This window comes from Papio anubis, chromosome 4 (genome assembly GCF_008728515.1).
Source record: "Papio anubis isolate 15944 chromosome 4, Panubis1.0, whole genome shotgun sequence".
NCBI lineage: Eukaryota > Metazoa > Chordata > Mammalia > Primates > Cercopithecidae > Papio > Papio anubis.
In genome coordinates this window covers 8,070,028-8,345,514 of record NC_044979.1, presented here as the reverse complement: position 1 = coordinate 8,345,514, position 275,487 = coordinate 8,070,028, and the positions used below count along the sequence as shown (strand labels likewise).

Genomic DNA, 275,487 nt, shown 5'->3' with positions numbered 1-275,487 from the left:
AGAGCCTAGGCACCGCTTCCCTCCACACAACCTCTCTGCCATCTACCCCTGGGTTCCACCTTCCCAGCGTTTCCTGAATTCATTCCTTCTTTCCTTCCCCATGATGACTTACTGCTCATCACCCTGAGACCCCAGTCTCGCCTCCATCAGACCAACCTCAACGTGGCTTCCAGAGGGGTTGCTCTAAAAACCAAATCAAACCCTGTAACCCTTCTGATTTAAGCCTCCATGGCTCCCAAAATTTTCAACGTGATTTATCAAGACCTTGAGAATCTGACCCATCCCTACATCCTCCACGTATCAGTTAGCGTGGGGTAAGCTACATCCTCCACGTTTCAATTAGCATGGGGTAAGCTACATCCTCCACATATCAGTCAGCATGGGGTAAGCGTTCACCGTGTGCACAAACCAGGCAGTGACTCCCTCCCTCTTCACAGCGCCTCTCTGAGGTGGCGGATGAGAGTCTGGGTTATTACTATTCAGCTAATACTCACCTTCTCCCGTACAGACTTCCTTGCTCATTGATGTTGGACTTGACCACCTGACATGTTTTGGCCCTGGAGATGTTGGAGGATGGAACTAGCAGAAGTACTCCATGCGCTCTCATGGGTTGGCTCCTTGTTTGCACTCCTGAAGTCCAGGGTAAGAAGAGCTTCCTCCAGAGAGCCTCAGCTATGCCCCAGGATGAACTCGGTGCAACCACCTGAACTCGCGTCAAACCCAGGCTACCTACAGCCTAGGGCAGGGCCATCCAGCCACACCTATCCTGGATCAGCCAAATTACAGTCATCTGAGACCTGTGAGTATGAAAGTAATTAACACTGGTTGTCATGATGCACTGAGTTTGAGAGCTGTTTGTTATTATGATTATTATTTTAGAGACAGAGTCTCTCTCTGTCTTCCAGGATGGAGTGCAGTGGTGCAATCACAGTTCACTCCTGCAGCCTTGAACTCCTGGGCTCAAGCAATCCTCCCACCTCAGCCTCCTAAATAGCTGGGACTACAGATGTGCACCACTATGCCTGGCTAATTTTTTTTTTAGAGTATGGGTCTCACTATCTTGCCCAGGCTGGTCTCAAACTCCTGGGCTCAGTGATCCTCCTGCCTCGGCCTCCCAAGGCACTGGGGTGACAGGTGTGAGCCACTGCACCTGGCCTGGGCAACATTACAAAATTATGACATCCCCGTTTCCAGCCACACCAAAACTTGTTTCCACCTCAGGGCCTTGCATCTTCTGATTCCTCTGTGTCTGCCTCTCCTGGCCTTTTACCCAGTGCATCCAGTTCAAATGTCACTTCCCAAAGAGACTTTCTCCACGGGGACCCAGCCCCCATAGCCCTGTCTTCTGCCCTCACTGTCACAGTCGGGAATCACCTCATGCCCTTATGCACTTGCACTTACTCTGTCTCCCTCTCCGGTCAGAACCCAGGCTCTGTGCCATGGAGCACTTGCGGGTACCTGGGGCCTCTTCCTTGTGCTTACCCAGCTGCTCTCACCCCTGGCCTCACTTGCCTCTCTGCTTCGCTGGGTTGAAACCCCCTGGCTCATTTTTACACCTCCAGAACCTGCACCTCTGGGATCTGGAACAGAGCAGGCCCTTGGTAAACCTGGATTTCCAGTTGACTCTGATGTTTCCAGTTGCTGGGGGGAGGGCACCTTCTTTCTGGATGGAGGGGACCCTAGCCTGCTCCTGGACTCTGGGTGGGATGGAGGAGTCTCCTAGTTTAGAGACACGTTTCTAGAGTCCACTCTGGCCTTACTCTGTGATATTGTCCCTGCCCCCAGCTTCAGAGCAGGAAGAACTGGCCCAGGACAAGGTATGTAACTCGGGGATCAAAGGGCTGCTGCTGCAGCCAAGCCTCTGCAGAGCAAACTTGAGCGCCTTCCCTAGCCACACTGCACATGCACTGCATACACCCTTACAGCCCCCGGGGCCCGGCCCAGGCAGCCTCGGCCCATCCCCTTCTTGCTTGGTGAGGCCTGAGTCCCTGTGTATTGAATGTCTGGACTACACTACAAAGAGGTGAAATCAGAGGCCCCACGCCCTCAAGGCCCCTGCTGCTTAGTGGGAAGCACTGATTCGTGAGAAAGTAACTAGAAATCGTGGTGTCAATGCAGAGGTCCTCTCTGGGGTATGGCGAGGGGAGGGTCTGGCAGAGGTCCAATGCATCAGAGTGAGCCAGGCTTGGGGAGCTGTGGAGGGGGCGTTCCGACCAAGGGAGACAGCTTGATCAAGGCACACAGTTGAGAAGCATCACTGCATTCTGTGCCGGGAGCTGTAATAGTCCAGGGTGCCTAGAGTAAAATGTGGCAGGTGGGCAGCTGCCCGGCTGAGCCTGGAGAGGGCCCAACCTTGGGGTTTACTGCACAGCTGGTGGGGCCTTGGCAGGGCTCTCTGCATGGCAATGGCACGAAGAGATCCGTGAGCTTGCCGTGATGACAGCAGGGTGGGGGGGGGGGGGATTAGGGAGGAATAAGAACAGAGAAATCATGCAGGAGACAGAAAATCTTCATACAATAGATGATAGGAGTCTAAATCAGGGCCAAGGTAGGAGGCTTTGAAAGAAGAGGCACATCCAGGAAGGACCCCAGAGGTTAAAGCACCAGAGCTCAGAGAATCCAGGGCACACCTAAGGAAGGAGGGGGCTTCAAGCTTGGGCACAGATATACTGCCACCCTCCAAATTGGGACCCAGGTGGGACAGCTGGACTGCGGGGTGGGGCTGGGAAACGTTACCGAGGGAGTAGGAGTCGAGGGCATGTGTCAAAGCCCAGCTTGTTCCTGAGCCTGCAGGAGTGGTCGTGGATGGACAGGAACAGGTGGGCTGCAGGGTGGGGAGGCTGCTGGGGCAGAGCATATTAGCAGCGGGTCAGCAGCAGACAGTGAAGGAGACAGGGCAAAATAGGGAGCTTGGGAAAGGGGGCCAGCGTCTCCACTCAGCTGAGAAAATGAGACAGAGACAAAAACTCAGAGCGAGAGATACAGAGACTCAGAGAGAGACAGAGAGACAGAGCATGTGCGCACCCAGCACCAGCAGCTGGGGCCCCACCCACCACCCACCCCCACCCCCACCCCCAGGAGCCACACCTTTACAATATCTTTCCCAGGTCACCCTCTCATGGAGCCTCTCCTTCAGGCCCCCCTTTCCCACTGATACCAGTGATTTTGTGTTACTCAGGACCTTTTTGGTTGCGAGTGATAAAACTTCAACTTGAACAAGATCAAGAAAAAGGAGATGATTTTGCCAAGATGCCTGGGAGTCGAGCCCAGTGAAGGAATGTTCAACAACCAGACCCTGGAGAAGGGCAGACACCTGCCTCTGGGAGGAGCTGTCCGGGCGCTCACGCCTGAACTGGTTGATTTCATTCTCACCTTTTTCCACTTGGAGGGCCATGGCCTTTGAGGACACTGCAGGCCCTGCAGCCTGAGAGAGTCTCTATTCCCAGGCCAGTCTGCAGACTCCCCAGAAAGCTATCTCAGGGCCCAGGACCATGGACCATGGGGCAATGGACGGACCTGTAGGAACACTGTGGCGGAGCGGAGAGGGCAGTGCCCAGAATATGCTGGGGCCAGGCACAGGGAAAGTAATAGATGGGCCCTGAGGTCAGACGGCCACAGCAGAAGCCCCTCCTCACACTGGGACTCCCTCCTCCTCCTCCTCCTCCTTCTCCTTCACCTCCTCCTCTCTCTCCATCTCTCTCTCCATCTCTCTCTCCATCTCTCTCTCCATCTCTCTCTCTCTCTCTCTCTCTCTCTTTCTCTGTCTGTCTCTGTCCCTCTTTCTTCTAGCCTCTCTCTGCCACCCCCCTTCCCCTACCAGGCAGGGGGCTCCCTGCTTCTTCCCATCCCACATCACCCCTCCTGGCTTTCTCAGCCCTCTTGTCCTGTAGATTTTGTGGCCTTCGCACACTCGCCACATTCTTGTTCCACCGTGGCACTCAGGGTCTCCATGGCTACCTATGCCCAGAGCTAAACAAACTGCTGGTGTAGCTAGGCTCCAGCCAGGGCCCAGGGCGGCAGGCCCAGGACCTCCAGGTGCGGGCGCTGTTTCCATTGAAGCGGCTGGGCTGCAGCCAGCTCTCTTGGCAGCCTTGGCACTGCTGAGTCACACTGGGCTTTCTGTTTCCATAAAACATGTTTCAGAGATTTATGAGGTAATCATGTGCTCACTATAGAAAAATTTGAAAACACATAAAAATATAAAGGAGACTGTTAAAAATCACCTACCATCCCCCATTTCAATCTATTTCTCCTCAGTCTTTTACTTATGCAAATTTTAAAACAAATGTCGACTTAACTTTTGCTTAACTTCTTATCAAGAAGCTTTTGCTTAACTTCTTATCAAGAGCATTTACCCTGCTTGTAATGTGTTAATGATATTCGTTTATGGATTACTAATACGATAGCGGACACTTACTACTCTGCTAAATACTTTTCGCTGGCTATTTTATTTAACAAACTACCACGTGGCTTCCCCAAGGACAGTTAGATTCCCCATTTTACAAATGTGGAAGCTGAGGTTTAGAGTGGTTGAATGAATTGTTCACAGTCACACAGCTAGTACGTGGCAGGTCCCAACCTTGAGGCCAACTCACCTTGTTTCACAGCCAATGTCGTTTCTCTCAGTGACCCCTCCCGCCTGTGTACCACAGGTCACAGGTGGACATGGGGTGTCTGAGTGTCACAGGAGGGCGTCATCACTCTCCTCCACCTGGGCAGAGCTATCTCCCTCCAGGACAGTGGTGGAGGACGCTTCCCGGGAGGAGTAACATCCTGTTCGTAAGCCACCAGCCTGTAAGTCACGGAGGTGCATGTGCTGGCCCGGCGGAAGCCTGACTGTGCTCTGCGGGCCAAGCGTATGGGCGACAGGCAGCCCTTCGTGGCAAACAGCCAAAGAGTAATTCAGAAAACTGGAATTTGAATAGAATCACCTCAACTTTTAAAGACCACATACCAAAACCCCCAGCAAATATCACATCCAATGGAGAAACTTTAGAAACATCCCCATTTAGATTGTCAAGAAGATAAGGTGCCTGTTAGCATTGCTACTATGTAACGAAGAGCCAGAGTCAGGGCCAATGTTATAAAACAAGAAAAAGAAATGGGAGGTGTAGAAGTTGAAAGGAGGAAAAAGATTAAAATGTTATTTGTGGACTACATGAAAATTTACATAGAAATTTCAACTAATTATTAAAACTAATAACAGGGCTGCTAGATGGATGTAAGGTCAACTTACAAAGATCAATAACACTTTCTCTGCACCACAATAACCACCTATAATATATAGGAGAAAATAAGACATATATACATATAAGAAAACAGGATACCTTTCATAATAGCAACACAAGCTATGAAATGCCTGAAAAAAAAATACACTAGTCCTCTGTAAAGGAAATTTTTACCCTCTAATAAAGGAGATAAAAGAGGATCAAAATAAACAGAATAATCTATGTTGTTGGATTGGACAACTTAATATAAAAGTATCAATTCTACCCAACTATTACCACAATTGTTGTCCTAATCAAATTCCAACTGTCCTTTTTTAGGAATGCAATAAATTTAAAAGGAAGAATAAAAGTTCTGAAATTACTATCGTACTTTTTTAAAAGATGTTACAGGATATCTGGGGTGTCGATTTTCTGACTGAAAACATCTGTGGCCACGGCACCTTTGCCCGAGTTCTTGTCCTGTGTCCAGGAAGAATGAGGTACACAGACAAGTGGTGGGTAAAGAAGAAGAGTTTTATTTAGTGTTAGAACAGCTCAGAGGAGTGGGTAGCTCCTTTCTATAGGCAGGTCCTCCGTTGAGTGTTCAGCTGTCAGCAGAGGAGGCCTGGAGAGGATGGCCCCTGTCTGCAGGCAAGTCATTCAGAGGTCTCTGCAGGTCTCTGAAGCTCTTAGAAGACAGAGTAGCTCCTATCTGCACACTGGTCATCTCTGCAGCTCTCAGCAGACAGGGTATTCCTCTCTGCCCCTTGGTCATCTCTGCAGCTGTCAGCGGAGAGGGTACTCCTCTCTGCAGCTGGTCGTCCTGTCCCATCGTGTCTCTGCCCTCTTCATCTTCTGGCCATCCTCCGTGTCTTAAGTCCAGCAGCCGCGTTAGTCTCTTTTAACTGGCTGTCAGAGGCCCAGTATTTTTCTTTCATTTTGACTACTGTGGAGCTTGGGGACTCCGAAGAAAAGGACAGAAAGATTTGCTTTTACTCACCCTTCCACAGATCCCAGATGAGCCAAGAAGAATGTATCTCACCAGAAGGAAGATAACCCAAAAATCATAGTAATAAGAAGGTAAAGTGCTGGCATCATAAACCAAAATAGAGAACTTGGATACAGACCCATATGTGTACAAAAACTTGGTTTATGGCAGAGAAGTCACCACAAGTCAGTGTAGAAAGAAGAACATGTGTAGCAAATGATTGTTGAGAAAACTAACTTCTTAAAAGGGGGTGGACGGTGTTGGATTCCCACCACACCCATATGCAGAGGTGGGTTCCTGGTGAATTAAAGATCTTACTCCGAAAGATATAATTGTAAAGCCTATAGAAAAAATTACAATCATATATTTAATACCTGGGGTTAGATTCAGGGAAGCTTTCATAAGAAAGACCTAAAAGGCACAAACTATAAGGCAAAACTTGATGTTTTCACTATATAAAAATTAAGAATTTATATTCAAAACTGGATTTCCAAATGCAAATGAATGAAACTGGACCCTTATCTTACACCACACACAAAATTCAACTCAAAATGGATAAAAGATCTTAAGCGTCAGATCTGAAACCATAAAACTCCCAGAAGAAAACAAACGGGAAAAAGTTTTTGACATTGGCCCTGGCGATGACTTTTTGGATACCACACCAAAAACTCAGGCCACAAAAGCAAAAATAAATCAATGGGACTACATCAAACTAAAAAGCTTCTGCGCAGCAAAGCAAACAATCAACAACAACAACAAAAAAAAAAGGCAACCAACAAATTAGGGAAAAATATTCGTAAGCCACATATCTAATAAGGAGTTAATATCCAAAATGCCTTTTAAAAACACATACAACTCAATAGCAAAAACAACAAACAATCCAATTTAAAAATGGGCAAAGAACCTGAATAGACCTTTCTCCAAAGAAGACATAAAAATGGTCAACAGATGTATGAAAAGATGCCCAGCATCACTAATGATCAGGGAAATGCAAATCAAAACCGCTATGAGATACCACCTCACATCTGTTAAGGTGACCATTACCAAAAAGACAAGAGATTACAAGTGTTGGTGTTGGTGTGGAGAAAGGGTAACCTTCCTTGTACACTATTGGTGAGAATATAAGCTCATTTAGCCATTATAATAAACAATATAGAAGTTCCTCAAAAAATTTAAAATAAAATTACCTTATAATCCAGCAATCCCATTACTGGCCATATACCCAAAGAAAATGAAATCATCACCTCATAAAGATATCTGCACTCCCAAGTTCATTGCAGCATCATTCACAATAGCCAAGATACAGAAACAGCCTAGATGTCTGTCAATGGACAAATGGATAAAGAAACTGTGGTATGTATACACAGTGGAATATTAATTAGGCTTTATAAAGGAGATCCTGCCATTTGACACAACGTAGACAGAGCTGGAGGACATTATGCTAACTGAAATAAGCCAGATACAGAAAGACAAATATCATATGATCTCACTTATATGTGGAATCTTAAAAAAGAAAAAAAGAAAGGCAAATATACAGAGATAGAGAATAAAACAGTGGTTACCAGGGGTAAGGTGGGAGGAAGAAATGGGGAGATGTGAGTCAAAGGACACAAAATAGCAGATATGTAGGATGGACAAATCTAAAGATCCAGACCTGAGGACTTTGGTTACTAATAGTGTATCATATTGAGAATTTTTGCTAAATGAGTATATTGTAACTACTCTTGCCAGAAAAAATGAGTGCTGATATAAGATGATGGATATGTTACTCTGCTTCACTACAGTAATTATTTTACCATCTACATAGCTCTCATAACATCTTGTTGTATGCCTTAAATATACACAATAAAATTTATTTTTTAAAAAAATCTAATTAATACAACTCAGCACTCCAAAGGACCTACTGTAGGTAAAAAATTAACTTATTATGGCCATTCAGGGGCAAAAAGAATTTCTATTTAAGGGATACTGTAGACAAGGCCAGGTCAGTGGTTCACACCTGTAACTCCAGCACTTTGTGGGGCCAAGGTGGTTGGATTGTTTGAGCTCAGGAGTTTGAGATGACCTGGGCAACATTGCAAAACCCTGTCTCTACCAAAAATACAAAAATTAGCCTGGCATGGTGGCGCATGCCTGTAGTCCCAACTACTGGAGAGAGTCTGGGAGGATCACTGGAGCCCAGGAAGTTGAGGCTGCAGCGAGCCATGTTCGTGCCACTGTGCTCCAGCCTGGGCGACAGAGCAGGATCCTGTCTCAATCAATCAATCAATAAAGAATACCATAGACAAAACTAACATATGGAAGCCTGATTAGAAAAAGGAATTTGCAATGTCCAAAACTGACTAAGCATTAATGGCCAGGCACTGTGGCTCATGCCTGTAATCCTAGCACTTTGGGAGGTCAAAGAAAGAGAATCACTTGAGCTCAGGAGTTCAAGACCAACCTGGGCAACATAGTGAGACCTCGTCTCTGTTTTTTAAAAAACTGCCTAAGCATTAACAGAACATAAAAGAAAGGAAAGCTAATAGAAAATTAAAATTAGTGACAGAGACATTTAATCCCATCAGAATGGAAAACCTAGGAAAGTATATATAATTGGCATCTGTCATTCATGGCTCCCAAAATCTTTTGTCTTTTTTTTGAGACAGGATCTCTCTCTGTCGCTCAGATTGGAACGCAGTGGTGCAGTCATAGCTCACTGCAGTCTCGACCTCCTGGGCTCAAGCGATCCTCCCACCTCTGCCTCCCAAGTAGCTGGGAGTAGAGGCAGGTGCCACCACACCCAGCTAATTTATTTTTTGTAGAGACAGGGTTTCACTGTGTTTCCCAGACTGGTCTTGAACTCCTGGGCTCAAGTGATCCTCCAGCATCGGCCTCCCAAAGTGCTGGGATTACAGGCATGAGTCACTATGCCCCAGCCTTCCCAAAATCTTTTTTTTTTTTTTGGAGACAGGGTCTCACTCTGTCACGTACCATCTTGGCTCACTACAACCTCTGCCTCCTGGGCTCAAGTGATCCCCCACCTCAGCCTCCTGAGTAGCTGGGACTATGAGTATGCACCACCATACCCGGCTAATTTTTGTGTTTTTCAGTAGAGATGGGGTTTTGCCATGTTGACCAGGCTGGTCTCAAACTCCTGGCCTCAAGTGATCCACCTGCCTCAGCCTCCCAAAGTCCTGGGATTATGGGCGTGAGCTATCACGCCCAGTCCCCAAAATGTTTTGAACACCTCTTCCCCATGTGAACATTGCCTTCCTAACACTGGAGGGTGGGGAGGAGCCCACATTGTCAAGCCTCACTTATTGTTAGGGAATGGACATGATGGACATGGGATTTAGATTCCACTAACCACATATGGCCCCACAACACTTAGATTTAGACCTGAGTTACGTGGGGAAGAGGGAAAGTGCAGAGGTCCCATTGTAGACAGTAGCAGAAGCTGTGCACTGTTGAAGCTGGTGGCTGATGGGGCTTCCTGCTCTAGAAATTCCTCACTGAGGCAGAGGCAAGGGGCTGGTCTGCGGTATCATGCGGGAAGTCATTGTTGGAAGCTCATTCTTGAGTCTGTTTCTTCCACAAGCTCCAAGATCCTATGATCTACCACAAACCCCGAATCAATCCTTTTCTTCCTAAACTGAGAAGAGGGAATTCTGCAGCTAATAACCTTCTCAACAGATTTGCTCCTACCAGGCGTTAATGAGAATTCACTTATTCACAAATATTTGCTGTACGCCTTCCGGGGAGACAAATCTTTTTTCAGTAGGAGCTTCTAAGTTTGTGGAGACAGACAATAAAGAAATAAATTGTGTGTGTGTGTGTGTGTGTGTGTGTGTGTGTGTTTGAAAGAGACGTCAAGTGGTGGTACGGGCTATGGAGAAACATTTTAAAGGTCAGCAGATGAGGTCGCTATTTTATGAGAGTGGGTCAGGAAGTCTTCCACAAGGTGCCCTTGGAGCAGAGACCAGAAGGGATGAGGAGAGAGTCATGGGGACGCCTGGAGAAAGAGCATTTCTGCAGAAAAAGGGGCAGAGGTGACAGAAGGCTCGCCTTGTTTTTGGACCCGTGAGGAGGCCAGTATAGCTGGAACAGAGAGAAAGTTACATCACTCCCACTCATCGGAAAATTCAACACACACACACACATGCACACACACATCCTGTTATGTGCACACACATATGCACATGCACACACAGAGACATGCACAGCCTGCCACACACACGGGCCTGGGAGCTATCCTCCCACAGATGTCTTAGGAAGTTGTGCACGTGCCTGAGCTCTTCAAACTAGATGTAGACAGGAATGAGCTCAAGGCACAGAGGAAACCTTGGGGGGCCATCAGCCCTTTACAGGAGGAGAAACGGTGGCTCAAGTCTCTAATTCCAGCACTTTGGGAGGCCGAGATGGGCGGATCACGAGGTCAGGAGATCGAGACCATCCTGGCTAACACGGTGAAACCCCGTCTCTACTAAAAATACAAAAAACTAGCCGGGCGAGGTGGCAGGCGCCTGTAGTCCCAGCTACTCGGGAGGCTGAGGCAGGAGAATGGCGTAAACCCGGGAGGCGGAGCTTGCAGTCAGCTGAGATCCGGCCACTGTACTCCAGCCGGGGCGGCAGAGCAAGACTCCGTCTCAAAAAAAAAAAAAAAAAAAAGAAGCCAACAAAGGCGACCGGGAAGAATGGTCGGAGCAGAGAAGAGGAAGGGAATGGAAGTCGTCTTGCAAGTCAGGCGGGCACTGACTGCACTCAGGGAGCTGGAGGAGGGGGCAATGGAAGATGTCGAAGGCTGGAGAGAACACAGATTCCAGGTCGAGGGGGGCGGTCAATGGTGTGTTTTCAAGACAGTGCAGGAGCTGAGCCAGGCTGCTCATGAAAGAGCACACATGTGAGAAGCAGAGAGGGTTGTGTGTCAGGAAATTACTGTCAGGAAATCTGGTGAGAATCGGGAGGGAGCCCAGGGCAAGCTTCTCACGGTAAAGGGGACACTCATGGAGGGAGCTTCTTCGTTACTCAGAGAAACTGAATAATTAACATATTTGAAGGGACAAAGTGCCAGGAACCAGAGATTTAGAATCTAATCTCCCTTTCCTCTTATCCAGGAGGAAAGGAAGAAAGGGTTGACCTGCCAGGGACACTTGAAGCACCCTGCAGAAGTGGCAGGCTGGGGGATGGCCCCTGCCTATTTGCTAATTACAACACTTCCTCCACCTGTGCATGTGCTGATTTTGAAAACCATCGCTGCTAAATAGACTGGTACTCCAAGGCCTAGGATAGCCTGATGGCATGATATACTTAGTGCATTTTATTAATATAACAAGTGAATACAATGGGCACAGAATGTTCTTCAGCCTCATGTCTTACATTGTTTCATTAGAAAAGGTTGCGTGCTGGCTACTGTACAATATTTCTGTTACAAGACAGAGGGAGCCAGCTTGCAATTCCCCTAATGAGGACAAGGACACTGAGATCCATTGTGATCACTGTCAGTCAACTTGGGCAAAAAGAAGGGGTGCAGCTCACCTTGGAGGAGGAAAGCGGGACTGGGTTACAGCCACAGAGTCCCTGTGGATGACCAACTTTCCCCTGAGTTGGGAGGAGGAGGATGTGGAGAGCTGGATACAGACGAGCTCACTGTACAGAGAGCACCCTGCAAAAAGGGAGGCTGAACGCACTGGAGGTGGTGTCTCGGCACCCACTCGGTACCCCTTCTATTGGAAAATAAAAGGATTTTGTAAAGAAAATGCATTCTGACTAGTGCTTTTCTTAGAAAGCTAAACCTTTTGCAGAGTGCCTTTTACACTGAGCTCAAATTTAGCCTAATTTGGATCTTCAAAGAAGGAAATCTTCCTGAGATTGGTTCCAGAAAGGTAGGACTGGGGGCTTAAGAAGTGGGACGGGAATTGGAATAGCTGTCACGGGGCATGTGTCAGGGCAATGGCAGTGATTAAACTACTGCTGAGCTGTCTCAGGGTCCTTTTGAACCAGAGAGTGCAGACATATAGAAGAAGTCAGCAAAGCCGGGACCATCTCCAGAAACATCCCACAATGCATGAGCAGGGACCTCACAGCGGGAAGCCGCGCAGGCCAGGGAGTGAGAGACCCTCATGCCTGCAGCCCTCTGAGCCAGCAAACCCACTCCCGGAGATGCTCCCTGAGAGGCGATCAGGAAGTTCTCAAGGACATTCTCTCAAGACCCTGCACAGCAGCTCTACACGTAATACCAGAAATTCAGTACCCACTGAGAATCGATCAGCTAAATTATAGTATAATAGATTAAATAATAGTATTTAAGTATGAAAAGAGCTAACATTAATAATAGAGATATTTTTTCAATCAGACAACATTCAGAATGGATTTTCTTATCAAAATCACGAGAAAGAGGTTCACAATACACTGTTGAGTGAATAGCAAGTTTCAAAATGCAATCCTATTTATGTTTTTTAAAATGCATTATCTATATAGACTAGACCTACAGATATCTCTGAGGACATTCACTACTGTGTAAACAATGGTTATCCCTGTGTGGTAGGCTTAAGGAAATTTGTTTCTTTATTCTTTAAAATTCACTGTTTCATTTGAATTTTCACTAAGTATGTGAATTATATTTATGATCAGAAAAACACTGAGAAGTATCCGAGGGGAAGACCCCCAAGGACCTCGCAGACACGTCACCTTGTGCACTAACTACATTATAGGATCTTGTCTCAGCTTTGCTAGCCCAGAAACTCTGCTTGGTACCTGCATCAGTGAAGACCACCACCAACTCTGGCTTAAACAGACAGGGGCTTATTTTCTACAATGTCCACAGCAAGGCAAGTCAGGGCTGGGGCAGCTTCTCATGGATGTCACCAAGGAGCCAGAGCCCCCCTCTCTCTTCTTTCTCTGACATCCTTGAGTGTGGCTTTTGTCTTCACTGTCACAAAATCGCTGCTGCACTTCCAGGCCTCACAATCATGTTCTAGGTAGAAAGAAATGGGAAGGGCAAAGATGTTTCTTCCAGTAAGGCTCTACCTTTGTTATCCTGAAAAAGGACACACTCTCTATAAACTTCCGCCTACGTGGCATTGGCCAGAACTACGGCAGACAGCTCTCCCCTGAGCTTCAGGAGGGTCTGCAGGGTGAGTATTTTAGCTGGCACATGGATTCTACTAACAGGGAAGAATGGAAAATAGATAACAGTGGTAACTGTCAGTGGTGCAAAGCCCCCGCGGGGAATCATTCTAGCAGAGAATGGTTCCTGCCTGCAATATAGACTGATAGATGAAGCAGGGCCCAGTGGATTTGTTCCCACTCCAACCACCGGAATGACCTTCCCACCAGAACACTCTCCTTCTCAGGATCAGGGAACTAGGATGTAAAATTGTTAAACTAAACATTGCCTGTGAACATGGAATCAGGTTCATGGCAGGTGCTAACATTGGAGGGCATCTCCCCCATGCTATGACGCAGCCTGACAACATTCCCTGCCCGAGAGGTCAGCGCTCCAGCAGCCTGGATGCTCATGACACTCAAATTCCACATCCCCCAGACAGTGCTGGGCAGACACTGTCAACACTCATCTCTCGAACTCCCCATTTTGTGGGGTGTCTATCCCCAAGTCACCCTTCCTCTGCTAGCCTTATTTATTTAGCTTTATTAAAGACACCTCTGATTTACCTTTGCCTTAGAAGGCACTCTGTCTCCTGCCATTTGCTTTAATGCTAGTAACCAAGCTCTCCTGGGGGCCTTTCTTTTGTCCCCACAGGGGCAGCCAAGGGTTAAGCTCTGCAGACTCATGAAGCCAGCGATGTTGGGCCAGTGAGGGCTGTCTTGCTGTGTCTTGCCAGCATCTCAAAATTCTACCCTCCCAGGAGTGGCTGCAGTGTTAAGGGTTGTTTTGCCCAGATAAGAAAAGGTTAAGGGGACCCCAGCATTTGCCTAACATATCTGAGTCATTGTCAGGGGCTGGGCTTATGGAGCAGCTGGAAGGAGAAGCAGGACCAACACATGGAAGGCACTAGAAGACAGATTTTGCCTACAACAGGCACTGTCCAATGAAGTCAAGCATGCTCTGTTCCTGGACTGGGGTCCATCCATCTGGGCTGTGGTACAGGGGATTTTCATTTTGCATGGATTCAAAGGAACATTCCAGCAGGAAGGAAAGTGCATTCACCACCGGTCCAGGTTTATTCCCCCAGAGTTTTAAATTTCTCCCATCTTTTTTTGGTTTCCTTTCTCCTTCTGACAAATTTAGACATCTTTTTTAAAAATGTCGGCCGGGCGCGGTGGCTCAAGCCTGTAATCCCAGCACTTTGGGAGGCGGAGGCGGGCGGATCACGAGGTCAGGAGATCGAGACCATCCTGGCTAACATGGTGAAACCCCGTCTCTACTAAAAATACAAAAAACTAGCCGGGCGTGGTGGCGGGTGCCTGTAGTCCCAGCTACTCGGAGGCTGAGGCAGGAGAATGGCCTGAACCTGGGAGGCGGAGCTTGCAGTGAGCCGAGATCGCGCCACTGCACTCCAGCCTGGGTGACACAGCGCGAGACTCCGTCTCAAAAAAAAAAAAAAAAAAAAAAATGTCCTTACTGCCGGCCTCACCATCACATTCCTGGTCCCAGTCTGGGCCTGAGTGTGAAAGTGTGAACCCCTTTTTCTAATGGGACATCTGAAGCCACCGTGGGATTAGATAAAGGAATTGTTATGGGGTTCTCATTCAAAGGAAAATGGCAAAATGCTGTCATGTTTGTGGAGTAAAGAACTAAGATACGTGAGTCAGCCCATCAGTCGCCCTCGTGTTTCCTGGCCTCCCGTGCATTTCAGTGGGGCCATGAAACTGGCTCCAAGCAAAGCTCCAAGCTGGTGTGTCTCTTCTGTCTCCACATGGCAGCCATTCTCCACGTGGCAGCCACTACAGAGGCGGCCTGCTGAGAGGACAGAGCCACAGGATGTAAGCCACTCGACCCCTGTCACAGCATGGAGGAGCGCTGCCTGGGACCTTGCCCTAATGCGAAATAAACCATGGTTAAGCCTCTGAGGTTTTGGAGTTGGCTTACTACAGCAATGAGCATGGCTTAACCTAACTAAACACTTGCCAAGCTTTTCACATATCCTTTATATTGCATAACCACACATGGGGAGATCCTGTGATTACCACTTTACAGGTGCAATAAATGAGGTCCTTTAAGCAATGGCTCTGAAGTCACACAACCAGCACATGTTGGAACTCACATTTGAACCCAGTTCAGTCCAACTCCAAGGCAAATGTTTCCCCCTCTCTATGCTAACTCCCTTTCTTCAAAGAGGACAGTCCCAAATTGATTCTGTTGGCTGAGGATTCTTTTTCCTCCCCTAAACCCTGTCTAGAGAACTCAACTCAAAAGAACTTCTTTATATGTTCAAAGCTCTCCTCTATACCTCACTCCTGTCCACTCTGCAATCCCATCAGCCAAGAGAGAGCTGAAGGAGCATCCTCCAGCCAGAGAAAACATGACCTCGCACCCAGGCCCAGGCCATGCACGCCCGGGCCCCTTGCTCACCACACAGAAAGCTGGAGGCTGTTTCCCACAAACACAAGTTGACCTAGAGGACATGTAAGTCCCATTTTAAAGTCCAAGTGCTAGAATTTCATGAAGTAGCTGAAAAGTTATGAGGGCTCAAGTGTAGCAACACCAGGGGGATGAACTGGGTCAATCAGGGAGGGAAGGACACCTGAACCTGAGAATGCTGATCAGGGAGGTGAGGGACAGGATCAAGATGCAGGAAGTGCTGACCAGTGGGGAAATGCGAAGTCTGGGGTCTCAGAAGCCTCATGCAGCTAAGGCCAAGACAGGATGGAGTTCAGGTATGTCTACAGCGAGGTGGAGATGGAGGGAGCCTGCAAGTTATGTTCACCATGATGTGTGTGCCCCAAGAATGGAGTGACGAGAAGTCAGGATCATCCAGGAGAGGGGGCAAGTCCCAGAGGGCACCAGCCACATGGATTTTTGGGACTGTGCATTGCAAGGATGGTGTGCCTTTGAAGTGGAGTGGCAGAGGGTGGGGTGCAGGAGAGAGCACAGGTCACAGTGCCTCCTATCCTCCTAGAGAGGAGAGAAGGTGATTCTCCAAGAAGGGGAGAGAGCAGTTTGGATCCTATGGTGTGAGATGGCTTTTGGAAATTGCCCTGGACCCTTACCTTCTTGGAAATTGCCCTGGACCATGGAGCAGAAAGGAAAACCAAAACACAGTGGCCATACTTGACGAAGCTAGGAGACAGATAAGTCTCTGAACAATATCCTCTCTAAATGGAGTGAAGACTGCGCATGCAAGATGAGAGGAGAGAGGTCTTGGCAGTGGCGGCTCAGGAGAATGAGGGTACAACCTGCAGAGAAAACCTGGGACTCCTCACTTCCAACAGTGGAGGCAGACCCCAGGGGGCCTCCTGAAACCAAATCGGATTCTGAGAAGCAGAGGCAGGTGAAGGTGCAGTCACACTGATGAGCCCTCTTCGTAGGAAGCAGTCTGTCCCAGGGAAGGGGACCCACGGAGATGCGCCACTCAAACCCTGCTTTGAGAAAGGACCTGTCCCACCTTCTGCAAGTGCCGTCAGGGACAGCCTTGAGCTGTCAGCCTTGCCAGGGCTTCTTCAGATGAGGACCACTGTTCATCCAGGTCACACCAGCCTGTGTTCAACCCATATCCAAAGACTGATGGAAGCAGAAGTATCAAAGTCCACCACATCTGCCCAACCCAGGACAACTCTCTTGTTCCTTTCGGTCCCGGACCTCCTCATGGGTGAGCAGAGGCTGTCAGGCTGCATCCCAGCCTAACAACTGCCTCTGCCCATTCCTGCTTCCCCTCCTCCCTTCCTCAGGCATTGACCCAAGGACACATATAATAAGCATCCTAATCCAGACTGTGACCCCTGAGGTAGCAGAAGAGTGCCCCTGCCAAGATGTCCTCATTATAACCCCCAAAACCTGTGAACACACGACTTTACTTGCCAAAAGGGACTTCGCAGGTATGATTAAATGAAGGATCTTGAGATGCTGAGATTAGCCTGGATTTTCCAGGTGGGCCCAGTGTAATCACAGGGGTTCTTATGAGAGGCAGGAATGTCCAAGACAGAGAGACCTGGAGATGCTGTGTTTATGCCTTTGAAGATGGAGGGCCAGGCCATAAGCTAAGGGATGCAGGTGACCTCCAGACACTGAAAAAGACAAGGAAGTGGATTCTCCCCCAGAGCCACCAGAAGGAACAGAGCCCTGTAAACATCCTGACACCATTTTATATCTTACAGTTCTGGAACTCCAAAAGGGGTCATAACCCATTTTGCCCACTATAACCCCTTTTGGATCTATAGAACTGTAAGATATAAAATTGTGTTATTTTAAGCCAAATGTAAATTGTTTTAAGTTTGCAGTGTTTGTTACTACAAATATGAAAGTAACACACACCTTATGGCAACAGCAGAGGAAAGACTTTGCATTACAGACAGCTCCTCGCCTTCCTAGCCCTGCCGAGTGGAGAAAAGAGTAAGTTAAATTCTGTTTTTTAAAATAAATATATAATTCACAGGTTCATTTGTGCCAGCCTAGAATGGCTCCGGCCCCTATCTCTTACGAACCTCCTGCAAATATCTGGTCCAAGAAAAACTTGTCTGCCTCAAAGAAGGATAATATTTAGATCTATACACAATCTATACAAAAATATTATAGCCTAAAAATGAGAGAAAAATGGTAGATAAAAAACACTTGTCAAAAATGTGTTGCAATGAACAGATGAAAAGCATATCCAAATATTTTGCCATGAATTTTTTAAACTTAATGAAGCAACAGCTCGAGAAAGAGATGGTGAGAAAACAGAAGGATATGAAAAGAAAGCTGGCAAAACCCAGGAAAGAGTAGAATCAAAATTTAAATCATCACAAAAATGAAGACAAAACTGGAAGCAGCACGAGAAAGTACTTCGGAACCCAGAATGGGGAAACGGATTAGACGGGCAAGAGAAACGAAAGGCAAACAGAGAGAAAGTGACAGCTATGAAGGAAGGCAGAGGAGCTCCAACTCCCACAAAATTGGAATGCGCGAAGAAGAAATGCAGCCACAAAACAAATATTTTTAAAAATAACTCACGCACAGTTCCCTAATGAGACAAGGCACTTTTTCATGTTTCTTGGCCATTTGGCTTTCCTATTCTGCTTGTTCTGTTCTTTTACTCATTTTTCTATTGATTCCAGTGCCTTTTTCATATTGATTTGTAAGGACTCTGTACATTCTGAATAGGAGTCTTTTGTAGGTTATGTGCACTGCACATATCTTCTTCCCCTCTGTGACTCAGCTTTTTTTCTCTTACAGATGTTTTGTTTTGTTTTGTTTTGTTTTGTTTTGTTTTGTTTTGTTTTAGGCAGAGTCTCACTTTGTCGCCCAGGCTAGAGTGCAGCCGTGTGATCTCGGCTCACTGCGACCTCTGCCTCCCGGGTTCAAGTGATTCTCCTGTCTCAGCCTCCGGAGCAGCTGGGATTACAGGCATGAGCCACCTCACCCAGCTAATTTTTGTATTTTTAGTAGAGATGGGGTTTCCCCATGTTGGCCAGGCTGGTCTCAAACTCCTGATCTCAAGTGATCTGCCTGTCTCAGCCTGCAAAGTGCTGGGATTACAGACATGAGCCACCGCGCCTGGTCAGACAGATGTGTTTTTAATAAACTTCTATTTTGGAATAATTTTAGATTTACAGAAAATTTGCAAAGATAATGCAGAGAGTTCCATATAGCCTTCACCCAACTTCCCCTAATGTTAACATCTTAAGTTACCACAGTACCTTTGTCAACATTGAGGAATTAACAGTGGTACAATACTGTTAATTAAACAAAACACCCTTCACTCTACACGACTCTTTCCATTCACGTCCTTTTTCTGTTTCGGAATCCAATCCCGGACACCACATTTCACTTCATTGTCATGTCTCCTTCAATTTCCTCCTCCCAAGTGTGACAGTTTCTTAGTCCTTTTTTAGGATCTTGACACTTGAAGATTAAGTATTTTGTAGAATGTCCCTCATTTTGGGCTTGTCTGGTGTCTTTGGACGATTAGACTGGGCATATGTGTTTAGAGGTGAACCACAGAGGAGAGGCACCTTCTCCTCACTTCATATCTAGGGCACGTGATCTCAGCATGGCTCATCATGACGAATATTAGCTTTGAGCATTTGGTTAAGGCTTTCCCACTGTAATGTGACTCTTCTCGCCTTTCCACATTCCATTCTTTGGAAGCAAGTCCCTAAGTCTAGCTCATGCTGAAACTCATATTTCTGGAGGGAGGAGTGTCTACCTACTTCAGAATTCTTGTGTATGGAAGACTTATCCCTTCTTCCCATTTTATTTACATACTCAATCATGCATTTATATCGGTTTGTACTCATTTATTTTATTCTTTAGTTTGTAATTCAGTACTGTTGTTATTTACTTTGCTGCTCAAATTGTTCCAGCTTTGGCCACTGGAAGCTCGTTCGGGCTGGCTCCTGTATCCTTGTGACATGTCCTCGTCACTGTGGTAATTCGTTTGGGTACTCCCTAAAGATGTCTCTTGATAAACAGTAATTCTTCATTTTAGTGTAGTCATATGAACTAATGTTTTCCTTTAGATTTAGTGCTTCTAGTTTCCTGCTATTACTTTCTAAAGGTATTTTTGTTTTGTCTTTCACAGACAGATTATGATCAGGAAGCATCACACAGGAGCTTCTAGGGGGCAGGTGAGTTCGATTTCTCAACCTAGATGGTGGTTGTCTGAGTGAATCAAGTATGAAAATATGGGTACACTCACCAGCAAGAAATAGGACATGAGCAGCTAGAAGTGCAGGTTCAGGCTAAAGGAAGAAGAGGAAACGCACTTGTGGCATAAATGGCAGGGGCAGGAAACGCAGAATCACAGTGGGCTCTGCTATGTTCCAGCGGCCCAGCTCTCTTTCCTTTTGGAAATTGCCCCTCACACAGCTTCGCATGGTTCAACTACCCCACAAAGGAAGAATCACATGGCACATCCTAGATTAATTCAAGAAGGATGGGCACATGACCCAATCAGGGCCAATTTTCCATTTGATGATGCTGATTTAATTTTATTTCTTTTTCTTTAGAGACAGGGTCTCAGTCTGTCACCCAGGCTAGAGTACAGTGGCACTATCATAGCTCACTGCAGCCTCAAAAACTCCTGGGCTCAAGTGATCCTCTTAACTCAGCCTCCTGAGTAGCTGGGACTATAGGCATATGCCACCACACCCAGCTAATTCTTCTTTTGGGGGGAGTGGGGGTAAAGATGGGGTCTCTTTATGTTGCCTAGGCTGGTCTCAAATGCCTAGGCTCAAGCAATGCTCCCACCTCGGCCTCCCAAAATGTTGGGATTAAAGGTGTGAGCCTCAGCATCCAGTCTGGTTATTTCTATTTAAGAGAGACAGGGCTTTCCTCAAGAGAGCTGCATTTGTAAAGATCACAACCTGGAGCTGCCAGTCGCTTTCTTAAAGCCACAGAAAGATAGTGCCAGAGAATGAACCCAACAAGAGTAAAGCAGAGCCAAAGTTGGAGACAGACTGAGCTCTAAGGGCATCAGTTGAGCATGTAAATCCAGCCAAACCTAAAACTAGTAAGGTCCTGCCCTTTTCTGTTATAGCAGCCAACAGATTCCCTTTTAGCATAAGCTAGTTGGAGTTGGGTTTCTGCAACTTCCAACATAAAGTGTGTTGTCTAATAAAAATGTGTTCAGAAGACAGAGAGCAAGGCTTCAGTTAATACGGAGGTAGAGTGAGGGGAAGAAATGAGTTGACCTTGAACTTTATCACCAGAAGAACAATGGTTCATAGGACACACTGGAGAGTGAAAATTTTAGGGAGCTGGGAAAACAACAGAGGAGAGCGACAGCCTGGGCCTTGTGACATGAGCAGGCCCATGCCCGGAATGCGTCTCCAACAGTCCATTCCCTCCATCAGGCCAGCACTTCAGGTGATCTGAGGACATTGCCAGACAGTGGAATCCTGCAAATGTCCCTCCAGTGTCTCTCTCATGGTCAAGAAGACACTTATTAAGAAGCTGAGGCCAGGTGCAGTGGCTCACGCCTGTAATCCCAGCACTTTGGGAGGCCAAGGTGGGCAGATCACCTGAGGTCAGGAGTTCGAGACCAGCCTGGCCAACATGGTGAAAATCTGTCTCTACTAAAAATACAAAATTAGCCAGGCATAATGGTGCACGCTTGTAGTCCCAGCTACTCGGGAGGCTGAGGCAGGAGAATTGCTTAGAACCCAGGAGGCTGAGGTTGCAGTGAGCCAAGATCATGCCATTGCACTCCCGCCTGGGCAACAGAGGGACACTCCATCTCAAAAAAAAAAAAAAAAAGAAGAAGCTGAGCACTTAGTGCTAGCAGGATGCAGATTCGACGTGGTGAGGGAAAATCCACAGCATTGAGCCCAAATCTGGGCCTCTGTCTCTGCTGCCACAGGCATTTTGTACATGGGCCCATTGAGAGATCACTGGGATGGCTGGGGGAAGCGGAGGGGAGGGGGAAGCAGAGGAGACTGACCAATGTCCAGAGTGGGTTGCGTTTACTGAGAGCCTCTTCTGAAGTGAGTATTCACATGGGACACAAATATCCTCACGTGTTCAGGGTCCACCCACCTCCCTCTTCCTCAGGTTGTTCTACCACCAGTCATCCATCTGTGTCCCTGCCAAGCCTCTGAGTCTCTGGCCAAATATTTTCCATTGCCCATGAATTACTGTTGAGCTTCACTCCAGCCCATCCATTCTTCCAGGTAAAGTGTGCATGCCCATAGACTAGATCTCAAAAACCGAGTTAAGTAGGAAAAGAGGCAGCAGTATGGTAGGCGTCCATTTTCCACCGACAATTGTGACAACATTTTTGCCTGCAGATTGCAATGAATGGTATTGTGTTTGGGGAGGAACAGGCATAGCCATGGCTTCCTGATCCTGGATTGCAGCTAGTGGGTGATTCTGGTGCCCAATTCCTGGTTGATGGGAAAGGGAGCAGTTCCCTTGCCAGTTCCTTGGTGGTGTTCTGAGAGTGGGTCTAGAAACAGTCTTCCAATTTGGCAACAATTTTATAGGCACTTAATTCTCTGTATTAAATCCTTTTCTGACTTAAACAGCTAGAGTTGGTTCTATTGTCTGCAAGTCAAGTCTGCTTGATACCCCTGTTAGAGAAAGGAATAGAAGGATAGTAGACTAGACAGATCTCATTACCAGAGGAAAAGGAGAATTAAAGAGAAGGCCAGCAGGAGAGAAGGACGTATGAAAAGATATGCAGAAATAGAAAGATGCATGCAGGGATAGATGCAAGTGCAAAAATGATTCAAATCGCTATTCATTAAGTCCCAAGAGGATGCTCCACATACAGGTAAAAGGCCTTGCTGAGGACAATGGCCCTCGGTTGAGACATGACCAGTTGGTAATACAAAATTGGGAGGCTGACTCGCGAGGCTGGTGAGAAGTTGGTATGACATTAGTGGAGAATGAATAGAAAGTTGTTGAGAATGGTGGAGGACAGTGTGCAACAGACTGGATAACTGTGATCTTTGGGGAATAAACAGCTAACTCTATCCTACCTTGGGTGTCAATATCACTACCTCAGTGTGTGTCCAGTAGAATTAAAGTTCCTGGAGAAGCTCCTCAAATCTTTTAAAAATGATACAAAAAGACAAAGAGCATATTAATCATGCATAGGACCATGCCAACTAGCTAAGAGACTGTTCCATATTCACTGTGAAGCAGCTAGTAATGTTCTAAAGACGTTAAACACTGTCCAGATATGGTGAGTTGGAATAGGGTTGCTGCTGTTGTTCATTGTCATTGCCGTTGTTGTTGTTGTTGTTGTTAAAATACACTGATGAGATGTAGGCTTGGAGGTAGAACAAGGGTGGCATGTGTAATTATAACAATTCTATTTATAAGTCAGAAAAGTTCCTTTGGGATATTTCTAGACTGCCAAGAATTTGGCAGGCACCCATCAAGAGCTAGGACCCTGAACCATGTACATCCAATTAATTAAATAACCGATGCATCCACCTGGACTGGTAAATGTGACTGATTTGCTTTGAGCTGCCAAGTATGTGCCTGTAGGCAATGGAATAATGACCCCAGACAGAGAAAATTTATAGCTCTTGGCACCTATTCTGACTCGTTTCCTTCTCAGCCTACAGGAGGGTTTCAGGCTTCTAAAAAGAAACTCATTAATAGGCATTCAGTGGTCATCTTGCTGATGCCACAGGTTGGAAGAGCTGGGTCTAGGTCTCCTGAGTCTTTTTCTGGAACATATTTGTTCCTCTTTATCTAGGAAGTCCCCCTACTGTATAATCACCTAACCTAAGACCCCTGTGCTGAGTTAAATCGTGTCTCCCAAAATCCATGTCCACCTGGTCCCTGTGGACGTGGCTTTCTCTAGAAATAAGGCCTTTGCAGATGTCATCAAGATGCCAAGAATTGCTGGCAACCACCAGAAGCTGGGAGAGGCGAGAAGACTCCTCCCTGGACCCTTCAGAGGGAGCACAGCCTGCCAACACTTCCAACTCCTGTCTTCCAGAGCTGCCAGAAGGTCCATTTCTGCCAATTAAAACTACCAGGTTTGCGGCGGTTTGTTATAGCAGCCCTAGAAAACTTAATTCAACTCTGAAATCCTTATTATGTTTGCTCAGTCGGTGCCCTTTGGACACATTGCCCTAAATACAACATTTCCAGCACATAAGATACAGTAGTTAACGAGCATTTCGTTAACATCACCATGTATATATTACACCTAAAATGTCTTAATAATTTCAATTAATAAACAGGACCGGATATGGATATTAATGGCCCACAGCTGCTTATTTGTTTAATATCCTCAAATCAATGCGGGGCATGGTGGCTCACACCTATAGTCCCAGCTACTTTGGAGGCTGAAGCAGGAAGATTGTCTGAGCCCAGGAGTTTGAGGCTGCAGTGAGCTACGATGGCACCACTGCACTCCAGCCTGGGCAACAGAGTGAGACCCTGTCTCTAAAAAGAAAAAGAAAAAAAAGTGTGTGTGTATATATATCCCCACATCGCCACATAAAAGAGAACAGAGCCAGAATAGCAAAACCAGAACCCTTCCTGAAAACTTTTCCTGTTGTAGATCTGTGGAGAATATCCACAACAAATCTGGGTGACAAGGCGTCCCCAAAAACTCACAAACCCAAAATATGAATGTGTCCAGGCAAACTGCTGAGAGCTTCAAGAGCAGCGTGACGTAAACAGTTGTGCAGGAAGGAGGAAAAGCAGGAAAACCAGCTGGGCCTCTGCTGGGCCCGGGGATCATCACAGCACAGCCCATCTGGTGCGTGTCCAGGGACTCCCTGCAGGCCCCGCCAACACCGGGTGGGGGGTGTGTAGGTGCCGAGTCAGAGGTGAGAACAAGGGGACTCAGTAAGATGGAACGGTGCTGGAGTGACCTGGACCCTGGGAAACCGGCACACGGACACACCACAGCTCCCTTCTGAGTCCAAATCCCGCACTGGGGGAAAACTGCCCAGAAAAGAATGTGAATTGATTGGGTTGGGGCCAGTGGGGACGAAGAGAAGACAACGTCCAGTTTAAAGTGAAGGAGGAGATCAGAGGAGAGAGAGTGCTCAGAATGTGGGGTTTGTATCTTCTAACCCCGAGTGAAAGAACAGAAGCCAGACTCTAGAGTCATAAAGTCCAAAAACAGTTATCCTAGCCCAACCTTCTCCCCTAAAAGTACAGAAAATTCATTTTCTTAAGCATGAGCAGTGGGAAATAATTTCACATAAATATCATTCTAAGCTAATTTGAGAAAAAAGGGATGAGGAGACAAATAATATCCTACAGACAATGAAGGCTCACCAACCAGAATGACTCAGCCAAAGCACAAACAAAGACTGGCCCTTCATATTTCAAAATGAACAAAAATACACAAAGTGATGGATGCTATGAAGACCATCATGAGTCAGAAGTAGAAAAGCTCCAAAATAAGGAAATAAAATGATAGTATGAAAAGAGAAAAGAAACTCAGATGTGAAATAAAAATTATTTTAGAGATGAAGTCTAAATTAGAAGAACTGTCGGTGCAAATAGACGTAGTGGATAATGTCTTAAATGAAATAAAGGATGAAAAAGAAAAACGTTTTCGTTAAAATGTATGACTAAAGCAATGAAAAGAATACAAGAGAAAGTAACAGGAGGGGGACTAAGAGGATGAAGTATTCATATAATAAAAATCCCCAAGAAGAAAACAAAAGCCACAGAACAGAATAATATGGAAAACTAAACTTAGAATTTTCCTGAAATAAAGATACTTAAAACTGCATCCTGTATTGGATATGGAAGCATACTGTACAGTTAGGAAAGTCGTCACAGGACCGCCAACTGGGACATATGCTAGTGGGACTCTCACATTTTGAAAAGAGAAAAATCTTTGGATGTCCAGTTTAACAGACCAAGTTACTTATGGAAGGAAGTGGAGGAAAGAATAGATTGCATCTAGATTTTTCAATGGCCATGCCTTATATCAGAAGACAGTGGAGTAAAATATTTTAGGTACTCAAGGAAAGACAATGTGAGCCAAGACAACCTTTAAGTGGAAAGGCTATAGACAGGTCTTAGTTATGTCTGCAAATGTTCAAGAACTCAGGGAGTGTCACTCTCATGCACTTTTACTGAAAAATCCACTGAAGAACAAGCTTCAGACAACACAAATGACTGGAAAGCCATTCATACAAAGACTGGCTGCAAGTTCAGTGCCAAGATGAAACGATAATTATAAGGGCAGTCATGTAGAAGGTGATAGCTGTGTTCTGACATTGTAGATAGATTACAGCAGTCAAAAATCTGGGAGGGAGTCCAGCATGGTGGTGGCACCTGTGGCCCCAGCTACTCAGGAGGCTGAGGCAGGAGGATCACATAAACCCAAGAGTTCGAGGCCACAGTGAGTTCTGATCACACAACTGCACTCCAGCCTGGATGACAGAGAGAGACCTCATCCCTTGAGAAAAAGAAAACAGGGGACAGAGTGGGGAAAGTAGATAAAAAGTAAAACAAGCTTGCTGGTTGCCTTATAGGTAGAAACAGAAAGTCAAAGAGTATTGCTTCAGAATATATGCTGGAGGAGACAAGGGAGGGAGAAGATGTTACTAACCAATTTTAATGTTGCTCGAAGTAGGGAACTAATAGAAAATAACAAAAACTAGGAAGCTAAAAGTGTCATATAAAGGTATTAGAATAAAGGTATTCTTTAGAACAAAAATTCAAACCTTCTAAACACCAAAAGAAAGCTAATAAAATTGATCACATTGATATATCAATATAGATACAGATATGTGTATACAATGATATATATAATAAAACAATGTGACAACTGAGGTCAAACACACAGATCAGATCAATCAATATAATGGGGCTTAACTCAGCTGTTAGAAGAAAAATGTATCCATATTGGCTAAAAGGAAAAATCCAATATTATACTATGTATCAGAGGCAATACTAATACAAAGAGATTGCAAAAGTTTAAAAATGAAAAGGTCTCAAAATGTTCAATATAATCAAAAGATATAATAGGCAAATAAAAATTAAAAGAAATTATGAGTCACCATCTTGATATTCAACAAGGTAGGATTCAGACGAGACAGCATTAAACGAGACACAGAAGGAGGCTACAGAATCCCCAAGTCTGCAATCATGCTGGAGATCTGACAGTAAGTACCACTTAGTGTCTCATGGCAGTGGCTTAGCAACAACTGTCATGAAGCAGAAAATATAAGAGATGACAGGAGAAATATACAGAAACGTGTTGTTTTTAAAAAAAAACAAGAATATTTAACACACCTGTCTCAATCCAAGACAAATCAACTAGATAGATAGATAGATATAGATAGATAGATAGATAGATAGATAGATAGATAGATGAGATGACATAGATAGATGAGAGAGATGACAGAGATAGATGGATGATTGATTGATTGATAGATACAAAGATAATTGCTAGATGATAGATGGATGATTGCTAGATGATAGATAGATAGATACATAGATACATAGATAGATAATAGAGATAGATAGGTGATTGATAGATGATAGGTAGATAATTGATAGATGATAGATAGATAGATACATAGATACATAGATAGATTAAATAGATAGATGATAAATAAATAGATAGATAGATAGCCTGTAGAAAACAAAATCATTAAAGAAGATATTATAGACAAACTAAGCAATGAGGGTGGATGCTGTGATGTGCCCCCCAGATTGTCCTTCTGAAATGAATGTCATAATCCCTGTCTATGGAAAGTGCCACCAGAGGATGGCCCTCTGCTGTCAGCCCTCCCATGGATTTGCCTTGGCAGGAAAAAAACTGCCTCACCAAAGGTCACACCTCCTTCCAGAGCAGCCCACACTCAGTGATGGATTAACACAGGGATAGAACAGCCAGGCCCGTCATTCCTACGCAGCATCTCTGAAGGGCCCTGCCAGTCCTAGAGGTCACTGTGGGCTCAGCTGGGCTCTCTGCTGAGGTTGAGTCACAGCCCGACTTGTCCCTCTACCCAGTCCTCCCTCTTCTCCCTCCTTCCAGTCTCTGTCTCAGAGTCTGCTCCCAGGGAATTCAACCTGTGATGGAAACATACAAATTAAAAAGACACAGATACCATTTCTCATCTATCAAACTGGGCAAAGATCCAAAAGTGTGACAGCATAGTCTGTTGGCGAGGTTAAAGAAAGAAGTAGTCCCACATTGCTGGTGGGAACGTTAGCAATATCTTACAAAATTACATATACATTAACCTTTGACTCAGCAAATTTTGGAATTCCTCCCAAAGATATACTAGCAAAAATATGAAAAGATGTATGCACAAGGCTATGTATTGTAGCGAATTTTGTAATAACAACAAAGAACTGGAAACAAATGGCAACCACCAGGGGACCGTTTGAGTCAGCAATATCCAAATGATGACATACTACACAGCTGTGAGGGAATGAGGCGCATCTCTTCTTACTGATGTGGACTCCTCTCCAGATACTCAGTGGATCAAGCAAGAAAGAAAAAAGTACGTATGGACACTTTCATTCATCTAAAAAACACAAGTAGGGAAACTAGAGGCATACATACATACACTTGCTTATTTTTAAAAATGCTGAAAGGACAAACAAAAATACCTTAACGGTTATCTATGGGAGAGGAGTGGAGTAGACAGGCATAGAAACGAGACTTCTTTGAATATACTTTGCTTTGTAGATTCAACTTTAGAATTAAACTTAAAAAGCAAGTCCTAAAAATGAAAAGGGAAATTACACAAATAAACCATAATTACAGAACATAACCATGCAAGAAGGAATTATTCCAACCAACTTAAACACAGTAATTTCACTATACATCCCTAGTGGGATATATTAAGGACAAAAAGAACTTCAAAAACATCACAGAGAGATTTCCAGTCACCATGGTCTTAGTTGTGGTGGTTGGTATTACTGTTCTGAGACTATTGCAAGTGTGTTTGTTGTGAGATAAAGCCAATGAGTAATGATATTGGTGCCATTAAGAGTCAGGATTTTCAGTGTGGGAAAAAGGGGATAAAGATGTAAGATCAATGAGGTTAAATTAAAACTCTGTCATTGTGAATTAGAATTAGTGATAACAGCATGAACACATATATAATGTCTTAAAAGGAATGCTTATTTCCTAGCTACAGCCATTGAAAGCACCTAGACCAGTCTAGTAGTAATGAGAACTCCTAGCTATAAATATAGTTCCTATTAAAAAGAACCAAGACTCATAGGAGAAATGGCTATTCCCAAGATCAGGACAGGAAATGTACAAAATGATTTGGTTTGGAACATCTTGTAATATCATAAAACAAGGAAGCTATCAAGATCGCATGCTAAGTATTCTTAACACACCCAAGGGCCCACAAGGAAACTCTGGGAGGTTTTGGATCTTTCACCCTGATTGTGGACATGGCATCAGGGGCATTTGCATATGTCCGAGCTCATTAGATTATACACATTAAATATGTGCAATCCTTTGATTGTCAATTACACCTCAATAAAGCTGTGTTTGGAGAAAAAGAAAAACCTACTAGGGTCATGTCAAAATAACTCAGGAAGCAACCTGAATATAAGTTCCCTCTGGCCAAAGATGGAAACATGTGAGATCAATAAGGATAATAACTACGAAGGATTGAAATACATTGTGTTCTTTTTCCAGCCTATGAGTTTATAATGCCGCTAGAGGAAACTCATTCTTCACTTTGGGGAGATGTCAGGGAACCATATCTTGAAAGGTAGCAAATAAAGGGAATGAACTGCTTGTTTATGTTGCCTTTACTCTATGAACTTTACTTCTGGGTAACCAAAGAGTTGCTGAGAGTTCATTTCTCACTATAAGAGAATTCCAGCTAATAAATGAAAAAGGAAGATAGAATTAGAACATCACTATTTTGCAACCTGTAATGAATTAATAGATTTTAAGCAACCATCGTTTATAGCTGCTAAAATCACAAAAAGAGAGGCAGCCAGCTATTTCTGTGTCCCTTGTTGGAATAACACACCACTAACTAGGGTTATCTTGCCAAAAATTGAAGCCTGGGTGTGATAAAGGCTCTAGGTTTAAGTACCAACTTACGAGAAATACAGGTGACAGAGAAAAATGCAGAGTGACCAACCATTCCGGTTTGCTCAGGACTTGCTTGGTTTTAGCAGCGGGTAAAACCAAGACCTGTTGGTCCCCTGTAACGTTGAGCCACATCATGAGGATACAATCAGCAAAATTCAGATTGTAGAAAACTCTAAGGCATGAACAACCTAGATTCTTCAATCAAAACAAAACACAAAGAAAAATATGCAGGAAGGACCCCATAGATTAAAGGTACTTAAGAGTCATATCTACTCGTTACAATGTATGGGTCTTATTTGGTTTCTGGTTCAAATAAAGAAAACTATTTCAAAAATATATGAAACTGGATGCAGTGGTGCATGCCTGTATTCTCAGCTACTTGGGAGGATGAGGCAGGAGGATCACTTGAGCCCACAAGTTCAAGTCCAACCTGGGCAACATAGCAAGGCCCTGTCTCTATAAAATATATGTATATGTGTATATATACGTATACAGAGATATAGATACATGAAACAACTGAAGTTTGATTGCTAACGGGATATTTGATGATATCAGGGAATTACTCTACCTTAGATGTGGTAAACTATTGTGGCTATATATTTTTTGAGTCCTCATCTTTTAGAAAAACTGAAATATTTACAGATGAAATTATATGGTGCTTGGGATTTGCATCAAAATAATCTGGTGTTGGCGAGTGGAGGGTGTGAGGAAACAAGATTGGATATGAATTGATCATTGTTAAAGTTATGTGATAGATACCTAAAGGATTATTAGACTGTTCTTAGTGCTTTTGCATATATTTTAAATTTTCCTCAGTAAAAACACATTTTAATTCAAAAATGAAAAAATGCAAGGGGTGAGGCTCACCTGGAAAGCTGAGCACTTTCCTCCATGAGCCAATTATTGGCCTTTAGCCCTGACACCCGCACTCCTTTCCATACTTCCCTCTGAATTGTAAAAATTACATTTCAGACTCCCTCACCAACTGGCTCTGGCTGAGTTTCACCAATGAGAATCAATGACAGGAGAGGAGAGGAAAGGGGGGGGGGGAGAGAGAGAGAGAGAGAGAGAGGGAGGGGGGGGGGGGGGGGGAGGGAGGAGAGGAGAGAAGAGGAGAGGAGAGAGACAGAGAGAGAGAGAGAAAGGGAGGGAGGGAGGAGAGGAGGGAAGAGGAGAGGAGAGGAGAGAGAGAGAGAGATGGAGAGAGAGACAGAAAGAGAGAGAGAGGGAGGGAGGAGAGGAGAGAAGAGGAGAGGAGAGGAAAGGAGAGGAGAGGAAAGGAGACGAGAGGAAAGGAGAGGAGAGGAGAGAAACAGAGAGAGACAGAGGGAGAGAGAGAGAGAGAGGGAGGGAGGAGGAGAGGAGAGGAGAGAAAAGGAGAGGAGAGGAGCCACTAAGCTTCTGCCACAACTGCAGCAGGCTACTGTGGCTTTTAGCAGCGCTGGTGGTTTCATGGGGACCACAAGAGCGGTCGCATTCGGCAGCTCTCCAGCAGCAGCAGTGTGTGTCGTGGGCTCTCTCCGAAGGGCAGTGGCAGCTTCCTGACCTATTGGCATCACCTTTTCCTCCTGTTCACTGTGACAGCTCTTCTTCCACATGTGTAGCCCATGTTTCCAATAGTCCCTGCACTAAATTCTCTTTGAAATATCTGGAGTAATGTCTGCTTTTATGACTGCACACTGGCTGATACATCATGACACCAGATGACCAGCAGCTGTAACAGGTGTAGAGCTGATAAGAAGCTTATGCAAAGAAAGATTGGTATGGGATTGCCAGAAGCTGAGGGAAGAGGGGCTAATGGCCATGAATTCAGGGCAGAACAGCCATGAATAAGCTCTGGAATTAGTCCCAAGCATCCTATGAATGCCAGTGGCTTGTGATTAATCCACAGACCCAGAAAGAGTCCCTTTTGCCTTCCTCTGCTCAGGGCAGAGAAAAGAGTGCTGGAGAAGGGAGGCAGTGTGGCTGGTCCCATACACCCCTCTTCCTACCTCTCTTGACTGCCTCAGGCCAGCGGGCAGCAGCTGGGCGGTCAGCACAGTATGGAAGCTCTTCCATTGTTAAAGACCTGGGAGCTTTTCTCCATGTGGCTCATCCGTCTTGAGAGTGACACCTCACGCTTCAGTCAGCAGGGAGGAGGAGGAGAGGTGAAGGAGAAACTCTCCTCCCTTAAAGAGCACTTCCCAAAAGTTACATATGGCACTTTCACTCCCATCCTGCTGGCCCAAGCTTAATCACAGGGCAACACCAAGCTGCAAAGGGGGCTGGTGAATGTTCTTTATTCTGGGAAGCCATGGGATGAGCTCAACATTGGAGGTTCCACTACTGAAGAGGAAAAGAATAATGGATATTGGGGCAGGCAATGAGCAGCTGTGGTCACAAAAGTTGTGATGATATACGTAACCCATGTGTCTACTGTGGGGAGGGCCCAGACATATGATATGGAGATTGGCCTGTCTGCCCCACTCCTCGCAGCAAACCCCTTAAAAAGTCACCTTCTGGCCAGGCACCGTGGCTCACGTTTGTAATCCCAGCACCTTCAGAGACTGAGGCAGGTGGATCACCTGAGGTCAGCCGTTCGAGACCAGCCTAACCAAAATGGTGAAACCCCATCTCTACTAAAAATACAAAAGTTGCCCGGGCATGGTGGTGGGCACCTGTAATCCCAGCTACTGAGCAGGCTGAGGCAGGAGAATCGCTTGAACCCGAGAGGCGGAGGTTGCAGTGAGCCGAGATCCTGCCATTGCACTCCAGCTGGGTGACACAGCAAAACTCTGTCTCGGAAAAAAAAAAAAAAAAAAGTCACCTTCCATGGGAGGAGGGTGCAAACCAAAAACTACCTCTCAGGCATTATGCTTATTACCTGGGTAACAAAATAACCTGTACAGCAAACCCCCGTGACATGCAATTTACCCACATTACCAACCTGTACATGTACCCTTGAACCTAAAGTAAGTTTTAAAAAATTAAAATTTAAAAATTTTTGGAGTGGGACTGGGCACAGTGGCTCACATCTATAATCCCAGCACTTTGGGAAGCCAAGGCAGGTGGATTACTTGAGGTCAGACGTTCGGGACCAGCTTGGCCAACATGGTGAAACCCCATCTCTACTAAAAACACAAAAATTAGCTGGGCGTGGTGGCACACACTTATAATCCTGGCTACTCGGGAGGCTGAGGCAGGAGAATCGCTTGAACCCAGGAGGCAGAGGTTGCAATGAGTAAAGATCACGCCACTGCACTCCAGCCTGGGTAACAGAGCAAGACTCCGTCTCAGAAATAAATAATTAAATAAATAAATAATTAAATAAAAAATTTGTAAAGTCACCTTCACTAGCATGTTTGGGGGCCAAGGGAATGTCCTAGCATCACCCATGCTGGGAGCAGACTGCAGCCATGTGGGGGTACGGCCAGCTCCTGCCCACCTCCCTCTATCCTGCCTCTGCTCAGTGTGTAGCTGTGTCCTCCAGGAAATGTCCCCTCCTCTACTGCCCCAAGCACCACTAACACACAACAGTGTGTGTGACAAGCGTTTACTGAAGACTAGGAGGGTAACAGAACCACTGGGGGGAGGCAACCTAACACTAAATATCGAACATCAATTTTCCTAAATATTCACTGGCCATTTCCCACCAAAAAATAATTCCTTGCTGTCTGCACGTCTTCATAGGCCATGGACGTCTCTGGATCCTTCTCCCTCTCACCACTGGGCCTCATCTCTCCCAGGATACCCTTAAAGACTCAAAAGTGTGCCAGGTGGGGTGGCTCATGCCTGTAATCCTAGCACTTTGGGAGGCCGAGGAGAGTGGATCACGTAAGGCCAAGAGTTCAAGACCAGACTGGCCAACATCACCCCTGACTGAAAACCGTGGACTGGAAGAAAGACATGCCCACCTGGACATAAGAGCAGGACAAGACAGCCTGGCCCTGTTCCTTCTGATCTGAGACTGTCCTCGCCCTCCCTTGAGGTTCCGGCCTATGACTGGGAGCCAGAGAAGTGAAGAGATGGGTAGGGCGAGGGCCTGGGAGCTCCAGCCAGATGCTGATTATCCAAATAAATATTGATTGAAGCAGATTCCACTGTTTCCCTCTTCTCAAAGGCATAACACCTTCTGGGGAAATGGATGGGAGCAGCTGAAGGGCTCCACACCATCCCCCTCCAACCCTGGAGAAAGAACCCCACGCACAGGCCGCCCAGCGCATCAGATACCTTTGCACCCAAGAACAGGCCAGGCCAGGCACAGTGGCTCACGCCTGTAATCCCAGTACTTTGGGAGGCTGAGGCAGGTGGATTACTTGAGCCCAGGAGTTCAAGACCAGCCTAGGCAATATGGTGAATCCCTGACTCTACAAAATACAAAAAAAAAAAAAAATTAACCGGGTATGGTGGTGCTCACCTGTAGTTCCAGCAACTCAGGAGGCTGAGTTGCGAGGATCGCTTGAGCCAAGGAAGATTGAGGCTGCAGTGAGCTATGATCATGTCACTGCACTCCAGCCTGGCTGTCAGAGGGAGACCCTAGCTCAAAAAAAAAAGAAAAAGAAAAGAAAAATATGAGTTTTACAAAGCTATGTTCCAAGGGTTGGGAGCATCATAGTTCTGCATTTGTGGAATTGAGGGGCCACAACTGTGTCATAAACCTGGCCCTGCCTCTATTTCTACGGCCTTGGGCAAGCCACTTACTCCCTCCGGAGCTCCATCTCCTGCTCTGCGTGGTAAACAGACGGAGCCCTGTGCTCTCAAGAGCCTCCCAGTCTGCCGTTCTCAGCTCCCCAGCACCTGATCCTGTGCCCCTCCCAGCTTCCAGTGATCTATCGCTTGGTAAGTTTTCTCAAGATATTTTCAGTTAGCCAGTCAGCTTTCACTGAGCTCTGTGACAATGACAAAAATGGACAGAATTAAAACCCCAGGTTTCTATTTCCAATCCTCAGGGACAGGGATGTTCATGAAGACACCTTCGGGCAGTGCCACTCTGCTGCTGGTCCTTCGTGCACACCTCTGGAGACAGACTTCCTCAAACAGACCCTCACTTCATCACCGCAATCTCAGCCCTGGCTGCAAAGAATTTATAGTCGTGTTAGGTAGACAAGACTAACAGCACATTTCTAGTTTATTTCACCAAAGGTGAAACATTCCACCTTCTCCACAACAGCAACCAGGAAAATTTATCCCCAAAATAACTTGGTTTATAGCAGGTCTGTTTCATAATTTTAACCCTTAACCTGTGCTTTTAAATTTCACTTTAAAATACAAAAAGATCTGGCAGGGCATGGTGGCTCACGCCTATAATCCCAACACTTTGGGAGGCAGAGGCAGGAGGATTGCTTGAGGTCAGGAGTTCTAGAGCAGCCTGGCCAACATGGTGAAACCCCATTTCTACTAAAAAATACAAAAATTAGCCGGGCATGGTGGCGGATGCCTATAATCCCAGCTACTCAGGAGGGCTGAAGCAGAGAATCACTTTAACCCAGGAGACGGAGGTTACAATGAGCTGAGATCGCCCCACTGCACTCCAGGCTGGGCAACAGAGTGAGACTCTGTCTCAAAAAATAAAATAAAATAAATATAAAAAGAGCAAATCCATCATTTACATCTGGGCCACAGCACAGTGTCCCTCTGTCTCCCTCTGGCCCAGGAGCACATGGCTATCTGGTTGTGCTGGTTGTGCTGGGTATGGTGACTGGTCTATCCAGAGTCCATCCTGGCCCCTCACACTCCTCCAGGTGCTGGTGTCAAGAAACTGTTATTCCCTCCATATCATTCCCAGAAGCTCTCACGGCTGCATCTCCAAGAACCAAGTCTCTTCCCCATCCTCCAGAGCCAGTTTATAAGGAGCGACCTCCATTCACAACTGCACCATTGCTATCAGGCATCAATGAATGAATGAAGTTGAATTTTCATCAGCCTGGTCCTGAGAACTTAGCAGGCAACTGGGACCCTGCCAGTCTCAGAGTCTCGTTTGTGGATTTCTCCTCTATGTGGGTCAAATGTGTCCCTTCATGATTTCTGAAAATGAAAACAACTCAATAACAGGTTTACTATGATATGAGACTACACTGGTAAGTTCCTCAGACCACAGAGAATACAATATCAAAGTCAGGCTGTGAGCAAAGAGTGGACATCCTTCCAGTCCAGAAAACTCTGCCCCTGCGGCCTTTGCAGTAAGAACTGAAAGTTCAGTCCTTTGGGTTTTTTTGGTTGTTGTTGTTGTTGTTTTGAGATGGAGTCTCCCTCTGTCACCCAGTCTAGAGTGCAGTGGTGTGATCTCAGCCCACTGCAACCTCCACCTCCCAGGTTCAAGCAATTCTCCTGCCTTAGCCTCCTGAGGAGCTGGGACTACCAGCGCCCGCCACCATGCCTGGCTAACTTTTGGATTTTTAGTAGAAATGGGGTTTCACCATGTTTGCCAGGTTGGTCTCAAACTCCTGACCTCGGGTGATCTACCCGCCTCAGCCTCCCAAAGTGCTAGGATTAAAGGCGTGACCTACTGCGCCCAGCCTGAAAGTTCAGTCCTTTGAGAGTCATCCTGGAGCCTACCATCTGGCCATGGGACATAGGTGAGGTCAGAATCTCAGGTAACCAGGTAGCCGCACATAGGTAGCTCTAAGAGGAAACTGCTTCTGAATTGAGTTTACCTAACTCCCAAGCTATAGTTCACACGTGGCCCTGGTCTTACAGGTGGCAGCTTCCAGCTTCCTTATGAGAAGAAAGGAGTGCAAGAAGTGGCACCATCACAGAGAGGTGAGCCCTCCAAGAAAGCGAGCACCCCCAAATAATGAGCTCTCCTTGACTAACACAGGGTGGAGTGAGGAGCAGGACGCTGAGTCTCCTTCCCGCAAGTCAGGTGGCACCCCACAGCCAAGAAGGAAAGCAGGAATTCAGAAAACAAGCCAGGGACAGTGATTTACTTCTGTCATCCCAGCTACTTGGGCGAGGCGGGAGAATCACCTGAGCCCAGGAGTTCGAGGCTGCAGTGAGCTATGATCACGCCACTGCACTCCAGCCTAGATGACAGAGTAAGGCCCTGTCTCAAAAAAGAAAAAAAAGAAAAAGAAAGAAAACTGGGGAAGCTGAATAAGGGAAAACGCAGGCAGTCAGCTCTTTCCCCCACCTTTTAGACAGCTGGCCTCCTAGCCACCTCCATGGAAGCCCCATTGGGAACCCCTCTGTGGATAGGGCTGCAAAAACATGCCTCTGCTCAGACAAGAAGTCAGGCAGTGGGCACATGTTATTATTGAGAAGAGCGTCTTCTCAGCACCATTATCCATATTCAGTATCAGTCCTACTAAAGAGGTGTTCCCAAATCCAGCTCTATTGACAACACATGGTTCTTACAACTAAGAATCATTACCAGGACCAGGCGCGGTGGCCCTTGCCTGTAATCCCAGCACTTTGGAAGGCGGAGGCGGAAGTTTGCTTGAGGTCGAGTTCGAGACCAGCCTGGGCAAGAGAGCAAAACCTGCATCTCTACCAATTTTTGTTTTTCAGCTATCCAGGTGTGGTGGCACACGCCTATGGTCTCAGCTGCTCAGGAAGCTACAGCAGGAGGATCACTTGAGCTCAGGAGGTTGAGGCTGCAGTGAGCCATAGTCGCACCACTGCACTCCAGCCTGGGCAACAGAGGGAGACCTTGTCTCTTAAAAAAAATAAATTAATTTTTAAAAATTATTACAGGGCCGGGCGTGGTGGCTTACACCTGTAGTCCCAGCACTTTGGGAGGCCAAGGCGGGAGTGGATCACCCGAGGTCGGGAGTTCGTGACTAGCCTGGCCAACATGGTGAAACCCCGCCTCTCTATAAAAATACAAAATTATCTGGGCATAGTCCCGCATGCCTGTAATCCCAGCTACTCAGGAGGCTGAGGCAGGAGAATCGCTTGAACCCAGGAGGCAGAGGTTGCAATGAGATCGTGCCATTGCACTCCAGTCTGGGTAAAAAGAGCAAAACTCCATCAAAAAAAAAAAAAGTTACAGGACAGTGGCATTGCATGTCATGCAATGCCACAGAGGGTTGCTGTAGACTGACAAGGGTTCCTGGAGAGGCTTTATGGAGAGGGCTGCAGGGAGCCAGGTCTTAGAGAATGAGGAGGACTTGGATAGGAATAAAAGCAGCTCTGTTGGGCACTTCATAAAAGTGAAGCCATAGTCATTTTCTTTTATTTCTCTTATGTGGTCCCAGCTAAATTATGAGCTGCTGAAGGGTGAGGTTGCATCCCACGCAGCCTGCAGCAGGACAGGAAGTGAGGGGCCGTGCTGCTCTGGACACTCCTGCTTTGAGCAACTTTGAGCCTCATTCTCCTCCACTGAAAAACAATGAAGTGGACTGTGCTCTCTCAGGACTTTTGGTGACTTTCTGTGACTCTAGGTGGGGCTCACGGAAAACATGTTAAGTGAAAGCTCTCCTGCCCTGGGTTGGGGTATAAAGTCTCCACAGGGGATCCCGGGCATGGTGAGCACCCAAAGGCCCAGTTTGCTCTGCTAGAGTGAGGCCACCTGGACAGGAGTCTCACCAGCACCGGATACAGCTGCGGGGCTAACCCAAGGCCAAGGGCCAAGGAGACGCCACTCACCAGGGATGCTGAGGAGAGAGGCGTGTCTGTCCTGCTGCCTCAGTTACATCCAACCCATCAAGCACTTCAGCCAAAGGAGCTGCCTCTTCGCTAAAGTCACTTTCAACTTTTCTGCACTTTTTCCATTTCTGAACCACAAATTTGGCAGTTACCTAGAACATTCAACGTTTACCAGTTGGTGAAAAGTTAGCAGGAAACTTCGAGGAGTTTGTCCTCAGCAAGCAACGCTGTGCCCCAACACCTCCTCAGTCATGTCCAGTGTGACTTGAGTCTCTAATAAGCAATGGCACTTGCTGTCCCCTCCAAACACTGATCCTTCACCTGATGCCTGAGGTTACAAGAGGATAGGCTGGGCTAGAGCTGCAGCAGCTGCCTCGGCAAGTGGGAAGCTAATTGGCTCAGGAAGGGATATTCCTAAGACCTCGGCTTTGTGAGCCCTGAGCCGAACAGCTCAGCCTATGATCACGCACCACTTCCTGTGCCCCTCGGGACTGCCTTTGAGGGCACCATGACAGGAGCCGCTGAGTCGAGCCCAGCCCAACCCTCAGATCTGCAGCATGCTCTGCTCTCCCAGGAGGTTCTGTGCCTCCCGTTCAGCGCGGTTCCTTTGCAGCTTCCTCTCCTCCTCGCCAGCTCCCCATCTCTGCAACGTGATGCCTCATTATGATCGCTAATGATTATTATGGAAAAACTGCTTGCTAACCAAAACAGAAGTCATACTGCAGCCACTCCTCCCTTCCAGGGCCATGTTTTAATTCCTCCCTGGGGTTCATCAGATGCATCTGAATAGCATCCCAATGGCTGTGGGAGGACTAGGAAAAAGGTCACCAGTGAGGATGGCACTGACAGGGTGGCCAAGAACTTAAGGCTTGAAGGTCTGGGATCATCTTTTAAGTTGTTTTCTAGCCTGTATCGTGAGGTAACTTCCCCAGTGCTCACAACGGCCCTCCACTTTTTTTTCTTGTTGGAGACAGGGTATTTTGCTCTGTTGCCCAGGCTGGAGTGCAGTGGGGCAATCATGACTCACTGCAGCCTCAACTTTCTAAGCTCAAGGAATCCTCCTGCCTTCGCCTCCCAAGTAGCTGGGATTACAGGCACATGCCACAATGCCCAGCTAATTTTTAAAATTTTTTTAAGAACCTGTTGCCCAGGCTAGTCTTGAACTCCTGAGCTAAAGCAATCCTCCCAGGCACAGGAACCAGCTGCATGCTTAGGAGCCAGTGCCTGCTGACTCCAATGTCTCAGGTGCCTTAACTCAGAACATAAGCCTCGCCCCTGCCCCTCAGGTATCCCCAGAGGCATGGGGTGGCACTAGGCACATGGGCTCAACCCATTTCTCAGTATCTGAAAGAAAAAGCTCCCCCAGGGCCAGAGGATGGAGGACAGCTGAGTCCCTTCGCTCATTGCCATGTTGCCTAATCCTCATTCCTCCAAGCTCCTTTCTCCAGCCTGAGAATAAGTCTTCCCTAAGGTCACTTAGAGCCCCACAGAAAGCCAAACTTGCCAGCGGAAGAGTCATAATCCCAGGGCACCCAAGGCAACTTGACATTAACTAAAGCCCCTCTGCTAAGACTACCATTCCACCTGGGCTGCTTAAGACCAGGAGACCACCCTGATTTGACCTTCCTGGTGTCCCTAATCAGCAAGTTCCAACTGATTATCTGGCTGCCATCACCTGGTAGAGCAGAAAGGGGAAGCGGAGCTGTCACATATGGTTGTGTTGCTGTGAGAGCCCTCTCCAGACTGTTTCCCTAATGACTGATTTTCTTGCCAGTTAGCATCTAAGTCTTTTGCAGCCAGACCTTATGCTATTGCTAATTTTAAAATAATGGTAAGAGGATCATGCTAAATTCTTCTACTCTGGTTTCTTAGCAATGTCTCTTGCAGACTTCCAACTCACTTATAAGGTGTGATTATTAATATAAAATAATGAAGCTGATTATTTAAACAAATGCCTCAGAATGCATTCTCTTTTTTTTTTTTTTGGAAGACAAAAGTTAACAACCACCGAAAAAAACTTGAATTGTACTTGGATGTTTAGTAATTCAAAGCGATTAAGAAGCACCTTCTTTAAAATGCTACTGTAATAAGAAGATCAAGATAAACCGAATTTTGGGGGTGGGAGGGTTGGGTGTTTTTGAGACAGGTTCTGGCTCTGTTGCCCAGTCTAGAGTGCAGTGGTGCGATCTCAGCTCACTGAAACCTCTGCCTCCGCCTCCCAGGCTCCCACTTCAGCCTCCGAGTAGCTGGGACTACAGGTGCGTGCCATCATGCTGGCTAAATTTTGTATGTTTTTGTAGAGACAGGGTTTTGCCATGTTGCCCAGGTTGGTCTCCAACTCCTAATCTCAAGCAGTGCACCTGCCTCGGGCCCCCAAAAGTGCTGGGATTACAGGCGTTAGCCACCGCATCCAGCCTTAAATTGAGTTTTTATTGCTTAATACCATGTATATATGCAGCTTTAAGAAAATGGTTACTGGCCGGGCGCGGTGGCTCAAGCCTGTAATCCCAGCACTTTGGGAGGCCGAGACGGGCGGATCACGAGGTCAGGAGATCGAGACCATCCTGGCTAACACGGTGAAACCCCGTCTCTACTAAAAAATACAAAAAAAAACTTAGCCGGGCGAGGTGGCAGGCGCCTGTAGTCCCAGCTACTCGGGAGGCTGAGGCAGGAGAATGGCGTGAACCCGGGAGGCGGAGCTTGCAGTGAGCTGAGATCCGGCCACTGCACTCCAGCCTGGGTGACAGAGCGAGACTCCGTCTCAAAAAAAAAAAAAAAAAAAAAAGAAAATGGTTACTATTTAATCTTTTACTAAATCAATTTTCACACTAACCACTCTTAAATGATATACAATTATCTTAAAATATCTCAAAACAGTCACTTTGGAAGGCCCTGCATTTTCCATTTATTTCGACATCATTGAGCACTTGAGAGAAACTAACACACCACATGTGTCCTCTTATGGTCCTTGTGTTGTCAAGCTGCCAGGACTCCTACAAGGAAATACCTCTTCCTACAGCAGTATAAGCTCTCACTGAAAAGCAAGTTCAACCAGGCTTCAGTTTCCAGAAGACTGTCCACCACCAGGGGAAAAGGTAGATCCCACAGACCTGAATCTGGAACTGTAAAGCCCTCAGTGTAACCTCCCTCAGCCTTGACCATCGAAGGACAAATGAACAGCCACCCAGAAGACGGTGAGCTGGAGCCCTCCACTCAGAGGCCACCTGGAAACTGGAAACTGAGAGTAAACCCCCCTGCAAAAAAAGTATCCCCAGCTCCACCTCGGAGGTATCCCAGAGCATGAGAACAGGAGGGGGCCCACAAGCCTCCAGACTGGGGCAGCCACGGACAGGCACCAACATTCATTCTACAAAATGAATGGTCTTGAGGCTGTTGGCCCAAGTCTCTGGTTTGTCCTCCCCACTGCTCCCATCATTCTCTTTCAAATATTTAATATTTACCTTGGTTGTGCTAAAGTGAAAAAAAAAAAAAAAATACAAGCATCTGTAGCCACATTGCCAGTGAAGGAGTGGGGCTTATGCTCCCTGGGGAGGTGGGCAGGGGAGGCAGCCACAATCCGGAGGCCAAGCCTTTGGGAAGAAAACGACCTCCGAGGACAGAAGCAAATTTTGGCCCAGCCAACTCTGTCCAGAAGACATCTCCCTTTTCTGTGCAAAATCTCAAACATGGGGTCTTGTGGGCTTCCTAATGGCCACATCAGGTGCTGGGCACTATGCTAGATGCTGGGTGGGAAGAGACGAAAAGTTGACCAGCATTCAGCCCTTCCCTTTTACAGAGGACAGACAAGCAAGCAGGCAGGATGTGGGGAGCCCCTAACACAGGTGCCAGTGAGTGCCACAACTGGCTGAGAAGCCTGCAGAAGGCCTCAGGATCAGCAACGTCCACGCTAGGACTGGGAAGATAGAAGGGTCTCTCCACACCAAGGATGAAGGAGTCTGTATCACAAGAAGAGGGCAAGATGGACAGATGCAAGAACATGGTTACCAGGACAGAAGCTTGCATGGCTGCGGCACAGGGCACACGGCAGGGAGGGGAGAGGGCAGGTGAGTCTGGAAAGAAAGATGAGAACCTCTGTGCAAAACGGGCACGGAGGGCTTTGTCCTTCAGGCAAGGGGGAGAAGTCCATCTGTCCCTTCAGGACCAGCAGGCGTGTGACTCACACCACCTGGGCTCACATTCCAGCTCCCCTCTGAGCAGCGGGATATGCTTGGGCGAGTCACTCAGTCTCTGGGGCTTTGGTTTCAGGTGGCTGGAATAATGCTTGCCGCAAAGGGCGTGCTCAGGAAATATCCATTGCTGTTATTTGTCAATGAAATGTGAGAGCTGCCACTGCCCGGCTGAGCAGGGATGAGATCTCAGGTAAGGACAGGTGCTGGAGACCAGCTTGCACCTGGACAGGCAGGCTGGGCATCCCTCCACACCTGGAGCTCTGAGCACGGAGGTGGGGGCAAGAGAGGCGGCGCCGCCCTCCCCCTTCCATTCCTGCTCCCAGCCCCTAACCAGACTCCAGCTTGGAACCCTATGCCAGGCTTCCACCAGGTGTTGACAACCGCATAGATCCCTTCCTCTCCTGCCACAGCCCCTCCAGCTCCCATCCCACCCTCTGGCTCTCTTGGTTTGGAAAAACCCTCAGCCCTGGATGACAGACCCTTAACAGCCAGGTGCCCAGCCCTGCAGGAGGGGAGGGACTGCACCACCACAGCTTGCCCTTGTCCTCACCACCAAACTTCCTGTCGCTCTGGGAGCCCAAGTGAGGGGAGGAGCCAGGGAGCAGGGCTGCCTGTGGCTGGACAGTGCAGGCCGGAGGATGGGTAGGGAGAATCTGAAGTCAGACGCACCTGCCACCAACTAGGGATGTGACCTCCAGCCAGTCACTGGACCAGCCAGAAACTGACTGTCCTCATGTGGATGCTAACATACCCTCCGCTAGAGTAGGGATTCAGGACACAAGGGCAGAGCACCCAGCTGCAGACCGGATCCAGGGACCACCTGGCAAATGCAGCCACTGTGACTGCTCCTCACCCACTCTCCAGCCTTGGCAGGGGAGTCCTGGCAGGGACTTGGCAAGGAGCATCTGGGCAGCCTGGCCCATCCAGACTGAACAACTGACTCTGGGTCACCTATGTATTTCTATCAAGGACCAGCATGGACAGGTTGCCCTCTGCTGGGCCCAGACCCCATCCTGAGCACAGGCACATGCACACTCCCACACATGCATTCACTCCTCAGGAGCACCAAAATCCACACCAGATGCCAACGCCCAGGCAGGGCCCTCACCTAGGGGAAGGCAGCTGACCACAGTGCTGGCATGGTGCCGCAAAGAAATAACCAGTGGCACCTCTGCTACAAAGCCAGGAGGGGGCAAGGGCCCTTTCTTCCTCTCCTCTCCGTGCCCCCCAACACCCAGTCCGGCTGCTGGACACGGAGTAGTGGGCGTCAGGCAGACTCCCAGGATGAAGGCACTCTAAGGACAAGGGCAGACCATGACAAGGATGAGACAGCACCAGGGAGCAAGGACTTGGCTCAGCTTACAGTCCAGCACGCGAAGAGCGTTGAGTTTCGTGTGTACCTTCACTGCTCCCCATAAGCCGCTGCCTGGGTCTGTCTCCTGCCCTGGGCTCCAGAGTCCATAAGCAGAGCCACACCCCACTGACACCAAATCTAGGCCACCCCAGCTAGACCGCCACCTGCAGTGACAGTCACATCAACCAACCAGGAAGGCCTGTGTTAAACTTTCAAACCATGAGCAGAAGCAAGCTCACATGTGTGGCACAGATCCTGATGCGCATGTGCATGTGTGTACATGTGTGGCACAGATCCTGATGCGCATGTGTATGTGTGTACATGCGTGGGACAGATGCTGATGCACAAACCTGTCTTTTCTGCCCGGCATGCCTGTCACCCCTCTTCCCCTCTGACCTGTGTGTGGATCTCTTCCTTCTCCCTATCTCTCCCAGGCCCTGGAAACAGGGAGATCCCTTCCTTCTCTCCTGCCTGCTCCGGGCACAGGGAACCTTCCAGGCTGCTCAGAGACCAACACCTGCCCCACCCAGGCATGGGCAGTGAGAATGGCACAGTTATCTTTAAAACAGTCAACAAATCCACCTCCAAGGGTCAGAGGTTTTGAGGACTCAGCGAGAAGCTGCTCTGAGGTCTCTAGAGGCCTTTGGCAGCTCCCCGCCTGCAAACCGGCCCAGCTGGGCTCAGCCTGCCCGCCGCCCATTGGCTCTCCACACCAGCCGCAGTCATTGCACCGCATTCCTCCAGGGGCTGCGTGTCCTCACGAGCCCAGCAGCACATGCACACACACACGTACACACACACAGGCACAAGCAGGCACTTGCGCACACACCCCTCACTGTCCCCAAGATGTCTGCCTTGCCTTGCTCCCCAGTCATGGGAATGAGTCACCCTGAAGGTTGTACCCTCTTCAGGAAGCTCCTCTTGAGATCCAGGATCACAGGGGACCAAGGTGATACAAGTGAGGTCCATCTGCAGCCAGACACCAGGTGAGCTCTGGTCAGGGCTGGGGTCACCCGTGTGGCCAGGGCCCAGTTGTATTGGACAAGATAAGGCTAAGTTGTGGGTGGGGGTGGGGCCAGGACTCAGACCAATTTCAGGTTAGGGTCAACGTGAGCTCAGGAACTGGGTGAGGGAGACAAGTGCGGGGCTGCTTCCACAGTCAGTGTGAAGCCCGCTGTGGGAGCCAGGGTGCCCTGCCCAGCAGAGGCACATGGCCCTCAAGGGCTAGATGCCAGGTTGGTGTCCCATCAGGACTGCCTCTAAATGCATGTGGTCCGGGGGTTGTTATCTTGAATCCAGGGCCCTACAGAGACAAGATTCTGTATCCCTGGAGATGACCTGTGTCAGCCCCCAGGGAGCACCCCCACTGCACACACCCAGACCTAGATGTAGGGGCAGCCCTGTGGGCCTGGGCAATCAGACAGACCCAGATTCCTGTGCAGGCACACCTGTACATGTCCAGACATGAACACAGGATACAGCAAGTAACAGTTACACCCTCCCAGCACCACTGGAGTCTCCTCAGGATAATTATTTATTATTCATAGTCATCAGCATCTTCATTAATTATTCATATGATCCTTAATTATTATCCTTAACAATAAGAGCAGTAAATAGCAGAAAAGTCCTTGAGGTGCCTAAGGCCCAGGGCCGGGTGCCTCCGGGCAGTTAGACCAGCTAATGCCCTCAGGGCAGTGGGGGGACCACAGGCCCCACCTACTGCCGGCCCTGCCCCTGCCCCTCACTGGGGCCCAGGGGACTGCAGGAGAAGATGGTCCCAAGGGCTGGGGGAGGAGCTGTGCCTTCGAGTTCCTCTCCCCTTCCACGGTCAGGGCCTCCTGAGCAGGGCCTCCAAGGGGAGCAGCCCAGCAGTGCCTTGATCCCTGGGTGAGCCATGTGTCCACACTGGGCAGCCCCACTAACTGCCCGGGTCCGAGCCGTGTCTGTGCAGGGGCTGGGAGGTGAGGGCCCCCAGCTGGCCCGGCAGGGAGAGGCGTCGCGTGGGGCCATCTTGGGGGAGCTCTGGGGCCCCCGGGGGCAGCTCCTCACACGCCATGAACTGGGAAACCTGCAATACACACAGCATGGGCAGGCGAAGAGGCCATGGAGAAGGAGGAATGGGAGGGAAAGGGGCAAGAGAAGCTGGGGACAGAGGATGGACAGGAGGATAGGAGGGCCGAGAGGAGAGTCAGGTGGGCAGAGAAGCTGGAGGGGACAAGGAGAAGAGCCAAGGTAGTGAGAGCAGGACAGGGGCCACCAAGGGAAGGCACCAAGGTGGGAAGTAGAGAAAGGCACTCTCCAAGAGCAGGAGCCAAACAAGAGAGCCGGGAGCAGGGAAAACCCTAGGCCCTTGTCTCTTCCTGAGGATAGGTGGCCGCTGAGCCCAGCCCAACCTGGAATAAGCAGTCTCTGTGTTGGGACAGAAGCTGGGACAGAAAAAGAGACAAGATTCTTTCCTGCAATCCAGAAAGAACTTGGAGACCTAGAAACAGAGGCAGGCTGGCGGCCAGGCATCTGAAGGCCAGGGAGAGGGCTGGGGCAGGCGGGAGGGGTTTGTGGGTGCTGAGCGTCTGCTGGTGAGAGCTCTGCGGGGGCGGCTGCGAAGCGAGACTGGCACATTTGCTGACGTGGGCCCTGGTGTCTGCAAACAGGAGCAGGCAGCATATGGGAGGGGGGAGCGGATGCCAAGGGAAGGGGGGAGGGAGCAGATCCCAGGCCGCCTCTGGCAGCCAGAGGAGTCCCCATGGACACAGAGGGTGGCACAGACACCGCCATCCTGCAGAGGCCAGGAACATGCAGGTCCACCCAGGAGAGGACAAGGGGCAACCTAGGCCCATCTCTAACAGAGGGGCAAAGCAGGCCCAGGAAGTCCTCCCCTGGAGGCTTGTCCTCTGCACCCTGGGAAATGCCAGGCACCCTCAAGATGACCCTGTGACAGCCAGTGCCAAAGGCAAAGATGGGCAGGACAGTGAGACCAGGGAGTGTCGCTCACAGAAGCAACCCGGGACCCTGTCCCTAGACATTCTGGCATGCAGCCTCCACCTCCAGGCCTCAGGTTCAGTCAGTTCTCCTTGGAGAGCACCCATGGCCGTGACACAGGCGCTACAGTTGGAGCTGGCTCTTCAGGTGATGCTCAGGGGTCTAGCGGTGGACGCTGTGGACACTAGGGGAATGAAGCTGCGGGCCACTGAGCCTACAGGTTCCCTGCACCCAGCTGTCTAGGGGCTTTGGACGGGGGACTCTCCTGCCCTACTCTGAGCCTGCAGCTCCTGAGGCAGCCTTCCTCCAGGAGAACAGGGATGGGAGGAGGGCAGGCCAAGGTTCAGGGAGGCTGGGCCACAGAGCCCAGTAGAAAGGCAGCAAAGCAGGTTTGGGCTGGAATCGGGGAACAAGTGGGAAGGGGTACATCGAGGAAGCAGGGCTGGAGCTTACCTGAGAAAGCGAGTCCAAGGTGAGGGTGGGGAGGGGGCTGACGGGCAACAGTGGGGATGTGGAAGTGGGGCCAGGCCCCGGGGTGGTCACAGCACTGTAGGCGGGCGGGACCAGCGTCATCTGCCTCTGTAGCAGCTGCAGGACAGTGGCCATGTCTGCACTTAGCCGGGTCTCCAGCCTGGGGCAGGAAGCAGGGGATGCTCAGGGAAGTGGGGACACCAGTGACAGCCTCTGCCAGGAGTGGGGAAGGGGAGAGGGGAGGGGCAGCTGGTCAACCCAGGCCCTCTGTGCTAGAGGTGTGGCAGCCCCCAGCTCGGCTGGGAATGGAAGAAGGGGATCCAGCTGCTGCACACACAGACAGGCCCTCTCCCTCTACCAGACAACACCGCCAGGACCTGGACCAGACTCCAGGGCATGCCCCCACACCCCACCTGCACTCCCTCACCTGTTGAGCTGGCGCTGGAGGGCGTCCAGCCTGCTCTCCACGTCACCCCGGGGCCGCCGACCCGGGCTGGAGAGGGGGATGTTGAGGAGGCTGGGGGTGGGGGCGGGGCATCGAGGGAGCTCCTGGTACTGGCGGCCCCGACTGTCCCCCCAGAAGCTGAAAATGTTGGACACTCCCGAGAAAGCGCCTGCAGCCGGAAAGCAGAGCCGGGTGAGCGGGGTAGATGCCCCGCCGCTGCCCCACCCGGTCCTCCCTCGCCCACCACCCAGGTCCTCCCTTGCCCACGCCTGGAGTACCTGACAGGGGGTTGCAAGTGTCGCTACTCTTCTCGCAGTCGTCCATCAGGGGTTCCCCACCCGGCGGCTCTCCGGGGGGCCTGGGGCTGGAGAAGGGCACCAGGCGGAGGGGGCTGGAGCTGCGGCCTGGGCCCTCATCCTCACTGCTCTCAGGGCTGGAGGGGCCACTGGACGGGCTCTCCCCCCACGGCCCCCCCGGCCGGCCCCGGCTACTCGGCCCTGCCCCCGCCCGGCCCGGCCCCAAGGCCGACACCTCCCCTGGCTGCTCCGTGTCTGTGGGAAACAGAGAATGGGCCTCAGAGAGGGGAGGGGACCAGAGAGGAGGGGGCAAGGGTGGAGGAGGGAACAGGAGCCTGGGAGAGGACTCGGCAGGACGCCCTGGTTCCTCCCCACTTGCTGCTTCTGCTATCTTGCACCCACTGTCAAGCCGACCAAGAACTCCCAGGACCCCCTGACTGCCCAAGCACTGGCAATGGTGCTTTGGGGATTGGGGGATCTCTGGGACTGCGGGGCCTCAGCCCCATTGTTGACTCCCTGGCCCTCCTTTGTCCTATATTCTTTCCTCCTCATCGATTCAGGGCAGCGCTCAGAGACCACAGCCCTGTGAGGTCCAAAAACCCTAGGCTTGCCCTGGAGGGTGGAAGAGGGCTTCCTGGAGGAGGTGACAGCCGCAGGGGCCCTGAAAGATGGGCAGCACCTGGACAGCTGGGGTGTGGAGTGGGCACACTGCAGGAAGGGATGGGAAGGTCTGAGACCTGGGTAAAGCAGACACGGCCCGCCCCGCCTTCCAGCTCCCAGCCTCACCTTGGCCCCGCCCTCCCCTTTCCTCCCCTCCCCCGCCTCACCCTTGTCCGTGCGCCTGCGGAAGGACAGCTTGCGCTTGCGTTGCCGACTGAAGCCACCCTCTAACTCCGCGCTGCCGGGGGAGCCCGGGATCATGTTGGTCTGGAACCAAAATCAGTATCAGGGCTCTTTCGGTGCCAGGGCTCTTTCGGTGCTCTCCTGCCCCACCAGGGTCAGGCCCCAAGCTCCCTCCTTAACATAGAAAAAGTAGGGCTGGGCGCCCCAGCTCTGGGGAAACCCTTCCCTGCCCCCAGTGTGACCTCTGCCCCAGGCAAGGACTGAGTTTGGGGCTGTTATAGCCTGCTCCATGATACCATTTGACAAATAGGGAAACTGAGACAGAGAAGCATCACATTCAATGTCACACAGCAAAGGGGCAGCCACACAGCTGGAAGCAGGAGGATGGGGTCCAGCTCAGGGCAGCCAACTCACATCTCGCAGGTTGAAGGTGATCTCCAGGCTGGACCAGAAGTGGTCGGAGAACTCAGGGTACATGTCCAGCACCTCCAGCAGGTCATCCCGATGGATCTTGTGTAGGTCACAGTAGGTGAGGGCCCGCACGTCCCCGTTCGACTTGCCAGGCCTCGCATACAGGTTCAGAGGCTCCCCAAAGATGTCATTCTTCCCTGGAGGCCATAGAGAGGACAGGGAGCTCAGCCCCGGGGGGCGGCATCCAGGCAGCAGGCACCTTCTCCCGGCATCCCCACCCTGGGCAAAGCATGTCCCCTCAGCTGGGTCACCTGCCAGCTGGCCCCCAACCCACACAACCAGGGAAGCAATTTGCCAGCCCACCCTCCCTCAGCTCCCAGCAGGCAGGACAGTGCCAGAGGGGCCGGCAGAAGGGGCCAGGAGCCCAGGGTCTCCCAGCAAATGAGACCCAGCCAGCAGAACTACCACAAACCCCATGTCCCAAACACCCTCTTAGCCAATCACTGCACCCTTGTAAGCAATGTTCTTCAAACCAAAGATCAGAACACAGTGGTAAATCAAAACCAGCATTTTTTTTTTTTTTTTTTTTTTTTTTTTTTTTACTGAAAGAACATACAGTAGCATAGCTTAGCACAGCACAGAACAGAAATGCTAGAAGGTACCACATGTAATAAGGCCCAGTGTTATGTCGTGAAACTTTGATTTTAGTTGTGTGGGAGTGTGTATTTGTGTTTGTACAGAGCTGAGAAACAAAATCTAAAATGTCCTACCATAAACCATGGTCGAAAGAGTTTGCTCTATCTGCCCTGAGGCACGCAGGGCCCAGGGAAGGACAGGCAGAGGGGAGGAAGTCCTCAGTGTCCAGACACACCAACAACCCACCCACTGTGCACAGGCAGGGTAGAAAGGAAGTGGGGAGAGGGGGCAGGACTCCCTTTGCTTTGGATATGTCATGGGGCCGGGCATGAGGCTGCAGGGAACCACATGGCCCTTAGTGAAACCAAATGCCCAGCTTCCAGGCTAGCATTTCTTCCTCTACTGCCCAGGCTGGAGGATCTAGATTTGATCCTACTTTAGGGAAGCAAAAAGTGTCTGTTTGTGGTGGATCCTGAAGGGAAGAATGTGGGAACCCCAGAGTTCAGCAGCCCCACCCCACGTGGGGCTGCTCTTCATGGTCCCGCTTGGAGGGCCTGAGTTCAGATGAATTAAAGGAGCCCAGTGACCCTGCAGGCAGCCCCAGGTCCACAGCCCTGGTGACTGCATATTCAGCGGGCTCACACCTCTCGAGGCTGCAGATGGCATTTCCAGTCCAGTGCCCGCCCCCCACCCCATACCCAGGATGGCCACGACGACGTCGCCCCGCAGGATCTCGATGGAGCCCCGGGAGATGAAGTACAGGGCGGTGAGCAGGTCCCCAGCATGCACCAGTGTGTCCCCTGGCGGTGCATGTGTGGTCTTGAACTTCATGGCCAGGGCCCGAAGGCAGCCCTTGGTGGCCCCTCGGAAGGGTTTGCAGTGCTGCAGCAGTGAGCGGTTCAGGTGCAGGCAGATGTCAGCCTGCAGGCACTCAGGGAAGCCCTTCAGCACCTGGGGGCAGGGTGGGGGCAGCTCAGCACACCCTCCCTTGGGACCCCCCAATCCACACTCCACTCCACCATCCCACCCCTCTATGTCAGGGAAATCTCATTCTCCAGGCCTGGGAGATCTCAGAAGCATCAGGCGGCCCAGTGTCTTGGGAAGGACCTGAGACCCCACTCCAGCTTCACCACCCCTGGCTGAGCACCCTTGGGCTCCAGACCTCAATGTTCTTATTTATAAGGCATAGAGACTATTCCCGCCCTGGGCTGTTGTAAGGATTTAACCCCATCGCCTGTGTGATATACAGCTCCTACCCCAAAAGGGGAGCTCTCCAGAGAAGGGGTTCCATGGGCTTCCGTTTCCTCACGGACAAAAAGGGGCAGCATGCCTCCAGGGTCCTTCTTACTGCTGACTGTGACCGCCTGAGACTTGCTTGCTGTGCCAAGAGGCTCCCCTCTGCCACCCTACTCTTCCCAGCCTGCCACCCACTGGCCACGCTCTGGTGGCCTCACCGCGTTCATGTCGATGCCGTTGGTGTAGGACCAGGCGTGCTGGAAGTACTCCTCGAGGCGCTGGCGCAGGGGGTTGGGGATCTGGTGGAAGCGGATGAACTCCCGCACCCGCAGCATCTGTGTGTGGTAGCGGGCTGTGCCCGAGTACAGCCGCTGGATGATGGCCGACACGTTGCCGAAGATGCTAGCGTACATGAGGGCTGGGGGCGTGGGCACGTGGGGCTGTCAGCCTCTGCGGGAACCCCACCCACCCACAGGGACCCTGCTCAGGCCCTGCACCAGGTCAGTGTCTCAGTCTCAGCATCGACATGCCCACGAGATGCCCTTGTAAATCTGCGTTCCAGCACACTCCACCCTTCAGTAGTCCCCGCCCTGGTGACCCAGCCCCCAAACCATGTCACGATGGTGGCCCCTGGAGTCTCTAAGTCCCAGGGTCCTCACTCTGGCCCGGCTAGCAGCCTCAGTTTCCTCCATCTTGGGTTCCTCCACCGTGGGCTCTCCCCGCCACCCGCCCCTGGGCACACTCACAGCCAATGAGCATGACGCAGATGGAGAAGATCTTCTCTGAGTTGGTGTTGGGAGAGACGTTGCCAAAGCCCACGCTGGTGAGGCTGCTGAAGGTGAAGTAGAGCGCGGTCACATACTTGTCCTTGATGGAGGGGCCGCCCAGGCCGCTGCTGTTGTAGGGCTTGCCTATCTGGTCGCCCAGGTTGTGCAGCCAGCCAATGCGGGAGTCCATGTGCGGCTGCTCCATGTTGCCGATGGCGTACCAGATGCAGGCCAGCCAGTGCGCAATGAGCGCGAAGGTGCACATGAGCAAGAACAGCACGGCCGCGCCGTACTCTGAGTAGCGGTCCAGCTTCCGCGCCACGCGCACCAGCCGCAGCAGCCGCGCAGTCTTCAGCAGTCCGATCAGCTGAGGGACAGGGAAGGGGCACATTCCGTTGACGGGGCAAGGGAAGAGGGGAGGTGCTGTGGCCCTCAGAGCAGGCATCAGAGGTCAGATCCCCAAAGACATCCTAGGCCCTCCTCCTAAGAGTTGAAGCCCACGCTGGACCCAGCACATGTGTCTCATTAATCTTACTGCTAGCTTTGAGACCGAGGCAGCCCCCATAGTTCGGATGAGGAAACAGGGGCACTGAAAGGTGCAGTGATCACTCTAGGGTGCCTGCCCACTCTCACCAGCTTCTAGGGCACTTTGGTGTAGCTACAAAATAATGGCCCCTTAGGGTGGATGAATTAGGAAAAAGGTGTCTTGTGTGGCCCTCTGCAACCTTCGAGGAGCTTGTATGGAGAGGCGGAGCATAGATTTGCTGGGGTACCCACCATGCCTCTGCAGCTGCCTTGCCACCATGTCTCTCTACCACTGTCTTTCTCTGTTTCTCTCTCTCTCTTTTTATCTGTCCTCCTCGCCACCCCCTCCACCCCACTACCTCCCACCACCTTCCTGGCCTCTCCTCTCCCCGCACCACCTGCCTCCTTGCTAACCCCACCTCCTCAGAGCCAGAGCCAAAGATGAGCAGGTCGAAGGGGATGGCGGCCACCATGTCGATGAGGAACCAGCCCTTGAAGTAGTGGACGGCGATGCGGCCGGGGTGGCTGACCACCTCCTCGTTGGCATTGACGTAGGTGGTGCGGAAGTTGATGAGAATGTCCACGATGAACATGATGTCCACAATGAGGTCCACCACGGCCAGCGGCTGGCAGGCATAGCCACACTCGGTAGCAGGTGGGCCTTCTTCTGTCTCCTTCAGCAGGAAGGCAGCCGAGTAGGGTGTGAAGACGGCCGTGTAGATGACCAGCAGCAGGATGAGCCAGTCCCACACCGCCTTGAAGGGGCTGTAGTGCAGGATGGTCCAGCGGTGGATGCGCGGTGCCTGCAGCTTGTACTCAGGCAGCACATCGGCGCCCAGGGACAGGACCTGCACACGGGGAAGGCGGAAGCATGGGTGAGGCAGGCCATGGGACCTCGGGGGCAGGAGCAATGACATCTCTGCCGGGGCCAAGCAGAGTGAGCAGAAGGCCAAAAAAGTTTCCATCAGAATGCCCACCCCTCAGCCAAGCGACCACAGCAAATAGCCACCCCCAGGTTTGGGCATCATGGTTCCCAAAATGACACACAGCACAGGACTAGCTCCAAACAGTTCCAACAGTTCCCGGCAGACGTTGATTCAGGACACTCAGCAGGAACACCCAGTGCTGCTCCCCACCGGCAATGCAGATGCAGACCTGCCTCTGTGACTGTCCTGAGACACTGGCCCACACCCCCAACCACACACGCCATAGTCTCAGACCAGAACGGGTTCCAAGGACAACAGCTCCCAGCCTAGGCAGCGGCCCCAGGAGCCACAGTCCCAATCCATTGACTGGTAGTCACTGCAGTTCCTACCAGCCTGTCTTCATGCCACAGGCCCGAGGACACCAGGCAACCAGTCTTGGGTCCCTTGCCCTTCCAGGATGAGGAAAGACCAAGACACTCCCCACCTTCACTCGTATACCTCGCTCCCTCAGACCCCTCTCCACACAGGTCAGGGACAGCCCACAGTCCTCATCCTCCCACCCTCTTACAAAGGGACAAAGAAGACCTAGCCCAGCTGGGAGGAGATGGCACCCAACTTACACAGAGAGACGTGCATACAGGGACTGCTCAGCAGTGACACACACAGCTCCTGTACCAGCTCACGCTCACACTCTGCCTCGTCCACACTCACACTCATCAGACAGAGGCAGGCTGGCCATCCAGACCCGGTGACAGCACGCACATCCCTCTTGCTCCCAAGGCAAACTAAGAAGAGCTCCGGCCAGCTTCTCCACAATCCCAGACGCTTCTGGGTCTCCCTAGAATCCTCTCTCAGACATGCAGCTCAACCCAAAAGCCCCCTCCCCAAGCTCTCCCTGCCATCCCTGGGCAGCCAGCTGAACCCAAGGCCTTGCCCAGCCCCCATGAATTCCAGAGGTGCTGGCCCTGCTCCCAGAAGCACCAACTCCCAGGCCCCCACAGTCTCAGGCTTTTGGGTTGGGGAGGCCATAGTGGATGAGTCCCAAAGACTCCTTCATACTCAAGCTGGGCTTGCCCAAGACACCTTCACACATGGTGCTGCTTGGAGAACATCTCCTTAGAGGAAATAACTAGAAGTTAAGATGGGTCGTAGTTAAAGATCTGACCACCCTGGGGTGGACACAGGGCTTCCAGAGGTACCAGATGGGCTAGGCAGGGAGGGAACACATGGACAGGCTCCCAGGCTCCATTTCTGCTCTACCTGCTGAGTACCCAGCTCCTTAAGGCAGAGAGCAGTTGCCTACGGGTGGGCGGCCCTTCAGTGATCAAGTGGGGACTGGAAAAAAAAAACAACTGGCCAGGCCCCTGCTGACAAGGGGGCAGAAGAAGGTAGCTGCCCCTGGATAGGACTCTTCTCTGTGCCTGAGAGGTCAAGCCTCTGGTCGGAGGTATCAGGACCACTCCTAACAGCAGTGACCCTACCCTACCCCTGAGTCTGCACACAGCATGAGCAACATTGCCCCAGGGCACAAACTCACACGTGCACGGGGCACACCTCATCCTGACAGGGGCCAGTCCCAGCTCTTCAGCCACCAGCTCACCTATGGCCTTGGGCCAGGTCTGTCCCCCCAGCCTGTTGTCCTATAGAATACTGAAGCTGGCTTGCTTAAGCCAAACCCTGGCTCCTCAGCTGTGGGTGGGAAGACCTACCTGTACCTGTGCCCCAGCTGGAAAGAGCATATGAGCCAAGGCAGAATGCTCAGGTGTGGGGCGGTGGGGGCAGGGATGGGATTCCCAGACTCAGCCCTGAGCCACCTCCCATTCCTCCTCCACTGTTGGCCCAAGCCCACCCCAGGTTCTGACAAGAGAGCTGCTGGATGGCTCCCAGGAGGTAACAGAGTACTGCATGGCCCAGTCACCACACCTCGGCCGCCCATGAAGAGATGAGCCAGGTGCCTCAGCCCAGCGCACCCTCACCACCCACACAGTGGCTTCCGCATATTCCAGCCTCCTCGACCCCCCAAAACAGCACAAGCCTCCCTTGCCCACTGGGTCCAACCCCAGCACATAGAGCAAGGGAGCCCCAGTGCCTCCATGCCAGGCCCAGCTGCTGCCTGCCGGCTTCTCACAGTCCTGCCCGTGGGCTCCTTCTCCCCACTCTGCCTCCCCACCATCTCTCTGGGCATCTGTCTCATTCCTGTCATCTCCCCACTTTGCATTTTGAGCTCTAGGACTGTGGGCCATGGCAGCCACAGGGGAGGGGAAGTCCCGGCAAGGGAAACTATGTAAGCCCAGTCTGGGAGGGAATGAAAGCAGGAGCCAAGCGCGGGTGAGCAGGGCCAGGCCCCATGGCTCCCAAAGCCTCCTGCTTCCCAGCAGCCCTCTCCCCAGCCTGGAGCCAGAGCCCTCGGGCCAGCCACCTGCCTCAGTGCCCCAGCCCCAGAAAGAAGAGGAAGGACCGGGTGTCACCTACCTCCTGGGCTACGAGGCTGGAGATGCGCACTGCCCGCCTCACCCGGCCTTTCTGGGCCCTGGGCTGCAGAGCCCCTGTCCTGCTCGCCTTCCCAGCTGGCGCCGCCATGGACGACTTGGCGCCCTGCAGCCTGCCTGCCCTGGAGCCTGAGGGCCCGGCCAGTGCCTCACCTGCACCCCAGCAGCAGTCCCAGCCCAGGCTGCACCCCCAAGGCTGGCCGACTGGCAGCCAGGGCAGCCTCTGGCATGAAGCCAGGGTGGTTGGGGCTGGGCCCCGGGGCTGGGGTCACCCTGGCAGTAAGCATGGACAGCAGCCTGCCTGGCTCGAACTGCCCATGGCCCCGTGGTGTGGGCCCTGCTGCCAGGGTGCTGCGCTCTGCCTGCCCGCCAGCCCAGCAGCGGCCGCACTCGGAACCTCGGCTCCTCCAGCCGGCCCCTCCTCCTCCCCACCCCCACCCCGCCACACTGGGCTCCCCCGCCCCGCCGGTGCCCGGCCAGCGGCCCCCTCCCCCGCAGCCCGCCCAGGCTCCTGCAGCGGCGCTCCCGCAGCCTGAGCCCCTCCCCCTCCGCCAGCAGCCGGGCCTGTCACCGCAGATTAATGGTCTCCCTGACACCCCCGCCCAGCCGGTCCAGTGCTGAGCCAGCCAGAGTCAGACAGAGACACCCAGAGATGGAGAGACTGCTGGTGACTGGCAGGAACACACACGCCTGCCGACACATACAGGCGCACATGCACAGACCCACCGCAACTCACGGGCACATGCAGCAGGCACAGGAGCAGAGCAGATGCCAGGGGCTCAGGTGGGAACCAAGAGAGAGGCAAGGGAGGAGGGAGAGAGGGGTAGGTGGCCAGATAAGGGCCTGGGGCAAGGGGGAATGTTCTGGAGTCAAGGCCAATGGGCTGGAGACCTGGCGGGGACCCAGAGAGCCAGGCGATGGGAGCAGGGCCAGGAGGCTGCCAAGGTAGCAGAGCAGCTCCCTCACATGGGCCAACCCAGGCAGCTGCTGTGGAAGCGGCAGAAGAGGACAGCTTGGGACAGGAGTCCCCCACATTATCCCAGGCTTCTCACTCACTGCAGGTATCCACACTCCTAACCCACCCACCCCTAGCCCCCAAAGGCTAAGGTGTGGGGTGGATGAGGCCATGGAGGGGTCGCAGGTCCTCTTGCTGCCAGGAGGACCCCAAACCCAGGAGGGGACAGAAGACTAGGCTGGCTAATGCCCCCAAGGCTGAGGGGTCTTCTCTGGTCCAGGATTCAGGGACCTGACCCTTCCATATCTTTGTACCAACCACCCATCCAATCCCCTCCCCATGAGAAGAAAACTTGCTTCTCCCATGCTTTGGGGACATAGTTGGGCCCTTCGAGGCCATCCTGGCCATCCCCACAGGACTAGGGCCCACCCTCTGCCTGGTGCATCACCTTGGCCTAGAAGAATCAAGAGCCTCCTGTCCTTGACCTCTGTGACCCCTTCTCATTTGAAGCCTCCCAGTTGGCGTGGCCCCTAGTACTCCCTTCACACACCCTGCAGCCAGACGTTTCATGTCCCTCAGGCCACCTTCCCCCTTTGCTACTGGCCCTCTCACGCCCCCAGCCTCAACTGCCCTGTCCTCACCCTGTGCCCTGAAGGCATGCACCCCATCCACCAATCCTCCCCATCAGCTGTCCCCAGCCCTTCCCCAGGCCCCCCCAGTCCCCTCTCCAGAACTTCTCAGACTGTCCCCTCTCCCACAACCCCAGCTCTGGAATAGATCGCCAACCCCAGCCCTCAGGTCTGCCTCCCTCCAAGAGGCCTTCACTGGCTAGCTCCCTCCACCTGGCTCTGGAGCACAGCCCACTCCCACCCCCTCTCCAAGCTCCTCCAAGGTGAGAGGAGAGCCCAGCCACTGGGCACTTACCTGGGTGACCTTCTCGGTGACATTGTGGGTTCGCTCCTTTATCTTGGGTGCTATGATCTCACGGTCACTGGTGGGAGAAGCCAAGAAGGGGTCACCCTTGAGGTCCACAAAGTTGAGGGTGATTTGGGGAATCTTGCTGATGGTGCGGTAGCGCACGAGGTCGGAGTCTGAGGTGGAGTTGAGTAAGCCACTGCGCAGGGGGTGCATGGCCCCTAGGTGGAGAGGCAACATGGTCAGGCCAGCAGGCCAGAGGCCCCAGGCCAGGCAGGCCACCCACAGACCAAGAGTGGAGACCAGGCCCTGCACAATCAGGAGTCCCTGGAAGTCCAGGGGAGTCACAAGAAACAACGGAGGTCAGACCCCCCGCACCACTCTAAAGAAGCAGCCAGGAGACAGCCTGTGACCAGGAAGAGGAAGAGGAAACGGTCTGCCCCAGGACACTGGCAGGCAGAGGGCCAGGTGGTGTTCGGAGGCCGGGCGCGTCTCCTGCCCAGGGCATCCCTGCTCCAGGCCGTCCCGGGACAGCCAGCTCTAAGGGGCCCACCAGGGCTCTGGGAGTGGAAGAATGTAATGGGATGAATGGACATTTAATAGCGCAACACGCCACTTAATGGAATTAAATAAGTGCTTAATGGGATTTCCATCTCCCAGGCACCCAGGACGTAGTGGAAAGGTCGGAAGCTGAGGGCCGAGAATGCAGCAAGCCTGGCAGCCGAGAAAGCGTGGACTGGGGCGGAACGGGTCCCGTGGCGCCCTCACCGGTGCTGGCGTGGCGCGGCGGCGGGGGCAGCGCCCCGGCGCGCATGGCCTCGATGTCGTCGGCCGACGAGGCGCGGCGCACGCTGGCGCAGCTCTCTCGGGAGCGCGTCCGGGCCAGGCTGCAGCTAGAGCCTGAGGCGTCGGGGTTGAGGCTGTGCGCGCGGGGCGATGGGAGCGGGCCAGGCGCGCTGCGGGGCGGAGAGCCGGGACCCACCAGCGCGCGCCGCTCCTCCGCGGGCCCAAGCCCTGCCACATGGTTGTCCATGGCCGTCACTTCGTCCAGGGCCAGGGACTCGCTGCTGGGTGCCGCGGGCGTCAGGTCCACGTCCACCACCACGGCCCCGGGGGCGCCCCCGCCGCCTGCGCCGCCCGACCGCACCGACGACTCCCGGGCCGTCAGCGCCAGCAGCGCGGGCAGCTTCAGGCGGAAGGTCTTGGCGCGGCCTGCGGAAGAGGAGAGGCATGTGGCCGTGAGGACCGCGAGCAGCCCTGGAGTGGGCAAGGCCTGGGAAATAGAGCCCCAGCCGCTGGGTAAGGGAAAGAGGGGAACGGGCAACCCTCCATCCCCGCTCCCATGCACAATATTTTGACCTCGAGTCTCAAAAATCATTCTAGAATCCAGTCATCATAAAAAGCCGTATCTGAAGCGACACTTCAGGGCGGATTCCATAAATCATCCCTGTCTCTCACACCGGCCGCTGGGTGCCAGCGTCCCCATTTTAGACATGAGGAAGTGTGGACACAAAGGCGTCATGTCACTCTCCGGAGGTCACATAGCCAGTGGGTAGGGCCTGTGCCTAAGTGGGTGAAGCAACGCCAGGGGCCCTGCCGTTCGGGGTGGCATCCGATGAATAGGCAGGGCCAGTGTTACTGACACTGTCATTTTAGAGCGTGAGAAACCAAGAGGTGAGCACTTTCGTCATGATGCTGAGAGAAAGATTAAAATTAAGCCAAAGAGGGCGTCCTGACAGAGGAGGGGGCTCAGAGCCTTTGTTGTCAAGGGGATGGTCCAGCCCAGGTGGGCATTCCCTCAAAGCCTCTCCTCAGCTAGCCAGGACCCCCAGGAAACTTGGCCAGTCCATGAACAAGGACCAGATGGCAGAAACTACACAGAGCTGAGTCCATGGGACACAGCTTCCTACTGTGCAAAGGAGCTGCTCCCAGGTGGTCATGTTCCCCGCATGTTCCCCACTCCTGGGCTGCTCAAGTCAGACTAGAGAGGACCACTCCCAGGGAATGCTGGGATTGGAAGCCCAACAGGTGAGGCTAAGGAAACGGTGCTAGCCCATGCCAAGGACCTGTGATTCTGGGCCCTGCCACTCCACCCCCGTATGTCCATCCTGGGCCAGGGTACAGGGTTCACTTCCCACCTCCAAAGGGACCCCCCCACCCAACCACTACATCCTCCCTTCCTGCACAGTGTTGACCTTGGACAGCTCACAGCCCCAGAGAAGTGAGACCACGAACCCCTGAGCCTGCCCTAAAGCAAGTACACTTACCTGAGGCCAGCCAGCTGGTGGGGGGGCCCCGGTGATTGGTGTCATGAGCCGGGGACCCCACCATGTCCTTCTCCATCACCACCTCGAAATTGAGGATGAACATGATGACAGCCCCATCCTCGTTCTTCACGGGCACCACATCCACCAGACATAGGAAGCAGCTCCCTGTGGAGTGGGAGAACATAGTCTCCTTGGCACCCTCTCAGTGGGCAGAGCAGAAAGCCTGGAGCCCAAGCGGACCCTTCCACTTCTGCCTCCCCATATGGCCCTTCCTCTCCAGGATCTCCCATTCTGATCCCCCACCCGGCCATGTGCCTGCCACCCTTATGGCTCCCCTCAATCTGTCTGCCCCAGCTTGTTGCTACTGGACTCCCCTACCCCTCTCTCTGCCTGTGTGATTTATCTAGCTCTTTCCCAGGTGCACCTTCTCTCATGCTGGCTATGATCCTTCTTCCCCTCTTTGATCCCATTTCCTCCCTATCTCATTTCCTCATATCCTCCCAGCACCTCTGCCTTTCCCTCACGTGAGGCGCTGTAGCACAGTGCTTAAGTCCACAGACTTAAGGCCTACGATCTCTGGGTTCATAGCCCAGATCTGCTACTTAATCACTTATGCATTTTTTCCTAAATTATTTAACATCCCTGTGCCTCATTTTTTCTATCTATAAAATGGGAAGAAGAATAATGTTTTTAAAAATTTTTTTTTAACTTTTTAATTGATACAATAATTGTACATATTTATGGGGTACACAATGATGTTGCGATACACATAGTGTATATAATTCTTTTCTCATGAGTTATAAAGATTAACCAAGTCAGCACATGCTGAGTGCTTAGGCAATGCCTGGCGTATGCTGCACACTACAGACGGTTAGCTGTTACTATCTGTCTCTGTCTCTGTTCTCTCTAGATCAGCACCAGCCGTTGTGTCAGCACACAAGATAAGGACAGACGTTGAAAGCAAGAGTTTCAAAAACTTTACAGCAATTTGGCATCGCCATAATATCCACGCATGTGCTCTTGTATTTCACAGATGTACCAGCCTATAACATATTAGCATTAAAGAAAACTGATCCTTCACCAAAGAGTCTAAGAAGCACTGCTTCTATATCTTTCATCTTCACCTCGCCTCACATTTCTCTTGATCTTTGATTTTTTCTTTTCTAGTCTCTCTCTGTCCACCAAAGGACCTGTACCAGATGAGGTCAGTCCCCGAGGCCAAGTGCACCTGGTCTCCCTCAGCTCCCTGTTGAGCACATGGGCCCCACGCCCTCCCGTGCCAATTTCTGAAGGAGCCCCTTTTAGGCCAAGCACTCAGTTCCACCTAAGGCCAAGCTCAGAACCTCCCGCTCGCAGGAAGTCCCTAATGAAACCAGAAGGCAGTTAACATTCCGCTCCAGCTCCTCTATGGCCCCCCAGGGACCCACCAGGCAGGCTCCTCATCTCCCACTCTCCCTAGGGAGCCTCTTCCTTCCTCTCGGCTCCCCCTCTGCTCAGCTGTCTTCTCTGCCTCCCAGTGTCTCCCGTCCCCACCGAAGTGCCTAACGCCTAGAGTCATAGGCCCTGGGGCCAGCACTGACTGGTTGTGTCAGTGACAGGCCATGCTGACAGGGAGGCTGCAGGCATGGGGGAGAGGCGAGGGTGATGAACCATGCAGTCCCGCTCCATCTTAGCAACCCAGCCTCCCTTTCTTTTTTTTTTTTTTTTTTTTTTGAGACAGGGTTTCACTCTGTCGCCCAGGGTGGAGTGCAGCAGCATGATCTTGGCTCACTGCAACCTCTGCCTCCCAGGTTCAAGGGATTCTCCTGCCTCAGCCTCCCAAGTAGCTGGGACTACAGCTGCAGGCTACCATGCCCAGTTGACTTTTGTATATTTTGATAGAGACGGGGTTTTCACTGTGTTGGTCTCGAACTCCTGGCCTCAAGTGATCTGCCCGCCTCAGCCTCCCAAACTGCGAGGATTACAGGTGTGAGCCACCATACCCAGCCTCTCTTCACCTTTCTACCTCCCAGAACCTCCCTGGCTTACCCCTACTCCTGATCTCAAACACACAGCAGGGGCGATGGTGGTGGTGCTATGAGTCAAGGGAGAGGCCAGCAACAGAGGCCGGCAACCTGGAGGCGGCGCCACCCCTGGGACTTGGAGCTGGTGCTTGAAGCCTGTCAGTGAGGCCAAGGGGCTGTGTGCTGGGGAGGCAGGGAGCAGGCCAGGTGGAAAGGGCCTGATGCACAGCAGATGCTGGCCAGGCTCAGGGATTCTAACCAGCTGGGGATTCATCTAGGGAAACGAGGTCCTCTGAAACCAGCTTAAACAGGATGGCACTAGGTGAAGGGGCTCTCTGCCCCACCCCACAGCCCTTCCACTCACCACATCCCAGACCCTCACAGCTCTGCCCAAGGGCCCTGAGCTCCGGGGCTCTGTCTGGGTCTCCCTGCAGCAGCCACTCTTGTCCCCTGACCTCCGGCCTCTGACACACAGCTGTGGTGCTGGAAGCTGCAGGGGGCTGGGCCCAGCTGGAGACCATTTGGCACCCAGACAGCCTGCCTGGAGTTTATGCCCTAATATGGTGATGGCCGGCAGCGGCCTGAACAGGGATGCGCCTCACCAGGACTGAAGAGAGGCCGGAGACCAGGAAGCCTTAGCCCTGGAGACCCAGCACCCACCCCAGGGACCACAGCCAGCCAGGCCCTCGAACCTAAGTCCTCACCAGGGAGCTTGCCTCAGAGAAACCTAGAGTCTGGAGCCAAGATGAACCCAACCTTCAGAATAGGCTGGAGGCTCTGTCCCCAGCACAGGGCCCCGGAAATTCCAACCTTGAGACCTCAGCACCCCGTTCCCTCTTCAGCTCAAGCTGCTCAGCAAGAGAGCCCAGAATGGCATTCTGAAGCCCACCCAGTCCTGGACCCCACATCTCAAAACCCCTCGCCAGGGTCACAGAAACTCTAGGTATATACCACCTTGCAGCACAAGCCTGTGCCTCACACTTAAACACATGAGAGAGAGAGAGAGAGAGAGAGAGAGAGGAGTGTCTGTTGGTCCTCTTCCTTTGTCGAGATTCAAGAAATTTTTCCTTTCAAAATAACCCTGTCAAAGGCCTGGTTATTCCAAAAATGTGAATTGGAGCCCTGCCCGAAGGCAGGGGCCAAGGCGGGGGAGATCTAGCAATCGTCAAGGGGATGTGGAAGGAAGGAAAGTAGGGCCCCAGATAGGCCTGGGCTCTTGGAGGCACTGCCTCTGACCACCCTGCCGGGTCGGCTGGGGCTTCTGTGAACTGCCACATCACCTGCTCCCAGCTCTTCAGCCAGGCCTCCCAGCCAGATGCCATCCCACCACTGGCTGGGTTATGGGGGGGGTGGGAGTGCCTTCACTTGCCCCGGTGCCCACCTACTCCAGACCCCTAGGCCCTCGCTCTGCTCCCTTCTCCCTCCTACTCGCCCTGGCTCCTGCCAGTGGCTCAGCTCCCCAGGACAGAGACGAAGGACCCAGCTGCTGCAGGCTGCAGTTCCGCTGAGAGCCACTCCGTGGCAGGCATAGCCCACGCTCCCGAGGCAGCCAGCACTGGAGCACTCAGGGGGCAGCCAGGACAGACAAGGAGGGTGGAGGGGGTGCAACAGGGGAGAGAGTTCCCAGTCTCAAAGGGAGGGGGCATGGGCTGTGGAGTCAAGTGGCCTCTGCACATTGCGTTAGAATGACTTTGGGCCAGTCACTTACCAGCCCAGAGCCCCCGGGCGCTCATCTGCAACACAGGGTGATCCTGCCCACCCCCCAGGGCTGTGGGGGTGAAACGGCCTAAGATATGTGAAGCTCAGAGCCTGGCTTGAGGTCTCCATAAGCTTGAGACAGAAGAGAGGCAAACAAGGGTGGAAGAAGCTTAGCAATGAGAGGCCCCAGGGCCAGCCTGGCTCATGTGGCTGATGCCAGAATACTCTGCCCTGACCCCATTCCCACCCCAGCCCCAGCCCCAACCCCACTCCCACCCCAGCCCCAGCCCCAACCCCACTCCCACCCCAGCCTCAGCCCCAGAGCTGACTGAAGACACCTCACTTTGGGTGAGAAGGTACCCCCTGCCTGGCCCAGACCTGTTTCCTGGGCCCTCTGAAAGGGGAGGCACCCATGGACGCAACCATCCCTGCACAGGCTCCATGGTTCCTTAGAACCCCCATGCCTTTGGGCCCAATGGCCCGGGTGAGGCAGGCAGGCCAACCACCCAGCAGGCCTCCAGAGGCCATGCAGCTCAGTGCAGAGCAGGAGAGCCAGGCCTGGACACATCCCGGAACGGCAGGTACAGCGCCATCCTGCTGCCACAGAAGGTGACCATCATTTCTCAGAACACAACGCCGACTTGCTTTCATTTGGTGCCAATCCACACCCAGCAATCTACCTGGGGTGGGGGGCACTGTCCCTGCCCAGCATCCCAACCCATCTGAGGTCAGGGGCTCCACCCAATTCCCTACCTCTGGGCACCGCTGGCCTAGACCAGGGCCCAGGCAGGAGCCACACTTGGCTGTGGCAGGGACAGGCCTTATCTCCCATGTCAGCACCAGGTGGGGAAAAAGAGGCTGCAGATGGCCCTGAGTGGCCTTGGGCACCTTCTGGGGTCAGAGTCTCCATGCGCTCCTCTGTAAATGAGATGTCATCACAGCTTCTTCCCAGGCAGCTCCTCCCAGCCCTCTGCAAATCACTGAGCACATCCATGCACGCGAAGTGTTGAGCCACCATGACCAACAAGACACGCCTGGCACCTGCCCCCAGTGAACCACCCATCCAACAGGACCCCAGTTCGATGCATGGGGCAAGAGGGAAGAAGAGGGAACAAGCCAGACAGGTGGAGGAGCCCCGGGGAGCCAAGCCACTCTGCCCCAGCCATGGTGGCTCCTGGGCTCCCTCTATTTTGCTCTGGCTGTGGGCAGGTCACCCACCTCCCTGAGCTTCAGGCTCCCTGCGGGTACTGCGGGGACAAGTGATTCCTGCACTGGGTGCCAGATGAGATGACAGATGGCTTTGTGGAAGCATCCAGAGCTCTAACAAGGCGGGGTGCTGGGTCCCTGCAGGGAAGGTGACCTCAGGGAGGCAGCCATCCTCAACCTGGTCACCTCCCTGCCTCGCTCGGAGCAGGAGGAATTGTGCCCAGGGCAGGCCCAAAGTCACGCTGAGGGCAGGAGGCTGGGGCTCCAGTCGGCCTGTCCGCCCCCAGGCAGAGAAGCTGTCTCCGGAGCAGCCGCCCAGGGCTGTGCAGTGTCAGGTTATATTTAGCCTGGTGGCGGCGACAGGAAGATGCAGCAGGAGCCGCTCCTGGCAGGGGGCCACCGTGTCACTAACACAGCTCTCATGGGCAGCCAGGGGCCTAGGAAAGGCCAGGGACATTGCAGGCCCAGGGGACAGAGTTAGGGAGCCTGAAAGGCCAACCAGTGAATGAGAGAGAGAGGGAGAGAGAGAGAGAGAGAGGGAGAGAGAGTGTGTGTGCATGTGCATGCGCGCGTGTGTGTGGTAAATGAGAGAGACCAGTCCTAAGCTCCTGCCTCCAGGATCTGGGAAATGCAGGGCAAGGCTGAGGGGCCCCAAGCTCAGACCCTGACCCCACAGAAGCAGCATCTCCAGACAGACTCCTCCACCACCCCTTCCAGCCTGAGACCCAGCCAGCAATCTATGGGATCATTTATAGGGTCTCAGGGGCCTCTGTAGTCTTCTAGACCCACCCAAATCCACTGCATGTGGCATGACTGAGCCATCTCTGCCCCAGACCATGGCAATGGCCTCAGAAGATCTCTGTCCTCTAGCTTCTCTAAAGCTCTGGGGCCCGGCTCTGCCTCTCCGGTGGTGCACGAACTGGAAGTCCCACCCCCTGCCCTCCTGCTGAGAAGCCTGGGAAGGTGAAACAAGGGCACGCTGATGCCAGGAAGCAGCTCTCCACAGATCCCTGCACAGGCACGTGAGTCCTGGGCAGCTGCACCCCAGCTTCACCCCTTCCCTCCTGCTCCCCATGGCCCCCACTCCTCTTCCCTCCAGCTCCTCCCCAGCCTTCTAGGACCCCCTCTAGAAAAGTTTCCTTGACTGCTCCGTCTGACCCACATGGACGCTGCTCTTGGAAAACTCTTCCAAACAATGCCCCTCGTCCAGAAGGCCACTGTACACTGGCCGGGCTTCCCCGTCCACCTGGGTCAGAGCCCTGAGGCCAGGGCAGGACTGGCAGTTGCAGAAGAACTGAGGGTGGACTCAGGGGTGGTGATCTGCAGTCATGACAGGTGGGGACAGACCCTCTCAGCTCCTTTCCAGATCCAGGGGCACAGCCCACCCTGTCACAACAGAATTTGCCCATTTCAAGCCCGTGGTGCCCTCCAGCCTGAGTCTGGACAGCAGACGGAGCAACCATGGGAATTAAGGTGCCTTTTTGATGAAGCAAAATTCAACGTGGTCATCGGTTTTCATGGAACACAGAGGTCGACCACCCAGGAACCCAAGGGAAGGCGGCAAAAGCAGGAACTGCACCAGGTGTGAGACTTCTGAGCCTCAGTCCCCTTCAGCCCCCCTTCACTGTGACCCCACACACAGCTTGCCACAGGGCAGTGAAGGTGCACACAGCTGCCAGTGTCCACCAGGGGACACTCTGGGGTCTCCTCTAGTGAGTGGTCTGTAGGCTTCTAGATCTGTGCTCTGTCTCAGCTCCTAGCATACCCCAGAGAGCGTGGTAAGGCCTTGATAAAGCCCTGTCCCAATTCCAGCTCTGCCATGAGCCACAGCTTAAACCCAAGAATTATAATTCCTCATCGACTTGCTGCCCCTGCCCCGCCCACACACAGACAGGACCCTGTGAAGCACCAACAAACACATACAAGTGCCAATGAAAAACCCCCAAAAAGTCAGGTGGAACATTCGAGCATCAAAACACATGACGATGATCCAAACAAACAGCGAAAACTGGCATCATTTGCAGTTGATGGGGTCACCTGCCTAGAGACCACCAAGAAATCAACAGATAAACAATTAGAACTAATTAGATCAGAGAGTTCAGTAAGGTTGTGAGAAACAAGATCAGCCTGCAAAAATATAAAGCATTTTTCTACACAGCAATTAGGAAATATAGTCAAAAACAATACGTCTTTTACAATAGCAACAAAAACCTTAAGTTTCTAGGAATTGACCAAGGCACAAGAACCCTGTTGGAATCAGGGTAAAGGGAAACAAAATTTTAAACTAGCAAAAAATACAGAACTGATCTGGTAAATGGAGAGACAATCCAGGCTCTTGAGTGGGACAAATACAAAGATGTCAGTTCTCCCCAAATTAATCTATAGAACCAAACTAATTCCAATCAAGAATCTAGTGGGGATTTTCTTTCCAATAATTCAGTTAACTTTCTCTAAAGTTTATGAAGAAAAAGGGAGGCCGGGCACAGTGGCTCATGCCTGTAATCAAGCACTTTGGGAGGCCAAGGAGGGCGGATCACCTGAGGTCAGGAGTTCAAGACCATCCTGGCCAACATGGAGAAACCCTGTCTCTACTAAAAACACAAAAATTAGCCAGGTATGGTGGTGCACACCTGTAATCCCAGCTACTCGGGAGTCTGAGACAGGAGAATTGCTTGAACCCAAGAGGTAGAGGTTGCAGTGAGCCGAGATCATGCCACTGCACTCCAGCCTACGCAACAGAGTAAGATTCCGTCTCAAAAAATAAATAAATAAAGTTTATGCAGAACAAAGGAGATCCACAAATAGCTATGTCAACCTTTAAAAAACAGAATGAAGAGAGAGGATTTGCCTCAGCAGACGCTAAGACATATGGAAGGCTATAGGTTTTTGTTAAGCTAGTATCAATGCAAGGGCCAGTAAATAAATATTTGGAACAGAACAGAGAGCACAGGGACAGACTCATGGCTATGTGGGAGATTAACCTGATAAAGGCTGCCCCACAATTCAGCGGAAAAGAACAGACTGTTTACTAGATGCGTTGGGAAAGTTGGCACATTACATGGAAAAAATAAAACTCGATCCCTACTTGACACCACATACGAGGTAGTCTCAGGATAGATTATAGACCTAACTGAGAACAGCAAAACAATTAAGAGAACAGAAGAAAATGGAGACCCTCTGCAGCCTGAGAAACTTCAAAAGTACAAACAAAGCTAAAAATCAATGACTTTGTTTGCATCAAAGTAAAGTACCTTTGTTGGATAAATTGAAGAGAGACTGAATGGGAGAAGATATTTGCAATATCTCTTTCCAGTTCAATAAGGAATTAAAATCTGGAATACACTGAACGTTTCACAGTATGCATTTGTATCTCTAGAGTACACAAGCAACCCCTGCAAATCAACAAGGACAAAAGACAGCAACATCAAAATTAAAATGAGCAAAGGGCATAAGCAGGCAATTCACAGGAAAGTAAGCCCAAGAGGCTACCAGGCCTAAGAGATGCTCAGACTCAATAGAAATCAAAGGAATGCAAGTTAAAGCAACAAGAAATCACTTTCACCTATTAGATTGGCAAAATTTAGAAAGGTAGATAATGTCACGAGTGGCAGAGATATGCGGGTATGGGAATCTCGAGCTCTGAGAAGGAGGGTGATGACAGGCATGGCAGTACTTAGTTAAGTGTCCACATGTCCCGCGATCCAGCAATTCCTCTCCCGGGCGTGTATCCCACAGACATCCTCACCCAAGTCCAGAAGAGACCATGTCCAAGGATATTCACTATAGCTTCATGTATGGTGGCTGGGAGCTGGAGACATTGTGGGGTCCCTCCCCGGGAGAGTGGGCAGGTGAAGCGCGGCAGCCACATGCCGCAGAATACACAGCTACAGACAAGATGTCGAACAGCAACCCAGCTGGACTTAAAGCATATTCCCAAGTAAGAAAAGCGAACACCAAAATACAACATATAGCACAATATCATTTACATAAATTAAATCTATATGCATCTATCCAGACAAAATACACATTTGCAAGGACATATGCAAGCAACACATTCACAGTAAGTACATTTGAACGGTTGCCTATGGGGAGGGTAATGAGACTGGAGAGTGAGATAAAAGGGAAAAGGAAAGAATACAATGAAAGAGAAAGGAAAAGCAGTAACACAAATTCTGTGGTTTCAATTATTTGAGGGAGAGGCAGGACCTGGGGCCAGCAGCAGCCTGCTGGGAGGGAGGGGTGAGGCAGGCAGGGTGCAGGGTGGGGTGGGGTGCACCGTAGGAGCAGGGGTGCTGAGGCCCTGGATCAGGCTCATTTCCCACAATTGCAACAGCACGGGCTAGCAGCTGCAGCCACTTAGGTGACACCCTGCTTCATGGGGAGGAGAATGAGCTCTGGCACTGCACGCTGCTTTGTGGGTGTCTGTCATCTCATTCCAGAACACCCTCACACCCCAAAGTGCTTCAGGGACAGGTGCTGTGATTCCACTTAGCAAACGAGGAATGGAGGCTTGCAGACCCCAGCTAAAATCCAAGTTTCCTAAGGCCCTGAGCCCATCATGCCCCAGAGAGGGCTCTCTGGAGGCAAGAGAGCTGGTGCAGCGGCATTCCACGCTGGGCAGGGAGGAGACAGCTAGGCTCGGGTTCCCACTCAGGCACCCGCCAGCTGGGTAAACTTGGGCAAGTGCCTCAGCCTTTCTAAGCAAGAACTTCCCTCCCGTAAAGTGCTGGAGAGGAATCCTGCCTTTCCCAGGGCCATGAGGACCATCTGAGGTAAAGCACGGCTCCCCAGTTTGCAAACTATAAAGTGCAGTCACAACAATAAAAAGTGCCTTATGCTGCTGGTCAGGTGGCATCACCCCCACCTCAGCCGTGCTCTCTGTGGCAGCTCTAAGACTCTGTTCCCCTACCCCATCCTCCTCAGTCCACCTCTGAGGGTGAAGAAGCTGGGAGCCCCCAGACGCTCCTGTGCCCCACAATGTCCTCCACACGAAGCAAGGCTAGAGGACTCCCAGACACAGCAAGTCTGTAACCAAGCTGGAAACTGCTGCCAAGTCACCTGACTCCTAGGAAAGGCTCCTGCGACACAGCACACTGCCCACCCCATTCATTCATTCATTCAGCAAACATGTGCCGAGCTCCCGCTGTGCACTGAGCACACAGATACAACAGAACAAAGCAGATGGGCTGTTCTCCACCCGCGTAGAGTTCAAGGCCTGGTGGGGGGAGACAGACAGGGAAACTTCTCCAGCACTGCAGGAGGCGGAGGGCCAAGGGGAAGACGCTGCCTGGCTCCTAAAGGTGTTTCTCATCCTGGACAAGCACCCAAAAAGGAGAGGGGTTTATCTGAGGCCAACCACAGGCCACAGCATAGAGATCTCCATGGGCAGGACTAAGGGGATGGAGGGGACTTTAGGGGAGCCCCCCACATTCATCACCTGTCCCAGCACCCCTCCCTCCTCTACTGACCCTGACTCCCATTGCCCTCCTGCCCACGTCCGGAGGGAAGTTCTGTTAAACTCCCTCACACTAAAGGGCTAAATACTTTTTGTCTCTATACTGGGAGTGGGCAATGAGAGACAACGTGTTTTTAAAGAAAAAGGAGCATTCTAAACGCAGAAGTTCTCTAAGGGAGGGGTTTCAGGAACCCTTCAGGGAAATACCGACACGTGATGGGCTTTCTTGGAACCTCCAAAATCACCCCACCCAGGAAGGCACCTCTGGGCAGAGAAGAGGCCCAGTCTCCCCGCATCGCACACCCCCAAGCTGGCCCTTCTGCTGCCCCACGGCCCCCCTCCCCAGAGCCCAAGGCCACCATCAAACTCTGCTCCCATCCCAGACAGCTCTTCACAAATATTTACATAGCTCCTCTCCGGGGGCTGCAGAAGACGCAACACGGAGAAGCCGCCCTCCCACCGCTCTCCAGACCCCAGGGTGGGTGGAGAAGTAGATAGCACCCTTCAACTGTGTCATGCTTGCCTCACCGCTGGAGCAGGCCTGGGATGGGAAGACTGCAGCCCCAGCAGACCAGGACAGACAGCCACAGCTCAGGAATGACCCCTGTGGAGCCCCTCCAACAGGCCTCTGATCCAGCTGGAGAAGGGAAATGTGGAGGGAAGGTGCTATAGGGCAAGAGGCAACTTGCTCGGAGGCAGGGCCCCCACGGACCCCCGGGCCCCTGTGCCCGCATCTGGCAGCCCTGCAGATTCTCCCACTTGGCCCTGTCTCCAGGCTGCACCAGGCCTTGGCCAAAAGGATAGGAACATCCCTGTCCCCAGGATGAAGGGCACTCCCTTGATAGCTTCAGTCCCACAGGAAAAATGCTCCTGTGTCTAAGCCCTGTCCTCTGGGATCACTCTGGTCTACCTCCTATCTCAAGAAGACAAAACCCACTTACGCACCAATCCCTGTCCCACCTGCCTTCCCAGCCTCAAGGCTTCCCTTCGAGGAAAAGCTTCTTTCATCCCCAGCTCAGACCTAGGCGGCTGAAAAGAAGCAAAGAGTGGGTGTCTGAGCTGGGGAGGGGTCAGCCATGAGGGAGAAGGTGAGGCGTGGTGGTGACAGAGCAGGGCATCTGATTTAAAGGAATGGGCACAGGAAGGGATAAGGAAGGCGAGGAAGAAGACAGGACAGATGGCCTTGGGGGATGGAGAAGGGCAGGAGGCCCAGAGGAGTGGGGCTGATCACAGGAGGTACTGAGGATTTCAAGGCAGTCTGAGGCTTGAGGCCTGCCGGAGCACCTGGGAGGCTGGGGTCCAAGGCCAAGGACAGAAGCCCACTGGGTGTGGAGCCACCTCTGAGGCCCTGGGCACAGTGCACTGGGGAGCAGGCCTGGACAGCAGGTCCCCACCCCCTCCCAACAGCCACAGCATCAGCTGTTGCAGTGGGGGCCCTCTGACCCTGTTACCATGGCAACCGGCCTGCAGCTGGAGTGGAGAAGCCAATAGACTCTTCTCCAGAGACACCCCCGTCCCCACCCACGCACAAGCTCCCGGGGACACAGGGACATGGAGCCAGGCCAGGCCAGTCGGAGGTATGAGCAGTCAGACAGAGCCTTCCAGATAGAGGCTCCAAGGGGTGGGGGACAATGGGAGAGAGGGGGAGAGGCAAGGAGCAAGGCTCCGGGATGCTGAGGCGAGGGAAGAAGACAGGGGGTGGCACCAGAGAGGAGATAAAGACCAAGGGACAGAGAGTCAACCAGGCAGGCAGGAGACAAAGGCAGGGAGATGTGCGGAGCAGGAGAGGAGCCGAGAAGGTGGGCACAGTCAGGCTGGCTGAGCACAGTGGCAGGGAAGCAGGGAGCAGAGGCAGAAACAAAGAGCAGAGAGGATGCAGGGGACAGAGAGAAGGGACTCTGTGAGGACTGGCAGAGGAGGAGCCACAGCCCCCATAGCGATGTGGGAGCACAGGTGTGGACACAGCCAGCACCTGCTGCCTGGGGTGCCTCCCCAGGGCCTTGTGGGGATGTTACCACCAGCCAGCCTCACACCACTGGGCTCTAGCCCCAATTCCACCTTAATCCCAGGCCTGACTTCAAGGGGCACAGGGCTAGTGAGCCCCAGGCACCTCGTGTCTCTCCCTTCAGCCCACACTCCCCTAGTCTAGCATCCCCACCTCCCAGCAGTCCCAGCAACTAAATAATGGGGCTGTCTGGCTCCAGGCCCTGACACTGCGCAGAGCAAGGCTAGAGGCACCAACACAGCACAGCTGTCCACGGCGGCGCCTGCCAGCAGAAGGCTCCACCTCCTGCCCAGCTCCCCCCTACCCGGGGCTGGCCCAGGCAGAGACCCTGAGAAAGGCCTGGACAGAAACAAGGGGTGGCACAGGCATTCCTCACCTCCACCTCCCTACTGCACCCATGTGTGAGTACACACACAGGCATGCACACATGCAGCCCAAGCCAGGCCCCGGGACCACAGGAGGGACGGAGTGTTTCAAGGCAGAAGAAGTGGAGGCTGAGGAAATCTGTCTGCATCACCCCAGGCCTAGAATGCCAGGATACATGGGGTCCTAGGTGGCTGAGCTCCAGGCCAGCCTGTTGGCCAACAGGAGACACCTGAGCCCCATGGAAACTAGATGAGAGTGAAGAAGGGGACAGACAGAGATGGCTGGCATAGAGTTTTCTGGGTCACAGCCCCATGTTTTGGAGTTGTAACCTGGAGAGGGGACAAGTTTGAACTTGGGCCGGGGACCTGGGTTCTAATCCCACTCCTTCCACTGATTCACTGGTCATCAGACCTCTGCTTCTCTATCCTTCCACCTGCAACTCGAATGGATTGGATTAGGTGATCCCACAATAACTCTTCTGCAGAAGGGGGCCCATGGTCATCCTCTCCAGAAGGGACCAGCCTAGACCAGGAGGGAGGTCCAGCTCCGCCTAAGAGCACTCCACACATACCACAGCCAAAGGGAAGAGCCCTCGGCCTCTGCTGCCAAGAGGCCAAATCCCCAGCACAGCTACATCCGTAGTGGAACTGGCACCGTGTTTACAGAGGACGGCCCGTGGCAGGCACTCTCTATGAAAGCCCAGCACCCTTGTGAAGGTCCGAAGTGAGACACGTTACCCCAGAAGTAGAAAAAGGCCCAGGGAAGTCAACCAACTTGTCCAATAGTGTATAATTTCCAGCACCGTCTTAGACACAAACCCAGGACTTACGGGTTCGTAGTCCCTTCATTACACCTGTGGTTGGCAAACTTTTAAAGTAAAATTTCACATGAGATAATGTACAGCGTACAGATAGACCTGTAACTATCTGGTATCGTTTTCAATATGTAACAGAACACAGCGCACAGAGCTCTGGTCAGACAGATGTGGGCTCCGTTCCCAACTGCTATTTTCTAGCTATGTGACTGTGTGAACTTCAGTTTCTTCATCCCCCAAGATGAAGACAATAGTAGTGTCTACTTCCCTGCGTTGTGAAGAGTGCATGAGATAAGAGAAGTAAAGCATTTGACCCAGTGTCTAGCCCCTAGAAACCACCCACTGCCTTCAGGGTTTGAGTCTAGCCTCATAGCCCCTGCCTCCTGCCAGTTGGAATCCTGATTAGCTGTGAGCAAACCTTCTTCCACAGGAGGCAGGGACCGTGCCCGCTCTAGTGCTGTCCAGTGATGCCACAGACTGTGCACGCCTGCAAAAGCACAGCCCGGAGGATGCAAGGCTTTGCAGGGTCACCCCAGACAACCTTGAGCACACAGGGCTGGTACATGGGGCTGGCTGGCCTGGTCCCACACAGAAAACAGAGTGTGCTCACTGTCTACAGCAGACAAGCTCCCTGAGGGCAGGAGCCTCGTCTGTCCTGCCCATCTCCAAGAGCCTAGCGCCTGCCAGGCTCACAGGCGTTGAGCAAATGCTTATGGGACACACGCTAGGAAGCAGCAAGGTTTGCACGCATTCTAGAGCTGCCTCTGTAGCAGGATTCTGCCCGCGGGACCCCAGTCCTCCTGCTCTGCCCACCCTGACCAGAGCCCACCCCAACAGGGCATTCACGGTGTGGGAGCAGCCCCACCCCGGGCTCTGTTTATCCGCTCTCCGGAAGCCCAGAGCAGCTGTTCTGGAAGGCGGTGGCTGAGTAAAGACACCTGGCGCAGGAGAGGGTGGCAGGGCAGGGCGCTCGACAGCTGAGACAAAGGGAACTGAGGTTGCAGGAGAGGCACTCACTTCCCCCAGGTGCTGTTGAAGCTCAGGGCAGGAGGGGGGCAGCAGAGAAAGCCAGAGTCCTGCAGCCCTCCTGTCCCTCCGTGACATCTCCCAGACCTGTCACCTGGCACCAACTGCCCTAAGGCAGCTAGGGGCCTGTGGCCGGAGGTCAGCGCCCAACTGCCAGCCTGACCTTTAACCTCCATCCACGCATGTACCTGCCATCCCAGCTCGGTCTAACTCTAGTCCAACTTGCTCTAAGTGCCCACACCTGCCCAGGGAAAAAAAGGACCAGAGGAGCCAGATCCACAGCCTAGCAACTCCTTTGTCCCCCTGAAAACCATCTCAGCAGAGTGAGGTGCAGGCCCCAGAACCGCGCCTCCCACAGGCACACCGCAGGACCCCAGCCCGCGTCACGCCCCCACAGAACATTGCCCGGGCTCGCTGCGTTCTCCAGCCGCCCCCACACCCCCCACGCACCCTGCCCCTCGCCGTGGTCCCACCCCTCTTGACCCCGCCCCTCGTCATTGCCCCGCCCCGGCCCGCGCCTACCATCTTTCCGGTAGAAGGCGATCTCCACTTTGCGCTCCTCGGCGCCCAGCAGTGCCTGCGCGATCTGCGCGGCAGCGCGGCGCTGCGTGCGCGGCCCGTGCAGGAAGTCGCAGGTGCAGGGTCGTTGCATCACCTCGGCCCGCGAGTAGCCGCACAGCTCGCAGAAGCCGTCGTTGCAGTAGATGACGGCGCAGTTCTCCACCCGAGCGTTGGCGATGATGAACTTACGGCCTGGGGGGCGGGGAGGAGAGTGCGCGTGAGCGGGGACCCCAGCATCGGGGACTCCCAGCCCTTCCCCACATTCTCCACTCACACACAGCCGCCCGGGGACTCCCCGCCACAGGAAGCATGGCTGGGACTGGGGTCCCCAGCAGGGGGTGAAGGCAGCTGTGCCTGAGCCCCGATACAGGTGCCTGGCCTGGTCCGGCCGCGCGGCGCGCCCCCTCCTCCGCCTGGACCACAGGCCGGCTGCGTGGCTTCCCCCGGGCAGGCCGCCAGCAGCCTGCTGCCTCCTCCGTGCCTGAGGCTGAGGCCAGCCTGGCGGGTGTCAGCAACGCGTGTCAGCAGCCGCAGCGGAGGGATAAACACTGGGCCTAGAGAGGGAGCCTGGGAAAGGCCAGAGATGGCGGCCAGGATTCCCTTTGCACCGGATTGCACTGGATTCTGCTTTTAATTTCCCTGCTCTCCAGACTGGGGGGCGCTCCCTGAGCCACTCCTTATCCTGAGGCTCCCTAGAAAATCACTCCCCAATTATCTGAGGATCCTACCAGGTCAGTAACCCCTGGAACTTCTGCACCCCACCCCGCAAGGACAGTCAGGAGCTGAGGGGTGGGTGTGCCAGAGAGGATGAGGGAAGTTACACGTTGAACACCTAGGACGCTGCATCTCATTTGGTCCTCTGACAACCCCATAAGGTAGGTGTCATTATCCTCCTTTTATAGATGAAGAAACCAAGACTCCAGAGAAGTTCGGCACCATGCCCAAGTCTTGCAGCTTGTAAAGGACAGAGCCAGCTTTTGAACCTTGGTCTGGCAGAGGCAGAAGAATAAGCTGAGGGTCACAGGCAGAAACCCAAGGTCATAGGAAGCAAAGACAGGGACCTGCAGCTCCAAACCCTGGAAATACCTGGAGCCTGGGAGGGGCCTGAGACTTTGGCCCCACTTGTAGGAAAACAGACCCAAGATAGGGGACCTGCCCAGGGATGTGAGGCCCTCCTCAGTTTGGCCTCATCCAGGATGAGCACCCCCATGGTTCCATTTCGGCCAGACTTGGCTCGCCGACTACAGGCCTGCCCCAAGAGCCAGGCTGGCGAGTGAGCAGCAGGCAGGCAGCAGCCTCACTTGTGCCAGGCAAGATGCTCCTGGGATAAGAGCTTTTTCTAAACAGAAGTTTCTGGCCACTTTGGCCTTTAATGCTGGGGCTTTCAGTAGCAGTTGGAATTCTTCCCCTTCCCTCCCCAGCAGGCAAAGCCCTCAGGTTACAGCCCTAGGCAATCCTACGTGCAAGGATGGGCTGCAGCAGGGTACCCTGAGGTAGGCCCAGGCCATTGGGACTTGGCCTCCTCCCACCTTTCTCAGTTCTCCCTTCCCCTGGCCCCCAGGAAGTTGCTTTTTGGAACTGGGTCATCTTTTGGCCAGTTCCCAAGCACCCCCAGACCTCCTAGACAGCCATCAGTTCCAGACGTCAGGGCTTCCTGTCACCTGAAAAGACCCCCTAACTCAGCCTCCAGCTCTGCCACAGTCCAAGGCAGTCCAGAGGCCCAGCCACACACCTCAGCTTCATAGAAGAAAAATCACCCCTTGTCCTCTGTCCCAGGCCTCCGAGAGAAGAGGAAGTTTCTTCGAAGGCATGCCCCACCCCCACACACACCCTTCACTGAGATCCTGGAATACAGGGATGGGACAGAAAGCCTGCCCCTCCTCCACAGACCTGGAAACTGAGACCCAAAGAGGGAAGAGTCACTCAAGGTCACATGGCAGTCAGTGGCAAAGGTAGGGCTAGAAGCCAGCTCTCCCCCATACCCCTCGCAACCTCCCCATGGGCCCGCCCACAGCCTCCCCCTGGGCCCACCCCCACCTCTCAGGGAGGCCCTCAACCAGTGTCACTGTCTCCACCCCCTCAGGATCATCTTGTTCCTCAGCTTCACACAATACTGACCATTGGAATGACCCCTCCTTCCCGCCACCACGGTTACAAGCACGCGTTGTCCTGTGCTCACAGGGTCATGGGCAAGGAATGTCATCCTCTCCCAACTCCCAGGGCCCTTGGCAGTCACACCCACTGTGGCTCATGCAGCCTTAGGGACAGGCACATGAATGCTGCTTGGGTGCAAACCCACACCCAGGACATTTGCCTAATCTGGGACCCTTCTAGAAGCCTCCCTATCAGGCAGGCATTAGGGGTGCTGTAGTCCCGGTCCCCATAAGGGAATTAGGTGACAGTGCCCAGGGCAAGAAAACCACAACTTGAGGGTACCACAGGGAGCTGGTTACCCTCAAAGCCCAGCTCTAGCACCAGGACACCCTGTCTCCACAGACCCCACAAGCTCACAGCCTTGTCAAAGGCACCACCCCACCGCCCATACAGGGTCTAACTCGTGGGTGACACATGGGCTCGGGGTCATACACACGGCACACACACAAGAGGAGATTATGGGCTGACCCTGCATCCATGGCTTTCTAGTCCCTCAGGCATAACACAGTCAAGATCTGGCAAGATCAGTGTGCCCGCTGGACTCTCGGGATCCCAGGGTTTGGGTCATACACACTCTTATGCCCTTGCACACAGCCCCATCCACGTCCAGGCACCCAGAGTTGGGGACACCTGCACAATCCATCCCACGTCCCTTCCCTGCACACTCGGCGTGTCACACACACTCTCTGATCCCAAAAGCCTGAGCTGAGCTTCCCGCCCCAAGCCCTTTGGCCCGATGCCCACGGCCCCGGTGCACCAAGCCTTGCCCCAGCCGCCCCCCGCTAGAGCCTGGGGCCCACCAGGCTCCATTGACTCGCACTTGGCGATGGACTCGGCCCGGGCACGCCCCCCCATCCACACTCGGAAGAGCTCGGCCCGCCCCCAGAGCCCCCTCCCCGCCCAGCCCCCTCCCCCACTCACTCTGGCCCTCAAACTTGCGGATGATGGTGTCCAGGAAGGTGTTCTGCGGCGCGACGTGGCCCCTCCGCACCGGCATCCTGAGCCCATGGGCGGGCCGGGCGGGCACCCACCCACCCCGGCCCGACCCGGCCCAGCACTAGGCTTCGGGTGGCCCGGCCGGGCCGTGGTCCCCGCACCCCGCGGCCAAGCCGAGCACGGGCGGGGCCGAGACTGGACTGCGGGCGCCGGGTCCTCGCTCGGCTCCCGGCTCCCAGCTCCGGACCCCGGGCCCGGCCTGGAGCCGCCTGAGCGCCAGCCGCCCGCCGCCGGCACACCTGTCTGCCGGCCCCCGCCGAGCCGCGGGGCCAGCTCCGCCGCGTCCCCGCGCTGCGCTCCGCCAGCCCGAGCCCCGGGCTCCTGGCTCCCGCCTGCCGCCGCGCCGACAGCCGCTCCGGCGCCCGCGGCTCGGGCAGCGCCTGCGGCTCGGCCCGGCCGCGGAAGGGTTAATGCGGCGCGCACCCCTCCGGCTCCGGCCCCCGCCTCCCGGCCCCCTCCCGCCTGCCGCGCGCCCGCAGCGCCGCCCTCTCCCCCCTCCCACCGCTCGCGCCTGCCCTTCCCATTGGCTGAGTCGCGCCGAGTGCTCCCCCAGCGCCAGCCCCTTGCTCTGCCAAGGAGCCCCCGGGACTCGCGCGCCCCGAAGAGGGGGAAGGGACCCTTAGGCAGGGGGAACCGTGAGGACAGGTGTGATGGCCGGCTTGTAGGCGGCCGGGAGGGGGGAAGGGATTCCACCCCCACCCCAGATTAGCGGCTAAGAAACCTGATTTGAAGGGAAAAGGCCGGTCCTTATGCCCTGGTTCCCCACCACGCCGAGCACCAGCTTGGTACACACAGCATGCGCTCAGTGCCTATTGTGGGTGACCCGGGCAAGGCCTGGGCCCTGCGAAGACGAGTCCGGGGTCAAGGGAGACCCTGGAAATAGGAAAAGCAAAACAATCTGGAGGTCCCAGACCAGCAGAGATCTTAATTAAATAAGGGAGGGTGAAATTTAGAAGAGGCACGCCCCCTGCCCCAACACACACACATACACACACACACACACACACACACACACACACACACACACACAGCCCTCTGTGGGGCTCTGCAGAGAAGCCGCACAGAGAGGGACATTCTGACAGCAGTTGCGGCCTCCTAGCTGCGGGATCAAAGAGAGGTCCCTGAGCGCGAAGTTCCAACCAGGGGATCCCCGTGTGCGAGCGGCCCGCCCTCCCCCGGCAGCCCGGGGCCAGCCTTGCAGGCCCAATCGGCGGGCTCGGGGCCCTGCGGCGGTGGCCGCGGCCCAGCCCCTCGGAAAGCCCTGGCCTAGCCGCAGGCCCCTCCCCGCGGCCAGCTGGCTCGCTCCAGCTGCGGCTCCCTTATTTAGGCAAGGAGGCCTGGGGATGCTCAAGGGCAGGCGGGGTGTCTGCCCGCCGCCTGCTCATCGCCTGCATGGGTCTGAGTGAGGGTCTCCGGGCGCAATGTCCTCGGACTTAGCAGTCAGGCAGGGGCCCGGGAAGGCCGGGGAGGGGGGGGAGGCGAGTGTTGACAGCTGAGTGGGCGGGCGGGGAGGGAGGAGTCGCAGCTGAACAGCCGAGGGTCCCCTCCCTGCAGCCGGATCAGAGACCTGTCTAGATGGATGGGGCCATGTGGGGGCTCCTGAGGGCTTGCAGCTGCCTCTGTCCTTGGAGCAGGGGCTGGGTCTTGTCACCAGCGAGAACCATCACGGGTTGTGGGGGAGGGGAAGAACAAAGGACAGGGAAGGAAGCGGAGTCCCAAAGGAGGAAGGCGCAGAAAGAACTGTCATAGTGAGACCACCCTACCCGGACTCTCACCTTCCACCCAGGAGCAAAAAGATGCAAACACTGGGGCCAAATGGGGCCACTGGCCAGCAGATGACACTCTTTTTTATTTGCTGGTGGGTGGGCAGTGACTCAGGGAGGCAGCCAGTGGGAGAGAAGGAGGTGGCTCCACCAGCTGATTCTAAAAAAGTCCAGAGGCTCTTGCCTGTGCAGTTATTCCTTAGGCCCTCTCCACTGCCAGCAGTTTCCTCATTCACCCCCCAGGGGGCCCAGGGCCTTCCACAGCACAGGCTACCCCTCCTTGGTGACTTGGCATCAGGTGCATCAACACATCTGGGTTCCAGGTAGAACCCAGTCCATGACTGGCCCAGCCCCCGCCCCGCCCCATGGCCACCCCTGGCTGCTGGGTTGCCTGCTATGAATCCAGGATGATTCATGTATGATTGAAGTGTCCTCTTGTCCAGGCCAGGGGATGGAGAGAAAGTGAGCAAAGGCCAGCAGCTGAGAATGGGCATGGGAGAGCGAGAAGGGAAAGGGGCATCTGTGGTCTCCCCCTCTCTCCAGACCAAAGGAGAGGGAGAGCCAGTCCCTGAAGGGAAGGAGCCACTCATCTGAGCTGGCCAGCTGTCCTCCACTCCTGCACCCACGTTGCTGGGGCAGGCCTCTGCTCTTATCCCAAAGGGAAGACAAAGGAGTCAGAGGAGCCCTTCATCCTCCCAAACAGAGAGGAGCCCAGGCACAGGGTAGCCCTCCTTCTGTGCACAGAGGCAAGAAGAGAGCTGCTCCCTCAAGCTGAGGAGAGCCAGATCTCTCCCTCTCTCCCTCTCTCCCCCCAACCCACTCCACATACTCAGAAGTCAAAGCCGAATGTAGATTTCTGACTTCCTTGGAGGCCTGAAGGCAGACCCACTTAGCCGCCCCCACACTCAAGAATTGAGCTGAGGAAGAGAAGCTGTGAGAAGGGGCAAGCTCTCCCCAAAGCAACGTTTCTGGGCCTTCAGATGAGCTGATGGAGAAGCCCCCACTGCCATCAACTTCCCACCTCTGCTACCCCCAGATCTGGGACAAAGAGAAAAGTGTCCAACCCTAATACCAAGAGCTGGGCTGTTAAGCCTCTAGAATCTGCCCCACCCCCATCTCAGCTCCAAGAGCCATTTCAGAGACCATTCCTGGGAAGAGCTCTCCCGCACCCTGCCTGTGACTGAGGGAAGAGAAAGGCTACAGTGAGATATCTAGGCTCCTCCCAGCTCCCAAAAAGAAACAATTTAGGGAGAAAAGTCTGCAGAAAGCATCTTGCCCACCCTGCTCTCTGCTCCTGCTCAGTCCAAAGGCGTGGAGCCAGGACATCTTGGAAGGAAAAAGAGAAATGGAAGCCTGCTCTGCCAGAGGTCCCCCAAGGAGCAGGCCAGGCAAGACACCACCAAAGTCAGGCCCAGGAGAGCCTGGGGTTACCCACAGGGGACTGGGAAGCTGTTCCAGTCAGCTGGGCACAGGAGAGACAGCTTACAGAGCAATGGTTCCTGGGAAACCCTGGGGGAGGAAGAACAGCATGAGCAGTCCCTTGATGCTTGAACATGGTGGAGCTTTTTGTTTTTCTGTGCAACTGGTCCCTAGAATAGAGATTTTTTTCAGATATGAACTGGAGTTGGAGGAGAAAAGAATCAAAGAAACAGCATGTTTCCCCTCCAGAAGTGGATGATCAGGGCTTATTGATAGAAAGAAGGGAAGTAGGAAGGAAAGAAAGAAGGAAGAAAGGATGGAAGGAAGGAACTCGCCTGAAACCCCTAGCTAGAAGCCAGGACTCTCTTCACTCATCGCCTCTGCAGCTCCACATGTAGCAATCCCGCCAACCCCTGGCACATTCCAAGGTCTTCTCTGGACAACCTGATCCCCACGTTTGGTGGGACATTTTCCCTGCCTTTGTGATGTCAAAAGAAGCAAGTAAGGCCCTGGAGACTAGGATTCGGGGGATCTGACTTCTAATTCTGGTTCTGCTACTAGTTGCATCAACAAGTGTTTACTGGGGGCTTTCTAAGTACTGGGCTCTGTGCCAGACACTGCTGAGGGACAAGAGAGATAAGCCAGGATCCCTCCTCCAGGGATTCACAGTCTAGTGAGTTTTGAGGAGACGGTGGGCAGACAGAAACTGCAGTCTGCAGTCAGTGCTGTGGGATTACGAGGAGGTGTCAGTTAATTTCAACTGGAGGAGTCTTGGAGGGCCTTGCCAGGTCTCTCTGAAGGAGATTTCAGAGCAGGTCCTTGAAGGTTGGAGATGGGGCAGGGCAGAAGCATTGCAGATAGAAGAGACAACATAAAGATGTATAAAGAAAGGAGAATGGAGATTGGGTCTGGGGACAAAATAGTTTGAAGTGGTGGCAGTGGAGCAGCAGGCTGGCACCATTTGCAGAGGGCTGAGGACTATGAATTTTATTCTGTCTGCAAAGGGGACACAGTAGTGGCAGGAAAGAGTAAGGAAACAGTAGTGGCAGCTGAATGCAGAATCCACGAATGTAGATATTGTGTCTGTCTTTCTACAGACCCTGGCAAAGAGTAGGTATCCAAAAAAGGTTTATTGATTGAATGACACATGTAAAATAGTTTGGAGAAAATGAGGTGGATATGAGGTTTTTCCATTACCTATTGCTGTGTAACAGCCATCCCAAGATCCAGTGGCTTAACTGGATATATTTTGCTCATGGATTTGCAATTGGGGTAGTTTCCACCAGGACCACTTTTCTCTGCTTTACTCCAAACTAGAGACTGGAAGGTTCATCTACTTACATTCGGTGGTTGGTGCTGGCTGTTGGCTGGGACCTGAGCTAGGACTGGGGCCAGACAGCTACATGAAGCCCTTCTGTGTGGCCACTTGGCTCCCTCACAGCATGGTGGCTGTGTTCCAAGGGCCAGTGTCCCAAGAGAAGTCCAGTCAGCAGCTGTATTACCTTGAGTAACTTAGCCTTAAAAAATCACATAAAGCAACTTCTGCTGTAATCGTGGCCCATCAGGTGCAAGGAGAACCAACATAGACCCCCACCTCTCAGTGGAGGAGTGTTGCTGTAACACTGGAAGAAAAGCATATGTATTGGCACGACCACCTTGGGAAAATATCGTCTGCCACATAGAGCAATACAATAGTCTAAGGGAAAGACGCCCAACACTTGAACCGGGTCAGAGGTGATGGAAAAGGGCCCATTTGTTGTGTAACTTTAGGAGTACCACTAAATCTCACTTTCCTTACCTGTAAAATGAGGAGACCAAACAAGCTGATCTCTGAGATCCCTTCCAGCTCTAGCAGTGAGTGATTCCTTAATTCCACACAGCAACACACCCACCCATGAGTGGTTCCTCCATTTCTCCTCAATACCCATCTTCACCTCCACCTCCTGCCTCTGCTCTCTCATCCTGGCTGCGCTTGGAGCCAGTAGTCCAGCCCGCATATTTATGTCATACTAAAAATAAGTGATGCAGGAGACCCCTAAGGACAAGATAGAAGCCCCTGAGACTGATCAATCTCCCATTTTATCTGCTGTGTTTGCATCACAGTAGCATCTATTGGAAACCACAAACACAAGGAACTCATTATCTAACTGGGAAAAGAACCAATGGACATGAAAAAACTTGGAAATGAAATGTCAGAAGAACAATCTGGTGACATTGAGGATACATGGAGGGGTTGTTCAGAAGAAGGAGGGCTCTGGGTGGGCTGGGGTAGCTTGGAAAACTTCCTGGGGGATTTTGGTCCTTCTGCATGGTAAGGGCTTTCTTGGGTACAAAGGAAGGTGGTGAACATCTTCATAAAGCAAGATCCAAAGAGGAGTCAGGTGTGGGTTTCCCCATCAATCTATACTTATACCCCAGATGAGAAAGAGAAGGGGCCAGTTTCAGTTTCCTCTGACTGAAAACTTAATAGTCATCTGTTCTTTTGATTTAAGGACTTGGATTTTTAGACACGAGAAGGGGCTTCAAGTGAGGCTCCAAAACTTAGCAAGTACTGGAAGCTCCAGAATTAGTATATAGGATGGGCTGATGGGGAGAAAGAATCTGATTATAAGGAGGCTGGGACATTTGTCTGGAGGTTGAATTTGCATGTATTCCTTTTTAAATGTATTTACTAAGCACCTAATGTGTACCTAACACTATTCTAGAAAATAGGTTGGTTTTGTTTTAAATAATGCCCTGACAGTTTGCAGAACTAGTACACTGTTTTGACATATATTAGGGGATTTATTTTTGAGTAGCTTTGAGGGATTAAAAAATATGAAGAACCAAGACATGCTTTGGGCTACCTTGCCAGGGAAGCTGGCCCTGGAGGAGATCCCAAGCTCTCTTAGCTACTCAATGCCTCCAGCCAGGTTGGGGCTTTGTCTCTGTCCAAGGTGCTGAAAACACTTTATGGCAGGCTCAGCAGAAAACCAGGGAGGGCAGCCCAGGTGACAAGACTGAGGCACTCTTCAGGACACAGTGCATTAGATGGTCACCCCAAATCCTGAAAATGCCTCTGGAGCTGGACAGTAGCTCCTGGAGGCAGCACAGGGTGAAACAAGAGCTGGGTTTGGCAGTCAGTGCCGAGAACACCACGTCTCACGCGCTTTCAGAGTGTGCCTTCCTCCCTCACTCCCCTGACAGCCATCAGAAAAAGATGTGAATAAACCCCTGAACTTTACACTTGCAACTCTTAGGATTTACTTTGGGAGTTTATGTTGCTTTATAAAATATTAGAGCCAGGAACAAACACTTTCATATATTAGACAATAAAACAAAGATTCACAGTGACAAGGACTCTGCCTCAAGGTTGTGCCACAGGTTAGAAATGGAGCTGGACATGAAATAGTGTCTCCTGGTTCTTAGTTAAGTGATTTTTCCACCACACCAAGCCAGGTGGGGGATTACATACCACATATAACAAGAGCTAAAGAAATTTGAGATATGTGTGTGTGAGAGAGAGAGAGACCAGAGCACTCTAGATACAGAGGTGGCTCTGTCAGCTCTCCAGAACTTTTCCTGTTCATTCTGCTAATATCAGGCAGAATTAAGAGCCTACCCCGGCTTGGAATGAAAATGCTAACCCAACAGTAGCTTCATATCCTAGCCCATCCCAAGGATCATCAGCTACTGAGCCAGCCAACACCGAGGACCTGAGAAGATAACTCAGGTTCAAATAGGTCTTACATGGCCAGGAACAGTGGCTCACACCTGTAATCCCAGCACTTTGGGAGGCTGAGGTGGGAGGATGGCTTGAGCCCAGGTGTTCAAGACCAGCCTAGGCAACATAGTGAGATCTCATCTCTGCAAAAAGAAAATATTAGTTGGGTGTGATGGCACACACCAGTAGTCCCAGCTATTCAAGAAGTTGAAGCAAGAGGATCGCTTGAGCCGGGTAAGTCAAGGCTGCAGCTAGCTGTTAACTTTTCTTTTTCTGAGACAGGGTGTCACTCTGTCTCCCAGGCTGGGGTGCAGTGACACAATCACGGCCCACTGTAGCCTTGACCTCTCGGGCTCAGGTGATCCTCCCACTTCAGCCTCCCAAGCAGCTGGGACTACAGGCGTGCGCCATTATGCCTGGCTAATTTTTGCATTTTTTTTTTTTTTTTTTTTTTAGAGACAAGGTCTCACTATGTTGCCCAGTCTGGTTTTGACCTCCTGGACCCAAGTGATCCACCCTCCTCAGCCTCCTAAAGTACTGGGATTACAGGCATAAGCCACCATGCCCAGCTGCAGTGAGCCGTGATGTCACCACTGCACTCCAGCCTGGGCAACAGAGTGAGAACCTGTCTCAAAAAACAAAAACAGGCCGGGCGTGGTGGCTCAAGCCTGCAATCCTAGAGCTTTGGGAGGCCGAGACGGGCGGATCACTAGGTCAGGAGATTGAGACCATCCTGGCTAACATGGTGAAACCCCATCTCTACTAAAAAATACAAAAAAAAAAAACTAGCCGGGCAAGGTGGCGGGCGCCTGTAGTCCCAGCTACTCGGGAGGCTGAGGCAGGAGAATGGCATAAACCCGGGAGGTGGAGCTTGCAGTGAGCAGAGATCACGCCACTGCACTCCAGCCTGGGCGACAGAGCGAGATTCCGTTTAAAAAAAAAAAAAACAGGTCTCCCACTCCATCATCTCTCTGATATACCCACAAACAATTATCCATTGCTTTCTATGTACCCCCCACTGAGAAATGCTCCTAAGGAAATATATGATATACAGTACAGTCCCTGGCCTTACAAAATTTGCAATTGGTTGGAAAGACAAGATTTTCACCTATGATTAGACAATATTACAGGAGCCAAATACAAATAATGGCAGCTGAAAAGAGAAGTTACATAGTCCTAGCTCCCAAGTCTAAGAAGTCGTGCGGACCATTAATGCTTTTTCTTTTTCTAAAAATGTTATTCATTTTTGTAAAATAGAGACAGGATCTCCCTATGTTCCCCAAGATGGTCTCAAACTCCTGGGCTCACGCGATCCTCCCACCTGGGCCTCCCAAAGTGCTGGGATTACAGGTGTGAGCCACGGCGCGCGGACAGACAATGAATGCTTTGACTTCAGGGTCTGAAGGAATCGTTTTAAAGCCAGAAGTGTAAGGGAAGGCTTCTCAAGGTTGGAAGGCTTAGGGAGAATTTGGCTGAGCTGAGAATTGTGGTCAGGACCTCATCTCTGTCCCTCTGGGGGACCAGCAGTCCAGTGCAGGGCCACATAGAGCCAGTGAGGGTGTGAAGGTGACGGCAGAGGCCGATCGCAATGCTGGGCGCTGAATGTCCGGGAAGAGAGGATTCAATCTTTCCCCGCTGAAAAAGAACAGGCCCTGAGAGCTCCCCCTTCTGGATCCGCGCGGCAGAACACCATCTTCCTCTAGGAGGTGGGCTCAGCAGTACCCAGCGCAGCAGCCGGGGCTGGTGTTTGGGAAACCAGACAACAGACTGGGAACCCCATTTCCTGGGAGCCCCAGGGAAGCCTCAGGTTATCATCAACAGCAAATATGTCAGGGACGCCTCTAGGAGGTCACTGGGAGTCAGGGGCATGTAATCTATTTGGGGAGAGCAGGAAAAAAAGACAAGTCACCAATGACTGAAGGTTCGCCAGGGCTTGGAGTCAGGATTTCCACATCTCACAAATCAGCAGGGGGCTCTAAAGGCTGCTCCTCCCACCCTGGTCTGGAGACAGGGCCCAGCCCCTCCTGGGGGCACCTAAGAGGGTTCTGCCCAGACGATCCCAGTGACAGTTGCTATGGAATTTCCGTGCTGGGCACACTTGAGGCTCAAAGCCCCGATTCCCAAAAGACCTAGTGCCACAGCAACCTTGCCAGGAAACTGGGCCAGGCTGAGGGGTGGCAGCAGAGGGAGACACGAGGAGGCAGGAAGTGGGCAGGCCTGTCAGATGGATCCCTGACAACCATCCATCTCAAGTCCGAGGTAACCTTATATCTTTGCCTCAGCAGATAGGATGACTTTGTATGTAGGGCCCTCAGAGCCCAAGACAGGGCACCTATTGTGAGCATTCAGGAGGCCTCAGCCTGCTCCTGAAACCCCCTCTGGATCCCCGGAATAAAGGGCAATTTTGGCCGGGCGCGGTGGCTCACGCCTGTTATCCCAGCACTTTGGGAGGCCGAGGCGGGCGGATCACGAGGTCAGGAGACAAAGCGAGACTCCGTCTCAAAAAAAAAAAAAAAAAAAAAGAAGGACTTTTTTTGGAGGGCGGGGGCGGGGACGGAGTCTGGCTCTGTCGCCCAGGCTGGAGTGCAGTGGCATGATCTCGGCTCACTGCAAGCTCTGCCTCCCGGGTTTATGCCATTCTCCTGCCTCAGCCTCTGAGTAGCTGGGACTACAGGCGCCCGCCACCACGCCCGGCTAGTTTTTTGTATTTTTAGTAGAGACGGGGTTTCGCCATCTTAGCCAGGATGGTCTCCATCTCCTGACCTCGTGATCCGCCCGCCTCGGCCTCCCAAAGTGCTGGGATTACAGGCGTGAGCCACCGCACCCGGCCAAAAAAGGGAAATTTCAAGTTCCCACGGATGGGAAAGCCTTCATATCCACCCAGATGCTCTTGGCCCAAATTAGCTTTGGAGGGGCAGGGCCCAGATGAGGAGTCTGGTCAGTGAGGGAGCCCAGGATGCACGACCCATGGGCAACTACAGAACTGTGAGATGGGGAGCTCCCCAGCTGGGGAGCAGGGAGGGGGCACGGGGAGATGCCACCCCGCCCTCAGGTGGGCTCCCTGGGGCAGAGCCTGGTGAACCTCTTCCAGAGACGCTTCTGCCTCCTGGCTGCCAGACTGAGTGACCTGGAAACCCAAGACCTTACCCTGGCAGTGGCAGGGGTCTGCCAGCCTCTGGGGGTTCCTGGGGGTCTGGACCAACTTTCACCTTCCCAAGGGAAATGTGAGCATCTCCAGGCCTTGATCAACCTTCAGGTTTAGATTCTTCCTTCCACACCACTGCCCTGAGAGTGTGTGTGTATGAGAGAGAGAGAGAGTGCATGCATGCATGGATGTATGTGTGTGTGTCTCAGTTTGTTCAGGCTGCTGTAAGAAAACACCATGGACCAGGTGACCTAAAGACAACATAAATTTATTTCTCATAGTTCTGGATGCTGCAGTCTAAGATCAAGGTGCTGGCACATTCCATGTCTGGTGAGGACCCACGGTTCATAGACAGCACCTTCTCACTGTGTCCTCACATGATGGAGAGGTGAGGGATCTCTCTGGGTTTTTTTTCTTAAGGGCACGCATCCTATTCAGGAAGGTTCCTCCCTCACGACCTCAACACCCCAAACACCTCTCCTCCTAACACCATCACCTTGGGGCTTAGGATCTCAACATATGAATTTGTGGGGAAGTCAAACGTTCCTCGAAACATTTGTGTGTGAGAGAGAGTATGCATGGATGTATGTGTGTGTGTGAGTGTGCATGCATGCATGTATGTATGTGCGTGTATATGTGTATGTGTGTGTATGCATGCATGGATATATGTATGTGTGAGAAAGTGTGCATGCATGCATGAATGTATGTGTGTGCGTGTATGTGTGTATGTGAAGTTACCTCCTGAACCTTCAGTTTGACACACCCCACGTGGTCTATGCAGGAAGCAGGGAGGGGCGAATTTGTCCCAATAAAGGCACCTGCTCCTCTGGGGGTGGGCCCAAATGAGCCATCTTGGGACCCCAGATGGCTGGTGTAGACCCACCACCCGATGTGGGCTCCTCGCCAAACCCCTGGGTCTCCCCCTGCATCCCCTGGGTCTCCCCCTCCCTTCATGGTGTCTGATCCCAGGACTGTGCTGGAATCGCTCCTCCTCGGCTCTCTGCTGCCCTCATGTGGCTGTCTTAAGAAGGGCTGAGGTTGCCAGGGGGCGCCCAGGATCAACACAGGAGCCTCTTCAGACACGCAACCCCTTCCACAGGCCGGAACCCTTAGCACCCCAGAACCCGCCCCAACGCCCTCACCAAATGTTCAGCACCAATTCTGCAATCTGGAAGCTGAGCAAATGTCTCCGCCCCCCAGAACTCAGCATGAGTTACATCCTCGGGAGGGGGAGGCCTGGCGGCAGTTGTTCCCCGCCCCTCTCCCGCTGCTCCCGCCTCCCTTCCCTCCTTTCCCCGCTCCCCACCCCGTCCTTGCCAGCAGGCAGGAAGGAAGCTGCTCATAGTGCAAGGGTGGGGTACTTCCAGCTCACACTGAACAGCCCCGGGCTGGGCTATAAAGAGTCAGGGACTTCCGCTCAGTCACCCCTGCCCTCACCCCCCAGGCCCCCATGCACACACCCCAGGCCCAAGGCCTTCCCTTCCCAGCACAGCCCTCCAAGGTCAAGGCGTCCCCCGCCCAGCCCTACACAGCACTCTGGTCTGAGAGGGAAGGCAGGAGCAAGATTTGCCGCCTCTTCGGCGTTGTGGAGGGGGCAGGGGGCACAGGGCACAGCCCTCCCCCAGGGAGGGGTCCTTACCCACAGAAGGCTGTCACCTTATCCCTGGGGTCTGGGCCGTCCCTCCCTGAGGCAGGAGCACAGCTACTGTCAGGGACAAGGGGGCTCAGTTCCCAACCAAATCATCTCCAAAGCCCGTTCAGCTTCAGATCTCATGATTTAAGATGGAAATTCTTTCAGCCAAACACAAAACCTCCAACCTTGAAAACTTTTTTCGGAAAGTACTCTTTAAAACATGGTTACCAACATGAGCAATCAGCCACTAAGATGCATCGGCATCATTCCTGGCAGGGCTGCAGGCATAGAGCAGGCCAGCACCAGGCAGAGCCCCGGGGAGGGCAGGCCTCCTCCGACAGGGCGGGGAATCAGCTGTTCTCATCAGAGCACCTTGGTGGAAAGCAGGACACTCAGGACAACACTGGCGACGGCCCAAGAAAGGGGAAGCAGGGAATCCCCTGTCCAGAGAGCATTCACCTCTGACTTTTCCTGTCTGTTTGACTTTTTCTTCCTCCTTTACTTAAGACCCTGCCATGGCATCCTCCACCCCAATTCAAACCCAATCCAGGCCTACTCGGACCCTCAGCTTTCAGCGCTGACCATACTGAACTGGACCCCATCCTCCCTGTGACCCTCAGCCTTCAGTGCTGGCTGTACTGAACTGTAAACCCATCCTCCCTGTGGCCACAGAGTGCTCCTTCTTGGACCCCTCCCCTTCACCTAGATTGACTTCTTTCTGCCCACCCAGACCCATCTAGCCTCAGCCAATTCCCTTCTCAGTGGCCCCTCTCCATTCAAAACAAGCCAATGTATGAAGCAATCCTGCTCAGTGCAGGAGCTCAACCCAGCAGAGGATCCCCACAGAGGGGAACTGGCCTGTGTCTTCCAGAGCACACAGGTTCATTTAAGTGAGAACCCGCACCCACAGACCAAGCTGCTCAGAAATCACAACCAGGAGAACCCAGAGAAAGAGCTGTCCCCAGGGCCTTGTGGACAGGGTGACAGCCACCCAGGGAGCATGGAGAAGGGGACGTAAGGAAGGCCCCACAGAGGAGTCATCCTGCGGCTGTGTTGGTTGAGTCCTTCAGGAAGCAGAGTCCCAGGAGTTGGAAGCATAAGAGGAATACTGGGGGCAATGCCTGAGAAAGATAACAGCGACTGGGAGCAGGAGCGGGACGGGCAGGGGCAGGATCTGGCCCACAATGCTGGGCTCACATCTGCAAGGGAGGGAAGAAGAAGGGCCTCACATAAGCCCAGCAGGGGATGGTAAGCCCACAGACGCCCTGGGGCTCAGTTACTGTCTAAGTGTTAGAAAGAATTTTTCAGTGCCACAAAAGAAGTAGCACTCAGATATAAATTTTCTCAGCAAGGCAATTTTACTTTTAGAGAAGGGTGAATCTCACAGATGGAGAAATGGTGAGAGCACACCTGAACAAGGGAAGGGAAGGGGTTTTTATCCCTAATGCATGTAGCCCCTACTGCTGTGTCATTCCCCTGTTGGCTAGGGTTGGACCACACAATCTAAGCTAATTGCAATTGGCTATTTTAAAGAGAGCAGGGGTACGAGCCGGATTGGCAGGGTGAGCAGTTTGGCAGGAACTATGGTTACAGGACAGGTGACTCAGGATGACTCAGGTCAGAGCAAGTGACCAGGGGTGACTCAGGTTGGGGCAGGTGATAGAGGCTAGGAGGGGGTTGTTTACTGAAACTAGGGGCAAGGAGATGAAGAGAACATGGAAGTTAGACTTTAAAATGAAGAACAAAGAACAGGGGAGCTGAACATACTGATGCATTGGTTCTTTGGAGAGAATCTCAGGACTCATTGTACTTAACAATTTACAGTCTAAAACCTTAGAAGAGGAATTTATTATATCCTACACAAGCCTCCAGGGAAGCACATGGCCTTGGACTAAAGGCTGGCATCTGGAAGCTGTCAGCCACCAGCACCTTCTGCAGCAGGTACCTGCTCTCTAGGAGGGAGGCATGGGTGGTGCACCTCCAGAGCTGGCCAAGCTAGGCCTCAAGGAAGAGAAAGATTTTCGTTTGTCAAAGGGGGAAGGGAGAGGTGGAGGGAACAGCACAGTAGTGGCTCAGGGGCAGGGAAGCACAGGACCATTAGGGAGACACGAGAAAGCCCATTTGTCTAGAACAGAGGATTCAAGCAGTGCACTGAGGAAAATGAGGGCCAGGCCAATGCGTTGGAGCAGCTTTGGCCTTGGCTGAGGGTTTTGGGTAGAGCCAGAGCATAAGGTAAGCCCTGCTTTCCAGAGGAATCTAGCACAGCGTGGAGCACAGATGGGACTGGAAGGCCTGGGAAGGGTCAGGAGGCCACAGGGACAAGCCACAGCCAGTGGTGCAGGCAAGAAGACAACGGCAGTCCACTGCAGCTCACACCTGGAATCCCAACCCGTTGGGAGGTCGAGGCAGGCAGATCACCTGAGGTCAGGAATTCGAGACCAGCCTGGCCAACATGGTGAAACCCTGTCTCTACTAAAAATACAAAAATTAGCTAGGTGTGGTGGCAGGTGCCTGTAATCTCAGCTACTCAGGAGCCTGGGGCAGGAGAATCGCTTGAACCCAGGAGGCGGAGGTTGCAGTAAGCCAAGATAGCACCATTGCATTCCAGCCTGGGTGACAGAGGAAGACTCTGTCTAAAAAAAAAAAGACAGAAGGATGTCAGCATCTGATGCTGGCTGTCACCTTGACCCCAAGGATGCCAGTCACAGCTCCATTAACCGGGACCTAGGAAAATGAGTCATCCTTGGTCATGCACATTTCAAGTGGTGGCTGAATATTGAAGCCAGACTTGGGATCTGTTGTCTCCTCCAGCATGGTAGAAGATGCCTGAAAAGTAGGGGCTACATTCCATCCCCTGCCCCACTGGGAAGGCAAGGTGGTGGGGTGGGGTGGGGCCTCAGGCTTGGGGCCATGGGACAAAGCCCAAGCCACCCTTCCATCTCCCTCCTCCTGAGACAGGGGCAGCAGGGCACACTAGTGTCCAGGAGCAGCCTTCTGCACGCTTATGAGGCCCCTTCACCCTCCACCCTCCAAAACTGGCAGACCCCACCTTCTTGGTGTGACCCCAGAGCTCTGAGCACAGCCCGTTCCTTCCGCCTGCCTGCCCCCCACCCAGACCCACCCCAATCTTATCCTCCACTGCTTTTCAGAGGAGTCTGGCCAACAAAAATTCTCTTGTTTGTTTGTCTGCCTGCCGCTCCCAGTCTCTGCCTCTCCCAGTCTCTCAGCTTCTGTTTCTTTCTTGAATTTTCTCTCAGTCTCTGAGGTCTCAAAATCACAAGGCTTCGACCCCTGTGGACCAGATGTCCAGCTAGTGGCCTTTCTCCAGCCCCCACAAGATGGCACAGAACTACAAACCCCAGCATGCACTCTGGCCTGAAGTGCTTTGAGAGCACTGGTACGCCCCACCTGCATTCTGGGAACTGTAGTTTCCCTAGCCCCACATGCTCTCACCAAGGCATCAAGCTCTTCCCCTGGCCGGCTGACCCTGCCTCGGCCCTAGTCTCTCTGCTGACCTGCAGCCCTGGGAAGCATGCGTCACTGAATGACAGGGTGGGGGTGGAGGCCCTGGATGGCAACTTCCTGCTCTTTTGTGTCCCCCACTTGAGTCATGGGGGTGTGGGGGTTCCAGGAAATTGGGGCTGGGAGGGGAAGGGATACCCTAATGTCAGACTCAAGGACAAAAAGTCACTGCATCCTTGCTGGGCCTCTATCCCCAAGAACCCAAAAGAACTCAGGGGTAGGGATCCAGGAGCTCTTGTATGTATAGGGGGAGGTGAAGGAGAGAACCTGTGTGACCCTAGAGGTCCCTGTGGTCACTGAGAGTGTGGGATGCCATGCCATGCCCTGCTGCAGAAGGGGTGCTCACCTTCTGCCCGACCCTTCAGGGAAAGGTTCACAGGGGTGAGGCCAAAGGCCCTTCTGTCTGGTGCCACATCACAGAAGGGCGTTTATGACCCCCTGGTGGCTCTACCCTGCCACTCCCCCATGCCCCAGCCCCCATGCTGCAGCCCCAGGGCTCTGCTGGACACCTGGGTCCCACTTATCAGCCTCAGTCCTCACAGCGGAACCCAGGCGTCCGGCCCCCCACCCTCCAGGCCGGCGGGCGTGGAGCTGAGGCTTTAGAGCCTCCCAGCCGGGCTTGTTCCTGTCCCATTGTGTATGGGACAGGGGCGGGGCGAGGGCCAGCCCTGGAGAGCCCCCTCCCACTGCCCCCTCCTCTCAGTCCACTCCCTCTTCCTAAGGAAAAGGCCAGGGCTCTGCTGGAGCAGGCAGCAGAGTGGACGCACAGTGACATGGGCAACTTGAAGAGCGTGGCCCAGGAACCTGGGCCACCTTGTGGCCTGGGACTGGGGCTGGGCCTTGGGCTGTGCGGCAAGCAGGGCCCAGCCACCTCAGCCCCTGAGCCCAGCCGGGCCCCGGCATCCCTACCCCCGCCAGCACCAGAACACAGGTAAGGGCCAGGCAGCTAGGAGTAGGTGGGCACAAGGGTGGTGTCAAGGCCTGAAGCCTGGGGCTGGGAAGGTCTGGAACCTGTAGCCCAGCCAGGAGGGCCAGGTCACAAATGCAAAAGGGCTATCGGTGTGCACAGAACAGGACAGTCTGGGAGGCTCAGAAAGGAGACCAGGATCAGAGTCGGCGGGTGAAAGCTGGGAGTAAGGTTGCCAGCTATAGAATCCGGCCAGGGTTTGAATGCTGCTCTGCCGCCAAGAGCTGTTTGAGCAAGTTACTTAACCTCTCGGAACCTCCATTTATGTAGAACGGAGATACGGCAATACTTACTCTGTGGGGTAGTAAGTTTCTAGCTCACAGCAAGCATTCAACCACAGCGATGATTATTTAGCCGGAGAAGAAAGGAGCTGACAGCAGTGGTTACAGGAGAGTGAGAAGGTGGGGTCTCCCAGAAGAGGGAGAGAGTTGGGCAGGAGACTCAGGCCCTTGGGGTAAGGGGACTGAGAAGACAGAGCCACCAGGCTTTTTTCCCCTGCTCCAGCCCCCTCTCCTAGTGGCTGTCACCCGAAAACTGGACCATGCAGTTGCCAGAAGAGTCCTCCCTGCGGCAGAGGTCCCAGTAGAGAGGAAGGACCCAGAGGCCTGGTGGGGTGCCAGGCCAGGGGAGCAGGCTGGGGCTGCAGGCAGCTATGCGGGGAAGGCTGAGGGCTGGGGCCCTGCTGCTCAGGCGCACCCTTGGCCTGAGTCCCTCCCTTCCTCCCTGCCGCTGGTGGCTCTGGGAGGAAGTGATAAGGCCTGCGAGGCTTCCCTTCACACAAGGGGCTACTGTCAGGAGGGGGTGTGAGTGTGGAGGGAAATCAGGGCTGAGGAATCCCTGCAGGGCTTCCCTCTACTCAAGCACCAGGCTCTGTCCCCCTCAGGGTAGGGCTTATAGCAACTTTGCGGGGATTGGACACCCCATCTCCAGAAGAGGTGAAGCAGGTGCTGCAGGTGGGGTACAAACTCAGCCTCTGGGCAGGGACTCAGGAGCTCAGCACCAGCAGCCCTTGTGGCCCAGGACCCTGGTCTATAAACAGAGGCACAGCTCACGCCTACCTACTAAGGCATGGGGGACGTCAGAAGGCATGCAGCAGGTGGGCCTTGAGATCGCCAGTGCTGTAACAGTGGCCTCCGGGTGACATCTGGGGAGGCTAAAAGGAAACAAACCCTTTCCTGATGACCCTATCCCTGGCTCCCAACAGCCCCCCGAGCTCCCCGCTAACCCAGCCCCCGGAGGGGCCCAAGTTCCCTCGTGTGAAGAACTGGGAGGTGGGGAGCATCGCCTATGACACCCTCAGCGCCCAGGCGCAGCAGGTGAGGCTGGCCTGCCGTGTCGTCTCCAGGGGAAAGGGTGGGTAAGGCCAGGCCTCAGATGGGGCTGGAGAGGGAAGCGCCACCCTTCTCTGAATTGGCCTCTTGTTTCCAAAAAGAGGAGAGGACTGGGAAGAACCAGCGGAGTTGAGGGACATGCACGGGACTTGGGTGACCCTCAGCCTCCAGCCTTACCCCCGCACCCTGGTTCAAGCTCTATTGATTTGATCTGATGTCTGATTGATTTTGAACTGATTTGACGCTTTTTGAGATATTCGCAAAGTTTTGATCTGATTTTGATGAAATCCGATTTGACGCGTGTTTGATCTGATGGATGCCGTTTTGATCTGATTTTGATTTTGATCTGATGGATTTTCGGCAACATGTTTTTTTGTCTGATTTCTGATGCCGTTTGATCTGATCTTGATTTTGATTTCGATTGATTTCAGCGCTTTGAGTTCCTGCCCCACCCCTGCTCCCCGGCTCCCGCCTGACCTTTAATTCCCCTCGACCCAGGATGCAGCCCCGCGGCCCCCAAAGACGCCGCCTGCCCCTGGCATTTCCACGAAACCAGGCCGGCCCTCCCTGCCCCGGCTCCCCCGAGCAGCTGCCGAGCCGTGGCCTGACTTCATCAACCAGTACTACAGCTCCGGGCCTCCCATGTGACCACAGCCTCCCACCCACGAGTCCCAGAAACCCCGAGTGAGGACCTTTCCTCGGACTCCACTCCCCTTCCCAGATCCTGCATGCGCCCACTCCCTTCCCCAGGATCCTGGCGGCCCACCTCCCTCCCAGATCCCATGCCCACTCCCCTTCTCCCTCCTCTGTATCCCATATGCCTACTCCTTTCCCTGATCCCCATGCCCACCTCTTCCTTAGATCCCATGCCTCCACTCTCTCCTAGATCCCGCCCCTACTCCCTTCCCAGATCCCAACACCACATGAGCCCCTCCTGCCCTCCCCCAGCGCTCACACATAGCCTGGAGGAGGGCCTCCCTGTCCCACACAACTTCCTGCTTGTCCCTTTGCTACCCCTCTCCTCCCCAGGAGCGGCTCCCAGGCCCACGAACAGCGGCTTCAAGAGGTGGAAGCCGAGGTGGCAGCCACAGGCACCTACCAGCTTAGGGAGAGCGAGCTCGTGTTCGGGGCCAAGCAGGCCTGGCGCAACGCTCCCCGCTGTGTGGGCCGGATCCAGTGGGGGAAGCTGCAGGTGAGGCCAGCGAGCAAGAGAGCCAGGCACTACTAAAAGGGGAGCGGGGTGGCGGGGCAGTTCCTGAGGCTTCCCAGGGACCTGGAGGTCCCAAACAGTGGGGGAGATCCTTGCCTGTTCCCTTAGAGACGGGAAAGGTAGGGGGACCGCCCCACCCTCAGCACCCAGGGGAACCTCAACCCAGTAGTGAAGACCTGGTTATTAGGCCCTATGGTAGTGCCTTGGCTAGAGGAGGGGAAAGAAGTCTAGACCTGCTGCAGGGGTGAGGACAGCTGAGCGGAGCTTCCTTGGGCGGTTCTGTCAGTAGCAGGAGCAGCCTCCTGGAAAGCCCTGGCTGCTGCTTCTCCCCCAAGGGAGAAGGCTTCTCCTGCTAGGCCAGTCCAGTACAGCCCCTCACCCACACCCGCTGCTCCCCCAGTTCCCCTGCCTCGACGTGCACCCTCCCTCACACCCCAGCCCACAGACTCGGGGCTGGCCTTGGTTACTGGAACAGCCTGTGACCACAGCACTGAGAGAAGCAAGCTGCCCCATGGGGGACTTGGTCCCATGGCCTTGGCCTCCTTCACCATCACTGGCCGCCAAAGAGTTTGAAATAAAGCCACGTGCCCAGTGAATCCCAAAGGAGCCTCAAATAAAATAAAAACAATCCTATCTGACACTTGCCTGACACTCTAAGTTGTTCAAAGCTTTAACTCAACTTTGATCCATCTGAGCTGCCATAGTGGACCCCACTCAGAGCTGCGTCCCTCCCTTGACCCCAGGCTGGTCCCTGCCACTCCCCTGCCCCTGTCACTGGCACATGTTTCCCCCTCCCTCAGGCAAGAGTGGGACCTCCCAGCCTCCTCCTGGGGCCTCCACTCAGCCAGCCAAGACAGCTCCTCCAAGCCCTAGAATGTCAGGATGAGCAGGGTCCTAGGAGGCCCCTGGTGCAGCCTTCCCTTCCTACCATCCATGTGCTCAAATAAAATCAGATGGCTGGCTGGGGTCACCCGTCATTTCTTGAGTGCCATGGATCATGGGGGATTTGCTGCCCACACTCTTAGGTGGCCTCTTAGACATCTGTTAGTGCCTAACCCAAGCATCAGTTTGACAGAGGCTGAGTCCCTCCTCTGTACTGGGTACCAAGTCAGCTTCTGTAGGGATGGGGAGACACCTGGCCCAGGGAGGAGATGAGGAGCAGCCCGGATGGTGCTACATATGTCAGAGAGCAGGGCAGGAAGGGATCAGTGTGGATGCCAATGGTCAGGAGGGCGCCATGGGGTGAACCATGGCCCCTGCCTCCTCATCAGCAGCTCCTCTGGGGCTGATACTCAAGATCCCGTCTCTCTCCTCACCCTCCTCTCTCGCTGCCTCGGCTGGCTCAGGTGTTCGATGCCCGGGACTGCAGGTCTGCACAGGAAATGTTCACCTACATCTGCAACCACATCAAATACGCCACCAACCGGGGCAACCTTCGGTGAGTGCTCCCCACCACACCAGGCCCCAGCCTTCTCCCCCGAGGCAGGGAAGGCAGGGCTCTGACCAGCTCTTTCCCCATGCATGCCAGCTCGGCCATCACAGTGTTCCCGCAGCGCTGCCCTGGCCGAGGAGACTTCCGAATCTGGAACAGCCAGCTGGTGCGCTATGCGGGCTACCGGCAGCAGGACGGCTCTGTGCGGGGGGACCCAGCCAACGTCGAGATCACCGAGGTGGGCACCGAGAACCACCAACAAGGGTGTCCCCAAGGTGGAGAATGAGGAAACCAGTGGGAGAAGGCTCTGGGAATCCAGGCAGGAAGAGGGGAGCCTCGGTGAGATAAAGGATGAAAAACGCCAAAGGAGGAGTGCCTGGGTGGTCACAGAGACCCAGTCAATGAGGGGTCCTGGAGTTGAAGGCAGGAGACAGTGGACAGAGGGGTCCCTGAGGAGGGCATGAGGCTCAGCCCCCAGGCCCCCCTCTGGCCCGCTCCCCACAGCTCTGCATTCAGCATGGCTGGACCCCAGGAAACGGTCGCTTTGACGTGCTGCCCCTGCTGCTGCAGGCCCCGGATGAGCCCCCAGAACTCTTCCTTCTGCCCCCTGAGCTGGTCCTTGAGGTGCCCCTGGAGCACCCTACGTAAGCACCAAAGAGATTGACTGGGTGGGATGGAGGGGGCCATCCCTGAGCCTCTCGAGGAGGGCCTGCAAGAGGGTGCTGATCCCACACCCCAACACCCCCAGGCTGGAGTGGTTTGCAGCCCTGGGCCTGCGCTGGTACGCCCTCCCAGCAGTGTCCAACATGCTGCTGGAAATTGGGGGCCTGGAGTTCCCCGCAGCCCCCTTCAGTGGCTGGTACATGAGCACTGAGATCGGCACGAGGAATTAGGGGACCCCTTAACAAGCATAAATATCTGGAGGAATGGAATGGAATGGAACCCACCTAGGTGAGGAAACCGAGCCCCATCTGAAATGAAGAATGGAATCAGAGGGAATAGGAACTGAGGAATGGAAACCACTGAGGTGGGGGGGATGGAGGGGTGGAATGGGAAGAGAGGTGTGGAATAAGAGTGGCCGGAATGGAAGAATGTTAAGTGGACGGATGGGTCTCAGGGGGTCATGGGGGTGAGTGTGAATGTGGAATGGAGTGGCCCAGGGGGGGACGGGGTGGAATGGACAGGGTGGAATGGACAGGGGGAAGGAAGGAATGGCAGGAGTGGCCCAGGGGTGGAGTGGCCCAGGGTGGAATGGAATGGAAGGGACCACCAGAATGGATGGACCAGGAGACCCGAGACCATCCTGGCTAACACATGGTGAAACCCCATTCTCTACTAAAAACATGCAAACTAGCCGGGCGCATGGGCCTGTAGTCCCAGCTACCGGAGGCTGAGGCAGGAGAATGGCCTGGACCTGGGAGGCTGAGCTGCAGCAGCCGAGATTAGCCCACTGCACTCCCAGCCTGGGTGACACAGCTGTAGACCCGCCTCAAAAAAAAAAAAAAAAAAAAAAAAAAAAAAAAAAAAAAAAAAAAGAGAGGTGGGTGTAGGTGTGGGTGTGAGTGTGGGTGTGTAGGCAGTGAGTGTGAAATTGTGGGTTTGTGGGGGTGGGCGGGTGTCAGTGTGTGAGTTTGTGGGTGGGTGTGAGTGTGAGTAGGTGGGTGAGGGGGGCATGGGCGTAGGTGTGAACATGTAGTTGTTCTTCCAGGTATAGGACCCATAGCTCTAGAGCTTTCATCAGATTCTCAAAGGGGACCTTGACTCGGTAAAGGTTAAGACCCATTTTATAGATGAGAAATTAAAGCCCGGGGCTGAGGAGTGACTGGCCCAAGATCCCTCTCTGCTCTGAGGTGCCTTTGCAGGCAAAAATCTGAACCAGTCCACTCGACAGCCAGGCCTCCCAGTGGACACCACCCACCTCACTCCTCCCAGCCATGCGTGGGAAACAGATAGTCTCCCCACCCCACCCCCATCATCTCTGTCCCTACCAACGCCACACACCCTCCTGCCCCAGGACGTGGCTGTCTGCATGGACCTGGATACCCGGACAACTTCGTCTCTATGGAAAGACAAGGCAGCGGTGGAAATCAACGTGGCCGTGCTGCACAGTTACCAGGTGCATAGGCCCAGACTGGCCAGGAAGGCAAAGGGTTTGCGTACAGGGGCAGCAGGGGCGGGGGTTGGAGGAGAGGGAGCCATTTAGAAACTGGGGAAGGATTTGGACAGGCAGAAGAAGTTCCATAGTCCCAGTGCCATGGCACACACTGGCCTGCGGTTCGGGGACAGGGCAGGTACTATTCCAGGTGCTGTCATCTGGCGGCTGGCTTACTGTGTGCTAGGGACCTTGCTGTTTACAGCATGCCCAGTCATATTGATTCTCAGGGCATATTGGGTATTTTAGTTTGTGGGGACCCACTGGATCCTGGAAACGAATACTAGGATGGAGGGCACACCAGGAGTCATAGTTTGAGGAAACAGGGGCCTGCAGAGAATTTCTGTGGGCTCTTTGGTTTGGGAGCCAGGCATATAGATGCTGGAGATTAGAGCTGTTGTTTCATGTTGAACTTGGAGCATGACCATGCATGATGCAGTTTGGGGTGAGGGCGACATTGTGGTTTGAGGAGACACAGGGTGTGTTAGATGAGGGGTAACCTAGGCACATGTGGTTTTGGGTGACAGGAGTGGTGGAAGGAGAATGGGCGAGGTCTGTGGGTCTGGTCTGAGCCTCTCCCCCCTCTCTCCCTTCCAGCTGGCCAAAGTTACCATTGTGGACCACCACGCCGCCACAGCCTCCTTCATGAAGCACCTGGAGAATGAGCAGAAGGCCAGGGGGGGCTGCCCTGCAGACTGGGCCTGGATCGTGCCCCCCATCTCGGGCAGCCTCACTCCTGTCTTCCATCAGGAGATGGTCAACTATTTCCTGTCCCCAGCCTTCCGCTACCAGGTGCCCACCCTAACTGGCTCTGCCAGCCTGGGCCCAGCTCTAATTCTATGCAGCCCCTGGGGACCTCTAACCTTTCCTTTTCTTTACCTCCCCTCCCAACCCCATCACCTCTCTGCAGCCAGACCCCTGGAAGGGGAGTGCGGCCAAGGGCACCGGCATCACCAGGAAGAAGACCTTTAAAGAAGTGGCCAAGTGGGTACCCAGGAGCACTGCCCTCCCCCATGCACCCTGGGGGACCCTGCCCCCAGCAGTGTTCTGGGCCCACCACTCAGTACCCCAAAACCCTGTTGTGAGGGGAGTGGACCCTTGCCTGGGGAGGCCCTGCCTCTGTGCACCTGGGACACCCTCACGCCTCCCTCTCCCGCAGTGCCGTGAAGATCTCTGCCTCGCTCATGGGCACCGTGATGGCGAAGCGAGTGAAGGCGACAATCCTGTATGGCTCCGAGACCGGCCGGGCCCAGAGCTACGCACAGCAGCTGGGGAGACTTTTCCGGAAGGCTTTTGATCCCCGGGTAGGGCTGAGCCCAGGGGAGCAGAGAGCTAGAAAGAGGGGGCTCTATCAGTATCTTCAGGGGTGCCCTGGAGGACAGGAAGTGTTAAAAGTCAGGACTCACAGGTGTGACTTGACACCCGGAACCACAGGTCTTTAGAGATCAAATTGGGGCCTGAATCTTGCACTGCCAGGGAGGCCAGAGCGAGGAGGACAGGGCCTCCGGGGGTCACAGAACCCAGGATATCTGTCTTCCCACCCACAGGTCCTGTGTATGGATGAGTATGACGTGGTGTCCCTCGAACACGAGACGCTGGTGCTGGTGGTAACCAGCACATTCGGGAATGGGGATCCCCCGGAGAATGGAGAGGTGAGAGCTTCCAGGAAAGGGGCTGCTGGGAATGAGGAGAGACTCAGAATTGGAGTGACTGGGCAGGAACCTCTGCCCAACACACACACACATACACGCACACACACACACCAGGATGGAAAGGGAGATGATGCTAAGAGACCCCTGGAGCCTGAAACCCCACACAAGCCACACTCCTAGCCCATCCACATGGCTGCCCGCCTACAAGCACATCTGCTGAACTGCGTCCCCAAGTCATTTCCATTATCAGTGCAAGTTTTTAATACAAGGAAGGCGTGTCCTGGCTGACCAAGAGGTTAGACTGTGCTCAGGCACTAACAAGAAAAATAGGGATATGTCACTGAGGGCGGCTTCTAGGATGTGGGTAATGTTTCTTAATGGAATGCCGGTTACACAGGTGTGTTCAGTTTGTAAAAATCCATAGAGCTGTACATTTACAACACGTACAACACTATTCCAGCATTTTCTTTTCTTTTCTTTGTTTTATTTATTTTGAGAATCTATTTATGTTGCCCAGGCTGGCCTTGAACTCCTAGCCTCAAGAGATCCTCCTGCCACAGGTTCCTTTTTTAAAAGAAGAAATAGAGAGCTGTTTCAATGCCAACATAGATTAAATAACTTCACTTTTTAAAAAGAAACACAAAGCTAGAGTGCCATCATTGAATGCCTTCTCTTGCAAGCGTAGGTGTCTCTGAGCTGCCCCAGGCTAGGTTCATTTCTGGGTCTTACCTGCTCCAGCTTCTAGGTGTTAAAGCCCTTATTAGCACTAAGTACCTCCTCAGTACTCTTTTTTTTTTCCTTTGAGACAGGGTCTCACTTTGTGGCCCAGGCTGGAGTGCAGTAGTACGATCATGGCTCACTGCAGCCTCAACCTCCCAGACTCAAGCAATCCTGCCACTTCAGCCTCCCAAGTAGCTGGGACCACAGCCACATGCCATGATGCCTAGCTAATTTTTGTATTTTTTGTAGAGATGGGGTTTCGCCATGTTGCCCAGGCTGGTCTCTAACTCCTGGGTTCAAGCAATCCACCTGCCTTGGCCTCCCAAAGTACTGGGATTATAGACGTGAGCCACTGCACCAGGCCCTCAGTATCGTAAGCAAGCTTGAATCTGGTGAAAGCCTTTTTGCTGCCTTAGTGTCCATTTCAGCCCCCATTCTGACCTACCTTTTAAAGAAAAATAGCACCAGCAATTGACTTTTTTTTAGCATAAAGGTGTATAGACACCCATATAAGCTACAGCCTTCACAAGGCATAGCACATTTTCATCACCCTGGAAAGTTCCCTCATCAGTTCCTCATGTGAATCCCTTTCCAGTCTGTCTCTCTGTCAGAAGTGTCTGTCACCACAGATTAGTTTCACCTGCTCTAGAACAGCACCGAGATGGAAGCACGCAGTGTTATGGCATCTCCTGCTGAGTCTGTTTTTGAGGCCCACCCGTGTTGTTGCATGACTCAGTATTTCACTCATTCTGCTGCCGAGTGCCATTCATTGTGTGAATATCCCCAGTTTGTTTATCCGTTCTCCTGTTGGTGACACTTGGGCTGTTTCCAGGTCGGGGCTATTATGAATAAAGCTGTTATGAACATTCTTGTACCCGGCTTTTGTGGGCTTATGTTTTTATTTCTCTTGGATAAATACCTAGGAGTAGAATTGGTAGGTCATAGGGTAGATGCATGTTGAATCTCTTTTTTAAAAAATAAAACTGCCAGGCCAGGCGCGGTGGCTCACGCCTGTAATCCCAGCACTTTGGGAGGCCCAGGTGGGCAGATCACTTGAGGTCAGAAGCTCAAGACCAGCCTGGCCAACATGGCAAAACCCTATCTCTACTAAAAATACAAAAATTAGCTGGGCGTGGTGGTTTACAGGTTTACACCTGTAATCCCAGCTACTCAGGAGGCTGAGGCAGGAGAATTGCTTGAACCTGGGAGGTGGAGGTTGCAGTGAGCTGAGATCACGCCACTGCACTCCAGCGTGGGTGGGTGACAGAGCAAGAATTCTACTCAAAATAAAATACAAATAAATAAAACAAATCTGTCGGCCGGGCACGGTGGCTCAAGCCTGTAATCCCAGCACTTTGGGAGGCTGAGACGGGCAGATCACGAGGTCAGGAGATCAAGACCATCCTGGCTAACACGGTGAAACCCCGTCTCTACTAAAAAAATACAAAAAACCAGCCGGGCGAGGTGGTAGGCGCCTGTAGTCCCAGCTACTCGGGAGGCTGAGGCAGGAGAATGGCGTGAACCCGGGAGGCGGAGCTTGCAGTGAGCTGAGATCCGGCCACTGCACTCCAGCCTGGGCGGCAGAGCGAGACTCCGTCTCAAAAAATAAATTAATTAATTAATCAATTAAATTAAATAAAACTGTCAAACAGCAAAGCAAATTAAACTGCCCTTTAAGATCTGTGCAGTTCAATGTATGTAATTTTATGCCAAACTTTTAACAAATCTAGGAATACAGCTCACAGAAAATGGGGTATATTCACTAAAATATGAACAGGAATATTTATAGCAAATTTGTTTGTACTACCCCACACTGAAAACAATTCAAATGACCATCGACAAAAACGGATAAATTCTGGTATATTCAAGTGCCATATCGCACTAAGTGTGAACAAAAGACAACCACACACAACAATGCAGGTGAATCTCAAAAAAATGTGAAGAGAAAAAAAAAGCCAGACCAAAGAATACACACTGCACTACAGGATTCACTTTATATAAAGTTCAGAAACAGGCAGAACTAATCCATGGAGTGAGAAATTGGGAGAGGAGATAGTCACTGGGGTGGGGGTGGCAGTGACACGAAGGAGGCACAAAGGTGGCTTCTAGGATGCGGGTAATGTTTCTTTTTTTCCTTCTCTTTTTCTTTTTTTTTTTTTTTGAGATGGAGTCTCATTCTGTTGCCCAGGCTAGAGTGCAATGGCGTGATCTCGGCTCACTGCAACTTCTGCCTCCCCGGTTCGAGTGATTCTCCTGCCTCAGCCTCCCGAGTAGTTGGGATTACAGGTTCCTGCCACCATGGCCAGCTAATTTTTGTATTTTTAGTAGAGACGGGGTTTCACCATGTTGGCCAGGCTAGTCTTGAATCCCTGACCTCAGGTGATCCACCCGCTTCAGCCTCCCAAAGTGCTGGGATTTCAGGCGTGAGTCACTGCACCCAGCCATGGGTAATGTTTCTCGATGGGATGCCGGTTTCACAGGTGTGTTCAGTTTATGACAACCTATAGAGCTGTACATTTACAACATGTGTGCACCTCTGGACTTGTGTTGCACGTTGACAAAACATTCAAAAATGAAATTCAAATCACGCTTGCTAACTCTGGCGAACCTGGGAACCAGCACCCAGAGGCATCTGCAGTTGAGCACCAGATGCCGTTCCTTCCAGCATCCTTCCCCTGGGAGGTCCGCTTCACGCCGCTTCGTCATGGCATCACAAACAGGGCCATGGTCTTCTGAGGAGGGCAACCTGCACAATGTCTGCTAGTGACCAGGACACTGCCAAAGGAACTGAGAGTTTGTCCACCCATGAAATCCACTAAAACAGGAAAGATTTGCCCTAGCCATTGCTACCTGGGACTGAGGAAAGAGCCGTGCCCTCCCCTGCAGCTGCAGGATATCTGCCTGCCCCAACAAGTGGGGATTCGGCAACTCCACTTCTAAGGATTACCCAGCATTTAAAAGTGGGAGCGAGGCACAGGTACAAGGGCGTTTGAGGGCGCATTGTTCCCAGACCACCCAGCTGCCCTTCAGTCTCAGTAAAGTACAATGTAGCCACTAAAAAGAATGAAGTCATGTTTTGGGAAGTCCAGGCAGGAGGATTGCTTGAGCCCAGGAGTTCAAGGCCAGACTGAACAACACAGTGAGACTCCATCTCTTCAGAAAATTTAACAATTAACCAGGAGTGGTGTCACAAACCTATAGATCTAGCTACTAGGAAGGCAGAAAAATCCCTTAAAGCCCAGGAATTCGAGGTTACAGTGAAATATGATCGAGCCACTGCCTCTCAACCTGGGCAACACAGCAAGACCCATATCTAAAAACAATACTACTTAATTAGGTCAATATTGTTGTATTGGCCTGGAGGGATGCCTGCAATAAATTACTGATTAAAGGCCGGGCACGGTGGCTCACACCTGTAATCCCAGCACTTTGGAAGGTCGAGGCAGGCGGATCACAACGTCAGGAGATCGAGACCATCCTGGCTAACACAGTGAAACCCGTCTCTACTAAAAATACAAAAAATTAGCCGGGTGCGGTGGTAGGCGCCTGTAGTCCCAGCTACTTGGGAGGCTGAGGCAGGAGAATGATGTGAACCCAGGAGGCAGAGGTTGCAGTGAGATCGCGCCACTGTACTCCAGCCTGGGTAACAAAGCGAGACTCCATCTAAAAAAAAAAAAAAAAAAATTATTGATTAAAAACAAGGAAGTATAGTATGGTACCACTTTTATTTTTAAAAAATACTATAAATATGCACATACGTTCAAGGAAAAAGGGCTGGAAGGTTAACATCTGTCAATGGTGCATATGCCTGGAGGGAAGATGGGGTGGTCTTTATTACTTTTCACATTTCTGTAATGTCATTTTTCAAAAACATCAGATCGCTTTTGAAATTTTCAAAACAAACAAAAATTAAAAGTTACGAATCAATAATAATGAGGGTCAGCTGGTACAGTTTTAAACTTCTGTGTTGTTTGAAATGAAACAAAACTAACCCTGATGCAAACGCTCCCCTCGCCAGAGCTTTGCAGCTGCCCTGATGGAGATGTCCGGTCCCTACAACAGCTCCCCTCGGCCGGAACAGCACAAGTGAGTTGGCTGAGAGTTTGAGGGGGCTGGGGGAGCTGAGGCATTTGGAGACACAAACAGAAAGTGGGTCTGAAAAGCCCTCCCTCTGTGCCTCGACTCGTTTTCCCACCAAAAGCCAGGGTTCTAGGATGCCCTCCCTTCCAGGCTGGAACGGCAGTCCAGACCTGCCTGCTTCTGAGAGCCGAGACAGTCCTGAGGTCTTCAGAGATGGGGGTGTGGTGTGGCAGGGCCCCAGGCTCAGAAGCCCCTGGGATGCTGGCCCTCAGCCCCTCCCAAGGGCAGGGCCTTTCCTGTCCCAGAGGCGGAGACCCTGAGGCTGTCCCTGGGGCTGCACCTGGGCCTGGGATGTATCTCCAGGGCCCTGTGACAACCTCGTCTTTGTCCTCTCTTGCCAGGAGTTATAAGATCCGCTTCAACAGCATCTCCTGCTCAGACCCACTGGTGTCCTCTTGGCGGCGGAAGAGGAAGGAGTCCAGTAACACAGACAGTGCAGGGGCCCTGGGCACACTCAGGTCGGGGCCTCACCAAGAGGGGTGCAATGGGTGGGCAAGCTGCCTGGGCAAACGTGGGCTGCAAAAGGAGCTCCAGTGACAACCCCTGCACCCCAGGTTCTGTGTGTTCGGGCTGGGCTCCCGGGCCTACCCCCACTTCTGCGCCTTTGCTCGTGCGGTGGACACGCGGCTGGAGGAACTGGGCGGGGAGCGGCTGCTGCAGCTGGGCCAGGGCGACGAGCTGTGTGGCCAGGAGGAGGCCTTCCGCGGCTGGGCCCAGGCTGCCTTCCAGGTGAGCCCAGCCCAGCCCCTGTTCTGACTCCTCCTACCTGGGATGCCTCCTCCAGCCTCACTCTGTCCTGATTCTGTCTGGTTCTTTGGTCCCTTACTGTTCCTCCCAAAATCCACCCTCATCTCTCCATGGCATAGCCAGCTTTTCTGGGTCAGAGGCAGAAGACGATGTGGCCCTGCCGACCACAGGGGGTGCCTAGCCCAGGCAGAAGTGCAGCCGAAAGCGAGCAGGCAGGGCCCTGGCAGGAGGGAGCTTCAGCTAGGCACAGGCTGGGCCTCATGAGTGGGTGCACAAAGGGAGGGGGTGCAGGGCAGGCCACCCCACCCAGGATGGGCAGGATGGAGGGAGAAGGAAGGGACGGAGAGAAGGTCAGACAGAGGCAAAGGCTGAAGCTGAGGCCAGCACAGAAGCCACAGGAAGTCAGAGGCCAGACAGCCTGGGGCGGTGCCTGCACCACAGAACTGGTCCGGGGCCAGGCAAGCAAGCTCAAGGAGAGGTGGGTCCCTGGGAGCCATGGCTTTTTAAGCCTGGGCTTCCTCAGGGGCAGCACTGCCTGTCTGGGGATCATGTCTGCAGTTGACAGGGGCTCGGTCTCCCCAGTGCCACACTGTTCAGGGCAGTGCTGCTCCCCCGGGGCCCAGGCTGGAGCTCAGCAGATTTGCCTTGACTGGAGGAGGAGGGCATCCTAGGAGGAGGGGGAGAGGAAGGGCTACCTCAGGGATGGGGAGGTCAGGCTGCAGAAACACATAGGCCCCGATTGGGAAGAAGGGAACGGAAAATAAGACTTAAAGAATTTAAACAAAAAGAGCCATTGGAGCGGGACAAGACCACATCATAAGGTTTTGGGAATAGGACTTTAGAGGTGTAGGATCCATTACAGCATCACTGAACCAGAAGCAGGAAGGCTGAGCTAAGCAGAGCACCAACAGTGGAGATAGGAAGGAAGGGAGGGAGGGAGGGGGCCGAGGAAGGAAGGCAGAGATATAAGACTTCACACGCACCACAAAAGAAAGATTAACGGGACTTGGTGATATGAGGCTCAGCCAATCACAGGTGAGCCCTGGATTTCAAGCCTGGGAATGGCCCAGCAGTTTTCCAGCTGTGTGCCTGACAGGATCCACACCCCCCCAGGGGTCTGCCCCGTGGGATCCCCTCTGCCGCCCGAATTGTTCGTCCCTTCCCAGGAGCACTTAAATTCTGCACGCACTTTATGGAACGCTAAGGGCGTTCCATAAAGTATCTCATCTAATCTTCACCAGAACACAATGAGGTGTAAAGATGGGGAAACTGAGGCATGTCACTCTAAGTACGGGAGTCGGAATTTGAATGCAGGTCTGAACACACAGATGCCTTCACAGAGCTACTGTGTGCCAAGCACTGTGCTTCTCGGGTCACGGGATTAACACTCACCAGATAAGGAACGATGCACCATTCAGGACATGCAGAGGAGGAGCCAGCTGGGTCCCTGGGCCCAGCGGCGAATCCATGAAATGGGCTGGCGGAAAAGGTGCTGTCGTTGGCGCCGGCCTCAGCCACTGGGGCTGCCAACCCCCCAGGAGCAAGACGCAGTGGAGCCGCCCAGGCTCCTCACTACGTCGCCCCCTGGTGGTGGGAGGTCCTCAGCCCTCACCGGCCTATCCCGCAGGCCGCCTGTGAGACCTTCTGTGTGGGAGAGGATGCCAAGGCTGCTGCCCGAGACATCTTCAGCCCCAAAAGGAGTTGGAAGCGCCAGAGGTACCGGCTGAGCGCCCAGGCCGAGGGCCTGCAGTTGCTGCCAGGTGGGCCCTGGCCTCACCCTCACCCGGCTGGTTCTCAGAGGACCCCATACCCCGGGACTAAAGCACTCAGGGGCCAGGCCCTGCTCCCTGGTTCAGGCTGCCTCGTTTGCCCCTCCCCGCCACCAGGTCTGATCCACGTGCACAGGCGGAAGATGTTCCAGGCTACAATTCTCTCAGTGGAAAACCTGCAAAGCAGCAAGTCCACGTGAGGACGACAGCTTTACTGCCCCCCAACCCCTGTCCTGCACACCCGGACCCTGGACCCTCCTCCTCCCACATTCTCCCACCCCCTACCCCTCTCTGACTCCCCATAAGTGCCCCTCTCCCCACCCCCAGGAGGGCCACCATCTTGGTGCGCCTGGACACTGGAGGCCAGGAGGGGCTGCAGTACCAGCCGGGGGACCACATAGGTGTCTGCCCACCCAACCGGCCCGGCCTTGTGGAGGCGCTGCTGAGCCGCGTGGAGGACCCGCCTGCGCCCACCGAGCCCGTGGCAGTAGAGCAACTGGAGAAGGGCAGCCCTGGTGAGGGGCAGCCTGGGATGCAACAGGGCACACCAGCCCCATGCCCAGCCCCACCCCCAACCCCAGGCCTCCAGGAGCTCAGGCCCCGGGGGATGGCCACCTCCTCCACAGCTCAGCAGGCGGGCTCAGAGCTGGCTGTGCTGCTCACTGCCGGGCTGGCCTTGTTGCTGGACCATCCCCACACCCTCAAATGCACCCCCACCAAAAGGCTGTCCCTTCCCTCAGGGCTCCTCTCCAAAGCTCCCCTGGCAATCTAGCTTGCTCTGGAGCTGGCAATGGGGCTATTTGCTGCCACATCAATGCCTGGGCTTTATTTAAAATAAGGGGGTGGAGTCAGAGGCAGAGGAGCCCAGACCAATCCAGTCCAGCCAGAGGCCCCCACACAACACACTGAGGCTACCCAGACAGGCCCACCCCGCTGCTCAAGGGCAGGCTCTCTAACAGTCACCCAAACACATCAGCCCAGGTACTACAGTTCTGCTGGGCCCTGTCCTCAGAGGTTGCTGTGCACCATCCCCAGGTGGCCCTCCCCCCGGCTGGGTGCGGGACCCCCGGCTGCCCCCATGCACGCTGCGCCAGGCTCTCACCTTCTTCCTGGACATCACCTCCCCGCCCAGCCCTCAGCTCTTGCGGCTGCTCAGCACCTTGGCAGAAGAGCCCAGGGAACAGCAGGAGCTGGAGGCCCTCAGTCAGGTTGGGGGCCACCCCAATAAGGCACAGGGGCTAGAGAGACGGGATGAACTGGGGGAGCCCCAGGGGCAGGAAACCTCCATGCAAGGTCCCCCCGGGACTTTCTTCTGGCTGACATGCACTGGTGCTTTAAGACCCAGCTCCCCAGGGAGGAATTCATGGCTGTATTCTCCAGGTCTTACAGAAAGCTCTATTGGCCTGAACTAAGGAGGGAGAAACCCTAAAGAGGCTCAGCAGGGGAGGGGACAAGAAGGGAGGTCACTAGGAAGGGCTATGGGGCCCCCAACCCACTGCATCCTGCCCTGCCAGGATCCCCGACGCTACGAGGAGTGGAAGTGGTTCCGCTGCCCTACACTGCTGGAGGTGCTGGAGCAGTTCCCTTCGGTGGCACTGCCTGCCCCACTGCTCCTCACCCAGCTGCCTCTGCTCCAACCCCGGTACTACTCAGTCAGCTCAGCACCCAGCACCCACCCAGGAGAGATCCACCTCACTGTAGCTGTGCTGGCATACAGGACCCAGGGTGAGGCAACGAGCAGGAGCAGGCCTGGCCACAGCGGGGGTGGGACTGGCCCCTCTCTGGTCCTTCACCGGCCTCTCCTTCCCACCCCCAGATGGGCTGGGCCCCCTGCACTATGGAGTCTGCTCCACGTGGCTAAGCCAACTCAAGCCCGGAGACCCTGTGCCCTGCTTCATCCGGGGGTAAGTGAGATGGAGGACTCGGCGGGGAGCTGCCCAGGGTCAGGGTGGCAGCTTTGGTGAGGAGTAAGGAGTGTCACTGGTGAGGGGTGTCACAGGAAACAGGAAGGAGCTCTGTAACATGTCAAGGATGTGGTGTCATTAGGTCACTTCAGAACTCTGGTTAAGCTTTGACTCTCTCATTCATTCAGACTCAGAGTCCTGCCCTGAAACTACAGCTCCCAGAGCCAGAGCTTGGATCAAACCGGCTGGCCCTGTGGCTTTCTGAAAGCTTCTGTATTCCTCTCTATGTCCCTGGGCTGTCTGATGTTGGGCAGCATGGCACCTGGGAACTACAGTCACTAAATCCTCACTCAATCCAGGGAGAACTACTAGTTAGGGTTAAGACCACCCTTGGCCTTAGTGTCACCAAGAACTCAAAGAAGGTGAAGTTTTTTTGTTTTTTTTTGTTTTTGAGATGGGAAGTCTCTTTATGTTGCACAGGCTGCTCTTGAACTCCTGGGCTCAAGCAATCCTCCCACCTCGGCCTCCCAAAGTGCTGGGATTACAGACATGAGCCACTGTGCCCAGCCCAGAGTTCTTTTAATAAACCCATCATGCTTCCTATGAGCCAGACACTGCTTTAAGGACTTCATGAATATCAACTTATTTATCAGGAGAGCCTGGTTCCTCCTCGCTCCACCCACCCTGCATGGTAAGAATGGGGGAGCAGGGATGGCAAAGGGGACCTGATGGAGTGTCTCTCCTGCCAGGGCTCCCTCCTTCCGGCTGCCACCTGATCCCAGCTTGCCCTGCATCCTGGTGGGCCCAGGCACTGGCATTGCCCCCTTCCGGGGATTCTGGCAGGAGCGGCTGCATGACATTGAGAGCAAAGGTGAGGCTGGCGACTAAAGGACTGACTGGAAGGAGTCACACAAACTAGGGACAGAGCGGTGGGACTGGAAGGCAGGAAATAGATAGGAAAGAGAGAGCAGGAAACAGAGGCCACAAAGCTGAAAAGACACTCCTGAGACCAAGGGGAGGGCAGGTACCGAAGGCAAGAGCTGGGCCCTGTGTGTCTGGCTTCCTGGTGCCTGGCACATAGTAGGTGTTGACTGGATTAAGGACAAAGGAAAATAGAATTTTCAAAGGGATTAGGGCTAAGACTCAAAGAAGAACTGCCCAAGGTGGATTCTTGACTGTGCCAGAGCTGACCAAGGTCTGTCCAAGACCTAAGGATGCTACAAGGTGTTCAGATTGAGCACCGGGTGCCCAGGGTAGTCTGTCAATCAAAAGAAGAGGGCTGTGACTGGGAGGAGAGTTAAAAGTGTGGGAGAATATGAAGTGGGAGCAGGGAAGGGGACTGAGATGTAACACAGTGCAAAGGGCATGGAATTCTGAGTCCCAAGCCGCACATTCTAGCGCAGCTCCACCAGGGGCCACCACCTCACCGGGGCTTCCCTTCCTTCTGTAAATCAGGTTGTGCAGGGTCTCTGTGAAAGCATTCTGCACCCTCTTGGAGATGAAAGTAATAGCTTCAGCCCAAAACGCTGGGCTGCCAGGCTGGGCGAGGGTGGCTAGTGGGGAAGTCCCACTAGCACTGTGCCTCGGAGAAGGGCCTTCCCAAGCGCAGGGTTGCTTGCAGGGCTGCAGCCCACTCCCATGACTTTGGTGTTTGGCTGCCGATGCTCCCAACTCGACCATCTCTACCGCGACGAGGTGCAGAACGCCCAGCAGCGCGGGGTGTTTGGCCGAGTCCTCACCGCCTTCTCCCGGGAACCTGACAACCCCAAGGTGTGAGACCCTGAGCGCGCAATGGTAACCTGAAGATAGGGAGAGAGGGGAGGACTCACGCTATCCAGCGGAGCGCACCAACCATGGCCCTCCGTGGCCTCCCACGACCACTCAGCCACCCCTGCACACTCTGGCCCACCCTCGTGTCCCGGCCCCTCTAGGCCCGCCTCCCCCCGCCCCGCCCCTTTGGCTCTGCCCTTCTTGACACCGCCCCAGGGCATGCAGGCCCCACCTGGCCCGCTCTGTAGACTTTCACGCCCAGGGCCAGCCAGCAGCCCCGGGCTGCGCCCCTGCGCCCACCCCCACCAGGGCCCGCCCTAACCCCGCCTTCCCGCAGACCTACGTGCAGGACATCCTGAGGACGGAGCTGGCTGCGGAGGTGCACCGCGTGCTGTGCCTCGAGCGGGGCCACATGTTTGTCTGCGGCGATGTCACCATGGCAACCAACGTCCTGCAGACCGTGCAGCGCATCCTGGCGACGGAGGGCGACATGGAGCTGGACGAGGCCGGCGACGTCATCGGCGTGCTGCGGGTGCGGAGGAGCGGGCTGGGAGCGGAGCGGGCCTGAGGCGGGGGACTAGGCCCCGGGCTTGCGGGGTTCCTGCTAAGGTATCCGACGGGTTCTGATCCACTGCGCTCTTTTACGCCAGGATCAGCAACGCTACCACGAAGACATTTTCGGGCTCACGCTGCGCACCCAGGAGGTGACAAGCCGCATACGCACCCAGAGCTTTTCCTTGCAGGAGCGGCAGCTACGGGGCGCAGTGCCCTGGGCGTTCGACCCGCCCGGCTCCGACACCAACACCAACGGCCCCTGAGAGCCCCCTGGCTTTCCCTTCCAGTTCCGGGAGAGAGGCTGCCCCACTCAGGTCCGCCCGACCAGGACCAGCCCCGCTCCTCCCCTCTTGAGATGGTGCCTTCCCACATCTGTCCAGAGGCTGCAAGGATTCAGCATTATTCCACCAGGAAGGAGCAAAACGCCTCTTTCCCTCTGTATGCCTGTTGCCTCTGGCCTGGGTCCGCCGAAATCTGGAAGGCCCCTCCCAGCAGCGGTACCCCAGGGCCTACTGCTACCCGCTTCCTGTTTCTTAGGCGAATGTTAGATTCCCCTTACCTCTCTCAGGAGTATCTTACCTGTAAATTCTAATCTCTAAATCAAGTATTTATTATTGAAGATTTACTGTAAGAGACTGTGCCAGATGTTACGAGAACTACTAAAGTGCCTAACCCAGCCCATGTGGATTACAATTTTTTTTTTTAAAGGGAGTCTCACTCTGCCACCCAGGCTGGAGTGCAGTGACATGATCTCAGCTCACTGCAACCTCTGCCCCCGAGTTCAAGTGATTCTCCTGCCTCAGCCTCCCGAGTAGTTGGGATTACAGGTTCCTGCCGCCGCACCTGGCTAGTTTTTGTATTTTTAGTAGAGACAGGGTTTCACCATCTTGGCCAGGCTTGTCTTGAACTCCTAACCTCGTGATCCACCTGACTCAGCCTCCCAAAGTGCTGGGATTACAGGCATGAACCACTGTGCCCGGCGTGGATTACAATTATCAAATGACAAGATTTCTGTTTTAACCTGTGCAGTTGTGGGTATGTGGGGGGGAAAGGGGTCATTCTTTTGACAGAGAGTCCTACATGCCACTTGACCCTGCTCTCTAAAAACATGGCTTCCAGCCAGTCTGGGCTGCTCCCCCGTGCAGTTCTCAGGCTGGTGATCGAGAAGGCAGGTGCAGCACTCAGCTGCCAGGAGTGGGGGCTGCCAGAAACAAGAGTCACAGAGATGTGCAACAGCCGTGAGCAAGCTTTACTGCTTATTTCATACAGGATGGGAAGCCACACCCACTTCCTCAGACATCACACCCATGCTGAAGTCCAAAAACATCAGCCCTCTCGTCTTTCCACTCACAAGTCCCCATCCCCTGCAAGCCCCAGGGAACTGAAAGTGCGCTGGCAGCCGCCAGTGTGACGAATCCACAGCCTTAAAGCCCACCTGCCTCACTGTCACCCTTCCATGTAGCTTGGCCTCATCCTTGACCTCTGTCCCCTACCTTGAGGAAACTCGAGGACTTCTTCCCAGGCAACTGCTCCAGGACACACTGCAGTTGGGGGTGTCTCCCCTTATCCCTTCCGGGTGGGGACCATCTCTAAGACTTGTTTCCAGATGCCATCAGCATCTCCTCTCCTACCTTTTCTCTGTTCTCAGGGCGAGTTCCTCACTGACTCCCAGGTGCTGCCCAACTAAAGCACCTGGGCCTGTCATCTATGGGGCCTCTAGCAATGGCTCCTTGTGTTCTTCCACTCCACCCTCCAATCTCCTGTGGCTGCGGAAGCCAGGGTACCTGTGGGAGGAGATGGCTGTTGGCAAGCAGTGCAGGGGTCTAGGTTCCAGAGATGACCACCCCACATCACCCCAAATTCCCACCATCGCTCCCACTGCTTCAAGTCTGACTCCGAACCAACTACCTATGCAGTTGTTTTTCCCTCCCCTCACAGGGCAATACTGACCCTGAGGAGTCGTCTCAGTCAGTGCAAGAGGCCTCATCAGGCTCCTTCTGGGTATCTGTTGTCGCCTGAAACCCTCCAGGGAACAGATTCCGGGCCCTCTGGGTTCCCCACTGTTGTCTGGGGCTGGAGGCAGGACTGGAGCCTGGTGACAAAGGCCATCAACTGGGCATTCCTTGATGCCCAGTGTCCATCAGGCTCTATCCCCTGCAGGCCCCACCCTCCTCACCATCACTTGACCAGGATGGCTTCTCCTCATCAGGCGAGGGTGGCTGTGAGGGGCTGGAGTAGGGCCTGGACAGGACGGAGGCTGCAGCCTCGCCCCACGGCTCCTGCTGCTGCTGCTGGTGAAGCTGCATGGAAAGGAGAAGGAATGAGGGCCGCCCCCAAGGAGGGCAGGGCCAAGCACCTGGACTAGAAGCAGAGGGCTTTTCAGCCTCCTCCTGCGACTCTGCTAGACCCTTCCGTAGACTCTACCCCGCCTCAGTCTCCATGTTGTTCACCAGCCTTCTCCCCACCTTTCTCCAGGCACTGCTCTACTCACCTGGTGCAGGTAGATGGCATGGAGACTCATCTCGGCAGAAGCAAGTTCTGGGAGCTGGGCCAGCTTCTGGCCCCCAGTGCCTCCTGGGGACACAGAGCTGGAACACAGCATGAAGCAGGTCAAAAGACATTACCTCCTCCCGCCACACCCCAGAGGGCTCCCCTTCTGAATCCCCGCAACAGTGCCCCAGCTCCCTGCTCCTAGAGGATCAGCCCAGCCCCCACACCGCTGCAACTCAGTCTCCACTCCTTACCTGGGGTCCTGGGCAATTCGGGAAATGGAGGCGAGGAGGCTGGCTGTGGCTGCAGCTGGACAGGGGGCTGTCGGGCTCAGATCCCTCGGAGGCAGGAGAGGGTGCACCAAGAGGTTGGCCAGGAAGGCCTCAGGCTAGGTGTGAGAGGAGAGGGAAAGCCAAAGAGGGAGTCAGAAGAGAGGACAGAAAGGGAGTGGGGAGGAAAGGGAGGCCTGAAGAAGGCAGGAGAGCAGGCTGGGGGCGGGGGGCCGGTGAGGCAGGTTATACCTAAGGTTAGGCTAGAGGGGAAGGGTTTGGAGAGGAGTTGTGGAGGTGAGGGCAGAAGGGGAGGCCAGGCTTTCACTCACCAGGGGCGAGGTGCAATTGCTGAGCACTCCCGGGGTGGGGGGGCTGCGAGCTGAGGTGGCGCCCCAGGCAGCTGCATCTTGTTGTACTCGGCCCCAGAGGTGCCCAAGAAACTTAGAGCTGTGCCCTGGGGGGCGCCAGAGCGGATGCGCCAGGGAGAACCGCATCAAAGAAAGCTCAGTCTTGCCATCCTCCGCACGCTGAGACAGCGAGGCCTCAGTCTGTCCCGCAGAGAGCCACTGTGAGCAAGGACAGTCTTTCAGGTGCTAAGAACACTGAGCCTTATGGGGCCAGGTGGGACAGGAAACACTGCCCCATCTTCCATGTGAAGGAAACAGACCACAATGGGGACTTGTTCACCCTCATCCAACAATAAAACAGCGGAGCAGAACCTGGGTCTAGACCCAGCTCGGGGATAGGGCTGAGCCTCAGTGCTTTGCCCAGGGTGATCCTGACAGCCTTGGTCCAGGCACCAGTCCTTACTCAGCCCCACCCATGGGCCAAGCCCATTCCTTGTCCCCGAATGGTCTTTGCTCTCATTTACTGACGTTACTATGTGCCAGCAACTCCATTATGGGCTATACAGACATTATCTGTGTCATCACAAGCCTGGCCTTGGCTGTGCTCTGGAGGACACATTGCCATTGTCGCCATCTGACAGATGAGGGCACGAGGGCACAGGGAAGGGAAGTGACTTGCTCAACGGTACAGGTAGCAAGCAATGGCGCCAGGGCTGGAACCCAGGTCTGCTCCGAGAGGCAAGCAAACGCCCACCCAGCCCAACCCCCCAGGGCCAGGGGACAGCTCTGACCTGAGGGTGGCCGTGGCGCTTCACATCCATAAGGGCAAAGGAACAGATGTCCCCAACCCCAGCCACATCCACAGTGAAGTGATGAAAAAAGTCGATAATCTCCAGGGCACGAGGGCGGAACCAGAAAAGCAGAAACAGCGGGGTGAGGAGCGGGGACAGGAGCTCCTCTAGGAGGGAGACCTGGGGAAGCAGCGGTGAGGCTGAGCAGAGGTCGCTGAGGGGCCCACGCACGTTATCAGGACCAAGCAGCCCTCAGCGACCCTCGCCAGGGCAAGAAGCCTCCCCACCCAGTCACTCCCTAGACTTCTGGGGTAGCCCGTTTGTCCAATGCCCTCTGCGCAGACAGACCCCACAACTTCCTCCTCAGCCGTCGCGCCCACCCTCACCGCTCGGTACTGCAGCAGCTGCGCCATCTGCCGGTACGCGCGGTCCCTGCCACCGGGGCCAGGCTCCTCCGGGAGGTAGTGCATGTGGGCCAGGGCGGTCTGCAGTAGAAGCTGCGGCGCACGACCCTGGCACTGCTCTTCCGGAATGAAAGACCTGAAAGGCGGGATCCGTGCGGGTAAGGGGCTTGCGGTTAGGAGGACGCGCAGTGGGATGCAGGGCTGGAGGGCCCCAGTGGTGGGAGAGGTAAGCGGGGGAACCTCCCATGGCCCCAAATCAGAGAAACCCACACACACCACCTCCCCGGGCATCTGCCGTCGCACCTGGCCACGGTGGCGGTGACCCCGAGCATGGTCATGGCGGTGAGCACGTGCTCCACGGCCAGCACGTCCTCGTCGTAGACGGTGAGCACAAGCAGCGCGGCGAAGAGTGCACCCGCGAAGAAAACGATCTGGCGGGCCAGCAGCGCGCGCAGGGGCGCGGGGGGCGCAGCGGTGCGCAGGAAGGCTGCGGCGGGGCGGTAGGCGCGCGCCAGGCGCGCGCGCAGCTCGTGCGGCAGCTCGTTGAAGTGGCGCAGCTGCAAGCGCGCCAGGCGGGACCAGCCGCGCGCCCCAAGCGCGCCGGGCTCGCGCCGCAGCAGCTCCACGTGGCTATAGAAGGCGTGCAGCACCTGCCAGGCCAGCACCAGTGGACTCAACGCCAGGTTCAGGGCGGCCAGCAGCAGCACTGTGCGCCCCCAGCGCGCTGCCAGGGCGCCCCGCTGGTCGCTGCGCTTGTAGGCGTGCGGCAGCTCCCAGCCCCCGCGGAAGAGCGAGAAGGGACCGCGGAAGAGCAGCAGGTCGACATTGAGCGCCAGGCCGCGGCTGAGGAAAGCGGCACTGCCTCCCCAGGGTAGTGGGCAGCGGGCCGGCAGCAGGCCCTTGTTGGCCAGCGCCACCTGGTAGTTGGTGTAGCGCAGGATGCGGTGGTGGACGTCCAGCTCCGTCAGGGGCCGCGGCTGCACGCACAGGCCCCCGCTCTGCTGCAGCGCCAAGAGGCGAGACTGCACCTCTGCCCAGGGGACCGAGCTCAGCTCCTCCTGAAACAGGCACTGATGAGAGCCAGCGACCCCCATTCCTCTACACAGTGATGCTCAAGCTCCACACCCCTAAGTGTGTGGCCTGAAAACCCTCAAACTGAGTTTTCGACCACAAACTCGCCAGGGCCAAGCTACATGCCTCATCGTCCCCCTCTCCCACCTTTCCCTTTCTGCCCTCCCTTAACCCTGTCACTAAAAAGGGCACACCCTACTTCCTTCATCCTCTTCTAAACTGTCCTGTTCCTCATCATCCCTGCCATTCATGTGGCCAGTAGTCATGTCTTCCCTGGCGACGCCTCCGGGTGTTGGACCTAGCTTCTCAGCTCCTTAAAGGGCCTAAGGCCCCGTCAGTTGTACACACAAAACAGAATGGCTGGCCGGGGGCGGTGCTCACACCTGTAATCCCAGCACTTTAGGAACTTGAGGCAGGCAGATCGCCTGAGCTTAGGACCTCGAGACCAGCCTGGGCAACATGGTGAGACACTGTCTCTACTAAAAATACAAAAAAAAGCAGGGTGTGGTGGTGTGCACCTGTGGTCCCAGCTACTGGGGATCAGAGGCTGCAGTGAGCTGATATCGCAGCACTGCACTCCAGCCTGGGTGACAGACCCAGACCCTGTCTCAAAAGAAACAAAACAAAAAACACAAAAAAAAACAGAAAGTCCAGCAGTTCATGGGAGAACCTCTCCTTCCCGTTACCAGTGCACCCACCAACTCTGGAACAGAATCCTCCCCACCTTCTGCCTGGGCATGCTTTATACTCCCAGTCCCACCCAACTCCGCGCCATTTTCAGCTCTGTCACCAGAAGCCTTTCCAGGACCTGGGCTATGTCCACGTCTGGCAGTGGGGCACTGTCAGATCTCATTTGGAGGCTGCAAACCTCACTTCAGCCCAGTTTCACTCAGCTTTCCCAGTCCAGGTTAGTCAAGTCCCCCAGGCTGGCCTCTCCAGTCCATCCCAGTGTCTTCCCTTCCCTTCCCCTGGAAGGAACAGGGGAGAAGGGGAAAGAAGGGAAGAAGAGAACGAGACGGGTGAGCAGTCTCCTGCCAGAGCCGATCTGAGGTCCAGCTTCCGCTCTCACCACCTCTACTTCCCTGGCCTCCTCCCTCCCCCCGGCTCAGGGGCCTTTTAAGACCTCTCCCCTTGCTGCACATAAAGGCTGTGCAGAGGGCTCCGGACCTCCCAGGGGAGCAAGGGAAGCAAGCTGCAGAAGGCTACCTTCGAGCTGTGCCTCAAAGAAAGAACTTAGATACAGAGGAGGGAGGAGCAGACTCAAGATAGCGAGGAAACAAAGGGCAGAGCATAAGCAGAGGACAGTGACAGGCCAATGCAGTGGTTTCCTGCAATGGTGGGGGGATAGCTTTGACGGCTCTGTTTTAGGCTGGTGGGGTCCATCTCCCTGCTGCAGCCTCCAAAAGCTCATGGCTTTTCCCCACCTTCCTGCACTGGGGCTTGGAATGTGCTCCCCACCCCTCCTGTCCTTCCCTTCCAAGCCCAACCCAAATGTCTCCAGCTCTGAAAAGTCAGATGACCGTCCTTTCTCTAAGCAATGTTTTTAGCACAAACATGTAACTATATGTCATCTTATATGAGCCATCTAAATAAACTAAACTCCCTTAGGGTAAGGGCCATGCTCTCTAAGTGGTGGTAGCCCCCTCCTGACATTATTCTGGGCTCAGAGCAGGTGTCAATAAGGCGTCATTCTTTCTGCCCTCTTTCCAGTTGGCCCTTCTATCTGTACAGTCCCACTTCTTCCCCTCTCCTCTGTCCACCCTCTCGTGGCACCCTCCGCACAGACACAGCCACCCAGCTCACCGGGGGGATGTGCAGGGCCTCCCTGTAAAACACCTGGATGTCCCAGTAGCTGAAGAGGTTGCAGACTGAGCGAAGCAGTTGGACCAGCCAGAAGCTCGCAGCCAGGACCAGGAGGAGGACGAGCAGCGGGCTGGAGCGGATCCTGTATGGGGTTGGGTGGGCAGTGAGGGAGAAAGGTGGGCGCCTGAGAAACAGGCAGACCAGACTTCGGGAGCGAGGAAAAACTGTCACGAGGAGGGGGATCCAGCCAGACCAGCAGCTCTCAAAGTAGGGCCTGGGGCGGGGGCAGGGAGCTGAAGTGGCCCTCACAAGTGTGTCAAACTTCTTCCAAATAATACTAATGCTTTCTGATGTTTTCCTTCTTGTTCTCTGAGTGTGCAGTGGAGTTTTCCAGAGGCTACAAGACACGTGAACATGTCACATCACACTGACAACTGATGAAATGTGTGCTCGTGCACTTTTTTTTTTTTTTTTTTTTTTGAGATGGAGTCTTGCTCTGTCGCCCAGGCTGGAGTGCAGTGGCACAATCTCAGCTCACTGCAACCTCCGCCTCCCGGATTCAAGTGATTCTCCTGTCTCAGCCTCCAGGGTAGCTGGGACTACAGATGACCGCCACCACGCCTGGCTAATCTTTGTATATTTTAGTAGAGACAGGGTTTTACCATGTTGGCCAGGATGGTCTCTATCTCCTGACCTTGTCATCTGCCCGCCTCGGCCTCCCAAAGTGCTGGGATTACAGGCATGAGCCACCGCGCCTGGCCGCACTCTTACATTATAAAGTTGTTCTCAGCTATGATTTCCTTCTTTTTCTCCTTTTTATTGAAACAAGGTCTCTGTCTGTTACCCAGGCTGTAGTGCAGCGGTAGAATCATAGCTCCTATCTCCCTGCCAAATAACGGCCCAGGTCTGGTACAGTTATTTGGTTGGTTGGCAAAGAGAACATTGCAATCCATGCATTCAAGGAGGAAGGTTGGGAAGGCAACAATGAAAATGAATCGTCTGCTGGGAGGAGGAGGGTGTAAGGATGCTGCAGTGATCAGACAGTCACTGTCTTAGCCTCCTGACTAGTCTTAGCTCAGACTGCAGGTACACACCACCAAGCCCAGCTAATTTTTATTTTTTATAGAGATGGTGTCTCACTTTGTTGCTCAGGCTGGTCTCAAACTCCTGGCTTCAAGCAATCCTCCTGCCTCAGCCTCCCAAAGTGCTGGGATTACAGGTGTAAACCACTGTGCCTGGCCTAATTTTAATTTTTTATAAGGTAAATTGTAGATAGATACGACTCCCATAAACAAAAGCTTTTTAGGGTTCTCAACCAATTTTAACTGTATTAAGATACACTTAATACACTTTAATTAAGATACACTTAATAGGCCGGGCACAGCGGCTCACGCCTGCAATCCCAGCACTTCGGGAGGCCAAAGTGGGTGGATCACCCGAAACCAGGAGTTCCAGACCAGCCTGGCCAACATGGTGAAATCCTGTCTCTACTTTAGAAAATACACATGGTGGTGCACACCTGTTATCCCAGTTACTGGGGAGGCTGAGGCAGGAGAATCGCTCCAACCCGGGAGATGGAGGTTGCAGTTAGCCTAGACCTCACCATTGCACTCCAGCCTGAGCAACAAGAGTGAAACTCTGTCTAAAAAAAAAAAAAGATACACATAATACACTTTAAGTACAACTTAATACAACTTAAGTACAACTTAAAGTGCATTAAGTGTATTTTTGGTCCTAAGACCAAAAGCTTTGAGAACTGCTGATCTAGATCACGGGACAAAGTGGGGCTCCTGTCTACTCCTCTATCCACTTCCCATGTTTCACCCCAGGGTCCCACCAGGTTTTCACTCACCTCTCAGCACACTGGGCTGAGGGTAGGATGGCATCTGACAAGGTCACTTTGCTGTGGAACGGCCCAGGTCTCGTACGGTTACTTGGTGGGTTGGCAAAGAGAACATTGTAATCCACACATCGAAGGAGGAAGGTTGTGAAGGTGACAATGAAAATGAATTGTCTGCCAGGAGGAAGGGGGAGGCCAGGATGCTGCAGTGATCAGGGACAGCCAGGTGGGCTCCTGCCCCGGCCCCCAGAGCAGCCCATGGTTATCCTCCCCCACCCTGCCCCTGCTGAGCCCCTGGACTGCTTGGGAAAGTGTGGGATGGAAGCAACTGGTACAATTAAGGAAGCAAAATGACAGGAGGAACCCATGGGCCCAGGGGACCAAGTTCCGGGCCCGGGCTAAGCGTCTTACCCCAACTGGAAGACATCCTCCAGCAGGATGCAGGCAAAGCCATTCCGCTGGTGGTAGCTGTAGATGTGGACGCATGTCAAGGAACAAGCCTGGGGCACGGGGGGGCCTCTCCTGAGGACGCCTCCCCTCAGCCCCAACACATCTCCCACCCACGACACCCTCATGGAGTCTCCCTGCCAAGAACAGTGCCAGCTCCAAGGGGACCTTCCCATGCCACCTCTGCAGGCCTGGCACAAAGGATATCTTGGTGAAGAAGCTGTCCAGGTTCTGGATGTGATGCCAGGAGCCTGGGCACAGAGGGGAGAGTGTCGGCCCCTGGTATGTGATCAATTCTCCATGTTCTCAACCCACTGCCAGAGGCCCAGCCTGCGGTAAGTACTGGAGCTCCCAGGCACCACTAACCTGCTCCCACCCCCACCCACACCCACACACATACCGCAGAGCCCTTCAGGGACATGAAGCAGGGGTTGCTGCTCCTCTCCGTGGATGGGTGAGTCTTGGGACCCCTCAGGGTCACAGTCCTCCAGCCGCTCATAATCCTGTTCAGGGATCAAAGGGCCTACCCGCAGCCCAGGAGAGTCCTGGGGGCACTGGTGTGAGGGAGGGGGAGTTGCCGAGGCCAGGGGTGGGGTAGAGTGGGATCCCCAGGAGGGAGATGCAGAGGCAGGTGTCATTGCAGGTTGAGCCTGTGTTGGGGGGGTGGCTGGGGTGGGGAGAGCACTGTGGCAAGGCTGAGCCCCTGTCCCCTGTAGCACTGAGCAAGGGGGCCTTGGGGTGGGAGGGGAAAATGAGGAGGGGGAACTTCTTGTATGAGGGGCAGGGGACAGAGAGAAGATGGAGATCCTCCCTCCCCCAGGTCCCCGGCATGAAGGAGGAGGAGGAGGTGGCAGTGGCATGGGGAGCAGGGGCACTGATCCAGGCCCCAGGTCTCCCCACCGCCCCAGCCGCCCTCTTCTCCCCCCCCAGCCTATTTGGCTCACCATCAGGCCACAGCTTCTCCAGAAAGGTTGGAAGGATGGGAGCTGTTGCTGCTTCCACAAAGGTCTGTGACACTGAGCTGGGACTTCAACAGGAACAATGACAACAACAATACTAGGTGACTCAGCCTAGGCAGGCCTCAGGCGTCCCAGCTCTCAGTCACCTGTCTCATCACTCACACCCCTTCCAGGGCAACCTGAGGCCAAATCCCTCAGGACCTGAGAGGGGCATCAGTTTAAGAGTGAGGGGCTAAAGAGCACATTGAGATGAGAAGATTCCTATTATCTCCATCTTCCGATCTTGAATGAATGAAAGATAAAAACAGCAGCAGCCAAAATGACAAAAGCAAAAAGCAAAGTCGTGTTAGAGCCAGGTGTGGTGGTATGTGCTTGTGTTCCCAGCTACTCAGGAGACTGAGGTGGGAGGATGGCTTGGTGCAGGTTACACTGGAACAGTATGAGTTACAGTGAGCTAAATCTAGCCACTGCACTCCCACCTGGGAAAGAGCCTGCCCTCCCACTCCCCCCCAAAAATATCCTATTAAAAGATTGTAGCTGGGCGCAGTGCCTCACACTTGTAATCAATCTCAGCACTTTGGGAAGCCGAGGAAAGAGGATTGCTTGAGGCCAGGAGTTCGAGACCAGCCTGGGGAACACAATGAGAAGACTCCATCTCTACAACAAATCTTAGGGCCAAGATGTTAACTATTTTGTTTCTTAAGAGTGTACCTCCCCCACTTCCCTCCACACACACACTACAGTGATCAGCAGGGAAATGTTTTGTGACTAAAATAGAAAAGAAGAAGTAAAGGGGCCAGGCATGTTGGCTTACACCTGTAATCCTAGCACTTTGGGAGGCCCAGGCGAGAGGATCACTTGAGGCCAGGAGTTTGAGACCAGCCTGAGCAACTTAGGGAGCCACCATCTGTGCAAAAACTAAAAAACAAAATAATTTTTTTTCTTTTTGAGACAGAGTCTCACTCTGTCACCCAGGCTGGAGTACAGTGGCACAATCTCGGCTCACTGCAACCTCCGCCTCCCAGGTTCAAGTGATTCTTCTGCCTCAGCCTCCTGAGTAGCTGGGACTACAGGTGTGCGCCACCACGCACAGCTGATTTTTTGTATTTTTAGTAGAGATGGGGTTTCACCATTTTGGCCAGGCTGGTCTTGAACTCCTGACCTCGTGATCCACCCACCTTGGCCTCCCAAAGTGCTGGTATTACAGGCATAAGCCACTGTGCCTGGTCAAAAATAATTTTTTTTTTTTTTTTTTTTTTTAAAGAATAAGAAGGCCGGGCGCGGTGGCTCAAGCCTGTAATTCCAGCACTTTGGGAGGCCGAGACGGGCGGATCACGAGGTCAGGAGATCGAGACCATCCTGGCTAACACGGTGAAACCCCGTCTGTACTAAAAAAATACAAAAACTCAGCTGTGCGTGGTGGCGCACACCTGTAGTCCCAGCTACTCAGGAGGCTGAGGCAGAAGAATCACTTGAACCTGGGAGGCGGAGGTTGCAGTGAGCCGAGATTGTGCCACTGCACTCTAGCCTGGGCGACAAAGCGAGACTCCGTCTCAAAAAAAAAAAAAAAAACGAATAAGAAAAGGCTGCATGTTTTATTGGTCTGAGGGGCTAAGGAAGGGAAGAGGGGAGCCTGACTTTGCAGTCAAGTTGGGGAAAACTAAGAAAAGGAGGTGAAGAAAGGAAAGGCAGCTGTCTTGGATTTGAGAGTTGGTTTGGAGAGCTTAGAGTAGAAAATTGGGGTTCTCTGAAAGTTCCATTCCGTTTCCATCCTTTTAATTTTGAACTGTGACATTATCTCAAGTCTGGATCCAACTTCTGTGACCCCCTAAAAAGCATCAGGGCTGAATCAGAAGGGAGGACAGCTGTTGAGTCTGGGACTTGGAAGGATAATTTGGGTACCAGGGAGGAGCTGAACTGAGTTCCTTGTTGTCACCTTAACAAGGAGGAGGAGACCCAGGCAGCTGGTCTGGTGGCTTGCCCAACGCCATTCTTGAGGCCCTGAATCATCAGGTTTCCTTCTAAAGCCCATTACTGAGATGCTGACTCAGCCACCAGGTGTCAAGATCTCTAGGGCTTAGGCCCAAGGGCTGATGTTGGGACCAGTACCCCTGAAATGGAGAGACGGACACCGTGCTTCTCAGATTGTTCACTGGAGGCAATCATGGACTCACCCACAAAACTTGAGTCCAGATGTGCCTGCTTTTCTCCTTCTGTGTGGGGTATTGTAGTAGTAGCTCAGGTCTCGCATGCCTTTATACCTGAGCACAAGGCAGAGCTATGAAAACAAGACCCTGTCCTTCTAGAGGTAGCAAAATGGAATCCCATATTGCAGAGGGGCCAGGAAATTCCCATAATCTTTCTGAGACATCTGTCAAGGTGGGTTATGTGGGGTGTTGTCTAGTCTCTCCCCCACCTCACTCACCCAGTGTCACTCAGTATAATGGCTATTCCACCATAGTCACAATAGGACCCCTCCCTATACACCTGGAGCTCCCCAGCTCAACCCCAAACTAATCCTGGGAGACTGTCCTACCTAGTTTCACCCTGAATTCATTCCCATTGACAGCCCCCTACCACCACCCCCAATTCAAGTCGATTTATTATAAAGGGCACTTTTCCTGGCCAAGCATTTGGAAGGGAAGAGGACAGATAAATAAAACAGAGCCAGTACCCAACAAGAAGAGGCAGCCCAGTGGGGAGACAGATACGCAAACAAATAATTACAGAGAAGAAGTGAGTGGTGCAAACTCTGGTAAGAGCCTGAGGCAAGTCATTCTGACCCGGGTGAGGAAGGCATCTGCGAGGCAGAGATCTGAGGCCGCGCCTTGATAAGTTACAAGACCTCCATACCAGTAGTTCTCAATAGCTGAGGCGTAGGACAAGAGTGTCAGAATCACCGGGGACGTGACAGACGTCCCAGCAGTTCTGACGCGCCTAGGAGAGCGGGGTGGGTGGCAGGGTATTATGTACGTGTTTTGAAAAAACTCCCAGTCGATTTTTGTTCATTCCTCCCCCAAAGCCCGTTCTACACGCCCTCGAGATGACGGGACATCTAGAGATCCTCGAGCCTTGGGAAAATGGCCCGAGGTCGGCGGCTGACGCGTTACCATGGATACTCCATAGCGTGGAGGGCTGGACGGCGCACACCCTTTAGACGTCACTCGGAGCCCACTGGCGCACCGAGCAAAAGGCAGGCCCACTTCCTACTCGGCTCCGCCCAGAGCAGGGGGTCGGGCGGGTAGGCGAATCTCTCCAATCACAGTTCCGAAAAGAGGGGGTTGACAACGTACCTTCCAGTCACAGCTTGAAACGAGATTGATGTGTCTTTTCACCAATCACCGCCAAGGCGCGAGGGGCTTGTCGGGATGGGGGCGGCAGCCAACATGGAGCCCGCAATGGGATAAGGGTGAAAGTGCTATTGCCGGCTGCTCCTGTTTTCGCGCCCCAGCATGCTGGTGCATTTATTTCGGGTCGGGATTCGGGGTGGCCCATTCCCAGGCAGGCCGCTAGTGCCCCTCCGCTTCCAGACATTCTCAGCTGTCAGGTAAAAAGGGAAAAACCTACTCAGCGCGGGCCATTGACCGGCCGGCAGGGCAGTGTCGGGCCCGCCGGGAGATGGAGTCCGCGGGCTCGCGCGAGGCTTGCTGGGAGCTGTAGGCCAGGCCTGCCGGGGTGGAATGTCACTCCGCGGGTATTGGTCTCAGTTATTTATAGTGACACTCCAGGCGCCAGCAGAAGGTGCCGGCGTCTGCATCGGCGTGTCAGCCAGAAGGAGGGAACGCTCCGGGTCTGTGACCACGCCCAGTCCGCACTCTCGACCAGGGGTCGGCTTTCCTGGACCCCGAGTTGATTGGGCGATTTGGAGGAAAATTCTTATTAGTATCAAGAGACATTTAAGGTAGTGGTGCTCCCAGGATTCAAAGTGAGTCGAAGAAGAGCTAGAGATTTTCAGCAGGGATAAAGAGGCAATCTAATAGGCCGGGCACGGTGGCTTACGCCTGTAATCCCAGCACTTTGGGAGGCCAGGAGTTTGAGATCAGCCTGGCCAACATGGCAAAACCCCGTCTCTACCAAAAAATACAAAAATTTGCCGTGATTAGTGGCACGCGCCTGTAATTCCAGCTACTTGGAAGGCTGAGGCAGGAGAATCGCTTCAACCTGGGAGGCGGAGGTTTCAGTGAGTCGAGGTCACGACCACTGCACTCCACCCTGGGTGATAGATAGTGAGACTCTGTCTCAAAAAAAAAAAAAAAAAAAGAGTCAGTCTAATAACTTGTAAGTGTGTGTTTTTGGAGAAACGCTCTACACAGGTTGGTCGAGAGAGAGACAGACAGATAGACAGGTGGGAAACAAACAAGGACCCTGAAACTACAACTGGAATGTAAATGCTTTATGAGAAGGGACTGATTCCTTTTTTTTTTGTTTTGAAAGAGTCTCGCTCTGTCACCCAGGCTGGACTGCAGTGGCGTGATCTCAGCTAACTACAACCTCTGCCTCCTGGGTTTGAGCAATTCTCATGCCTCAGCCACCCAAGTAGCTGGAATTACAGACGTGCACCACACCCGGCTAATTTTTGTATTTTTAGTAGAGACGGAGTTTCGTCATGTTGGTGGCCAGGCTGGTCTTGAACTCCTGACCTCAGGTGATCTGCCTGCCTCGGCTTCCCAAAGTGCTGGGATTACAGGCGTGAGCCACCTCACCTGGCTGTCCTTTCTAATCCTACAACGAATTACTTGGGGGCCAAACATAGAAGATTCCCAAGGGCAGGTGGATATGGAGTTGTGTCATTTGGAAAGCCCATCTGACTGATGGAGGACAAGAGCTGGATCAAGCTGGAGCTGGAAGTCCTGGTGCTGGGAAGTAATCCATATGCTCTTGGCAATGACCAAGCCTTTCTTAGAGTGTTAGTTTGGAGACAATGCAAGAAGCTGGAAAAAGACCATGCTAAATTATTGAAAGGTTTAAAAACAGTCCTTAGGAAAGAGGAAGGGTGTTGATATTATTTAAACCAGAGAAAAACCCAAGGAAAGACATCAAATAATATTCAAGTATATATGTGTTCATTAGTCAGTATTTTTCAATAGATTATGAAATGAATTCAGTTGGTCAGTACCATTTAAAAGTAAATATAAGCTGGGCGCGGTGGCTCGCGCCTATAATCCCAGCACTTTGGGAGGCCAAGGCAGGCGGATCACCTGAGGTCAGGAGTTCAAGACCAGCCTGGCCAACGTGGTGAAACCCCGTCTCTATTAAAAATATGAAAATTTGCCAGGTGTGGTTGCACGCGCCTGTAGTCCCAGCTATTCGGGAGGCTGAGGCAAGAGAATTGCTCAAACCCAAGAGGCAGAGGTTGCAGTGAGCCAAGATTGCGCCATTGCACTCCAGCATGACAGAGCAAGACTCCGTCTCAAATAAATAAATAAATAAATAAATAAATAAATAAATAAATAAACAAATGTAAATGTAGGCCAGGCACAGTGGTTCACACCTGTAATCCCAGCACTTTGGGGGCCAAGGCAGGCAGATCACTGGAGGTCAGGAGTTCAAGACCAGCCTGGCCAACATAGTGAAGCCCCATCTCTATTAAAAATACAAAAATTAGCCAGGTGTGGTGGCTCACACCTGTAATCCCAGCACTTTGAGGAGCCGGGACAGGCAGATCACTTGAGGTTAGGAGTTCGAGACCAGCCTAGCCAACATGGTGAAGTCCTGTCTGTTCTAAAAATACAAAAATTAACCAGGCATGGTTGTGGGCGCCTGTAGTCCCAGCTACTTGGGAGGCTAAGGCAGGAGAATCGCTTGAATCTGGGAGGTGGAGGTTGCAGTCAGCCAAGATAGCGCCACTACTCTCCAGCCTGGGCAACAGAGTGAGACCCTGTCTTAGATAAAGGAAAGGAAAGGAAGGGAAGGGAAGGAAAGGGTGGGGAAGGGAGGGGAAGAGAGGGGAAGGGAGAGGAGGGGAGGGGGAAGGGAGGGGAGGCAAGGGGCATGTTAAGAATTAGAGAAAATATTATTTTGTGAAGCGTTTCCATTTTGTGTGGTATGTATGTGTTCATTATACTGGGCTGCAATGTAAGATATGTTTCTTTGTAGGCCACAGTAAGTGTAAACATTTGCAAAACCCTGTAGTAGTTAGGTCAGATTGTCCTGCGCCTCTAATGAGGGCATGCATGTGCTCAACAAACATAAACATTTGCAGAACATCTATTATGTACCAGAGTTCTGCCAGTGCTATCTAAGATATAATTTCCTGCCTTTCAGAAACACATGGTGTAATGGGAAAACTGGACAGTTACACAAGGCAGAAGGAGAGTAAGCATCTCTATCTTTATGCTAGAAACAAGAACACAGTGGAAAACAGGACATAAAAACCTGGCACATTGGAATGGGGTGGGAGAAGGCCTCATGTAGGCAAAAGGCATAGCAAGGGAAGGATGAGGTGAAGACTGCAATTAGAAGGGTCTAGGGATGTGAAAGGCCATGATGGTAAAGAGAAAAGCTCACACTATTACTTTTTTAAAGCCTTTCCCCATCAGTAACCTCATCTAGATCTTCTAGATCTCACCCTCTTCTCCTGGCTGGATAACTTCTGCTTCCTACAACCAGTCCTGTCTGCCTCCAGCCCACACCCCTCTGCTATGATCTTTTTTTTTTTTTTCAAGACAGAGTCTCCGTTGCCCAGGCTGGCATACGGTAGCACGATCTTGGCTCACTGCAACCTCCTCCTCCCAGGTTCAAGTGATTCTCTGCCTCAGCCTCCCAAGTAGCTGGGACCGCAGGCACATACCACCACACCCGGCTAATTTTTAGTAGAGACACGGTTTCAGCATGTTGATCTTGAACTCCTGGCCTCAAATGATCCACCCGCCTCAGCCTACCAAAGTGTTGGGATTACAGGCATGAGACACTGCACCTGGCCATGCTGTGATCTTTAAAATGCAAACCTGATCTTGTTACACCTCAGCCTAAGAATCACCACGACCCTTATTGCCCCCCAAGTCCAGGAGCTTTATAAGAACTAGAAAACTGCCCCTCCCCCCAAGTCTCATGTCTCTTCTCTCTTCTTGTAGGCCAGGCTTCAGCCATACAATTCCTGAAACTTCTCTCCCATCGTTTCTCACTGCAGACACTCACACTTACTTTCCCTGTGCCTAGAGCTCTCCCCTTTATAGCGCACCCCCACCTGTGCCTGGCCTCCTGTTCCCCCTCAGGCCTCACCTAGAAGGCCTTTCCTGACTTCCTCTGAGGAGAAGGAGGAGCAGGACTTCAAGCTGTTTTGTGCCTCTGATTGCCAGTTAACTGTGAGTCTCCTGCACTCAAGCATGACTACTGTGAGGGGAGTTACTTCAGCTGTCATGTTCATCTCCATCCTCTCCATCACCCAAGCAGAGCACCTGCACACAGTAGGTTCAAAATGTCTAGAATAGGCCAGGTGCAGTGACTCATGCCTGTAATCCCAGCACTTTGGGAGGCTGAGGTGGGTGGATCACAAGGTCAGGAGTTCAAGACCAGCCTTGCCAATATAGCAAAACCCCGTCTCTACTAAAAATACAAAAATTAGCTGGGTGTGGTGGCACGTGCCTGTAGTACCAGCTGCTCAGGAGGCTGAGGCAGAAGAATCTCTTGTACCCGGGAGGCAGAGGTTGCAGTGAGCTGAGATTATGCCACTTCACTCCAGCCGGGGTGACAGAGCGAGACTCTTTCTCAAAAAAAATAAATAAATTTTTAAAAAAATGTCTAGAATAGTGGAATCAATGTTAGCATTTTATAGATGCGGCAGCTGAAGGAAAGAGAAGGTAATTGGCCTATTCAAGATGACAAGATAAGTTATTAGAATTTTTATTTTTCTCTGTTTGCTCCTTCAGCTGTAGAGAAGGAGTGTGTGTCCATGGTGCCCCAGGCCGGGGAAGGGAGGTGGGGTAACGGGCCTGGGACATCGGAAGACACGGCACACTGGCAGAGTAGAGACAGTCTGGGTGCTGGAGTCAGACTGCAGACTCGGTTCCCTGCTCGTCCCGGTTCTGCAGCCTGGGGACAAATTATTTCAGCTCTCTTAGCTCCACATGATTTTTTTCATCTGTCAAGTGAGAATAATGGCACCTCCCTCCCAGGTTGGTGAGGATCAAGGGAAGTGGCCCATTAGCTCCGGGAGGTGGAGCCATGTCTGCCCTGGTGGCTGCTGTGAGCAAGTCCCGTGCCGGGCACAGGAGCAGCTCTCTTTCCTCACCTCTGCACCATAGTCCCTTAAACCCCCGGCCCCTTCCTGTCCAGGCAGTGTGTGGTCATCTAATGTGCCATCCAGTTCTTCAGTCTGTCATTCTGTCAGAGCCTGGAGTCGAGGCTGCGAGGACCCTGGCTGGCTGGCTGTGGCCTGAGAGGCGCCCAGGGGAATAAGACAAAAGACTCGATTTTTTGCTCAGCGTCTCATTCCTCTGTGACTTTGCCCATGGACGTCTGTCTTAGAAACTGAAGTTGCTTCAGAAGAGCCCTGGGAAGGGCAGGGGTGAGGGCCTGAAGGAAGAAGAAGTGCTGCTTCCAGAGGGCTCGGCCAGAGCCCCGTGGGTATGCTGGTCAGTTGGAGGGCAGTTGGAGCCTTGAGCCATCCATGCCTCTTTCTCCTTACAGGTACTCTGATGGCCACCGCAGCTCCACCCTCCTCCGGGCTGTGGCCCACCTGCGGTCCCAGCTTTGGGCCCACCTCCCTCGCGCCCCTCTAGCTCCCAGACAGAGCCCCTCTGCCTGGTGCTGGGTTGGGGGAGCCCTGCTAGGCCCCGTGGTACTGAGTAAGTGTCCCCGCCTCTACTTTGTGGCCCTCTGTGAGGCAGAAGAGGCCCCTCCTGCCAGCTCCACACCCCGTGTCGTGGGGTCTCGCTTTAACTGGAAGCTCTTCTGGCAGTTTCTGCGCCCCCACCTGCTGGCCCTGGGGGTAGCCATCGTGGTGAGGCTTTCCCCACTTCTCCATCCTGGGGACAGGGCAGGACCCAGAGGTACAAAGGGATTGCATTCCTGCCTCGCTGCCTCTCAGGGGAGAGCTCACGGGAGCAGTGAGGGCTAGCCAGGGTGCCAGGGGTGCCAGGGGCATCAACACTGGGTGGCTGGGTGCACAGAGGTCTGTGGGGGCTGGAAGCCAGGGTTTGAACCTCTGAGAGGCACTGATGTAGGTCCAAATGACCAGCCACGACCTGGACAAGAGCAGGGCTCAGTAGTGGGAGAGGAAGGGCCAAGATCTGGCTGGGGTTGGGGAGGAGTGTGGCACCCCCACTCAAAACATTTGTACCCTCTGCCTCCCCATTCCAGCTGGCCTTGGGTGCGGCACTAGTGAATGTACAGATCCCCCTGCTCCTGGGCCAGCTGGTAGAGATTGTGGCCAAGTACACGAGGGACCACGTGGGGAGTTTCATGACTGAGTCCCGGAAACTCAGCACCCACCTGCTTATCCTCTATGGTGTCCAGGTACAGCTGGGAGTGGGGCTGGGGGCCGCCGAGGAGCCACCCAAGGCATCCCTGAGTGCACTGGGCTCTTTCGCAGGGACTGCTGACCTTCGGGTACCTGGTGCTGCTGTCCCACATTGGCGAGCGCATGGCTGTGGACATGCGGAGGGCCCTCTTCAGCTCCCTGCTCCGGTACTGCCAGCCGCAGGGTGCAGAGTTGGGGTGACTGATGGTCCAAGGGGGCCTGGGGGTGGGGCCTCATCCTGAAGTAATGTGTCCCTCTTCTTCCCTGCTTGTTGGTCCATGTCCCATGCCAGACAAGACATCGCCTTCTTTGACGCCAATAAGACAGGGCAGCTGGTGAGCCGCTTGACGACTGACGTGCAGGAGTTTAAGTCATCCTTCAAGCTCGTCATCTCCCAGGTCAGTGGCCCAGTGGCCCCTCCACATCCACACACACACTTTCCCACGTGGACTCGCCAGGCCAGCCCTGCCTGCCCCAGCCCTGATGTTGGGCTGACAGGCGCACCCTGACTCGAGAAGCCCATTGCCTGGTGAGGCCGTGGGTGAGGGACCATGGAAGTTCATGGAAGGAAAGTGTAGAGGCAGTGTCCAAGATCAATACAGGCTGCTTCTCCACTGCTCTGAAACCGAATCTTCCCTGGAAAGCCTTCCCAAGCACTCAGACAAGAGCCTTTCCTGGCAAGAGCAAAATCACTTTGCCTGCCTTGTCCCCAGAGTGCCTGGATTGCTGACAAGCATTGAGCATGCACAGAGGGTCTGCTTTGTGCTCGGCCCTCCCAGGACTCACTCCTCTTCCCGTTGCTCCATGGCGAAGGCACGCACAGTCTGGACGTTGCCCAGGGCCTCGTCTGCTACGCCCATTACCTACCTAACACCAATGCTGTCCCCTTATCCTCCCCCACTGACTCTGTGGCTGCGGGATTGTGCCACACACTGGCCTAGGCGGTCACTGGTGTACCGCCATGCGGTTCTCTTTGTTCAGTTCCTAGAACAGAAAGAGAAGCAAGCTGGGATTTGTCTAGGGGAAGGACACCACAGTTCATAGCATTCTCACTCGGCCCCTTGGGGCCTGCTGCTCGCACCCAAACTGGCCAAGTTAGGTAGGGTTATGTACTGTGACCAGTGGACTGTCACTGGGCCTCCCAGGGGCCAAGACCTGGGGCCTTGGCCTTGGGAGTGCAGAGCTGCAGCCAGCTGACCCTTGGAAAAATCCTTCCTGTCATGGTGCGGACGCTGTAGCCTCCCGCCTTCCCTCCCCCTCCCTAGGGGCTGCGAAGCTGCACCCAGGTGGCAGGCTGCCTGGTGTCCCTGTCCATGCTGTCTACACGCCTCACGCTGCTGCTGATGGTGGCCACACCAGCCCTGATGGGAGTGGGCACCCTGATGGGCTCCGGCCTCCGCAAATTGTCTCGCCAGTGTCAGGAGCAGGTACCGGCATTCCTGACCATCCTCCTCACTCTCCCCACACCGTTTCTCTTTCCACTCCCTGGAACTCCTCCCTCTCCCCAACTTGGACTCCTTGTCCCGTTTCCTGAACTCCTTGCAGGTCGCCAGGGCAATGGGCGTAGCAGATGAGGCCCTGGGCAACGTCCGGACTGTGCGTGCCTTCGCCATGGAGCAACGGGAAGAGGAGTGAGTCCTGGGAGGGCCAAGCACAAAGCAGAGATGCCCCCCACACCCTGCCCACCCTTCGTGCCAGCCCAGCTGCCTCCTGAGTGCACTGGCCTCTGTCACCAGGCGCTACGGGGCAGAGCTGGAAGCATGCCGCTGCCGGGCAGAGGAGCTGGGCCGGGGCATCGCCTTGTTCCAAGGGCTTTCCAACATCGCCTTCAACTGTGAGTGAGCCAGTTGGGGGTTGGAGGGGCACTTGTGGGCTGGGGAGGAGCTGGGAGCAGCCAAGGCAGGCAAAGGCCCGCCCTCCATCTGCTGGCTGCCTGCATTCGCCTCGGGCCAGCTGCTAACTCTTGCAGGTAAAGGGAGGGTGCCGATGTCCCAACCCAGCTATGGGGTCCCATGCGGAACGCACAGGGCCACCCTCAAGGAGGCCATGGAGGCGTGCCCACCCCGACTTGCTCTTCCGAGGAGGAAGCCAGGGCTGGGATCAGCCATGTGCCTCACCTGACTCTCGCAGCCAGCACTGGCGGAGCAGGCCCAGCGCTGTTTCCTCTGCTCCTACTTCGTCCTCCCTCACTGTACCCTCTCCTGCAGGTATGGTCTTGGGTACCCTGTTTATTGGGGGCTCCCTTGTGGCCGGACAGCAGCTGACAGGGGGAGACCTCATGTCCTTCCTGGTGGCCTCCCAGACAGTACAAAGGTAAGTGGGGGCCGTTCCCATCGCTACAGATCCCCCTGCCACCCTCCAGAGCCCTGCTGGGTCAGGGGACACGGGTGCAGCCTTCTCTGGGGGCTGACTGCTGTGCAGCCCCAGGCCTGCCCAGCTCCCCCAGGGGTGCATAGGGTCGGGGAGAGAGAGCCCCTCAGGGCCCATAACAACCCTCCCGGCCGGGGCAGTGGTGCTGCAGCAGGCAGGTGCTTGTCATCTTCAGCCTTCCAAAGGACCCAGAAGTTTCCTTGACAGGTTTTTAAAAATTTGTTTTAGCTGTGGTAAAGTACACGTAACATAAAATGCAGCATTTTAACCATTTTGAAGTGTGCGGCTCATTGGCAGTGGGTGCACTCACATTGCTGTGTGGCTGGCACCGCCGTCCGTCTCCAGAACTCTTATCTGGCAGAGCGGAGTGAATCCCCTGGCACCCACCATTGCGCTTTCTGTCCTTATGATTTGACAACTCTAGAGACATCCTATAAGTGGAGTCAGACTGTGTCCTTTTGTGACAGAGTTTTGTCACTCCACATTGTGTCCTCAGCTTCCTCCGTGTTGCAGCCTGTCCGAATTCTCTTCCGCTGCAGGCTGTGACATTCTATGCATGGAAGGACCATCCTTGACAGGCTTTGTGAGCTGCCCTTCCCTATGCCTGCCACTTCCAGGGATGACAAATTGACCCCTGTCCCCACACACCCCACCCTTATAGCTTATTGCTTTGCGTTGGTCCGAAACCACCCGCTTAGTTGAGCCTCTGGGGTGACCAGAGCCAATCACCAGACAGCTCAAGGCGGGCCTCCCCATTCCGATCTCTTTCCAAGCTAAACAAAAGCAGTTCTACATAAATATGGTAAATAATGAGATAGTAAATATGCCGCAACAGATCATCAAAGGGTGAAGACCTGTCTCCACCAACCGTGCATCACCTCTGCCGCCCCCTCCCTCCCCAACAAGCCCCCTGCTCTTCCTCCCGGGCCCCCACCCCATTCTGTGAGGCATGTGTCCTCCCCCTGCTGCATGGTGCACCCCTGCGTGGGTGTCCACCGGATCGGAAGCCCTCCCTGCGGGGCGTACTGTCCCAGGAAGGGGGAGGCGGATGGAGACAGGCTCCCATTTTCAGCCCCAAACCTGACCTTCCACAGAGATGTTCCTCCCATTTCCGCAGATGCACGGACACCCTCGTGGGCCCCATTTCTGCTCGATGCTCTCTCATCTGAACACGTTCAGACCCTTTCTGGTCCTGGGCTCAGGCCTCCTGGGCAGCCTCGTCCCTCCTCCAGCCCAGGGGGCTATTCCCTCGTGGCTTTGGAATTCAGGTGTTCTCCCTGTGACAGAGATGGGGCCTGGCGGAGGCTGCTTCCACCACTGCCTGCCCTGCTCAGTGCTGACCCACTTCCCTTGACCAGAGCTTTGGCCTCACCGAACAGGACAGTCGTTTTAGTCCTGAGGACCCATAAGACGCCTAGTGGCGGCCGGGCACGGTGGCTCACACCTGTAATCCCAGCACTTTGGGAGGCCAGGGTGGGCAGATCATGAAGTTAAGAGATCAAGACCATCCTGGCCAACATGGTGAAATCCCGTCTCTACTAAAAATACAAAATTTAGCTGGGCGTGGTGATGCACGCCTGTAGTCCCAGCTACTCGGGAGGCTGAGGCAGGAGAATCGCTTGAACCTGGGAGGCAGAAGTTGCAGTGAGGTGAGATTGCGCCACTGCACTCCAGCCTGGCAACAGAGCAAGACTCCGTCTCAAAAAAAAAAAACAAGAAAAGCCCAGTGGCTCCCTTGATAAAATCACCCCTTAGCCCTCTGTGGTGGGCAATGGTGGGACAGTCTCCCTGTAGGGAGGGTAGCTGTACTGTCCAGCCCCAACCCTCCCGCTTCGGGGCCCCCACTTCCCCTTTAGGGCCTGAGACTCTGACTTTTTTTTTTTTTTTTTTGAAACGGAGTCTCACTCTGTCACCCAGGCTGGAGTGTAGTGGTGCGATTTTGGGTCACTGCAAGCTCCGCCCCCCGGGTTCACGCCATTCTCCTGCCTCAGCCTCCAGAGTAGCTGGGACTACAGGCGCCCGCCACCATGCCCGGCTAATTTTTTCTTGTATTTTTAGTAGAGACGGGGTTTCACTATGTTAGCCAGGATGGTCTTGATCTCCTGACCTCGTGATCCACCCGCCTTGGCCTCCCAAAGTGCTGGGATTACAGGCGTGAGCCATTGTGCCCGGCTGAGACTCTGACTTTACCTCTCACCGTACTGCTTGGCCATCCCGCAATTTTATGACACACACAAGAACCCCCAGGGGCTTGTGCTGTTTCGCTGGCTGCTCCCACAGCCACAGGCCCTAGACCCATCCTCTTGGGGGTCCTTCTAGCCCTGGCTATGTGGAGATTCTTCCCCACCCACCTTGGGGGAATTGGGTTTGTTGCATAAAGCAGCTGGTGTGTTTCCCACTGGGTCCTGCCAGCTAAGCCAAGGGCCCATGCATTGGCACTGGGGTCTAGCAGAGAGAAGGCAGAGAGGGGAGCAGGATGGCCTAGCCTGCCTCAGGCAGCCTAACCTATGAGCCCGTCCTCAGCACTCCTGATGGAGATGGGGAGGCGCCTAGACAGACAGCAAGCGGGGCCCAGCCGCCTCATCAGAATCAGGGCCAGGCTTCACCTGGGAACAGGCCCGTAGCCCACAGCCCATGGCCCCTGAGAGCAGGGTCATCACACTCCAGTGAGTCATGTGCATTTTGAATTTCAGTTGCTGCCCAGCCCCTTTGCCAGGTGGAGAATGTTCCCCTGCTCATCAACAGATAGCTGACTGGGCTGGTTCCTTCCTGCCTGGAGCCTCCCCGCTCCCTTTAGCAAGTGCTGACTGCGCTGAGTCCACTGGGACCTTTTCCTTTTGGGTTTTGAGGCTCCTCCCACTCACCCCCCACCCCAGTGCTGGAAGAAGTGAGTCTGCAGCTGAAGGGTTGCTGGGGAGTCAGTCTTTCCTCTTCTTAAGGAGGGGACCAGGCATACACACACTGTCACGGGTCAGCCAGGCCAGTCAGGGACCAGTGACTCACCTTCCTCCCCAGCCTCCTGGCAGCCGGCCAGCCCTACCCCAGCCCTGCCGGGGCAAAGGAGGCCACCCACTGTCTAGACAGATAACACCGTGGGTATACTCACCTGCAGGGCAAGCTCATGAGAAAAGTTTTTTTCAGGGAATTTTGTTTTGGGTTCTCCCGAGAGTTCCCCTGTGACCCAGTGTCTTCTGTTTTCTTCTTTCTCCAAAAAGATGTAACATCACTTTTTCCACCTAAATGTCAGCCGAAGTCGTTGCTTCCCCAAGCGTCTGCAGTGTTAGATCTGCTCTCCCCTTGTGAGCCACACACCCTTGATCTGTGTTCACGGTGGCGGCCTCCGCATCCTCAGGGCACAGCAGGGAGTTTGTGGGTCAGCTGGACTCCCTTCCTCGTGGGCTGATATCACCCCTACATATGTGCACAGGCCTCACCCTGCAGACCACAGGCCAGGGCAGTGGAGGACACCCGCAGAGGCCTGTGCCTTCACTTCCATTTCCTCCTGGAGCACCCCCTCCTGGGGCTTGGGCTGGGCTAAGGGACAGCTGTCATCCTCATCCGGCCAAGGAGGGAGCCAGGGCTCAGCGATCTGGTGTTGCTGCGTCCCAGGGCTCCACACCCCCATGGTGCAGGAGCAGTCTGCGTTTGGCCACAGGCCACCTGCTTCCTTGCTCCCCCACCCCACCATGGCTTCCTTCCCCTCCTCTCTGGCTCTTCTTGTTCCCATCTATTCCAACCCTCTCTCCTTCTGCTGCCAGGTCCATGGCCAACCTCTCTGTCCTGTTTGGTCAGGTGAGTGGCCAGTAGGGTGGAGGGCCTGGGGTGTGGAGTTTGTGCCATGTGTGTGCCACTGTGGGAGTTGCCTGTTGACTGGGTGTGGGCGGGCAAAGGAGCTGGGGAGACCCCAGCCCAGAGCCACGGCCACTCCCTGGAGATGCTGTGGTCACCCCCACTCCTGCCTCTCTGCGGACTTTGGATCCCCTCCCACAGGTGGTCCGGGGGCTGAGTGCAGGCGCCCGGGTCTTTGAGTACATGGCCCTGAGCCCCTGCATCCCACTGTCTGGGGGCTGCTGCATCCCCAAAGAGCACCTGCGTGGCTCCGTCACGTTTCAGAACGTCTGCTTCAGGTCAGCACGGGTGAGCAGGTGTGGGGATGGGTCCCTGGGCTGAGGATGAGGCGAGAGGATTCGGGGGTGGAGGTCTGGCTTAATGCCCCCCATAAACAGGCCCTCTCAGAGGGCTACAGGGAGACTTCAGGAGGGACCCGGGCAACAAGGGCTGGGAGCCTGGTCTGACTGGGGGTCTCTCGGCTCCTCCCAGCTACCCCTGCCGCCCCGGCTTCGAGGTGCTGAAAGACTTCACCCTGACGCTGCCCCCTGGCAAGATCGTGGCCCTCGTGGGCCAGTCTGGGGGAGGTAAGGGGAGCCCACCACCTTCTCCTCACCCTCTGACTCTTCTCTAGCAGCCACTCAGAGCAAGGCTGGGAGCAGTGAGCCCTGCCCCCCCGGTGGGGTCCCTTCCTCCACTGCCACAAGGGGCCTTCTTTCCTGGGACAATCCCCAGAATCCCTGGCCTCCCGCCCTCTCAACCCAATTCCCCAGGAAAGACCACCGTGGCTTCCCTGCTGGAGCGCTTCTACGACCCCACGGCAGGCATGGTGATGCTGGACGGGCGGGACCTGCGCACCCTTGACCCCTCCTGGCTCCGGGGCCAGGTTGTCGGCTTCATCAGCCAGGTGCGGGGCCACATGGGCAGCCCTTGGCTCCCACTGCCCGTCCTCCCCTGGGCCCTGCCCCTCTTAGTCCTCAGGTGCGTTTTCTTTTCTTTGCAACCTCATCACCCTTGCTGCTCTCAGGAGACTCCTGGCCTTCTTCACATGTCCTCGGCTGTTGTCTGGATGAGGCATCCCTGTCCCGGCAGCAGCCACAGCTCTGCCTGGTCTCCCAGAGCAGGGACGCTTTGTCCCCATTTACAACAGTCTACACAGATGGGGAATCCGTGGGATTCTCGAAAATCCCATAGCATCCAGGTCTAGAGAAGCCCGTGGTGGAGTTGCTGAGCCCACAGCTGTTCTCCCTCTGCTTGAGGTGGCACTGCCCAGCGAGGGTCCACCCTTCCCTTCGAGGGCCGTGAATGAAGAGGGCATGCCTGCTGTCCCGCAGGGAGAGTGCCCGTGCAGAAGAAAGGCAAATGCAAGCTCCCAGTTCCCAGCACCCCGCCCTGCCAGCTCCTCCCACTCCTGCTCCTGAGGAGGGTTCTGGGTCCTTGGTAGGAGGTCAACCTGTCCTTCCCTTTGGGGGCCACTCTGTGTCCTCACTTCACCTCTGACTTTGAACGTCTCGTTCTTCAGGAGATCCTAATCTAATCCACCAAATGGAATGTCCCAATGTACATGGTAGCCCCTCAGGTTTCTTGGGCAAAGAGAATGTTTCTGTGGACTCTGTCTCCATAACCCCTCACCCACAGGAGCCCGTCCTGTTTGGGACGACCATCATGGAAAACATCCGCTTTGGGAAGCTGGCAGCTTCCGATGAAGAGGTGTACGCAGCCGCCCGGGAAGCCAATGCTCACGAGTTCATCACCAGCTTCCCCGAGGGCTACAACACCATCGTTGGTAGGTGCTTGGGTCTGCCGGGAACCAGGTGGTCAGGCGTTGGGACACAGGATTCCGCAGGAGCAGTGAGCAGCCCAGCGGGACTGAGGGCAGCAGGGACAGCTGGGGAGAAAGACAGCTGTGTCAGGGAAGACCAGAACCACAGCCAAAGGGGACAGAGTTGTTCTGTGGGGACAGGGGAGTCCAGGCCAATGTGGTTTAGCACCAGCAGACCAAGCAGCCTGCAGAGACAGGACGGGCTCCAGGAGGAACTGGAGAATGCGACAGGGGGCATGTGACAGGCCCCTGGCCAGGGACATAGTGATGCATGGTATTTGGAGTCCTCACTGAGTCTAAAAAGTCGCCACTTCCCCAGACTGAACAGAAGAAACGGGGGTTGCCTCCTCTCCACCGTCCATCCCCCTCTGGCTCCTGTTTCCTTCCTGAGCTTCTCATCTCTAAAGTCGTTTCTCCTCATTAGAATCGGGGTGACTGGATGGGCCCCAGGAGAGGGCTCTGGTGGTTCTGAACTAGGAACACGCAGCCTGGCACTGCAGGGCGTGCACCTTGCAGCTTGATGTGTGGAGCTCCCAGGTCTTTTTCCAGCCTTCGGGGCCATGTTTCTCGGCCAGTGTCTTGGCTCTGTTGCACAGTGTTTCAGCACTTCTCAGGATGCAAGGATACCTGAGCTTCTCAACTCTGGTCAGTCTGAGTCCAGCCTTCTGAGCTGTGGGGTCAGTGTCTCCAGCCCAGCCATCGTATTCTAGATGGCTCCTCCAGCCATGTGCATATACTGTCCAGATGCCAGCTGTCCTCACTGGGTGTTCTCCCACATCTCTCTTGGATGGCACTTTCCTTGTGTCTCTGATCCTAGTACTTTCTGCTCATTTGGGCCTTCTTGGGGCTGCGTCCTTACTGACCTGTCACCCTGCTGTCACCTTGAGGTTCTTTTTGGCTCCCAGGCTGCCACTTACGCTGTCCTCTGTGGGCTTCGAATCCCACTTCCCTGGAGTCACTGGACCCCAGAGCCCATGTTTGGGTGCTGGATGTTCCCCACAGCCACAGAGACCCGGGAGGCTGGGAAGGTGGCTTGGAGCTGCAGGCACAGGGCAGGGTGTGGGTCATCCTGGCCTGAGGCACTGCCATGGCTGGGGAGGGGCATTTGGCAACTCCCTTGGAGTGCACCAAGCCCTCCTGGCAGGTGTCATGCCACCCTCAGAGGCAGGGCAAGTGTGCACAGTGACTGAGGGACCCAGAGGTGGGATAAGCCAGTGCAGGGGCAACCCAGCAGTAGCAGGAGTGTACACAGTGCGGAGTGGGGGGTCAGAGGCAGGAGGAGTGTGCACAGTGCGGGGTGGGGGGTCAGAGGCAGGAGGAGGGTACACAGTGTGGGGTGGGGGGTCAGAGACATGACTAGGGTGCATAATGCGGGGTGGAAGGTCAGAGGCAGGACAAGCGTGCACAGTGCGGGGTGAGGGAGTCAGAGGCAGGACAAGCGTGCACAGTGCGGGGTGGGAGTCAGAGGAAGGAGGGTGCACAGTGCTAAGGGGGGCACTTAGAGGATCTTGATGGGAGTTCAGGAAGGACCCTGTGCCCCTTTGTGGGCCACCCTCAAGTGCACAGCTTCAGGCTCCTGCTCTGTCCCTCCCTTCCCAGGTGAACGGGGCACTACCCTCTCTGGGGGCCAGAAGCAGCGCCTGGCCATTGCCCGAGCCCTTATCAAGCAGCCCACAGTGCTGATACTGGATGAAGCCACCAGCGCGCTGGACGCAGAGTCTGAGCGGGTTGTGCAGGAGGCCCTGGACCGGGCCAGTGCAGGCCGCACGGTGCTGGTAATTGCCCACCGGCTCAGCACCGTCCGTGGGGCCCACTGCATCATCGTCATGGCCGATGGCCGTGTCTGGGAGGTTAGTCGTCCTGGGGGCGTGGATCAGTGGGTTGAGGATGGCTTCATCACGAACAGTGGCACAATGCTGCAATGAGTTACAGGAAGGTGTGGCCTGGCCCCAGGGCCTTCGGGGCTGTATACTGGAAGCAGCATCCCATGTAGAGTCAGGAGTTCCTGCATTCAGCCAAGCCCTGGCCTCTCAGGCCCTCAGTTTCTTCCTCTGTCCCCTGGGATAGTATAGTTTCACCATCAGCTCCCAGGATCAAAAGGAAAAGTACTAGCTGGGCGCCTGTAATCCCAGCATTTTGGGAGGCCAAAGCAGAAGGATCTCTTGAGGCCATCCTGGGCAACACAGTGAGACCTTGTCTCTACAGAATACCCAATAAAAAATTAGCTGGATGTGATGGCATGTGCCTGTACTCCCAGCTACTCTGGAGGCTAAGGCGGGAGGATTACTTGACCCCAGAGGTTGAGGCTGCAGTGAACAATGATTGTGCAATTGCACTCCAGCCTGGCATCAGAATGAGACGCTGTCTTAAAAAAACAAAAAGGAAACATACTCAGAAAGAGTATGGTTCTGTGAGCGAGGAACAGGGCTGGCTGCCCAGGGTATCAGTTGCAGAAGAAGCAGCGCCAAGGAACCTGTGCAGGGAGTCAGAAGTAGGACCCCAGAGGCTGTGTGGCATTGGTTCATAGCCGCTCATTCAAGCCAAGGCTGAGGGGCTTGTGCAGGGAGATGGATCCTGAATTGGAGCCTTGGGCTCTGTAAGCGGGACAGGGAATCATGTTCTTCCAAAATTCAGCTAAGGAGGGAAGTGGCAGTAACTGATGCAGCATGCCAGTGGCGGTTCCTTTCAGATTGAGCATTGGTTTCAGAGTGGCCTACGTGACCGTGGGCCCAATGGCTGATAGAGAGGCTTAGCCCTCGGAACATTCTGAAGCCTGCACGCCTTGGAGCAACCATTCGCCCCTCCCTCCCATCTTCCAGGCTGGCACCCATGAAGAGCTCCTGAAGAAAGGCGGGCTGTACGCCGAGCTTATCCGGAGGCAGGCCCTGGATGCCCCGAGGACGGTGGCCCCACCGCCCAAAAAGCCGGAAGGCCCCAGGAGCCAGCAGCACAAGTCCTGAGAAGGGCCCCCGAGGTGTGGTCACTGCCAAGCATCAGTGCTAGGGCTGGGGCTCAGCCTGCCGGGAGCTTACTGGAGACTGAGCCCCCGGGAGGGCCAGCATGTGGAGAGTCGCTGCGGCTGCTCCTGCTCACAATAAAGCCGGGGCCGAGCGGCTGGCAGGGGAGGCCAATCCCTCCCTCCCCTCCCTAGTCCTGCCGGCTGCCTCCCTCCCACCAGAGTCTGCCAGAGTCATTGGGCTGCAATGGGCAGAGGCAGAGTTCCCCACTCTGTTCTTCCTTTGCCCAGACCCCTCCAGACCTCAGAGACATTCTGGCCAGTGTCCCTGCCCCACCCAGCAGCCTCAAGTTGGCCAGGCCCAGGGAGTTTTTAAAAATCAGGGTCTGGAAGTGGGCCTGGGAATTCAAACCTAAGGCTCTTCCCACACCCTTGCTAGGACTTCACTTCTCTAGACTGGGGACTGACTCCCTCTCCTGTGTCCCCACTGCCTCACTGGACCATGGGAGAAGGAGCCTATCAGCTGGCTCACCCCGGAACCCACAGTCCCTGTCTTCCAAATAGCCTCCCTCCCTTCTCCCTGCACAGTGAACACAGTCCCTATTTCTAGATTCACCCCCACCCCTAAGGGACACAGGCCTAACAGGGCCCAACACTTGGGTCAGGGTAGGAGGGACGGGGCCACAGTGGCCAGTTCCCACGAGAGGCGCCAGCCTGCCTGGCTGTCTTCCACCGACCCTGCCCTGTGTGCCTGGAGTCTTTCACCCACTGAGATCGTGGACCAGCCTCCATCTACACCAAGAACACCCAGCTCTGAAGGAGATGGGAGGGGCCGATGCCCACCTGAAGCTCTCAGCTTCCTGCCCACAATGCTGACAAGTACAGAACTAAATAGAGCAACTACTGCAGAATCCAGTACAGAATTGGTCCAGGAGGGCGCGGCTGTGGACAGGCCAGCGCCCCCTGCAAGTTCTGGGAGGCGCATCTTGAAAGGGGAAGGCAGACATCCCGAGTGACGGGCGCCTGTGGCCCCGAGGCTATGGATGGGGGGCTACGCTTCAGCTGGCTTCTGAGGGGCCTGGAAAGGCACAGAAGTAGGGCCTTGGCTGAACTGGCACCCAGCAGGACCTTGTGTCCCTGCACTGCTGCAGATGCACCAGCCCTCCCCACCTTGGTGCCACTGTCACTTCCTACTGGGATCCTTCCCCCCATCCAGTGACACCCAGGCTGTGGGACTACACGGGGCCCTGCTCCCCTGGGCAGGAGAAGAGGTGGTGCCTGCGGTGCACCTTCACAGCCAGCCAAGTGTACGAGATATATCCTGTGTAAAGAAGGATGGTACCCTCTTTCAGGGGTGTGGTGCAGTGGGCTGATGGAGCAGCTGGTGCTGCTGGGAGGCCATCCTGGAAGAGGCAGCAGTGGCTCAAGTTTGTGTGCAGGAGCCAGAGTGGGACCCACAGGCTCTTGTGGGTATGGTTTAGAACTAGATGGTGCTTTGGGGACAAGCCATCCAAAAACCCCAGGCCCACATCCACCCTGATTTGATATCCCACTTCCTGACAGATCAGAGGCTATGTCTCTAGGCAGTGGAGGCTCAGGAGCAGAGCCTGGGGCTGGTTCACAGCTAAACCTCTCCTTAGGGCAGCCCAGAGTAGGGCCTTAGCTTCTGGCGAGTCCACAAGCCCTGCCGGGGCCCTGCTTGTTGGCCTGACCCCTCCCTCACCAGGCAACCAGCCAAGGCGATTTCTGCTTCACCCGCTCAGTCACCAGCCTCAGGCTGCCCAAGATGCCTCTGACACCAGATTTATATCTTCTGGATGGCTTCTCCAAATGCAGCCCTTTACCCGCCCCCTAGAGAAGCAGCGAAACCTCACAGCTAGTCCAGCTGGAAGAGCTAGATTGCAAGAGCCATGCCGTCTTCCTAACGTCGCCTCGGCCTTAGCTCCACAGTGGAGAGCGGGAGCCTAGCTGTGCTTGATGGTGAATGCCTGTTTTGAGAGTGTGAGTGGGATCATCTACAGTACAATACTTGCAAAGCACAGCACTGTGGCTCTGGGGAACTGGTGCGCCTGTGCTGTAACCATGGTACTCAGTCCTTCCAAAGTGTTTATTAATCAAGCACCTGTCATGTGCCATTGAGCCCACGATGGGGAATGAGGACCGTCCCTTCCCCCATGAAGCTTGTGTCCTGTTGGGAGGACAGACAGGTGGCCCAGCAGTTGCAGCATGGTGTGTGCACACATTTGGTTGGTGGAACCATGTTTCTACCACTCATGGTCCAAAAAAGCCCACCAAAGTCAGCCTGGCGACCTCAGGTGCTTTTTTGGGCAAAGATAGAATAGAAATAAATTTTAGTAAATTAATGGAGATGAGCCGGCTTTCCCACAGGTCTACAAGGAATGTCACCTCACTCCCAGATACGTGGGGGCAGATGACCATTTAGCCAAATGCAGAGTGTGACACTGATGAGGACTGCCTGGCTCTCCTCCCCAGGTCCAGGGCTTCCTCCCGGAACCTCAGGTGTTCCTGGGCTGGCCCCTGTGGCCCTGAGCTGGGCAGCACCTCATCTCCAGGACCATGGATCAGCACGGTGTCCTCATCCCACTTCAGGTCAGCTGGCACTAGCTTGCACTACGTAACACGGCCTCCTGGAGGTCTCTGCCCACCCTCTGGGAGCCTGCCCCCACCCCCAACCCGTTACCTTCTCCTCTGGATCATTGGAAGCATCTTAGGTCAGAAAATACGCTGGCTCTGCCCTCTGCAGGCTCGCTGTCTCACACCATGGACACAGTGACTCTAGAAAAGCCCCATGCAAAGCAGGCCTGCTCCCACATTACTGGTGGAAGTGCACAATGGCATGTCTCCTGTGGGGGAAATTCAGTGTCATCTATCAGATTACCAACCCAGCGGTCTCTTGGCCCAGCAGTCATCCTGGGAGTTCACATCTGTGTGATGATACGGCAACATTGTTTGTAATGGAAAGACTGGAGACCCCCAGTGCATCAGTGGGGCAGTCATTCAATAAACTGGTGTGTGCACATACTGGGTGGTATGCAGCCCTTTGGAAAAATGAAGGTTTTCCAGGTCCTGGATATAGCAGTGTAAAATGAGAAATCACAGAATACCCATGTTGTACCCGGGAGGGTGGCAGGTGGGCATCCGTGGTACCCAGGACGGTGGCAGGTGGGGCACCCATGTTCTACGTGGGGTGGCAGGTGAGCCCATAACCATTGTAGAGGCCAACATCCTCAACAGGAGGGCCTAAGTGTGGGGAGGTAGGCTCTGACTCCCTAGGGAGAGAGGGACACTTAGGAAACAGATGGGCCCTGGAAGTGGGATGTGAAGAGTGCCCTGGCCATCCAGTGTAGGCTGAGATGGTGGGGGCACAGAAAGAAGAGATTCGCTGATGCCAACCTTCCAACCACTTCCAAGTTTGGCCAAGAGCCAGCTCTGGTCTTTGGGAAGGAACAGATGATCCTGGGTGAAGCTAGAGGGAAGGCCGGAGAGGCAAAAGGAGGGAGGAGCTAGGCCGGGGGTCAGTGACCGACCCTCGGGGCCGGTGTACAGGGGCTGCAACTCGGAGCCTAGGGGGCCTCCAAGGCACCTCTAGGCTCAATTTACCCCTGGACTTCCCTCGAGCTTTCCCTGGGATCACTGTGATTTCCTCCTGGCAGCTCTCGTCTTGGACAGCCATGCCCCCCTCCATGCTGCACTAATGGCTCAGCCTGGGGCCCTAGGGACCTCCCCTACCCCCCCAGACTGCTCTGCCGGCCCCCTTTCCTCCCTCACTGCTGAAACCCAATCCTCTGCAGCAGCGCCGGCTCAGCACCACCTCAGCACCGCTCCGCAGCCCCTGCCTGCCACGGTCAGCTGTGCCCCACCTGGTCTGCTGCGGAGTCCCCAGCCCAGTGTCTAGCCCAGTGGAGCCACCGCCTGTTCCTCGGGAAGGTTGAGTGGGACCTGACCGGCCAGGTTACCTCCTCCAATCCTGTCAGGCTAGTGCCTCCCTGCCTCCCAACCTTGGCTCTCTCCCACCCTCTCCTTTCTTCTCCTTGCCTGGCCCCCTGAATCCTATCTTAGCCCCCTCAGCCCCCTGACTGACCCTCTCTTGCTCCTTCCAAGCCTCTGTAGCTGGCCCCCCTCCTGGGTTCTGGCCATGAAGCCCACCTCAGGCCCAGAGGAGGCCCGGCGGTCGGCCTCCGACATCCGCATGTTTGCCAGCAACTGCTCGATGCATGGGCTGGGCCACGTCTTCGGGCCAGGCAGCCTGAGCCTGCGCCGGGGGATGTGGGCAGCAGCCGTGGTCCTGTCAGTGGCCACCTTCCTCTACCAGGTGGCTGAGAGAGTGCGCTACTACAGGGAATTCCACCACCAGACTGCCCTGGATGAGCGAGAAAGCCACCGGCTCGTCTTCCCGGCCGTTACCCTGTGCAACATCAACCCGCTGCGCCGCTCGCGCCTAACGCCCAACGACCTGCACTGGGCTGGGTCTGCGCTGCTGGGCCTGGATCCCGCAGAGCACCCCGCCTTCCTGCGCGCCCTGGGCCGGCCCCCCGCACCGCCCGGCTTCATGCCCAGTCCCACCTTTGACATGGCGCAACTCTATGCCCGTGCTGGGCACTCCCTGGACGACATGCTGCTGGACTGTCGCTTCCGTGGCGAACCTTGTGGGCCTGAGAACTTCACCACGGTGAGCTGACCTCCCTACCTGTCCTGCCAGGGACCCAGAGAGCCGAGCCGTCCCTGCCCAGCACTCACAATCCCCTAGCCAGTGTAGACTCCCCCAAAGCCAGGGGACTTCTTCCTTCCTACCAGCCACGGACTCCCCACCCCCCAATGCCACTCCGTGCAGCCCAGGAAGCTGTCCTCCTTGGGGCTGTCTCTGTTTCCCAGCCCGGAGGGAGCATGTGAGGCCACACTGACCCTGGCTGGCCCTAGGCCTGAGGTCTGGCCCATGGTGGCCCTGCTACTGGGGCTGGAGGTCCTCCCTGGTGGGACCATTCTGGGGCAGAAGACCCCTGTCTCTGCCAGGAGGGGGTCTCGCTTTCCCTCTACCTTTTCAACATACTGCCAGCCCTGGAGGACAGCTACAGGGGCCCGTTTCCTTTCCCCCAGTCTCCAGAGAAACACGGAAAACCTGGAGGCTGTGCCCTGGGCTTTGGTGGGGACTGGCGGGGAGGAGGCGTTGGGTCGATGGGCTCCCAAGAGCGTCCTGCAACATGTGCCCACGTGGAGCATGGGGCTGGGGGCATTGAGATGTGGGCTTCAGTGTTCAAAGCAGAGACGCAAACATACCATGAGGTGGGGAGAGGTCCCATGACCATGTGCTTGCCTGGGGGAGATGGCCATCACCCTGTCTGCCCGCCCCAGATCTTCACACGGATGGGAAAGTGCTACACATTTAACTCTGGTGCCGATGGGGCAGAGCTGCTCACCACTACTAGGGGTGGCATGGGCAATGGGCTGGACATCATGCTGGACGTGCAGCAGGAGGAATATCTACCTGTGTGGAGGGACAACGGTAGGGAGCACATGAATGAGGCTGGGGGAGGGCATGGATGGGGTGCAAAAGGCTAGGGGAAGGAGAGGAGGAGAGGAGGCATCAGGGTGTTCCCCCAGAACCTGCGAAAGGGGCTGGGCTGGTTCATCCCTGTCCTGGGGAGAGGGGGCTGCAGTGAGAGGTCTTGTCTGGTTGGGCAGGAGACCTGACCACAGGGTCTCAGGCCTTATAGGTCCGTCTCCGACAGAGGAGACCCCCTTTGAGGTGGGGATCCGAGTGCAGATCCACAGCCAGGAGGAGCCGCCCATCATCGACCAGCTGGGCTTGGGGGTGTCCCCGGGCTACCAGACCTTTGTTTCTTGTCAGCAGCAGCAGGTACCCTCCCATGTGCCTCTACACCCATTATGCAAGCCCACACCACCACGGGCCCTAAACCCTCAGCTCCTCAGACCTGTCCAGGGGCCTCTCCCCAGCTGACCTCTCACGCTCTCTGGGAAGTCTCCTTAACCCTGTCCCCCCACAGCTGAGCTTCCTGCCACCGCCTTGGGGCGACTGCAGTTCAGCATCTCTGAACCCCAACTATGAGCCAGAGCCCTCTGATCCCCTGAGCTCCCCCAGCCCCAGCCTTCCCTATACCCTAATGGGGTGTCGCCTGGCCTGCGAAACCCGCTACGTGGCTCGGAAGTGCGGCTGCCGAATGATGTACATGCCAGGTGAGGGGCTGGGGTCTTCGTCCCATGGTGGGCAGGGCCCAGAGAGCTGGGGCTGCTCCTGAAGCCATCTCCCCCGCACCCGCAGGCGACGCGCCAGTGTGCAGCCCCCAGCAGTACAAGAACTGTGCCCACCCGGCCATAGGTAAGGGCAAGGCTCCCCCACCTCCCGTCCGCCCCGCTCCGCCCAGCTGGTGGCTGACGCGGCCCCGTGGCCCGCAGATGCCATGCTTCGCAAGGACTCATGCGCCTGCCCCAACCCGTGCGCCAGCACGCGCTACGCCAAGGAGCTCTCCATGGTGCGGATCCCGAGCCGCGCCGCCGCGCGCTTCCTGGCCCGGAAGCTCAACCGCAGCGAGGCCTACATCGCGTGAGCTGTGCGGGGCGGGCGGGCTCCTCCGAGCCGGGGGCTCCCGACGGGGCGGAGCGGGGCAAGCCGGAGCTCTTGTGCGCACAGCCCGGGCGGAGGCAGCCTCCGCAGCCTCACTGGCTCTGGGGCTCCGTGCTGGTTGCTTAACCTTTCTGCCCCCCGGGGGATGCTGACGCCCCCTCCCAGGGACCTTTTTTTCCTTTCCTTTTTTAATCTTTACTTTTAAAAAATGGAGACGGCGGGGGATGGCCAGACGGCGGGGGATGGGGGGAGGGGGTCTCGCTATATTGCCCAGGCTGGTTTCAAACTCCTGGCCTCAAGATCCTCCCTCCTCATCCTCCCAAAGTGCTGGGAGTACAGGTGTAAGCCACCGTGCCTGGCCCCTCCCAGGATTCTTGAAAGGAGTGGGAGAACCCACAGCTGCTTCTTGCCAGCAGTGGGCACCAGGCGGTGGCCAATACACATTTGAGGCCTTTCTTGTCCTCAGGGAGAACGTGCTGGCCCTGGACATCTTCTTCGAGGCCCTCAACTATGAGACCGTGGAACAGAAGAAGGCCTATGAGATGTCGGAGCTGCTTGGTGTGTGTGCAGGGCCCCCAGGGCTGGGGAGGTGTGGGCAGGCAGGTGGCTGTGAGTTGAAGGGTGACCCTGTCTCCACAGGCGACATTGGGGGCCAGATGGGGCTGTTCATTGGGGCCAGCCTGCTCACCATCCTCGAGATCCTAGACTACCTCTGTGAGGTGGGCCAGGGCCCCCACTGCAGGGGGTGGGAGGTGGGAATCAGGGCCCCTAGGATGAGGGGGAAGGCGTACACTGCCACCTCCCATCCTGCTTGCCTCCAGGTGTTCCGAGACAAGGTCCTGGGATATTTCTGGAACCGAAGGCACTCCCAAAGGCATTCCAGCACCAATCTGGTAACAGCCCCTCTTCTGGAGCCCCTGCCAGCTCCAAGGGTTCTAGGCCCCACCCCTGAAGCCTAGAACACCATCCCACCCCAGCTGAGGAGAAACAGGCAGGAGGGTGTGCAGTGACCTTGACTGGTCCCTGGGAGGAGGACCACTCCCCACCTCTGACCCTCTCCTCCTCCCACAGCTTCAGGAAGGGCTGGGCAGCCATCGAACCCAAGTTCCCCACCTCAGCCTGGGCCCCAGGTAACACATAGTGGCCCCCTAAAATCAAGGGAGGGCAGGGACAGGCGCAGGGCAGTGGGTGTGCTGGTTCCCACCCAGCCCTCTGCTCTGTTCCGAAGACCTCCCACCCCTCCTTGTGCTGTCACCAAGACTCTCTCCGCCTCCCACCGCACCTGCTACCTTGTCACACGGCTCTAGGCCTGCTGTCTGTGTCCTCGGAGCCCCACCCTGACATCCTGGACATGCCTAGCCTGCACGTAGCTTTTCCATCTTCACCCCAAATAAAGTCCTAATGCATCAGCCTCAGGTGTTTCTCTTACAGGGCAGAGACTAGCCAAGCCAAGGTCAGCCCAACTCAGGCATCGGAAGTCCTCTGCCAGCCATCATCCAGCTGGAGGTGGCTTCTGAAATGTGGAGCTGGGCCCATGAACCCCCATGAATCTCTAGGGAAGAATGGTAGCAAGAGGTTATCAGTCCTTTGCAGCTCAGTGTGAGTGAGTTTAGCCGACTGACATCTTAGAGAGAAGGGAGGACAGGTATCTTCCAAGCCCAGGCTTAGGTGTGAGCGCAGAATCACAGTCAGCAATAAAGGTATAACTGGAAGAGAGCTCTGCCCAGAGCCCAGCAAGAAGAGGCAGCGAGAAGACAGGGAGTGACTCCACTTTCAAGAACACCTGTGTCCTGCCTTATATCCTGACTCCTTTCCCACATTTGGGACCAAGTGTGGCACACAGCCTGTCTCCATACCAACAAGTTCTGTCTCCCCAGCCTCCCCACAAGAGCTAAAGGCCTAAGGCTTGAGACGGTGGGGGTGGGGGTGGGGGTGAGGGTTGGGGGAGCTCTCCCTTCCCCTTCCTGCCAATAAGGACACACCAGGCCCCAGCCATAGGCCCAACTTCCCTCTCTTTCACTGTACCCCAAACATTGGGAAACTGACAAATAGGGAGTGGGAAGGGGTGTTCCTGATGGAACCATATCTTTCGGGCTCTCCTGTGTCAGCCTGCAGGCCTGGGTATGAGGGGATGATGAGGGAAGGGACAAGAGGATCCACCTGAGATACAGAGAACCACAAGGACAGGCCCAGCCCTTTCCTCCCCACCCTGGCAGGGAGCCCATTCTTGCTCTTAGATACTGGCCCCCTCACTCCAAGGGACCATGTCAGGCCCTCCTGGGCAGAGGGAGGGAAGGTGGGAGGGAGGGGTGTGCAGTGACAGTGCTGCCCTGTCCCAGGGGTGAGGGGTGAGGGTCATGGCCTCTTAAAGTAGAAGAGCAAGGTGCTGTCTTTGAGCCAGAAGTAGGGTTGCGGCCAGCAGTAACAGAGCAGAGACCCCTCCAGCTCATGGCCCCTGTAGAGCCACTTGACCACCACATCAGCCAGACTGTGGGAAAGGAGCCAATTTATGAAATTAAATAAAGTCCACAAAGGGAGTGAGAAACTTAGGCTCAGGCACCCCACCGCAGCTGGGCCCAGCACAGCTGGAGCACAGTGCACGGGGCACCCCCACCATCTTGCCCCTCCCAAGAGGGGGCTTAAATAGGCCAGGCCCCAGCCTGGAGGCCGGGGATCCTGGGGCCTAGGGCGGGCAGAAGTCGGAGAAGTAGGGGTGCTGCAGGGCCTCTTCTGCTGAGATACGCTGGACAGGGTTACACTTCAGAAGGTTCTGGAGATGGGGGAAAGGAGGCGGCAGGTTCAGGACAGGTCACTGCCCAGAGCCCTGCCTTCCTGTAGTCCCCTCTGGGCAAGTGTCCTGACCCACCCTCTACCCCAAGTCACCTACCTGCAGCAGGTCCCTCCCCGTGGCATTGAGTTTGGGCACAACGTTCACCAGGGATGTTGTGGCCGGGTACATCGGGTAGGGCTGTGGAGAGGCAGGGAGGGTCAGACTAGAGGTAGGGGGAGGGGGGTGGAGGCTGCTAGGAATGTGAAACAAGAGTGACCCTGATGAACCATGACCCCCCAATTCCCCATCACACCTTATAGTCTGGCAGCTTGGTCATAGAGGGCCACTGCTCCTCGGTGGGCGTCCCCAGCAGCGTGTCCACGGAGTCAAGGATCACTTGGGAAAGGGCCACAGCTGCATCTTCAGGGGCAGGGTGAGGGCCTCTTCCCCTCCCGGGGAGGATTCCTCATACCCACCACCTACTTCTCTCACCCTCCCTTACCCTCTGGCTTGAGCTTGACAGAAGCAACCCCGGGCACGTCACTCGTACATCCAACCACGTTTCCCATGACAATCACTAACTAGTCTAACCCACATGCTGCTGTCCTAGTCCTAATGAACTGGTCCTTGCCCCGCTCCCACAAAATGTGTCCTGCTGTCTTTGGCTCCTTCATCCTGGCATCCATCTCTCACCTGGAGGGACACCCTCTTGGCTTTGCCCCCCAGGGCACACTGCCTGTCTCCAAGCCATACCTTCTCCAGTGTGTATCTGCACTGTGACAATCAGGGTGTCCAGCACCTCTGCTGTCTCCCCTTGCCCTCAAGAGAAGCCCTACAGACCCCATCACCCCACCCCACACCATCACTGCCCTCACCCACTGCACTCAAAACTCCATGGGCTGTCCCCTCCCAGAGGGCTCAAGGCAGAGGAAAACAAGGATATCGGAAGATCCTCTTCAACTGGTCATCAACATCATTGCCGGGAAAAAGAGGCCGCCCAGCATTGGCCAGCTCTGGGGGGCAGACAGGGGGCTAAGACATGACATGTGAAGGACCCCTCACTCTGAGGTGCCCCCTGACCTTCCAGCCCCAGTCCCAGAGCCTCCCTCCCTTCCCGTAGAGGGAACCCTCCAGACCCTATTTGTCAACCCAAATGGGAAAGAAGGTGCCTCTGCAGCGCCCCAGCACGTCACCTGCAAAGATGCAGCCGGCTGACCACATGTCGATGGACGTGGAGTACAGCTTGGCCCCAAAGAGGACATCCGGTGGGCGGTACCACAGTGTGACCACCTGGAGGAGACCGCCCCCCAACAGGGGACTCCCACTTAGAGGGCTGGGGAGGAGGTTTGAGGAGGAGGCTCAGAGAGGAGAGGAAAATAGTGTTTTGGGTCCTGGGGTTGGAGCTGAGGGACTCCCTCCCCCAATCCCATATCCCATCTCCTAGCTCACCTCAGCTGAGTAACAGCGGACAGGGATCCCAAAGGCTCGAGCCAGGCCGAAATCAGCCAATTTCAGCTCCCCATTCTGAGGGGAATGGGAAGGGGACATGGAGAAGGGCCTTTAAGCAGCCTTGGGACAGCACAGACTCCATCCTCCCAGTCCTCTTCCCTCCGTGCTCCCCATGCCCTGGCCCCAGGCTTCCCACTCCCCACCTTCTTCCCAAGAAGTACCCTGTTTATTAGCAGGTTCTGGGGCTTCAGGTCCCTGTGTAGCACATTGCGGCTATGACAGAATCCCAGGCCTTTCAGTAGCTGGAAGAGGAATGACTGGGAGGAGAGCAGGCAGAAGGGAGTCAGACGCCCTGAACATGCAACTGTGCCCAGCAACGGGTGGCTCCTCTCCTCACCCTGTGCTTCACTCCACCCCACCCACCTTTCAGCACTTGGTTCAGAGTGACACCATTCATTCACCATCCAGAACCTGCTTTATACTGTACTAGGCATTAGAGGGACAAGAGTGAAGAAACTGGCCCTGGTCCCCATCTTCCTGGACCATATAGCCTAATGGGCCTTGCCAGGTGGATCCTAGATCCCGCCTAGATCCTAGCCCATGCTGATCTTCCCTTCCTGGCCGCATCTGAGTATGCACACGATACTACAGCACATAAATATCATGCTGTAGTATCATTCAGGACTGGATCCCCTGGAACCTGGACCAAGGCATTTGGTCTTGGGCCTAGAAGAGCACCTGGCACACAGTGAAGCATTCAGTAAGTATGTATTGAATGAATGAGTGTATCTCCTTGAACCTCATTTTCTCATCTCTGAATGTAAATACTATCACTGACGTCAGAGTGCCACTGTGCGAGTCAAAGACGACCACGTGAAAATGTTTGCTAAGACTGGAGGCTCCTATTGTTTGCTAAGACTGGAGGCTCCTAGAGGGCAGAAACAGGGTTTTCTCATTCTCTGACACCCCAGAGCGTCCCTGTTCAGGGCCCAAAGTTAGAGCCCAAGGAGTGCTTACACTGAATGCAGACTCTGACCCCAGCCTGAGGGGTCCCCCAACACCACTCTCCTCACCTTTACAATCTCAGGATCAAGGTCACCATTGCAACTATCAAAATACTTCTTCAGGTCCTGAAAAGGGATATGAGTGGGGGAATGGGACAGAGTTTAACCTCAGTCTGGGCCCCTATACCTTCCCAAGGCTACTGTCCCCCAAACCCCGCCTTTCACCTGGTCACAGAATTCAAAAACCAAAGTCAGCTTCTTGTCACTGTGCAGGACATCATGAAGCCTAGGGCAAAAGAAGGGCTCAGCCATGCAGGTTCACCTGACAGACGTCCAGTGTCAGCCCCCACCTCCCCCAAGCGGCCACACCGGCAAGGAGCACCCGCCTCCCGCACACCTGACGATGTTCTTGTGCTTGAGCTCCTTGAGTAGGCAGATCTCCCGGAGGGCAGAACTCGGCACACCCTGCATATGTGAGGGGGCCGGGTGGGCAGCAGTCAGATCCCACCCAGCCCAGGCCCTCAACCCCCTCTCCAGGCCCTATCTCAGTCCCCAGTCCTACCTCATCATCGTCATCCAGCCTCACCCGTTTCAGAGCCACGATCTCATGAGTCTCCCGGTTTTTGGCCTTGAACACTGTTCCGTAGGTGCCTAGGGGAAGGAGGTCAGGGGTCAGGGGGAGGATGCGGCACTCTTCCCTAAGCCAGGAAATGCCTCCCGGGAGGTGAAGGCAGCGTCTGAATATGCAAAGAAAGGGATTCAGGGTGAAGGTAGGTGGGTGAGCTTTGTGAGTGAGGATGTGGCAGGTGAGGAGGGAGGAGAAGGTGCCCGCGGAGGCTCCAGGGGCTCAGCAGGAGGGGCGAGTGCGGCTGCGAGGGCAAGGATGTCTAAAATGAAGGCGGTGCTCCGGAAGGGTCTGGAAATGGTGAGGAGGGGCCTGGGAGAGGGCTGAGGGGCTGCAGAAATATTGAGGTTGGAGGTCTGCAGCAAGAACCGAGGCTGGGGCTCGGGGTGAGGTTGTCCAAGTGGTGCTGAGGCTGGAGTGAGAAATTCAGGAAGTGTCGCGGTTGGGAGGTCGGGTCTACTGGGAACGCTAAGGTTGGAGTGAGAGCCTGCGGGAAATGCTAACACGGGGAAGACTGGTGTCTGCATGGAGTGCTGAGCTCGGGGGCCAGGGCTGCAGCCGCTGCTGAGGTCGGAGCCTGTAGGTATTGCTGACGGTAAGGGAGCCAGGGCTGCAAGGAATGCCGAAGGATCTGCAGAGGGGCTCTTGCAGGAACATCTCGAGATTCCATTACCTTCCCCAATCTTTTCCAGTTTCTCGTATTTCTGCATCGCGGCGGCCGCGGGGACCCCTGCGGGCCCTCGGTTTTAAGACTCTGGCCCCGGCGTTGCAGAGGAGGCGGCACCCGAGCCTCCAGCCCCGCCCCGCCTGGCCGCGCAGTACCTTCTGGGGCTTGTAGTCCTAAGACAACAAGGTCTCCCCGCAGTGCCCGAGACCGAGGACAAGAAGACTACAAACCCCAGCCGTCTGCGCTCACGCTCTCTGCAGCACTCGACTCCAGGGCTCCGGTTCCACCGCGGAGGCAAAACCCTGGACTTCAAGTCCCAGGGAGCAACGCGTGTCCGTTTTCCGGGCGCCCCGCCGCGGCGCCGCGGTTCCCAGTGTGCCCCGCTGTTGTTATTCCTTTTATGTGCTCCCAGCCTTCTTGAAAAGGGCCGCTCCGGGACTACGCGTTCCAGAATGCAGCGGGGATGGGGGCGGAGCGCTCTCGGTTAGGGGTTTGGGGTTTGGCGGCCTAGATCCCGAGCCTTGGCGGCCCAGCTCTGACCTGGTTGGTGGCATTGAGTTCCCAACGGCCTCTTGACGACCTCAGCACGGGTTTCCTCCACCTCTCCCCAAGCCACCTAGTGACACCAGGATTCACTGGGGAATGCATGTGAGCGATGATGACCTCACAGGGAACAGCTGACCTCAGGGCTGGGAAGAGAACAGCTGTGCCCCTTTGAGGCTGGATTTTAGTGGAGGGACACACGCCAAAGACCCCTCTCTCGGCTGGGCCCCGTTTGTTGTCTCGGAGCCCACCCGACTCCAGCCGCTGAACTCTGACATGCTGAGAAAAGCTGGGTGGAGCCCTGGAGGTCCCCCCAGACCCCAGTCTCCGGAACGGGGCCCACTGGAGTCAGCCAGGGTGTGGCCGGCAGGTTGGTTAACCCCCTCCACAGACAAGACCACAGACCGATGCTCAACTTGCAGCAGCCTCTACCTCATCCCTTAAAGGAGTTGATTATAGATTCCCTTGCGCTGCCTCTCTAATTGTCTCATGATTGCATTCTTGAGGGCTACGGACCGAGGGAAAAGGATCCCAAACAGCACTCCTCAGCACCGGAACCAGAGTTACTGCCAAACACGTGTTAATTAACTCGTTTCTATCTGAATGCTTTTGCATACACAAGAGAAAAGAAGCGAAAAGTACATTTCTTATCTGGAAGACTTTGTGATTTCGTTGGGCAAACAAGAACTACACACAGGTCTTGAATGATAAGTGATGACTATGACTAGGGTTCGATTCAGTGTGGAGGTTCCATTCAAGAGGAAGGAGGCCACCATAGCGAATCTCTGTCCCTCTCAGGAAGTGGGGAGCCCCTAACAAGTTGCCCTCTCCCAGATCAGCTCAGGGTACTGGGCAGCCAGCTTCCAGCCGCTGTCACCCTTCTCACCTGCTCGCCACCATCCCTCAGGGGCTTTCTTGGAGGCACGGGGGTTATTTGGGAGGGGGGCCGCAAGAGAATCTCAATCCCGATACGTTTATGTTTCGACTTCTCCGAATTTCCTTGTGCCTGCGTCTTACTGCCTGGGATCCGTAGCGTGAGGCGGGCTCCTTTCCACCCAGAGGTGCCGTAATGGAGCCAAGAGAGGCATCCTCGGGGCTTCCAAGCCCGGAGTGGGGAAGCTTGGGGCAGAGGGACGGCGGGGGCGGCCCCTGGTGCCGGGCTGTGCCTGGAAGCGCGCCCCCGCCCCTGCCCCCGCTCCCGCCTCCCCACCCGCGGCGGCGGGACCGCGCACGGTACGCCGGGGGGCGCGCACGCAGGGGGCTGGCTTGCCCGTGGCGCGGGGGAAAGTTGAGTTGGGAGAAGTTGGGAGCGGCGGGGGCGCGCCCCGGGGTGGGCACGGGGCAGTCGTCGGGAGCGCGCGAGGGTGCCGGAGGACGGGGAGAGACCCCGAGACCCCCGGGGCACGAAGTCCAGAGCGAGCGGGTAAGCGGAGAGGCGGTGGCGGGGGAGGGCCAGGGCCGCGGAGGGAGGAAGGGAGGGGGAAGGAGAGGGGGGAACTCGGGACTCGAGCAGGGAGGGAGTGGAAGTGGAGGAAAGGGCGGAGACTGGGGCGCGGGGAACCGCGGTCTTGGGGAGAAGGATGAGGAGGCGGATGGAGTGCTGGTCGGAGGCGGGCATTCCGGGGTCCCTTTCTCAGAGTTCCCTAAAGCCATGGTGCCGCGCCCCCTGCCACCAGGAGTGGGTAGTCTCCCTGAGGAGCCGCCGGCCCTCCCACTCCCCGGCTGGCTCCAGACCATCCCTCCCCTCCGGCCACCCCGCATAGTCCTTCAGTCCCGTCCGGGGCGCCCAGACTGGGGGTTGCCCGGGGCCTCCATCCCCAGTCTCCGGGTTGGGAGGCGAAGCCAGGAAAGGCGGGTGGCGGGTAAGGTCGGGACAAGGGGTCATGCAGAAGAGGGAGCAGCTGGGTGGGGATGGGAAAGACGAGCCCGGAGAGTTGGACCTGACTCCCGGGGTCGGTTTGTCTAGGCGGGGAGTTCTGTGCTGGGTGTGAGAGACCGCACTGCCTGAAATCCAGGGTCTACTTTATCCCGCTTCGTTTCCCCCGCCAGTCCCACATGGAAGAGCTGTGGAATTTACGAGTTCACTTGGGGGCTGGTTAATGCCCAAGTGGGGGTCCGAGATGCTAATCCTTTGGGCAAGGGGAGAGATGCTAATCCTCTGGGCCGGTCGGGGCTGGTCCGAGGAATGTGCCCCTACCCGGATTATCGGCACCGATGCTCTGGACAGAAGCTGCTTTGTGTTCTGGGACAGCGGGGGAGGGGGTGCAGAAGAGTGTGGAGGAGCGCGTTGAGGGCACAGCCTGAGGTGGGAGTGGGCGCCTGCAGGTGCTCAGGGCGGACTCTTCCCACACCCTTCCCAGACTGGGTGCCCTCACGCTCACCCACACCGCCCGCCCTGGCTGAAGGCCTGCTGAGGGGGAGGGGAAGAGCGTAGTTAGCCGAATTGGAGTGCTTGCCAAGAATGTGTTGCCAGGCTCCCCATCCTGGGTGAGCCCCCCCCGACCTATATTGTTTGACCCTACACTGACTTGTCTTACTCCTGAGTCGGGCACCCCCAGTCCCCAGCAACACACTGGGAGCATCGTTACCATCACTTTTTGCCAATCTTGGGTGTCCCCTGTGCTGACCCACTAGGAATAGGCCCCCTATTTGCAGGGATTGGGCTCCCTCCTGCAGCTCCTTCTCTGCCCCCACCATACAGTGTCCTCTCCAGACTCCCTACAGTCACAGTCAGGAGGGTGGCAGCGCTGCCACTCAGATTTTCCTGGCTCCAGGCTCTGAAGGGGCGGGATCCAGACCGCCCCTCAGAGGCAGAACCTCAAGGTTGCGGTGCCCACCCCCTCCCAGCCCATCACATGCCCCTCCCCCATTATAAAGCTCTGCCCAGCCCATGCCCACCTTCTGTGCCTTCCTCCCTCCCACTGAGTGAGTGGAGTTGAGCTCCTGCCCTCCACCCAGCCAGCCTACTTCCCTCCTGCCAGCCCCCACGGACCTGGGGGAGGCAAGACTCCTGCCGGCCTGCACTGGGGAGGGGGCGCCCCCTCCCTGCGGGGGCATCTTGGGCTCTCTCCAGAGTCCTTCCTCTCGTCTGCTTCCTGTCTCGGCAGTCCGGCCCCAGCTCCACGGGGTGTCTCACCCTCCCTGCCACACCCTCTCTGGTCTCAGGCCCACCTCTGGTGGGTGCCCTGACCCTGCGAGGCTCCCTTGTCTGCCTGAGCCTTCACTCCCCTCCTTCCCCGGCTTATTATCGCTCCCTCCCTCATCTCTGTTGCTTTCTCTCCGGGCCTGGGCCTTGACTCCTTTCTCCCTCATTTTTCTTGCGGCCTCTCCCACCTTCTCTCTCCTCCTCCCTCTACTCAGTCTCTCGGCCTTTTTTGGCCCCACTCGCCTCAGTCCTCTCCTGTCTCCTTGTTCTTCTCTTTTCTTCCTATAAATAACTCTCTGTGCTGTGGCTGCCGCTAAGGGCCACTCTGAGGCCCTTCATAGTCCAGGATCCCCAGCAGCGCAGCCTGCGCGTGGTGGCTCCTGCCCTCCCAGGGCTCTCGATGGTGATCCGGCCTCTCCCCTATCCAGGTTATGCCTCCGCCTTGTTGCCCTGAAAGCCGCAGCGACAGCGAAAAGGGCTAAGATTCGGCCATGAGCAGCGCCCCCCGGTGCCCCACCAAGGGCGCAGATTCTTTCCGCACGGTGAGTTTGTTCCCCAGGTCGCCAGCCCGACCTTCCCTCCCTGGCAGCCTTGTGTGCTCTGGCCGAGGGTCCTCACCAACCAGGGGTGTGAGCGTGTGTGAGTGTGCAGACCGGGAGGACGCTGCCATCCCTACCCTGACCTTGCATGATGGTCGTGCGGGGGGATGGGTAGCGGGGGTATCAAACGTCTTCCAGTCCTGGGGAGGGAGTTGAGGCTGTTACCTGAAGACCTAGGTAGCTTAGCCTCAGCGGTTGAGGAACTTTGAGAACCCTGGGTCTCTCACCCAGCAACCCGTCTCAGACCCAGCCGGCCTTAGAGGCCCCAGGTCAAGTCTGCACGCGGGCGAGGGTTCTGGGCGGAGCTCGCCTGCCGTGACTGGCCACGCCCCCTGCCCACATGCCACCCAGTCCCGCCCCTCCCTGCCCTCACGTGGCCACCGCTCCACATGGCCCCCTCTGGATTTTCCTAAGGAGTCTAATGATTAACCCCGTGCCACAATCAGCTCCGCTATTGGTCACTCTGGCCCAGAAGGGCACGTGACTGGGAAGGGGCGCAGGCTGGTCCCCTCCCCCTCCTTCTCAGGTTCACCCCTGCCGGCCATGGACTTCCTCCTGCGGCCTCAGGTGCGAGGGGTCTGCTACCCTCTCTCCCCATGGGGGCAAGCTCTCTGCGCCTCTCCCCGCCCCCTCGTCCCACGGGGCTGCTTCTGGTGGGAGTGGGGCTGGGCGATGGGGGAGCCAGGAGATGGTCAGGAGCCTTACGTACAGAGGGAAGAAGCCAGCCCCCTGGCCCGCTCACCTCTTATCCGGCGTTCTGCCAGGCCCAGCCGCTCCAGTCCCCACCTCGCCCCTAAGACCCGCCCTTCGCCCCAGCCCTCCTCCCCGCGCTCTTCCTTATTCTCGCTGCTGGCACCACCATGGAGGGGGCTGTATACCCCCGCCCTTGGAGATCCCCATGCCCTTCAGGTCCAGAAGCTCTTGAGCAAATATTTGGCGGCGCCTGTAGCTAAGACCGTGGGTGGGTGGGGGGCTGGACCAAGGCTGCCTGGCCAGGCGGCTGCCACTTAGCTGTGCTGAGCTCTTGCAAGCGCCGCATTCCCTGCCGGCTGTGCCGGCCAGCTGCTCCGCGCCCGCAGGATGACTCAGGTGGGGGCTGTGGGGGTGGGGTGAGGGGTGGGGCTAGGGAGCTGGCCCAGGGCTTGGGCTGGGGGCCTGGGGGCTAGGGGAGCTCTCCTAGGGGCTGAAGGGCATCCATTCCTGTCCCTGCGGGGCTAGTTTTTTTGACTCAGACGGGCTCTGGGCGGTCAGCTTGGGCGCCTCCAGAAGTTACTTTTTGGGCTCAGTAGTTGTCCTCAGGCCAAGGGGAGTTTCTTCACTATCTGTCATGTGAACTTCCCGGTTCACACGCCCTCCCTCCAGGCTGCAGACGGGCTGGACACGGGATTTCTTCCACCTGCCCTGAACTGACTGCACAGCCAAGGGGGCTGGGCTGGGATGAGGGTAGTTCAGAACCCAGGGGACAGCCGCTGGGGGAACTGGGTCTCTGCATCTGAGGAGGCAGACTGCTGGGGGGACACTGGGTCCCTGTGTTTGAAGGGATGTGTACTGGTAGGGGGACTGGCTTCCTGCATTTGACGGGGCCGACTGCTTGGGAGGACTGGGTCCCTAGATTTGTTTTCTTTTTTGTTTTTTTGAGACAGAGTCTCACTCTGTCACCCAGGCTGGAGTGCAGTGGCACGTTCTTGGCTCACTGCAACCTCCGCCTCCTGGGTTCAGGTGATTCTCCTGCCTCAGCCTCCTGAGTAGCTGGGATTAGAGGTGCCCGCCACCGCCTGGCTAATTTTTGTGTTTTTAGTAGAGATGGGGTTTCACCATGTTGGTCAGGCTGGTCTTGAACTCCTGACCTCCAGCAGTCCACCCACCTCAGCCTCCCAAAGTGCTGGGATTACAGGCGTGAGCCACTGTGCCTGGCCTGGGTCCCTATATTTAAGGGACAGCTGCTGGGGGGATATTGAGTCACCAGCATTAGAGGAGAGAGCTGCTGAGGGGAGGGGTCCTGGGTCTCTGGCACTAGGAAGGGTGAGGTTTCGGGGTACAATTCCCAGTGAGTCCTGTGTGTTTTTTCTCTATGCTTTCTTCCACACAGCCAGAGCCAGAGAGCTTGGGCCCTGGGACGCCTGGGTTCCCCGAGCAGGAGGAAGACGAACTTCACCGCACCCTGGGCGTGGAGCGGTTTGAGGAGATCCTACATGAGGCCGGGTCTCGCGGAGGGGAGGAGCCAGGCCGCAGCTATGGGGAGGAAGACTTTGAGTGTGAGGGGGCAGGCAGGGAAGGGGGAGGCAGGGATATCAGGTTTGACTCTTCAGTTAAGAAGGGGCTGGGGTCCTAGTGGGAGGAGCGAGGCGGGGGGCAGGATGGCAGGGGAGGGGACACTGTGCCTGCCGCAGCCAAGTCCCCCTCCTCCTTGCAGACCACCGCCAGTCCTCCCACCACATCCATCACCCACTGTCCACCCACCTGCCTCCGGATGCACGCCGCCGCAAGACACCCCAGGGCCCAGGACGGAAGCCTCGAAGGCGCCCAGGAGCCTCCCCGACTGGAGAAACCCCTACCATTGAGGAAGGGGAGGAAGATGAGGATGAGGCTGGCGAGGCCGAGGGGGCCCGGGCAGTCACGCAGCCATCCCCTGCCTCCACACCCTCCTCGGTGCAGGTGTGCTGGGCGCGGGCTCCTAGGGGATGTCGGCAGGGCCCTGTCCTGGTCACTCCTGCCCACATGGGTCCTTGTTACAGTTCTTTCTCCAAGAGGATGACAGTGCTGACCGGAAGGCAGAGAAGACCAGTCCGTCTTCCCCTGCACCACTGCCCCACCAGGAGGCAACTCCTCGGGCCTCCAAAGGGGCCCAGGCTGGGTAAGTATACCCCAATCAACAGTGTCCCCAACAGACACTTCCCCTGCTAGAGATGATGCTGGAACAAAGCATGAGCCTTGGAATCACCAGGCCAGGGTTCAAATCCCAGCCCTGCCCTCACTGGCTGGGCAAGTAACTTAATTAAGCTCTCCAAGCCCCAGGTTCCTTATCGGAAACCAAGCATAATAGAACCTTTCTCACTGGGTGGCTGTAGGGATTAAGGGTGGTGTGAATTCTAAGTATGGTTTAGCCTGGCAAAGAACATGCGCTGCCTAAGCTGCCTCCCACCCCTGCCCGTCTCCCACCCCTCCCTGCTCCCACCCCTGCCTGTGGTGTAGCGGGAGCAGTAGCCAGTACTGGCTCAGGTACTGGACTGGTGACCTCCCAGCACTTGCTGGAGGCCCCAGGGTTCAAGAGGCAAAGAAGACCCCCCTCTCCTTGGAGCACTGCCAACACACGCTGGTTGGAAACCAAATGTTACCATGTGAGATGGCATCAGCATGTTGTCACTGCACCCAGTGGCTGGTTCAGGGAAAGTGTCAGTACCGGTGGATGACTGGCATTTGGGGGAAGGCTTCCTGGAGAAAATGACTTTGAACTAGGTCTCAAGGTCACTACAATCACAGACCAGTTGTTTTCTGGGTGCCAGGCAGCGTGAAGGGCTGCGGGAAGTGAAGGGCATGTTGTCCCCTCTGGGAGCGCATAACCTGCTGGGACCATGGCACAGATGTGGGCGGCAGGTTACAGTGGCCTTAGGGGTGCCAGGATGGCCGGGAGAAGGCTGGGGCTTCCGAGAAGGCCTGGCAGCAGGAAAGGGTCGAATTTGTGGGCTAGGGCACGTGGGGGCTAGGAAAGCCTGGTCATGAGAGGGGATGCGAGCTTTGAGCTCTGGGGGCTCTTGATGTTGAGAGAGAGGGGTAGGACCACGTGGCAGGGCACTGGCCACCCAGTGTGGCAGAGAGAAGGGAGAGAGCAGAAGCTGGCGTCTGTGAAGGCTGAGGCTCACCCCTCCTCCCAGGGCAGGAAGCTGTCTGCCATCTCCAAGGCCGAGTGCCACGGACTTTATTCCTCTTGATTAAACATAGGCCCCTGTGAACCTCTGAGTCCCATGGCTAGGGGTGTGCCAGGGGGTGAGGGGGCAGGGGGATGAATGCTGACTGTCAGGAAGCAGCGTCCTGAGCTCCTTTTCTGCCCCAGGCCCTGCACTGGGACTTTTCCAAAATCTCACCCCTCATGGCACTGCCAGAGTCTGGCCTCAGTCCTGGCTGCTGAGGAGCAGTTGATGTTCGCAGTGGACGTTCAGAGGGGCCTTGGGGTGATCGTTTGGGGCTGCACAGCTAGAAAAGGGTGGAGCTGGGGTTCGGATGCTGGCAGTCTGCATCCGGAATCCTCCCCATCCCCATACCTGTGCCTCCCGGGAGTGGGAGCTAGGAGGGCCCGGAGTCCGATGTGGTCCCTCCCTGGCTCCCCGCTGTGTGGGTGCTGAGCGTGGGGGAGGAGGCTGGCTTTCTCGGGCTCATGGCCATTCTGTCTGCCTAGAACCCAGGTGGAGGAGGCGGTGGCGGTGGCCAGTGGCACCGCAGGGGGTGACGACGGGGGTGCCTCGGGGCGCCCCCTGCCCAAAGCCCAGCCTGGGCACCGCAGCTACAACCTTCAGGAGAGGAGGCGCATCGGGAGCATGACGGGGGCTGAGCAGGCACTGCTGCCTCGGGTCCCCACGGATGAGAGTGAGGCCCAGACGCTGGCCACAGCCGACCTAGACCTCATGAAGAGTGAGTGCTGGGCCTGGGCCAAGCCTGGCACTGGTGGGCGAAGGAGTGAGAGAAAGGGGGAGCCCAACCTTGGTCCTCTGCCCCCCCAGGTCACCGATTTGAGGACGTTCCTGGGGTGCGGCGGCACTTGGTGCGGAAGAATGCCAAAGGTTCCACACAGAGTGGCCGAGAAGGGCGGGAGCCTGGCCCCACACCTCGGGCCCGACCCCGGGCCCCCCACAAGCCCCATGAGGTACCATGCTCTGCTTCATGGTCTTCCATTAACTTCCCATCCAGCTTCCCCCAACGACCCTGCCCCTACCTCTCAGACCAGCTATAATCTCAAGCCTCAGGATTGCAACCTTTGTTTTGTTGTTGTTGTTTGAGAAGGTCTCGCTCTTTTGCCCAGGCTGGAGTACAGTGGTGTGATCTCAACTCACTGCAACCTCTGCCTCCTGGGTTCAAGCGATTCTCCTGCCTCAGCCTCCAGAGTAGCTGGAATTACAGGCACCTGCTACACCCAGCTAATTTTTGTATTTTTAGTAGAGACGGGGTTTCACCATGTTGGCCAGGCTGGTCTCCAACTCCTAGCCTCAAGGAATCCGCCTGCCTTGGCCTCCCAGAGTGCTGGGATTACAAGCTTGAGCCACCACACCGGGCCCAGGGATGCCACCTTTCGTTGTGAAGTTTGTACACTGCACAAGAGTGCAGTATACACGTCTTAGAGCTTATTGATTTGGGCACTGTGATTATGCTCCCCATGGTGGATGTCGTTGATTTGAGTATTGTGGTTTTAATTCACATCTGAGCCATTGTTGATTTCTGTATCATGACCATCTTAGAAAGAGATGCCATTTTCTGATTTGAACAAAGGGCACCCCTTGGGCTAAAGGTGGCTCTGTGTAGCACTACACTTCATTTTTCAAAACCCAGTTGCCTCTGTACTTGTTCAATCCTCTCAGCCACCTGTGAAGATGACAACAGGTGGTGTCAGCCATAAACTAGAGTGCTGTGACTTGGCCAAGGTCACTTGGTTACCTAGTGATGCCGCCCATCTTAAGGGCCCTGGTCCTGAACTCTGACGCACTGTGTTTTTGTCCTCATTTTATGAAGGCGTAATAGCATACAGTAAGCTGCATCTGTGTGAAGCATCCAGCTCAGTGCCCTGTTGCAGGCCCATACCTGCCTAACCATTTCCCACACTCCAGAAGTTCCTGCACGGCTCCACCCAATCAGTATTTTTCAGAGGCGACCACTCTTCCTTCATTTGCAATTAGTTTTGCCAGTTCTTGAATGCCTGTCAATGGAATGGCTGGTAGGCATTCCACTTGTTAAAAGGCCTACAAAACGCCATTGCTTTCATACACAGTGGCCATTTCTCAAGCCCTTACTCTGAGTCATGTAGCGTGCCATGTGCTTTTCCCTTTTGTCCTCCTGACAGTTCTTTGAGGTGCTCCCATTTGACAGATGAGGGAAACTGCATCTCATTGGTTCGTCAGTTGTCCAGGGTCTCAGCTGGCTGTGGGACTGGGGTGCTTGTGCACCACCCACTGTGCTCATGCTCTCCAGGGTCACTTGGCTCCCTCTGATACCACTCACCTCTGACCTCCATCCAGGGCTGCCTCCGGCTCTGTACCCTGAAATGCCTTCTCTTCTCTCCCCGAGGTGTTTGTGGAGCTGAATGAGTTGCTGCTGGACAAAAACCAGGAGCCCCAGTGGCGGGAGACAGCTCGCTGGATCAAATTTGAAGAGGACGTGGAGGAGGAGACAGAGCGCTGGGGGAAGCCCCACGTGGCGTCCCTCTCCTTCCGCAGTCTCCTGGAGCTCCGCAGGACCCTTGCCCACGGTAACCCTGCTCCCCTCTGCCTCCTGCCTGGCCAATCCCCAGGAAACTCTCCCAAATGGCCCCAAATCTGTCTTGAGCCCCATGATGTGTGACAGCCCCAGAGCCCAGAGGGAGCATGGTCCACACCCAGCTCGTATTTGCATTTTCAGCCAGCAGCTTCTTGATATTCTCAGATAACAACTGTGTTTTGGTTGCGAAAATGTTCCAGAAGCCATTTTGATGTAAAGCTTTCTGAAATTCCTAGCATGCCTTGGTACCATCTTAGAGATTCTGTGGAATGTGATCTAATCTGTAGCTGTATAGACTTCACGAAATGACCACTCACCACAGATGCAGGACTTCAGAGTCCTGTGTTTGCTTGCTTGCTCCTTCACAATGGGTGACCACTCTCAGTTGTTGTTAAAAGGCCTGTTTCTAAGCAGCTGAGGTTCTGTGGTTTGAGGCAGCTTAGGAAAAAAATTAAATATATATATATATATATATTTTTTTTGAGACAGGATCTTGCTCTGTTGCCCAGGCTGGAGTACAGTGGTGTAGTCTTGGCTCACTGCAACCTCCACCTCCCAGGCTCAAGTGATCCTCCTGCCTCAGCCTCCCAAGTAGCTGGAACTACAGGCACACACTACCACGCCTACCTAATTGTTGTATTTTTAGTAGAGATGGGGTTTCACCATGTGGTCCAGACTGGTGTCAAACTCCTGAGCTCAAGCGATTTGCCTGCCTCAGCCTCCCAAAATGTTGGAAGTACAGGCATGAGCCACTGTGCCTGGCTTAAAATTAAATTAAAAAAAAAAAGTAAACAAAAAACAAAGCAGCTGAGGACCTAGAAACTTGCTTTTAGAATTGTTTCCCAACTAAGAGTCCATAGACCCCGAGTGAGGCTCAGGGGCTTTGGGTAAAGTGCCACTGTGGAAGGGCTTTCTCACTAGGCCTTGAGGTCTCCAGCCTGGCTGCTTAGGAGCTTTTGGTTCTGTTTATTCTTTTTTTTTTTTTTTTTTGAGACGGAGTCTCGCGCTGTGTCACCCAGGCTGGAGTGCAGTGGCGCGATCTCGGCTCACTGCAAGCTCCGCCTCCCAGGTTCAGGCCATTCTCCTGCCTCAGCCTCCGAGTAGCTGGGACTACAGGCGCCCGCCACCACGCCCGGCTAGTTTTTTGTATTTTTAGTAGAGACGGGGTTTCACCATGTTAGCCAGGATGGTCTCGATCTCCTGACCTCGTGATCCGCCCGCCTCGGCCTCCCAAAGTGCTGGGATTACAGGCTTGAGCCACCGCGCCCGGCTTTTTTTTTTTTTTTGAGACGGAGTCTCGCTCTGTCACCCAGGCTGGAGTCCAGTGGCGCTATCTCAGCTTACTGCAAGCTCTGCCTCCTGGGTTCACGCCATTCTCCTGCCTCAGCCTCCCAAGTAGCTGGGACTACAGGTGTCCGCCACCACGCCTGGCTAATTTTTTTGCATTTTTAGTAGAGATGGGGTTTCACCGTGTTAGCCAGGATGGTCTCGATCTCCTGAGCTCGTGATCTGCCCGCCTCAGTCTCCCAAAGTGGGATTACAGGCGTGAGCCACCGTACCCGGCCGGTTCTGTTTATTCTTTAGTCTTTGTTCCTGAAAGTTGGCCCTGCCAGATGAATGACCTGGTAACTTTCGAAGGGACTGTTACTTCTGTGTGCAATGGTGAGGGGAGGTCGAGAAGCTGACAGGGAAGTCAAGAAGCTTGGGGCAGAGGGGGTCTTCAGATGGCTCCAGGACAGCCACACGGATGAGGCCACAGACCAGCTGAGTTGTGTATCAGAGGGTAGAACTAGGCCCTAGAGTGACGCAGCACCTGGCTTACTTAGAGGAGAGTTTTCTAACAGCTAAGAGGGTTCAAACAGAGTGGGCGGCCTGGACCGTCCCTGTGGAGGCCGGATGCTCCCTGGAAGGAGTGTCCGGCAGGTGTGGCCTAGATGGCCTCTCTGGTCACTGAGGTTCAGTGGTCTCTGTGGAGCCTTGTAACGTTCCTGGGGGTCTGGGGGAGGGGAGGAACCAGAGGGTTGATGTGACCTAGGCTCCCGAGGGAGCTAGAACCCGAGCCTGCGTCCTTCATGTGTAGGCTGGTGTTCCAGGCCCGGCACCCACCCACCTGGCTGCCCCACCTGTCCCCAGCTTCTGCTCCCATCCCATCTCCTGCCACTGTTTTGCGATCTGGGGCTGAGGGGCCCTCTGTGCCATCTTATGCCAGGGGCTGTGCTCTTGGATCTGGACCAGCAGACCCTGCCCGGAGTGGCCCACCAGGTGGTGGAGCAGATGGTCATCTCTGACCAGATCAAGGCCGAGGACAGGGCCAATGTGCTGCGGGCCCTGCTGCTGAAACACAGGTGAGGCCCTGTGGGCCAGTTGGGGACGACACTTCATCCAGCCCACCTGCCCCGGCCCTTGTCATTGACCCTCCTTTGCCTCACTGCCCTCTGCCCCACCAGCCACCCGAGTGATGAGAAGGACTTCTCCTTCCCCCGCAACATTTCGGCTGGCTCCCTGGGCTCCCTGCTGGGGCATCACCATGGTCAGGGGGCTGAGAGTGATCCCCACGTCACTGAGCCTCTCATTGGAGGTGTTCCTGAGACCCGGCTGGAGGTGGAGCGAGAGGTGAGGGGAGAACCGGCCCTGCCTGGGCTGGCGGCAGGACTGAGGAAGCCCAGGTGTGGACTCAGAGTGGGAGGGGCCTGGCTGGGCTGAGCTCTGTTCTGTGTCCCCCAGCGCGAGCTGCCGCCTCCAGCACCACCAGCTGGCATCACCCGCTCCAAGTCCAAGCACGAGCTGAAGCTGCTGGAGAAGATCCCTGAGAATGCTGAGGCCACGGTGGTCCTCGTGGGTATGTGGGGCAGGTCACATGTGGGGGCCTTGGCAGCCAGGCCTTGAGGCAGGGTCCTGTAGTCTCCCTGGCCCTGCCTCGGTGCCACCCCTGGGCGAGGGACTGGAAGGCGGTCCTGCTGCTCTGCTCTTGCCCACGATGGTCCCATGCCCCTAGGCTGTGTGGAATTCCTTTCCCGCCCCACCATGGCCTTTGTGCGGCTCCGGGAGGCCGTGGAGTTGGACGCAGTGTTGGAAGTGCCGGTGCCCGTGCGTTTCCTCTTCCTGCTGCTGGGCCCGAGCAGCGCCAACATGGACTACCACGAGATCGGCCGCTCCATCTCCACCCTCATGTCAGACAAGGTCAGCTACCCTCCTCCTCTGGGCCCTGCTTCTTGGAGCCCACCCTGGGCCAGTCTTGATCCCCACGACTGACCCCCACCCACCGGCCTTGCCCACCCCCAGCTCCAGGCCCTCAGCCCTCTTCTTTGAGCCCTCCCCAATCCCCATCCTGCTTTGGCAGCAATTCCACGAGGCAGCCTACCTGGCTGACGAGCGGGACGACCTGCTGACGGCCATCAACGCTTTCCTCGACTGCAGCGTGGTGCTGCCTCCCTCAGAAGTGCAGGGCGAGGAGCTGCTGCGCTCCGTGGCCCACTTCCAGCGCCAGATGCTCAAGAAGCGAGAGGAGCAGGGCCGGCTGCTGCCCACAGGGGCCGGGCTGGAGCCCAAATCTGCTCAAGATAAGGGTACGACCAGGGCGGGCTGGGGTCGGGGCTGCCTCAAGGGGGTGAGGTGGGCAGGAGGGGCTGGGGCGCCCTGACGGAGGCCTGGGTTGCAGCGCTCCTGCAGATGGTAGAGGCGGCAGGGGCAGCTGAAGATGATCCCCTTCGGCGGACGGGGCGGCCCTTTGGTGGGCTGATCCGAGATGTGCGGCGCCGCTATCCCCACTACCTGAGTGACTTCCGAGATGCACTTGACCCTCAGTGCCTGGCTGCCGTCATCTTCATCTACTTTGCCGCCCTGTCTCCTGCCATCACCTTTGGGGGGCTGCTGGGTGAGGAGAGCCTTCAGGTAGAGGGTGGGGCGGATTGCCCAGGGCCTGGCCACCAGCTCCTGAGCTGGTTCCTGCACCCCTAGGAGAGAAGACACAGGACCTGATAGGGGTGTCGGAGCTGATTATGTCCACAGCGCTCCAGGGTGTGGTCTTCTGCCTGCTGGGTGCCCAGCCCCTGTTGGTGATCGGCTTCTCGGGGCCCCTGCTGGTCTTTGAGGAGGCGTTCTTCTCGGTGAGGGCTCTTCCCGCCCATCTCCAGCCACCCCTCCTCTGCCCTAGACACCTCCCCGCAGCATCCCCACCCAGAGCTCGGGACCTGACTGCCCCCACTTCCAGTTCTGTAGCAGCAACCACCTGGAGTACCTGGTGGGCCGCGTGTGGATCGGCTTCTGGCTGGTGCTCCTGGCCCTGCTCATGGTGGCCCTGGAGGGGAGCTTCCTGGTCCGCTTCGTCTCCCGCTTCACCCAGGAGATCTTCGCCTTCTTGATATCACTCATCTTCATCTATGAGACCTTCTACAAGCTGGTGAAGGTGGGCAGGCCCCTGCCGAGAGCTGGGCCAGGAGGGCCGAGGTCTCAGGGCTGGAGGGAGTCTCTTGGTCCCATCCTCTGGATTCGAGGCCAGGCTGGAGCATTCCTGGGGCTTGTTGCCAACACACACACCAGGGCCTCAGATTAATTTTTTAATCAATTAATTAATTATTTTGAGACAGTCTTACTCTGTTGCCCAGGCTGGAGTGCAGTGGCGTGACCTTGACGCACTGCAACTTCTGCCTCCTGGATTCAAGCGATTTTCCTGCCTCAGCCTCCTGAGTAGCTGGGATTATAGGTGTGCACTGCTATACCCAGCTAATTTTTGTATTTTCAGTAGAGACGGGTTTCACCATATTGGCCAGGCTTGTCTTGAAGTCCTGACCTCAGGTGGTCCACCCACCTCAGCCTCCCAAAGTGCTAGGATCACAGGATTGAGCCACCACGCCCGGCCTTAATTTATTTTCAAAAGCAACTTGAACCAGACAGATGAATCTTTCAAAAACTCATACTTTTTCTTTTCTTTTCTTTTTTTTGAGACAGAGTGTTGCTTTGTCACCCAGGCTGGAGTGCAGTTTTGGCGCGATCTCTGCTCACTGCAACCTCTGCCTCCTGGTTTAAAGTGGCTCTTCTGCCTCAGCCTGCCAAGTAGCTGGGATTACAGGCACACGCCACCATGCCCAGCTAAATTTTTGTATTTTTTTAGTAGAGATGGGGTTTTACCATGTTGGCCAGGCTAGTCTTGAACTCCTGGCCTCAAGTGATCTGCCCGCCTCGGCCTCCCAAAGTGCTGGGATTACAGGTGTGAGCCACTGTGCCCAGCCAAAAACTCATACTTTTATTTTTTAAAAACTTCTATATTTAACGGCACAGTGGCACCATTAGAGCTATTACTTCAAACTCCTGAGCTCAAGTGTTCCTTCTGCCTAAGCCTCCCTAATAGCTGGGACTACAGGTGGGCCCCATGCCTGGCTAATTTTTAAATTTTTTGAAGAGGCCTGCCTAGATTGCCCAGGCTTGTCTGGAACTCCTGGCCTCAAGCGATCCTCCTGCCTTGGCCTCCCAAAGTGTTGGGGTTATAGGCATGAGTCACCAGGCCCAGTCCATCTTTTTTATTTTATTTATTTGTTTGTTTGTTTTTTTGAGACAGAGTCTTGCTCTGTTGCCCAGGCTGGAATGCAGTGGCGTGACCTTGCCTCACTGCAACTTTGGCCTCCCGGGTTTAAGCGATTCTCCTGCCTCTGCCTCAGCCTCTTGAGTAGCTGGAATTACAGGTGCCCACCACGCCCAGCTAATTTTTGTATTTTTAGCAGAGACAGGGAAGGCTGGTTTTGAACTTCTGACCTCGAGTGATCTGCCCACCTCGGCCTCCCAAAGTACTAGAATTACAAGCGTGAGCCACTGCACCCAGCCTGTTTTATTTTAAAAAATATATTATTTTTAATTTGCTTTTAAAATTCACATTTTTAATAACAAAAGTACATGCTTTTGTTAAAATGTCAAACAATCCAGGAGTGTAGAAAGGGGAAAGACTCCAGAGGTGACAGTCAGTCTGGGCATCAGATGTATGTGAGAGACCACTCTGTGGTCCTCTGTGCTCATGTCCTCCTTTAGGCCCCCGGATCCTCTCTGAGCCTGGCTGGTGCCACTCACCAGCTGCCTTCCTGACTTAAACCAGCCGCTCGGTCTTTTCTGCCCCACACTGCCCTGTGCTAACCGCTGGTTCTCTGGGTCACTGTCTTAATTCAACAAGACAAGCTCCTTGAAAGCAGGCCAGCCTTTCCCTTGCCCCACCCCTTCCACCTGACACTCACTGAGCCTCAGGAATCTTTTCTGCAGTCCAGCTGATGAAGGCCTTGTGGCCTCCTCTCCCCAGATCTTCCAGGAGCACCCCCTGCATGGCTGCTCAGCCTCCAACAGCTCAGAGGTGGACGGCGGTGAGAACATGACATGGGCCGGGGCAAGACCCACGCTGGGGCCGGGCAACAGGAGCTTGGCTGGGCAGTCTGGGCAGGGGAAGCCCCGGGGCCAGCCCAACACGGCTCTGCTGTCGCTGGTGCTCATGGCCGGCACCTTCTTCATCGCCTTCTTCCTGCGCAAATTCAAGAACAGCCGGTTCTTTCCTGGCCGGGTGCGTGGGCTTAAAGGCCAAGAGGGGGTTAGGGGCAGGAAGGGGGGTGGCAGGAAGTCAATGGCTGTGGTGGCAGGCCTCTGAGCGGTGTGCCTGCCCACTCAGATCCGGCGGGTGATTGGGGACTTTGGGGTGCCCATCGCCATCCTCATCATGGTGCTTGTGGATTACAGTATTGAGGACACCTATACCCAGGTAAGGTGCTGCCCGCAGCAGGCAAGGGCTGCTGCCTCCACCGCCCTGGGTCTAGGTGTTCCCCTCCAGCCTCCAAACCCAGCCTGTCCTTAAGTTTAAGCCTGTCCTTAAGATGCCAACCCCTTTCCATGGCATGCCCTCCACATTACCTTAACCCTTGTCCCCACACTGTGTCTGCCCTGCAGAAGCTGAGCGTTCCCAGTGGATTCTCGGTGACTGCCCCAGAAAAGAGGGGCTGGGTCATCAACCCTCTGGGGGAGAAGAGCCCCTTCCCTGTGTGGATGATGGTTGCCAGCCTGCTGCCTGCCATCCTGGTCTTCATCCTCATTTTCATGGAGACACAGATCACCACGTGAGTGGTCCTGGCCGAAGGGATATGAGAGGCCAGAGCCCCAGGCCAGGCTGGGGAACTCAGCATGGAACCTCCAGCCACACTGGGCAATCCCAGGGACTTCAGGGAACCTTGGATGCCTAGATGGCCACAGTTTAATCTGTAGACAGCAGAAAAACCCCCTGATGTTTGCTGGGACAGGAACAGCACGTGGAGGGGCAGGCCAGCCTGGCAGTGCTAGCTGGGAGCTGTTGTGGAGGATAAGGGCTGGGGGCCGAGGTTTTGCTCTGTAATGGAATTTGAATCCTGACGGAATGGACAGGGACCACCAGGTTCCAAAGCCAGATGGAGGGACTGGCTGGGCATTCTGGAAAGACCTCGTGGTCTGTGGAGCTGAGTCCAGCCTGGGCCTTAGCAGCACCCCTCCCTCTCTCAGGCTCATCATCTCCAAGAAGGAGCGCATGCTGCAGAAGGGCTCCGGCTTCCACCTGGACCTGCTGCTCATTGTGGCCATGGGCGGCATCTGTGCCCTCTTTGGCCTGCCCTGGTTGGCTGCTGCCACTGTCCGCTCCGTCACTCACGCCAACGCGCTCACTGTCATGAGCAAGGCTGTGGCACCTGGGGACAAGCCCAAGATTCAGGAGGTCAAGGAACAGCGGGTGACAGGGCTGCTGGTTGCCCTGCTTGTGGGTACGTTGCCTCTTGCCCTTCCCTTCCCAGTGGATTCCCCAGGGCCAGTGGGGCCAGGGGACCCTGTGGCCAACTATTTATCCTGCACCTCCCATAGGCCTCTCCATAGTTATCGGGGATCTGCTCCGGCAGATCCCCCTGGCTGTGCTCTTTGGAATTTTCCTGTACATGGGAGTCACCTCCCTTAATGGGATCCAGTTCTATGAACGGCTGCATCTGCTGCTCATGCCACCCAAACACCACCCAGATGTCACTTACGTCAAGAAGGTAAGCCTCCCCCAGCTCCCCACTGGAAGGGGTGTGCCTCTGGCCATCCTGGTCTACTTGGGTCATTCTCCAGCTGCCCCTCCCATCTGCCCACTTCAGCCAGCCCCCACCTCCTCTCTGTACCAACCCGGCTCTGTGGCACCTAGGAATGTTCTTCCATCCCCGACTCTGAAGAGGGGAGAGTCTCTTCCCAGCAGCAGGCTGGGGAGGAACCTGGGCTCACCTGTCTCCGCCCCCCAGGTCCGGACCCTCCGTATGCACCTGTTCACGGCCCTGCAGCTGCTCTGCCTGGCCCTGCTCTGGGCTGTCATGTCCACAGCTGCCTCCCTGGCCTTCCCCTTCATCCTCATCCTCACAGTGCCGCTCCGCATGGTGGTGCTCACCCGCATCTTCACCGAGCGAGAGATGAAATGTGTAAGCCCTCCCGCCTGCCTCCCCCAGTCCCTCTTGCCTCCCTGTGGATCTGGAAAGGTCCCCCACCCCCCACTTCCCTTCTTGACCACCCCTCACCCCACAGTTGGATGCTAACGAGGCAGAGCCGGTGTTTGATGAGCGGGAGGGTGTGGACGAGTACAATGAGATGCCCATGCCTGTGTAGCCGCCGCCGAGGGACAGCCGAGGGACCGATGGACGAGGGGACAGGCTGGTGGGATGGGGTCCCCCCTCCCATGCCCCTCCCTCCTTTTTATTTAAGTGAATAATTTAATGTCCCCTCCTCCCCCACTGCCCCTGCAGTAAAGTGCTTTGGCCCCCACCTATCTCTGGCCTTTTCTCTTTGTATGGGGGGCATGAATGGGAAAGAGGTGGGAGACCCAGCTCTGCTCCCCATCCCAAAACTGAGATTCACAATGGGGAAGGAAAGGAACTTTAATGAGAAATCAAAACATAGGAAACCAAAGTGCAAATCATCCACCCCCCATGGGGGGGCCATCCTGAACCCCACATCATCCCCTCAGCCCCCTTCAGGCCCCCAGCGCAGGCCCAGGGCCTGGAGCTTCTGCCTCAGGTAGCTCTTGAGCTGGGGCAGGCCTCTCTGGGACTCCAGTTCCTCGAAGGGTAGCTGTGGGGAGAGGATAGGGCGGCAGGTTACCCGCAGGCCGGCAGTAAGGATGCGCCACGGGGAAGGCCAGGGCCACTCACCGGCAGGAGCTGGTAGCCCATCAGGCCCAAGTGCCGCTCCCTCAGGGCCCTCGAGCCCAGCAGCACCCTGCCGTCCCGACAGAAATGCCAGCGTTCCCGCAACACCAGCACCACCCTGCAGGGGGAGGGACGGGACTCAGGGCATGGCGGGCAAGGTGGCCAGAGTTCCCCCACCCTGCCTCCGTTACCTCTGAGCAGGGTCTCGAGTAGTGGGGCTAGAGGCAGCCTGGCCCTGTAGGCAGGACCTTGGTGGGTATGGCAGGAAGGGGTCCTGGGTCCTCACGGGAAGCACAGCACCAGAGCTGCCGACACACAGCAGGAAGTCTGGAGGGGGAGCAGGGTCGGAGGCCTTAGCCAGAGCTCTGTCGCCATGGGCCTGCCACCTGCCCCTCGCTCACCTGTGCAGTAGCCTGGAGGCACAGTCAGGTCCTGGCGGTATTTCTCCTCCCCCAGCAGCTGGCGCAACCCCTCAGCTACTATGTCCTTGTGACTGAGGAGAAAGGACACCAGTAGCAGGAAGGGCCCGGCACCTCATCCTAGTCTGTCCCAGTCTAGTGCCACCACCCTGGGTAAAGCCCTCTGCTGCTTCAGGGCCCAGTTTTATGGTGGCCGAGAGCTCCTTAGCTTTGGCTTCATGGTCCCTCTGGCTTTTCCACTCTGCTGCTCCCAGGCTGGCCCCTCCCCTTACCCCAGGCTGCCCCATCCACCTGTACTTGCAGCGGGCACGGTCGGTGATGAGAGGCTGGGGAAAGATGGGCACTTGCTGCCTTCGGGGAAGGCGGGGACCCCGGTATCCTGGGAGCTCCAGCTCCACGGCTGTGTCCAGCAGGGAGAGGTAGCGACGCACAATCAGAGCATGAGGGGTGCCTGTGGGGAGGCGGGGACTGGGGCTCCGGGCTGCAGGCCACCCTGTTCCCCTGCCTCTCCAGCCCTCAGGGGCCCAGCCGGCCATCCTGGCTGCGTACCACTGATGTAGTTGATGAAGCCAGGGGAAAAAACAAAGTGCAGGGCTCTGAAGGGCAGGCACCGCAGTTGGCACAGTGACATCAAGATGTTGACTGTAGCCAGGGGTGCCACCCCTGCTTCCCGAGCCAGGATCCTCTCAAGGCAGGGCATAAACTGCTGTTCCAGGGGCAGGTAGTTCAGCCGCCCAAAGGGCAGAACCAACTTCTGTACCACCTGTGAAGGAAGAGCAGTTCATTACCCAGTGTGAAGTATTTCTGCAGTCATTTTTTACAAGCTAAGCCTTAGAGAGGCTTAGCCCTCAAGTTTGTAACACTGCTGTAAAGACAGGACAGTCCCTACAGCCTCACAGTTCAACAGCAAAGCAGTCACAAGCTGCACGTGACTAATCACCAGACAGGCAGAGGGGACATCACTGTGGGGTTTGGCCCTGAAGACTTCAAGGAGAGGGATAGGTGGAGCTAGGATGGTGCTAAGAGTGCTTTGGGAAACTGCAGAGTTCCAGGAATGCATGCTGGTGACAGGAGGTGGGCAAGTCACAGAGAGGGTGTAGGAAAAGATGCAGGTCCCAGGGGACAGAGAGGGTGTGTCTGCTTCAGGAAAAGGATAGCTGAGCTGCACAGGGTGCTGGGCCTGACGAGGTCCCTGAGAATGATTGAGAGATGCACTGGAGGGTGGGTGGCAAGCCCACCTTGCTGCTGAGCTGGGTTTCCTGAACCACCAGGAAGTGGGCAATGGCTTCCAGAAGCTGGGGCTCCCGTAACCGGTGCCGGGCCAGGTGCTGGGCCAGGAGCACCATCACATGGGGAGTCAGTTCCTCTGGCCTTGCTTCTGTGAAGAACAGCCTGTCACGCTGGGCCTCGGCTGGACCTCCAGCTGGCTCAATTCCACCTCAGCCCAGCCAACTGAGACCACCTTCCTCCTCCTGTCAACCCTCCCAACCCCGTCTGACTTTAACCCCCTCCAGCACCTGCCAGGCTGCTGATCAGATGCTGCCGTGGATACCGCAGAAAACGGGGACAGCTTAGAGCAGCTTCCAACCCTTGCCCACCTCGGAGAAGGGGCTGCAAAGGGGGAGGTGGCTTCGGAGGGAGGCGGAGCCTTCGCTCCTGTTCCAGGGCACACACCAGGGGACCATCAGACGGAAAGCCTGAGGGGGAGAGGTAAAAGGCAGCCTGGTAACGGAGCTGTGCTGCTGTTCCAATCATGGGGTTACTTGAATTCCCCACCTTTCTCCTCTCTGTTTCCTGAGCAAGGTGTGCTAGAGTTTAAGTGCAAACACTAAAGAAATGTAAAGTATCACGTGGCTATGAGGTATCAAAACGGTCTGTGGGGAGTACATACAAAGATGGCAAATAGGCTTTCATCTTGTACCAATTGTGACAAATTATGGTCGCTTCCTAGGGCACTCTTATTAGCAGGAATCTGAGGTGGCACCCTAGCGAGGCTGGAAGGAGTGCGTTTGTCTCATGATGTCTGCCGCAGACATAGGACGGGAGCAGGAGCAACCATTCCTGGGCAAACGCCTGAGAGGCTGGGTCTCTGTCCGTTGTCCTCTACTGTTCTCCCTATTCTTCATTAACACCCAGCCCCCCAGGCGCCCACCTCAAGCCCCTCCTCACCAAGTAAGACTGCGAGGTGCAGACACACGTGGATGGTGTGAATGTCAAAGGAGGGGCAGTTTCGGATGATGAGCTGACTCAAGTCCTGCAGTGTGGCCTGCTCCACAGGAGGGGGCCGTGGCCGAGACCCCAAGAGCTGGCCCAGACGACGAAGCGCCACCGAGTAGTGGTGGGTGCGCACTTTGGTGGGGTTCTGGCCCAGCCAGCGCAGCAGCTCCCCAGGGCTCTTTGCCTGTTCCAGAAGCCGCTGCAGTCCTTGCACAGGACCTGCACTGGGGCCTCCTCCAAGAGGCCGGTCCGCCCATTTGCTGGTCCCCAAACAGCAGGGCTGTACTGGAGGGATCAGCAGCAGGCCAGACAGCCGAGCAGGGGAGGTCTGAGCAGAGAGCAGGACTCGAAGCATGGCGTTGGGTGATGGAGACCCTGAGGGGCAGCCCAAAAAAGGGGGTGAGGTTTTCTCCAAAGGGGAGAAAGACCTGCTACCTATTCCTTACCTCACTCCTCATTTAGGGGGCCTGCGGTCAGAGCAACCCTTTGTGACTGCTCTGGGCCTCTTCCCCACCCCGCCCCTCTGCCTCCTTCCACGCCTTTGAAACAGCAATCATAATTCTCAGTGCGCTCAGGGCACTACTTGCAAAGCAATTCCACATGCACCATCTCTGATGCTCCTTACACGCCCGTGAAGAGTAGGTAGGGCTGGCATTACCTCATTTCACCGGTGGAGAAACGCAGGCCCAGAGCAGCGAAGGGGTTAAGTTAAGCCTGAGGTCATTAACCGGGTTAGTGGTCGCGCCCAGTCTGGAGCCCAGGCGGCACCGGCGTGCACTCTCCCGACCACCTCCCTCTCCCGCAGGAGGCGGCGGCGGCACAGAGGGTGGAACGCGGGCTCCGCGGCTGGACGGCGCTGGGTTCCATGCTGGGCGCTCCCACTCACCAGCGGCGTGACCTTGGACAAGTGGCTTCGTCTAAGTCTCCTCACCCGTGAAATGAAAACGCAGCGCCCACCTCGCAGGGCGCGCGTGGAGCCCGAGTGCACCGCTTTGCGATGGCGTGGGGTCGGCGAAGTCGGGGGCCCCCACACCCACCCCGACCCAGGGACGCCAGGAGACCGTGGCCGCTGCCGCTAACACCAGCTCCCGCTGCCCTCCCACAGCCCTCCCCGCAGGCGCCACCCCTACATGACTCCCCGGGCCCTGCGCAGGTCGCTCCCTCAGTCGGTCTCGGGGCCCGGGGGCCGGGTTCCCCCCGCGGCCTCCTCATCGGCTGGCCACCGAGTCCGCCATCTTCCCAGCAGCCCCCAGATAGCCGCCCGGACACCAATCCTGAAACAGCTATCGACCAGCGGAGACGTGGCTCCCGGCAAGCACTGCGAGCCAGGGAGCCGTGAGCTCCGCCCGCGGGAAGTGCGCGCGCGGCACCGGGGGCGGGGCCACGGAGGCCGGCGCCAAAGCCAGAGCAGAACGCAGGGGAGAAGGGAAAGCGGTGGGCCAGAGCCGAGGGCGCAGTCCGTGCCCTTCTCTCCCAAGGGGCGAGGAGTCCCCGCCCGCCATCCCGCACACACTCAGACACACTGCAAGAGTGAAAACTTCACAGTTACTTTAATCTGCACAGGTTCCGGGGAACTCCTATGCCCCTCCCCTTCACCTGCCTCCCACCGTCCTGGCGTCCCCAACTCAGGCCAAGGAGCTGTCAGGGATTGGAGGCGGCTGGGTCCTCCGGCAGAACGCTAAGACGGGCCCCGGGGGCGGCCGGGCTCTGCCCGGGGCCGAGGCAGCGACAGCAGATGCCCGACCCCGAGGAGCCCACTCCCAGTGCGGACTGAGGGCCAGCAGCCCCGGGAGGTGGCCCCGAGCCCCGGTGGTCGCAGGGCGGGGCCTCTGCCAGCCCCTGGAGTCTTCTGCGGCGCAGGGCTGGGCTCCAGGGCAGCGGGAAGAGGCAGGCCGGAGAGACGGGCCTGGGCAGGCAGCAGCTCCCGCTGCGGCGCGGGGAGCAAGGTCCAGAGGGGCCGGCGACGCTGCCAAACGCCCGCGGAGGCACTACGGGCGGTACATGGCGAAGGCCAGGAGACTGAGGAGCAGGGTGAAGCCGGCCAGGCCCAGAGTGGCGGTCAGGGGAAAGAAGGGCCGGTACTGGATCTGGCAGTACCAGAGCAGCAGCAGCAGCAGGAGCAGCAGGGGCAGCAGCAGGCTGCCGATTTCCAGCCCGGAGGGGCCGGGCTCGGACCCCGGCGGGCAGGGGGGATTTGGGGGGCCGACCCTCGTGGACACGTGGCAGTGGAGAACGCAGTTGGGAGGGAGGTGAAGGCTGCCCAGGGTCTGGGTGTCGTCGCCTAGCAGCTGCCCTTGGTAGATGAGTCGCACCTGCTGTTCCCGGCCAGGAAACTGGGTCCTGAGGAGAGAGGGACCTGGGTAAGAGAGCAGGCCTCAGGCAATCCTAGTCCCTGGCCCCGGAACAACACTCCCACCCTCCCCCTGCCCTCCACAACACACCGGCCCTGGCCTGGGAGGGGCAGTCTGCCAAGGGAACAAGTGCAGTTGTGATCTGGGGCGCTCAGCGCCTCCAGTATAAAGGAGGGCTGGGTCTTAGGTCTCTCCGGGGGCCCTCTGTGACCAGTCCCCCCACCCCTGTCTTCAGCATTGCTCCTGCCTCTTGACCTACGTACCTTTTCAAGGAGCCAATGGTGTCGTGGGGCCAGGCCCTGGCCACCTGCTCTGAATCATTGAGGAATTTCAGCCGTAGCACGAGGGGCTCCTGCGGGGAGTCCGGGGCTGGTGGTGTTGCTGTGACCCCCGTGCTGGGCTCTGGCTGTGCAGCTTGACCTCTGTGTCTCAGGCTGGGGGTCTCTGCCCCTGGGACCTCCGCTCTCATGGTGTCGGTAGCTGCCATGGCTGCGCTGGGCTGGGATGGCGTTGGGGTCCCTGACGGCTGGGGCAGTGGGTCCCCGCCCTCAGCGGTGTGCGTTGAGACCCAGGCGAGGGCCAGCACCAGAAGGCAGGCAAGCACCGAGAAAAGGACGGTCACCTCATCACCCACCCCTTCAATCAGGGTCATGGCGCCTGCCTTGCCCGCCGCGCTACCGAGCTGGAGAGGCACAAAGAGCCCGTGAGGCGCGGGCCCTCTGACCAGGAGCCCTGGAACCTCCACAGGGTCCTGCCCCCACCCCACCGCGACGCTCCCACCGTCCTCAGCCTGGGTTCCCTCACCCACCCCAGGGTACGGGCTGCTTTGCCTCCCAGTCGCCCCAAACTTGCCTCCGGGTGCCCCTTCCCATCGCCGAATCCCAAGTCCTAACTTTCTGTCATCTGAGCTCGAGGTCTTCAACCAGCTCCCAACTCACCCAAACCCTATCCCAAGGTAAGGGCCTAAGCAACGCCTCCCCTAAACTTCACCCCAGCCAAACTTCACGCCCAAGCGTATCTATTCTCCTGCCCACTTCACCCCAGTGTGTCTACTCTTTCACCGACTTCACCCCATGCTCATCTACTACGTTGCTAAAGTTTCTCCGAGGTGGGGGTAGAGCCTCTGTGCCCCCACCCCCCGCCCCCCGCATTACGGTTCACCTAAACCCCACCCGCGGCACAGGACTGCTTCCCAGGCTTCCCCCACAGCAAACGTCAAACTCCGCCCCTGGGCAATCTGGAGCCTCCGAGCGTCACCACCCACCCAGCTCGGTCCCCTCAACCCCACTCCGCGGAGGCCCAACTCCACGCCTTCTCTGGAAGTGTCTCCAAGCCCCGCGGGCTGCCAGACCCCAGATCCCGCCCGGAATCCGAGACTTCACGTTCCCTACCCCCACCCCTCATCACCCCTCCCACCTTCCCGCCCCCCGGAGCCGCAGGAGGGCACGGCGATCCAGGGCAGGGCGGGCGGGGCCCGGCTGGGGCCCTGGACGGCGGGGTGGGCGCGGTCACGGCGCGGGGACTCACCGCCCGGCTGCCCCAGCTCCATCGCGGCCCCTCGGGCACTTCCGGGCGGGAGGCGCGGAGGTCGCAGGCACCTGAAGCACCCCTCCTTCCTCGCCGCCGCGGCCCGGGGCATTGTGGGACTTGTAGTCCGGCGCCGCTCTGTCTCCGCCCTCCGCCCTGCGGACCCACGTGCTGGGGTCCACCCGCGGTTCTCTGCGCCAGCAGATCGCGGAGGGGCCGGTGGGGACGGCTTTGGGGGGTTGCGCTACCGGCTAGAGGTTTGGGCGGCAGCAGGGTCCGCCCCCTCCCCCGCCAACAGCCAGAGCATCTGTCACACCAGACACCGACGTCAGCTGAAGCACGTCAGAACACCCGTGTTCGTGATGCAGTGAGGAAAGCTCTGAGGAACTCAGGTGGCCCCTACCCTTATGTCAGAGTGGACGCCAGAAGGCACTTTGGCCACCAAAATTAATTCTTCAGCCCAGAGCCCAATATCCATGGGCTGTCCCACTAGGCTGGCCAGGGATACCCATCCTCAGGGCTGCCCCTTTCCTTGGTCCCCTCCTCCACCTTGCTCTTTCAGGACTGTGGAAGAAGCATAGACCTTGGAACCTGGCACAAATCCTGATCCCTTATCCTGTGCTTCTCAGCTATATGACCTTGGGTGGGTTATTGAATCTCTCTAAAGATTAATTTCTTCCTTTCTGAAACATCAATCATAAGGAAGAAATTAGATGACGTAAGTCAATCATAAGGAAGAAATTAGATGTTTTATTAAAAAGTGTGAAAACTAAGGTACATGTCACACAGTAGCTATTTGCTCACCTCCACTCAAAGCTGGTCTCTGGAATCGGGTCCTTGGTGTGTTACTGTGTGGATGACATTGAATCCCAGGCCTGTGGATATCTGTGGATTTTTCCCTCTGGGCTCCTGTAGCCACAGAGATCTCACATCCTGGTTTTTACAGGCCAGTCTTGATTTAAAATAATCTATCCTAGTTTTCCCATAGTTCTTGCCTACTGTGGGAGCAAGTGGCCCAAATATTGCCTTAGGAATGCCAGTCTAGATTGATACCATACAGAACTAACCTATCTAGTTCCATCCCTCCTGTTCATTCATTTATTCTACTAACATATTTTTAAAAGATATACTATGGCCAGGTGCGGTGGCTTATGTCTGTAATCCTGGCACTTTGGGAGACCGAGGTAGGTGGATCACTGAGGTCAGGAGTTCGAGACCAGCCTGGCCAACATAGTAAAAGCCCATCTCTACTAAAAAAAAAAAAAAAAATACAAAAATTAGTTGGATGTGGTGGAGGGTGCCTGTAATTCCAGCTACTCAGGAGGCTGAGGCAGGAGAATCACTTGAAAGCGGGAGGTGGAGGTTGCAGTGAGCTGAGATCGAGCCACTGCACTCCAACCTGGGCGACAGAGTGAGACTCTGTCTCGAAATATATATATGCATATATATATATATATATATATATGCACACACACTATTTGCCAGGCATTGTGCAAGATACTGGGAATAAAATGGTGAATCAGACCATCTTCCTGCCCTCATGTGGCTCCATATACTAGTAGAGGAGCTAGTCGTGTGAACAGCCCATCAGAGCTATAACAGGTGTGTGCTAGTTGCTGGGGCAACACATTTGAGGAGCTCTTTGCTCTTAGTATCTCTTTTGGGAGGTATACCTGGTGCTACTTCCTGCTGTCAATTCTAATTAAGCATCTAAAAGAGATGTTGGATGTTACTTTTAGAATTATACAACATCAGAACTAGGTTTTCTGTTCAACCACTATATTTTGCAGATGAAACCCAGAGAGGGCACAAGATATCCTTAAGGTTATGCAGGGAGATAGAAACACAGACACAGATTCCTCAGGAGCTTAGGAGACCCTATGTGTTGATTAGCTTGCACCAGGTGCTTTGGAAGGTACAAGGAACTCAGGAATAGTAACTGGGTTGGTACTGGGGCTGAGTTGTGTGGGTAATCAAATGGTGGACAGCTTCATGCTGGGAAAAGATCCAGCTTGGCCGGGGAAGTGGAAGTGTGTGTAAGAAGGACGATGTGTGTCAGTGATGCCCGAGGATATCTGGGGGTAGCAGATACCCTGCAACATCTCTGGGAGATTTATTGGCTGGGGCCACTGCTCTGCAAATGTCACCTCTTGTAGGTTTTAGGAAACGTGTGTGTGTGTGTGTGAGTGTGTGTGTTTGGGGTGGGTGGGGGGGCGGCTAACAACTGCAGCCCACTTTGGCAATGGCACTGCAGAGGACATTGCAGGGAGCTACCTGACCCTAGAGGGAGTGAAAGGACAGGATGGACAAGGGGTGAGGACAAGAAAAATTGAGAGCCACGTGGGCTTTGGTTGGTCTCTCCAATGGGATGAGTAGGGGAGAAAGGCATATATTTCATCCCTCCCTCTTCTTCCTCTGTGTACCAATGGGGTCGGGTAGCATTTAGCTAATCTCCCAAGTCCAGCAGGGGGACGGTCTTTTAGGAGAGGCCGATCACGAGAAGGTAAGAGTAGAGACGAATTTGTTCAAAGTGTCATTTCCAGGGGCGCGCCGATGATGAAGCGCTCAGGGGGAACTGGAAATAGCAGCCCAGAACCCATCCCAGCCTCTTGAGCTGCAGCCGGCAGTGGAGAGACTGGGCAGGGAGCCAGGGAGAAAACTCTGGCAGCAGGGTGGTCTCTAGGGCTGACCTCGGAGCCTGGGGACAGGGGAGCCTATGCCGCACTGAAGGCGGGACGCTGTAAGCGAGGAGCGGCTGGGCCTGGGCGGGCTCCTCGACCAATCAGCCTCGGTCAGCAGCACCCTCAGGCGCAGGGCACTGTTTGGGCATTGCCTAGAGATCGGACACCCGGCCCAGATCAGCGCAGGGAGGCGAAAGCGACAGCCGGGCGCGGGAGGAGACCAGGGCAGCTGTCCCCTCGGAGAGGGTGGCCCTCGAGGCAATGCGGGTGGGGGCTGGTGAGGAGGCGGAAGGGCCGAAGCTGAGTGGGAGGGGCCCGGGCGCCTGGGCTGGAGCGCGCGGCTCGGGGGTGGAGGCTGAAGAGTCAGCTAGCGAGCGAGGGGCGGGGGCGCCCGGGCCGGCGCGCAGGAGGGGCGGGGGCGGCGGGGAGGGGGGCTCGGGCTGCGTGTGCCGGAGCCGGCGGGGGCGGCGGTGCGTGCGCATGACGCGGGGGGAGGGCCCGGGCCGCGCGCTCCCGGTCCCGTTGTTGTTGCCGCTGGAGGCTGCTCCGAGGCAGCGGGATCACGGCGCCGGGAAGCGCTTGGCAGCGGCGGCCACAGCGTGCGCGGCGGCGCCTCCTGGCCTCGGCCTCCGGCCCCCGGCCCCCGGCTCCATGCGCTAGCCCCGCGCCACCAGCCCAGTAGTCCCGGCCCCGCCAGCCCCGCGCGCCCGCTCGCCGCCGCCGCCTCCGCCGCGCCGCCCCGGGCCCGCCTCGGGCCCCACGGCTCCGAAGCCATGAACTTCCAGGCGGGCGGGGGGCAGAGCCCGCAGCAGCAGCAGAGCCTGGCGGCTCCGGGGGGCGGCGGCGGCGGCGGCGGCGGCGGCAGCGCGGGGGGCGGCGGGCAGTTCGAAGTGGCGGGCCTGGGCCGGGCGGCGCTCCCTCGCAGCAGCGCTGCCGGCGGGCCTCCCAGCAGTTCGCGCCTCCAACCCGCGGCCATCCGCCGATCCAGCGCCTGAGTCCGCATCCCAATATCTACGCCATCTACGACCTGATCGAGCGCATCGAGGACTTGGCGCTGCAGAACCAGATCCGCGAGCACGTCATCTCCATCGAGGGTGAGCGAAGCCGGGGGCTGCGGGAGCAGGGGCGTGGCCTCCGGCCCGGGTCGAGGGCCCGGCCGCCTGGTCCTGCCTCCTGTCGGGGGTCCTGCGCGCTTGGAGGTCCAGGCTGCAGGCCGCCGGATCTGTGCTGCAGAACCGGCGGGCAGCTTCGCCATATCTCGTTCGGGGACACTTTGGGGTTGGGGGTTTTCTGCTCACTGTGCTCCAGGGCGCGAAGGTGGTGTCGCTTCGGGGGGCCAGGACCAGATCTATCCAGGCCTGGCCGGGGAAGGTGGGCGCGGCAGAGGGCTTCAGCTGCCGGGAGGTGGGGCCGTGACCGGGGAGGCATCTTAGCCGCTGCCCGGGCCCTGCTCCGCAGTGGGGCGGGGGATCGGAGCCTCGCGTTAGTGGATGGCAGCCTTCCCTGGCCCAGCGCCCGCAGGCCCGGAGGGTGGCGCTCGCCGCGGCGCCCTCTCCCGACGCACACCCCCTACGCCGCGGCGGCCAAGCGGGCGCGGGCCGGGCCTGGCGCTGGGCTGCGGCGCCGCGACCGCGTGGGAGGCGCCGGCAGGTCCATCCGCGCCTTGGCCGGGTCGTGAGCGCGCCAGGGACCCGCGGCTCCTCGGTCTGGAGGCAGCCGCGGGGCAGCCGGGCGCTGACTGACCTCCGGGGACACCGCACCCGGAGTCGGGGACCGGAAATCCCCGGCCACTGCGCTGCCTAGCGCTTTTTTCTCTGGGCCCTTAGGCCCTGGACTTTCGACCATTGAGGGCACAGGAAGTAGGGGCACGCTGCTGGTAGATGGCTCGCAAGCCCTGGTGTGGTGGGTGCTGGCGGCACCCGCAGTCACGCCAGTGGCATGGTGACCTTCGAGCGGGCACGGACAGATGGGCCTCGCCCTGGACCATCTGCTTCCTCCCCCAGCTCTGTTTGAAAGGGGACGCCCACCGGCAGGTGGTGGGTTTGGCCTCCGTGGAAATGCAGCGAGAGCCAAGGCCTTTTGCGATAACATGGAGTTGTGGGCAGGGGCCTGTTCCTGACTTGGGCCTTAAGGTTAGGGCCCCACTCCCAGCTTCATCTGCTTGCCTGAGGTTCTGGGGGGTAGTGCACCTGAACACCTCCCTTTCTACTTTCAGAGGCCCCCATAGCTGAGGAAGGAGTATTGGGTCTGGGGGGACCCCATGTAGTGCTGGGTCCTATCTTTTGTTGTGACATGGCAGTCTGACTTCCTTCTGCCTTTTCCCAACCGGTTCTTATTTCTTTCCTCTCAAGGCTGAGTTCTCTGTGAACTAATTAGGTGACAGAAGAATCTCATTAACGTGGATCTGAGTAAATGGCCTGAATCACCGCTGTAGCTGGGGACTAGGAGATGGCATTTGTGCGAGCCCTGGGCCCCAAAGAGAGAAGATGACCAATTTTTCCTCTTAGATCTGAAGAGGGTGGAGGCGGGAGAGACATCGTTGCTGCAGCTTCACTGTCCTTGGAGGAAGTAAAGACATTCCTGATTTGCTCCAAGCTTGCCTTCCCCCAGCTTCTTCTGGAGGGCGACAAGCCTCGTGGGCTGGCCACAGGAGGGTGGGGGCACATCTGCTTCCGAGCTTTTCCCAGAGCAGGGACAGGTTTCTGGGCTCCCCAGGGCTCCAGCTTGATGAGCAGCGACCCCTCCTCCCCAGCTCAGGGGAGCCTCTGGTTGAGCATCTTTTGTGATGTGAAGGCTGTGATTCCTGGGGCGCCCTTGAGTTTTTTGCCTCGTCTTAAATTTAACACAACAGGCAGAATTTCCCCTCCTAGAGCCCTCCCCTGACCAACTTCTCCATTGCGGTTTGGAAATACCCCACGGTTCCAGCTACTAGGCCTGGAAGCTCGGCCTCACCCTCGTGAAATCCTGGGAGCCGGTGTCTCATTGTCACCAGACCGACCCAGCTGCGGCTCACACATCCGTTCTCAGCCCTGCTGTTCCCACTCCTGGGCCCTGCTGCCCTGCTCTCCCTCCCTCCCCCCTGCCCAGCCTCTCCTGGCACCGTCATCTTTATCCATCTCACCTCTCTTGCGTTCCCACTTTTCTGCTGTAGACAGTCTTCAAAAGAAAAAAAAAAATTCCTTCTTCAATTTCTGCCCTATATCCTTCCTGCGATAGAAATCCTCTCCATCTGCCAAACCATATTGCTTCTGTCCTGCGAAGCCGCGTCCCCACCTTCTTTCTGCAAGGAGGGAGAGGTGCAGACTCCCTGGGCGTTTCTGAGCACACTCTAAGGCTGGACTGAGACTGAGCCCTCCACCCCCAGCCCCAGGGTCGAACAGACCTAGGCTGTTACATAAACACAGTGTCAGCTGGGAGCCAGCTCCTATGTTTCCTGGGGGTAAGCCTCTCCGTGGAAAGGGGCGGCATGTTCCGAGTGTATAACAAAGCCTCCCCCACTGTTTAGACTTCGGTGAAGGGTTTGTTTGTCCCAGCTCTGAAGGTGACGTGGGACCTGCGGTCAGGATCCATTCGGCTCTGAGGAAGTGCAGTGGGCACTTAGGCCTCCTGTAGTCTCTCTGCCACTCACAGTCACTTCTGACCCTGTGTCCAGGGCAGGAGGAAGCAGGGGATGTTTGGCTTTCCTGTGTTTCAGGACAGGATTTGAGGGGAGGGAGACCATTTTGAAAAGTTCCTTTCCCACCAGAGGCCAAGGAAAGAGGAAACCTGCCCATTACTTGGGCTGAGGGAGTGGAAGAAGTACCACCTTCAGCTGGGAGGGAGAGCTGGAGGGCTTACTATGTGCAGAACCTCTGAACCACCTTCACCTCACTAGTGGGGAAACTGAGGCTCAGAGAAGGAAGGGAGCCAAGCGGGTACAGCCAGAGTCTTCAACAGGAGCCCACTTCCTGCTTGGCACTCACCTACAGAGAGCGCTCCCTGACAGCTTGGGTTTCCTGGCTGAGTCCTAGAAAGAAGGATGCAGGAGAACCAGGGCCTCAGTCCAAACGGGGACACTGGGCATGTGGAGTGCAGGAAGTTGGACCAAGCTAGCCAGGAGCCCCGAGAAGCTGTTGGGAGAAGCAGCCTGAGATCCAGCAGGTCCTGGGAAGGTCTGCTGGTCCCAGTCAGTGTGTGCAGGTGAGGGCCCCCGCACAGAGGAGGAGCAGGGGCTGGGGGAGGGACTGGGGTCCCCTCTGGCAGTTCCGGAGGAGCTCCCCAGCTGGAAGTGGAGGTGGACCTATTAGGTGTGTGTGTGCCATATGGCTACTATTGTGTGTGCCAGAGCTGGGCTTTGTCAACTGGGTGACTTGCTCAAGTTTCTCCATTGTTTTCCCCCTAGGGCTTTTTTTTTTTTTTTTTTTTAAACAGTTACTTTGAGCATTCCAGCCAGCCTGGCCTGGCCACCAGAGCGTTCTCACTTACACCCTTACCCACTCACTTTCATTCAGTTCACAGATTGCCTGCCCTGGGCTGTGGGCTTGGTGACATCCTAAAGGGACTATGGTAAAGAGATGTGGTGGTTTCTTGTTTGGGTCAAGCCTCAGCTAGACAGAGAAGGGGCCACAGCTGTGACCACAGTTGGGTGCAGCTCAGATGGAGAGTAAGATGGTGCACATGGCAGGGCGCGGTGGCTCACGCCTGTAATCCAAACATTTTGGGAGGCTGAGGTGGGCGGATTGTGAGGTCAGGAGATCGAGACCATCCTGACCTAACACGATGAAACCCCGTCTCTACTAAAAATACAAAAAATTAGCCGGGCGTGGTGGCGGGAGCCTGTAGTCTCAGCTACTCGGAAGGCTGAGGCAGGAGAATGGCGTGAACCTGGGAGGTGGAGCTTGCAGTGAGTCGAGATCGCACCACTGTGCTCCAGCCTGGACAACAGAGTGAGACTCCATCTCAAAAGAAAAAAAAAAAAGACGGCACATGCCCTGGCAGCCCGCAGCCCTCAGCCCTTAAGCACACCTGGGGTTTTAGTGTTTATGTCTGTTTCTGTTTGTCATGTGACTTGATCCTGGAGGACTGGCATGATGATCCCCGTGTTTGTGCCAGGGGGCTCTCTTGAGCTTTCCTTACTGTTCCTTGGTGGGTACTCCCTGGCCGGGCCCCGCATTCCCCTGTGGGCCCTGCTGCACCACACACTGCTGAGGTTGCCTTCAAAGACGAGGACTAGGGAGGTCTGGGATGGGTGCCGGGGACATGCATCTGGAGCCAGCCGGGGCCCCTCTGGCAATTTGTTGGTTTAGGGACTGAGTGTCTCATGGGGGCCTGGTTGCTTATGTAGGACTTTGCTCACAAGAGTTCTAGGAATTCTGAAAAAGAGCATAACCATGTGGGTGCTAGTAGCCAGGGAAAGCTTCATTTGTTCCAGATACATTCATTTAGCTCCTACTGTGTGGCCCAGTTGCATCTAGCACAGTGAAAAACAGACAATCAAAGGAGAGGAAGGGAGAGAAGGGGCCAGAAGGTCTGGGCTTGGTGCGCCTGGAGAGAACGACTCAGCCTGTAGGAGGTGCCAGAGAGGCACTGGGAGTACAGAAGGAGACCGAGATTTTCAGAACACCAGGGCAGGGCAAAGGTCAGAGACTTGGGAAACCTCATCACTTCTTTCTTCCGGGTCAGAAGCCAGCACGGGAAGACCTGTCCAGCCTGATCTCAGGCTGCATGGCCTCGTGGGAACCCCTGGTACCCTGCTCAGTCCAGGGTCTCAGCTCTGGCTCTTCCCAGCAGTGGTACCCCATAGAGGAAGCAGTCCTTGTCCCTGTGGTGCCACTTGGCTATCTTCCTGTATCATTTATTTCTTTCGTCAAACATGTGCCAGGCCTGGGGGTCAGGAGGGTTCCCACATAGAGGAAACAGAATGATTAAGATAACAGAGGCAGGAGAACATAGAGTAGCTCTTGGAATGGCAATTTGGACTCTGCAGCTTGGGTGTTAAGTTGTAGGAGATGGGTGGGTGAGGTGGGCAGGACCCTGGTGAAGGAGTATTTCATGCTTTCTCCAGTATTTATTTCCACCCTGCCGTGTTCCTAGAAACCACAGGAGTTGGTGCGTCATTCTGCAGGAGATGGGCGTCACGAGGGTTTAAGCCTTTAACAAGGCTTGAGCCACGCCAGTGTCCACACCACTCGTTTGTGCTTGTGAGCTCCCTACCAGCTGTCAGCACATTCCTGGCCCAGAAGCAGAGGGAGCGAGGTACCTTTCTTGGAAAGCAGGTGTAGCCTGGGAAAGCCGAGGCTGTGGGGAGACAGACACCCCCATAAGAACTCCCATGACCCTGTGTGGCATTGCCTAAACATCCACCTGTTGTGTTAGTTTCTTTTTAATATTCAGGTAACTGGAAATTAGTTTAATCAGATGCTTTCCTCCTGACCCCTAGCTGACTTAAACCATGCAGGCCAAGCAATAAGGGAGCTCATTTTGGAGCGCGGAGTTGAGGTGGGGAGGCGGGGTGAGCCCAGCCACCTGCTTTGAGGGTGCAGAGACTGGGTGGTGCATGTTCCACCCAAGAATGTTCTTCCCTCTGCCAGGCTCACTGCTGGGGGTTGGAATGAGGCTGTGCAACACTTTGTATCTTATAGTTTATTTTCTGAGAGGAGGGTCTTTTTTGGATTTGCAAGTATGATTTCCATTTCACAAGTGAGACAGCCTAGGTCCTAGATTCAGTAACTTTCCTGAAGCCATGCAGTGAGCGGAGGATGCAGGGATTTCCTCTGGTTCTCCAACTCCAGGTCTCTGTGGTTTGCCTTGCATGTATGGGCTGAATAAGTTTTGGTGGCCACACCACATCAGCCCTTAAAAGCTGCTTCTACAGGAAGCTTTATGAGAGTCAAACAGACCAGAGTTTAACTCTTGGAAGCCTTTAGAATATAATTTTAGGGTGAACTAGGACTCCTGCTCCCTACTATAATTTTCTTCTGCTCCCCACTATAATTTTCTTCTGGATGTCTTCAGTCTCCAACTGAATTGAATGGTGGCTCTCTGAGGCGTCTCTCTCCCATGGGTAGCACGGATGTAGCATATAGTAGACAGATGTTTGCTCAAGAAACATATATATTTATAAAATATATATGTATATGTGTGTGTATATATATTTTTGGAGACAGGGTCTCACTCTGTTGTCCAGGCTGAAGTGCAGTGGTACAGTCCTAGCTCACTGTAGCCTCAAATTCCTGGGCTCAAGCGATCCTCCACCTCAGTCTCCCAGGTAGCAGAGACTACAGATATGCACCACCACACCCAGCTAATTTTTTCATTCTTTGTAGAGATGGGGCCTTGCTATGTTGTCCAGCCTGGTCTTAGACTCCTGAACTCAAGCGATTTTTCCACCTCGGCCTCCCAAAGTGCTGGGATTACAGGCATGAGCCACCACCGTGCCCAAATGCATATTTAATTCAAATTTCATTTTAATGTGTTTAAGGGATGAAAGTAAATACATGGGCCGGGCGCGGTGGCTCAAGCCTGTAATCCTAGCACTTTGGGAGGCTGAGACGGGCAGATCACGAGGTCAGGAGATCGAGACCATCCTGGCTAACACGGTGAAACCCCATCTCTACTAAAAAAAATACAAAAAATTAGCCAGGTGCGGTGGTGGGCGCCTGTAGTCCCAGCTACTCCGGAGGCTGAGGCAGGAGAATGGCGTAAACCCGGGAGGCGGAGCTTGCAGTGAGCTGAGATCCGGCCACTGCACTCCAGCCTGGGCGACAGAGTGAGACTCCGTCTCAAAAATAAAAAAAAAAAAAAAAGAAAGTAAATACATGCTTGTTAAAAGCCATTCACATGTAGAAGTAGGAAGGTGGCTGCCCGGCCTCCCCTCTCCTGGGGGGATCTGCGGTGGGCGGTCAGATCTGCATCCTTCTGGTCTTTTTTCTATGAACGACTCTTCGCTGGATTTGCTGTTACTAGGCTTTTGCAGCAAACGTGGGATTGTTGTGGAAAATGCTTTGCTGGGAGAATGGGAGCCAGAGATTCACAAAAGGAGGCTCCTGCATTCATTTACGTATTTGGCAGCTCCCAGGCTGGGAGTCAGGATACCTGGGTTCCCGTCCCTGTTCTGCCACTAACTGGCTGTGAGAGCTGGGGCAAGTCTGCTCTGGGCGCATCTTCCGAGAGTCACATTCTGGTTGTCTATGCAGCTAGCTGTGACCCTGGCGTGAGTATCTGGAACAGGCCAGGCTTGGCTCCCTGGCCAGGGGTCTTGTCTGTCAAATGAGGACCTGAGCTGGGGTCCCTAAGATCTGTTCTGAGGCTGCCTCTGTCCCTGCAGCACTTTGAGATGCGCTACCTTGGAGCCCTCCAGGAACTGATCATCAGAAGGGATCCTGTGGGGAGAGGTGAGATTTTCTGTGCCTCCGTTTCCTTACCTGAGATGGGTCATGACAAAGCTGCCACTGCCTCTGCCACTTGGTAGTGCTGAGGATTGAGACCCCCTCTCTGGTGTGTTTAGAACAGTGCCTAGCGCATCATAAGCACAGGTGAAATATCAGGCATTATTCTGAAAGGTGGCAGAGTATCCTGTGTAAGGGAATGCTGTTCATTATGTACCTCCTTGTACGCTTGTCTCATTATTGCTTTTGGACAAATTTTCAGAAGAAAATGGTCAGACGCTGGGGTCGGCACATTTTTAGGGCTTTTGCGGCACTCTGGCACACTGCCCTCCAGAAAGGCCATTTGCTTTCCAGGCATAGAGACAGCCTGGAGTTCCCTGCCTCACTTCCCCGGCACCCCTTCTCCATCTGATACGTAAGAACAAAAAAAGACTAAATGACCCTCGTTTTACTTTGCTTGACTTTGATTACTAGTTCATCACTAGCTATTTAATTATTGGATTCACTTTGACTATTAGTGAGATTCAATATTAAAACATTTTTGGGGGGTCATTTGCATTTTGTTCATTCTCTACATATCCTTTTTTCATTTTACTCTTGGTTTCTTACTCTTTTTTCTTTTTGTAAAAATGGGGTTTCACTATGTTGCCCAGGCTGGTTGTAAACTCCTGGCCTCAAGTGATCTTCCAGTCTTGACCTCCCAAAGTGCTGGCATTTCAAGTGTGAGCCACCATGCCTGGTCTCCCCTCCCTCCCTCCCTCCCTCCTCTCCTTCCTCCTTCCCTCCATCCCTTTCTTCCTCCCTTCCTTCCTCAGAATATTGGTCTGTCACCCAGGCTGGAGTGTAGTGACGCGATCATAGCTCACTGCAACTTCAAACTCCTAAGCTCAAGCAATCCTCCCACCTCAGCCTCTTCAGTAGCTGGGACTCAGGCATGTGTCACCACATCTAACTAATAATTTTTAAAATTGCCTTGTAGAGACAGGTTCTGTGTTGCCCAGGCTGGTCTCAAACTCTTGGCCTCAAGTGATCCTCCTGCCTCCACCTCCCAATATTGAGTTGAAGACTGTTTTAATCTCTTTTAATGTAGGTTTTTCTACAATGTACATCTATCTGTCTGCTGCAAGTCAGGCACTGTCTGAGCCCCATAGTCAGTACTTTGGCCTCAATGTGCCCTGAGCTGAGCAGACAGTGCCATCCTCTGGGCCACCCAGGAGGCTGAGGCTGGCTGTGCCTGCTCCATAACATATCCCCAGATGGCTGTGCCTTAGGGCTTTGTGCCTGTTCCTTTTTCTGCCAGAACTCCTCCTTGCCACTGTCGGGGTGCCTGCCTACAGCAGCTTCCCTTTTGCCTTTTCAGTTTGGTGTTTTGATGGCTTGCAAACCTGAAACCCCAGCGCCTGGAGTGGGATCAAAGCCTGTCACAGGGGCAGAGGGAGGACCGAAAAGTCTAGACCCCTCCAGGGACCTCTGCTCTGCTTCTGCTGGGATCCCCACCCCTTCCTGGGCCTGGGCTTTTCCAGGCACTGGTGGATGGCACTTCTGTGCCTGGAGGATGTTTTGGTTAAAGATGCTCTAAATGTCTTGTCCAATCACAGTTGTACAAAAAAACCAAAAAAACAAAAAAAGATACCAGAAAGGCAAGCCCCAGAGCCTTTGTTGGAGAAGAGTTGGGACATTTTGGAGGCTGTCCATCACTCTGAAGCAGCACCCTCCACCACTACCCCCCGCTACCCCATTATTGCTTCTAGATTGTTCTGGATGGTTCTATATTGGGTGATGTGGAATGAAGCCTGGCCTTCATTTCTTCTCTCAGGGCCTGAATAGAGTAGAGGTTAAGAACCTGGGCTCTGGAGCCAGGCTGCCTAGATTTGAGTCCCAGACCTACCACTTGGGAGCTGTGTGACCTTGGGTGAGTTCCTTAACCCCTCTGTGTCTTAGCTTTGCCATTGGTAAAACATGGGCATCCGTTTCATGGTGTGGGCGTGAGAAGCAAATCAGTTAACGTCTGCAGAGTTTTTAGAGCAGCAGCCGCCCTGAGGATGTGCGCCCTGGGTGGCAACTGTCTCATTACTTATCTCAGAGGCTTGGCTGTCATCACTGCCTGCATAGGGGTGTGTGAGGTGAGGGCTGCATGAGATCACGGGAATGACTGTTTCCAGACCTAAGCCTGAGAGCCCAGGTGGCAGAGTGTGGGGTACGTCGGTCTAGCGCATCCAGGCCCAGCGGCAGGGACCGGAGGGGGCAGGGCTGTCACAGGGCCTGCACATTACCATGAGCACCCAGGGTCATCTTTGATGTTTTGCCTGTTGTTGTTTTCTCTGATTCATCACTGTGCAGTAGACATGGGCGAGTCACATGTGTGAACTTAAATTTTCTTTTTCTTTCTTTCTTTCTTCCTTTCTTTTTTTTTTTAAATGAGAGAGAGTCTTGCTTTGTTGCCCAGGCTGGAGTGCAGTGGTGTGATGTCTGGTCACTGCAACCTCTGCCTCCCGAGTTCAAACAATTCTCATGCCTCAGCCGCCTGAGTAGCTGGGATTACAGGCACATGCCAACATGCCTGGCTAATTTTTGTATTTTTTGTAGAGACAGGGTTTCACCATGTTGGCCAGGCTGGTCTTGAACTCTTGAGTTCAAGTGACCTGCTTGCCTTAGCCTCCCAAAGTATTGGGATTACAGATGTGAGCCACCGTGCCCGGCCGATTTTAAATTTTCTTTTTTTTTTTTGGAGGTGGAGTCTCACTCTGTTGCCCATGCTGGAATGCAGTGATGTGATCTCAGCTCATTGCAACCTCCGCCTCCCCAGTTCAAGCGATTCTCTTGCCTCAGCCTCCTGAGTAACTGGGATTACAGGCATGCTCCACCATACCTAGCTAAGAGATGGGGTTTCACCATGTTGGCCAGGGTGGTCTCGAACTCCTGACCTCAAGTGATCCGCCCACATTGGCCTCCCAAAGTGCTGGGATTACAGGCCTAAGTGAGCCACCGTGCCTGGCCTGATTTTCAGTTTTCAAGTAGCCATATTAAAAAGGTTTTTTAAAAGTGAGATTAATTTTAATATATTTTATTTAATCCAGTATATTCAAAATTGTATAAGTCAATTCTTCTGTTGCTATAAAGAGACACCTGACGCTGGATAATTTGTAAAGAAAAGAGGTTTAGGTCGGGCCCTGTGGCTCACGCCTATAATCCCAGCACTCTAGAAGGCCGAGGCGGGCGGATCACTTGAGGTCAGGAGTTCAAGATCAGCCTGGCCAGCATGACGAAACCCTGTCTCTACAAAAAATATGAAAATTAGCCAGGCATGGTGGCGTGTGCCTCCAGTCCTAGCTACTCCAGAAGCTGAGACAGGAGAATTGCTTGAACCTGGGAGGCAGAGGTGCAGTGAGCCAAGATTGCACCACTGCACTTCGGCCTGGGTGACCGAGGGCGACCCTGACGCGCGTGCGCGCTCTCTCTCTCTCTCTCACACACACACACACACAAATAACACATGGAACTGGGTGCCACTTTGGGAGGCCAAGGTGGGCAGATCACTTGAGACCAGCCTGGGCAATATAGTGAGACCCCATCCCTACAAAAAAAAATTTAAAAATTAGCCAGGTATGGTGGTGTGCATCTATAGTCCCAGCTACTCAGGAGACTGAGGTGAGCAGACTGCTTGAACCCAGAGGTCAGGGCTGCAGTGAGCCGTGATCACACCACTACACTCCAGCCTGGGTGACAGAGCAAGACCAGTCTGCCTAAAAATAAATAAATAAATAAATGAATGAATAAATAAATAACACATGCCTATTGGTTGTAAAAATTGAATACTGAAGTGTACCCTCTTTGATTCAACTTTTTTTTTTTTTTTTGAGATGGAGTCTCGCTCTGTCGCCCAGGCTGGAGTGCAGTGGCATGATCTTGGCTCACTGCAAGCTCTGCCTCCCGGGTTCCCGCCATTCTCCTGCCTCAGCCTCCTGAGTAGCTGGGACTACAGGCGTCCGCCACCACGCCCGGCTAATTTTTTTGTATTTTTAGTAGAGACGGGGTTTCACCACGTTAGCCAGGATGGTCTTGATCTCCTGACCTTGTGATCTGCCCACCTCGGCCTCCCAAAGTGCTGGGATTATAGCCCAGTCTTTTTTTTTTTTGAGACAGAGTCTCGCTCTGTCGCCCAGGCTGGAGTGCGCTGGCACAATCTTGGCTCACTGCAACCTCCACCTCTTTGGTTCAAGCAATTCCCCTGCCTCAGCCTCCCGAGTAGCTGGGATTACAGGGGCATGCCACCACAGCTGGCTAATTTTTTCGTATTTTTAGTAGAGACGGGTTTTCACCATGTTGGCCAGACTGGTCTCGAACTCCTGACCACAGGCAGTCCACTCGCCTCGGCCTCCCAAAGCACTGGGATTACAGGTGTGAGCCACCATTCCCGGCCTGATTCAACTTTTCAAAAGATTATATTAAAAATTCAGGGCTGGGCAGAGTGGCTCACGCCTGTGATCCCAGCACTTTGGGAGGCCAAGGCAGGTGGATCACGAGGTCAGGAAATCGAGACCATCCTGGCTAACACAGTGAAACCCTGTCTCTGCTAAAAATACAAAAAATTAGCCAGGCATGGTGGTGGGCGCCTGTAGTCCCAGCTATTCGGGAGGCTGAGGCAGGAGAATGGCGGAACCTGGGAGGCGGAGCTTTCAGTGAGCCGAGATTGCGCCACTGCACTCCAGCCTGGGTGACAGAGCAAGCCTCCGCCGCCCCCACCAAAAAAAAATCAGAATAATGTGCCCTTCTCAGTCATGTAACAAATACTACTCTGTCGAGCACGCACCGAGTGGTGATTGACAGCAGACAAGTCCATTTAAAAGTCTTGCTGAATTCACAGTAGTTTTTTGTCCCTGTGTGTTTTCTTAAAACCTAGAAGTACAACTGTTGTTGTGTGTGGTAGGTGACAAAGTGTGTTAATGTTAAGGGGTACTCATGTTCCCACCTTGGGTCCTGTGCTAGGTGGGAGGGTGGAGCCCAGATCCTGCTCTTGCGAGATGAAGTGCACACAGGCCCAGGGACTGGGCTGCTGCCGCTGTCAGTCAGCATCTTGGCCACCTGCTAGGGGCTTCCCTCGGGATCGTGACAGAGGCCTCAGTCAGCAAAGCCATAGTCTTTCCTCACCCCATCCTGGCATTTTAGGCAGGGGCCATTTCTGTAAGTGTTTTTTGTTTGCGTTTGTTCCATACTAAGTAATATATGTAATAGCAGAAAGTGTGCAAACACACACGTACTCTTGGAAGCTGTGTGGCACAGGAGGAAGCCCCCTGTCTCTCCGCCCACTTCGTGGCTGAGAAACAGGGAGAGCCCCCCACCTTGGAAATGAGGCGCTCATGGACTGTGCCGGGAAGAGCCTGCAGTGCTGCAGCAGTCAGTGACAGATCCCTTCCCACCCGCTCTTGTGAATGTCAGGGAGGACCTGGGGCTTTGTGGGAGCCTGAGGACAGGCTGCAGGGGGCAGCCCCTGCCTGCAGTGCACCCTTTGTGGCATCTCAGATGGGGTGTCCCAAGCCCAACTCCAAGAGGATCTTGTGAGGATTTCGTGCTCCCCCAGCTGCGGTGCTGTTTTGGAGGGAGATGCCGTCCTGAACCCATGTTACTAGATTCTCATCACATCCCTTGGCTGTGGAGCACCAAGAACCCTCCTGGCTTCCGTGCCTGGGAGAGGCTTGGTGTGAGGTGCCACTTGAGCCTGCTCTGTGCCCGGCACTTCTCTGTGTGGGTCCTGAGCCGTGCAGCAGCCCCTGAGAGATGTGTGGTGAGCTCTGAACCTGGGGGCAGTGGTGTCATGAGCCCTTCCTTCCCAGGTGACCCCAAAACTTGAGCAAGGGTAAAATAAAGCAGAGGTGCAGATGACAGCCCTGCTTAGGCTAGGAGTGGGCCATGTGGGTGTGCCTCGAAGTGCAGTCCCTTTGCTCTGAGTGGGAGACGGGCCTGGAACATCAGCTGACTGAAAAGCAAAGCATCTCCACTCAGGAGCATCCTCAGAGCATGTGCTGAGGGTGGTGAGCAAGTTTCTGTGCAGTGGCCTGGGGCATGAGGACAGCGGCCCAGAGCTTCGGCAAGCCTGCAGCCCAGTAGGTACCACTAGACATGGCTTCACTGCAGTAGTGATTTTATTATTAAAATTGCTGGTGCAGTATGTTTTCAAACTACTCAAATGTGCCACCCCACACTCCAGCACTTTGTGTTTGTGCTGCAAATGTCACAAGATTGACAGCTCCTGCTGCGGGTGACAGGAGTTACAGGTTCTAAGCCAGGGACAGCAGGACCAGATCTGCTATCTCAGAAAGAATGGTAGTGTGGTAGCTCATGCCTGTAATCCCAGCACTTTGAGAGGCCAAGGCAGGAGGATCACTTGAGCCTAAAAGAGTTTGGGACCAGCCTAGGCAACATAGTAACAGGGTCTCGTTCTGTGGCTCAGGCTGGAGCACGATGTCATGGTGTGATCTCAGCTCACTGCAACCTCTGCACCCCGGGCTCAGGTGATCCTCCCACCTCAGCCTCCCAAGTAGCCAGGACTACAGACCAGGACTACAGACATACACCATCACACCCAGCTAATTTTTCTTTCTTTTTTTTTTTTTGAGACGGAGTCTCGCTGTGTCTCCCAGGCTGGAGTGCAGTGGCGTGATCTCGGCTCACTGCAAGCTCCGCCTCCCGGGTTCACGCCGTTCTCCCGCCTCAGCCTCCCAAGTATCTGAGACTACAGGCGCCCGCCACCACGCCCGGCTAGTTTTTTGTATTTTTAGTAGAGACGGGGTTTCACCATGTTAGCCAGGATAGTCTCGATCTCCTGACCTCGTGATCCACCCGCCTCGGCCTCCCAAAGTGCTGGGATTACAGGCTTGAAATTTTTCTATTTTTAGTAGAGACGAGGTTTTTCCATGTTGTCCAGGCTGGTCTCGAACTCCTGGACTCAAGCAGTGCCCCTCGGCCTCCCAAAGTGTTGGGATTACAGGCATGAGCCACTGCACCCAGCCTCTACAAAAAATTTTTAAAAATTAGCCAGGTGTGGTGGTACACTCCTGTAGTCTCAGCCACATGGGAGGCTGCTGCAGTTAGATAAGCTATGATTGTGCTACTGCACCCCAGCTTGGACTATATTTAGCAAGACCTTGCCTCTGAAAAAACACACACAAGAAAGAATGCCTTTCTCTTAGTGCTCATACTGTGCCAGGCACTGCCTATATGCTTACTTGCCCTTCTCGTATTCCTGCAATTTTTGGAGCATCCCTGCAGGGTAGTATTAACCCCATTTTGCAGATGAGGAAACTGAGGTACAAAGATGTAAAGGAAATGGCCCAAGGTTGCTCATTCAAATGGTGGAGACAGGACCTGTACCCAGGAAATCTGGCTTTGGAGCCTGTGCTGCCACCTTTATGCACAGGGAAAAAGATAAGACCTTTAAAAACAGAGCAGAAATGTAGAAGAATGTTGTCTAATCTTAGGATGAGAGATCCTCTTAAGCGGACAGAAAACCCAGAATTTATAGAGGAACAGACTGACAAATTCCCCCCACCCCCAGCTTTTTATTTTGAAAAATGACAGCATTTAAAAATGTGATCATTATTAACATTTTACCGCATTTGCTGGCTCTCTGTCACTGTCTCACTCTCACATATGTTTTTTTCAGCAGTTGTAGACACACTGACACATCTTCCCAAGCTCTTCAGCAGGCATCTCCTGAGGATAGGCACATTATTCTACACACCCGTAACACCAGAATAGCACCAGAAAGGTCGGAAGAATTTCCTAGTATCATTTAATAGCTGACCCATAACCACACTTCCCTAGACATGCCTGAAAGGTCTTACAGAGCTTTTTTTGTTTTCCTAGATAAGGATGGAACAGGGTCCAATGTGATACCTTTTCCCCCATGACGTAGACTTACTGTAGGGCCAGGACCCATTTTCCTGTAGAAGGCCCGAGTCCTGGAACCGTGGGCTGGCTGGCGCTGGGTGTTTTCTCTCTTGTTCCTTTCTCCCTTGTGGGGTCTTTGAACTGAACTGTGATCTGGAAGCTCAGCAGGAACACCCCGTTCCTCCACAGGACCACGCCCTTAGTGCTGTCAGGGGCATGAGGACCAGGTCTCCCCATTGTGAAGGTTCCTTTCCTTCCTCTGTAATTAGTAAGTGGTCTGTGGGGGTGATCATTCCGCACCCTCAAAATAAACTGCCCACCACAACTGTTCACCTGATGGTTTTAGCGTCCATTAATGATCCTTGCCTGAGTTGATGATATCGGGGTTGTCAAGGTGGCCGTAAACCCGACAATCTTTCTATAAGTATTAGCCAGTGTTCTTCTGTTAAGAACAGCATCTCCCCACCTCTTATCTTTAGTGTCGCCCTTGTGTCATGGATTTTGTTGTTCAAATGTTATAACCAGTTACAAAACTAGCAGATGTAATTACATTCTGGGTCATAAAGCAGGAGAAGCTGCTTGCAGTGCACATGTGCCGGATACATGCTTCACATGCCCGCTGTACGAAGAGCTCCTGCAGATTAAGGAAAAGATTTGAAAAACCCAAGAGAAAAACAGGCCAAAAAAAAAAGAAAAGAAAAGACAGGCAAAGAGTAGGATCAAGACAAATGGAAGAAGAGGAAATGCTTTGTGTTGTTGACGAACATGAAAAGGCGCAACCTCACTAGTAATCAGGGACATGCCCATCAGAAGAGCCAGGGGCTGGTTCCCCGGCTGGAAGAGCAGACTGCTGGCGCACAGGGTGCACGAACATCCTCACCCACTGCTGGTGGAGAGCAGGAGAAGGGATTGTTACAATCAAGCTGGAAAAGTAACTGGGCGTTATCCATTCACATGAAACATTCACATGCCTTGGGAAGAACACACCATAGGCACACAGTATCCATTTCAGCCTTGCTTGTAGTAGCTAAAAAAGAAGGAAGTGACGTGAGTGTCCCTCAGCAGGAGAAGGGTTGAAGAATGGACAGAACATTCATACTGTGAGATGCTATGAAGCCAGGCCATTGGAGCAAGCTAGAGCCAACCCAGTGGCCTGGGGAGGGCCCCAGGTGCCCCTGACTTGGCAGTTTGGTGTGAACTGCAGTGTGAGCAGGAGCTGGGGGGACAGTCACTCAGGACGCACCCGTGTTAAGGAGAGGGAAGAAGGCATGCGGCCCAAACAGCGGTTTTCTGAGCATGTTGTGAATGTTTTCATACCCTGAAATACAATTGAAAAAAGATTGGCATAGTGCACATTTATACTAGTCACAGCTTGTTTTCTTCCTTTGTATCCCCTCAGAGTCTGACTCAGAAAAATTTGCTCTCCTCATTCCAATGGGGAACAGTCTTCTGTTGCTTTTTATAAAGTAGTGTATCATCTGTAAATATTTCAGAAAACAGGGTGATGTACACTTACTGCAGAAAAACATAAAAGAAGCAAAAGAAGTCACCAGTAATTCTAACCAGAGGCAGGCAGCCACTGTCACCATTTCATCATTATTTTGATATTTTCTTGCATTTTTTTATACAGGTCCATACAATTTTGTTACATAAAAATTTGTATCTGACTTTTTAAAAAATCAAGTGTTATGCCAGTCATGGAGGCTCACACCTGTAATCCCAGCACTTTGGGAGGCTGAGGTGGGAGGATCATTTGAGGCCAGGAGTTTCAGACCACTCTGGGCAACATAGGGAAACTCCGTCTCTACAAAAAAAGAAAAGAAAAAAAATTAGCCGGGCATAGTTGACACATACCTGTGGTCCCAGCTACTTGTGGGGCTGAGGTAGGAGGATCTCATGAGCCCGGGGGGCTGGAGGCTCCAGTAAGCTGTAATCTTGCCACTGCACTCCAGCCTGGGGAACAGAGCCTGTCTCCAACCCCTCCATTCCACCCCCCAACACCACACACACACACACACACACACACACAGAGTCAAGCATTGCCACCCACCTATGCTAGGTAAGAGTTGTTTTTTTTGTTGTTGTTTTTAAGTCAGCTCATGTTTAATTGTGACATTTTAAAATTGTACAAGTATTTTGATGTCTGCCCCCCATATTTAGTCTCTTAAAATGACAGGAAAACACCAACCAATCACAGGTTCAATGAGTTTAATAACTTTACCTCTCAGTTCCTATTTGTAGCACCCAATATTCCTTTGAAATATGAAACAGACCTGTCAGTGGCCAGCAGTGAATTTCTGCCCGAAGAGCAGAGCTGAAAGTTCAGGTACTCTGAGCATTGTGTTGCAGTGGCACTTGTCCAGAATTGGTACCTTCCCATAGTTGGGGGACTTTAAATGTACCAGTGAAAATCGCTTTTTCCTCTTCAAGGGGAAGAAAGAAAATCACTCCTCAAAACACAGCAGATCTGGCTGTGAGGTCTTTCCTTTTGTCTCTTCAGGCTGGTAAAAGAGTCTTTGCAAAAATTTATATTAAATTAAGTTATTTATTTTTTCGAGACTGGGTCTAACTCTGTTGCCTAGGCTGGAGGACAGTGGCACAATCTTGGCTCACTGCAACCTCCACCTCCCAGGCTCAAGTGATCCTCTCACCTCAGCCTCCTGAGTAGCTAGGACTACAGGCATGCAACACCAGCCTCAGATGCTTTTTTTTTTTTTTTTTTTAGATGGAGTTTCACTCTGTCACCCAGGCTGGAGTGCAGTGGTGCAGTCTTGACCCACTGCAGCCTCCTCCTCCCGGATTTAAGCAATTCTCCTGCCTCAGCCTCCCGAGTAGTTGGGATTACAGGCACGTGCCACCACGCCCAGCTAAATTTTGTATTCTTAGTAGAGATGAAGTTTCACCGTGTTGGCCAGGCTGATCTTGAACTCCTGACCTCAGGTGATTCACCCACCTCAGTCTCCCAAAGTGCTGAGGTTACAGGCGTGAGCCACTGTGCTTGGCCTCTCAGGTGCTTTTAAACTTCTGTCCACTAGACTCTCAGCCTGTCTGAATCTTTTTAAAAATCGCTGCACTGTTACCTGCACTTGTCTAGAGTGCCCCTCGCAGTGCAGCACCTTCGTACATCTGCAGCTGCGCTTCCAGAGCTGTTTTCCACACCTCCTCCACATCAGTCCTGCAAAATTAGTGCAATGATTTGAACACTTTATTGCATCTTCTGTTTATAAAAATATTTTGCGGCCGGGCATGGTGGCTCACGCCTATAATCCCAGCACTTTGGAGGGCCAAGGGAAGTAGATCACCTGAGGTCAGGAGCTCCAGACCACCCTGGCCAATATGGTGAAACCCCATCTCTCCTAAAGATACAAAATTTAGCTGGGTGTGGTGGCAGGCACCTGTAATCCCAGCTACTCAGGAGGCTGAGGCGGGAGAATCACTTGAACCCGGGAGGCGGAGGTTATAGTGAGCTGAGATCGTGCCATTGCACTCCAGCCTGGGTGACAAGAGCGAGACTCCGGCTCAAAAAAAAAAAATTTTTTTTTTTGCTTTTGTGGCCGGGCACCATGGCTCATGCCTCTAATCCCAGTACTTTGGGAGGCCTTTTGTAAAAAATATAAAGACAAGTGGAAGTGCTGGTGCTGCTGACAGGGAATTAATCTCATACTTGGAATGTATTTTAGAGACTCACTGGGCTGGAAGAGGCAGAACTCTAGCTCATGGGACTTCAGCTGGGCTGCCTGCTCAGTTGTAAAAAGAGAACAACATGTTTCAATGTTGAAAGTGTAGGCGATGGGTCAAAGTTGTGAGGAAAAGGTGCAACACAGCATAGGGCCGTACGATGCTTCACATTCTGAGGCCGGAGCCCTCTCCGTCCCACCCTGTGGTGGTGGCTCACCTCCTGCCCCCACCCTTCAGGCCATGGGAGGGCTGGAGATGCCGCGAGGCGCAGGAGCCCCTGGCATGGCACCAGCCCACACCGGGGGTGCGGCACATGCTGGTTGCGTTCCTCTCCAGGGAGGAGCTGCTAGAAAGCAGAGCCAAGCCCACAGCTGCTGTTGCTGGTCAGAGCTAGAGTGGCGTCAGGGGCACTCCCAGGGTCTTAGAACATGGCCAGATGGGACAAAGCCAGGAGGCCAGATGGGGGAGATGCTGAGGGACCAAGTCTTCCAGGGGAGAGCCTTCGTCCTGTCCACCATTGCGCCCAGCACAGAGCTCGTGGATAGACAGGTAAACAAACTACTCTCAAGTACCATCTATAGTACTACAATACCGCTATGTCACCAGCCTGGTATCGAAAGGCCATTTTCAGCTGGAATGACAGCCACTCCCACCCCCATCCTGGGGTAATCTGTTTCCCTGCGCCATGCATTGCCCTCAGTCCTGTGGCTCTCTCTGCCACCAGCCCCTCTGCCGCCTTCTCTCCCTCAGCTTTTCCCTGGGGAGGAGAGGAGCAAAGTCACTGGGGAGCTCTCAGACCAACACCCTGACCTCTGGAGATGGGGCAGAATCCCTGGGCCTCTGAGCAGCCCTCAGAGGGTCCCAGGGATGTAGGCTGGGTCCTATGCCAGTCCAGACTGCCAGCCGTCACCTTGAGGCAGGATGGGGCAGAGACTTCAGTCTGCTTGCCCTGAATGCACTTAGTAAGCCCTCAAAAAAATAATGTGAAATGATGACTTAGAGGGCCCAAGCTCCAGCCTGGGATTCTGGAGTCCTGGGCCCTGCCCAGACTCTGTCACTGCTGGGCTGTGTAACTGCAGGCACGTTACTTCCCCTCTCTAGGTGTCACTGCCCTCATCTCTAAAAGGAGAGGATGAACCAGAACACGAGTTCTGAACCTGGAACCCATGGCGGGGATTAAGGGGACCCGGACCTGCTCAGAAAACACCTGTGTGTTCTTCCCGGCATGCACTAGCTTTTCTGGAGAGCCCACAGCCTCCTAGGGCTGTGGTAATAAACCATTGTAAACAGGATGGTTTGAAACGACCTAAGTCTGTTCCTAGCTGGCTGCAATGGCTCACGCCTGTAATCCCAGCACTTTGGAAGGTCAAGGCCAGATGATTGCTTGAGCCCAGGAGTTCTAGGCCAGTGTGGGCAGCATAGTGAGACCCCCACCTCTGTTTTTTTAAAAAAAAGAAAGTAGAAAAAATAGCTGGACATGGTGTTGCATGCCTAAAGTCCCAGCTACTTGGGAGGCCGAGACAGGAGGATTGCTTGAGCCTAGGAAGTCGAGGCTGCAGTGAGCTGTGATTGCCTGGGTAACAGAAGGAGACCCTGTCTCAAAAACCGAAAAGTTCACTGTGCCACAGTTGTGGAGGCCAGATGTCTGAGATAAAGGTGTGGGAAAGGCCACGCCCCCTCTGAAGGCACTAGGGAGAGATCCGCCCCACACCTCTCTCCGTGGCTTATTGATGGCCGTCTTCTCCCTGCATCTCTTCACATTGACTTCCCTTTGTGTCTGTCGATGTGCCCAAATTCCCCCCTTTTAAAAGGACACGAGTCATACTGGATTCAGGGCCCACCCTACTCCAGTATGACCTCATCTGAATTACATCTGCAACAACCCTATTTCCAAATAAGGTCACATTCTGAGGTCCTGGGGGTTAGGACTGAGGACTCTCCAAGGTCCTCCCTATCTCTGAGGTCTCTTGGAGGGGAGGTGGAGGGACCAGCCCAGGAATCAAAGCCAAGCTGAGGGGGAGCTGCTAAGGTTTCATGGGCTGATCACATCTGCCTGGATTTCCGACATGAAGAGAGCTGGTTTCAGTAATCCCAGCGTCCACTCTGGCTCTCCCTCGCCCAATAGGAACAGCTCCTTCTGTTGCTCACCCACTGCATGCCAGGTACCATGTGGCCCTCCATGCTCACAGTGCTGGCCTGCACAGCACCTTTAGCTGGAAGCTGGGTGATCCCTGATTTACAGACAGACCTGAGATTAAGGAGACCGTGGCTGATCACCCACTAATAGGGGCCAGAGGCTGAACTTGAATCCAGCTTTCTCAACTCCAGGGTGCGCTGTGCCTTTCAACTTGGGGCCTGCACAGATTATTTTGCCTATGACTTCTCTCAAAAGACTGGCCCAGCCAGGGCCCATCTCTCTTAGGCCTTCCTCCCCACAAAGAGGCCAAAAGCCCCAGAAGCACAGTGCATGCTCAGCAAAGACCTTCACTCATTCACTCAGGGAATCTTGGCCATCTTCATGTACCTGGCAAGGTTCTGTTGTGGGGGCACTTGCTGACAGTGGCAAGTGTTAGATGATGTTGAGTATGGTCACTGAGATGCTCAGCCTCCCAAGGAAGGGATGCTTCAGCCACGGTCCAAATGACCTCAGGGACAAGCAGGGCAGAGGCTCGGGAGGCATTAACGATGGATGGGGATGGAGGTGGGTCCTGGGGAGGGGGTCAGGTGAGAGCAAGCGGGTAGTCAGGAGCACACGGGACGTTGGAAGAGAATAAGGGGTTTGGGTGCCATTCTCCACCAGCTGGAGAGCCATTGCAGGGCTTTGCTGAGAGGTGACCAGGTTATGGTTTGAAGAGGTCCACCCTGGCTGTAAAGGAAATCAGCTGGCATTGGTGGTGACGGAGGCTGGAGATGGGAGACCCATAGGAAGCTGCTGTGATGCTTAGGCCCAGGAGGATGGTGGCTTGCCTTTGAGTTGGAGAAAGGAGCTGGTGATGGATTTGGGCCACATTTAGGAGGCAGCGCCACCAGGACTGACACGGATTGGGCTGGGGGAGTGGCAAGGAAGGAAATGGAGGGTGATACTAGCAGGTTTTTGGCTTGTGCAGCTCCAGAGCTCATGTGTTGCCATTGAAGATGGGGGATGCTTTAATGGAGCTGTTGGGGGTGGAATTTAGGTCCATGGCTGCTGCTGCAGCAACTCAAGTTGTCTCGGGACAGCTGCTGGGACACTTAGGGAGGACTGTGGCCTCGCTGGGGAGGCGTCCTGAGTGCTCTCCCCCTGCCTCCCCGTCTTCTCCTCTGATTCCCTAAGCTCCGACTTGGAGAGCCTGCTGGACACCAGCCAGTCCTGAGTGGCGAAGGGGGCTTGGTGTGGCCCCCACTGTCTCCCGGGCTCAGTGGCGGGGGTGTGGCTAGCCCTCACATCCGCCAGCCTTCCCCGCCGCAGCCTAAGGCCCAGCTGCAGGAAGATGTTTTACTGCCACCTTGTGGGCAAGGAGGGCCTGTTTGGGAGGGCCAGGGTGGTTCTGGGACCGCACCCGACTGCTGGAGGAAGCCAGAGTCTTCCCCTACACAGCCCGCCACAAGCTCCGGCTTTCAAGAGAAGGCTTATCCACCCTCCCTCATCTCCTCGAAAGAAATCTGCCAGCTCCCTGTGGGCCACATGGGCCGCAGTGGGCACAGCCAAAGTTCACCAGTGGATCAAGCAACACACACCTGGAGGCGACCAGGTCCCACATCCTCAGGACCAGCTTTCTCTTTCTGGCAGGGTCTTACACCTCACACCTGCCCAGGGGTGTTCCCTCTCCCTGTCACGACCCCCCTGGCCCCTCAGCCCCCTGTGCACATGCAAGCAGGGCAGCTGAGGCCCAAGCTAGCACAGGCACTGGGCATAACCAGAGTCAGCTTTTCCTCCTGACGTCCAAGTATTCCACAAAAGGGGGTCTCGAGCCCGGCTTCTGCGCTCTCCGGCTCCAGGGAAGGCTGTGTTTGTCCTGCCCCAGGATGCACACTGCGGGCATTTGTGAGAGATTTCCTCTTAGTCCCCCAGAAACTTCCACAGAGCCTCTCAGCCCCTAAGAGGCAAATTCAGTCCGGTGCTTCCGGTGGCCTTAATAAACAGAGAACTGACATGAGGGCTTGTGTTGTGGGATTTCAGTCCTGTTCGTGTAATCCCAGCCTGGAGCTTTTTAGGGCTGTCCTAATTTCCTTTGGACCCAGTAGGTAGTGGCTCTGTGTGAGCACAGCTGTTTGTTGTTTGCTGTGTGTCTTTGGAGCAGAATCTTATCGGGCAGAATAGAGACCTTATCTCTGACCCTGGGCTGAACCAATGAGGAAAAGGTGTGTGCCAGAAGCTGTTCTCCTTTTCAGGGTCTTTGACTGGCTTGATGTCCTGAGACATTTATGTGGGAGCAGGTGCCCTTCCCTGTCTAGTTTCTCCGGGTCAGGAAAGCTTTCTGGGGAAAAGGACTAGGAAGGAGGAGGCAGCCAGGTGAGGAAGAGGAAGCTGTTCCGGGTTTGGTAGTTGACCCAGCTGGCACTTTCTCCTTGGACTGATTCTGCAGGTGCAGTGGGACTTACGTGTCTTCTGAGACTGTAAGATGTTCTTCTGGGGACTGCGATTGCTGCCTGCCTTCCCTGAGAACTACACACGCGCCCACGTGTGTGTGTGTCTATCTGTGTCTGGCATGTATGCAGCTGGGGCCTTAACCCCCTTCTGTTCTCCCACTGAAAGAGCCAGCTAGGTTCTAAAGTGACCTATCCCCTGTCGGGTACCTTGTCCCCATCCCCTCTCCGTCCCCAGAGGTCGGCTCCCATAGCTGCTGTCCTGTGCTTGCTTCTTATTTATTTCTTGAAACAGGGTCTTGCTCTGTGGCCCAGGCTGGAATGCAGTGGCTTCATCTTGGCTCACAGAAACCTGGACCCTCTGGGTTCAAGCGATCCCCACCTCAGCCTCTCAAGTAGTTGGGACCACAGGCTCATGCCACCATGCCTGGCTAATCTTTCATTTTGTTGTTGGTGTTGTAGTAGAGACGGGGTTTCACCATGTTGCCCGGGCTGGTCTCCAACTCCTGGACTCAAGTGATCTGCCTGCCTCGGCCTCCAAAAGCACTGGGATTACAGGCACGAGACATGGTGCCTGATTTTTGTATTTTTAGTAGAGATGGGGTTTTACTATGTTGGCAAGGCTGGTCTTAGACCCCTGACCTCAGGTGATCCACCCGCCTCGGCCTCCCAAAGCATTGGAATTACATGCATGAGCCACCGTGCCCGGCCCTTTGCTTGCATTTTCATTGGCTTGCAGAATGGGCTTGTGAGTGGGCAGCCTTATTCTTTGGCGGAACAGCCATTCCCTGTTGTGTGTGAGAGAGAGGACAGATACACGCAGATAGGGAGGTCAAGGCAGAATGCGTTTCCTTTTGATCTACAGCTTGGTGACGTTGGCCGGCTTCACTGAGTTGTGTTCTTGTCTCTCTGCCTGCCTGAGGACCCGCGAAGGGTGCTTCTGCAGGTGCTTCTATTGTGGGGGGGAACATGCATCCCGTACGGGAAGAAGCTGTCTTCACCAACGCTAATAACTAGTCCTATGGAAATACAAACTCACCACCAGGGCCTCTCCAGGCCTGGGAGATCCAGCCCAGGACTTGGGAATTTCCAGTGCTCTTTCTGCAGCGAGCACCTAGGATGGAGAGGCCCTGCCTTCCTTAGGCATTCCCACCCAGCCCCTCAGGAATGTGCCACTTTTATCTCCTACTTGGCTCTGACCAGGTCCATGGAATTCTAAAACTGAAAAGGACACTGGGAGTTGGGCTGTCCTGGGGGTGGAGAAAAGTGGGCAGTATTATCTCTTTAAAGGAAATGCAAGCCCCTCGTCCCTTGCCACTACTTAAACTGGTTTCTCCTGATCTGCCGGTGGTATTGAGGCAGCCAGTGGTTTCTGACTTTGTGGATGACAGGAAACTGGCTGGTCTTCAGAGCCTGGGAGAGGACTGATGTTTACAATGCAGTGTCAATCACAGCCGGGGAGCTCTTGCCCCCATTCTGGGTGAGCCCTGGGTTTATTGGGTGTCCAGGCAGCCCACAGTCATGAATTGGAAGGGCTTCGGAGCTTGGAGGAGTGTTTTCATTTACAGAACGTCAGGCTCCAGCCAGTACCGCAGGCTACCACTTGATCTCGGCCCATCATCCCGACAGGAGGTGAGACCCAGTGAGCAGCAGGGGCCTGGAGAGGTCCAGGCCTCAGAAGTGAGTCACTCACCCAGAACTGCGGCCGAGGTTATCTTTGATTTCTCTGCTGCCCTTAGGCAGGACGCTTAACTCAGTCCAGACAGATGAGTATCTTCCGGATTTTATAATCTCCAAAGAAGACAGCCTCAGTCATCAACAGAAGCCAACTGTAGCAGCCAGCAGCTCTCGACCTCAGAATGTCAGAGCCAAAAGCTAAGACAAGACCACTGCGTTGAAGCTCGCGTGCTGCAGATGAGGACTCTCCCGCAGAGCCGGCATGGCTGCCTCTGACTTCTCACTCAGGCCTGTCATACTTCGGCGCCTCATGTTGTTCGCTTTTCTGGCTCTTCTTTTGAAGAATAAGAAATGGCCCACTTTTCTCCAAAATGGGGCCCAGTGTGTGGTGGACTGAGGACTGTTATTTAGTTGGCCTGCTCGTAATGACAGCACCTCACCTACCTGCTTGATCCTAGGAGGAGCCCTGGGCTGGAATTTCCTGTTTTCCGAGGGCTCCCGGGGGCTGCCCCAGCAGGCCGGCTCCCCCGCGCCGCGCCGCGCCGACCCGCCGTTCCCGGGTGTTCCAGGCCAGACTTGCCGCCTCTCTCTCCGGGCTGGGCTGGCTCCCGGCCTCTCCAGGTCTGGGCTTGCCGGCCGCGAGGTGGAGGAGTTGAGGGACTCAACTCGGCCCACACCAGGTGCCCAGAGGCCGGAGGTCCGTGCGCCCCGGCCGCGGCCCCGGCCCGGGCCCAGCCCTGTGCCCCTCGCCATGGGCCTGGCCAGCGCCCGCCGGCCCTGAGCATGGAGCTGGCTGGTCAGCAGGGGACAGTTGTCCTAGGAGCAGCTCACTGCCGGGCCACAGCCACCAGCGCTTCCCACTGCTGGATTCCAGACGGCGCCTGTCACATGTCGGCCCCTCCCAGGTCAGCCTCAGGTGTCAGCTTCTGTGAGCAGCCGCGCGTCGCTGAGCTGCTCGGCGGCCCTCGGCAGCCGCCCGCCCACCGGCGCCTGCGGCCTGCTGTTCGGCCTCCTGCCTGCGCCTCGGCTCGCCGGGGCCCGGGCGCCTCGACCGCCTCGCCTCGCTTCGGCGCTTCAGCCCGGCGCCCAGCCCTCAAGGTTTGCCCTCACAACACCCGCGCAGCCGCGACCCGAGCCGAGCCCGCCCCGGGCCGGCCAGCATGACTCTTCCCGAAGTGAACCGCTTGGAGCTGGCGTGGCGGCCGAGGCGCCCGGCGCGGGTCTGGGGCGCGCGAGCAGCGCGGGCTTCCTGCGCGGCACGGCGCTGTGGAGCAGCCAGCGTTGGCCGGTGCTGCGCGGCGGGCGCGGGCCGAGGGGCCTCGGCGCGGCCTGGCGGCACTCAGGAAGAGCTTCAGCTTCCGCCTGCGCCGCGGCCAGGAGGTGCGGCGCTCCGAGTCGGGGCTGCTGGCCCGGCCGCCCCGCGCGCGGACCCGTAGCGACGGCGACGCCGGCTCCCTGAGCACCTTCCCCAGCCGCCGCGACCTGCTGGGCGCCGACGCCCCGCGTGTCGCGCCGGAGTCCGGCCGCCCCCGCACCGCCGCCGGCCTCTGGAGGCTGCTCACCAGCCGCTTCCGCCGGAGGGAGCCCGCGCCCGCCGCGCCGCTGTGGAGCCGTCGGGCGGCTGCGGCCCCGGAGCTCCTGCGCGCGCCCAGCGGTAAGGGGGCTGGCCCGGGGGTCTGGGGGGCGTCTGGCAGAAAACAGCTCGCGGGAGAAAGGCCGGGCGCGCCCAGGTGAGGCAGGCTGCGGCGCGCGTCCGGGGCTAGCCGGGTCTGTGTTCTGGCCCGAGTGCCGTCCGCGCCTGGCGTCTGGGGTCTTCGACAGTGACCCAGGAGGACCGCCCGGAGGGTTCGCTCTCGGATGCGGTCCAGGAAAGGAAGGAGACTCACCAGAGTCAGAGGGCTCTGGGCTAGGCCAGACACCTTTCCTAGTTCCCTGTCGGGGCAGCGTGCTCGCCTCCGGCTGCCCCGCGCTTGAGGTTAGGGACTGCTGTGGACCTGGTCGTCATAACTACTCTTTGACACAAACTTGGGACAGTGCCTCTGGAAGCCAGAGCAGTGCTGCCCAGCCAGAGAGGGGTTCCCAGAGCTGGCCCGAGCACGCATGTGGAACCTGGAGGTGACGGGGATGGGGGCCTGGCTGTTAGACGGCTCTGGGTAAAGGGACCTGCCAGTCAGGTTCTGAGAATGGACTGAAGGGAAGTGAGCCCAGGAGGCGGCCTCCCTGCTAAGGAGGAGTTTAGGGAGGAGGCAGGTGGGGTAGATGCCTCCCTATCCACCTGCCCCTGGCAGAATAGAGCCAGGCCAGACCAGGCTCCTCCCTTTTCACCCGGCTCAGGAATGTGGTGGGTGGCCCTACCCTGCCAGGTTGTGCTGTTCTTACTTGCAGGAGTCTGCCCCCCAACCAGGTGCCCAGCCCTTGGGTCTGTTCTGAGACCTGCTGGATTGGCCTCTAGTTTGAGCCTAGTATTTGGGCCACAGGGGCACTAGGTCAGGTGTGGCTGGGTGGGGGGACAATAAACCTGCTGGAGCAGGAAGAGAGGAAGGACGCAGGTCTGAAGACCGTCCTCACTCTGCTCCACTCAAAAAGAACCTTCCCACTGCCTCCTAGGGGAACTAGCGGTGAGGGTTGGGGGTCCCGTGGAGGAAGCTGCTGTCCTCTGGCCTGGGCCTGGGGAGGGCATCATAGGCGACACAGGCAGCAGTGGTTGGGACAGGTGTGTGTGCCACCCTGGCCCTGACGGGGCGGCTCTGTCTTCCGCAGACTCGTTTGTGAACAGCCAGGAGTGGACGCTGAGCCGCTCCGTACCGGAGCTTAAAGTGGTGAGTGCGGCCCATGGGCAGCGCAGGTGGCCTGGAGCTGGGGGGCGAGGCTGGGTGCCACGGGCCTGGGCCTTGCTTCTCCAGCTTCTGTCCCCTTCTCTGCTCAGCTTGGCCCTCTCTGCCCTCTCTCCTCCCCTTCAGCCCTGGCCTTTCTCCCTCCTGCCGCTTCTTTGCTTTTCCTGCTGGGTCTTCTCCCTCGTGCCCTCTGACCCACTTACCCCTTCCTCTCCCGCAGGGCATAGTGGGGAACCTGTCTAGCGGGAAGTCAGCCCTGGTGCACCGCTATCTGACGGGGACCTATGTCCAGGAGGAGTCCCCTGAAGGTGAGCGTCACGGGCCCAGCCTGGGCCCTGAGGCCGGCCACTCCTCCCCCTCCCGCCCACAGGGTCTGAGTTGGGGGTCTCCAGCCCCCTTCCAGTCCTCTTACCTCCTCCATGGAAAGCTGTAGATTTCTTCTTGGCCCCTGGGCTCTTTCTCCACACTTTGGACCTGACTGTGCGCTCTGTCCTAGGGGGGCGGTTTAAGAAGGAGATTGTGGTGGATGGCCAGAGTTACCTGCTGCTGATCCGAGATGAAGGAGGTCCCCCTGAGCTCCAGGTGATGCTCCTGCCCAGGGTTAGGGCCCACCCCTGTGCCCGGAACCCTTTCTTGAGCTTGCTGGTTGGGACTGGGAGAGGTGGTGTGTCCAGGGAGAAGGGTCCACTTGGGTCCACCTGCCCTGCGTGGGAGTTTGCCAGGTCTAGTTGCGGGCGCTAATTTTACTTGGTTTCCCCTAGTTTGCTGCCTGGGTGGATGCAGTGGTGTTTGTGTTCAGCCTGGAGGATGAAATCAGTTTCCAGACGGTGTACAACTACTTCCTGCGTCTCTGCAGCTTCCGCAACGCCAGCGAGGTGCCCATGGTGCTTGTGGGCACGCAGGGTGAGGCGGGGCCCTGCAGGAGCTGGCAGAGAGTAGGAGGCCCTGGGCAAGGATGCATGGGGGGGATGGGCAGGTGTGAGAAAGCCCCCAAGCCCCCACTGTTTTCCCAGTGCTGACCGGGACTGTCAGCACTCTCCATCTGCTCGTGTCTGAGGGCTTTTGTGCCCACTGAAACCTGCCGTCCCAGTGACTAGCAGGTCCGTATTTTTTTAGATGAATAAACATGCTCAGAGCTGAAGTGCTTGCTGGTTTGCACTCAGTGAGGCCATGGCAGGATTGAAATGAGATCCAGGCGCCTGCATTCTTGGTGCTCTGTGTGTTCCACTCACCAGGCCCTTTGCCCACCAGCCCTTAGGCCAAATGCCCCCCACCACACTACTCCAGCTTCTCCGAAAGCTGAGTGACTCCCGCCCTCCCACCTCCAACAGACGCCATCAGCGCTGCGAACCCCCGGGTCATCGACGACAGCAGAGCCCGCAAGCTCTCCACAGATCTGAAGCGGTGCACCTACTACGAGACATGCGCGACCTACGGGCTCAATGTGGAGCGTGTCTTCCAGGACGGTAACTCGGGTGCCGGGCGGGAGTCACTGGCAGCCGAGGCCCCAGTGCTGGTGATTGGAAGGCTCCCAGTGAGCAAGGCTGTGTGTCTGGGGGGAGGTGCTAAGCCAGGGTTTTCCCTTCTCTCCAGTGGGTATAATTGACTCTGCTGTCCCCTGCAGTGGCCCAGAAGGTAGTGGCCTTGCGGAAGAAGCAGCAACTGGCCATCGGGCCCTGCAAGTCACTGCCCAACTCGCCCAGCCACTCGGCAGTGTCCGCCGCCTCCATCCCGGCCGTGCATATCAACCAGGTTCGGCCTGCATCCTGTCCCGCCCTGCCTGTGTCCGCCATGTCTGTCTTGCCTCTGTGCGTCCTGCCACTTGTGCTGGCCTCCTGCTCACACCTGTCCACCTTCCTCTGGCCTCCCAGCCTTGCATGTGGCTTAGAAACATTGGTTGGAATTCCATTTAGCCTGCACCATAGCCTTGGCCTCATCCCTGCCCCATGGTGCCTGACCCTTCCCGCTGCAATCCCCACTTCTGTCTGCTCTCCACCATTCCACGGCCTGCATTCCCTACCCCGATGCCCTCTGCTGAAAGTCCTGGGCCACCCACAGATGGTGTGGTCAACGCAGCAGCCACTGCACTTTATCTCTGCGAATGGCCATCATCTTTCCAAGGCCTGCCCTGGCTGCAGCTGGCGTTCCAGGACAGCCTGGTTGCATTTCAGGGACCCCCCCTTTAGGGCTGTGAGAAGGCGGCAGCATTCCCACGTGGGAAAAAGGAGGAGGAGGGCTGTGTCCTTCTCACTGTCTCTGAGCAGCCCCGCCTGACACCGACAGAGTGGGACTTGTGCAGCTCACTTCTGCCGTGGTCCCCGTCCCAAGGGGCAGGTTGTGGAGGGGCAGTGGTCCAAGCACCTCTTGTACAGGTTAGGATTCAAGGGAGGCAGCCGGGCAGGCCACACGCTCTAGTGAGGGCAGTTGCGGTGCGGGCCACCTGGTTGTGCCGTGCGTGTTTCCTGAGTCCTGGAGGAGCTGCCATACCGTTTCTTCTCCGTTCTGTGACCTCTGTCTTTTTCTCTTTCTTTCCCTTCTCTGTTCTACATCTACACCTTACTCTGACTGGGAGTCGTAGCTCTGTTCTCTCTGCCCCAGCTGTCCTGGAATCCCTTTTCCCTGCCACGGGCATGCTAGGAACCACCCTCAGCCTCCCGCAGTGCCCTGGGCCACCCCTGGCTCCCGGCTCCCGCCTCCTGGCCTCCTGCACTCTAAACATACATCCCTGAATGTGAGAGTTTGTCCGGGGTGACCCTCTACCTCCTTCCAGACCACCTGCAGGTTAGGACTCCAGTCTGTTCACTGCCAGGCTCTGCAGCTGATTCTCGCCTGCCAGCCTGTGCCTCTGACTTAGCTCCCTGGTTGGCCAGAAGCACTCTTGCCGGGGTCCCAGGACGAGGGTTTGCTGCCCTAGTGGGGCAGCCCTGGCAAGGTGACAGTAGATCCTGCTGGCCTCTAGGCCAGGTGAATGTTTCTCCCATACCGCCTGTAGGGGCTAGTGGCCCCTCTGCTGCCCATGAGCCCTGGCCAGGCCCCCATGAGCACAGGGATTCCTGGCACCCGCCTGGTGCCCGTCCCACTCCCTGACCCAGAGCTGCCCTCAGCAGCCCTCTCTGTCCTTAGGCCACGAATGGCGGCGGCAGCGCCTTCAGCGACTACTCGTCCTCAGTCCCCTCCACCCCCAGCATCAGCCAGCGGGAGCTGCGCATCGAGACCATCGCTGCCTCCTCCACCCCCACACCCATCCGCAAGCAGTCCAAGCGGCGCTCCAACATCTTCACGGTACGTGACCGCCCTCCTCCCCCGCCCAGCCGCCTTTGCTGCACAGGCAGGGCTGAGCGCCGAGCTCCCAGCCAGGAGGGGCGTGGGCAGCCCCAAGTCAGGAAGACGGCACCTGCAGTCTCTCCCTCAGATACACACGGCTCCTGAGGGTCCTTGCCGGTGCCCTCAGAGTCTTCCATACTGTTCCTCTGCGCCCACAAGGGGCTTCCAGTAGTGGCCCTCACCCTGTCCCTGCAGTCCTCCCTGCCCTCTGCCGCACACACTCACCCTCCCCGCCGCCTTCCTCTCTCCTAGGCCCCTTTAGGGTGTCTGTCAGCTTGAAGGTATCCTTGGACTCACTTGGCCTAACTCCCCTGACCCCCTTTGATTCAACAGCTAATGAACCGGCGGCCGGAAGGCTGTTTGCCCAAGGCGACACAGAGGGTTAGCTGGCCCAGCTAGAGTCAGAGCCCAGGCCTCCCCGTCCGCCTTCCGGCTCTTTTTCCGTTACCCCACTGCCGAGGGGAAAATTCATGCTTTCCACCCACCGCTGTGATTGGTTTAACAAAGGCTTAGCCATCTTTTCCTGGGCTTCACCACGCTGCCTCGTTCCTCCCTCTCAGGTTTGTCCTGTCTCCTTGTGAGCTCCTCACTCACCCCTCACAAACCTCACACCCCACACCCGGGGGCTGTCGTGCTGGCCCGGCTGAGGGTGGCCCCTGGCTCTCAGGCCCCAGGGCCTGCTGTTTCTCCACTCCCAATGTGCGACACACAGAGCCCATCCAAACCCTAACCCTCCAGCCGGGCTTGGCTGGATGTTCCAGGAGTCTTGGGCCAGACAAAGGTGGGTGAACCCCCGTGTGGGTTGTCACGAGAGTGCCCGCCCCTCCGCGTCACTCCATGCGCCTCTTTCCAAGAGCAGGGCTTGGCTTGGCTCTCAGCCTGGGCCTGAGTGCGGCTGGCCAGGCCAGATCTCCGGACCCTGCCCGGACAGAGCTGGCGCTTCCAAGCCCTGCTCACTCATCCTCGCCTCTGCCTGCCCAGCTCACTTCTCCCTCCCTGCTGCCTGCCTCCGTCCTGAGCCCGCCACCTGCCCTCGCGGCCATCCATGCTAACAGAGCCTCTGTGCTGACGGCTCTGCCACACATTGCAGCTGCCCGGCCCTGACCCTGCCTAGATGCGCAGCTTCTCCTTTCTGTCCATGGCCATTGAGACATTAGAGCGGGGAGGGGGGGCTGCTCGAGCCCACACCTGCTGCTGCTGCTGCTGCGGGGCCCTTGGGTGCCTCTGTCCACAGTGACTGCCGCCAGGGCCTGGGCACCCTGCTCCCTGGCATCATGCCTCAGTCATCCTCTGTCTCAGTTCCATTCTTAATCTCCCCTTTCCCTTGCTGGTGAGCTCTGTAGCAACCCCAGGGCACCCCCTGCCTTCCCCTGCCCTGCTACCTCTCCTCCACCCTTGCCCAGCCCCCGGCCTCCTCCCTTGCGCCCCGTGCTTCCTGCCATTCTGTGCTCTCTGCTGCCTGCCTCGACTGTGCTGCCCTCCATCCTGGCTGCTCACGGCACGGCCTTCCCTCTGGCCCTTCCATTCTCTCCATCCTCACAGCGGCGACCTTATATTTTCTTTCCATTGTTTCCGTGGTGACCTCACTTGCACCATTATCCCTGAGGCAGCCTCAAGACGCGTCCGTCTCTGTGGGTGTATCTTGGGACCTCCCCTCTCATCATTGCTGTTGGGGCCTCCCCTCTTCTCCCTCATCGTCCTCCCCAGCAGCGACGTGCTTGCTTGAGGGCGAGCCCCTTATGTCCTGCTTGCTCTGTGGCTAGTGACCCCCACTGGACATGGTTGTGCTGTCTGCAGTCCCTCCTGTGACTTCATGTGCTCATTTCGTTGCTGCTCTTGCCCCAGTTCCTGTCCGCATGGGGAGGTGCCCCTCTGGGCTCCCAGGGGTCCTCTGGTGGTTGGGGCCTCTTGGCTCACAATCTGGCTGGGGTGGGCTTCACCCCACTCCCCCCAACCGGCTCTTCTGTCTGGGGACCCGGTGGCAGCAGTCCCATCCACCTTCCTTCTCCCTGGGCCGAAGGGGCAGAGGGCTGTGGCGGTTCAGGCCGTGGAGCCTAGGAGGGGATGGGGCAGTGCCACCTGTGGAGCTGCTGGGTGGCATTTTGCTCTCTGGTGGCTCTTTTGCCCGGTTCTCCTTGTTTCCTTTGGCCTTGCTTTCTCCCACACTGCAGTTGTGGCCCTGTGTCCCCTCGCTCTGCCCTTGGCTCCTGGCAGCCTGGGAGAACAGGAGGGATGGGGCCTGGGCTGCCTTGTGGCAAACATACCATCCCCTGCTGAGGTGGACGCTTGGCCTGTGTCTGGCCAGCAGGTGCCGCTGCCGCCCGCCGCCGCCGCCTCCTCCTCCTGGTCCTTCTCCTCGTCCACCTCCTCCTCCTCCTCCTCCTGTCCTTCTCCTCCTCCTCCTCTTCATTCCGCTGCCGCCGCTCCCCAGGCGCCTGGGTCTCTGCCCTCACCGGTGCTGACCGACTTGTGCGGGGCTTGAGTATAACTTGCCAAAATCTTTATTCTTTCGATATTTGCAGATATGTGCCACTGTTTCCAACTTTTCATCAACAAAAAGGCCTTTCCAACTCCTTCCAAATTAGAAGACCAGTTGGTGACACACAGCACCTCTGGACATGCCCCCTGTGCGGGGCCGGAGGCGGGCCGGGCCCTGGGACTGCTCTCAGATGAGAAGCGGCCGCCGAGCTCCCCACTCCAGAGACCCACGGGAACCTTTGTAACTAACCCCACCCCCAGGGAAGGCTAGGAGCGCCGGAGCCCGCGCTGGGGGCTGCCGGGGACCAGGCCCGGCCGGACGCTGCAGGCTCGCTGCATGGAGAAGAAGGCAGCTCTGCCCCACGCCCGGCGCTGGCCAGCGCGACGAGGCCCAGAGGGGCGGGGGAGTCCAAGCCCGCCCAGCCCGGCTGCTCCTGGGGGGCGCTTTCCTGCCCCTCCCCTCCTCTGCTCCTTCCTGCATGGACCTCTGCCGTTCCTGCTCCTGCTCCGGAAGCCGCCGCCGCCGCCGCGCTTGCCTTGCCCCCTCTTTTTGGCCTCCCCCTATTTCCTAGGATCCGCATTCGGGTGGACTCTGCCCCAGGAGCTTGACAGGGTGCAGGGCCTCTTCTGGCCTCTCTCCTCTCTCTGTCCATCCACTGTGCCCCTTGGGCCACGCCGACGCGCTCGGTGCCACGTGCCATGTGGTGTCTGTGCCGCAGATGGGCCATCTGCCCGCTCACTTGTGGACTTTGCGCTCCCGGTTGTCGCGCCCTGTGCTCCCGACCAGCAGCCCCACCGACCACCTCCTTGCCCCTGCTTCTCTTACGCCCCCGCCCCGGGCGTGCTCCTCGCGCCCTTGGCCTCTCTGTCCTTGCTCTTTTGTAAGGGGCGGGCCCGGCTCAGTGACCTGTGCTGCTCTGTATGGTGCCGTGTGTAAGAATAAACCCGTTGGAATACTCGTGGTCTCAGTTCCTTCCCGTCCCGCCGCCCCGGCCCAACCCACTGCTAGGGCTGCCCAGGAGGTGGGAGGCAGGAGGGAGGCCGGGAAGTCCAGGTGGGCAGTTCTCGGCAGACCCTGGGCCTCGTTAACACGCCTTTTGTTTTCTCTTCCAGTCTCGGAAGGGTGCTGACCTGGACCGGGAGAAGAAGGCCGCCGAGTGCAAGGTGGACAGCATCGGGAGCGGCCGCGCCATCCCCATCAAGCAGGTCAGCGCTTCTCTTCCCGTGTGCTCCAGGGCTCAGAATGAGGCCCAGGAATGTGGCTCTTCCCAGAGCCTCTTCTCATGGGGGAGATGGCATCAGAGGCCAGCACCACCCTCCCAGGCGGAGTCCTTAACAAGGGACAGGGCCTCCCGTGAGAAGCCGCCTTCCCTGCGCCGCCAACTTCTGGCCGCCAGATCTGCCTGAACCTTCTGATCACCACAGGAGGGCAGCAGAGAGCTACCTGCCGTGTTCAGCCAGTCGCTCAGCCTGTCCCGCTGGTTCCGGAGTTGGGTCTGGAGAGGGTTGAGTGGCTAAGGAAAATGAGCAACCCGAGGAGCCTGCGTGGAAGGGGATACTAAGGGCTAGTCCAGCGCTAGGTCTGTTGCCATGGTTTTGTTAATAAGGGCCTCTGATTGTCTTTAAAGAAAAAAGTTGAGACTCTACCTCCTCACCTCTCCCACCTCCTTTCTAGTCAGTTCTGGGAGCAGTGGGCCTGCCTTCTTCCAGACCTCTGGTCTTGGGTTCCTGCACTGGACACGGTATTGCCCCACAGAGGGCGTCTCTCTGGTGCGTTGAGCCAGAGCTGCTGGAGTAGAATGGGGAGGCGTGTCTTTGGCATGTGGGGAAGAGCCTGAGGGGCTGGGGTGCCCATAAGGATGGGGGCAGTTGGCACAGAATTACTTGGGATCTGGTGGCTGGAGAAGCCACGTACATAGGTAGCTGTACTGCCAGGTTTTGACCACAGAGGAGGCTGATGTGGCCAGAGCACCTGAGCCCAGTGTGGCAAGGCCTGCGGTCAGGTGTGGCTCTCCTGGGCTGGGACTCATGGGCAGTGTGACCGCTTGTGAGGAGGGGCCAGTGTGACCAGGATTCATTCTTTAAGGCTGGGGGTTTCTGACCCCCAGCGAAAGTCCATTTAGAATGAAGAGTCCCAAGCAGGGTAGTGTCCCAGAGGGCAGGGTCCCACAGGGTCCCATGCAGTGATCTGTATTGTTTCCGCTCACCCCTCCTTGAAATGTTCATTGCATTTATGTCTGACAGTGACCACTCCAGTTGGGCCAGCCTACTGGGAGGCCCCCTGAAAAGCCAAGAGCACAGTGACAGCAGCCAGAGGCTTCACTGTTCGTTCATGGAGTGCCTGTGTGTGTGTGTGTGTGTGTGTGTGTGTGTGTCTTTGGGCAGAATCAGACCCTGCACAAACCTGTTGCTCATTTGATCCCCTCTCTCCGGGCACCTCCTTTGTGGGGGCCCCTGCTAGATGATGCCCTGTGCTTTGGGCGTAGGCTTCTCAGCTCCCTACTTGGAGATGGGGAGTGCAAGGGAGGGCGTGGGCGGTGAGTGGGTGTGTAGACACACTTCACCGAATTCACTACGAAAATGGGACCACTTTCCTTAGGGTTGTACGTGCTCCCTTTCCTCACTGGGAGTTGTGGTCATCAGGGGCTGACTTATTTGTTCCCTGAATCTCTCACATGGGAAGGAAGGAGAGATGTTGGGTTGCGGAGGAAGCCCTGTGAACTTGAACCTGGGGTCCAGTCTTAGAGTCAGTAGGTCACGGGTGTTTTCACCCCTAAATCTCAGGGACACTCAGTAGGAAGACCCTCTAGCTGCACAGCCCAGAGGGGTGCCGCCTGCTGGGGGCAGGTGTTAGAGGCTTGTGCCTGATGCAGTGACACCCTATAAGGGGTGCCCGCTCCTTCCCGTTCCGTAACGATCACTCGCTAGGGGCGGGGCGCATCCGTTCTCTTCTTCCAGCTTGGTGGCCATTTCTGGCGCTTCCCCGCTCGGACCTCCCCGCTGCCACCGGTCCAGCCCCGCCAGATCGGTAGCCCCTCCTTGCTCCGCCCTCCTGTCCCGTTCTCCCGGTTCTGTTCCTTCCCCTCCCCCGCAGCTCCTGCTGGGAGTGGAGATTGCATTTCAGTTGCCATTTGCATTCCCAATCAATCCGGACTCCGCAATTAAGTCGGCTGGCGGAGCTGGGAGGGAGGCGGCGGCGGGAAGGGGTCCTCTGGGGGCTGTCGCCTCCGCGCCTCCGCGCCGCTCCCATTCCGCCCCAGATTGCTTCCTGCTCCGCCGTGCGCAGCCGGCCGGCCGGGGAGGGAGCGGGAACCCCTGTAGCTTCTTTGGAGAGGGAGTAGGGAGAGGCGCGGGCTAGGCGGGTTTCCTCCCGTCCACTTCCGTGAGCAGGCGGGTGAGCAGGGCGGGGCTGAGCAGCCGGGTCGTTCCGCCCGCGCCCCCGGCTAAGGAGCGTCGTTACAGCGGCTCCCCCGCCTCCGCCCGGGGAGGGCGCTGCCGAGGACCGGGGCGTTCAGGGTGGAGGAGGGACCCCCGCCACGATCACATTCTCTGCCAGGAGGGAGGAGCCACACGTTCTGGGTCGGAAAGTCGGAAAGGTGTGGAGACCCGTTCCCACCCTGACTGTCAAGAGAAACTGCGCGCAGCGCAGGTCTTGAGCGGCTCCACGTTCCAGGCCGCTGGAGCTGGGAGCGGAGCTGGGCGGGGGCCGGGGCCCGCCATGGAGTCTCCCGCTGAAGGCTGGGAGAGGGAAGCACGCCCAGTGGGGTGAGGGAAGTCGGGACAGGGGCGGGTAGCTGGGTCCCTCCCTCACACTTGGTAATTTCTTTGATCTGTGTGTTGGGGGCGGGTCGGGGGCAGGGGATTGAGGATGACTCCAGGGCATCTCCAGAGCCCGAGGGTCGCAGCGGAGGGGGAATAGTTGACTGCTTCTGAGCTCTCGGTGCACCTGGTTCCTGGCCAGTGACAGGAATAACACACCCAGAGGCAGGTCACCAAGGCCCAGCCGACCTGGAAGACTCCTTCACAGACCACGAGGCAGGGCCTGCTTGCCTTGTGGAAGGCCCCCTTAATGCCGCTTGTCTTCAGAAGCCCCTTTTGAAGGTAGGGTCTCCCAGGCCAAGGGGGCCAGGTAGCAGGATGTGTCTGCACATGGCCATGTACTTCAGCTTCCAGCCCGCATGCTCGCACCTCCCGCAATGGCATTTGGCCCTGGTGTGGCCGGAAGAGGAGCAGCAAGGATGTGAAATGTGCTGGAAAGTCGGCAACTGATGTCACAGCTGCTAGGGCCGCTGGAAGTGGGTGCCCTTTCTGGCCTCCACCCACCCCCCATCTGTTGGGGAGGGGAGAGGTCCAGGACACGGGAATCACTTTTACCCTAATTGCTTCCATCTAGGGTTGAGCTTTCTATTAGGAAAAACTTAGAGGAGGAAGGTGCAGTTGAATCCCATATTCACCCCCTACCACTGGGTGTCAGGACCACGAGCTGCAGACAAGGGACTGCCATTTCCTTGTGCCTACATCTCTTAGTCCCCGTGTTGTTGGCTGTCTGCCGGCGGGGCTCTCCGTTCCTAAAGGAGATGCCATCCTGGGGCCTCTTCCCTCTCTGGGTGCCCCCTTCTCTAAGTATGGGAAGAGTCTGCTTTTTCAAGGGTCCCTGCTGGGGGTACTGCCCTTTCTGCTCTCCCAGCTAAGGGTGAGCCCCACACTCAGCCCCCCGTTTGTGGATCTACCTGTGCCCCTCTTCCTCTTGTGGGATTTTTGCCTTGAAGTCTCCAGGGAGCACTGCCTCTTCTCAGCCCTCTTGAGGTGGGGGTTTTGGAGGATGGGGGCCCGTGGATGGTGATGTTGGTCCTGGATCTGCCCCTGGTCTCCACTGTGGCACTCCCTAGTCCTGAATGACCCCTGCCTCCCATTCCCAGCTGTTGCCTGGGAGAGGCAAGCACACCCAGTGGGGTGAGGGGAGTCGGGACAGGGGTGGGGAGCTGGGTCCATCCCTCACACTTGGTTATGTCTTTGATCTGTGTGTTGGGGACTGGGGACGGAGGTGGGGGGGGGAATTGAGGATGACTCCAGGGCATCTCCAGAGCCTGAGGGCCTTAGCCTTAGAGTACGCTAGTCCCGTTGCTGTTGTGTGTTGTTTGAGGGAGAGAGCCTGAGCCAGTGAGGGCGTCTTTATAGGGTTCTCACTAGAGGGAGTAGGTTTCTCCTGGGAAGGAGGCCACAGCTGTGGTTGAGCGTCGTCTCCTGCCATCTTCCTAGTGGGGTCTGTCTCCTGCATTAGTCGTCTGACAGCCAGGGTTTTAGGGGGCTTTTCCCCAGTTCTTCCAACAGATGTTTACTGGGTGTCAGCTGTGGCCCAGGCCTTGTCCCCAGGGCAGGCTCCTTGCTGTGGCACTTTCGCTCGTCCTTCTAGCCATCCTGCCTCTGCGTTCAGCGAGTCTCACTGGCTTACACAGGAAGTGTGGTTGCTGAGAGGGAAGGCTGGCTCTCCCTGCTGCCTGGCTTGGTGGTCTGGGGGATGCTTGGGACAATTAGGGGATTTTCTGCCCTATTATGGAGCTACCACAGGGGGTGGAAGGCCGGGACCTTACCAAAATCTCTGCTGTTTTGACCCTTGGAGCCTCTTGGGGAGGAGCATCACTGATGGCCACTGTCTACACCCCTGAGCGTCTACTCCTGACCATCTATACCCCTGACTGTCTACACCTCCGATCATCTACACCCAACGGTCTACACCCCGACAGGCTTCTCCTGTGGAGGTGGCGCCACACACTGGGGAGGGAAGATGCCCACCTGCCAGAACAGTGGTCCAGCTGCTTCCTGGTGGATGATGGGGGAGAGCCGAGTTCTGGGGAAGGACTGGTCTAAGGGGCCTTCCCAAGTTCAGTGATAGGTCCTTAAAGTCTGCTTTGCTCAAAGTGGCCCAGGAGAAGTAGGGAGGGAGGAGGGCATTGCCTAACGACATCGTGACCTTCCCATGCCCTATGAGGCTGGCTTCTCCGGGGCTGGCTCCTGGTTTCTGATCAGACCTCTGTTCTCAGGGGATCCTGCTGAAGCGGAGCGGCAAGTCCCTGAACAAGGAGTGGAAGAAGAAGTACGTGACACTCTGTGACAATGGGCTGCTCACCTATCACCCCAGCCTGCATGTGAGTCTGGGAGGAGGAGTCTCCTGGGGGAGTATGGGGAGGGAGTAAAGGGAGGATAACAGAATGTGCGCAGCGAGCAGGCTCCAGGACTGGGGGGAAGCAGACCTTAGTGATTTCGAATGGATCATCCCTGGAGAAGGAACCTCGCACTGGAGCTTGGGACATGCACAAGACCCAGCTGGCCCCTCCCTCGCCCTCTGGGCAGTCAAGCTGTATATCAGACTTTCCAGTTGTCTAAGGTGGGGGATTCAGCCACTTCCACAGAATTTCGTTTTTTTTTTCTTTTTTTTGAGACGGAGTCTCGCTCTGTCACCCAGGCTGGAGTGCAGTGGCCGGATCTCAGCTCACTGCAAGCTCCGCCTCCCGGGTTCACGCCATTCTCCTGCCTCAGCCTCCCGAGTAGTTGGGACTACAGGCGCCCGCCACCATGCCCGGCTAATTTTTTTTGTGTTTTTTAGTAGAGACGGGGTTTCACCGTGTTAGCCAGGATGGTCTCGATCTCCTGACCTCGTGATCCGCCCGTCTCGGCCTCCCAAAGTGCTGGGATTACAGGCTTGAGCCACCGCGCCCGGCCACTTCCACAGAATTTCTAGTTGGGGTGCCAATGTTGCGCAGCAGTTGTGTTAAGCTGGGCAGTGCCAGTGGGGAGCTGTGAGCTCCTAGGCCTGGGATGGTGGAGGACCATGGCTGTTGAGAATGGGCTGGAGCCTCAGACAGTTCTCCTGGGATGAGAGTGAGGGTAGCCTTGTCTGTGGTTAGGAGGGTCTGGTGGCCGCGTGGCCTGTGTCCCAGCTGGGGGGTGTTGTGGTGACTGGAGTGGCCCCTGTGCAGCTCCCTCCACCCTTCTTTCCTCCCCTCCCCTCACTGCGTGGCTCCAGCACACAGCTGTCACCGGAATCCATCTCTGTCACCACCCCACTGTGGGGCTAATGAGTTCTCCTGTGAAGCCCCTCAAGCACAGCGCGTGCCCCCCCCCCCCCCAGAAGCCCTGGGCCTGCCTCTAAATCCGCCCAAGATGTCAGGAAGGCCTGACCCGAGAGGTGCTGGGTCCCTGTGTCCTGGCCATCACCCAGGCCCGAGAGCACCGCCCAGACAGTCCTGCGGAGAAGACGCGCAGAGAAGGCCTAGCCCTCCCGGGCTTCCGGGTATCTGACCATCCTCAGGCAATGGTCCTCCCCGTCAGCTCAGGGGACACCACCAGTCAGCCCCTCACCCTTCGTAACATGCCTTACTCCACAGGGCAGGGCCTGGTACCTGGGAGACTGGAGGAGGGAGCACCCGCATTCGGTGCAGCCAGCTCCTGAGCTCCTGCTCGAGCCACCCGCTCCCCACCGCGGGCACAGACCTTGTCCCGCTCGCGAGTCCTTGCGAGGCGATGAGAGAGGCCGCCAGGCCTGCTGGGAAGAGCGCTGATGACAGAGGCAGAAAGTATCGTAGGAGGCCAAAGGGCACTCTTGTGGTCACCAGGCTTTGTTACTGTGTACAGAGCCCTACGCTAAAGGAAGGGCCAGAAGACAAGGAGAGCCCCAGTATTTCCCTGTCGAAAGGCTCCAAGGCTTTCAGGGCCACTCACAGACAGGAAGTCCCAGGTAGGAGTGCTGAGGCCAGGAGACCACACCAGAGTCTTCTAAGTCCCAGCTTAAGGTGTTTCACGGCCGACACCACCAGGCAGCTTAGCCGTGCCCTTCGCTCATGTCCAGCTGCCCATCTCGGTGGCGGAGCTTGGGAATGGGCCTGTTTGTAATGTCTGTTTCCCCACCTGTGTGGAGCTGCCCTTCCCCTTCCCCCTTTGCCAGGTTCTTACCTGCTCCTCTCTTGTTTTATGTGACCCTAGCTTGGTGCACTGTCTGTGCCCTCTGCCAACAGTGGAGGCAGCGAGGATGAAGAGGAGTGGCAGAGGGTGTCTTGGGATGTGGAAGAAAGGGTGGCTTGTGGGGTTGGGCTGGGTTTTGGTTTCAGTAGAGGGGACACAGCCAGCTGGAGAGCAGAGCTCGGGGGTTGGTGGCTTTTCAGAGTCACCCGGCTGGTGGCTAAGACTTGGACCTATGACTTTGGCTGTGAGCATTACCCAGATTTTTCTGCACTTGCTAAGAGCACCTCCCTCTGGGGCTGACTGAGAGAGTCATGTAAGAGTTAATAACAGGGCGAGTGTTGTCAAGTAAGGGGGGAGCCAGGTTTGCCTGCCTGGGGCTAGGGTGGGCATCTGAGCCCCCCAGGAGTGCCCCTCCATGCCACACTTGTTGCACTGTGTGAGTTCTTAGAATTCACCCTGCAAGGCCAGGCCTGGAGGTCCTGGCACCCAGATCCTGTCACAGGCCCCAAAGCATACTTGGCTACACATGGTGCAAAAGCACGAGTGGAGGCATGGCCAGTCGTGGCTCCATGTGCTCACGGCTCTCTCTGGAGCTCTGGCAGAGGCCGCTTCACTTTGTGCCACGCCACCCTCCCCCGCCACTACACTTTCCCTCCCTCCGGGCTGCTGCCTCGCCTCCTCCATCTCCCCTGGCCACCCTCTTCCAACCTGAGCGTGCTCTTCAGTTGCCAGCAGTGAGCAGGCTGCCTCCCTACCTGTGAGCAGCCGCTTCTCTCTGGGGCTCTTCAAACCCTAAACCCTGGCAGGAAGCATGTCCAGGAAGGAGCTCCAGCAACTCCAGAGGCTCCGACAGAACTCTGGGCTGAGCCTGGCTCTCCGCTCCAGCAAGGGTCTCCCCTGAGCCCCAAGGGCATTGGGGCTGGTAACTCACCTATGGATGGGGGCTGGGCGGGACAGGACACACAGAGGATGAGTTCGTGGGCCAGCCCTGAGCCCCACGCCCGATTCTCGCCTGGCCCAAGAGAGCCCGCCACAGCCTCCCCCATTTTGCAGCCAGCGGAGCCATTCACACAATCACCTTCTGTTAATTCTATCTGCAACATCAATTAAATTGTTTGTAGAAACTAATTGAATGTGGCTTAATCACACATCTTAATAGCTTTCCACGCTCTGAACTCGTTGTTAATTCCAGTAATAAAACGAGATGAGAACGCTGGCTGGGTAATTAGCGAGGAGGCTGGGGAAGAAATTGCTGTTTGATGGTGGGTAATAAAGGCAGCCGTGGTGACCGCTCTCCTGAGCAGCCGCCACTGCCACCATGCTCCCCGTTCTGCTGACGGAGGGAAACGCTGCTGCCTGGCTGAGGTTCCCATCCCTGCTGCTGCTCCTCAAGCTTCTCTCCGCTCTCCTCTGGGCCCAGGCTCCAGGGTTGCCCGGGCACGGGAGTGTGGAGTCCGGGGCTGTGGGCGCCAGCCTGCCCTGGGAATTCGGAGTGTCTGGCTGGTGCCATCAGAGATGCTGAAGTTGAGCCATCCTTTCCCCTGAGGCCAGTTTCTGGACCTTAGCTCCGAACGGAGTTCACCTGTGCAACTCTTCTTCTTGGCGTGGGGTCAGCTTTTCCTGCCATGTCCCAGCCTGGGCATCCCACGGCTGTCGTGGGGCCTGAAAACTGTTGCAGCTTCTGTGACCTCCTTGTGAACTAGAGCAGCCCAAGCCCCTCCCCTAAGGAGGGAGTGCAGCTGTGCCTTTGGCCCAGCCAGCTGTTGACTGTTGTCTGTAGTAGCCGATCTAAGATGTGATTGTGTACAGGGACTGCTGACGGGGACCAGGGACGGGAAGCTGAATCTGTGGGATGCAAGTCGAGAGCCGTTGAGGCAGTGAAGTCATTTAGTCGACACTGGGCTGAAAGCAAGACAGAGGGCCAGTGGGGCCAGTGGCGTGCAGCCCAGTGTGCTGGAGAAGGATGGATGGAGGTACGCTGGGAGGGCAGGAGGGGTTCCTGGGTCTGCTTCCTTCCCAGCCACCTTGGCAAGGCCCCAAGCTGTGGGCAGAGTGCTGCTCCGCCAAGTGTGGGCCGAGCGGTTGTTAAAAGAGATCCTGCCTGGGCGGGAGGCTGCTCACTGATTCCTCGGTTATGTTGTTCTGTGGTTCTGGGACAACGAACAAGACTTTAGCACGTGTGCTTGGGGCCAGGCACTTAGTACTGTCCCTTACAGAGGACTGGGGTGGCTGGAGGGCACAGGTAAGCCCAGGGCTGCCAGGAGCAGCAGTGGCAGGGAGTGGGGGCTCCTTCCTGAACACACCCTCTAGGCGTGGCTCTTCTGCTGTGGTTGGTTACTCCCCTGGTCCTATTCCTGAAGGGCTGTCTGCCTGGGAAGATGCCATAGCCACCTTGAGAATGAAGGCGACTGCAAGCTTGGCCAGACCCACAGGGCTGGACCTGGGCAGGGAGGCCGCGTGCTGACGCCAGGCCTTTCCACCATTCCCCTGATGACACGGAGCCGTGGGTGACGTCCAGCCCAGCCACAGAAGTGCAGGTGGAGGCTGGTGTTTGGCGCCTCTTTCCTCCATCTAGGTGGTAACCTCCTCACCTTCTCTTAGTGACCAGGGACCAGGTGACTCCTTGTCTACTTGCTGTCCTCATTCCTCCCAGAGGGAGCCCTGGTGAGACTTCCTGCCCTTCCACTGCTTCCCAAGAGGCAGCAGGCCCCCTGGGCTCTTTCCAGCAGAGAACAGTGTGGGTTTTCCCTGGAGCTAACGGGGTGAGAAGGTAGAGCCAGCCTCGGGGGAAAGGCGTCTGATGGCCGGAGCGGTAAAGGTGAAGGCCGGGCTCCTCAGCGTGGGAGGACCGTGTCTGGGAAGACTCACACGACCGCCCTCAGGATGCAGACATTCCGGAGGCGCTCACGGAGGGGAAAGGAGGAGCAGATTTATGTCCAATCAGTGTCATTCAGTCAGAAGTTAAATCTGGCACCACCACCCAGGGTCTTCTCTCAGGAAGGGCATAGACCCATGGAGAGGAATTCGTGCCACTTTACCAAGGGCATTAGCTAGGAATTGCTGCGGAGCTCAAGGACAGTGACAGGGACCCGGAAGCAGGAGGCAACAGGCTGGGACAGCCCTTGGGACAGTGTATGATAATAAACACTTGTCGAACAGTTTAAAGGGAAGCCTCTGGAGGAGAGGCTGGAAGCAGGAGGCCCAGTGGGGGCTCCAGGCCAGGAAGCTGCAGGCCGCCACCCTCCCTCCCTGCACTCGGCCGTGGTGCTCCCTAAATGGTGGGGGGAGTCCAAGCACAAAGTGGTCCCCCATCTCCGGGGCCCTGACTTGAAGGCAGGGTGAGTCCCGAGCCCAGGACAGGCTGGAGGAAGCCTGCGTACAGGGCACAGGGTTGGGAATCTGAAAAAGCTGGGCTTGAATCTGACTCTGCTACCATTTAATTGTGTGTTCCTGGGCAGATAAACCTTTCTAAGCCTCAGTTCCTTCATCTACAAAACAGGCACTACCTCCCTCAGGTAGTGAAGATTACACGAGGTCATACGTGGAATGTATAAATACACTGATGTAGGATGGTAAATACCCTGCACGCGACAGGCAGATGATATGACGGCGATGACAGTGACTGCCGCCAGGGAATCAGTGGGACCTGTGAAACCACCTGTTGCTGTATTCCAAAGTCCAGCAGAAAGAATCAGAGGCTTCCCTTTAAACTGTGCGACAAGTGTTGATTATCAGACACTGTCCTAAGGGCTGGGACTATGCTAGGCTTTAGAAGTTTCTTAATGCCCAGGTGAGGGCTGCAGTGCTTGGTGGCCCCCCTGTCATCCATGTCCCCGAGTCTCTCCACTCCCCTCCTCAGCCAGGGGCTCTCCCTAAATCCCAGCATGGCCCAACACTCGGCCTGTTTTGTGCTGTTGCCTCCGAAGCCGTTGTTCCTGAGGCCTGAGCCTCAGCGCTTAGCTCCAGGTGCTTAGCCACCCCCAACTCTACCTCCCTCCTGGCAGAGTCCCCCTAGAGCTACTTTGAGCACCGTGGAGATCGGGGTGTAATCCAGACTCAGAGACATTCTGTGGCTTAGAATCCTGCTTTTCAAGATTGGAGCCTTCCCTCCCTCCCACAGCAGGGAGAGACCTAGGAGCTGCGAGGCTCAGTGCTGGAGTGACTGCTGCTAACCAGTCTTCATCTGTCTCCCCCACCCGGCCTTAGGATTACATGCAGAACATCCACGGCAAGGAGATTGACCTGCTGCGGACAACGGTGAAAGTGCCAGGGAAGCGCCTGCCCCGAGCCACACCTGCCACAGCCCCGGGCACCAGCCCCCGTGCCAATGGGCTGTCAGTGGAGCGGAGTAACACACAGCTGGGTGGGGGCACAGGTGAGGCGGCTGCTGAGGTGGGGTCTGTGGGGTGGCTGCTGTGGAGCCCAGGCAGGCAGGCATTCTGGGTTTGGCTGCTTCTCAGCCTGGGCACAGGGTGCTGGCCAGCATCACACTTCAAGGTCACCTCAGCCAAAGACATGTGCCCTAATGCAGCCCTAGTGGCGTTAATTGAGTTGGCAGCAAATGTCTAGAGCAGCAGTTGATCTGATGTCAGATGGGGCCAGGTAGTGTCATGTTTGGGCAGTGGTGCTGGTGGTCCTAGGCCCATCTCTGCATCCGGATCCGAGGCAGGCGACGGGTGGGGGCAGTGCCTCTGGGTGCATGGCCAGCATCTCAGCCAAGGTTAACATGTGGAGATGGGAGAGGCAGAAGGGGACGGAGCTGTCTGGGGTCAAGCTGGTGCATATTCTCAGGCCTGAGTGAGAGGTGGGATCTCTGCTCAGAGAGGGCTGAATTTAGACAGGAGCTGGAGGCAGGAAACTCCAGTGAAGAGCTGTCGTGTTCTTGACTTTTCAACTGATAGTGCTGGCTCAGGCGAAAGGCCTCCTGTCCCAAGGAACTCCCTTCCTAGCGCCGCTTCATTCCTCCTCCTTCGGGCCCCCAGGCCCCGTGCTCTTCCAGGGTCCGTCCTTCCACACTCGTTTCCCTCACTTCCAGAGCCGCTGACTCCCGACTGCTTTCCCCCAGACTTCAGTATCCCCGACGTTGTCCTAGACCATTGTATCTCATGTTCCTGGGCCCAGGAACAGCTGCCCCAAACCCTGCCAGGCTGGGGCCATTCCTGTGCCCTGTCCCAGCAGTCAGTGCCTGGTAGCACAGGTCTGCAGCTGCATGAGTCACCTCCCTAGAGGGCCTGTGCTTGTCACAGTGAGGGGAGGATGTGACAGACTTAGTGGACAGGTGGCTGGGGATACGAAGTCCCCTGGAATGGATGGGAGAGACCCCAAACAATAAAGAATTGTCTCACTCAGGCCGGGCGCGGTGGCTCAAGCCTGTAATCCCAGCACTTTGGGAGGCCGAGACGGGTGGATCACGAGGTCAGGAGATCGAGACCATCCTGGCTAACATGGTGAAACCCCGTCTCTACTAAAAAATACAAAAAACTAGCCAGGCGAGGTGGCGGGCGCCTGTAGTCCCAGTTACTCGGGAGGCTGAGGCGGGAGAATGGCGTGAACCCTGAAGGCGGAGCTTGCAGTGAGCTGAGATCCGGCCACTGCACTCCAGCCTGGGCGACAGAGCGAGACTCCGTTTCAAAAAAAAAAAAAAAAAGAATTGTCTCACTCAGAGTGCTGATGGGACTCCGCTGAGAAAGCCCAGGTTAGAGGGAAGGAAGGCGCAATGATGCCTCCAGGTGTGGTCCTTGTTGGAGGCAAGGCTCCTGAAACAGGTGTGCTGGGCCCGCTCTCGTGGAACCGCCATGGACCGGGCTGAAGGCAGGGGAGTGGCCGGGGAGGGGCCTGACACAACTGAGATGTGCCATACACAGTGGATATCTCTGCATCAGGCCCCAGGTCCACAGCAGCTCTGAAGTGGACATTATTGTCCCCATTTTAATGAGGAAACAGAGGCTTGGCATAGCTAACAAACTTGTCTGTAAATTCCACAGTAAGTGGGAGACCTAGGGTTCAGCCTAATTGTGTCTGACTTGAAGAGCCATGTTCTTTCCTCCAAGCGACCCTGAGCTCAGAAAGGAAGCCTGTGAGGTGGATGGAGGGAAGGAAGGAAGCCAAGGGGGAGAAAGCCAGCCACTCCCCATCATGGGGCTATGCCAGTGGGGGACCTTGAGCCTGCTGTGGGGTTGCACTGGCCTGATGGCAGGTCGAACGCCGTCTTCAGTGCTCTTCCCGGAGAGCGGGACAGAGCTGCAGGGAGCCCTCTGGCACCGGCCCCCAGGAGCCCCTTTGGTCAGCTTGAGGTTTCTCTTATCATTCCAAAAATGAGGAGCAGGCCCAAGTGAGTCCCTTTCCTTGATGGCAGGGAGCCAGAGGACAGCTGGGCTGTTTCCCTAGAGTGAGGGAAACGAGAAGATGCTGTCCTGTCCCGTTCCTGTCCCTGACATCCCTCACCTGGGAGCGGCAGTGGCATGGAGGAGGCAGCCCCGTGCTCTTGCTCCTGTAATGACAGCGCCCACACGCAGGAGCTCGCGGACGGTGCCCACCCAGCCCGCGTCCCGCTGCCGCGTGCCGACACCGACACCGACCCTCATGCACACTCACACATGTCTCTCGCTCACCGGGCGATGTTAACATCTCATTATCTTTGTTACTGTAATTACATTATCCGCTGCTTTATGCAGAATTATCCTCCGAGGACTAATTGATGGCTCCATGTTTAATTCATTAATCATTAGCATCAAATTCGACAATTACAGTGCACACTGATTGTGGGATTGCAGGCGTAATGAGGGGAGAATTAACAAAGGAAAGGGAAAGCACTTTCCCTCCCTCAGGGTTTTGGGCTGGGGGCTTGAGGAGGAAGTTGGGCCTGTGATGTCTTTGGTTGGGGCTAGGGATGAGGGGGAATACGATTTGGAACCTGGAAGGCCATGAAAGCAGGCATGAGGAGAAGCAAGGTGTCTGAGAAATGAGGGACCGAGTGTGCACCCCGGAAGGTTTCCTGAGGCGGGACCTGTGAGGGCGGAGGAGGAGAGGTGGGCAGGATTCTGAAGAGGCAGCATCTGTGTGTTCCTTCTGGGCCTGGAGATGGAGACCGGCCTGTAGCCTCAGTGCTGCACGTATATGACTAAGTACTTACTATGTGTCTGGTCATGTTTGGGGTGTTGTGACAAATACAAGAGGAACATAAAACTTGCTCCCTGCCTTTAGGCGTCATCCCAGTGGCAGAGCAGTGACATGTTGGGCCGTTCCTTTCCCTTCCAGCTGCTGCAGCCCGGTGCCGCCTCCCCATAGGCTTCCCCTCAGTCCCACCGCCTGTAGGGCTGGTGTGAGGCCTGGTGCCTGCCCTTCCCCTGGCTGGGCCTCTGCCTGCTGTCTCCAGCTTTGGCCAGCTCCGAGCCCCTTCTCTGCTTTCTCACTAACGTCCAGCACCTGGCTGCCTCCTCGGCTTCAAGGTTCAAGCACCCCAGGTTTGGCCCCCCTGTTCTTAGACCTCCTAGGGCCATTTCCTTCTGGTCTCAGTCTTGGGTGGACTGAAGAAGGGGAAGGAAGCTTAGGTTCTTGGTGTTCCAACTCAGGCCTTCAAGTGTCACAGGCCTCTGAGGCCCCATGGCTGTTCCCAGAATCTCTCCAGCAGGGGCTCAGCCAGGGAGTGAGGTGGGAGAATCGTGCCGCTCTCTGTCCTCCTCCACTGCCGGCCGCGCCTGCCCCAGCCTTGGCTTTCCTAGAGCCTTTGATTCCCCCTGGCTCTGCCATTCTTCCCTGATGGGAAACGAAAGATTAATTTTCTCCAGCCCAACAGGATAATTACTAATACTAATTAGACATAATTACTTGAATTTGATACAGTTATTTCTCGTCAGAATGGCGGTAAAGCTGAGGCAAAGCAAATGGCATATGTGGACTAGAATGGAAGGTGCAGGGGCCCAAGCCAGGAGGAGCCCCACAAGGAACGCTGCAGAGACGGGCGTCAGCACCACCCAGCTCCACAAGTTGGGAGATCTCTGATGCAGAGACCTCTCCCTACTCCCAGATCACAGTGAGGGGACAGAGCTGTAGGCCTTTCTGCTCATGGAGGGAGGAGGGCATGAAGGTCTGGGGACAGGCTGCTTCCTAAGGCACACAGGGCCCCTGCGCGGCCTCTGGCTCTCCCAGAAGCTGGCCTGCTACCTGATGAACCCGTGCCCTGCTGGAATTTCTCCAGCTCTGCCCTGCAGCCCTATTTTTAGGATAGTATATTTGAGCATTCTCCCCGGCCCGGCCTCCCTTCCCAGTCTGACCCTTCCCACCCCCAGGTGCCCCCCACTCGGCCAGCAGCGCATCCCTGCACTCTGAGCGCCCCCTCAGCAGCTCGGCCTGGGCTGGCCCGCGCCCTGAGGGGCTGCACCAGCGCTCCTGCTCCGTTTCCAGCGCCGACCAGTGGAGTGAGGCCACCACTTCCCTGCCCCCAGGCATGCAGCACCCTGGTGAGTGGTGGCTCTGCTGCTTCCCACCTTTTCTGGGGCCCCAGTGACAGAGAGGAGGGGAACCGGGCAGCATTCTTTGCTTGGGAGCCTGCAGTGGGACAGTGTCCAGGCCAAGGGGTGGGGCCCAGCAGGGCCCTCCAGGGCTTGTCAGAGAGACCTTGCTTCGGGGCTAGTACTGATGTTGTCTTGAAAGCAGAGTAGGGGCACTGTCCCTTCTCCAGCCTCCACGTGCAGCCCTTTTCCCCAGAGACCCCATCGCCTGCAGCCCTGCCTAGGGCCAGCGCTAGAGGCCCGCCCTCTGCAGCTCCTCCTCCCCTTCGTCCCCAGGCGGCGCTGGTGGCGGCTCCCGCCATCCCCATCAGCCCCCCGCGCAGTTAGCTCATCAGCCTCTCGGCAGGGGGACAGGGAAGCGGCTGAGTAGGGAGGTCGGAGGCTGGGCGCTCTAAGCCGTGTGTGCCACATTCCGAAGGCAGCAGCATCTTACCCGCTACTGTGGAGTGGAGGGGGGGTCCCTGTGGAGTTGTCCTGAAAGGTCATTTTCCACCTGACCTGTGCTGCCCCCCTCAGATAGGCCTCCACCCATCCTAGGTGGGTTGGTGACTCCACCGTCTCTCCCGTCTGCCCCTTCCACCTGCTTCGAGGGCCCTTCCGTTTGCCCCTTTGTCTGTTCTCTTTCTCTCTCTGCTTGTCTTCTTTTGACCCTACTTCTTACTTTCACCATTGACCACAGACCCCATCAGCAGTTCTGAAGGCTCAAAAGGGCATGGAGCCAGCTCTCCTGTCCCTTGCCCTTTCCATGCCCTTGTCCTGAGTGTAATGACAGGAAGACCCAGGGTTCCCCACTGTTACCCCAGCCAAGGGTGCTTTCCCTAATTGGCTTCCCAAAGGCCTTCCTTGAGTCTTCACAGTAGGAGCCCTGAGGCCCAGCCTCTGAGCTGCCATGGCCTCAGGAGCGTGGGCTGAGGGAGGAGCTGGGCGGTGCCAGCACAGGGATCTGCCCCACCTCTTGTTGCACGCCCAGCCCACCCCTGGGGGAAGTGAGCTTGGAGCGCATGAGAAGGGGAGCCAGGGGCCCTTCCCTTGGGTCACCGGTCCAGTGGCCTGTGCTGGCCTGCATGAGGGCCCTCTGTTGAGTCTGGAAGGAGGAAGGCAGGGAGGGAGGGAGCGTGTCTGCCTCTAATGAAGTTTGACATTTAGTGGTGAGCGCCGGGCGGGGTGTGGGAGACGGAGCTTGATTAGCGCGCTCTAATTGACAGTAATTAGGCAGCTCCCTGATTGTTTCTAATTCTGCTATTAATTGTGAGGAGCGGGGAGTGTGATTGAGGATAAATTTGGTGCGGAGCTGCTGGGGCTTCAGCTCCCCGTGAGTTCCCTGGGCTGCCTTCCACCCCTCCAGGCTGCAGAGGCAGCTTCCTCCCTTTGCCTCCATCCTGTTCTGCCTAAGTTTCCTACTCTCTCTCTCCACATTTGCCTCCTCCAAGGCTGGGGAGCTTTGGGACTGGGAAGCCCAGGCAGACCTCACCTAGAGAGAGGTGTCCGTCTGGCTCTCCTGAGTGTGGCCCAGCTACAGTTGGCAGGACTGGTCCTCTCCTCCTCCCAGTGCCCTGCGCCCCTCCCCTCCTCTGCCTCCCTTCTTCCCACACTTCTCCAACTCTCCCCTCACCAGCCAGTGGCCCAGCTGAGGTACTCAGTTCCAGCCCCAAGCTGGATCCTCCCCCATCTCCCCACTCCAACCGGAAGAAGCACCGGAGGAAAAAGAGCACCGGGACCCCCCGACCAGACGGCCCCAGCAGTGCTGCTGAAGGTTAGGGGGACCCAGAGGGAAACCGGGCACAGGAGGTGGGCAGTGGGACTTGGGGATAGTACCCTAAAAGTAACACTTATATTTTTTTTAGTATTCAATGGATTAAGCACTTTCTAGTAGTTGCTAATCAAAGTAGTTCTACAACTTCTTTTGGTAATCTAGACCTGGTATCTTAGAAAAGTTCTTCTGCTAACTGAAACCCTTTCTGTTGAAATGTGGGCTTACTTCATTTATTCTTAAAGAAGGTAAACGACAGCAGACGGCTACATCAATAGCTCCTTTAAGATGTTCGGGCAGGACCTGTGTTTTCTGTCTCTTGTGTCATCCTGAGTTTAATAAGTGCTGGGTATTTACTGGGTGCTTAATACATGTGTACAGATTGACTGAGTCTCTCCTTAGTTTTCCTTCGGCTAAGGAATTCCAGGTCCTGAAGCCTTCTTCCATAGGACCTTTCTCTCCCTCTACTGATTATACTGCTGCTCCTCAGATTTTCCCCAAAGTATCTTCAAAACCTGCCTCTTCTTGGTGATTGGAGTTTCTTTGCTCCCAAATAAGTTTAACACTTCTATAGACTCATAATTTCTCACTTCTACTCTAATCGTCAGGGTAGAGGTATGGGTCAGGGGAGCAGAGACGCCTAGCCAACCTGCGACAGTGATGCTTAGTACTTACAGCATGGGGGCTCCCTTCTGGTCCGGCAGACCGAGCCCCACAAATGATCATGGAGATCTTGTAGTTCAAAGGCTGTGGTCAAAAGCAAGGTGAGGTGCAGTGGTGGTGCCTGGGGAAGGAGGCGCCGGTTCTATTTCTGTGGGAAGGCGGTTCTGCTAACAGTCCCTGAGAGCAAGGGCCCAGCAGAGGAGGAATTCCAGGGGAGTCGGCGTCACTGAGGTGAGGTTGCCTGGGGCCAAGGTGCAGTGAGGACTTACAAGCAGGGATGGCCTTGGCAGAACTGGGGTTCACCCTGGGGCCTTACCATAGGCACCTGTGCTGTCTTCCCAGCCCCCAGGACACAGTCACACTGCTTGTTAGGAATTGTTCACCCATGGGGCGGTGACCATTGGGAATGAGATTCATGCGGCTGTCTTCTGGGGCCTGGGGGAGCAGAGCTTGGAAGAGCTTCACCGCATTGCTTGGGATCACAGTCCAGCCCTCAGTGCTTGTCACTACAGATGCCCTCAGGCCCCTATTTGCTCACATACTCCAGGTCCGAGAGAAAACCTCTCCTCCTCTCCCCCATCCACTTGCCCTTCCTGCCTGTCTATGCCATGGCAGTGGGGGAGGGGCCCAGCTCCCATGAGCCCCACGCTGACGCCGTCAGGAATATTGGGTTTAATGAGCTGCAAAATGAGGCGGCTGCAGCTGACATGTACGGATGGTGCCCACACCCGCCTTCCCCCACCCTCTCCCAGTGTTTGCCTCCTAGCACCCCGTCGCATCCTTCTCCAGATACTCAGCTCTTCCTCTGGGAAGCACCCCTCTGATTTGACACCCATTCCTGGCAGTGCCAGGGGTGCCAAGATGTTGCACCTCCCATCTGTTTTCACTTAAGCTCCACAGGTGGTTAGGAAGGCGGATTGGGAGCTCACACTAGTCTTGCAAGTTTACTCTGGCCTCCCCCTGCAAGTTGTCCTGGAGTGTGTGGCCTTGTGGCTGGGGAAGGATCTAGGGGAGGACACGTGCCAGTGGAGCAGGGTAGTGAGTGGCGTTGTGGCGATAGCATGCCCTGGGTGTGCACACAGGCCAGGAGCCCTGATGGCATGAACACCCCCCAACAGAGGCAGAGGAGTCGTTTGAATTTGTGGTGGTGTCCCTCACCGGGCAGACGTGGCACTTCGAGGCCTCAACGGCGGAGGAGCGGGAGCTGTGGGTTCAGAGTGTGCAGGCCCAGATCCTTGCCAGCCTGCAAGGCTGCCGCAGTGCCAAGGACAAGGTGGGTACAGAGTGACTGGGCCCACACAGAGCACCTGGCTGGGGTGGGACTGAAAAGGGCCTCATGACTGACCAACCGCCCCTTGTCTCTCCTGCTGTGCGACAGACTCGACTGGGGAACCAGAACACAGCTCTGGCTGTGCAGGCGGTCCGCACCGTTCGTGGCAACAGCTTTTGTATCGACTGCGATGCACCTAGTGAGTGCAAGGCTGGTGGGGCTGGGAGCTGGGGACAGCCCAGGGAAAGCTTTGTAAGCATCAAGGAGCAGGGAAGAGGGCAGGGAAGACTTCCGTAGTTGTCCCAAGCTCTGGTGGCCTGCCTGCTGTCGCTATATCATTCTCCTTTCCTTGCCTAGATCCAGACTGGGCCAGCCTGAACCTGGGTGCCCTGATGTGCATTGAGTGCTCAGGCATCCACCGACACCTGGGGGCTCACCTGTCCCGGGTGCGCTCCCTCGACCTCGATGACTGGCCGCCTGAGCTGCTGGCTGTCATGACTGCCATGGGCAATGCCCTCGCCAACAGCGTCTGGGAGGGGGCCTTGGGTGGCTACTCCAAGCCAGGACCTGACGCCTGCAGGTGAGCGGATGGCACCCTGGAGCTGGCCAGGAATGGGGGAACCACTGGGGGCTCCCAGCATGGGGAAGATTGGAGTGGCTGTGATGGTATTAGAAGGGTTAAAACTGTCCGTTGCTCTGCTTGGCAGTTGGCCCCTTGGGGGTGCCCCTCCTGCTCTGGTGCCTGTCACTCAGTCGCCTCACAACAACGGGCCCTTTCTGAGCGTTATCAGCAGGTCAGGGGCCAGCAGGAGGCGCATGCGCAGGGCCCCTATCATGGTGTGGTGCAGAGCGCCCACTCCGGAGCTCTGAGATGGGGAGAATGGGTGGGAGATAGGGGAGTGCATGGCCCCCCAGTGCAGGCGCCCACCCGCTTTGTTCCAGCACTGCCAATCCAAGAGAGTTCAGACGGCCAGATAAGCTGCAACACGGGCCTGCCTGGAATCTTCCTGCCCTCTCAGCCCCCACATCCCCACTGTCCCCAGGGGGCCTCCCTTCTGTGTCCCTTCCTTTCAGCTTCTCCCACCCCCCTTTCCATTACCCACTGCCCCTCTGTGTGCCTGGTGTTTCCAAGGCTTCCCTCCTCCCTTTCTGCTCCGTCTCATCTTCTCTGTTTCTTCCTTCTTCCCCCTGGTGCTTGCTTCCTTTCCTGCCCACCTTCTTGGCCCCACCCGTTGCTTGGTGTCCTTCCTTGGCTCATGCCCTGATGGGCCTGTGGTTGCAGAGAGGAGAAGGAGCGCTGGATACGGGCCAAGTATGAACAGAAGCTCTTCCTGGCCCCACTGCCAAGCTCAGATGTGCCGCTGGGGCAGCAGCTGCTCCGGGCCGTGGTGGAAGATGACCTGCGGCTGTTGGTGATGCTCCTGGCACATGGCTCCAAGGAGGAGGTGAATGAGACCTATGGGGACGGGGATGGGCGGACAGCTCTACATCTCTCCAGTGCCATGGCCAATGTTGTCTTCACACAGCTGCTCATCTGGGTGAGTCACGTGTCTCTAGCCTGCCCTGACCACACTCTTCTTAGCCTTATTCTTTGAAAGCCACCTCTTCTTTCCTCCCCTACAACCAATCTGTCTCCTCCCATGTCATGCCAACTGTGAACATGTGTTTTCTCCTACAGTACGGGGTGGACGTGAGGAGCCGGGACGCCCGGGGCCTGACTCCACTGGCCTATGCTCGCCGGGCCGGCAGCCAGGAGTGTGCAGACATCTTGATCCAGCATGGCTGCCCTGGGGAGGGCTGTGGCTTAGTGCCTACCCCCAACAGAGAGCCTGCCAATGGCACCAACCCCTCTGCTGAGCTTCACCGTAGTCCTAGCCTCCTATAAGGCCCAGGAAGAGGGCAGAGGGGCCAGAAGGACTCCATGGCCCAAAGACCATCCTCCTTGCAGGCACTGTGGGAACAGACACAGAGATGGACAAGCAGGGACATGCCGAGAGGACGAAGCAGAGGAAATTAGGGAGGAGAGTCAAAGGGATCAAGGAGAGTTGGGGATTTGAGCTGCAGCAGAGAGGGATGAGGGATTTAGCCCTCTGCCCTAAGGTGCCATTGAAAAGGGACAGGACCCTTCGGAGGTGCCTGTGAGGAGAGGGGAGCAGGACCTCTCCCTCCTCCAGATCCCTGCCTCCTAGTGCCAGCCCCTCACACACCTTCATCCTGAAATAGGAGGACGGCCCAGTTTGGGGGTGCTGGATGAAAGAGACGAGGGGTGATCTGTGAGTCCCATGTAAACTTTGTACATTGGAATATTTATGTTTGTGTACATATTTGATGTGTGTGTGTATGATGAGCCAATAAACCAGATTGTGTGCGTGGTCTTGTTTCCCCCTTTTATGTTGCTGCCCTCCCAAGCGCGCCCCTCAGCTCTGCTCTCTCCTTGTCCTTTTCTTCTCATTGTTTACCATGTTCTGAGATTTTCTTCCCTCTGTTTGGCTGGGTCCTAGGTGGTCTGTGTGCATTGCTTTCTTTCGGCCTTCCCTTGGTAGGGTGTGGTTGAGTTTTCAGCAGCACAGCACAAGGCCCCTGATGAGAAGACACAAAGCTCTTTGCTTCCTACTGGGTGCTGCCTCCCCAACCTTCAGACAGCTTTTTTTTTTTTTTTTTTTTTTTTTGAGACAGAGTCTCGCTCTGTCACCCAGGCTGAAGTGCAGTGGCACGATCTCGGCTCACTGCAACCTCATTCTCCCGAGTTCAAGCGATTCTCCTGCCTCAGCCTCCCAAGTAGCTGGGATTACAGGCGCCAACCACCACACCCAGCTTATTTTTGTATTTTTAGTAGAGAGGGGTTTTTGCCATGTTAGCCAGGCTGGTCTTGAACTCCTGACCTCGGGTGATCCTCCTGCCTCGGCCTCCCAAAGTACTGGGATTACAGGCGTGAGCCAGCATGCCCAGCCATCAGGTAGCTTTTCCAGCTGCTCTCTTCATTTGTCATCAATATTCTATGTAGAAAGCTTGTTGCCACACCCTGTACTGGCCAGAATGCACCCAGAGAGAGGGCGTAAGCATTGCCCCTTTCCTACAAGTCTGGGAATGGCCATACAGCAGGATGTACAGGGAGATACTTGAGTCAGTACCCAGGAGAAGAACTGAAGGTGCCGCAGGATAAGTGGCAGCACTTCTCTCCAGATAGCTGTGTTACAACATAGACTGACTTGTGCCTGGGCTTTGCTTGTGAGGAAAGGGGAGGAGGTAGGTGGTTAACACCAGAATAGCTGCCCTAACTCCCGCCATCTTGCCAAGCCAAGCTGGGGGCAGAATCCAGAGTTCCTGCTTTTCCTTCTGACTGAATCCCTTAGTCCAGAAGGAAGACCTAGGGGAAGTGCTTCTCCCTGCTGGTTCTGAAAGGATGAGAACTTGTTGAGTTAGAGTCTTGGCCCTCTGAGGAGTCTGTTGCTGTCCCATTCCTGGACCCACGTTGCTGGTAGCCCTTGTCTTCTCTTTTTTAAAAAAAATTTCCCACAGACCAGGTGCGGTGGCTCACACCTATAATCCCAGCACTTTGGGAGGCCGAGGTGGGCAGATCACGAGGTCAGGAGTTTGAGACCAGCCTGGCCAACATGGTGAAACTCTGTCTCTACTGAAAATACAAAAATTAGCCAGGCGTAATGGTGGGCACCTGTAATCCCAGCTACTCAGGAGGCTGAGGCAGGAGAATTGCTTGAACCCAGGAGACGTAGGTTGCAGTGAGCCGAGATCGCACCACTGCACTCCAGCTTGGGTGACAGAGCAAGACTCCATCTCAGGGGGAAAAAAAAAATCCCACAGACCTGACATAGGCCCTTTCTAAAACACCATGAGCATATGTTGGGTGTGGTGGGCTGGTGTGTTGTGCAGGTAAATAGGCAAGTAACACTCTTCAGAGAGGAAGCCAGGCTTTATTTTCTCAGCCCACAGCCCCTTTTGCAAGGCTGATGCAAACCTTACATATAGATAGGGCAAAATAGAGACAGGGCTGTGGGTTATGTGTAGGAGTAGGTGCCTGGGCTCCAAATACTAGCAATAGTCACCTCCAGATTCCCTATGGAAAACAAGCTGCTTGGGCTGGTTGAATACTGCTTTGAACAGGTTAGGAGGCTTCATAGGTAGAGCCAGAAAACCCCTGCAGGTCGGGGCCTTGGTTTGAGCTGCTTCTCATCTGTGGGCTTCCTGCCCAGGTGCTCTCTTGCCTGCCACCACAGGGGACGCATGGCCACAGAAACTCTGCTCCAGCTCTGCCAGAATGACAATGGCTCCCGTGATCCTCAATCTCTGCCTGGCTTATCTCCTAAAAAGATCTAACCATGGCCAGGTGTGGTGGCTCATGCCTGTAATCCCAGCACTCTGGGAGGCCGAGGTGGGCGGATCACAAAGTCAGGAGATTGAGACCATCCTGGCTAACACAGTGAAACCCCATCTCTACTAAAAATACCAAAAATACAAAAAAAAAAAAAAAAAATTAGCCGGGTGTGGTGGCGGGTGCCTGTAGTCCCAGCTACTCAGGAGGCTGAGACAGGAGAATGGCGTGAACCTGGGAGGTGGAGCTTGCAGTGAGCTGAGATCGTGCCACTGCACTCAAGACTGGGCAACAGAGTGAGACTCCATCTCAAAAAAAGAAAAAAAAAAAAAGGTTCTAACCCCATAGGTTTCCTGTGAAGGCTGAATCTAAGGTATCAGGGAGACTTAGCCTTGATCTAGACCAGGCTGGGAATGGGGCTGGTCTGGACTACATATTTTTAGCCTGATTCTCAAGCCCTGCTGAAATTGAGCCAAAAAATAGAGAAGACCTGCCCTAGCTCTGTGTCCTAGCTGGAGAACTGTGGAACCATTGTTAATGACCAGTTATGGCTCCAGGTTGCTTTGTTTGGTTGCCCAAACCAGCTAGGAGAAATGGGCTGCCAAGGAGAGCTGTCTTGGTCTCGCCATAAGAAGTGTCCAGCATGTGTCAGGGTGATGAGATGTTGATAAGTCTTCCATTCCAGGAATCAGGAATAGCCAGAAGCTTTCCCTCTAAGTAAAGTAAGGAGGCCAAGTATTTGAACTGTACTTCCATCCCCTTCCTGACATTAATACCTTCATTTCCTGAATTTCTTGGCCTCATTCACAGCCCATTTTTCTTCTCGATGGCTCTGCTCTCTACTGTATCTTCCCTCCCAAATCAATACGGGTCATATTTCTTCCCAGGAAGCCCAGTTACCATGAAACCAACTTCCACTGGTTTCTGTGCCCTTTGCCTGCTGTCTGCAGATGGATCTGTGAGCCCTGCTCCCTGTGTTCACTTTGTCCACTAATGCTGTTCCAATCCCCAAGCCTCTACTATGTCTATCACACAAATTCATTCCTGTCCCATCCACTTTGCAGTGCCCCTTCTCAACCGATCTCATTCTGTAACAGAAGAGGTAGGGGTATCCCAAGCTTCAAAAATGGTGCAACAGGAAGAAGAAGAGATGACAGTTAATGCCGTAAGAACAGAAAACTGGAAGTGGGTGGTTCCCCCTAGGCCCTTGGATCCGGAATATCAAAGGGTGGCAGAGACAGACTAAGCTGCCATGTCTTCTGCATAGAAAACAATTTATTCATGAGCTCACAGGTGATATGAATGCCCCAGTCATTAGTGACCTCCACTTAGTTAGATGGCTTGGACATACCCCAGCTAAACTAGGGTCAAGTACTTCATTTCCCTTCATAATAAAACAGGAAGTTAATCTCTCCCAAAGTCTGCCAGCTCATCCAAGGAGGAGAAAACAGAGCTGGAGAAGCTTGCCTGTTTAATGGGAAGCAGGAAGAGATGGCACGTTAGGAGCACAAGGTATAGAGGCAAGAGTGAGCAGTGGGCAGCCCTAGTGGAAAAGCGCGGGGGTAGAGGTAGTTAACATGGGGTGGGGGAGATAGGGGAGTGCTGAAGAATTTCTACAGAGGCCAGTGATGGTTGCATTTCATTTCTTTGTAAAGAGAGGCAAGATGGGGCCTACCCCAAAGCAGTAGGACAGATGAACTCTGGCTGAGGATTAAGGAAACAACTTTCCCAATCCCTCTCAGGGGTGCAGACAGACGGACAGAGACAGATAGCTCCATATATACACATTTACACAAATAAATAAGGAGCTGCGATCTACTTGGCTAGGTATCACCTGATCCCTCCACCCATCAGAAGCTGTTTCAGGGCATTCGCCACAGAACCTTCAGGCCCTAGGCATCTTAGAACCCACCCCGTCCCCAGGAGTCCACCTCAGTCTCAACAGCTCCTCAGCAATTAGAACCCCAGCCCCTCTAACCTTGAAGCCCCTAGTCCTGAAGGTTTCTGGAACAGGCTCAGGGCCAAGTGCTCACATCTCAGGTTCTGGAAGGAACACACGCAGGGCTAGGTTAATTGCCAACTAGTCCCTCTCAAGGCAGAATCACAGTTGCAGCCCCTCTGGTCCACAGAACCCTGACAGTCTCAGAGCAGGCTCAGGTACAGATCCCTTGCCTTCCTAAGTTCTTGGGCGCCCATTCAGGGCCGGGCCCCCTGCTCCATTTGTTGATGCTGGCTCCGCACAGCAAACCTGTTGACATGCACAGGTATGGGGACAACAATCTTGGGGTTTCTTACAGGCTCCCCAGAACGGCTGCTCACATTGCCAGCTTTGATGCGCTTCCACTTGGCCCGTCGATTCTGAAACCAGATCTTGACCTGCACCTCACTGAGCTTGAGGGCGTGGGCGATCTGAGAGCGCTCTGTCAAGCTCAGGTATTTCTTGCAATGAAATTCCTTCTCCAATTCCAAAAGCTGCTCACTGGTAAATGCTGTGCGGCGCCGTCGGCTTTTCCCCCCAGGAGCTGTGACCCCTGCTGCCACCGGTGCCCCCTCCTCAGCTCCAGTCCCCAGGCTTCCCTTTAGCTTCGGTTTAGGTCCCAGAAGAGCCCCTGGGCCCCCTGCAGAACTGTCCAGGAAACCGTCGTCCTCGCTGTCACCGCCTGAGCCCTCTTCCTCCTGTTCGCTGCCTGCTGGGTCTCCTGCTGGTGCCTCCAGCTTCTCCTCATCTGAGCTGTACACCTTCCCCTCTGCTGTGAGGAGCAAGAAGCCAATGGATGGGGAGGGAGAAGCAAGGAAAAGCGAGTTTGGAGGAGGCACATGGAACCATGGCCAGAAATGGGGGGTTGGGAGACAAGAGCAGGAAAAAAGAGAGCCATAGAGGGGAGAAGATAGGGGGAGACAGGAGGCAGAAGGATGGTACGTCCAGGATATGGAATGGGAAGAGGTTTAGGGAAGACAAAGAAATGGGAAGAAAGGTATTAACCAGCACAGATTTCACTACGGAAAAGTGTGGGAGGCAATAAGTGTATGGACAATGACCCCTCAACTTCCCCACCACCCCCATCTCATTCTCACCCACCACCTCCCCAGCTTTCTCGGAACCTAGAGACCAACGGCCCAGCATCGCAGTCATATACCACCCCTCCAGAGCCAGGCCTTGCAGCCTCAGGGGCCAGAATGAAGCAGTATGGGACCCAGCTTGGGATCCTTCTGGAGCCACTGTGAGGAGGAGTGAAGCAATGCAGAACTGACCTTGACAGGACAGATGGGGAGAGGAAGGCTCAGCCTTTGCTGTTCTCCTGGGAGTCCTCATCTGGTCCAGCTGACGAGAGCTGTCTCATGGCTTCTGTTCTGTCTCCTCCTCTCCCTCTTCCCTAGATCTGCAGTCCCTGAACCTCATTTCCATGGCTCCCAGCCATGCAGCACCCTCAGTGTGGCCAGATTTTTTCTCCCACTTACTTAGGCTTCCTGATCCCCTTTCAATCCTTTCCCTTGACCTTAAAATGACACCATCTCTTTCCCACCTTCCCTTTTCCCCAGCCAAGGATGCCTGAGCAACACAAACAGCTGTTTCTCTGCTCAGGTTCAGAATCCTGAGGCCCCTAAGCTTGATGTCAGCTGGGAGAACTGGAAGGAATATGGGAGGAGGAGGAAGAGGGAAAAGTACAACAGGGATAAACGAAGAGAAGGAAAGGGTAAAAAAAAATTTGATTCAGTAGAATACTGATTATTTGTAATCACAAGCATATAAACATTTTAATCCACACAATTCTAAAACTTAATTCAACCATTGGTTTTAATCTTTGTATCCAATGATGTTTATATCAGAACTGCAAATATGCATTACACATGTTTTCAGTGAGTTTTACAAACTCCATTTTCTGCTCAAAGGACCAAAAAGCAGTGAAACAAGTCAAAAGACAATCAATAGGCAGAAGAACAAGAGAAAATGGATAATCTGCAAGCTAAATAGTCAGCTCCTTCCCAGAAGTGTCCACTGTGCAAAGGCAGGAGGCCTGCATAACTTATATGTAGGAATGCATCTCGCTGTATCGGCCACATATCAGATATGCCTAAGATAGGCAGACTCAGGTTGAGAATACAACTTCAAGTAAACTAAATTCAGGGCATGGGGAAATGCTTTATTAGGGAAAGAGGGTATGTGTGTTCACAGATAGAACATCTCCTGGCAGTCAGAGCGTCCTGGTGTTCTCCTTCAGCACACCCCACCCCACCCCCTACCATGTTCCCTTTCCCCTCGCAGGTGCAGTCTACACCTAGTCTTTTTCCTCAAGAGCCACAATGACATTTTCTTTTCCTATCTTTCTTTCTTTTGAGACAGACTCTCACTCTGTCAGCAAGGCTGGAGTATAGTGCACAATCTTGGCCCACTGCAGCCTTGACCTCCCAGGCTCAAGTGATCCTCCACCCTCAGCCTCCCAAGTAGCTGGGACCACAGGCACACACCATGTCTGGTTAATTCTGTTTATTTTTTGTAGAGACAGGATCTCACTATGTTGCCCAGGCTGGTCTTGAACTTCTGGGCTCATGCAGTCCTCTAGCCCTGGCCTCCCAAAGTGCTAGGATTACAGGTGTGAGCCGCTATGCCCAGCTGACATTTTCCTTAGTGGCCAGAACTCTCAACCTTTTTCCACATCACCCATCTATATCCCAATCAACTTCATACCTCAAAGGTATTTTCATCCCTCTCCTTTTCTTTCTGGAGTGCTTCCTGTTTCTTCTAACCTTCTCAAAGTCCATGCGGCATGCCCCAGTTTGGGCTCACCCAGTCTTCCCATGCCACTCCTGTACGTTGCTTTTCACCAGCCAATGGCTTTTGTTCTTCTTTACTAGTTGTCTCAGGCTTCACTGGCACCCAGCATCAAGTCCCATCTGGATAAGTACTGTATCCTGTCTGTAGCTAATTCGCTCCTCATAATATCTCCCATCAGCCTGTTCTTTCTCCTCTATCTCATCCCTAGCCAAATCTATGCTGTCTTCTCTAAGATTCACACCCTTAGTTTCCTCCTTCATTTCATTAAGAGCTCTTCTCCCACTATTTTCCACTTCCACAGAACTCAAACTTAACATGGCCCAAACTGAACTCCAATCAGATCATTCCCCCAAACCAGCTCTTTCTCATCTTTATCCACATCATCCCCATCTCAGTTACTGGCAACTGCATCCTCCGTGTGTTCAAACCTAACCTCGATGCCATCTTTTCACTCCTCTCTCTCACAACCCACATCCAGTCCACCTGCAAGCCCTGCTAGTGCTGTTGCCTTTAAAATACCCCCAGAGCAGGCGGGCGCGGTGGCTCACGCTGTAATCCCAGCACTTTGGGAGGCCGAGGCAGGCAGATCATGAGGTCAGGAGATTGAGACCATCCTGGCTAACATGGTAAAACCCCGTCTCTACTAAAAATACAAAAAATTAGCCGGGCATGGTGGCGGGCGCCTGTAGTCCCAGTTATTTGGGAGGCTGAAGCAGAAGAATGGTGTGAACCTGGGAAGCAGAGCTTGTAGTAAGCCGAGATGCACCTCTGCACTCCAGCCTGGGTGACAGAGTGAGACTCTGTCTCAAAAAAAGAAAAAAAAAAAAATACCCCAGAGCCCAATCCTTTCTCCCTATCTCCTGCTTCCAACTAGCCCACGCCACAGTTATCTCTGACCTGGTTCATTGTCATCTTCTAACTGGTTTCCCAGCTTCTGTCCTCCGCACTCCACTTGGCCCATGATTCCTTTCTGTCTGGAATACGCTACTCTTCACCTAGATCTTTGCACTAGCTTATTCCCTACCTCCTTCAGGTCTTTATCAATGACACCTTCCCTGGTCATCCTTTTAATATTCATACTCTCTGATACTCTCTATCTCCTTTCTTTGATTTATTTGTTACTTTGGTCCATGTTACCAATTTTATTCATTTATTTTACTGGCTGTCTCTTCCTAATAGACTATAGCTTCATGAAGGTAGATATTCTGAATATTTCTCATTCACTGCAATATCTTCAGTGTCTTGAACATGACCTTCACAGAGTAGACACTCAATAAGCATCTGTTAACTAAATAAAAGAAATGATTTCCAAATGCTCATGCATGTGCTCCCTGTCTCCTTTCTTTCCCTCCCTGTCCTTTCCTTTCCCAAGCCCCTCCTATGATAATCACCACAACCCCACCCCACCCAGCTCCAGTGCATAAGACATCTCCCTATGAATATTATCCTTCCCACTTTTCAGAATGCCCTCAGATCTCACATTAGCTGGAGAGGAATTCATATGCAGTAGGAATCTATAGGATCTTAAAAATCTACAGGATGCTTAAAAAAATTAATGACAATTCCATTAGTAAATCCTCTATTTTAATTTTTTAAAAACAGAGTGTGTAGTAAATAATAACAGAAAGAATAACAAAGGCTTGTACAAACTCAGCCCAATATTACAACATGTTAAACAGTGCTAAAAAGGCAGAAACTAGACTTCGAGGCTTGAAGGATGAAATCAGTTAATACAACTCCAAGCACCCAGGGGGTGTCCAATAAATCCAAATTGATGATGATTGAGATGAGGCTCCCAAGTTCCCAATATGGCAGGGCCCTCCTGAGATCATATCATCCATCCCTCTGTGTTCAGACAGATCCATAAAATCAAGCACACATGAGCCGGCCACCCTCAGTGCTGCTTTTAAAGCCATACAAGGAGCACAGGTTCACAACCTCTCTTGGTTACTTGATCCCAGTGGGATGCTGAGCGGCAGGAGCAAGAGTTTCTCTCTGAGCCTTTATAATCATGACATTGAAGACTCTGATAAGTAACTCTTGGAACGAAATGGGGTGGGACAATAGAAGAAAGCAACGAGAGGAGAAAATACAGTCACATGACTCAGAGGAGAGTCTGGGACAATGCGTAAGACCAACAAGGAGTGGGAGAGAGAAGGAAAGGCCAAGGAAGGCAGAAAGAAGACTGGGGAAAGAAAGAAGTGGGGTAGAGAAATAACAACAACAAAAAAAATGAGTCAGATAAAATAAAAGGGCTGAAAAGTCTTGAGAAGGGAGAGAGAAAATACGGGAAAAATTATGGGAAAGAAAGCAAAAGGTACTTTTTCAGAAACACCTCATCTACCTTTCCCCCTAGAATACAGATACATTTGAAGCAAAGCAAAACATTTTGGCCCTGCCATTTGCTCTTGCTGCCCCAAGAGAAGAAGCACTGTAGATTGCAGTAGCCAAAGACACAGGCAGAGAAAGAATGTGATCCTTTACAATGTGGAAATTTCAAAACAGCTAACTATTTTCTCAGGAATTAGCCAAGAAATAAAAGTATTTCCTTTTATCCAATTTATAATGAATATTAATAGTAAAAAAATAAAAATTGAACATAAAAATTTGCTATTAACTAAAAATTGAAAGAAGCAAATTTTTTTTTTTTTTTTTCCCGAGACAGGTTCTTGCTATGTTACCCAGACTGGAATGCAGTAGAGCAATCATAGCTCAGCGCAGCCTTGAACTCCTGGTATCAAGTGATCCTCCTGCCTCAGCCTCCTGAGTAGCTGGGTCACAGGCGCACACCACCCTGGCTGGCTAATTTTTTTAATTTTTTAATTTTTATTTTTTTGCAGAGCTGGGGTCCTACTATGTTGCCCAGGCTGGTCTCAAACTCCTGGACTCAAGCAAACCTCCCACCTCGGCTTCCCAAAGTGCTGGGATTACAGGTGTGAGCCACCATGCCTGGCAAGAAGCAAATCTCGTTGATAAAATTTCTGTTTACAAAATTTGATTTAGAGTAACTGGACTTGGTGGATACAATGTTCATAAAAGTAAATTTCTGGCTGGGCATGGTGGTTCATGCCTGTAATCCCAGCACTTTGGGAGCCTGAGGTGGGTGGATCACCCGAGTCAGGAGTTCACCACTAGCCTGGCCAACATAGTGAAACCCTGTCTCTACTAAAAATACAAAAATTAGTCTGGTGTGTTGGCGTGCGCCTGTGATTCCAGCTACTCATGAGGCTGAGGCAGGAGTATCGCTTGAACCCGAGAGGCGGAGACTGCAGTGAGCAGAGATCGCACCACTGCACTCCAGCTTGGGCGACAGAGTCTCTGTCTCAAAAACAAACAAACAAACAAAAAAAAACCAAAAAAACACACACACAAAGTGAATTTCCAATTGCAGACAGTATAATTGGTTGGTATGAACAAAAAACAATCGATAAAATAAGAATTAAAAATTTTGGCTGGGCGCGGTGGCTCACACCTGTAATCCCAGCACTTTGGGAGGCCGAGATGGGTGGATCACAAGGTCAGGAGATCGAGATCATCCTGGCTAACACGGTGAAACCCCGTCTCTACTAAAATATAAAAAAAATTAGCCGGGCGTAGTGGCGGGCACCTGTCGTCCCAGCTACTCGGGAGGCTGAGGCAGGAGAATGGCATGAACCCAGGAGGCAGAGTTTGCAGTGAGCCGAGATGGTGCCACTGCACGCCAGCTTGGGCGACAGAGCGAGACTCCGTCTCAAAAAAAAAAAAAAATTTTTTACATGGAAAATTGCAAGTTGTTGGTTTGCATGAAAAAAATTTCCTATGGAAAATAATGAAATAACGGTTCTGATGAGAATACTTCAGCAAAATGAAAATTTTAAAATTGTAAACTATTTTGTTGTGCTAGGTAGGTAGGCCAAACAGATAGAAAGGTTCTGGCCTTTATGTATGAGAATGATATTATTGGTAATAAGAAGAGTATATGGAGTTTCCAGCTTGTTCCCTATGGTTGAGTCTAGTCTGTGAAAAGAGGTTTGGCCTCTGGCCAGGGGAAGTGATGTAGGACAGACTGGTCATTAGGAAACAGAGTTCATGTGAATTCCCCTGGTGGATGCTATTATCCTAAGAACTAGAAATCACAAGGTTTGAACCTTGATTACTTGTAGAGTTCATGCCAAGGGCATTAATCTCATTCCAGAGAACAGCACTCATGCTCCAGGAGACGTGCTTGCATGGGGCATTCCTTCCAAGAGGAAGGGGAGCAGCTCCAGAGTCACAAAGAAGGCCCATCTCGGTAATGGGTCAGTTCAGGCTAGGGAAGAAATCAAGGGCCAAAGATCCATGGTAGGTGTTCTCCAGCAGAAAGAACACAATGCCTTAGACTCACTCCATCTAGGCAGGGAGGCCTGCGTTGGAGGCACCAAGGAAGAGGAGAAGCCACAGAGGGAGTGGAGAATAACTTTAGGCTCCCAGCTGCAGGAACTCATCTAGCCCCTGTGCTGTCCCTCATTCACCCTATTACTGCAGCTCCTGCTGTTATCGCTGTAGGAAATCAATTATCTTTAGTATTCTTAGAAGAGAAGCCCCTCAGTTCTGACTTCTACTTCAAAAACAACTATCCTAACACTTGTCCCAACCACTCTTAGGAAAGGTTCTCTCTTGCTCTGCCCATCTTAGGACAATGAATCTCCTCCTGATTTTCCCAGGCCAACTACTCATCTCCCTGAATCCAGTTCCAGTTTGGGTGAGGTCAAAAGGTGGGAAGAAACACAGGTCATTCCTCAAAAAAGAGACATATTTGTCATCACTCCCACTTCCAAATCCTCATTTCATCATGCCCTGTACAGAATTATTTCTCTGTTCTTTTCAAAAACAGTACTTTCTTCCATTGTTTAAACCAACCAGCTCACTCTCAGTTTATTTTTCACTCATTCTCATGAATTTCATGCTTCCGTTATGCTCCTACTCCTGCCTATAATTTTAGGTATAATTGGAAACATTCATTTTCATTTTCTCTCTCTCTCTCTCTCCACTCTTCCTATGAGTCTTTAGCATTCTTTACTCCAAATCAACACAATTTTCTTTACATCACTGTCATCCAGAACCCCTTCCAGCTTCACGACAAGTTCAGGGCAATTTCCCACCATTTTAAGCTTAGACCTCCTTTCAGGGCATACTAACATTGCCATTTCTAAGAGCACCCTTGTATGATCTTTAACTTTTCAAAAAACTTTTCACATTTATTATCTTATCTTTGAGCAACTGATTGAAGTAAAGCAGATCTAGGAGAGGTAGTAACCTTATTTTCTGGTGAAGAAATGGAGTTTCGGACAGATTAAATGGTTTTCCTAAGTCACACAGAGAGGGACAGAGTGTCAGGTCTAGAATCTTAATCTCCTAAAGTTGCAGTTAATGCTGTTTTCATTCTTTCCAGTAAAATATTTTCTCCTCCTCTCCCACTTGTAAAAGTCTTCTCCCTAGATGTCTCATTAGATAAATAACCTTCTTATCAAATCCAAGTTTAGATCTCACCCCTTTTGGTCACACTCAGAGGCTCACACCTGTAATCCCAGCACTTCGGGAAGCCAAGATGGGCCGATCACTTGAGGCCAGGAGTTGGACACCAGCCTGGCCAACATGGTGAAACCCTGTCTCTACTAAAAATACAAAAAAATTAGCTGGGCACATTGGCTCGTGCCTGTAATCCCAGCTACTCTGGAGGCTGAGGTGGGAGAATCACTTGAACCTGGGAGCGGAGGTTGCGGTAAGCTGACATCACATCACTGCACTCCAGCCTTGGCGACAGAGCGAGACCCTGTCTCAAGAAAAAAAAAAAAAAAAAGAGAAAGAAAAAGATCTCATCCCTTTTACTTACTAACACAGAGTCCTGGCCTAATTGTTAATATCTTCCCTTAACATTCTCAGAGAAGATTCTTAAAATTGTCATCAGAGAGACTTCACTCACCAAACTTCACCTGTCCTTTAACAAACTACTTTTCCTATCATTCCTGAGACAAAATTCCCACCAAATCTTTCTCCCATTCTTTTGTCCTTATTGGTTTGCATGATGTAATCTTACTAGTCAGTGCTTCCTTTATTTAAAAGTGTATTTTTGCCTAGGCACAGGGGCTCACGCCTGTAATCCTAGCACTTTGGAAGGCTCAGGCGGGTGGATCACTTGAGGTCAGGAGTTCGAGACCAGGCTTGCCAACATGGTAAAATGCTGTTTCTACTAAAACTACAAAAATTAGCCAGGCAGGGCAGCGCGCGCCTGTAATCCTAGCTACTCAGGAGGCTGAGGCAGGAGAATCGCTTGAACCCAGGAGGCAGAGGTTGCAGTGAGCCGAGATCACACCACTGCACTCCAGCCGGGTGACAGAGCAAGACTCTGTCTCAAAAAAATAATCAAAAAAAAAAAAAAAAAAAAAAAAAAGGTGTATTTTCTAACTTTGAAAATAATACGGCCAAAGTAAAGAAAGTTTTGTTTTAATACCAACGCCTGTAATCCCAGCACTTTGGGAGGCTGAGGCGGGCAGATCATGAGGTCAGGAATTTAAGACCAGCCTGGCCAACACAGTGAAACCCTGTCTCTACTAAAAATACAAAAATTAGCCGGGCATGGTGGCACATGCCTGTAGTCCCAGCTACTCGGGAGGCTTGCGGTGAGCCAAGACTGCGCCACTGCACTCCAGCCTGGGCAACAGAGTGAGACTCCATCTCAAAAACAAACAAACAAAAAAAAAAACATCCAATGTTCTCTAGCTTCTAGTTTACAGCTTTCTCTCTCATTCCTCGTAGAGCTCTTTCTCGTATATGTATCAGAGCAAAGAGAAAGCCTCACTGAGGGATGGAAATTTTTCTACTATCTTCATCTCTCTCTCTGCCTTCCTCGTTACAGAACTCTCTTCAGAGCTTCACTGCCAGGATCTCTTTATCACTATTTAGCTAGCCAGTGGGGAAACAAAGGATTTCCTTTCAGTATTTCTTCCTAATACTGAAAGAGAGCTGAAGGCCCATTCTTTTCCTTCTTTCTGGTTGAGGCAGACATCCGTCTTGGGTTGTTTTCGTCTCCCCAGCATACCTTCCCCCTTTTGCTCAGTAGCAGTACCCACTTCCTTTAGGTACTGCTTCCCCGCTACACTACCCACTACTTGGTGGGACTGTTAACAGCATTTATCTACTTTCCTGACTAAAGGTGGGCATGTGACTTGGTTCTGACCAATTGCAACATGCTATCTCCCTGGGGCCATGGCTCAAGCTAGTGAATCAGTCATCCCAGGGTTTTATATACACTAGAATCCACTCAGGTCCTAACCTGGGATTACAAAAATTTAGAACTGCATGTGCTTGTGCCTTCTCTTACCTCTAGCTAAATTAAGGAAGCTGTCTTAAGGAGAGAATGAGTTGAAGACAGAAAGAGGAGCCAGGCTGGGAGCGAAAAAGAAAGACCTCACAACACTACTTGCATTTCTGAATCCACTCAGGTATTTTGTAGTTACAGAAAGCAATAAATCCCCATTTTAGCTGAGAGCTGAGCCACTATCACTACCAACCCAAAGAATTCTGACTAAATACAGTGCTGTAACCAGAAGAGACAATGGTCACACGACTCCAGGGAAAGTAAGCCTCTCCACCCCACTCCCACAACTCTCCCTCCACGCTAACGTTTCCATATTACCTAAAATTATTCACAGTAATACCACGTAAGATTCCACCAGTTTGAAATTCATTTGGACTTTTAAAAATCTCAATCCACTCGAGTGTGAATTAGTTTAATCCAGTGGCTTTGATTTTAACATCAAATTGAGATGAAACATATGAGGGAATAGACATTTTTTGATAAAGCAAAAAGAAGAGTTTTTTTTTTTTCTTTTAATGGAGAAAGGGAGAACAGGCCCCAGTGAGGCACAGTAAAGGGGTTTTCAGCAGCCTTGGGATTTACAGAGTACACCAAAATGTGAGACACGGAAACCGAAAAGAGGGAGAAAGAGCCAAAGACATGTGAAATCTACCTCTATTAGCTTCAGTACAATGTTCTTTCCTGGCAGTCCCTGAATAATCAGTTCTCAGAACACAGAACTACTCTATCATCACTTGCAGAAATATTTGTCCTTTTCAGTACATAGAGTGTCACCTATCCTACACCATTCCTAGTAAAAGGATCTTTCCCAACTTAATTCCCAGGAAAGCTCCCCACGTATTTCCAAGGCAAGGACAATAAGGATAATTTCTTGAGCATCTATTACTTTCATGATGCTGCACAAATATCTGTGCATTTAATCCTTAACCCTGTGAGGTAAATATTACTGTCCTTATTTCGCTGGTGAGGAAACAGACTGTAGAGGTGAGTACTTTCTATAGATTACAAAGAAAGTGCACCACCAACATTTGTACCCAGCTTTCCTGACCAAAGCCCATGCTTGTTTCTTTGCACTACACCTCATCTCTTTGTTAACATTTAATGTAAAAAAAGAGTCTGATTTTTTTTTTTTTTTTTTTTTAAGACGGGTCTCACTCTGTTACCCAGGCAGGAGTGCAGTGGCATGATCTCGGTTCAGTGCAACCTCCACCTCCCAGGCTCAAGGGATCCTCTTACCTCAGCCTCCTGTGTGGCTGGGACCACAGGTGTGCATCACCACTGCTAGCTAATTTTTTGTAGAGACAGGATTTTGCCATTTTGCCCAGGCTGGTCTCGAACTCCTAGACTCAAGTGATTGGCCCACCTCAGCCTCCCAAAGTGCTGGGATTACAGCCATGAGCCACTGCAGCCAGGCAGAGACTGAATTTTTGTTTTTTGAGACAAGGTCTTGCTCTGTCTGTTGTGCAGGCTGGAGTGAGGTGGTGCAATCACATCTCACTGCAGCCTCAAGCCTCAACCTCTCAGGTTCCAGCAATCCTCCTATCTCAGCCTTCTGAGTAGCTGGGACTAGAGATACATACCACCATACCTGGCAAATTTCTTTTGGTAGAGACAAGGTCTCACTATGTTACCCAGGCTGATCTCAAACTCTTGGACTCAAGTGATCCACCTCGGCCTCCAAAAGAGCTGAGATTACAGGTATGAGCCACCACACTGGGACGAGACTGAATTCTAATGTCAGCCTATCATTAATATTGTTCCAGATATAGAAACAATATAGAAGGCTAGGAACCAATTTTACGACACAGCTTCTCTTCTTTTCCACTGCTTCCTTCCTCACCAGTTAAAGTTGGTCCCAACTGATCCCCACTCTATTTGGCCTATACAAAATCTACCATCTTTATCAAATGTTTCTCTCTCTCATTTAATGTGACAGCTATACACAGTCATAGCTCAGGTATGCCCTCCCCAATCCCAGAAGACAAGCCTTTTCCACCTAAAGACCAGCCCTGATCTCACCTCAAGATGCATGTATCTTACCTTGCTACCTCCTTATCCTCCATGACTACAACTCACCACCGAAAAGTATAGAGTTTCCTCAGGCCCTTTGCTCAGGATGCCTTTCTTTTTTAAAAGAAACAATTCATTAATAAAGATATCCTTATAGATAAAAACAGAATTGTAGAGCTGGAAGGAATCTTAGAGATCACCTAATTCAAACCCCTAATTTTACTGATGAGGAAGCTAAGACACTTCCTTTGCTTAGGCTAATCAGTTTATGTACTTGTAGTGTCCACACATAATTCATAGAATAGTTATTCATTGCAACACAAAGCACTTCTTACCTTCACACTCAGGGTAATTACATCTCCTTCCCTCAATGAAGACACCTCTGCATTACTTCTCCTCCCACCGTCCCCACTACAGAGTTGTTTTCTCCATTACTTCTATTATAATACCATCTTCTCCATAATTCAGTCAAGACATCTGCCTCCCACTACCCCCAGTCAGAAGTATTTTCCTCTTCCTCCCAGTCCTCATATTTTGAATAGTGCCTTTTGCTTATAACCCTCATCTGAGTTCCTATAGCCCCTCTACTTCTAATACAAATTCTTTTCATCACATAAGGATCATTGCTTTCCCTTCTATAATGGCCAGTGAAGACACTGCTTGCGGCACCTGTCTCTTTCTACTACACCTTAATTCAACTTGTGTGGGCCACTCCTCTATAGCACCAAATGCAAGCGTCTCTTCTCCCTATCACCCTTTCTCTCAATTAGTCCTAGCACATCAACATTTCACCCACATTACTCTAAGCTGATAACTTTCTCCCAACAAGATCAGACTTCCAATAAAAATTTCCCACTTCTTTTTTACTACTCCTAATCCAGACCTTTTGTTGGCTATGAGCACTACCTTGCATAGAGAGCTCTGTCCTTTTCACTGCTTCAGATACAAAGTTTCTTTCCTACCCCAGCACAGGGCATTTCCCCATTCCCTCTAAACAAATGTTCCTTCTTCCCACCAAATTCTTTCCTTCTCATCATTCCTGTTTAAATCTCTCTCTTTTTGTACATCTACTCAATTACTTCTCTCTTTTCTATTTCCTAATTCCAAATCAGTTTCTTTTTTCCCATTACTTTTCTTTTCCTATTACTTCCCAGGCAGAATTCTTGCTTCCTGTTGTAACATTTCTGTCAATGCAAAGCACTTTGCTCACAATGCATGTTCTTCCTTCTTTCCAATTAAAATATTTCCCCCATTATACCAAATATTGCCTCTCTGCATTATTCCCAGTACAGTCTACTCATGCCTGCCACTCCAAGTGTAAGAATCCTCCTAATCATCTGTTATATATATCTCCATATTTACATGTGCCACCTTAGAGACTCTTTTTCTCTCTGCCAACCCCCTGAAGGGTTACTTTCACTATGGCACAGGGCATCTCAGACTCTGATTCTAATCCTCCTAATAAAATTTTCCTGTTGTCACTCCTGAGGTCTATCTCTGATCCAGGGGGTTCTTCACCCTTTTGTGCCCTTAAGTCCTTTGTCAGTCTGGTAAAGCCTATGAACACTTTCTAGAATAATGCTTTTAGATGTACAACATAAAATACATAGTATTACATTTGAAGCCAAGTATATTAAAATATAGTTTAAAACAGAATTTGTGATATAATCATGTTTCTTTATTCATTAAACAAGGTTCCTCCAAAGACTGTAAATTTATATCAAACTATCTGTGATTTCTTTCAGTGACAAAAACATCATGCACTGCTGAAACAACTATGATTTTTGGCCTATATTCATGACTGAAGTGATAAAAAATAAAGGTATAAATTTTCTCCCACCCATAGCCAACAAATTCCCTGATGAAAGGTCTGTGGAGTCCAGGTTGAGAGCTCTACTTTAAACACTTGAGGCCTAGAGAATTGAAAGGAACATTAAAAATCATCTGAACCAAAACTTTTGGCCCAGCTGAGGAAACCAAAGCCTAGAGAAGTCACATGACTTTGAATCTCCCACTATGTCTCAAATATACCAAGTCTGTAATAGACACACAATAAATGTTCCCTGAATTGAACTAAGTGACTTGTCGAAATTATACAACTAATGAGTGACAAAGGTGAGAATTGAACCCATGTGTCACAACTCCTAAACAAATGTTCCATCAATCACATTAAGTTAATGCAGTATTTGCCTTTCTATAAGTGTCAATGTAGCAATCACTCTCACTGTATGCTCAAAAGTTCTAGGAAAACATACTCCGGATCTCCATCACTTCCCCCAAAAATCTCCCTCTTGTTTCCAACAACATAATTCTCTAATTCCACGTCATACTATCATTTTCTGTTTTCCTCTCATAAGTAAATACCATATCTTGACAATCATAGGGGATACCTATTCAGAAATTAATTGATGGTCATCCAAATGTTCCCTAGCTACCATCAGATGCTTAGCTCACAGTAATCAGCACTTGAATACTAGGCTCCTATGAAGTCTCCCTGGTCTCCTTGTATGATTTCAATTATTATTGCCAACCTCTATTCAGAAATTAGCAAACCTTTTTATGCTTAGTTTAAAAAAACAATGTTTACTACATCAACATGTCTCAAGTTTGTCCCATTATATTCCCATATCTTCTATATAACCTTAAACTACAAATGTTTTCTTCACCATGCCCAGTACTGGTATTAATTTTCATGTCAATCTCTCACTACATTTTTGTCATCCATCTAACAAATATATATGGAGTAGCTACCATTCCTCACTTCCTAAGCTTTTGCATTCAGGCAATCCAATCTTTTTTTTTCCCCTGAGTGAATAATAGCTCTAGACACCACCAACTCAAAGTTTTCTTTTGCCTTTTTTTTTTTTTTTTTTTTTTTTTTTTGAGACGGAGTTTTGCTCTTGTTGCCTTCTGGGCTGGAGTGCAATGGTGCAATCTCGGCTCACTGCAACATCCGCCTCCTGGGTTCAAGCAATTCTCCTGCCTCAGCCTCTTGAGTAGCTGGGACCACAGGCATGCGCCACCATGCCCAGCTAATTTTGTATTTTTAGTAGAGACGGGGTTTCTCCATGTTGGTCAGGCCGGTCTCAAACTCCCAACCTCAGGTGATCCGCTCATCTCGGCCTCCCAAAGTGGTGGGATTACAGGCGTGAGCCACTGCGCCTGGCTTTCTGCATTTCTCCACATTCACAGCTCTTTTCATCATTTCCCCAGCACATAGCATCCTTTTCACCCATTGTTGCTGTGATGCATATCTGCACCACATCTTGCACACAGCAAGTTAGCTTTGATTACTCTCAGGCAGAGCTCACACAACCTTCAGACACATGAGATCATCTCTGCCCATCCCACCTAAGGCAGAATTCTGTTCTCTCCTGTCATTTAGAGCTTCCTGCTGTCTTCTCTCCATTATTCCTAAAACACTGAGGACCCATTATCCAATTCAAAGCTCCTTTTCTTCCATCACTTTCACATAACTCTGTTCTTAAAACTCTCTAGATCCGTCATGTTGAATATGGTCACCACTGTTCACCTGTGGCTACTGACCAACTGAAACATGGGTAGTCCAAATGGAGATGTGCTGGAAGTCTAAAATAACACTGGATTTTGGAGGCTTAATATGAAAAGAGAATATAAAATTATCTCATTAAAAATATTAATATTGATTAATGTTGAAATAATATTTTGGACATCTTGAGTTAAATAATTAAAATTAATTTTACCTATTTTTATCTTTTTAATGTGGCTAATAAAAATTTTTTAATGCCATATATGGCTTGCATATGGCCAGCACTACTTTGGGCTCTTCTATTGAGTCATACTTTAATCTTTCCTAACAGTTCAGAATTCTCTTTATCGCTCTTACTAAAGACATTATCTCAATTTTCCCCACTGCTTCCCACATTCCAAACTTGGGATTCTTTTCAGTCTACCATTTTCAATAACTTTCTACCCAATTACTTCTATATATCATATTTCTTTTCATCTGCTAATATAGCTTAGCTTCTACTCCTGCAATCAAATCATAACAAAGTTCCTTTTATCCTTCCTCAAGTCTAGTAGAGAATGGTACCTGTCTTAACTCTCAACAAATTTAAAAAAATACTCCCTTTAATTCCCAAAGAAAATACTAATCATTCTCCAAACTGGCCTATCTATACTATGATTTTATTTAAACGGGCTAGTAGTTGTAAAACAGTAAAGAAATGTAAAATAATCATTTCAGACCATTGTCACTCATTCACACAAGGAAAACAATTTCTCCTCTTTCTAAAGATTGCATTATTTCTCCAAACTCTTCTAATGTTGAGGTTTCAATCCCATTATTCACAGCAGAGAGCTCTGGCATTTCACTCCAAATACTTTAATACAATTCCCAAAACAGAGTATTTGTTTTCCAACCATTTTTAGCCTGGGTCATGTGTCATCAGTCCCCCAATTGATTTTATGTCTCTCATTTCTGGAATTGCATTTTCTTTTCTCAATGATTTCAGGAAAAACTCAAGATTGGGAAGGTGGATATGAATGACTTGGCCAGGAAGAGTTGGAAGCATGTTTACTGAGAGTGACAGAAGCAGCAGTCACAGATAGGAACTCTCATTCCTCATGCTCTTTGAATGTTTCTTCTGAAGTCTCTGCTCCTTACTACTATGTCCCAGCCTCCCCACTATAAACCCTTTATCTCCTTCCAGCATGAGTGATTACCTTTATTCCAGCACTTTTTCAAAATTCTTCCTCTGTTTAAGTTCTCCTTTCCATCATTCTTGGCAAAAAGATTCCTTGCCTTTACTCCACGAACAACACAAATTTCCCTCTTTTTTTTTTTCTTTCAACATTTTCCTCAGATGTTGAAGCTCTGTCATTATTTTATATAAGTTCCAGTTTCCCATCACTCTCAGTATTAAAAACCCTTTAAAGAAAATTACTTCTAGTGTTGAAACTTTCCCTTATTCCCCTAGTATTTTTATTTAATTACCCCCAAATCCTCTCATGACAGAACTCTTACACACACACACTCACTCACACTTGTGGTCCAGTAATACAGTTCACTTTTCATTTGGCCCAGTCCATAGTCCCTTTTCCAGCAGAGAACCCTCTCCTTCTTCATGTTCTCTTTGTATATTCCCGGTATACAACTCTTCCCCCGGTCCTTTCCTCTATTTTTGTTTCATCAATATTTCTCTTCTGTTTTTTCTCTGCTTATTCCTCTCTTTCTCAATGTCTGTTTTTATAGCCAATATACTATATGATCCAGAAAAAAGCCGCCATTATACATATAGGTCGAAATAAGAACTGAGCAGACCTGAAAGGGTGGGACGAATTGCTTGTTGTCCTGGTTTGGGCATATTCCCCTATGTCCCCACTACCAAGAGATCCCCTCTCCATCCTCTCTTTTCAGCTCATCTCTTTCTATATGTGTCTGGTTACACCTTCAGGCCCTAGCTCCTCCAAAGCCATCTCTTTGATGGCCTGCCTTGCTCTCTTTTCTGCCTTAGGACCATCCTATTCTGACAATCATACTAATCTTTTTTTTCTTAAGATCATTATGCTGGCTTCCAGGCTCCCACCCTGGGCCCTTTTATCTTGTGGACATTTTTTTCCACCTTCCAGTTGCTGCTCTATCTTTTCCTTATGATCCCCCTTAGAGGATGCTATTCTGACTTCAGTTACTGGGTCTTCCTGATCCAACCAGGTACAAAAAAGAAAACAACAGCTGAATCCCCAAAAGCAAAATGCCAGGGCAAAAGGAGAAAAGAATAGGAAGACAGGCCCTATGGTAGCCCTTGGGGTCTGAAAGAGTGATTAACCCTTTCGACAATGTCAGAAAGGGCCCAAAAACTGATAATCAAGAATTACCTCTGCTGGCAAAGGACAAAAGGACTCTTGCATTCCTTTCTTGTCTCTGTTCAAGTCAGCTCCCAGACCTACTGGGGTCATTTCCACCTCTAAGCTGGATGCAATGAATGGTTGAGCGGAAACGGTTCCATTCTGATGCTAAAGATGTTGAAGCATCAGAGTCCCCACACTTGCAAGTGGTCCCTATTTTTCTTAAATAGGGCCCAGTAAATTGTATAAGCTTTTGAACTCAGACCACCTGAATCTATCTAGCCAGAAGAAAGCTTATCTGGCTTCTAGGAATTAAGGGCCAATAGAGAGGTCAGGAGGGCTCTAATTGAATTGACTCTAAACAAGGTTCAGTTTAATACACCCTGCCTCTATGGAGAGGCACCATTCATGGAGGGTCCAGGGCCCTTGAATTATCTGTCGGCTGAATCTTAGCTGGGTTCTGCACCCTAGATCTTTGGGCCACACCCAACTCAGCCCATCCTGTAGCCTCTCTCTTGGTCTCCTAGCCAGCACTTGTCCAGCGTGTGCTAGGCCTCCCGTAGCTAGTGTTCTCTTTGGTCCTCTACTCAGTTCTTCAAGGCTTAGCTCTGAATCTGCCAATTCATAAGTCAGGGCTTTAAGACCCCCGTCCCCTCCCGCCCCCCTACCCCCACACATTTTGCCCCTGCATCCACAGAGCCTATTCCTATCCTTTGAGCCTTTAGGGTCAGTATGATCTCCTTAGAAGCCAGAACGTGCCTGAACTGACAGCTGCTCCAACATACTCCCATCTTGGTGCCCCCGGAAATCCCATCCTTGTAGCTTGTCTACCCCTGGCAGAGGAGACAAAAAAAAAAAATGAAGGAATTCTGAAAAGGAGCCAGGGCCAAGGCTTGATGGCTAGGATGCTGAGGGAAAGGCACTAATGTGAAGGGAGCACTAAAAAGTCTTTGGTTAGCCTTCAGGGCTGTGGGGACAGAGCAGGGCGGGGATTCTGGGATCTAAAGAAGCTGTATTTGGAACTGAATTAGAGTCAGAACCTGCGCGCGATCTAAAGGTATGGGACTTCCAGGTTCCAGGCAGGTGCCGAGGTTCCGAGCAGGTTCCTGTCTGGAATTTCCAGGTGAACCGGCCTCCCGCCCGCCCTGGTCGGCCCTAGCACTTACCGGGCAGACTTGGAAAAGTCTCTGAGAAGTGCGGAGGCGGAGGCGGTGGGGGCTCTGCCACTTTCTCGCGGGCCGGCAGCAGCTCATCGGCTTCCAGTCCACCCTCTGGGCGTCGGCCGCCTGGTTCAGGGTTGTTTCGGGCGGCAGTGGCGGCGGCGGCAGCGGCGGCAGCGAGCTCTGGGGGTCCGTAGAAAGCGTCGGGCGGCTCCGCGAAGCTGGGCAGCGCAGTGGTCAGCGCCACCATCGAGGGCACAGCCTGACCCAGCCCCGCGCAGAAGGTGTTGGTAAGGCGGCCGGCGAAGGAGGCTAGCGGGGCGAGGGGCGGGAGACCAGCGGGCAGCGGCGCGGGGGCCAGCGCCTGCGGTAGGACGAGCGGCCGATAGGGCATGAACATGGGGTAGCCGGTGTACAGCAAGTGGCCGGAGCGCGGCGGCGGCGGCCCGATCAGGGAGTCGATGGAGAAGGCAGTGCCCGGGCCCCCGCCGCCGCCCCCGCCGTTGCCCCCGGGGGCACCACCGCCTCCGGCCCGCTGCATCTTGCTCGGAGCTGCGGCCGCCCCGGGGCGCTCCCCTCCGGGCGCCTCCTTGCGCCCCGCGGCTCGGGCGCCCCGCGCGGACACGCAGGGCTCGCTCCCTGGCTCCCGGGCCGAGGTGGCGGCGGGGCGCGGGCTCGGCGCAGTGTGGCTCCGGCGCCGCGCTCCCTCTCTCTCATAAGGAGGGAGGGGGCGGGCGAGCGGGCGGGCTGGGGGTGTCGCCCTCCGGACTCATCCATCTTCCTCAAATTACGCTTCACTTCCTCCCTCCGCCCGCCGCCGCCGCGCCCGGCTCCCGCTCCCTCCGCAGTACCCGTTCCCAGCGGCCTGGCCGGCCGGCCCGGGACCCCCACCCGCCCCCCGCGGCCCAACCAACTATTATTAATGGAGATTGATGAGGCCGGACACGCCGCTTTGTGAAAGTTTGCGGCAGACGAGAAGGCGGCGGCAGCTGCTGGGCCGGTCCCCTTCCCTCCACCCAGTCCACCCCCAACTCAGCCCACCCGGCCCGAGCTCGGCCCGGCTCGGAGGGCAAGCGAGAGGTGGCCCAGGCTCCGACGGGGCGGCGGGGCCAAGCGTGGATGGGACACCGGGCGGCAGGCGGAGAGGGCGCACCAGCAGGGACAGGCAGCGGCGCCGGACCACAACGCCCCTCTGCTCCAGGCCGCGGCCCTCCGTCGGGCCGCGAGTCATTCCCCGGCGTGCCTCCCAGCTCCGACACCCCTCCCCCGCCCGTGGAGCGGACGTTGTGGCGGTCCCCAGAGCAAGCCCGGGCGCGACTAGCAGGACAGCACGGCCGCCGCCCCCTCCAGCGAGAGCGCGGGGCTGAGGGAGGCGAGGCGGGGCCGACAGGGGGCGCGCTGCGCCCGCCCGGTGCTATGGCTTAGCGCTACTCTTATGGGGCCCCTTTCCTCCTGTCTGCCCCATTGGCACTCTGGCCTCTGGTCTCTATTCTCTTGGCATTGGCTCTTCACCTTCTTCCTCATTCCCTCCTCCTCCTCCATCTCCAACTTCCCCTAGTCCCTTTCTCTTGCCTCTGGGTAATTTCCTTGAGTGCCCACACTATGCCAAGTACTTACCATTCCTCTGACCTTTTCCCTCCATCTTTCTCCCATCCTTTACATTCTTTTTCTTCCTCCCACTCCTCTTCCCTTTCCCGTCCTCGTTTCTATTCCTATTCCTCTCTGATTATTTCTTTCCCATCTCTTACTCCTTATCCCAGTCTCTGTTACTCGATTTTTCTCATTTCTCTCCTTTATCTGTATCTCTTGTCTGTCTGTCTATCTCTTGTCTCCCTCCCTCGCTCTCTCTCCCTCTCTTCTGCTATTAATTTTCCCTGATTGGCTCCCCAGCTCCAGCGCCGCTGATGAGCCCTATTCATTCCTGGGCCTGACACTCCCGACCTGCCCTGGCTGATTGCTGGGGGCTGGCCCCAGGAGCGCTGATGAGCCCCAAGGGTCAGTAGCGCTAATTATCCGCTAATTGCAGATGACTCTCACCTCCCCCCTTCTGAGACACAGAAATGGTGGCGCCTTTTACCGTCCTCCTCCTCCTCCCAATTCCCAGCGGTAGAGTTGTCAATCTAGAGGCAAAAGTCACAGACACTTTGACTTGATAGCCACCTCAGGTTAGTGGGCAAGAAAGAGACAAGACAGGCAAGTCAACAGAAGAGTGACCCAAGCTTCAGGACACAGGGAAAGGCTGGCCAGCTACAGTGAGTATCATCTGGTCACAAGGAAATTGTTATTCAGGTAAGGCTAGGTAGAGCCAAGCTGGTTAAAATTAATATTAAAATTAATAACAGCAAAGCCAGGCAAGTTTAGGAAGATGCAGTCTAGATAGGGGAAGTGATTTGGCTCCAGGGAGGACAAAAACCTACACAAATTCCAGGATTGCCTGGCCAAGACAGAGCAGGGCAGGAGGGAACTCTGGGTCTCAGTGACATTTGTTCCAAATTAGGAGTGTTGTGTTAGCCTAGTGAACACTGTTAATGTCAGGCTGATGTATTTAAATCAGTACCTTCAAAGACACTGTCACCAGGGTGGACTGAGGAGGGGGGCAGGACTCAAGAAAGGATTTTTTTGGTTATGCCTTAACTGACAATTCATCAGAGAGATGAACAGAGAAGAATGTCATTTCCATGCAGTCTTGATCTATCTTGGGCTCCACATTCAACCAGTGCAATTTCTAAGAAACAAGTCTGGTGGTAAGATGTCACAATGGAGAAAGAAGAGGTGCCTTAGCTTAACTCCAACTCACTACTAAAGGACTTGTCTAAAGATACTCTTCGGAACACCCCTTTGCTAAATTAACCAAGCACTTTACCAGACCAACATGGAAGACCAAGCTTCAAAAATATATTGTATTTTTAAAGTGAGAGGGCTTATCGGTGGTGGATACATAACAGAGGCTTATTGACTTGACAAATTATTGAGGCAACTTTGGGCTACAAAACTGAAATTAAACCTGTATGAGCAGTTACAGGATCAGCCAAGTAAGGCATGAAGGAAGAGCCATTTTTAAAAGTAATTGCATTCATTTATTGCATAGGTAATAAAATCACATAGTACCAAATTCCAAAAGCTCAAAAGGATATATATTGAAACATCACTCTTCTACCAGTCCCTTCAATAAAAGGACACTTTAAGAAGCCTGTCACATTCTGGTATGTCAAGGACTCAAGGTTAAAAGACCCTCTGATTGTATTAGCCAATCATGGTGGCACACACTTGTAGCTCCAGCTACTTGGGAGGCAGAGGCAGGAGGATTGCTTGAGCCCAAGAGTTGGAGGTTAGAGTGAGTCATAATTGCACCATGTACTCCAGATTGGGTGACAGAGGGAGACCTCTAAAAAATGTTTTAAAGACCCTCTGGGCTGGGCACGGTGGTTCATGCCTGTAACCCCAGCACTTTGGGAGGCCGAGGTGGGTGGATCACCTGAGGTCAGGAGTTTGAGATTAGCCTGGCCAACATAGTGAAACCCCATCTCTACTAAAAATACAAAATCTGCTGGGCATAGTGGCGCATGCCTGTAATCCTAGCTACTTGGGAGGCTGAGGCAGGAGAATCGCTTGAACCTGGGAGGTGGAGGTTGGAGGTGGAGGTTGCAGTGAGCCGAGATCGCGCCACTGCACTCCAGCCTGGGCAACAAGGGGGAAATTCCATCTCAAAAAATAAATGAATAAAATAACCCTATGATCTTCAAGATATATGTCACCTAGTTCATGCCAAGAGCTTATTGCTTAGAACTATACTCAGTAAAGTGGATTCTCTACTCAAGCTGGCACAGGAAGTTCATACTTTTTTTTTTTTTTTGAGATGGAATCTTGCTCTGTTGCCCAGGCTGGAGTGCAATGGCATGATCTTGGCTCACTGCAACCTCCGCCTTCCGGATTCAAGCGATTCTCTTGCCTCAGCCTCCCAAGTAGCTCTGATTACAGGTGCCCACCACCATGCCCAGCTAAGTTTTGTATTTTTAGTAGAGACGGGGTTTCACCATGTTGGCCAGGCTGGTCTCGAACTCCTGACCTCGTGATTCGCCTGCCTCAGCCTCCCAAAGTGCTGGGATTATAGGCAAGAGCCACTAGGCCTGGCCAGGAAGTACATACTTAAAACTTAGTGCCAACAAATCCCAGTGGGCCACCAATTCTGAACAGAGGCAAGTGAGACCTCAAGTACTTCTATTGACCTGGTGTGGTTTGTGTTTGTTAGATACTGTATTTCATAACCCATTTATATCCTCGATGTGTTCCCTTGCCATGCTGGAGATACGAAGTGTGACTTCTGTGAAGTCCTTGACATTCAGTAACATTGGCATACATAGTGGCAACTGCAGCAACCCATTTCCTTTCCCTGCCCTTTCATAGAACATAGAACTGAGGCCACATGGTAAATGGAAAGAAGCATTGGCTAAAGTAAAAAGACCTGGAGTCAAATTCCTTTTCTGACCCCTCACTGGGCCCTGTGACCTTGACCCCTCTTTGACATCTCCATCTGTGAGGGAGAGTGATTAATATCTACTCTGGCTGGGTACAGTGGTTTATGTCTGTAATCCTGACACTTTGGGAGGCCCAGGTGGGAGAACCACTTGAGACCAGGAGTTCAAGGCCAGCTTGGACAACATAGTGAGACCCCCGTCTCTATAAAAAAAATTTAAAAATTGGCCAGGCATGGTGGCACATGTCTGTAGTCCTAACTACTCAGGAGGCTGAGATGGGAGGATCACTTGAGCTGGGGAGGTTGAGGCTTCAGTGTGCAGAGATTGTGCCACTGCACTCTAGCCTAGGTGACAGAGCAGGACCGTCTTACAAATAAGAACAACAAGGGCCAGGCGCGGTGGCTCACGCCTATAATCCCAGCACTTTGGGAGGCCGAGGCGGGTGGATCACAAAGTCAGGAGATCCAGACCATCCTGACTAACACGGTGAAACCCCATCTCTACTAAATATACAAAAAATTAGCCGGGCATGGTGGTGGGCAACTGTAGTACCAGCTACTGGGGAGGCTGAGGCAGGAGAATGGCATGAACCCAGAGGGTGGAGCTTGCAGTGAGCAGAGATCATGCCACTGCACTCCAGCCTGGGTGACAGAGTGAGACTCCGTCTCAAAAAAAAAAAAAAGAACAACAACAAAAACTTTGTCTAGTCAAAAAGCAAGGGCAAGAGTCAACTGAATATGAAAAAACACCTTCCAAAATGAGTTCTTCCTGCACTGAATAGACAAAGAGTAGAGTGGCCAAGAAAGGAAGGGACTAATTTTCCCTGAAATCCAGAGCACTCCAAAACTACTTCTTACTCTCTCATCAGTACCAAGTACAGACCTTGCCTCTGTCAAATCTGAACAGGGCTAGCTCCTTTCTTTACCAGCAAAAAACTATGGTTTTCCCACTGAATTCCTGAGCAGACGCATTATGGGAAAGTACCTGGTCTCATTGTCCAAAACAGAATTCTAAAAGTACTGCTTTGTCCATATTCTCTGACATTTGGGAAATGCTCCTATAGAGGAATTTTATCTTTAATCTACCCTCTGTGTCCACCACGGCCTCATCATCTGGCCTGACTTGTGTTGCCAACTAGCACCAAGGATGCTGAGAAAAAACAAAGTATTCAAGTCAAAGACCACAAATCTATACCTCCAATCCACTCATTGGCCAGAGAACGTCCTCTCATGGTGGGCAGCGTCGGGTCTGGCCGCGGGTACCCTCTGGTGGCAGCAGCGCACAACTGCGGGCACAGCGAAGGAGGTGCGGGGTGCTGCAGCGCCCCCTGGCGATAGTCCAGGAGACGCGCCGAGGGCAAAGAAACCACTAACTGAGCCTCCAAGGGCCAGCGCGCGGGACGCCTCTAGGTGCTTAACTGTGAACGCACTGTTTGGGCAGGGGGGTTGTACGTGAGTGTCTTAACGTCTAGTGTGCGTGAGTGTAGGGTTAAGTATGTTTAGTGTGCCCCAGTACCCGAACCCTGTATGTCTGTTGTGTTAAATGTGTACCGTATGTGTGAGCTCGCGCGTTCACTCGTGGGTAGGTGGGTGGTGGGGAGGTCCGCGCCTCTAGTGCAGGGCGGAGTCCTCACGGAGGCGTGAAATTGGTTTGGAGCAAGCACATTACGAAAAGCAATTACCAGGGTGAGGTTCTGGGCCCGCGGGACCAACAGCCAGGAGGCTGGGGAGGAAGCGCCCTGGCTCGCAAGAATCTGAATGTCTAACCCCAGTGAGGACCCTCCTGACATTGCCCCGCTAAGGGACAGTATGTGAAGTTGTGCACAGCCCCTTCATAGCCACCACTCCACATCGCCTTTCTTCCCTTCCCCGTCCTTGAAAAGGCGTCCCATGATCGCAGGCTCTCCAGATGTGGCCAGAAATCCTCCCCCGTCTTCCTATCACTTTAGAGGAGGGTCCTTCTTCTGGGACGCCCTCCCAGATCTCAACCCCATTCCTCGCCCTCGTCTTCACGCCTCCAGCTCCTGCTCCCACATTTATCTTGCATTCATCCTATTGCCCTTTGTATTCTAACTGGTTGTTCACACGCCTGTTTCTCACACTAGACTGAAGATTCACTGAGGGCAGGAGCGTGTCTCGTTCCCAGCGGGGCATGAAGCACCTAAAACGTGGGGACCCGGAAGCACACAGTGAACCAAGTGGATGCAATCGAATAGAATTTCCATCAAAATCCACCAGCAGGACTCTCTCGGGCAAGTCATCCCCGGGAGTCGGGATTCCCTGGGAGCAGAGCTCCAAACTCTTTCCCGTGCCAGCGAGCCCGCACTTGCATGATGCCCAGACCTGCGCTCGACTTGGGCCCAGATCCCCGTGCCCAGGCCACAGCCTCTGAGATGGTTCCCAGGCGGCTCCAGTGCCATCTCCCCAACAACGGCCTTCTGCTTCCGGTTCCTTTCTCGTCTTCCCCACCTTAGCATCTGGCACCACCTTCTGACCAGGAGTCCAAGGCAAAAACCTGCGAGTCCCCCTAGGCAGCGCTTTTCTGCAGCCCCTCCACATCCCCCCAGCAGCGGCCCCCCAGTTCTCCCCAGGGATGCCGAATCTTGCCCGCCGCGACTGCCTCTGACCTGGACCGCCGCAGGCGCCCCCCGACCCACGCCCGCAGCCAGGGCGGTCGGTCCTGCCACTCCTGCTGACCTGCTCTACTCAGGTCTCTGACTAAATGTCACCTCCTCAGAGAGCAAGTTTCCCTGTCACCCGATCTAAAATAGTTCGCACTGCCAACCCCAGTCCCGGGCTCGGCAGCACCTGCCGCTTCCTCCTGTGCGCCGCGCTCCGGCCACCCCGCGCACGCGGACTCTGGTGGGGCCTGGAGGGCAGGCCTTGCCCCCGGTGCAGCGGCGCCTGAACGCAGCAGGCCCTGGAACGGCTACGGAACAAACCAGCGAGCACTAGGACGTCCCCCGGGACCCAGACCCGAGCCGCGGTCTCCACAGGGCGCCCCGCAGGCCCTCAACAGGAGTGGGCCTCGCGCACCAGGTTCCCGCGCACGCCTTGGGGCAGCCGCTTCCTGCCCGCGAGGTGGGGTCTGTGTGGTCGGGGTCCGCCTGGGGTTTCCACAGCGAGGAGCCTCCACCGCTTGCCCACCGCACCCGCGTCCTCGAGCCGCGCCCCAGCACCTGAAGCCAGACAGACCGGTCAGCCCAAGGTCCGTGAGGCCAGGGTGAGAATCCGGGCCCTGTCACTTCCTCTGCGCTTCTCCTCAGCCGCCTCTCAACGCCTAACCGGGCTTCCGGCCCTGGTCAGCGCGGCCTAAAGCCTCACGCCCTCCAGGCCCCGCCCCCGGCCGCCTCGCGCCCTCCAGGCCCCACCCCCGTCTCTTCTCGCCCTCCCGGCCCCGCCCTTCGCCGCCTAGCTCGTGCCAGTTGGCGGGAAAGTTGCGAGCTCTAACGCGTGCGCACTTTGCCGCCTGGGGGAACTCTGTCCAGCGACCCTTGACGTCAGGGATCACGGTGCACTTGACTGGCTGCCCTGTCCCGACCACCTGCCCTCCGCCTGTGGTTGCAGGTAGCTCCTGGCTGCGGGGGCCTCTGGCAGGTTCTGAAAATCCTGATACTACAGTGACTCTCAGGGACTCTCCTCCCTCTCTTTTTACAGAGGCAGAAA

At 54.6% G+C, this 275,487-nt stretch overlaps 11 protein-coding genes across 34 annotated transcripts; 5 read left to right on the top strand and 6 right to left on the bottom strand.

Moving 5' to 3' along the window:
- Nucleotides 1-45,409: 45,409 nt before the first annotated feature.
- Nucleotides 45,410-78,752, bottom strand: KCNH2 (potassium voltage-gated channel subfamily H member 2). Of its 6 annotated transcripts, XM_003896857.5 has the most exons (15): nucleotides 78,269-78,752; nucleotides 75,155-75,385; nucleotides 60,060-60,224; nucleotides 58,561-59,004; nucleotides 57,802-58,013; nucleotides 52,927-53,355; nucleotides 51,962-52,349; nucleotides 51,434-51,633; nucleotides 50,678-50,930; nucleotides 49,347-49,540; nucleotides 48,917-49,016; nucleotides 48,072-48,344; nucleotides 47,776-47,962; nucleotides 47,331-47,508; nucleotides 45,410-45,966 (listed from the first exon to the last, which is right to left on the bottom strand). In XM_003896857.5, exons 1-15 carry the CDS (start codon nucleotides 78,342-78,344, stop codon nucleotides 45,817-45,819), a joined length of 3,480 nt encoding a protein of 1,159 aa, XP_003896906.1. In that variant the 5' UTR covers nucleotides 78,345-78,752; the 3' UTR covers nucleotides 45,410-45,816. The 6 variants fall into 6 exon arrangements, with proteins under 6 accessions (XP_003896906.1, XP_009202470.2, XP_009202467.1 ...); XM_009204203.4 differs by having other exon boundaries at nucleotides 45,873-47,508; nucleotides 78,269-78,746; XM_021936419.2 differs by having other exon boundaries at nucleotides 45,873-47,508; nucleotides 51,434-51,567; nucleotides 78,269-78,746.
- Nucleotides 78,753-93,991: 15,239 nt separating this feature from the next.
- NOS3 (nitric oxide synthase 3) lies at nucleotides 93,992-114,553 on the top strand. Its single transcript, XM_031665028.1, is given in 27 exon segments — nucleotides 93,992-94,459; nucleotides 95,700-95,811; nucleotides 96,332-96,428; nucleotides 96,431-96,460; nucleotides 96,849-97,018; nucleotides 98,383-98,474; nucleotides 98,565-98,706; nucleotides 98,973-99,112; nucleotides 99,217-99,357; nucleotides 100,452-100,584; nucleotides 101,218-101,412; nucleotides 101,531-101,604; nucleotides 101,780-101,924; nucleotides 102,168-102,272; nucleotides 107,011-107,078; nucleotides 107,474-107,590; nucleotides 107,687-107,861; nucleotides 109,507-109,639; nucleotides 109,766-109,844; nucleotides 109,976-110,163; nucleotides 110,684-110,856; nucleotides 111,163-111,373; nucleotides 111,465-111,552; nucleotides 112,302-112,423; nucleotides 113,174-113,322; nucleotides 113,660-113,854; nucleotides 113,973-114,553. Coding segments are annotated over 27 exon segments (3,894 nt in total). The 5' UTR covers nucleotides 93,992-94,007; the 3' UTR covers nucleotides 114,141-114,553.
- Nucleotides 112,171-127,697, bottom strand: ATG9B (autophagy related 9B). 4 transcript variants are annotated; one of them, XM_009204216.4, is made up of 17 exons: nucleotides 127,029-127,387; nucleotides 126,476-126,562; nucleotides 123,743-124,583; nucleotides 123,550-123,593; nucleotides 123,307-123,371; nucleotides 122,908-123,069; nucleotides 121,056-121,197; nucleotides 118,485-119,239; nucleotides 118,164-118,317; nucleotides 117,778-117,957; nucleotides 116,969-117,205; nucleotides 116,622-116,755; nucleotides 116,369-116,465; nucleotides 116,054-116,177; nucleotides 115,828-115,969; nucleotides 113,666-115,661; nucleotides 112,171-113,351 (listed from the first exon to the last, which is right to left on the bottom strand). In XM_009204216.4, exons 3-15 carry the CDS (start codon nucleotides 124,287-124,289, stop codon nucleotides 115,842-115,844), a joined length of 2,769 nt encoding a protein of 922 aa, XP_009202480.1. In that variant the 5' UTR covers nucleotides 124,290-124,583; nucleotides 126,476-126,562; nucleotides 127,029-127,387; the 3' UTR covers nucleotides 112,171-113,351; nucleotides 113,666-115,661; nucleotides 115,828-115,841. The 4 variants fall into 4 exon arrangements, with proteins under 4 accessions (XP_009202480.1, XP_009202482.1, XP_031520882.1 ...); XM_009204218.4 differs by lacking the exons at nucleotides 126,476-126,562; nucleotides 127,029-127,387 and adding an exon at nucleotides 127,595-127,697 and having other exon boundaries at nucleotides 123,743-124,369; XM_031665022.1 differs by lacking the exon at nucleotides 127,029-127,387 and having other exon boundaries at nucleotides 113,662-115,661; nucleotides 126,476-126,830.
- Nucleotides 127,662-144,958, top strand: ABCB8 (ATP binding cassette subfamily B member 8). 2 transcript variants are annotated; one of them, XM_003896861.5, is made up of 16 exons: nucleotides 127,662-127,848; nucleotides 132,930-133,242; nucleotides 133,602-133,757; nucleotides 133,834-133,928; nucleotides 134,054-134,159; nucleotides 135,027-135,188; nucleotides 135,307-135,392; nucleotides 135,498-135,595; nucleotides 135,969-136,074; nucleotides 139,890-139,923; nucleotides 140,122-140,258; nucleotides 140,452-140,546; nucleotides 140,733-140,866; nucleotides 141,598-141,745; nucleotides 143,381-143,631; nucleotides 144,601-144,958. In XM_003896861.5, the coding sequence occupies exons 1-16, from the start codon at nucleotides 127,754-127,756 to the stop codon at nucleotides 144,739-144,741; spliced, it is 2,157 nt and encodes a 718-aa protein (XP_003896910.1). In that variant the 5' UTR covers nucleotides 127,662-127,753; the 3' UTR covers nucleotides 144,742-144,958. The 2 variants fall into 2 exon arrangements, with proteins under 2 accessions (XP_003896910.1, XP_009202478.1); XM_009204214.4 differs by lacking the exons at nucleotides 127,662-127,848; nucleotides 132,930-133,242 and adding an exon at nucleotides 131,974-132,929.
- Nucleotides 144,959-146,577: 1,619 nt separating this feature from the next.
- Nucleotides 146,578-152,749, top strand: ASIC3 (acid sensing ion channel subunit 3). Of its 5 annotated transcripts, none has more exons than XM_031665027.1 (13): nucleotides 146,578-146,738; nucleotides 147,231-147,347; nucleotides 148,550-149,427; nucleotides 150,108-150,258; nucleotides 150,485-150,612; nucleotides 150,761-150,950; nucleotides 151,036-151,092; nucleotides 151,170-151,317; nucleotides 151,805-151,896; nucleotides 151,978-152,057; nucleotides 152,160-152,231; nucleotides 152,410-152,468; nucleotides 152,567-152,747. In XM_031665027.1, exons 3-13 carry the CDS (start codon nucleotides 148,894-148,896, stop codon nucleotides 152,643-152,645), a joined length of 1,590 nt encoding a protein of 529 aa, XP_031520887.1. In that variant the 5' UTR covers nucleotides 146,578-146,738; nucleotides 147,231-147,347; nucleotides 148,550-148,893; the 3' UTR covers nucleotides 152,646-152,747. The 5 variants fall into 5 exon arrangements, with proteins under 5 accessions (XP_031520887.1, XP_031520886.1, XP_031520885.1 ...); XM_031665026.1 differs by having other exon boundaries at nucleotides 150,461-150,612; XM_031665025.1 differs by lacking the exon at nucleotides 152,410-152,468 and having other exon boundaries at nucleotides 152,567-152,749.
- Nucleotides 152,750-153,827: 1,078 nt separating this feature from the next.
- CDK5 (cyclin dependent kinase 5) lies at nucleotides 153,828-158,008 on the bottom strand. 2 transcript variants are annotated; one of them, XM_003896873.3, is made up of 12 exons: nucleotides 157,860-158,008; nucleotides 157,124-157,212; nucleotides 156,959-157,026; nucleotides 156,787-156,847; nucleotides 156,631-156,687; nucleotides 155,779-155,874; nucleotides 155,558-155,632; nucleotides 155,302-155,398; nucleotides 155,052-155,121; nucleotides 154,422-154,482; nucleotides 154,226-154,306; nucleotides 153,828-154,108 (listed from the first exon to the last, which is right to left on the bottom strand). In XM_003896873.3, the coding sequence occupies exons 1-12, from the start codon at nucleotides 157,894-157,896 to the stop codon at nucleotides 154,022-154,024; spliced, it is 879 nt and encodes a 292-aa protein (XP_003896922.1). In that variant the 5' UTR covers nucleotides 157,897-158,008; the 3' UTR covers nucleotides 153,828-154,021. The 2 variants fall into 2 exon arrangements, with proteins under 2 accessions (XP_003896922.1, XP_021792114.1); XM_021936422.2 differs by lacking the exon at nucleotides 156,631-156,687 and having other exon boundaries at nucleotides 157,860-157,997.
- Nucleotides 158,009-158,560: 552 nt separating this feature from the next.
- On the top strand, nucleotides 158,561-177,375 carry SLC4A2 (solute carrier family 4 member 2). Of its 6 annotated transcripts, none has more exons than XM_017957346.3 (23): nucleotides 158,561-159,093; nucleotides 161,970-162,083; nucleotides 164,230-164,395; nucleotides 164,554-164,795; nucleotides 164,876-164,994; nucleotides 166,534-166,766; nucleotides 166,856-166,998; nucleotides 168,411-168,591; nucleotides 170,809-170,944; nucleotides 171,047-171,212; nucleotides 171,324-171,438; nucleotides 171,595-171,779; nucleotides 171,940-172,165; nucleotides 172,258-172,473; nucleotides 172,557-172,705; nucleotides 172,810-173,004; nucleotides 174,880-175,134; nucleotides 175,240-175,329; nucleotides 175,515-175,681; nucleotides 176,097-176,350; nucleotides 176,448-176,617; nucleotides 176,858-177,031; nucleotides 177,135-177,375. In XM_017957346.3, exons 2-23 carry the CDS (start codon nucleotides 162,033-162,035, stop codon nucleotides 177,213-177,215), a joined length of 3,714 nt encoding a protein of 1,237 aa, XP_017812835.1. In that variant the 5' UTR covers nucleotides 158,561-159,093; nucleotides 161,970-162,032; the 3' UTR covers nucleotides 177,216-177,375. The 6 variants fall into 6 exon arrangements, with proteins under 6 accessions (XP_017812835.1, XP_003896916.1, XP_031520881.1 ...); XM_003896867.3 differs by lacking the exon at nucleotides 158,561-159,093 and adding an exon at nucleotides 159,627-159,819; XM_031665021.1 differs by lacking the exon at nucleotides 158,561-159,093 and adding an exon at nucleotides 159,966-160,258.
- Nucleotides 177,376-177,465: 90 nt separating this feature from the next.
- Nucleotides 177,466-181,714, bottom strand: FASTK (Fas activated serine/threonine kinase). 4 transcript variants are annotated; one of them, XM_003896870.3, is made up of 10 exons: nucleotides 181,521-181,714; nucleotides 180,343-180,765; nucleotides 179,691-179,870; nucleotides 179,412-179,551; nucleotides 178,723-178,936; nucleotides 178,465-178,624; nucleotides 178,156-178,247; nucleotides 177,946-178,081; nucleotides 177,758-177,872; nucleotides 177,466-177,677 (listed from the first exon to the last, which is right to left on the bottom strand). In XM_003896870.3, exons 1-10 carry the CDS (start codon nucleotides 181,600-181,602, stop codon nucleotides 177,570-177,572), a joined length of 1,650 nt encoding a protein of 549 aa, XP_003896919.1. In that variant the 5' UTR covers nucleotides 181,603-181,714; the 3' UTR covers nucleotides 177,466-177,569. The 4 variants fall into 4 exon arrangements, with proteins under 4 accessions (XP_003896919.1, XP_009202484.1, XP_009202486.1 ...); XM_009204220.3 differs by having other exon boundaries at nucleotides 179,412-179,548; XM_009204222.2 differs by having other exon boundaries at nucleotides 181,277-181,674.
- A 207-nt stretch (nucleotides 181,715-181,921) lies between these two features.
- Nucleotides 181,922-184,455, bottom strand: TMUB1 (transmembrane and ubiquitin like domain containing 1). Of its 2 annotated transcripts, none has more exons than XM_021936423.2 (3): nucleotides 184,269-184,455; nucleotides 183,005-183,423; nucleotides 181,922-182,730 (listed from the first exon to the last, which is right to left on the bottom strand). In XM_021936423.2, the coding sequence occupies exons 2-3, from the start codon at nucleotides 183,391-183,393 to the stop codon at nucleotides 182,379-182,381; spliced, it is 741 nt and encodes a 246-aa protein (XP_021792115.2). In that variant the 5' UTR covers nucleotides 183,394-183,423; nucleotides 184,269-184,455; the 3' UTR covers nucleotides 181,922-182,378. The 2 variants fall into 2 exon arrangements, with proteins under 2 accessions (XP_021792115.2, XP_021792116.2); XM_021936424.2 differs by lacking the exon at nucleotides 184,269-184,455 and adding an exon at nucleotides 183,594-183,950.
- A 3,029-nt stretch (nucleotides 184,456-187,484) lies between these two features.
- Nucleotides 187,485-244,283, top strand: AGAP3 (ArfGAP with GTPase domain, ankyrin repeat and PH domain 3). Its single transcript, XM_031665020.1, is given in 19 exon segments — nucleotides 187,485-187,927; nucleotides 187,930-188,043; nucleotides 215,884-215,942; nucleotides 216,178-216,265; nucleotides 216,454-216,539; nucleotides 216,719-216,860; nucleotides 217,289-217,423; nucleotides 217,582-217,709; nucleotides 219,081-219,239; nucleotides 222,873-222,965; nucleotides 227,801-227,905; nucleotides 233,925-234,093; nucleotides 238,007-238,177; nucleotides 239,844-239,981; nucleotides 241,760-241,914; nucleotides 242,020-242,110; nucleotides 242,269-242,491; nucleotides 243,194-243,449; nucleotides 243,590-244,283. Coding segments are annotated over 19 exon segments (2,724 nt in total). The 5' UTR covers nucleotides 187,485-187,722; the 3' UTR covers nucleotides 243,797-244,283.
- A 3,584-nt stretch (nucleotides 244,284-247,867) lies between these two features.
- On the bottom strand, nucleotides 247,868-268,037 carry GBX1 (gastrulation brain homeobox 1). Its single transcript, XM_031665019.1, has 2 exons — nucleotides 267,354-268,037; nucleotides 247,868-248,991 (listed from the first exon to the last, which is right to left on the bottom strand). Exons 1-2 carry the CDS (start codon nucleotides 267,886-267,888, stop codon nucleotides 248,438-248,440), a joined length of 1,089 nt encoding a protein of 362 aa, XP_031520879.1. The 5' UTR covers nucleotides 267,889-268,037; the 3' UTR covers nucleotides 247,868-248,437.
- Between the last annotated feature and the right edge of the window lie 7,450 nt (nucleotides 268,038-275,487).

Coding starts and splice junctions, on each gene's coding strand:
- FASTK (XM_003896870.3), bottom strand. CDS start 181,602: ATGAGGAGGCCGCGGGGGGAACCCGGCCCCCGGGCCCCGAGACCGACT. Junction 180,766..181,520: donor CGCAGGGCCCGGGGAGTCAT/GTAGGGGTGGCG, acceptor GCTGCCCCTCAG/GGTCTCCATCACCCAACGCC. Junction 177,873..177,945: donor ACTCGAGACCCTGCTCAGAG/GTAACGGAGGCA, acceptor CTCCCCCTGCAG/GGTGGTGCTGGTGTTGCGGG.
- TMUB1 (XM_021936423.2), bottom strand. CDS start 183,393: ATGACCCTGATTGAAGGGGTGGGTGATGAGGTGACCGTCCTTTTCTCG. Junction 182,731..183,004: donor ACCATTGGCTCCTTGAAAAG/GTACGTAGGTCA, acceptor CTCTCTCCTCAG/GACCCAGTTTCCTGGCCGGG.
- ATG9B (XM_009204218.4), bottom strand. CDS start 124,289: ATGGTGAGCCAAATAGGCTGGGGGGGGAGAAGAGGGCGGCTGGGGCGG. Junction 123,594..123,742: donor TGTCCCTGAAGGGCTCTGCG/GTATGTGTGTGG, acceptor CTCTGTGCCCAG/GCTCCTGGCATCACATCCAG. Junction 117,206..117,777: donor AGCGCCACGGCCACCCTCAG/GTCAGAGCTGTC, acceptor CCTTGCTCACAG/TGGCTCTCTGCGGGACAGAC.
- SLC4A2 (XM_017957346.3), top strand. CDS start 162,033: ATGAGCAGCGCCCCCCGGTGCCCCACCAAGGGCGCAGATTCTTTCCGC. Junction 171,780..171,939: donor CCACCCTCATGTCAGACAAG/GTCAGCTACCCT, acceptor CTGCTTTGGCAG/CAATTCCACGAGGCAGCCTA. Junction 175,330..175,514: donor TTGAGGACACCTATACCCAG/GTAAGGTGCTGC, acceptor TCTGCCCTGCAG/AAGCTGAGCGTTCCCAGTGG.
- CDK5 (XM_003896873.3), bottom strand. CDS start 157,896: ATGCAGAAATACGAGAAACTGGAAAAGATTGGGGAAG. Junction 155,633..155,778: donor AGAACCTGCTAATAAACAGG/GTACTTCTTGGG, acceptor CATTCCCCTCAG/AATGGGGAGCTGAAATTGGC. Junction 155,122..155,301: donor AGCCGGCTGCATCTTTGCAG/GTGACGTGCTGG, acceptor TCTGCCCCCCAG/AGCTGGCCAATGCTGGGCGG.
- ABCB8 (XM_003896861.5), top strand. CDS start 127,754: ATGCTGGTGCATTTATTTCGGGTCGGGATTCGGGGTGGCCCATTCCCA. Junction 127,849..132,929: donor CAGACATTCTCAGCTGTCAG/GTAAAAAGGGAA, acceptor TTCTCCTTACAG/GTACTCTGATGGCCACCGCA. Junction 133,243..133,601: donor CCCTGGGGGTAGCCATCGTG/GTGAGGCTTTCC, acceptor TCCCCATTCCAG/CTGGCCTTGGGTGCGGCACT.
- ASIC3 (XM_031665023.1), top strand. CDS start 148,894: ATGAAGCCCACCTCAGGCCCAGAGGAGGCCCGGCGGTCGGCCTCCGAC. Junction 149,428..150,107: donor GGCCTGAGAACTTCACCACG/GTGAGCTGACCT, acceptor TGCCCGCCCCAG/ATCTTCACACGGATGGGAAA. Junction 151,318..151,804: donor CGCAGCGAGGCCTACATCGC/GTGAGCTGTGCG, acceptor TCTTGTCCTCAG/GGAGAACGTGCTGGCCCTGG.
- GBX1 (XM_031665019.1), bottom strand. CDS start 267,888: ATGCAGCGGGCCGGAGGCGGTGGTGCCCCCGGGGGCAACGGCGGGGGC. Junction 248,992..267,353: donor GACTTTTCCAAGTCTGCCCG/GTAAGTGCTAGG, acceptor TGCTCCTCACAG/CAGAGGGGAAGGTGTACAGC.
- KCNH2 (XM_009204203.4), bottom strand. CDS start 78,344: ATGCCGGTGCGGAGGGGCCACGTCGCGCCGCAGAACACCTTCCTGGAC. Junction 59,005..60,059: donor CACCAGCTGGCTGGCCTCAG/GTAAGTGTACTT, acceptor CCTCTTCCGCAG/GCCGCGCCAAGACCTTCCGC. Junction 48,345..48,916: donor CCGCAGGCGCACGGACAAGG/GTGAGGCGGGGG, acceptor TGTTTCCCACAG/ACACGGAGCAGCCAGGGGAG.